Here is a 288,358-nt window from a genome sequence, read left to right as displayed (position 1 = left end):
CATTAGAGATCTGAATTGTTCCACTATAGTCTCATGTCCCCGTGGCTCGAGCACTGGCTCCTAGCTGTCCTGATTATCTGAACAACTCGAAATTCCCCAGACTTTATTTTGCTAAAAAGTATTTTTGCTGGCATTTTCCTTCCAATTATCGCCTTATGGATGTTTTACAACATTTTGGAAACAGGAACAAATTGGACTTGTGCAGCAGAACATAACATCAGCCAGTTGATTTAATTATGGGAGAGAAAATCACACGGGAATGTTTAAAATAAACTCCCATTGTCAATTTCTTTTTGAAAATAAAGAAAATTCAAACTTTTAAATCAAAAGAGGTCTATAATAAGGTATGAAATGATATTTGAGATCAGTAATATGTAAGTTATCTCCTTTGCTTACTGTAAGTTCCTTCCCTAGACCCCCAGTCCTGTATTTTTTTCAAAAATGTTTTATCACAGCCAGGTGTGGTGATGCATGCCTGCAGTCCCAGCATTTGAAATGAGGAGGCAGGAGGATTGCTGCAAATTTGAGGTCAGCCTGGGTTGAACAGAGAATTCAAGGCCAGCCTGAACTACATAGCCAAACCCTATCTTAAAAAAAACCAAAACGTTTTATTGTGTATTACCTAAATTAAATTGCAACATAATGGAGTAGTTTCATTAAAAAGTTACAAAGAATTGAGAAAAACATCCAATATATTGGAAACAGTGGGATAGGCCACAGGAATAAGATAATAAAAACAAGTAGAAAGCAAGCAAAACACCCAGAATAGCATAATGTACTTTCTTGGTGATATCCCTAATTTTACTGCTTCATAACCCTTTTCTATAATAGTGCTTATCACCAATTTGCTTTTGGTTATCTAAGGCAGAATTCAAATCTCTTTATTCTTTCAGTTGGGCAAATCAAAACCAATCGACAAATAGCCGCAAATACCCACTCTCAACTAGCTTACAATTCCTTTGCCTTTTGTCATTCTCTAATTGAACTGAATGCAGTAGAGAAGGAATAAGGTCCTTATTCAATGGGGGTGAGCTCTTGCGTATAGATTAGTTCAATAATCTGTGTGGCCCATGAATACAAGAATATTATATGTATACTTCACTGGAACAATTTTTTTTTTTGGTCAAGAAATCCTGATGACCATGTTTAATACCTGGCAAAGAAATCAGACTCTGGAGTTTAGTTTCCTTAGAATTTATGGGTCAAATGTTCAAATGTAGCAATTCCTGATTTCTGTCTTTACAAGTTAAAATAGCCATTTTTTAGCCTTGTTTTTGCTAAAGAATTCTTAAAAGTCTTGAGGATAATATTGTCCCCACTTCATTAATTTCCTAATAAACAAAGTATTGTTCTAAACATATTGAGATTTCTAGGCACTTTTAGTTCAAGAATTGCCGGTTAGGTGCATTTCCCAGTCCAACTTGCAGGACATGAGATTCCAGGCAGGAATAGTTTTAAATGCCATTATTAATATTTCCCAGGCCATACCATTCATATCTTTTAGACCTGGAAAGGAAACCAATAGGTTTGAACATTTATTTGGTATTCTGAGATCTCTGGTCTGACTCTCCTTGACGTTCCTCGGTGACATTGAATGCTTGATCCTATTCATTGCCTGGGCCACATGATCTCATAAATTTTCCAGATGAATAATCTCTGATCAACCTAATGTGACATTTCAGTTCACTTTTTGATAGGTGGATTTACAAAAGAGAACTAGACACCATTTTAGAAACAAAATTTCCCAGCACATTTTAGGTACTTCAACACTGTAGACCAAATGTGACCAAATGGCTTTTTTAATCCATGAAACTCTAGAAGCATCCAAAACTCTATTGCTATACTCAGGAACTATCTCTAATGTTCAGTCAGGGAACCAAACCTATGCTCATCCTCATTACTCCCGGGCTGATTGAAAATGACATTTAAATCAATATTCCTCTAAAGAATTTCCGCTCTCTCATTGCTTAAGGACTTATTGTCAAAACATAGTTATAAGCTGTAACCCACTGTGAGCTCCCACTGAAGGTACAGAGAGTTTTTGGTAGATACATTGCTTACACTGAAAGCCAACTTTGTCATAATAGTGCTATCCCCATTCAACCCACAAATCCTTCTCTAAAATAAAATTCTCTCTTGTATCTGCAGGAAAAGAGAGTGCATTGTGTGTAGGTTTAAAACTTATTTGTTTTTAAGCATCTCCCAGCTCTAGCTCTTTTGAACACGTACCAAAAACCCCAGCCCCTCCATGATGGCCCCCTGTATTGGCAGCAGTGAGGCTACTAATGTAGAGATGCCAGCACCATACAGCCCATAATAACCCACTATAAAAGGGAAAAAACTACCAGTGTACATTCTTAGTTATTTATCTTACTTTTGTTCCTGGCTTTTATCTTTATTCTTAGCACACAGAATATAAAGATACTGTGTTTTACTTTCTTCACATTGGGCTTTGTGTCCTTTCCTGAGGCCAGCAGTTCTAACTCTGGAAGGGCTGCAGAGTTTCCTTATGAGGTCTCTCACACGAAAGAGTGTCTAAGTCAGAATTCAAATCTCTTTATTCTTTCAGTTGGGCAAATCAAAACCAATCGACAAATAGCCGCAAATACCCACTCTCAACTAGCTTACAATTCCTTTGCCTTTTGTCATTCTCTAGTTGAACTGAATGCAATAGAGAAGGAATAAGGTCCTTATTCAATGGGGGTGAGCTGTTGCATATAGATTAGTTCAATAATCTGTGTGGCCCATGAATACAAGAATATTACATGTATACTTCACTGGAACAATTTTTTTTTTTTTTTTGGCCAAGAAATCCTGATGACCATGTTTAATACCTGGCAAAGAAATCAGCTCTGGAGTCAATGTGAACTCAGATCTTTGTCCACCAGAGATGTTTCTCTTCTCTGCCCTTGGTTTTGTAATTGGTGAAATAGGCACCATCAGAGCAATGACATACTTGGTGGGGAAGAAGTGAGAGAAGATGACTATGTGGGCAGGAGGAAGAGGTGGCCGAGGCCTGCCATCCTTAACCTCCTCCTTTCAGCCCTGGGCCCAGACCATCTATGCCCCAGTCCTGTTCCCGCCGCTTCCTAACCCAGGGACTAACTGCAAACATCAGTCAGTAGAACATCGTTCTGCTGCCCTAGACTTTGGATCATTCAGTGGGGCATGTAGCAAATCCGTGTGTTTTGGCAATTCCCATTTATTTTATCCACAGCTTGACAATTTATAAAATATAGGGTTCCACATGGGGCTCCTCTTGCTGTAGAAGCCTCCCAAGGCTCCATTTTGGCCTCCTACCCACTTTGCTACATCTGTCTCATGGCTGTTGACAATTATGTTTATCCCATGACTTCACAGTCAACCCATAATCCTGGCTACCATTATGAAGGGCCTAGTATCCACCAGACACTCTACTTGTCATTTACCTCACAAAATATGGGATGACTATTCTTTTCTCTTCTTTGTGTAATCTTTCTTTTTAACTTGTGGAGGGACTGAAACTCAGAAATCTAAGTAAATTGCCCAAGACCACACTCTGAGAATGAACCAGACTAGTATGAAAACTCATCCTGAGCACAAACACCATACTTTTTTACTGTACCAGGAAAGGCAAATACACTTGAACACTGTGCCCAATGGGTTGGATGGGAGTAGATGGTGCTGTATTGAGAAGCACACAGAAGCTGGGCCTACACTTGGGAGAGAATGCCGTAAACAATGCATAGTGTCTGCCTGGAACATTGGTGGAGAGAAGGCTGCTGCCCACATATCTACCTAGTTTCTACTCAACAGAGGGAAGGGGACCCACAAAATAGTTCTTTGAACCTTCTAGTGCTTCTCTGTCCCTTGTAATCAACGGGAAATGTCTCCTATGTAGAGTATTTTAGCCCCAGAAGATACTCTTTCCTATACCTTTGCTCAGGGTTGATTTTTCACCTCTTGGACTGCAGGAGACCAGGAGAAGCTTGATTTTGCACAGCTCAATCAGTGTGCTCCTTTCCACTGATTTGGATTTTGGAGTCTACCTCAGTATGTACCAATTAGATTTGTGGTATAGACAAATTGCTTATCTCTGACTATAGGTTCCTTATCTCTTTTTTAAAAAAGTGTGTGTGTGTGTGTGTGTGTGTGTGTGTGTGTGCAGGAAGTGGACAGAGATTCTCAGCCCTTCCTGTGCTCAGAATCATCTGAACAGCCATATAATCATGCCTGTCTAGATCTGCTGAGTTGATCTCCAGAGTTGGGATCCATATGATTCTAATATGTAACTATTCAGATACTGACAAATACTAATATTCAAGGCACTGATTAATATATAGTAAGTAAACTAGCTAGCTTTTAGTTTACTTTCATGCCTCTTGAAGAACTATCTAACCTCTTCTAACCCTTATCTGCAAAGGTTTTGTTTTTCTCATTCATTTTCTGTTTGTTCATTTCTCAGTTTTGCTTGGTTTTTTGTTTGTTTTGCAGTATGGGGAATTAAATTCAGGGATATTCTACCACAGAGCTACATCTCAACAGAGCTATATCTTCAACTACATCTCACCTTTTATTTATTTTATTTTATTTTATTTTATTTTACTTTATTTTAAGGCCCAGGCTGACCTCAACCCCAGATCCTCCTACCTCAGCCTCCCAAGAAGCTAGGATGCAGGCATGTGCCAGCCTGCCTAGCTATTACTTGCAAGTTTTTAAAAAACAAAACAGTTTTTAGATATATTGCTTTTCTCATAGAACTGTTATATAATTATATTTTGGGGATTATTAGTCTTCCCACTTGAGCAATGTGTAGTGTTCTAATTTATCTTATAATTGACAGCATTGCTAAATCAAGTATTTTGCAAAGCACAATCCACAGACCATCACATAAGAACCACCTGATAAAAATGAAGATTCCCAGACCCGCCCAACCTCTGCTGGATCTCAGCCTCTGAAGATGGTGCCTGGGAGTTCATGTTTTCAACAAGCACCTGTAGCAATTTATAAACAGTGTGAGGAGAAGGACTTGCTTATGTTTAGATGACTGGTTTGCCATTCACCATGAGCACTGTGGCATTAGCCATGCATAACACTTTAGCCAACACTATCTGACCACTGTCCTTGTGAAAGATACAAAACACTGACTTGCACTTGCACATTGGTGTATATATATACATATATATATATATATATGTTATATAATACATATTAACCATATATATATAGTTAATATATATAATAAGATATGGATATATATATCTTTCTACTTTTATTTAGCAGTCTCTACTCTGTAGTTGAGGATAACTGTTGGGTGTGTGTTTTTGTTTTGTTTTCAGTTTTCCTAATTTTTAATCATTTTAATTGAATCACATAGTGATAGCTTATTAGGTCAGGATTGGTGAGCTATTCTGAGGAGCTTCTTTGTAAAGAGGCTTAACCTAGAGGTCGTTTTCCCTGCTGTATAAACCAATTATGGGTGTTGGATGGGGGATGATGTAGCCCTAAGACCTAGGTTTGAAAGCAAAATCCTCAGTTTGATGGTTGACTTCCCACTGATGTACCCAGAGCTAAGCCCTAGTGCCTGGATCCCAACATTTTATTTTTTCATAGAAAAAAGAAAGTGTTTACTGCTGGTTCATTAAGCCCAGATATCATTAATGAGCCAGTGAGTAGAAAATCTTTTGAATATCTGATACAAAAGCTCCATTTAATGTACAAAGCTACTCCTTATTACATTAGCAGGTGAGTGACTTGTTTTGGCAAATCTCAAATTCAATGATGATGTTTTCTAACAGGTTAAGTTCACTACAAAGGCAGCCAAGAGAGGGGAATTCATGTGTGGCTGATGTTAGTGATGACAAGGTTTAGCTCTCAAAAAGCTCAATTCTTGCCAGGAGGAAAGCTGCCCCTGCTCCCTGGGCTGTAGGATAATCTCTAAACTAGGGTTGGCAATGATGTCAAAGGGCTGATTTTCCCAGCGGGTGACGAGCCCTCCCCCACTGACTCCATAAAGTCACATTTTCCTGTATCCAGTGATTCCTAGGATACTTTTGAATCATTTTTATTTTCTTGAACAAAAAAATGAAATTTTCTGAAAGGATCCTCGCTTTTACTTTACTATATCCTATAAAGCAGAGTTGTGATCTTTAAAATTTTGATCCTCATGTGCTGCTAAACACACTGCTGAGGGCTGAGAGATTCACCCATCCTAACCTTTGATTTGAGTTCACAGGCACTCAAGGTAAATATAATCTGAGTTAGACAAAAGGAGCTCATTCTCTTAGACAGAGGAAAAGCCCAGTTTGCCAATCCTGTACCTAAGCTTGCTCTTATAGTATTATTGGATTCTTCAGCACAACCATGGTTTAGTTTAGAGTTCAAATATAACTCTAGGATATTATAAAGGTAATGACAAACCAGAATAATTTCATAAAGCCAAACTTCCAAAAAAACGCCATCCATCGTTAGTAATACAAACAACAGGCAACACTTCATGGCATTATGTATCATGCATTTTGCAAATGCTCCCATACCCACTATTTCATTTAGTCCCTACAGCAAGTCCTCGAGGTAGTACTCTTTAGTATCCCATATAAGAAAAGAAAAACTGAAGCACAGGTGAGCCACAGCTAGTCATGATCGGAAGTCCAGTTTAACCAAGTCAGTCTGACTCCAGGGTCTGTCCTCTCCCTACAGGACAGGCTGGGCTGCTTTTATAGTAAGAAGATAATGACATTCCTCGTAACTGACATTTATGGAGTACTAGCTGTGTGTCAGACAAGTTGGACATACTTTATGTAGAAAAATCACTTTATCGGCTGGGGATTTAGCTCAGTGGTCCTGGTGCCTGCCCTGGGACCTGAGTTCGATCCCTGGTACCAAAAAAAAAAAAAGGAACAAAGGAAAATCACTTTATCAGGTCACTATCACTATCACCATCTCCAATGAAGAAGCTGAGGGTTGAGAGAGGCCAGGTAACTTGCCCAAAGTCTGCCACAGAGGAAGGGGCAGAAACTCCTCACGGGGAAAGGGTGGGGTCATTTTGCCCTGGCAATGTCCATCTCCCAGTCGGCTATGCTTTGATGGTGGCAAAATGACCGTGAAGAATAAGAACTACAGAGATTCTGTGGCTGTGGCGCAGGCAAAGCCAGAGATGTCAGACATCTCTTGTGGGCATGGTGGAGGAGCAAGGCTCCAACCTGGGTGGGGGCTCTGGTGGCTGACACTGGACAAGAGAGAGGAATGAAAGAAGTTGACTGCACCAAAGCTGCAGGGCAGGAACCTGAGAAATTAGCAAAGGGTCAGATGTAGGTCGGATACAACAAAGAATGCATGGACAACTAACAGAGCCAAGCGCTAGGCAGAGGGGAACAGCTGACCCAAAGCAAGAGAACTTCATTCAGGGCAGCAAGACAGAAAGCACAGTTTGCGAAGAAAGCCAGGGGCAAGACTCAGGCCTGCAGAGTGGAGGCAGAACTTGTATGTGATGTGGAGATGAGGTGATCAGAAAGTCAGTGGGATGGGGGCGAGGGATGAGCCCAACCACTGCCCTCATCAGACTCCTGATTCACCGAGTTAACTGATCCCTGAATAAAAATTGCAGTCATGATGGGCTTTATTTCTGACTTCTTCCCCCATGGAGATGAAGAAGGACTGCGGTGTTTCGCCTTGCATTCCCGCTTGCCATCCACTCCACTTACTTCCACTGTACCAGCCAGCCACTGAATTCACAGGAGGTTTCTGTCATGAGGGTGTCTTCAATCTGTTAGCATCTTCAATAAAACATGTCTCACTTTGTTCTCTGTCAGTCCATCTCCCTGGACACCCACATAATCATCCTTTTGTAAACAAAGCAGGCTTTGAAGCCACTAGGAGTCCTGCAAGGCTGAAAGAGATGACAATGAGCTGCCAGCTCCCTGGTGTGAACTGGAGACTGGAAATCTTTTATAATCTGCATTGTTTTTTTCTTCTGATTGTGAAATAACGACTGTTCACTGTAGAAAATACACCCAACAAAGCTTCAAGAAAACAACTATTATCCAACAGAGATTACATATATATATAGTTTAGAGTATTCAGCATAGACACATAGATGGAGAGGTATTTTTTAACTTATGACATTAAATCATGTGCAGTTTTATTTTCTGATTTTTCTTACTTGATACAGATCAAAAGCGTGTTCCCAAGACAAATTAATATTTACTGTTTGCATTTTTAGTGACTATATTGACTCATCCCACTGAATATCAGGTACTTGCTTTTGAGGGTTGTTTTTGTTGCTTTTATATTAGGTGGCTGTATTTTCTCAGTAGCTACTTATTCAAATATTGTCTCCTCTGAATCCCCTGTATGCTTTCTGAAATTTAAAACTGGTTCTGAGAGCCAGAAGATCCTCCCAAATTACTACTGGGAAATACAAATTCTGGATTTTGTGTCTAGTTCTGCCATCGATTCCCTAAGCAGCTGTGGCCAATAAATCTTCTCTGTTTGTCATCTTCCATGGCTGCCATGATACACTGTCAAATCTAAACTAGGGTAGTTTGCAATGAAAAGATTCCACCTGGCCCTGAAGAGCAGAGCAGGAAGAGCTGGCAATTTCTATGGAGCAATGGTCACAGTAACCTGTGCTAGGCTGTGCGTTAAGCACAACACACACATTTATTACTGGCTTTGATACAGGAGATGAAATATGAAAATATTGTATCTCCCAATAAGTTAGATGTCTGGTATGCTGAGTTTGTGTTCTCTAAATGGAGGAGTGAATTCTAGAAACAACAGAGGTTAAGAGTTGGAAAGTATTTATTAAGAAGATAGCTCCTATCATGAAATCAACCAATAAGAAATGCTGGCGGGGCTGTGGGGAAAGAGGAACCCTGCTCCACTGCTGGTGGGAATGTAGACTGATGCAACCACTGTGGAAATCAGTATGGAGATACCTCAAAGAACTAGGACTGGAAGTCCCATTTGACCCAGCTATTCCCCTACTGGGTATCTTCCCCAAAGAATTAAAAGAATCATACCACAGTGATATATGTGTGCCCATGTTCATAGCAGCGCAGTTTGTAATAGCTAAAACTTGGAAACAGCCCAAATGCCCATCAACTGGAGACTGGATAAAGAAAATGTGGATTTTTAATAAAATAGAGTACTACTCAGCCATAAAAAATGAGAAATTAGAGACATTTATAGCTAAATGGATGCACATTGAGGCAGTACTCTTAAGTGAAATAAATAGGACACACGTGTATAAATACTGAATAGTTTCTCTGGTGTGAGAAACTGAAAGTGTAAATAAGGACTAAAACATACAATAGCTAATGTAAAATAGGAAGAAAAGGGGCAAAGGGGAAGGAAGTGGGAGGGGTAGGGGAAAGGAAAGAAGGGAATGGAATTAATATGAGAAAATGGAAAAATAGGAACAAAATCTTTGTAAATAGGGAGGACTGGAGGGGTTGAAGGGAGGGCTGGGCAAGGGTGAAAAATAAGAACCAAGAGAGATTATGTAAAGGTGCAAATTTCCAATGATGAATGTCATTATATTGTATACCTAAAATGTACCAATGATCAGAATGAATCATCGATAATGCAAAATAGGAAGAAAAGGTCCAAAGGGGTAGGGGTAGTGGGAGGGGCAGGGGAAAGGAAAGAAGGGAAAGGAAAAATGATGAGAAATGGAAAAATGGAAATAAAGTCTTTGTAAATAGGGAAGGGTGGAGAGGGTGAAGGGAGGGCTAGGAATGGGGAAAAAATAAGAACCAAGATGCATCATGTAAAGGTACAATTCCCAATGAGAAATGTCATTGTGTTGTATACTTAAAATGTACCAATAAAAGAATTGAAGAAGAAGAAGAAGAAGAAGAAGAAGAAGAAGAAGAAGAAGAAGAAGAAGAAGAAGAAGAAAGCTCCTGAGAGGCAGGAGGAGACCTGAGTGGATAGCCAGGGACCCTACTTTATAGGGAAGTTTTATAGAGCAAAATCCACCTGGGTTACAAGTGAGTTATAGCTATGATTAACCAATAAAGTTACAAGTATAGTTGCTTAGGTAATAGTGATCCAAATGGGAAACAAGTCACATAACAAGGGTGTATGGAAAAAACAAAGATTTTCCTAGGAAATGATGAGTCCAGAGGTCTTAGACACCCACTGGGGTGACTTATGTCTATCTAGACTTCATTAGGCCCAGTGTTTATCTTTTGAGGAATTGTGCCAGTCTGGTCATTTCGTCTTTATCTTGAGGCCTGATCTCCAACAGCTGTGTCTCTGGCCACAGTTGTGGTGTGTTTTACCCTTGTCCTGGCTCTCTCAAGGGCTACCTGTAATATTTCTATCTAACTTCGCTGTCTCTAATAGCTTCTCCCAACATCCCAATGAGGTAAGCACTATTATCATTCACATATGATGGAAGAGGAAACTGTAGCTCAAGGAGGTTAAATAATTTAGTGGAGGCTGAGCAAGTAACAGAATGGGGTTAAAGCCAGCCTGACTTGTGGCCATACAAGGGAAAGCACCTTCCCCAAATCCTCTGAGCTTTGGGGCCACATCCCACCCAGCATTTGACCAGCAGCTTTTCAAAGATAACTCATCTGCACGTTTTCAAAGGCAATAGAAGTTTGTACATGAGACACATTTGTTTAAAGTTCAAATCCAGTAGGAAGCACATGGAAAAGAAAAGTGGCTTTTCTGGGAAAGCCCTGGAAAATTAAGATGACTCTAGGATCCAATTTGAAAAAGAATCCCAGATACTGACGTTACTGACAGCCCTGGTCTTCATTCTCTTTCCCGAATATTTGAATCATAAAAGCATGTAGCTCTGCAACATCTCCCTGGCCTGCTTCTCCCAGCACAGGAAAATAGTGTTTTGAGTCATGGCAACCACCTCACAGATACAGATCTATTTTTGTGGCTTCAGACACATCCTTCCATAGTCCTACCCCATCCCATTCTCTGCTGTCAGGCCCTCCCTGCCACCCCCCCAAGACTGAGTCCACAGGAAGGCCTCAGCATAGAGAGAACCCCCTTCTTCTGCCTCCCTGTTCCCATGGTGACTCATACATTTCATGGAGCATTGAGGGAAAAGAAAGCTTGTCTCTAAACAAGCCTACTGCCATGCTTTATCCTGAACCTTCGTAGCCACTGCTCCCTAAGGCTTACAGCTAATCCTCCATCAGGCCTGCTACTGTCACTCAACAGCATCTAAGCGACATGCACAATGTGCTGGAAGAGAAAGAAAATGGTGACGAGACAGTTTTGTCCTGGGGAGACTGACGATACGCCCTCAGATTCAGCAGCCACTGGTGTCTGCAGCCATTGAGCACTTAAAATGTGTTTAGTCCCCAAGAGATATTGTTGTATTGTAAAAGACCCTTCAGATTTCAAATATTTTGTATGAGGAAAAAAGAATATAAAATATCTCAGCAATAATCTTTACATGAACATATGTCAAAATGATATCTTATGTATACTGGGTTAAATAAAAATTTTAAAATCAAGTTTAATTTTTTGTTGTTGTTGTCTTTTGCTTTTTTTTATTTTCTACTTTTGGAATCTGGTTACCAGATAACATTAAATTGCTTATGTGGCTTGCATTCATCTTTATTGTTTTTCTACCAGGCTGTACTGGAGTTGTTAGCATGTCTTCTGGTCCAAGTGGGTAAGGTAGGACTTGAGTTTTCTATCACAGCAGCTGTAGGACCAATAAGAACTCACCTCAGCAAGCTCCTATTTCTTGGTCAGTCGGTCCTCAAGGCTCCTGGATGTGTGTTTGAAAGGAATCTGTCCTCGAATGTAACAAATCCAGGGCATTGGTCTTCTTCAGGCTTCTTTAAAGTCTATCTGCCCTACCACCACCACCAAAACCAGCCCCCTGCTGGACAAAGGACACTATCTCCACTTTCAAAAATTCACTGTCCTTCTTGAAGGACAAATCATTCCATGTGTCCCACCTTGACCCTATGGCCTTCATTGCATTCCCCTTCCTTTCTAAGTTAGAAAACCATCTCCCAGAGAAGGTTACACAGGAGAAAGACACCTTCCGTGAGGGACTTGAAGGAAACCCAAGTGTAGTGTAGGAGCTTTGGCGACCCCACACCACACCACACCAGCATCCTGCAGCCAAGAGTCATCATCTTCTGGTATACAGAGAGGATAGTAACACCAGGAAAACTCCATTTTATAAAAAACCATATCTTCTTTATCCAGTTTCCAACTGATGGGCATTTGGGCTGTTTCCAAGATTCAGCTATTACATATTGTGCTGCTATAAACATGGGTGCATATATATCTCTGTGGTATGATTCTTTTAATTCTTTTGGGAAGATACCCAGCAGGGGAATAGCTGGGTCAAATGGAACCTTTACTCCTAGTTCTTTGAGGTATCTCCATACTGATTTCCACAGTGGTTGCACCAGTCTGCACTCCCACCAGCAGTGGAGCAGGGTTCCTCTTTCCCCACAGCCCCACCAGCATTTGTTATTGGTTGATTTCATGATAGCAGCCATTCTTTGTGGGGTGAGGTGGAATTTCAGTGTTGTTTTCATCTGCATCTCTCGAATGGCAAGTGATGTTGAACATTTTTTCATATATTTGTTTGCTGCTTTTACTTCTTTGTCTGAGAAATGTCTGTTCATTTCAGATGCCCATTTTTGAATTGGGTCTTTGAATTTGGGAGGTCTGATTTTTTTTCAACTCCTTATATATTCTAGATAGTAGTCCTTTGTCTGAGGTACAGCTGCTAAAATTTTTTTCCCATATTGTAGTTTGTCTTTTAGCTCTGTTGGTGGTTTCTTTTGCAGTGCAGAAGCTTTTTAATAAGATGAGATCCCAGTTGTTGATTCTTTCTGTTAGTTCCCTTGCTACTGAGATTTGTTCATGAAGTCTTTTCCTATGCCAATGTCTTCAAGAGTTCTACCTAACTTATCTTCCAGCAAGTTTAGTGTTTCTGTCTTAATATTTAGATCTTTAATCCACTTCGATCTTAGTTTAGTGCATAGTGATGGGTATGGGTCTAGTTTTAATCTCTGGCAGGTTGAAATCCAGTTTTTCCAACACCATTTATTAAATAGGCTATCTTTCCTCCAATGAGGGTGGTGGGCTCCTTTGTCAAAGATGGGGTGGCTGAGTATGTCTGGAGTTGCTTCTGTATCTTCTAATCTATTCCACTGATCCTCAGGTCTGTTCTTTTGCCAGTACCATGCTGATTTTATCACAGTAGCTTTGTTGTATAGTTTCAAGTTGGGGATTGTGATACCCCCAGCCATGTTTCTGTTGCTTAGAATTGCTTTTGCTATTCTAGATCTCTTCTGGTTCCAAATGAATTTTTGGATTGTTTTCTCTAGTTCTGTGAAGTATATTGTTGGAATTTCAATCAGCATTGCATTGAATCTATATAGTAGTTTTGGAAGTATGGCCATTTTCACTATATTGGTTCTTCCCACCCAGGAACAAGGGCTGTCTTTCCATTTTCTTATATCCTCCACAATCTCCTTTTTCAGAGTGCTGTAGTTTTCAGTGTAGAGGTCTTTTGCTTCCTTTTTTAGATTGATTCCTAGATATTTCATTTTTGGGGATGCTATTGTAAAAGGAATTGTTTCCCTAATTTCTCTCTCAGTGAGTCTGTTATTTGTGTACAAGAAGGCTATTGTTTTTTGAGTGTTGACCTTGTATCCAGCTACTTACTCTACTGAATCTGACAATTAAGTCTAGAAGTCTGTTGGCAGAGTTTTTTGGGTCTTCTATGTAAAGTATCATATCATCAGCAAATAATGACAGTTTAACTTCTTCCTTTCCTATCTTTATTCCTTTTATTTCTTTCTCTTTTCTAATTGCTGTGGCTAATGTTTCCAGAACTATATTGAACAGAAGTGGTGGTAGTGAGGATCCTTGTCTTGTTCCTGACTTTAATGTGAATGTTTTCAGTTTTTAACAATTTACTATGATGTTGGCTGTTGGTTTTTCATAGAGAGCCTTAATCAAGTTGAGATAAAGACCTTCTAGTCCAATTTTCTGTAGGGTTTTTATCATGAATGGGTGTTGGATTTTGTTGAATGCCTTTTCTGCATGTATTGAGATAATCATATGTTTTTTTGTCCTTGACTCTGTTAATACAGTGTATTACATTTATTGATTTATGAATGTTGAACCATCTTGGCATCCCTGGGATAAATTCAACTTGGTCAGGGTGTATGATCTTCTTGACGACTCTCTGTATTCTGTTTTCCAGTATCTTGTTGAGGATTTTTGCATCTATGTTCATTAGGGAGATTGGCCTGTAGTTCTCTTTTTGGGTTGGGTCTTTCCCTGGCTTTGGAATCAAAGTAACACTTGCTTCCAGGAATGAATTTGGAAGTATTGCTTCCCTTTCAATTTCCTTGATGAGTTTAAAGAGTAATGGCAATAGTTCTTCTTTAAATGTCTTGTAGAATTCAGCAGTGAAGCCATCAGGACCTGGGCTTTTCTTTGTTGGTAAATATTTTATTACATTTTCAATATCACTCACTGTAATTGGGGTGTTTAGAATTTCTATATCTTCTTCATTTCACTTTGGCAATTCACATGTATCTAGGAATCTGCCCATTTCTTCTGTGTTTTCCATTTTATAAGAGTACAGGTTCTCGAAGTAGGTATTGATGATCCTCTGGATTTCCATTGGATCTGTTGTGACTTCACCTTTTTCATTCTTAATTGCATGGATTTTCACCTTTTCTTTCCTTTTTTTGATAAGGTCTGCTAAAGGTTTATCGATTTTAATTCTTCTTTCAAAAAACCAACTCTTTGATGCATTGATTTTTTGTATTGTTCTCTTAGTCTCCATTGCATTGATTTCTGCTATGATCTTTATAATTTCCTCTCTTGTACGAGCTTTGGATTTGTTCTACTCTACTTTTTCTAGCAGCTTGAGGTTCTGCATTAGGTTATTTATCTGAGTTTTCTCTGTTTTCCTAATATGGGCGTTCACTGCTATGAATTTCCCACTTAGAACTGCTTTCATTGTGTCCCATACATTCCTATATGTTGTAGTGACATTATCATTTACTTGTAGAAACTGTCTAATTTCTTCTTTAATTTCTTCTGTGACCCATTGGTTGTTCAAGAGGGCATTATTCAGTTTCCATGTGTTTGTGGGGTTTTGTAGATTCTTATGTTATTGATCTCCAATTTTATTGCACTATGGTCTGATAAAATACAGGGGGTAACTTCAATTCTTTTACATTTATTTAGACATTTCCTATGGGCTAGCAAGTGGTCTATTCTGGAGAATGACCTGTGTGCAGCTGAAAAGAGTGTGTATTCCAATTTTGTGGGGTGGAACACTCTGTAAACATATATTAAGTCCATTTGTTCAATAACTTGGTTCAGTTCTAGAATTTCCTTGTTAACTTTTTGTCTAGATGATCTGTTTATTTGTGATAGTGGGGCATTGAGGTCCACTACTACAATTGTGTTAGTGTTTATTTGGTTTTTCATGTCCATTAATATTTGTTTTGTATAGCTGGGGGCACTCATATTTGGTGCATATATATTTAGGATTGTCATCTCTCCCTCTTGGATTGTTCCCTTCACAAGGATGTAGTGACCATCTTTGTCTCTCTTAATTAGTTTTGGTTTGAAATCTACTTTGTCTGCAAATAAGATTGCTACCCCTGCTTTCTTCTGGGTTCCTGTGGTGTGGAGAACTGTTTTCCACCCTTTTACTTTCAGTCTATGAGTTTATTTTTGAGTTAAGTGTGTTTCTTGTATACAGGATATTGTTGGATTTTGCTTCTTAATCCATTCTGCCAGTCTATTTCTTTTGATTGGTGAATTGAGGCCATTAACATTGATGGTTATAATTGACAGATACTGATTCATTCTTGTCATGATGTTTTACTTTTGTTGGCTCTTTTATTTCTTTTTTTTTCCCCTTTCCCTTTAGTGTCTTACCTTGCCTGGTGGCTTCCCTCTGTTGGGCCTCATGGAGTTGTGACCTTCATTGTCTTTTTCTAGGATGTTGTTTAGAATTGCGTGTAGTGCTGGTTTGGTGTTCATGAAATTTCTGAGGTGTTCTTTGTCATGGAAGTATCTAATTTTCCCATCAATTTTGAAAGATGATTTTGCAGGATACAACAGTCTAGGTTGGAAGTTATTTTCTTTTAGGGCTTGAAATACTTTACTCGAGGCTCTCCTTGACTTAAGGGTTTGTGTTGAGAAGTCTGCCGTGATTCTGATGGGCTTTCCTTTGTAGGTGATTTGTTTCTTTTCTCTAACTGCTTGTAGGATTTTGTTCTTCTGTTGGGTTTCTGGGATCTTGACTATTATATGTCTAGATGTAGATTTTTTTTGATCATGGCTAGTTGGAGTTCTATATGCCTCACTTATCTGTATGTCCAATTCTCTACCTCTGTCTGGGAAGTTTTCCACTATTACTTCTGTGAACTGTTTTTTATGTCAATTATACTTTCTCCTGTTTTTTCATGGACTCCTGTCAGTCTTATGTTATTCTTCTTTGCATCTTTTAGCAGTTGTTGGACTTATTTCTCATGGTCCCTTACTATTTTTAAGAAATTTCTGTTTTCATGGTCCTTAACCATGATACTGTCTTCTATATCTGATATTCTATCTTCAGATTCCCTTAATCTGCTGTGGATACTTTCAATGGAGTTTTTAATCTCCTGAATATCTGTTTGAATCTGTTTCATGGATTCCATTTCTTTCTTATGTTGGGTGATCATGGTTTCCACTTCTTTCTTATACTGGGTATTCATGCCTTCCAGCATGTTTCTGAGCTCATCTATTTTTTTTATCTGATTCTGTTCTAGAGCTTCTAATCATGTCTTTCACTCTGCTTACCATCTCTGCAGATATTTGGGAGATTATTTCTGCTTTGAATTTTTCTAGAGCCTCATTCATCTGTTTTGTTACTTCCTGTGCTATCAGTTCAGGGTATCCAGTTGGTTGATTATCGGACTTTTCCACCTCATTTCCCCCAGGGTTTACCCTTGGTGGGGTGGAAGTCTGAGTTTGTGCCTTGCTTAAATGTCTTCTCAGTTTTGTTTTTGGTACTGTCCTTGGTTTAACTCCTGGGCTGATACTTTGAAATTGCTGATTGTAAGTATTTTTGTTGCTTGTAATTAGAACCCGTATGGAATGATTACTTCTCAGAGGTGACTTCCAGATATAGCTGGTCTTTAAGTTTTGAGTCTCTAATGACTCTGAAGCTATCTTTTTATCATTATACTAGGAAGGATCACTGACTAGATCAGTAACAACACCTTAGCCCAAGTGATACAATCAGCCACACCATTGCATCAAGCACATCTTAGAAAATGACATTTTGTGGTAGTTATTAGTCTATCGCCTTTAACGGTGTTAATTAAATCAAGGTCGAGGACCAACCCAACATGTTTATAGTGAGTAAACTCGTCAATATAACAACTTTACCCTTCAGGATGGAGAGTTAGAAGGAGTTGGGGAGGGAGGGACAGAAAGGTAGAAGGATAGGGGAAAGTTAGCAGTGAGGCCAGAGGACAAAGGCAAGAGAAGGAAAAAGAGAATAATAGAAAAATAAAGAACTCCGTATGAGAGCCAGAACAGGGACAAAAAGGGAGATAAACAACATGGCACAGCAAGAGAGTGAGTGTGAGAGAGAAAGGAAAGAGAAAAGAAAGATTTAAAAAAGGAGAGAAAAACAAAAATTTGCAAAGAGTAGGAAAAAAAGTTAAAGATACGAGGAAAAACAGAAAAGAAAAGAGGAAAAAGAAACAAACCAATAATACTAATTTTGGAGATAAAAAATAAAAATAAAAATGAAGGGCCTCTGTCAGGGTATGTCTCTGTTGTCACAATAGACAACGTGGGTAGCAGTGTGCAGATATAAGTCAATGAGTCTCAGCAAGCTAGTCACAGACCTGTGAGATTTGGGTAGATTTCTGGCTGCAAGTCCCAAGTTGAGCTCCCTGCCCTCCTGTAGGGTTGAACTGTGCAGGGTTGTACTGCAGGTTCCAGCTGCCCTTCCCCTGAAGATAGTCCCGATTCCGATGGGAGGTGATGATCGCTCCAACTTACCCAGTACAGTGGTCTGATGGTCCGGTGTCCTCTGTGTCTTCGTAGTGTGGAACCAGATGTCAGTATAGCCAAGAGGCCAGAGGAGCGGGGTGGGGGAGGGTAATCCAGTGGATTACTGCTGGAGTGCAGGCTGGATCAGCACGTTCCATGCAGGTGGGGACCCTCCATCTGCTTCCAGAGAGGTGCCTGTCTGAAGCAGGCTGGATCGGCACATTCCGTGCGGTCGGAGGCCCTCCAAATGCCTACTCTCAAACTTTTCATGAGTCAATATATTTTCTTTTGGGCTTAAACCAGGTTATGCTATCAGCCACTAGAGTCATGATGTTACCATGTGCAGCACAGAGGGGTCTTGGGATGGGAAAATAGAATGATAGGTGACACTCAGGTCAGCCAGCTGTCTCTTAAAGACGGACTGGACCCACATTTCCTAAGCTGGGCAAATTCAAGACACCTCTGAGTTCCCCTAAGACCTAGAAGGCTCTGAAGGTAAGTATTTTGTTCTCCTATGCATACCCTGAGACAAGGATTTGGTGCAATTAGGTTATTTGAATGGTGATCTTGAAGAGCACAGGGAAGGAGTGGAGAAAAAAGACAAGAATGGGGGAGAAAACCACTTCAGGGTGTATTCATGAGGGTATGACTTTGAGAGACAGCAGGGCTCTCCCCTGCTGGGGCCCCATGAGAGATGTGGAGCACATTTCAGAACTACCAGCAAGGATATTTTGTCCAGTCACTCCTGGCCTCTCTGGTGCAGGTCACTCTCCAGCAATTCCTAGCCTGACCAGAGTATGTCCTTGGGACACCTGAAACTAAAGCAGGTGACCCTGAGGTGACTGAGGGGGCATCCATACTGGCTGCTACAGATTCCCTAGAAGACTTTGTTCAGTTGAAGTTTCTTCTGCTAAAGACACTTTTGAGAATCACTGATCTGGCTGATGTCTGAGGTCCCTTCCGCTCCTTGATGCTAACATCCAGCACCTCATCAGCTCCCTCCCAGGCATGGCTGGGAAGATCCAGATGAGGAGGTGCTGCCAAGAAGAGCATCTACCTGAGTCAAAGTGGCAACCTCTTTATCTTCATGTCTCTCCACTGAGGAAAGTCTCACACTGGCAGATTCACCTCATCTCCAGATTAAAAACCACAGATTGAACAGGCAGCTAACCTGTTCATAACCCCTTTCCTGATTGTTCACCCTAAAGACCAGTCCTCAAAATAAAGCCTCAAACATACCAGTGTGCTACCTGGCTGCCCAGTTTCTAGGCTTCACTTTATAAACAATATATGTTAACTGAGTTGGCCCCAAGAGCATCCTAGGAGGCAGAGTTGGGAGTTGTGTGAGGGAGGTTTCACAGTCAGGCCTAGAAACAAGATCTGTTTTCTCTTTTCTTATATTCCTTCTCCTCTCTTTCTCTCTTCTTCCTCCCCTTCTCCTCCTTCTTCTCCCTCCCTCTCCCTCTCCCTGTCCCTCCCCCCATCTCCATTTCTACACCTTCAAGTGTATACCTATAACTGGCCTCCAGGACTGCAGAGTAATGGGATGCTTCTGGAACACAGAAGAGGCTCCAAGGGTGACAATAGAGAACAGCTGGATGTCTGGGCTCTTGTGCAAAGGATTCTGTATTACTTGGAAAGGCATTGACCTGTCTTCTTCAGGAGGGGTCAAATGCTTTCAAGTCTGGAGAAGCCAATCAAAAACGAAAGAAAAGACAGGTTGACAAAAAGAAGTTCAGGTCTGTAGATCTGAAGTCTCAGAAAAGCAACATTACTTGATGCCCAGGAGAGAGCATCTTTGCTCAGCTCAAGAGACTAACTAAACAGAACCTGAGACTATGAGTTCTCAAGAGAGAGAGAGAGAATCCCTCAAAAACTTAATTAATCCCAGAGAGATTTCAGGAAGTGACATTTCCTAAACTGGCCAAAGCTAAATTTCTATGTCCCACACAGACCTGTTATTACCTTCCCACATAATGTAGATCTTCATGATACCCTTGTTCCTGAATAACACTTACGTTCATCACAGTTGAGACAGAGAGTGGAGGGCTGTGTTAGTAGCTTCATCCATCAGGAGGAATCCTCCAGGGAAGAAGAAAGAAACTTTGGAATCATGCTAGTCATTTCACACATCCACCTCAGTTAAAACTAGAAAATAACCAGCTTGTACCAGATGATCCCCCAGGGCCCCGTTTTGCTCTGAAAGGGTGTTGAGTGCAGCCTCTGAGAGGGGCTGGTCCACAATCCCAGTGCTGCAGTCACAAGGAGCCCTTGCCCTGAGCCAGAGAATACAGCCTTTGGGACAAAGACAACGACCCAGCCACTCCCTGCTCCTTTCAGCCTGTCTCCACTTAGTAAATTGGGGGCTGCCAGCCAGAACCCCCTGGAATGCAAAACGGGACAAGGAGGCACCAGGGCCTCTCTCTTGGGCTCTCCCCACAAAAATATTGAGCCCCCGGCCAGTTTCCACTGTCTCTCTCCTCCCTCTTGGTCCCTGGAACCAGCCACAGCATGGTCTTGAGGCTCACAGCCTTTGAAGGGGCAGCCACTGCCAGAGACAAGGTGGCCCTACCCCGCGCCCCTAGAAGGGACATGAGGTCCTCCCTTTAAGGGCCATAGGGACCTCTAGACAGCACCCCTCCTTCTCCTTCAAATGGAGGGGTACATATGGCCTCTGTGTGGAGGACATCTGCATACAGCCAGCTCCAAACAGCAGGGCAGGAGAAACACGCTTCCATCCAGTTTCCCTCAAGAGCTCAGATGGCACAGGAGCGGGCTGTGGTGGCAAGCCAAACCTTTCTATCCACAGCCACAGAGACAGGGAAGCTGAAGGCTGAGAAGGCCTGGTCTGGGTCTCTGGAGCACAGCTGGTGGTGGCTGTTGTTATGACTTGGATGTAGGACTTCCTCTCCTGGCTCAATTCATCATAAGGACAATTCCAACCAAATATGCTTCAGCTAAGTGCAGAACCTGCAGTAAGGATCCAAGAGTAGTGCCAAATGGGAGAGTTCAGGGGAAACTGGGTGTGGCTTCTGCATATTCTTTACCCCCAAGACTGTCAGCTGCCAGACTCTGAGGGCTTAGAAATAACTACTGACTATGGCTATAGGGTTCCTTCTCAGCAAGATTGTTAGACTATCTTTATGGATTTTTAATCAGCCATATGAGAGCTTCAGGTAGAATTTCCACTCGCTCATTCATTTTTTTCAGTTTTCATTTTCTTTTCTCTTCATTGTGCCATTAAACATTAAAAACAAAAAAGCAGAACCTCAAAGAGACACTTATGCACAGTGTTCATAGCAACATTACTTAGAATAGTCACGAAGTGAGAACTGGGAGCAGGGTGCATGCCTATAAGCCCAGCACTCTGGCAGACTAAGGCAGGAGGATCACAAGTTTGACCCCAGCCTGTGAAACAGATTTAGCAAGAACTTGTCTCAAAATTAAAAAAATAAAAAGGACTGAGAATGTAGCTCAGTGCAAAGGCCATGGATTCAATCCCCAGTAATGAAAAGAGAGACAGAAGAATCCAAGGGTCCACAGATGGATGAATGAATAAAATGTGGTATATACCTACAGTGGAGTAGTATTCAGCCTTAAAACGAAAATTTTGACACAGGCTACAATAAGGAAAAAAACTGAAGACATTATGTGAAGTGAAGTAAATCAGACGTAGAAAGACAAATATTTTATTATAGGAAGTACATAGAATAGGCAATCCATAGACATAAAAAGTAGAATGGTAGTTGCCAGGGACTGAGGGGGTGGTGGAAATAGAGAGTCATTGTTGACAAGTGCAGTTTTGGTTTTGCAAGATGAAAAATTTCTGGAGATTGGTTATACAACAATGTGAATGTATTTAATGCCATTGAACTATACACTTAAAAATGATTATGATGATAACTTTCATGTTATATGTATTTCACCACAATTTAAATAGGGCCGAGGATGTAGCTCAGTGGCACCACACCTGCCAGCCAAGCACAAGGTCCTTAGTTCAATTCCAGGTACCAGAAAAAAAAAAGCTAAAATTAAATACATATTTTTTAATTTTAAAAAGAAAGAAACAGTGCTGACAACAGATGAGGTTCTCAGAAAAATAAGGCCTAAGTGGATCCCATCTGGACACATCCCTCCTATTCTAGTTCAAGGCCACAGTGCCACAAGACACACTGGCTCAAGTGTGTCTCTTGGGCTGAGCCCTTGCAAAGTGGGGTGATGTCTCTGCTCTATACCCCAGGACAGTGCCCCATGTCAGAACACCTGCTTCTCCAGAGGCTCCCTCTGGTCTCTGACGGCTTCTCTGTTTAAGACACCTGAGCATGCACACAAAGGGGCCACTGTCAATGTGCAGGTGTGACCGGAAAGAGCCATGGCTTCTGCACACCTGGCTCACATCCATGAGGAAGCTCATCACAAAGAGGCAGTAGAGAAAATCATCTTGAGAGTCAAAGTAATGATAGTCACAGGATACTTTTTCTTTTCTCTCTTCTTTCATTTTTAACTTCTCTCTCTTCCTCTCTGCCATCCTCTCAAGAAATAGCACACAGAATTATTCACAATGTGTGCTAAATAGCAGACCACCTGAATATGAATCTTACCTCTGCTATTTTATTCATTGTTTGGTATGAATTCATTAAGTTCTCTATCATCCATCTGTGAAATAGGAATAATGACATAAGTGCTGTTTGAGTTCTGAAAGGATCAAATGAGATTCTGCTTGGGAGCCTTTATCCCAGAGCCTGCATATAGTATTTAATAAATGAAGACTGTCATTATTACCTCTACTCAGCCAAATCTTACACATGTCCCAAGAACTTGAACAAGCCCCTTCTGCATAAAGCCTTCCAATAGCCCACCTCTAACTAACAGCTCAGCATGAACTCTCCCCTAACACTGGCTATTTGAGTCCTTCATTCCTGCGGCAACTTGTCAAGAACTAAGACTCACCAGACCTGTCCATTATGCAGGGTAGAGAAGTTAAGAGCTGTCATTCTTAAGACTCCTCACCCACTGGAGCACCAGCAATAGATCATAGGCTGCACGTGAGGACTATGACAGGAACTCAAAACATACCTTTGTTCATTCTTGGAGTTGTGATTAACCTTATTTGTGCTCTGTGGTTTCAGGTGTACCTAAAAAAAGAAAAAGAAAAACCCTGCCATCCCTAAAGTTCTGTATACATGCCTTTAAAGTGGGTCACTCTGAGTTCGTCAGTTATCCTGCTTCTTCTTTTAAGTGTCAACACTTCCTGTGAGGGATCTCACACTCACCAGACCTCAGTGATTTCTTGGTTTTCTGGGGCCATCTTTTCGGTTGTGAATTTTTAATGTTTAGGCGTAAGAATGTGGAAAGCAAGGGAGAAGGATCCCAGAGGGATCCTGACCTACTTTGTAATTAATCCATCTGTTTGTAATGCCCATTTGACTATTCATTCAGGAATCATCCTTAAACATCCACCATGTGCCAGTCAGTGTTTGCCCCAGCAGGGATGGCTCAGTTCAACAGCCCTCTTCAAGCCTCTGAAAAAGCATTCTCCAATGCTTTATTGGCATTCAGCACATTGAGTATCTCTATCTGGAGATATGGGAAGCATGCGGTTCTTTATTTAATTGAACAAGCTTAGTTCAAAGGCTGTGATTTACTTATCTTTTATCCTGAGTACTTCATATGTTGCCTGGCATATGGTGGTTTTGTAAGGATTGATGGATGGATGGATGGACATTGTGGATAACATGAGTCTTAGTCTGGGTTCAGCAGAAGCAGATTTGGAGACAAAGATCTGTGTGAAAGTCATTTATTTGGTAGGTACTCTCAGAAGGGGTTGATAAGGGAATAGGAAAGTGAGACAGGTAAGGGAAGGAAGCCAAGAAATGGTGTGTTTTCAATTAGGCTACCACTGTAGGTGACTGGGACTGAATCCCACTGGAGAACACTCATATAATGTGGCTCAGAGCTGTCCCACCCAAGGTCCAAGGAAGCTGGTGCTTTTAACCTCTAAGCTACCCCCAGCATTGGCTGATGGTGACTTCAGGGGGCATTAAGTCTCTGAACTTTGGGCCAAAAAAAAAGTGGCAGTCAGAGAGGAACAGTGTGTATGCTGCAGGACAGTTTGCAAAGACTAGGATGGTGAGTACTGAGGAGCCAAGGGCATGAAGTGTCTGCCACACCACAGTATCTCAGAATCAGTGTATAGCTCAGCTCACTCTCTCCCCTCTAATGGGCAGGGCCCTGTTCTACAAACAAATAGGGGACAGTTGCTCACTGTGCCTCTGATTAAGCTTGGAATTTCCACCCCTTCCTCCTGCTCTCCTCCCGGTCCCTTAAGGGTAGAAATAGACTCATCAGCAGTAAGTCTAGGAGAATCTTGGCCACCTGCCAGCTCTGTCAGGGTAATAAACCTGTTTCCTGGCAAGCTTATTGCATGGCCTGGCTTGGCATCAAAATACCCACCCACTTCCCTGGAAACACTGTGCAGTGTTGTTGAGCTGTTAGGGAGGGACACATTCCCCACTCTTCATGACACATTAAGGGGTTCCCCTTATAGCAGCACTCCTAGCCTGAGTGGCTGATCTGATTGGTGAGTGTAAAAGAGTCATGTCCCATGATTGGCTGGGTCCTCCCCCCACCCCAGAAACCCACTTGCTGCAGGAAGCATGTTACCTGCTCTCCCATGGTAGGAGGCCTGTGGCTGTCCAGAACAACTAGGGGTTGGGAAAACAGGTCAGCCTCAGTCTGAGGTAAAATATTAGGAAGCCCACTGAATTACCAAGGCTGCATTCCTTACATAGCACTGTGGTAGGTATTTCTCTCTTCATCTGACTCTGACTCTGCATCCATGTCTTAGTTGATTCTAAACTGAGTAAGGACCAATACCATAACTGATCTACCTAAAACTCCAGTACCTTCTAGTACCCATAGGTATCAGAATTACAGGTAGCATTCAATGTAATATAATGAAAATGGCTCCAGGCTATCCACCAAAGTGGGAAATTCTACATATTGTACCCTCTTCTTAGGTGTTATGGCTTGTGATTAGATGTCCCCTCAAAGCCTCATGCAGTCATAGGTGGGGCTTTTCATAGGTGGCTGGATCTAGAGTGTTTGATGCTGGGATTAAGGATGTGATGCTGGGATTGACTCACCGTGCAATGCTAAGATTAAGGGTGTTAGTGCTACCCAACCTAGGGCAGGTAGCCTGGATAAAATATAAGAGACAGAAAGAGGGCTGATATTGTCATTGCTTATCACTTGTCACTTGCTCCTTTGCTACTTCTCTGCTTGCTCCTTTTCTGCCTTCTGTCTACCATGAACTATTTCTCCTCTTCCATGTCACCCTGCCTTGGAGTCAGTCAACTATGAACTGAAACCTCTGCAAACTGTGAACTACAATAAACCTTTCCTCCTTTAACTTTGGTAAGTTTTTTTTTTTTTTTTTTTTGGTTCCAGGGGTCGAACTCAGGACCTTATGCTTGCAAGGCAGGCAGCAGAACCACTGAGCTAAATCCCCAGCTACCTCCTTTAACTTTGGATATCAGGTATTTTGTCTCAGCAACAAGAAAAGTAACTTAAGACATTGAGTATTCACAATGATCGTAAGTACAGTAAAGGCTCTCTGAAACCTGTCACCTATAAACAAGTGAACAAAATCTTACAAAACTTTATTTAATAAGTGCTTAATAGTTTAACCTACTTGATTTTTAACTCTTTTTTTTTCAAATAACCCCTGTGACTTTATGAAAGTTTGCATATGCTGTTCCTTCCTCCAAGAATGTCCTCTTGAACAGTCCTGCATAGAGTCACATGCTCAATTTGCTGGATACACTAAGAATACAAGGCCTTGACCACTCTGCATGGCCCCTTTCTTGGTAAACAGTGAGCACTTGCAGTAAGCGTCCTTGAGGGATGAGGTCTGTCTGCCTGCAACACACAGAACAGATTTGCTACACCTGTGGTGGATTCCCCAAATGTTACGTTGCTCTGATGCAGTATGGACTCATTGTGTGCACATCACCCATCCAGGCCCTTTCGGGACAAGGAGAAGGTGAATAACATCCTACTTGCTTGTTCATGCTCCTGACCCAGGAATCACATGTCTTCTGCTGATATCCAGTAACAGACTGATTTACCAGCTTACATGCAGGGAAAATCCCTGACCCTGACACCCTCACCCTCTGCCTCGAAGATAAAACAAACTCAGCCTCTTCTGCTCTCCTATGCATCTCTCACATTTTCCTTTGTCTGTACACTTATAGCCCCTCACCCTTATCTCTATTCAATTGATTATTACACTGATCTATAATTATTTAACTACATGTACCCTCTCCTATTAGACTGAAAGAACACCCACAGAGAATATATTGTATTCATCTTTGATATACAATTCAGCATCTAATGCATACCAGACACTTAGTAATTTTTTGTATGAACAAGTGTTGCTTGCTCCCAAATACATGTATAAGTTAATGAGAGAATAAATGAAATGTGTGTTTCAATCTAGGTTTAATTGCAGTTCACCGAAACTTCTACAGTGGTCTTTGCAGAAATGGATTTAGTACAGGGAGTTAGGTACTGACAAAATTTATTGGGCAGAATACAAAAGTAGACTCTGGTTGAGCTTCCAGGAATGTCCCAGCAAAAAAAAAAAAAATGGCAGAAACTGCCACTTCTTTTTTTAAAAAAAATACACATTTATGTAGCATCATGATCAGAATATTACATTTAGCAATCAACAGCATGGGTGCAAAAAAAGTGTACATTAAAACCTTTTGTTGGAAGGCTTTACACTTTTCACAGAACAGAAACTAAAATAACCTGTTATTAGTTACAAATATAATCCTCGAGGGTCTTTTTGCCCATACACATGAGTATTGTCTAAAACATGTCTTCTTTGTAGCACCTAGGCCCTGCCTCCACTGTGCTTGGTGGAGTTCACAAATCTGTTGTAACCTGTAGCTTCCCTGTTACTTCTCTAGCTCTTCTCTCCTGCTAAGCTTTGTTTCCTAGCAGTATTAAAAACTTCTGCCACTGCCATCACTACTGCTGCTGCTGAAACGTCCATAGCCACTTTGATTTTATGGTTTGGCAAAGTATTGGCCTCTACCACCATAGGGGCCAGAGCTTCTGCCTCCAAAGTTTCCTCCCTTCATGGATCCAAAATTTGAAGATTGATTGTTTAACTGCCAATTGTAGTTTCCACCACCTCCAAAATTGCTGCTATCATTACCAAATCCATTGTAGCCATCCCACTGCCACTATATTCACCTCCACCACAGCTGCCACCAAAGCGACCTCAACCACTGAAGTTTCTTCCATGACCAAAATTACCTTTGCCACTGAAACCACCTCCACAACCACCACCACTTTGACCTCTTTGGCTAGATGAAGCACTAGCCATCTTCTGCTTCCATGGGCTTTCCTCATTCCACAGTTGTGGCTGTTCCACAATATCATATTTCTGAATGACAATCTTATCCACAGAATCATGGTCATCAAAGGTTACAAAAGCAAAGCCCCTCTTCTTTCCATTGCCTCAGTCAGTCATGATATCAATCCCTTCAATTTTTCCATTCGGTTCAAAATAATCTTGTAGGTGATGTTCTTCAGTGTCTTCTTTAATGCCACCAACAAAGACCTTCACAGTTAAGGAGGCAGCTGGTCTATGAGCGTCTCCTTTTGAGACAGCTCTCTTCGGTTCCACAACTCTTCCTTCCGCCGCCTTGTGTGGCCTTGAGTTCATGGCTACATCCACCTCTTCCACAGTGGCATAAGTGACAAAACCAAAACCCCTGGAGCACTTGGTGTTTGGATCTCTCACAGTTCATGAGTGGAATTCCCCATTGCTCAAAACAGCTTCTCAGACTCTCATCAATTGTTTCAAAGCTCAGCTCTCTGATGAAGAGCTTCCACAGTGTTCAGACTCCTTAGGAGACTCTGACTTAGACATGAGGGCAGTCAGAAGAGAGACTAATGAGGTTTCCTCCACAGTGTCCATGAGCAGAAAGAGGAACTGCCACTTCTACTGCTATTGGGAAACAATAGCAATCAGAAAAATGTCATGCTAGCTGATGGTTCCGGGACTACTCCACCTCTACTATGATCCTTGCCCAACAGCTTGCTGCTCAACACCCAAAAGTTACAGACCAAGCTCTTGGTGGGGGCTTGCCAGCAGATTTAGCAGAAGCATAGCCTCTGACTCATCCACATGTGCCAAATGTCCCCCGCACAGAGTTTTTGGGATGGAGCCAGGTTGTAGGAATTACCTGAAATCTACTGGAGCCTGAGAAATACAGCCTTTAGTATATCTATCTCTGTCATACAATAAGCCATGCTAAAAGGGGACAGTGTGAGGGACAATTATTTATGTAGCCACAGGAGGGCCTTTGACTGTGTGTGAGTGGCATCTACAAGACATCCCACTGAGGGATCATCATCCTTAAAGACTAAAGCTGCTGTGTAATCAGAGGAGAGGAACAAAACAAGCCTGAACCACCTTTGCCTGCAGTCCACCCACATGTTCCAGATGAGGAAAGAGGGGAGAGAAGTGCAAATCCTATAATATTACTAGAGGTTTGACATGACCAGGACTCAAGTCTGGTTTGATGGTAAGAATTAAGTCTGGCACCAGATTGTTGGTCTTCCTTGAACAGTTTTCACCCTGGATTCATGCTCCTTGGGGGAAGTATGAGGCACAGCTCAGGAAAGAAAGTGTTCCTCCAGGAAACAGCAATGGAGGTGAAGGTCCACAAAGGCTCTGCACTTAAAGACCCAACAAAGGGAGCAAAGCCACGGACAAGCAGCCTTTGCTCTCATTCTGGTTTTCATTCTGCAGTGAGTGCTGTGGCAGCCCCCAGGATTAGCTACACCTGAGCCCCCATCTCCTCTTCAGGACTGGAGCACTCATTTACATGCTGCTGGAAGTACTGGATGCTCCCAGGGGCGAGCTGAGTCTCTCTCCAAACATTGGCCTTCTCTAGCATTGCCTGCTCCCAAGATGATGTTGGTGAGGTGGGCTCACATCCACTGACTGTGGGTGTTCTCCCCCTGTCTCAGCATGGGACATGCCCAAGAGCCACACTGACAGCGGAGCTCCCAGGGGATTGGCAACTGCAAGGCATCTCAGCCCCTCCCTCTGCCCAGTCCTGCCACCTTTGCTGCTGTAAGCTGCCTGCCCATAGATCTCCACTGTGGAACCTGATTTCTGGAACCTACCCTAACGCACACTCTGGGAACGTTCCTCCTGTTCCACTAGGGTGAGGCAATGGAGAGCAGCACAAGGACAGCTGGGCAATGCTGTGAAGGAGAGTCCCGCTTCAGGAGGGCCATGATAAAGCAAGCACCAGATTGCAGCAACGGAGTCCCAGGGCATCTACAGACCTGGGTGTCAATGGGCTATAACTGTTGCCTTGCCTCCAAGTGTGTGATCTAGTGCATCATTCAGGGTTCTCTAGAGAAACATTTAATGCAATGGCTACCTGCAAAAGGGCCATCTGGACACTGGAGAGTGGTGGATCCAGTCAAAAGCCCAAGCCCTGAAACTCACTGCAGAATGTCCTGCAAGTCTTCATTGGAAAGCTGAAGGGTTTGTTTTTGAAGGCTGAAGTCTGTACCGGAAGCCTGGAGATGGAAGTCCAAGACAATGGCAGAGACTGGACCTCCTCCAAAGAAGCAAAAAGTGAGACTTCCTTCTTTTCCTTTTTATTCCATTCAGGCTATGAGCCTACTGGTGGATGCCATCCAAGCCCAGGGTGAGTCTTCTCTCTTCAGTAAGTCCATCATCCAGACCCACCCAGTACGGTGGTAATCTAATCCACTTAAGTGTAGACGCTAGTTGACACCACAACTAACTATCACAACTGGGCTTGTCACTACCTCTAAGACTGTAGAGGAGTGGTTCTCAGTCATAGCTGCACTATAAAGTAACCGAGCATGTTCTTACGAATACTGGTGCCAGGCCTCGTCTCAAACCACATGAGTCCGAATCTCCCTGGGTTAAGCTTTTCCATCAATCTATGGTAATCACCTCACCTCCCTGGGCCACAGTTGCTTCATCTGTTAAAAGAGGCAACAGTGGGCCAGGGATTTAGCTCAGTGGTTTCATTGCCTGCTGAGCAAGTGCAAGGACCGAGTTCGATCCCTGGTACCAACAAAAACAAAAAGAGGCAACAGTATGTAGCTTCCCTACAGTGCTGAAAAGTCTGGACCAGCTTGTTTTCCTTCTGAATGTCTCCCTTGTCTTCCTGCTCAACTCATTGGTTATGAATACAGATGTTTCAAATGACGATGCCAAAGCAAAACTCTTCATCACTGTGGCAAAATATTTGTGATAAACGATTTATAAGGAACAAAAGCTCATTTTGGGTACAAGTTTCAGAGGTTTTTCAGGCTATAGTCACTTGGAGACCCTGGTGCTCTGGGTCTCATCTTTGCAGGAGTGCTTGGTTGAGGATGCTGCTCAACCCCAGGAAGCAGAGAGAAAGCAAGTACTAGGGTTCCAATATCCCCTTAAAGAGCACACTTCCAATGGCATAACTTCCTCTACCTAGGCCCTACCTCCCAAGGCCCCATTACCTCCCAGTAGCCAGCACCCTGGTTTTGAACCAAGCCTTTACTCATGAGCCTTTGGGGTACAGTCCAGATCCAAACTATTACAGGTGCTCTGGGATTAAGGGCATCCTGTCTACCACCCTTATGAAGAGAGGCTTCCAAGAAAATTCAATATGCCCTCAGACAGATTTAAGTAATTTTTCTTAAAAATATATATCTTTCTTATTATGTAGTATTATAAAAATTAGTACACATTTTCTTTTTAATCAGTAAAACAGCCTTGTTCAAAGCCATTCACCTACCTGAGGACAGGGTAGTCTACTTTGAACACTACTGAGGTTCACATCCCATCGTCAGGGCTTAGCTAAGTGACCTTGGTTGAATAGGCTGCTTAAACTCCCTTTGCTTCATTTTCTTCACCTGCAAAATAGGAATAAAAATAGCACCTATGCCATAGGAATATTGAGGTGATTAAATAAAAACTATGCTTCTTAAATATTTATCAGAGTGATTGTAAAGTGTAAGTACTCAGTAAATGCATTACCATTTCTTGAGATGAGTAAAAAAATGTGTGACAAATGAATTTTAAAATTCTAACTCCATTAGTATTATCAAAATACAACCATAATTGGGATTGCAGAATGCATAAAACAATCTGGGCTTCTGATAATACTTCTGAGCCTTTCTGACCACTCTAAGAAACAAGATGAATCTGGCACATCATCTAATACCAACAAAGCTGAAAAAGACACTTAATTCTATAAGTTAATCTCATGGTGCCAAACCTCAGGGAGGCTAGGATTTAAGGGTATTTCAAACTCAGATCTTTTATTGAAGTCATAAGAGGAAAAGGCACGTTTGGTCAGCATTTTGCAGTGTATATTGAGGAAGTTTCATGGGTGTCTTGTGTTTTAATATTAAATTCTTATTTGTTATTTATTATATTTCTGTGACCTTCACTTCTTGAGGTTTAGGGGAAAATAATTAAATCTGTTTCTGCATTGTGACCTGTGCCTATTAAATATATCACCTAGAAACTTCTCACCTACTAGTACTTGAGATTTAAAATATTGCCTAAATCGGTCACACGGAAGACGCCAAATCACCCTGCTGCAGACAGGCAGGTCTGCCCATGCCCTACCGAGGTCCTGAGTCGCAGAGAACATGCCAAATCAGCCCACTGCACACAGGAAGGTCTGCGCACGCCCTACCGAGGTCCTGAGTCACGCGGAAGACACTGAATCACCCCACTGCAGACAGGCAGCCACCTGGTTCCACACTACAAAGACGCAGAGGACACCAGACCACCAGACCAAGGTACTGAGTCCCACTGTCCCCGGCCCAGAGGTAGGGGCTTCTGAGCCATTGTCCCACTGCTCCTGGTCCAGAGGACGGGGCTTCCCGGTCACCATCCCTCCCGCTGCTCCCAGCCCAGAGGAAAGGGCTTTTGGGCCACCTTCTGTCCTGCTACTCCTGGCCCAGAGGAAGGGGCTTCCAGGCCACCATCCCTCCCACCACTCCTGGCCCAGAGGGAGGGGCTTCTGAGCCGCCATCCCACTGCTCCTGGTCCAGAGGAAGGGGCTTCCCAGCCACCATCCCTCTCGCTGCTCCCAGCCCACAGGAAAGGGCTTTTGGGTCACCATCCCTACCACTGCTCGTGGCCCCTGGCCCACCTCACCCAGCTCAGAGGAGGTAATCTGTGCAGGTGCTAACAGACCCTGGCCCGGTCAAAATGAGAAAACACATAAATAAGTCTCAAAACCAGACTTCCAGATCACCTACAGCAACCCCAAAGGGAAATGAGATGGAACACTCTGATACTCAAACACCTGGACCCACTGAACTGGCAACAAAAGGGGATCTGGAAAAAATGAAATCAGAAATTATTTCTCAGATAACAGGAGAAATTGTGCCCCTAGTGCAAGATATGATTAATAAATCTAGAGAGGAGCTGAGGAACATGATGGAATCCCAACATAAGAAACAAATGGAGTCCATAAAACAGATGCAAATAGATTTCCAGGACATGAAAAACTCCATTGAAAGTCTACACAGCAGAATGACCCAATGTGAGGACAGAATTTCAGATATAGAAGATAAGATTGCAATTAGTGACCAGGAAAAGAAAAACTGCTTCAAAATTATAAGGGAACATGAGAAATCAATCCAGCAGCTGCTAGATGATGCAAAGAAGAATAACATAAGACTGATTGGGCTCAATGAAGAAAGAGGAGAGAGTGCAGATGACATAAAAAAAACTCTTCATAGAAATAATGGCAGAAAACTTCCCAAGCAGGGGAAAAGAGCTTGACATACAGATAAGTGAGGCATATAGGACTCCAAATAGCCTTGATCAAAAAAAATCTACACATGGGCATATAATTGTTAAGATTCCAGAAACACAACAGAAGAACAAAGTTCTCCAAGCAGTCAGAGAAAAGAAACAAATCACATACAAAGGAAAGCCCATCAGATTCACAGCAGACTTCTCAACACAAACCATCAAGGCAAGAAGAGCTTGGAGTGACATATTCCAAACCCTAAAAGAAAACAGCCTCCAACTCAGATTGATGTACCCTGCAAATCTATCTTTCAAAATGGATGGAGAAATAAGATACTTTCATGACAAAGAGCACCTTAGGAACTTCGTGAATACCAAACCAGCACTCCAAAGAATTTTACACAATATCCTAGGAACACACATTGGGATCACAACCCCAGGAAACAAAGCAGAACGAACCCATCTGGCATGACAAGAAATTAAATGTAAAGGGGGAGAACCCAACAAAAAGAAAAAGTCATGGCAATGACAAGTCAATATGTTTCAGTTATAACCATCAACATTAATGGTCTCAATTCACCAATCAAAAGAAATAGACTGGAAGAATGGGTCAAGAAGCAAAATCCAATACTATGCTGCATACAAGAAACACACTTAATTCAGGAGGAAACTCATAGACTGAAAGTTAAAGGGTGGAAAACAATACTCTATGCAACAGGAACCCGAAAAAAAGCAGGAGTAGCTATCCTTTTTGCAGATCAAGTAGATTTCAAACCAACACTGATGAAGAGAAATGAAGAAGGACACTACATCCTTGTAAAGGGAACAATCCAAGAGGAAGAGATAACAATCATAAATATCTATGCAACAAACACTAGTGCACCCAACTATATAAAACAAATACTCACGGACATGAAAAGTCATATATGCACTAAAACAATTGTAGTGGGGGACCTCAACACCCCACTGTCACAAATAGATAGATCAACTAGACTAAAAATAAGTAATGAAATACTAGAACTCAAGCGAACTCTTGAACAAATGAACTTAACAGATGTTTACAGAATCTTCCACCCCACAAAATCAGAATACACATTCTTCTCAGCTGCACATGGGTCATTCTCCAAAATAGACCACATACTCACACATAGAAAATGTTTAAGTAAGTGCAAAGGAATTGAAGTTATCCCCTGTATATTATCAGATCATAGTGTGATGAAATTGGAGATCCATAGCAAAAGAAACAAAAAATTTCTTAAACACGTGGAAATTGAACAACACACTTCTGAAGAACCAATGGGTCACAGAGGAAATTAAAGAAGAAATCAGACAGTTCCTTCAATTAAATGACAATAACAATACAACATATCGGAATCTATGGGACACAATGAAAGCTATCTTACGAGGGAAATTCATAGCAGTGAATATGCATATTAGGAAAACAGAATGAGCCCAATTAAACAACCTGATGCTGCACCTCAAGCTTCTAGAAAAAGAAGAGCAGGACAACCCCAAAGCTCATACAAGGGAGGAAATTATAAAGATCAGAGGAGAAATCAATGCAATGGAGACTAAGAGAATGATACAAAAAATCAATGAAGCCAAGAGTTGGTTCCTTGAAAGAATCAACAAAATTGACAAACCTTTAGCCAACCTTGTCAGAAAAAGGAAAGAAAAGGCCCAAATCCATGCAATTAGGAATGAAAAGGGTGAAATTACAACAGACCCAGCAGAAATACAGAGGATCATCAATACCTACTTCCAGAACCTATATGCCAATAAGATGGACAACACAGAAGAAATGGACAGATTCCTAGATACATATGAATTACCAAAGTTGAACAAAGAAGACCTAAAAATTCTGAACAACCCAATATCAACCAATGAAATGGAAAATGTAATTAAAAACTTATCAACTAAGAAAAGCCCGGGCCCTGATGGCTTCACTGCTGAATTCTACAAGACATCTAGAGAGGAACTGCTGCCACTACTGTTTAAACTCTTCAGTGAAATTGAAAGGGAAGCAATACTCCCAAATTCATTCCTGGAAGCAAGCATCATCTTGATCCCCAAAGCAGAGAAAGACCCAACAGAAAAAGAGAACTATAGGCCAATCTCACTAATGAACATAGATGCAAAAATCCTTAATAAGATAATGGCAAACAGAATGCAGAAGATCATCAAGAAGATCATACGCCCTGATCAAGTGGGATTCATCCCAGGGATGCAGGAATGGTTCAATATACGCAAATCAATCAATGTAATACACTATATCAATAGAGCCAAGGACAAAAACCATATGATTATCTCCATAGATGCAGAAAAAACATTTGACAAAATCCAACATGCATTTATGATAAAAACCCTACAAAAAATTGGAATAGATGGTCTCTACCTCAAACTGATAGAAGCCATCTAGGAAAAACCAACAGCCAATATCATACTAAATGGTCAAAAACTGAAATCCTTCACACTAAAATCAGGAACAAGACAAGGATGTCCACTATCACCACTCTTGTTCAATATAGTTCTGGAAACATTAGCCACAGCAATTAGACAAGAGAAAGAAATAAAAGGAATAGAGATAGGAAATGAAGAAGTCAAATTGTCATTATTTGCAGATGACATGGTACTCTATATAGAAGACCCCAAGAACTCCACCAAAAGTCTTCTAGACTTAATAACCAAATTCAGTCAAGTAGCTGGTTACAAGGTCAACACACAAAAATCAATAGCTTTCCTCTACACCAATGACAGACTCACTGAGAGAGAAATAGGGCAAACAACTCCTTTCACAATAGCATCCAAAAAACTGAAATAACTAGGAATCATCCTAATGAAAGAAATCAAAGACCTCTTCTCTGAAAACTATGGCACTCTGAAAAGAGAGATTCAAGATGATATCAGAAAATGGACAGACATCCCCTGCTCCTGGGTACGAAGGATTAATATAGTGAAAATGGCCATACTTCCAAAACTGCTATATAGATTTAATGCAGTTCCAATTGAGATCCCAGCAGCATACTTCATAGACCTTGAGAAAACAACCCAAAAATTCATTTGGAACAAGAAGAGACCCAGAGTAGCAAAAGCAATTCTAGGTAACACAGACATGGCAGGGGGTATCACAATCCCCAACCTGCAACTATACTACAAAGCTACTGTGATAAAAACAGCATGGTACTGGCAAAGAAACAGACCTGAGGACCAGTGGAACAGATTAGAAGATGCAGAAACAACGCCAGACACACTCAGCCATCTCATGTTTGACAAAGGAGCCAAACACCCTCACTGGAGGAAAGATAGCCTCTTTAATAAATGGTGCTGGAAAAATTGGGCTTCAACTTGCCAAAGATTCAAACTAGACCTGTATCTCTCACCATGCACTAAACTAAAATCAAAATGGATTAAAGATCTAAATATTAAAAGAGAAACTCTGAACCAGTTGGAACAGAGGTTAGGTAGAACCCTTGAAGACATCGGTGTGGGAAAAGATTTTATGAACAAAACCTCAGTTGCCCCTGAACTAGCACAAACAATCAATAAGTGGGATCTCTTCTTATTAAAAGGCTTCTGCACAGCAAGAGAAACCACCAGCAGTGTGAAGAGACAACCCACAATGTGGGAAAAAATCTTCACCTGCTCTTCCTCAGACAAAGGTCTACTATCTCAAATCTATAAAGAACTTAAAAAGATCAGACCTCCCAAATTTAAAGACTCAATCCAAAAATGGGCAACTGAAATGAACAGACATTTCTCAGATAAAGAAGTAGAAATAGCAAATAAACACATGAAAAAATGTTCACCATCACTGGTCATTCGAGAGATGCAAACGAAAACAACGCTGAGATTCCACTTCACTCCAGAAAGAATGGCTGCTATCATGAAATCAACCAATAACCAATGCTGGCAGGGCTGTGGGGAAAGAGGAACCCTGCTCCACTGCTGGTGGGAGTGTAGACTGGTGCAAGCACTGTGGAAATCAGTATGGAGATACCTCAAAGAACTAGGACTGGAAGTACCATTTGACCCTGATATTCCACTGCTGGGGATCTTCCCCAAAGAATTAAGAGAATCATACCACAGTGATATATGTGTGCCCATGTTCATAGCAGCACAGTTTGTAATAGCTAAAACTTGGAAACAGCCCAAATGCCCATCAACTGGAGACTGGATAAAGAAAATGTGTTTTTTTTTATAAAATGGAGTACTACTCAGCCATAAAAAATGAAAATTAGAGACACTTATAGCTAAGTGGATGCACATTGAGGCAATACTCTTAAGTGAAATAAATAGGACACACATGTGTAAATACTGAATAGTTTCTCTGGTGTGAGAAACTGAAAGTGTAAATAAGGACTAAAATGTATAATAGGTAATGTGAAATAGGAAGAAAGGAGGCAAAGGGGAAGGAAGTGGGAGGGATAGGGGAAAGGATAGAAGGGAATGGGATTAATAGGAGAAAATGGAAAAATAGGAACAAAATCTTTGTAAATAGGGAGGACTGGAGGGGCTGAAGGGAGGGCTGGGCAAGGGTGAAAAATAAGAACCAAGAGAGACTATGTAAAGGTGCAAATTTCCAATGATGAATGTCATTATATTGTATACCTAAAATGCACCAATGATTAGAATGAATAATCGATAATGCAAAATAGGAAGAAAAGGTCCAAAGGGGTAGGGGTAGTGGGGGGGGGCCAGGGGAAAGGAAAGAAGGGAAAGGAAAAATGCTGAGAAATGGAAAAAATGGAAATAAAGTTTTGTAAATAGGGAAGGGTGGAGGGGGTGAAGGGAGGGCTAGGAATGGGGAAAAAATAAGAACCAAGATGCATTATGTAAAGGTACAATTCCGAATGAGAAATGTAATTGTGTTGTATACCTACAATGTACCACTAAAAGAATTTAATACAAAAAAAATTTTTAAAAATAAAGTTATATATGCAAAAAAAAAATTAAAAATAAAATAAAATAAAATAAAATATTGCCTAAATCAAATCAGGGGCTTCTTTGTCCCTTATAAAATAAGTCTAAAGTCATGTGATCCAGAGCAGATGTGACTACTTTAAAATATCATCACAGGCCTGGCCTTCTTTCAGCTCAAGGATCCACCATCCCCAGGGTGTAAGCCTTGTCTTCAGGCTTACAAGATGGCTGCCAGCCCTCACGTTAATGTCCTAGGCACAGAGAAGGAAAATGTTTGCAGAAAGACAACATGGTCTGCTGGCTGATTCGCTTTCCTTTAAGAAGTTTGTTCTCTAAGCCCCACTTCCAATTACATTTCATTGGTCCCCACAATCCTGCTCTAGGAAGGAGGCTGGAAAAAATAATATTTTAGTGCACACTTTGCCACACTTGATGACAAAGGCATTCTGTTAGTAAAAGGGAAGGAATTATCTCACTGGCTAGAGAACTAGCCACAGAGAGGAGGAGGAGGAGAAGGAGGAGGAGGAATAGGAGGAGGAGGAGGAGGAGGAGGAGGAGGAGGAGGAGGAGGAGGAGGAGGAGGAAGAGGAATAAGAGGAGGAAGAAGAGGAAGGAGAAGAAGAAGGAGAAGGAGAAGAAGAAAAAGAAGAAGAAGAGGAGGGGGAGGAGGAGGAGGGGGAGGAGAAGGAAGAGGAGGAGGAGGAGGAGGAGGAGGAGGAGGAGGAGGAGGAGGAGGAGAAGGAGAAACTGCTAAACTCTGAATTTCAATAAGCTCCTTGAGAAACTGTACCTCATTTATCATTGTATTCCCAGGCCTCAGCACTGGTGCAGAGTAGTACTCAAATATTTGTTTAATGATTAAACTTAAGAATGAGGTATAGATATAGAAAACAGGACTAATTTTACATGAAAATCAACCTCAGGCCCTCATATTTGTCTTTATGTTAGTCAGTTTTCTGTTGCTGTGGCAAAATACCTGAACTAAGCAACTTCTAAGGAGGAAAGACTTGTTTTGGTTTATGGTTTCCAAGGTTTCAGTCCATGGTCACTTGGCCCCATCATTTTGGGCCTGTGATGAAATAGCACATCATGGCAGGAAGCACCTAGAACAGAGCTGCTTACTTAATGGCACCTGGGAAGCAAAGAGAAAAACAAAGGGGCCAAGGTCCCAAGACCCCCTCAAAGACATGCCCCTCAAACTTCCTCCAACTAAGCTCCACTTCCTAAAGTCTCCACCACCTTACAACAGCACCAACTGCTGGGACCAAGCCTTCAACACATGAGCTTTGGAGACCTAAGATCTAGATCATAACAACCTTAGAGAATTATTGAAACAACAACTCCTAAGAGAGTACAGTTGTCCCTGGAAATCTGTGGGGACTGGTTCCAGTACCCTCCCATTTCAAAATCCAAAGATGCTCAAGTCCCTTATATAAAATTGCTTAGTATTTGCAAGTAACCTTCTTTAAATCACTCCTAGGTTAATTATAATAGCTAATAGAGTGTATATATAAATATTTTTATCTTATTTTTTAATGGACAGTGATAAGAAAAAAGTCTATATATGTTTTGTACAGATGCAATTTTAGTGAATTGGTTGAACCTATGGATTTGGAACCCACAAACATGGATTGCAGACTAACTGTAACTACCCTTATTTTATACCTGAATAAGCTGAGGTTAAGAGAGGTTAACCACCATGCCCAAGGTGAGACATTCTCAGGGTAAGATTGCACCTCTCTTCCTACTCCTCCAGGCCTGGCCAGTGAGGTCAGTGCTACTCTCTTGGTGGGCACAAGAGAATTATCCTAGATGGGTTATCTGATTTCCTTCCTGCTTTACAGATGAGAACACTGGATCCCCACAGAAGTTAAGCATCTTGTCCAAGGCAAGTTAGTTCAAAGAGAGAAAAGTAGTCACTAGAAACAGGTGAATCAGCGCTTGGTCTGGGCTGAATAAGACTGTAAATTCCCATCAGTAGTGACCTCTCCAGAAATCAGTGTGATTGTCTGTAAGCCAACTTAGATGTTCTGTGAGTGGCTCAAGACACTTCTATCATGCTGGCTTCCCATTTCACTTCCTTGGAAGCCATCCCAGCATATTATGGGTGGAATATGGGCTTCTAGCCTGCTCATTTCAGTAGAATTGGAAGGAAAGGAAGCATTAATGAAAAGCAGAGGGTACAGGCATCAGCACCAAAATTGTCACCCCTCCATGCCAGTAGCCTCTAGATACAAATACCTAAGCTCCAGTCTGGGCTGGGAGTTGGGAGCAGTAAAAGGGTGACAAGCCACATTGGTTTGCCCAGAACTGACCTGACTTTAGCACTGAAAGTTCTACATTCCAAGAAACTGCTCAGATCCTGAGAAATTGGACCACTTGGTCACCCTAGCCTATCCCTATTATTTTTCTTAGGTGTACCTCTAAAGATAGTCAACGGAACCTAAAATTGAAGAACATCAAGGATCCAATGACAGCTGGTTGTGCATGTTGGATCCAACCCAATAAAGTCATTTGTTGAGTACCAAGTTGAAGAGAGAAACTGTTCCAGGCCCTGTCTGGACACAGAGCCATCTTGGTCAATGTTTCTGGGAACTCAACCAACACCCAATGGAAGGGAGACCTACAGATGCAGGCCTGATCCTCACAATGCCCCATATAGGCAAGGCCAATCATTCTCCCATTCACAGAGGAATCTGAGGCACAGGGAGGCTAAGGAATGTGCCCACATTCACCAGCTAGCAGATGGCAGAGGCAGGTCTGGACCAAGCTGACTCCAGGTCTAGCCCTTCTTACTTCAAGCCTCACAGAGGGGACAAATGCCATCAATATACTCAAGAAGTGAAGAACATGGGTGGTGGAACAAAGCAAATGCTCCAACTCCAAAGGAGGGGTGACAATGACTTTGCCTGATGAACACTGAGCAGTCACCGCCAGCCAGGCCTCTGCTCAGCCTCTCCATAAAATGTCAATTGTGACCCTATTTATGATAAACATAGTCCTGTTAGCATCTCCATTTCATACTCAGTCAGACTGTGGCTGGAAGAGGCCAAGAACAACAGAGGGTGGAACACGGATTCAAATCTCGAAATCCCATACCATGAGAGGGCAACCTGTGGTCAGGAGCTCCAGCTGTCACCCACAGACAGGGTGGGCAAGGACCCATGGAGAGCTGCAGGCAGAGTGCCCTGGTCGTTCCTTACCTAGAAGTATATTCCCCAGTATTGGGCCTGGGGCTGGATTCTGCCAGCACCCCCAGACTCTGAGGTGGCCACTGTGATTCTGCAAGCCAATAAGCCAGAACCACTCTGAGGGTGTCACAGACAACACAGAAGGTTCTATCCAACCGTCCTGGCATGGAGTGACTATCTTGTTTTAGGGATAAATGCCACAACACTGCTGTTAGACCTGCAGAGTCCTCTGGGAGCCCTGATGCCACACACACCTGAAACCCACAAGCCACAGAGAAGCTTCTAGGAGAATTTGCCAGCTCTTGCTGAGTGCAGTGTCACTGAGGCAGGTGGATTCTAAGAGAGGGCACACCATTCTCCATCCTCCATGCACCATCAAGATGGGCCAGGCTGGGGTGATGACAGGATCATCAGAAAACAGAATGAACACTGCTACATCTCCTACAACCAAAAGGCAGGATGAGCCCAAAGAAGAGACAAGGGTTGCAGGGCATGGTGGCACATGCCTGCAATCCCAGTACTCAGGAGGCTGATGCAGGAGTATCACCACAAGTTTGAGGCCAGTCTGGGCCACATAGTGAGCTCCAGACCAGCCCGAACTACATGGTGAGCCCCCATCGAGAGAGAGAGAGAAGGGTCACTCATGTGAAGGAACAAAGCCACCCTCCTGAGTGAAAATCAAAATATCTATCATGCCAAAGCCAAGAAAGACTTTGAGCTGTGTGTGGATAGAATCTGGTAGAGAATCAATAATAACTCTGTTGATCAGGTGAGAACACTGGATTTCACATATAATGATGGTGATTAAAAGAATAATCATCATTGTTTATCACACCAGTGATCCATGCATTTAATATCATTTATATGCATTTAATATTGGTGACAATTCTATGAGGTTTTATTGTCATCTCCATTCTACAGATGTGGAAACTGAGGCACAGAGAGGTTCAGTTTATCTCCGATCACACAGCTAGAGAGTAGTAGAGCTAGGATTTGCACCTTGGAACTCTAAGGAAAATCATGGAAGTTCCAAGTAAGTGAGAGAGTAGAGGAGGGCAGCAGTCAGAGTCTCTAGTGGGGCGCTGATGGGGTCTGCCCGCTGCAGACTATAGATGTTGATTTTCCTTTCTTTTAACAAAGCTGCCTTTGGGTGCTACATCCAGGTTGCTCACAGGACTGCTGGGTGCAGAGAATTCCCCAGGCTCCTAGTTGAAAGCTCAAGCAAGCAAAGTGTGTCATCTCTGATGCCAAGTGTCTGACACCAGGGTCACCTGTAAATGCATTATATCACCCTACTTTCTGAGCTGGGCCAGACAATTCCCTTTATCTCCCAAATCAAAGAGTTTCTCCATCTGTGCAGTAGAGGTGAGAGAGGGTGTGTCAGCCACCCGGGTTGGATGTGAAGGTTTCTCACTCTGCAGGCCCTGAAAGGATCATGCTTTTGTCTGCTTCTCCTGTGACTCATGCCCTGTGACTTGTTGGCCACAGCCCAAATCAGGCCCAAGAACAGTGCACCCCAGAGAGACCTAAGCACTTCAGGGGCCAGCTAATTGTTTCTTGGTGTGGTCAACCTGGTTTACATCTACTGCCAAGTAAGATGTCTGTTTGCCTGAAGAAAGAACCCCCAAATTAGAAGCAATGTGCATGATGTCTCTAAAATGAAAGACCAAGCTACCAAACAATGTACAAGTTATGATCGCATTTGGGGAGAAAATAACAGGAACAATAATAGCTACTGTTCATTGAGTGTTTCCTTGTACTGGACACTGGGCTGCATTCTTTCATCGATCCCCACAGACACCCAGTGAGGTAAGTATGGCATGTAGCAGATATGAGCCCTCTGAGGCTTTAAAAGATTAAATAAATCACCCAACTGGTGCATGGTAGAGCCAGGAATTAAATCCAGCCTGAATGGTGGCAGAGATTCTCTCCTTGACCAAACTCCTCCGAGGCCTCACTTTGTGACTTTGTTGGAATCTTTGACTGTTAAAACTTGAGCAAAACACTCACATAGTTTCTAACAGCTCAAAGCCAACTCCCTAGGGTGAACTTAAAACACCCCTTAAAGTACCTGCCTGAGAAACCTCCAAGCTGCCAAAGAATTCACTGTTGATTCCAACCAAACCCAGCAGACAGGGCCTCCCAGCTTGGGTGGGAGCGTAGGAGTCTGACTTCGATAAGTACACGTTAGCAAGCCCAGGTAGGTTTCACGGAGCCAATCTTCCTTCCTACCTCCCTACTGTTTCATTTCCCTGACTCTACTGTGTCCTCACTCACCTCCCCCTCTCCTCCCTCATTTTTTCTTAAAAACACCCACTTACCTCTGTACAATTCACAGTTCAGTTCGTAGTAGACTCTTTTCCCTATAGCAGTTAAGAGCTGTCCTTACCACTTTAACCCATGTCTGCCTTTGTCTCTGATACTGACCATGCACCCTGTTCGCATCACGGTTCCATGCTCTGACCACCACACACTCCCAACATCTAATAGTAGGGGCTTTCGAGTTAACAAGACTCTAACTGCTGGGGTCAGATTATTGGTTTTACTTTTCTGTATTTCCCAAATTTTACACACCAAGAATGTATCACTTTTGATTTGGGGGGAAATATTACTAAAAATGATCAGGATATGTTTTTAAATAAGAAAAACAAATATAAGACACCCAAAGCCATTGATTTCTGCAGCTCACTTGTGTCCCTACCGCTTATTGAGATTCTACACAGCTGCATGAAGTCCCTTCTCTCTGCCCATTCCTGTCTTCCTGCCTCTGCTCCTCACCTCATGTGGCCTCTGCCACTCCACCTACACTCACAAGCAGCTTCCCCCATCTGACTGGAAAAGCTAGCTCATTCTCACCTCCTTGCGCAGGATCTCAGCCATGCTCTGCAGAACATGGTTGGCTAAAGAGGCGGGTGAATCGATCAGAATGACCAGATATTCCAGGTGACCATCTCTTGAAAAGGGGCTTGCCAGACTCTGCATCAAAATACAAGAAAATAACATTACCCTGAAAATGCTAACACCTCACCATTCTCAGCCCTGCAGAAACCCAACAGCTGCCTCTACCAATAATGAGGAATCCTTAAATTACTATGCTGTTGGCATTTTCATTCAACTCTGTGCTCTGTTCAATGAGAGACAGATGCACACGGGGCATTTACAAGCTACCTGGAGAAGCAAAACAGACAACAGGTAAGTAGAAAGAAGCAAACCTCTTCGGCATTGTCCACACAGCCTTGATTCAGGATGGCGTACTTATGTCAAAATAGCTGATGTTAATACACTGCAGTGCTAATGTGTACAGTTAGTATGTAACTCTCTCACTCAGCCAATCTGTGCAGTGACCAGCACACTCTTATATGTTCTCAGTGTTAGGGGACAATTCCTCATGGACTGCTTGTGTTTCTGCATGTCTTATAAGCAAGGCACTGACCACACTTAGTTCCAGACTATCTTTTAAAGATAGTATCATTTTTATTTTGTATAATGAAAAGTATTGGAGACAGAGATAGCATTTTCTACCAAAGCAAAGAACAGGCTTGCTCACTGCTCATTATAAAACATTTGGATTCCTTAGGCTCAGGGTTCCTCTCTGTATTGCCACCCACTGCCTAAGCAGCTGTCATCTGGCCCTGTTACTACCATGCTATGAGAATTAGGACTCAGAGTACCTGCTCAAATTGCTGACACTCTAGCTGCTGCTAATGCTGTGGGCAATCCCTGTTCCCCACCCAGGAATCTTGTATTCCCTGACACAATGGCAGGATAACTTGTTAGTTTTCAAGGGGGTCAAATTTCAGACCCGTCCCAGCTGTGCCCCTTAGCCAGTGGGCTATAATAGGCATAGTCTACTTTTATCGATGTGGGGGCAGTGTCCATTCCAGCTGAGGTTGCTCCTTTTGCCATTGTTTTCTTTTCTGTAGGTAGTTTTAATGAATCATGACTGAAAACAGGGTATACAAGTAATCATGCTTGATCTGCTGAAAATAGGACAAGGAACAATCCAACTGGCTGAAAAATGACAAGAATAATATAGCTGAAATCTCCTTCATGAAAATAGGAAATTCAGAGTACAGATTAAGCAGGAAAATGGGATTCTTGATGCAAAAAAAAAAAAAAAGACACAAAGCAAGAATCATTAGAACACTAGAATGGGTTAGTCAACAATTACAGAGAGAACTTAAGAGAACTAAAGACCAGGGTCTCAGTAAGCCACTAGGAATGCACTCTCACTGGGGATATGCCAGAAAGACCAAATAGCACTGATTTGCTTCAGAGCTCTGAACCCCAGGACTCAATTTGTTAAATAAGATACTTCATTCCTTTATATGACACAGATTGCAAGCACCATAGATATTTCTAAACTGGAATCTATTCCTCATTCCAGTCCTGTAATATGTTAAAAATTGGTCATAATTTTATAAATGTGGTCATATTGAGACTGTCCTAAAATACTACTGGAGGAAAAAAAAAGTTAATTATAAGGTTTAGCCGAAAATATTTCACACAATTATTCCCTTTAATTTTGTTTTCAGCTGTGAGAAGTAATGACCATGCTACAAATAATAAGCTCTGAAAATAGAGCATTCAAGGAAAGAGTTTAGCAATCAAAAGGAACAACAAAATTAATTTGATTCAAAATTTCCAGTATAAGCAATCATTGTGCTACCTGGCAACTAAGAAGAAGCAAATCATGTACATGGATACAGTTAGCAATATTTTGATACAAAAGCCAAGGGTTTGTAGTTCTTTTCTTTTATTTCCAGGATCTCTTAGCCTAACTTCACCCATCAGAACCTGAAAAGACACATTGAAAACTTCCATATGACAGGATCAGGCTTTTAGTGGCTGGGAGAAAGGAACCCAAATTAAGTTGCTTCTCTTAACTGCTTCCCTCTGAGATAGGAAACTGGGAGTGTGCTTCTGATGTGGTCTGGCTGCCCTCAAGAAGAAAGAGCTGGAGTGGTGGTGAGACTCACACTAGTTCTGCCCAATTCAGCAAAGTAGGACAGAAGCTCAAATTTGGAATAAAAAGTACATATGACTCTTGTCCTTGAAGTTCTCAGAACACCTCACCTGGAAGATAGAGAGGTCCATGGGGGAAGAGATGGAAGAATCTTAGTCCCTGGCTTCATCAGAATTGTTTTCCCCTTTAACTATCTATAACGCAGTTGAATACCATCATCACCACAACGCCACCGCTATCTTCCCCTTTCTCCTCCTCCTCTTCTATTCTCTTCTCTCTGTCTCTCTGTCTCTCTCTGTGTCTGTCTGTCTCTCTCACATGCACACACACACGCGCGCGCGCGCGCGCGCACACACACACACACACACACACTCACACGTTCATCCTTTTTAAAGCATGGGCCCTAAAACTATCTCCAGCCCTGATCCTGATGACTATCAACACCTGTGTGACATAGGTAGGTAAACATTTTCAAGGGGATCTTCTGTTTCACACAGTCTCAAGTTTCCTGAGAACTCAGAAGTACTGTCATATTGAATTGGCACATAAATATTAGACGTTGATTTTTGAAAATTTTACTGTTAAATCTTTGTTCTTTTTAAAGGGTTCACTCCCATCCTTGTCATTTTTGCTTACAGTTTCTTTAAAATAGAGTTCATATACTCTATAATCTACCCATTTAAAGCTACAATGCAACGGTTTTTGGTGTATTCATAATTGCATAACTATCACCACAATCAATTTTAGAGTATTTTTATCACCCCTGAAAGAAGCCTTTAACACTCACTCCTCATTTTCCTCTAACCTCCCACTTGATACCTTACCCCAGCCCTTGATGACCATTAATGTACTTTCTGTTCTATAGATTTTTGCTTATTCTGGACATTTTGCCTAAGTGGAATCATACAATTGTGATGTTTGTGACTGGCTTCTTAGCATAATGTTTTCTAGGATCTATTCATGTTGTACATATCAATACTTGATTCTTTTTTATTGGTGAAGTATATTCCATTGTATGGATGCAGCACATTTTATTTATCTCCCCATCAGTTGATGGACTTTTGGATTGTTTCCACTTTGGGGCTATTATGAACAATGCTGATATAAATATTCATGTTCTCAAGTTCATGTGGACATATTTTCATTTCTTCCAGGTGTATCTAAGAGTAGAGCTGGTGGATTGCATGTTGACTCTTTCAATGTACAGCCAAACTGCTCTCCTAAGCAGCTGTACTATTTTATGTTCCCACCAGCAATGTCCGGGGTTACAATTTTTTCTCATCAACATCAGTTACTTAATTATTATTATATCTATCCTAATGGATGTGAATTGATATTTTAGTGTAACTTTGATTTGCATTTCATCCTAATTATATTGAGTACCTTTTCATGTGCTCATTTATCATTTTGACATTCTTCTTTGGAAAACTTTCTATTCAGAAATTTTTTCCTTTTTAAAATCAGGTTATTTTTCATTATTGAGTTACAAAAGTTCAGTATATATTCTATATACAAATCCTGCATCAAACATATGGTTTGCAAATATTTTCTTTCATTTAGTGAATTGTCTTTTCACTTTCTTAATGGTATCATTTGAAGCAAAAAAAAAAGTTTAAATTTTTATGAGCCCCAATTTATCTAATCTGGGGCCATGAAGATTTATGCCTATGCTTTTTTTTCTAAGATTTTTATAATTTTAGCTCTTACAGTTAGACCTTTAACAGTCCCAGCATCATTTATTGGATGATTTTGATTTATAAAAAGGTTTCCACAAGAGATCACTTTACTCTTCAATTAAGTCAATTATTGAAATTTCAAGCACTTCAATTCTGTTCCCCCAAAAATATGCTTTTTTTGGTAGTGAAGGTGGTGATTACTTTTTAATGGATACTAATTGGAGTTTTCCACTGTGCCCATCCATACCCCAAGATTATCCCTGCTGCATGCACCCCAGGCTCCTTTACTGGATTTTTTTTTTTTAACCAAAGTAGCATCCCTGGAATTAAGTCCTATGTAAAGGTTGAAAGTAGATAGTCTACCTGGGTTTTCAGGTAATTATGGTCACTTTATGAAATTGAAACCTTTTTTTTAATTTGGGAGGAGAGGTTATAAGAATGAAATGTAAGGAACCTTGTGACTATAGCTCTTCCTCTTGCAAAAGGATTATAGCAAATGGCATTGGGCCAGGTTTAGGAATTATTTTCCTGCTAAGGATTTGCTGTCTCCTTTAACTCTGGCTTAGCCATCAGCAGCCTCACACAAAGTTGGTACTCAGGAAGAGCAGCAGAGCAAGCAGCAAGCTGGGAAATGGCTCCTGGCCTCAATATTCTGTGACGATCCTTTATTTTTCAGGGGAGATGATGGAATATTCCATTGGAGAGAGAAGTTACCCTGACAGAAGTTTCCTTGGTCCCTTTGTTATGCTGGGATAAGCAATTGGTACTGCCTGCAGTTGTCTCTACCACGCATGCCTCTATTAAGCTTTACTCAGGGTGCTTTACTAAAATTCTAGCTGCTTTGATTGCACCCCAGAATGGAAATTGCATTTCAATAAGCAGCCCAGGTGATTTTGACTTAGGATATCCCTGGACCTGCTTTAGCAATGCTGCACTGAAAGTTACCTAAGGACCTGAGTTATTTTTAACTCTGTCCCTTAGGGTGGATTTCTCAAGACCAACATGTCACCCAAGACTTAGAGGAGTGAAGCACTAGCAGCTGGACAAAGGAAGAGCAGAGGAAGAGAGCCCATGGAAAAGAGAGGGAAAGAAAGATTTTAGCAAAGAGAAGACTGGTGGACTTTGAAGGTATTCAAGCAGTTAGGAAGAAGATGGAGAAAACTTGCCATATCTGAATATGTCATATTAACTAATATGATTTTCTTTATATCATTTTACCCAGCATTCCCACCTCCTTTAGCCTTATTCTGAAAAATGATATTCAATTGGGATAGATTTTTTCAAATATACCTTAAAAAAGCCATAATGATTGACATTTTGAAATGTCCATGTATTATTAAAGTCCTTACAGACCTGCAGTGACGAAAGCACAATTGTTAGAAAAGGTGCCTTTATTGGTGTCTGCGGAACAGAAGGGATATTACCTGCCTGGGCAAGACCTTGTGATGCCCATTCTTTCCAGATTTTAGAAAATTTATAAAGAAAAAAAATATCTTCTAGGACTGGCAATATAGCTCCACAGTAAAGGGGACCTGGGTTCAACCCCCAGTGCCACAAAATAAATGAGTGAGTGAATAAATAAACTTTAGAAAAAAATATGTTTGCTAATCAGTTGAGATTCATTTGGTCGATTCAGATAGAAATCATGAATTGGCAAAGTATAGCTCTGCTAGCAGCCCTGATTCGGCTGGTTGATACCGGTTAACATTGTCAGTTGGACACTAACAGCTGCTGGATGCCATCTGTTGACTCCTCCAGGTGCTGGGCTCTGTGGCCACCGAACACCAGACTGTGCTAGATGCCACTGATTTTCTCTGCCAGGTGCTGCTCTCTGTCACTGATCCTCATTGGTTGCTGGTGGTGTTTATTGCTCTTTCTTTTAGAGCAACCACTCTGTCCACACTACTGAGGATGAGTATCCTGAATACATTTATGGGACTTTCCAAGCCCACGCTACCCAACAAATAAATCATGAGCAGATTTACAGAACCACCAAAGGGGGCTTTATTTTAACAGGACTTGGTCAGCTGTACACAGAGGTTAGTACACCAGAGGGAGCCCTAAGAGACTAACCCTAGAAGTGTGAAGGAAGTGCTGCTTATATAGCAGTGGAAGGTCTATGACTTGTTTGAATTCAGATCTGATGATTGGTCCAAGTGCAGGCTTATGATTGGTCCAAACAGGAGCTAGGCATCCAGGGTAGCTGCAGTTGTCAGGACCGCTATTCAAGAAAAGCCTAGGAAGGCAGGAGCAAGTTATATCAACAGCTGTCTAATCTCCACAAAATGGTGGGGCTGAAACTAGGGAAACTTTAGGAGGGTTAGCTATGTTTATCACAGCTCATAGCAACCTGAGGAGGCTGGAGATGTTAATAATGATCCCAAATCCCTCCCTAGTCCTTGCCATATTAGGCATGGTTTCTCTGCTACTTCTTCAAAGAGGCAGCAGTTGGGGGTTTGTGGGAAGACAGCCACACTGCACCTCCTGTTGGATCAGCTCAGAAATTGGCCACATAGTAACCTGCGAGGACACCAAGGCAAATTGTCCCAGTCTATCTTTGGGAAGGGGACCAAGCAGAAGCCAAGGGAAGCAATGGGGAGGGGAGCCAGCCTTCTACCAAACCACACTCATCTGGCTGTCACAGGAAAAAAGGGGAAAGTCAGATACTTCTCATCTGTCTTAGCTTCTTGTCTGCCTTCTAAGTAGGGCTTGGTTCATCAGAGTCTGAGAGTCAGGAACGAGTTGATCCAACTGTGCATAGCCATGATTGCCACTGTAAAATGCAAATAGTCTGCAAATTAAAAATTAATGCAATCACCCCCAAGGGTATTAGAATTAAAATCAGAGCTCCCCTCTGTATTTTCTTTAAAAGTTCAGTCCTTCAGGTAGGGGTTTAGAGCTAACAAAGTATAAACCCTGTTCCAAAGTATATAAATTCAAGACACTTCAAGAATGATCCTTTGGAATAGAAAAAGAAATATACAACGTAATCTTTTTTGCAAGTTTAATTTCTGTTGTTTCTATAAAAGAATGTGTTCAGATGAATTTTAAATATGTCTTTATCTGTGGCCATTCCTCCCCCAACATTCCTTAATAAAAGAAGCTCTAATGAAGCTGCCTATATGCAATAGAAAATTCGTATCTCAGCATGCCAGAAAATAATCATAGTTTGAAAATGCAAATTTAAGGGAGTCACTAGACTCAGTAAATACAGATTTATGTGACTGTCTCATTAATATTTCTTGGAAACCAGGTATTTCATAAAGGGGGTGAAATGAAATCCTCTCTAGTATTTGAGCATCCAGCTCATAATGAGATATGTAAATGTTACAAATCAGAGAGTATATAATAGTGCTTTTCATACTAAAAAGGAAAGCTCAGTCCTGTTTATGATATACTTGGTTTGATTTGCTATGTGAGTGTTGTATTCACACTGATCACCATTGTCCAGAACATAAAATGGAAATATAGATTGATTGATGTTTCTCTTCATAGCTTAATGTTTTCATCGCACCAATCTAGTAAACATCCATAGGGAATGTGCTAATGCTCCAGGCAGAGCAGAAATTTTGTTTCTTCAAAGCCTCATCTGAGTAGCAAAGGGAGGGTGGTGGGAGGGGGAGCATCCGTATGTACTAAAGACATATTGGGAGTGTAAAGCTCGGAGGAACATGCTGTCTTTTCTTTTAAAGAATTTTTTATAGTGTTTTGTCATACATATGGATGGGTGAGTACATTTTCAAAATGCAAAATGCCCTATCAGGACTAAACTAGACCAATTACTTAGAGAACAATGCAAATACATGTAAGATTCAGCTTTCTGTACTGTTCTACATAGATCAATCATTATTGTCCCCAAAACATTGGTGATTTCTTTGAAATATGCTTACTGTGGACCCTTAGATACATATACCTTGGGTTATAGGTGCCTAAGCAAAATTCTCACATCTACAGCTTCATTTGCCATTTTGCTCATATCTTTTAGGAAAAGTACTAACTTGCATATAGATTTTATCAGATCTTAAAAAAATTTCTAACTCAATTTGGATGGACAATTCAGAAGAGTTAAAATTGAAAGTAAAATCCTTAGTTGTATAATTGCTTGAATGGCAGAATAACCTGACTGAAAAGTTACCCTTGGCTCTTTTCTCAGCAGGAGGCTCAAGAAGAAAGTCTTAGTGGTTTTATTCCCTCCCTTCTCAAGGTGATGAGGGCTTTCCTTTCACCAGGGCATAGTACAAAGACTTTGGATTCATTAATAGTAAATGAAAAAATCCCAGAAATAAACAATTTATAAGTCTTAAATTGCTCCCTGTTCTGAATAGCATGAAATGAAATGAAATGAAATCTTATGCCATTCTGCTCCATCTGGCCTGGGCAGCAATTCACCACTTTGTCCAACCCATCCATGCTAAATCGGCTACCCGTCTGTTAGTCACTTGGTAACTGTCTCAGGTATTGCATTGACTATGACAGTACCACTATGATTGTGTTTGGGCAACCCTGATTTTACTTAATAATGGTCCCCAAACCCAAGAGTAGTGATGTTGGCAATTCAGATATACCAAGGAAAAGATGCACAGTGCTTTTTTAAGTAAAGAGGTAAAGTTCTTGACTTAAACTATGGATGAGTATAGTACAATAAAACATTTTTGAGAGAAAGACCACATTCACAGAACTTTTATTACAGTATGTTGTTATAATTGCTCCATTTTATTCATTAGTGTGATCTGTTAGTGTGCTTAATTTGTACATTAAACCTTATTATTGGGGGAGAGAGAGAGATTGGTATTATTTATAGTTTAAGGCATTCATCATGGTTCTTGGAAAATTTCCCCTGCAGGTACAAGAGAACTACTGTATTTATATTTTATTGAGTGTTAGATCTTTTATATCAGGAGGTTCCAGGACCTCACCTCTGCTAAATGCCCTTCAGACGGGTTTTAATCATTTAATCATTTAATCATATTTGCCCCTTCGGCTGCCTAAAATCCCTTTCTCCTAACCCTCCTCTTCTTCCCATTGTTTTGAACAAGCCCATGACAAGGATTTCATATAATGAGAAGAGGGTGGGCCAGTTTCAAAGCCATGATCTTAGATGCCACAGTCATCAGTTGTCATGCTGGCTGTGGCAGTTCATATTTATTAACCTGCCTTCACCTTGGTTTCCTCATCTGTAAGGAACAGTGTCACCTTAGGTCATTACAAAGCCTTCTTCGAGCCTAGACTCTTAAGATAGAGCACAGATTCCTTCACGAGCCCGGGGTCCGCAGCTGTCAGCTCTTGATGTATGGTTAAGCACACTATTTGCCCTGAGTATTTGAAACATAGAATTTGTTTTAGCTTAGGAAGACAGGACTTTTGTGTAGTTATTACATTCTAGTTCCTTGTTTAGCCTGAGAAATATCAGTAACACTGTGACAATTTAGAGAAAGACTACATGGAGCCCTGGGTTTGTTTTTGTTGTGTTATTTTGCTTTGCTTTGTTTTCCAGTACTAAAGATCAAACCCAGGGCTTTGTACAGAGTTACACTCACAACTCCTGTTTACTTTTTTTTATGATTGGATCTCACGAAGATGCTGAGATGCCCAGAGTGCTGGGATTACAGGCATGCACCATCACGCCTGGAGAGCCCTGATATTTGAGTTCTCAGAGTAGATAGTGCAGAGCCCTGGAAGGGAAGGATATGGTTGTGGCTTTGCTATTTTAACACTCTCCCATTCTTCCTTCATTCTCTTTTTTCCCCTTATCTCCCCTCAGTTACTTCTTCCCTTGTTCCCTTCTTCCCATAAATATTTGCTGAGCGTATGCAATATAGTGTAGAATACCTTGATAAGCAAAACAGACATGGTTTTAGCCTTCAAGACACTTACAACCTAATGAAGGGGATAGATGTTAAACAAATATAATGGATATGGATTTTTGTCACAAAACTTGGACACAAGAAATGTCACATCACTTTTTTAAAAAATCAAATTAATTTTAGCCTAAGGAATATAAATGTCTGTTTGGAGTAGCCTGTGTTCCTTACTTGGGGCTTGCAAAATCCAAGAGTTGATGAGACCCTGGAACTTTGATACCTAGTAAATTTGAGAAAAGACCTCTGACTGGCAGGGCAACAATCCCAGTCAAAACCTGCAGTGTCCACTGGGAAGTGAGAGATTCTGCTGCTCTTTGAGTCATGATGCTATATTCAGTTTATGGTAATTTACTCAGAAGTACTTAAGTTTGAAGAGTGTGATGTAGGTGTGAATAAGTGCATCTGAATTAGTATCTTGAAGTTTGCCAAGTAACGAAAGAGATGTTGGAAATGCAGTCATCACTCAGTATCCACAGGAAATTGGTTCTAGGACCCCACAGAACCCCAAAGTCCATGGATGTAGAAATCCCTTATATAGAATGGTGAGGTATTTGCACATAGCCTATACACATTCTCCCATATATTTTAATGGTTTCTAGATTATTTACAGTGCCTAACAGTGTAAATGCTATGTAAATAGCTGTTTTACTGTATTATTTAGGAAATAATAATGAGAAAAAAAATCTGTACATGTTCAATATAGACATCATTGTTTTTAGACATTTTCAATCTCTATTCAATAGTATCGACAAATGCAGAACTTGTGGATATAATGGGTCAACTGTAATTTTCAATGGGTGACATTAGTAGATTTAAGATATCTCATTGGTTAGGAGCGATGCAACACCACAGCCCCAGCATGTGTAAGAGATAAAAATTCAAGTCTGATCATCCAAGCTGCTGTCCCACCCTTCTTTAATGCGCAGAAGAGCCTGTCGACAACCTCCTACACTGGAAGGCTCCCAGTGGAAAAGGTATTTGGGGAGAGAGAGATGAATAAGTAAAACATAGGAGATTTTTAGAGTAGTGAAAGTATTCCATGTGCTACTAGATTTATGGATCTGTGTCACTATACATTTATCAAAACCCATAGAAGGTACATAAAAAGTGAGCCACTGATTTAGCTCAGTGGGTCCAGTGCCTGCCTTGCAAGCACAAGGTCCCGAGTTCAATCCCCAGTACCAAAAAAAAAAAAGTGAGCCCCAATGTAAACTATGTATTGGATTGATAATGATGTATCAATGTCAGCTCATTGACTATAACAAATGTACTACACTGATGCTGGGATATTGATGGTGGGGAGGCTGGAATGTGCATGAAAAAAGGCCCTGTGGTAACTCAGTATACTTCCCACTTGGGTCTAAATGTGCTCTAAAAAATAAAATCAATTAATTTTTTGCTAAAAAGAGAAACCATAAAAAATTAATAGATGAATAATTAAATAGCTGATTAGACACAGAATTAATGATATAATTCATTAATAAGAATTATAAAGGAATTAAACACAATAAAACACAGAAAAACCAAAGACACACACCTAAATACATGTTTATACTTATATTTAATATATAGAAATGAAGTTCAGAGAAACAGAGATGAGGATGAGAAGGGCAACATATGTCTGCTCAAAGTTTCAGAAGCACAGAAGGAATTATAGAAAGAATGAAGGAGTGCAACATTTGAAGAGATTGGGGAAAGAATATTCCAGAATGTTCTATGTATTCTCAAATCAAGAAGTACGTGAATTCCAAACAGGATAAATAAACATAAAGGCACATCTAAATACATCATAGTAATTAGAAGAAAGCTTCAGATAAAGAGACTATCTTAAAAACAGCCAGAGACAAGACAAATTATTTGCAAGGGAGAGGCACATGGACTGATTGCTGGTTCTTCAAAGCCAACAGTAGAAGCCAATGTGGAATGATTTCTCCAATGTGCTGAGTGAAAACAATAAATGTGAACCTAGAAATTTATCCTTCAAACACTGCCTTTCAAGAACACAATTGAAATATTTCAGCAGAACAAATCCTGAGATTCTCAATAAGGAATTTCTAAAGGGTATATTTAAAGGAGGAAAGTTATTCCATGCTGGGGATGATTCCAAAAGAAAATCGAAAACACAAGAAGAAATGTTTAAAAAATAGATAATATGATAATCATATAGGCAACCAGAAACAAACATTGATAAATTAAAATTATATCAAAAGTAATATGTAATTTGTGAACTTTAAAAAGATAGGGCTAAAGACTGGGGCTGTACCTCAGCAGTAAAAGATCTGCCTAACACACACTAGGCCCTGGGTTCAATCCCCAGTAATGAAAGGGGAAAAAAATTGGCTATGATACCAGTAAAAAAAAAAAAAAATGCATAAATTCAGAGAGAAAGGATAATGTGGCTTTCAAATTTCTAGCGTTCTTTTATTCTGGATGAAGAAAAATGTATTAGCTAGAATGCGGCTTATTTCAGTAAAATTTCAAGGGTAGCTGCTAAAATTATAGAAATTACCAAAGCCAGAGTTGTTCTTTAACAGTATCAAGCTAGAAATTATATAGATACATATATGTATCTATATAATTAATAATATATAATTAATATATATATAATTATAAGAAAAAGATTTAAAAGCCACTAATAATAAAACCTTTATTCCAATAAATGAGAAAATATAAACAAAATGAAAAACTTCCTAGAAATACATAACATCAAAATCAAAAGCCTAAATAGTCCTCTAACACTAAAGTAGAATGAGTAATTAAAATCTTCTGCTGAAGAAAATGTTTAGACCTATATGTTGTTTTCGGACAAATATTCAAGAATCAGATTTTTTCCAATTTTATTCATAGTCTAGTATAACCTCAATACAAAATTCAGATAAGGCTGGTACAAGAAAGGAAAATTTTAAGTCAGTAGCATATATAAATAAAGATGCAAAAATCCTGAACAAAATATTAACAAATGAAATCCAGAATGAATAATAAAGACTTTCTATATTTACCAAAGTGGTTTATCCCAGAAATGCAAGGATATTTTAACACTATTAATGCAATTCACCACACTGACAGATTAAAACGGAAAAACTATATAAACATCCCAACAGATGCAAAAAAGTTTTTTGATAAAAATATTACATTTATTCTTGCTAAAAACTCAGCAAACTTGACATAAAAAAATAAATTCTCTAGTTTGACAAATATAACTACTAAAAGTCCTATAGCAAACATCTTACTCCAACTGCTTTGCAGAGTATCTTCTTAATAAATAGAAACAAGACAAGCTAGAAGTACTTCTTTTGTAAACAGGAATAAAAAATGGATGTCTGCTATTTCACCACTCCTACTTAATAATGTCCTGACCTATGCAAAAAGAAAGACAAGGAAAAAAGCCAGGCGTGGTAGAGCAAAGCTGTAATCCTAGCACTTGGGAGGCTAAGGCAGGAGGATCACCATAAGCCTGGGCTATATACTGAGTTCAAGGCCAGCCTGAACTACATAGTGAGATCCTGTCTTGAAAGAAAAAAAAAATTTTTAAAGTGGGGATGTAGCTCAGTGAAAAGGGCCTGGGGGATGGGGATTTAGCTCAGTGGTGCCGCCGCCTGCCCTGCAAGGGCAAGGACCCAAGTTTGATCCCTGGTACCAAAACAAAAGAAAAAAGAAAAGGGCCTGGGTTCAATCCTCAGTCACGCACACACACACACACACACACACACACACACACACACAGACAAGAAAGAGAAATACAAAGTATAAAAATTGGAAAGGAATAAAACTGTCATTATTTGCCAATGTTATAAACCCCTAGAGAGCAAAAACATACTCATTTTTATTTCTTTGTTTATTTTAGAGACAGTGTCTTGCTATATTGTCCAGGATGGTCATTTTTCGAGTGACTAGAATAGTTTTACATACCCACAAGATGATCTTTAATGGCATATGTTTGCAATGCCTAATGCATTTGTTTGGGGGACTTGGCGCATAGGAATCATACCTGGGTCATCTTCATCCCCCTTCACCCCCTTTTCTACCTTCTCCCCTCCCTCTTCCTCTTGATCCTCTTCCCCATCTCCAAAACGTCTGCCTCTCTGTTCCCTACTATCACGCCTTTATGTTACTCTTCAATTAATTTATATTTTGGGTTTCTCATTTAAGAGAAACCATGTGATATTTAACTTTCTGTCTTTTTTCCTGAAAATGATATCATTTCATTCTTCCTTGTGGCTAAGTAAAATTCCATTCTGTATATCTACCACATTTGCTTTATCCATTCATCTGTTGATGAGCATCTAGGTTGTTTCCAGAGATTAGCCATTGTAAATTGTGCTTCTATAAATGTGGGTATGATTTTTAAAAGGTCAACATACAAAAATAAGTATACTTCTATACATTAATAATAAGCACCAAGGGGCCCAGGATTTAGCTCAGTGGTTCTGCCGCCTGCCTCGCAAGCGCAAGGTCCCAAGTTTGATGCCCAGCACCGAAAATAATAATAATAATAATAATAATAATAATAATAAGCACCACAAAATGTAAATTTTTTCAAGTTACCATTTCTCATTGTACTGTTAGGTCTATTTTTATATATATTTGAAATTTTAAAAAATTAATAAGGAAGAAATATTGAACAAATAATTATTAAAAGAAAATAGAAATATAGCTTTTATAGGAGCCAAAAAATGAAATACCTAGGAATAAATCTAATAAAGTAGAGGGCTGGGAATTTAGCTCAGTGGTTCTACTGTCTGCCTCAAAAGCACAAGGTCTGGAATTCGAACCCCAGTACCAAAAATAAAAAATTTAATAAAGTAGATAATAACCTTAGTGAAGAAAATTACAAAACTGTATTTCAAAAGTCATTAAGAAATAACAAAATAAAATAGAAATCCATGTTCATGGAGATAGAGACCCAAAATCATAAAGAGATCAGTTGTTAGCTTGGCCGCATGGGGCCAAGCGGTTGCAGGCTGACTGGGACCTGCTTCCTCTGGCTTGCTCCACCAGCTTGCAACCCGGACAGGCTTGCGACCCGGACAGGGTGAGGACCCCCCCCGCCCCCCCCACCCCCCGGCACGCACACCAGCCACCAGCTTGGCCACAAGGGCGCCTCCACCAACAGGGCCCGCCCCCCCGCCCCCCCCCCCCGCCTCTGACCTTTTGGCGGTGCAGGTAATTGGTTCCACACTACAGAGGCACAGGGGGACATAAAAGCCATTGTCCTGAGCTGCAGAAGTGAACAACAGAGAGAGGCCCTCGCTCAGGCTCCCTGATGAAAACTGAAGCCCACTGGAAAAGTGAAGAGAATCTCTGCAATAAGGGCACACCAGACCACGGTACTAGGTAAGTTGGAGGGATCATTACCTCTCATTGGAACCTGGACTATCTTCAGGGGAAGGGCAGCTGGAACCTGCACTAGAACCTTGGAGAGTTCAACCCTGCAGGAGGATAGGGAGCTCAGCTTGGGACTTGCAGCCAGAAATCTACCTGAATCTCACGGGTCTGGGACTGGCTTGCTGAGACTCATTGACTTATAACTGCACACTGCTGCCCACGTTGTCTATTGTGACGGCAGAGACATACCTTGAAGGAGGCTCTTCATTTGTATCTTTTATTTGTTATTTTCAAAATTACCACAGTTTTTTTTTTGCTCTTATTTTTAATATGTTTTTTTCTTTTCTAATCTTTTAAAATTTTATTTTTCTCTTTTTTCTTTCTCTTCTATTTTCTTTCTCTCTTTCTCTCTGCCATGCTGCCTTGCTTTCCCACATTGTTCTTCATCTCCCCTTTGTGTTCCTCTTCTGGCCCTAATTTATATTTCTTCTTTATTTGTCTTTTCTTCTCTTTCCTTATCTTGCCTGTACTCTCTGGCCTCACTGCTCAACTTCCCCTATCCTTCCACCTACCTATTCCTCCATCCCCAAGTCCTTCTAACTCCCCATCCTGAAGGGTAAAGTTCCCATATTGAAGAGTTTATCCAATATAAGCATATGTTGGGTTGCTCCTTAATTTAGATTTAATTCACAGAGTTAAAGGTGATAGAGTAATAACTACCACAAATTGTCATTTTCTAAGATGTACTTGATGCTATGGTGTTGCTGATTGTATCACTTGGGCTAAGGTGTTGTGATTGATCTAATCAGTTGTCCTTCCTGGTATAATGAAAATGAGATAGCCTCAGAGCCATTAGAGATTCAAAACCTAAAGACCAGATATATCTGGAAGACACCACTGAGAAGCAATCATTCCATAAGGGTTCTAAATACATCAACAAAGATACTTACAATAAGCAACTTCAAAATATCAACCCAGGAACTAAACCAAGGACAGTACCAAAAACAAAAATGAGAAGACACTTAAGCAAGTCACAAAATCAGACTTCCACCCCACAAAAGGGAAATTCTGGGGGAAATGAGGTAGAAAAGTCTGATGATCAATCACCTGCACACCCTGAACTGATAGCACAAGAAGTAACAAAATAGATGAATGAGGCTCTAGAAAAATTCAAAGCAGAAATAATCTCCCACATAACTACAGAAATGGTGAGCAGAGTGAAAGACATGATTAGAGGCTCTAGAACAGAAACATAAAAAAAATAGATGAGATCAGAAACATGCTGGAAGCCAAGAATGCCCAGCATAAGAAAGAAATGGAAACCATGATCGCCCAACATAAGAAAAAAATGGAATCCATGAAACAGATTCAAACAGATATTCAGGAGATTAAAAACTCCACTGAAACTATCCACAGCAGATTAAGGGAATCTGAAGATAGAATATCAGATATAGAAGACAGGATTGCGGTTAAGGACCATGAAAACAGAGATTTCTTCAAAATAGTAAGGGACCACAAGAAATCAATACAGCAGCTGCTAGATTATGCAAAGAAGAATAAGATAAGACTGATAGAAGTCCATGAAAAAAAAGGAGAAAGTACAATTGACATAAAAAAAAAACTGTTCACAGCCGGGGATTTAGCTCAGCAGTTTCGCCACCTGCTGCGCAAGCGCAAGGACCCGAGTTAGATCCCTGGTACCAAAAACAAAAAAAACAAAAAACTGTTCACAGAAGTAATAGTAGAAAACTTCCAGGACAGAGGTTGAGAATTGGACATACAGATAAGTGAGCCATATAGAACTCCACCTAGCCACAATCAAAAAAAAATCTACACCTAGACATATAATAGCCAAGATCCCAGAAACCCAACAGAAGAACAAAATCCTACAGGCAGTTAGAGAAAAGAAACAAATCACCTAGAAAGGAAAGCCCATCAGAATCACAGCAGACCTCTCAACACAAACGCTCAAATCAAGGAGAGCCTGGAGTGAAGTATTTCAAGCCCTAAAAGAAAATAACTTCCAACCTAGACTGTTGTATCCTGCAAAATTATATTTCAAAATCAATGGGGAACTCAGATACTTCCATGACAAACACCTAAGAAATTTCATGAACACCAAACCAGCACTCCAAACAATTCTAAGCAATATCCTAGAAAAAGACAACGAGGGTCACAACTCCATGAGGCCCAACAAAGGGAAGCCACCAGGCAAGGTATGAAACTAAAGGGAAAGGGGGACAAAAATAAGAAATAAAAGAGCCAACAAAAGTAAAACATCATGACAAGGATGAATAAATATCTATCAATAATAACTATCAATGTTAATGGCCTCAATTCACCAATCAAAATAGACCGACAGAATGGATTAAGAAGCAAAATCCAGCAATATGCTGTATACAAGAAACACACCTAACTCAAAAAGAAATTCATAGACTGAAAGTAAAAGGATGGAAAACAGTTCTCCATGCAACAGGAACCCAGAAAAAAGCAGGGGTAGCAATCTTATTTGCAGACAAAGTAGATTTCAAACCAAAACTAATTAAGAGAGACAAAGATGGTCACTACATCCTTGTGAAGGGAACAATCCAAAATATATATGCACCAAATACAAATGCCCCCAACTATACAAAACAAATATTAATGGACATGAAAAACCAAATAGGCACTAATACAATTGTAGTGGGGGACCTCAGTACCCCACTATCACAAATGGACAGATCAACTAGACAAAAAAAATTAACAACAAAATTCTAGAACTGAACCAAGCTATTAAACAAATGGACTTAATAGATATTTACAGAGTGTTCCATCCCACAAAGTCAGAATGAACACACATTCTTTTCGGCTGCACATGGGTCATTCTCCAAAATAGATCATATGCTAGCTCATAAGACATGTCTAAGTAAATGTAAAAGAACTGAAATTACCCCCTTTATATTATCAGACCATAGTGCAATAAAATTGGAGATCAATAACATAAGAAACTGCAAAACTCCCACAAACAAATGGAAATTGAATAACACCCTCCTGAACAACCACTGGGTCACAGAGGAAATTAAAGAAGAAACTAGACAGTTTCTACAAATAAATGATAATGCCAGTACAACATACGGGAATCTGTGGGACAGAGTGAAAGCATCTCTAAGTGAGAAAATCATAGCAGTGAATGCCCATATTAGGAAAACAGAGAGAACTCAGATAAATAACCTAATGCAGAACCTCTAGCTCCTAGAAATGGAAGAGAATAACAAACCCAAAGCTCACACAAGAGAGGAAATTATAAAGATCAAAGCAGAAATCAATGCAATGGAGACTAAGAGAACAATACAAAAAATTAATGAATCAAAGAGATGGGTTTTTTTTTACTATTTTATTTTTTATATCCTTTTATTGGTACATTTTAGGTGTACAAGATAAAGACATTCATCATTGGAGATATGAACCAAGAGTTGGTTTTTTGAAAGAATAAATAAAATCAATAAACCTTTAGCCAACCTTATCAAAAAATGGAAAGAAAAGGCTCAAATCCAAGCAATTAAGAACAAAAAAGGTGAAGTCACAACAGACCCAGTAGAAATCCAGAGGATCATCAATACCTACTTTGAGAACCAGTACTCTAATAAAATGGAAAACACAGAAGAAATGGACAGATTCCTAGATACATATGAATTGTCAAAGTTAAATGAAGATATAGAAATTCTAAACACCCCAATTACAGTGAGTGATATTGAAAATGTAATAAAATATTTACCAACAAAGAAAAGCCCAGGTCCTGATGGCTTCACTGCTGAATTCTACAAGACATTTAAAGAAGAACTATTGCCATTACTCTTTAAACTCATCAAAGAAATTGAAAGGGAAGCAAGGCTTTCAAATTCATTCCTGGAAGCCAGTGTTACTTTGATTCCAAAGCCAGGGAAAGACCCAACCCAAAAAGAGAACTACAGGCCAATCTCCCTAATGAACATAGATGCAAAAATCCTCAACAAGATACTGGAAAACAGAATACAGAGGGTCATGAAGAAGATCATACACCCTGGCCAAGTTGAATTTATCCCAGGGATGCCAAGATGGTTCAACATTCATAAATCAATAAATGTAATACACTGTATTAACAGAGTCAAGGACAAAAAACATATGATCATCTCAATACATGCAGAAAAGGCATTCAACAAAATCCAACACCCATTCATGATAAAAACCCTACAGAAAATTGGAATAGAAGGTCTTTATCTCAACCTGATTAAGGCTATCTATGAAAAACCAACAGCCAACATCATACTAAATGGTCAAAAACTCAAAACTTTCATGCTAAAATCAGGAACAAGACAAGGATCCCCACTATCACCACTCCTGTTCAATATAGTTCTAGAAACATTAGCCACAGCAATTGGAAAAGAGAAAGAAATAAAGGGAATAAAGATAGGAAAGGAAGAAGTTAAACTGTTATTATTTGCTGATGATATGATGCTTTACATAGAAGACCCAAAAAATCTCCACCAAAAGACTTCTAGACTTGACAGATTCAGTACAGTAGCTGGATATAAGGTCAACACTCAAAAAACAACAGCCTTCTTATACACAAATAGCAGACTCACTGAGAGAGAAATTAGAGGAATAATTCCTTTTACTATAGCATCCAAAAAAATGAAATATCTAGGAATCAATCTAAAAAAGGAAGCAAAAGACCTCTACACTGAAAACTACAGCACCTTGAAAAAGGGGATTGAGGAGGATATAAGAAAACGGAAAGACAGCCCTTGTTCCTGGGTAAGAAGAACCAATGTAGTGAAAATGGCCATACTTCCAAAACTACTATATAGATTCAATGGAATGCCAATTGAAATTCCAACAATATACTTCACAGAACTAGAGAAAACAACCCAAAAATTCATTTGGAACCAGAAGAGACCTAGAATATCCATAGCAACAGAGACATGGCAGGGGGTATCACAATACCCAACTTGAAACTATACTGCAAAGCTGCTGTGATAAAAATAGCATGGCACTGACAAAGAAACAGACCTGAGCATCAATGGAATAGATTAGAAGATGCAGAAACAACTTCAGACATACTCAGTCACCCCATCTTTGACAAAGGAGCCAACCACCCTCATTGGAGGAAAGATAGCCTATTTAATAAATGGTGTTGGAAAAACTGGATTTCAACCTGCCAGAGATTAAAACTAGACCCATACCTATCACCATGCACTAAACTAAAATCGAAGTGGATCTAAATATTAAGACAGGAACACTAAACTTGCTGGAAGATAAGTTAGGTAGAACTCTTGAAGACATTGGCATAGGAAAAGACTTTATGAACAAAACCTCAATAGCACAGGAACTAGCAGAAAGAATCAACTACTGGGATTTCATCTTATTAAAAAGCTTCTGCACTGCAAGAGAAACCACCAACAGAGCTAAGAGACAACCTACAATGTGGGGAAAATTTTTTAGCAGCTGTACCTCAGACAAAGGACTACTATCTAGATTATATAAAGAATTGAAAAAATCAGACCTCCCAAATTCAAAGACCCAATTCAAAAATGGGCATCTGAAATGAACAGACATTTCTCAGACAAAGAAGTAAAAGCAGCAAATAAAAATATGAAAAAAGGTTCAACATCACTGGTCATTCGAGAGATGCAGATGAAAACAACACTGAGATTCCACCTCACCCCAGAAAGAATGGCTGCTATCAAGAAATCAACTAATAACAAATGCTGGCAGGGGTGTGGGGAGAAAGGGACCTTTCTCCATTGTGGGTGGGAGTGCAGACTGTTGTGACCACTGTGGAAATCAGTGTGGAGATACCTCAAAGAACTAGGGCTGGAGGTCCCATTTGACCCAGTTATTCCCCTGCTGGGGATATTCCCAAAAGAATTAAAAGAATCATACCACAGTGATATATGTACACCCATGTTTATAGCAGCACAGTTTGTAATAACTAAAGCTTGGAAACAGCCCAAGTGCCCATCAACTGGAAACTGGATAAAGAAGATGTGGGGTTTTTTTATAAAATGGAGTACTACTCAGCCATAAAGAATGAGAAACTAGAGTCATTTATAGCTACATGGATACACATTGAGGCCATACTCTTAAGTGAAATAAATAGGACACACATGTGTAAATACCAAATAGTTTCTGTAGTATGAGAAACTGGAAATGTAAATAAGGACTAAAAGGATTAATAATGAATAATTGATACTTTGAAATAGGAAAAGGTCCAAAGGGGTAGGGGTGGTGGGAGGAGATGGGGAAAGGAAAGAATGGAAAGGAAAAATTTTGAGAAAAGAAAAAAAATGGAAACGAAGTATGTAAATAGGGAAGGGTGGAGGGGTGAAGGGCGCACAGGTAATGGGGAAAAAATAAGACCCAAGATACATCATGTACAGGTACAAACACCCAATGATAAATGTAAACATATTGTATACCTAAAATGTACCAATGAAAGAATTTAAGAAAAAAAAAAAGATCAGTTGTTCTCCAGGTGACTTAATCTATATCAGTTTGTATTAAGCCTGCCCAGACCCTTGCTACAGCAGAGTAAGGCCAGCTTCTTACACAGAAGACAAGGACCACATCTGTGACCCTCCCTAACCTCCAGAGAAATTTCTTCAAAATTCCCTCTCTGTGCCCATTGTACATGCTTCACCATGGTGGCAGTAACATGTCCTGAACTAAAAGCCCAGACATAAACCCAGGGTGTGCTTCCTCAACCCTGGCACTACTGGCCTTCGGGTCAGGATAGTTCTGCTTCAGGATCTGTCCTGTGCATGCTCACATGTGTATCAGCATCTCAGCTTCTATTCACTGAACTCCAGTAGCCACGCCCCCCCCCACACCAATTGGGAAAATCAAATGTCTCTAGACATTGCCGAATATCCCTTGTAGAGCAAACTCACCTCCATTAAGCACTACAGGTTTATTGTACAATGTGACAATGGAATACATTCTCCCTCATTTACCCTTCTCTCCACTGAACTTTCATCAATTACCAAATGAGAAATTCCAAATGGAAGGAAACAGCCATCAAATTGAAGCCAGAAGACAAAAATGGAATGCCTTTAAAATTGTAAAGAGATATGATTTCCAGCTGTAATTGAGAATGCCAGTCATCATAGTATTCTTATTTCTCTTCCTGTAACTAAACTTTGATAGGCTATGCTCCCAGCCTCCTTTCATTTGGGAGGCCCATGTAACTGAGTCTTGATCAATGGGATGGGAAGGGAGGTGACATACACTCCTTCGGGGCCAGTCCTCCGAAACCTTTCCCATGACTCTCCATGTTCTCTTCCCTTGTCACCTTTGTTACCTGTTTTCAGATTACCTAGATGAGGCCCCAATACACTGATGGAGTCTCCAGAGATGAAGCCGAGATCCCTAAATTACCATGAAGGAAGCTGCCCAACAAACACCTGTGCTTAATAATTAATTGAGCAAAACTGCATATTCAGCTATTGAAATTTGTCAGCCTATGAGATGTATTTAAAAATATGATGAATGCTTAAAATTTTTTAATGTATTACAGTAAAAGACATCTTGCAACTAATCCCCCTTAAAATATCCCCCTTGCTTTGAACACACTTATCCCATCCTTCTTGCCATTTTCTGAAGCAGTTCTGGAAGACCTCTTTCATGAATGTCTTTAGTTGCACTGTCATAGTTGTCTGGATATCCTGAATTGATTAAAATGTTTACTTCTCATGGTCATTTTGACTTTGGGGAAGAGCCAGAAGTCTCAGATTGGTTAATAAGGTGGACACAGACATACCATGTTTTTAAGAGCCTGTCTTCCCATTGGATGACACTTGGTAGCAGGGTTCAGGACTTCCAGAAAAAGCAAATAGAGTGTATACTCCATCAAAATAAGGGAATTAGCTTCCCATGGTGTCACACACCTGTAGTTCCAGCACTCTGGAAGCTATGGCAGAATTGTAAATTCAAGCCTAGGCTGGATTAATAAAACTTATCTAAAAAAAAAATTTTAAAGGACTGAAGATGTAGTTTAGGACAAAGGCTCTGGATTCAATCCCAGCACTACAAAATAAAATAGAAAAATTTAAAAGCTGGGGGAGGGGTAGATAAGACTAGAATCCTTGTGGCTAGGAACCTGATACAGGAGCCAGATGAAAGGAATCCCCAGGATGATGGTGAAGAAGTATCGGACTTGGAGAGCAACCAAAACAGATCAGCATATAAGGACAAGGGTTCCAGAAGAGACTTTCAAGGGGGGAAAATGGAATTGGTAGGTTACCTTAAACCTTTGATTATAGAGAAATATTCTTGTACAGCTCTAGTAGAGAGTCTGGAACTACACTGTGACAAATGCTTAAGAAATCAAAGAAACACAAAAACTGAGGCAATCAGCTCCAGGGGGGAAAAAGGGTGAAAGAAAAGATAATCATAATACATGCTGAGATTTAACTATAAATAGTACTTAGGTATTCATAATAACATTTATCCTCAATACTGATTTACTCCCAAATTTTATATATATATACATATATATATATATATATATATATATATATATATATATATATATATTCAATTTTGGGGGGCGTACAGGGGATTGAACTCAGGACCTTGCACTTCCGAGGCAGGTGGTGGAACCACTGAGCTAAATCCCTGGCCCGTATATATATGTATATACAGGAAGAATGGAAGAAAGGAAAGTGTTCTGGGAGGGGAAATGGGGAATCAGAAGATAGAGAGGTAAATTCTTATCTTCCATAGAGAATTGTCCCTGGATAATATTGTCTTAGTTACTTTTCTCTTGCTGAGACAAAATACCCAACACCCAAAGTTAAAGGAGGAAAGGTTTATTTGGCTCACAGTTTGTAAAGATTTCAATGTATAGTTGGTGGTTCTAAGGTAGGGTGGCATGGCAGAGGGGAATCACAGAGGAGAAATAGTCCATGGCAAGCAGCCAGAAGACAGCAAAGCAGCAAGCAGCAGCAGCAACCTGCCTCTGCCTTTTATTCCTTCCAGGCTACCCACATTTTGAGTTGTGCCACCCATATCCAGGGTGGGCCTTCCCATTATCCATACCCAGAACTATTCTAAACCAATAAGTAAGCTGATTTAGTAATCACACAATGTAATCCCAGCATCGCACAATTTAATCCCAGAATCATACAACTTAATCCCAGTATTCTTACCCTAGATTCCAGCCACTTCCCAAAACTCCCAGCAATGAGTTAATAAATAATAAATAATAGGCTTTGGGGGGGACATCTAGGCACAGCCATAACAAATACCTAAAATTGAAAAATTATAAAATAGCAGCTATAAGAATGTTATTTAGAACAATGAGGCAAATTGCCCCCCTTCCTTCCCCCCCCAAAAAGATAATAGCTAAAGGTAATAGAAATAGTGTTTATGGGGGAAAAAAATCAGGGTAAGAAGGCTAGAGAGGTATCTGCTATTCTTTGTTATTAGCCATTCGGTATTATTTGATTTTTTATTGTATATATTACTTTGTTTCAAAATTAAAGATTGGAAATGAGAGAGAGAGAGAGAGAGAGAGAATTGGGCTTCTCAGAAAAAAAACAGTCAATAAGGATATGAAAATGCTTTCACTTTGAATCAAAGAAATTAAAATTAAATCGCTGATTTTTACCTATCAAAGCAGAAAATAATTTTTAAAAGAATGATAACATCCAATGTCAGGTACGGGACAAATGCATCTTCTGCCACACAAACTTGGGCTAACCTTTTGAGAGGTCAGTGTGGCTTCTGTCATCTACCACTCTGCCAAGCGCATTCCAAACAGGCATGGCAGACACTGCCTGTCAATCACAACTCTTTCCAGGTGAGCTTACAGAAGAGCTTTGGAATCTTTCTCAGTACAGCACTCAAGATAGCCACAACCAATTGATCAGAATTAACATGTAAGGTTAAACTATATTCCATCCTGGGATAAAAACACAAGCTAAAATGAACTAGTGTGTAGAGTTTGAGGCCAAAGCTCTAGTGCTACTGCTCTACAGGAGGGGCCATCCTAGGGAGCCATGGGTGAAGGTAACTTGAATACAGCAGGGAAGGAAGCAAGGTACATGTCTTGTAGTGCATTAGTAAAATGAGAGAGCTGATTGCATGAACAAAATGTTTCTAGAGAGGGTAGCATCATATGTAACCTGCTTGCCAGGACAGTCCATGAGGTTAGAAGAGGAAGAATCATTTACCTCCTGGAGCCCTCCCATCTTCCATCTGTCACTGTCAAAGTCTACCCCATGGGCATTAGTCACTCCCACCTGTCTGGACTGGTTGTCTCTCCAGGCAGCCACTGGAAGTGCCACATGCTCTGGGGGTCCAGTCCAGCCTGAGGACAGGCACAGCATGTTTTCTTTCAGGGACAGGGCTGGTAGCTGGGCTTCCGAGGGCAGCTAGATCAGAAAAGCAAGGGGAAGCAGGACCCAACAGACTTGGGATAGTGCACAAACCAGTGTTGATACAAGCATGATTTTTTGCAAAATTTTTAAAAGTATATGTGTAATATAGTGACATGCAGTTAATTGCATAGGGAAGTTTGAAAGGGGATACCTGAGGACTATACCTAAAAATGTTTATAGGGATTACATATAAGTAATTGTTTTTCTTTCTTGCTTTTTGTTTGTTTGTTTATCTTTTTTTTTAGTTTTGCTGCAATAAACTTTTCCATATAACATAAAGAAGAGGAAATAAATGTTGGTAATTATAAATCAGATTTTAAAGAATAATATTATCAAATAAATCACAACAAAATGAATGGAATTATACTTATAAGCAAAATGTAAAAGTACAAATGACCTGCAAAGCTGGGCATGCCTAAAATCCCAATACTCTGGAAACCTGAGACAAGAGGATAACAAATTCAAACCCAGTCTGGGAAATTTAGTAACTTAATGAGATCTTGTCTCAAAATAAAAATTTTGACATGGGTTGGTGATATCGGTGATGGTGGAGGCTCTAGGTTCGATCCCCAGTATCACACACACACACACAAAAAAATCCCACAAAAATTTTGTAACATAGGATGGAGTATGGGGAATGATAAACACCAAATAGAAAAATAGAACAATAAAATGAATAGGAAATCCATAAAAGAAAAAACTAAATGTACGTGTGAAAAATGATTGCAATTAGAACCACAAAACACCATTATTTAGCCCATCAAACTCTCAAACATTTTAAATGCTAATACCCAGTGTTGCTCAGGGTGCAGAGGAAAACTCTCCATACACCATTAGGGCACACAAGCTGGGAACCCTTTCTGAAGGGCACTTTGGAATACACAGAGCTAGAGCTGAGTCATTCTCCTCCTCCAGGTGATGTGTTGAAGCCCTTGCTCCATGGTACAGAGTTTGGAGATGGGCCATGGAAGCAAGTAATTAAGATTAAATTAGTCATAGGGTGAGGTCCTAATCAGATAAGACTGGTGTCCTTGTTAGAGGAGGAAAAGACACCAGAGATCTGCCTGCAGCCACACGCAAAGGAAAGGCCATATGAGGACAAAGGCAGTCTGCAAGCCAGGAAGTGAGCCCTCATCAGAAACTAAACATTGCTGGGATCTTGGTCTTAGACTTTCCAGCCCCTGAACTGTGAGAAAATAAATTTCTACAGTTGAAGCCACTCAGTGAAGGATATTTTGTTGTTAGCCCAGGCAGACAACTACAAATAGCAAAAGATTTTCAAATACACATGCCGTTTAGCCAAGCAATTCCACTTCTGGGAACTTAGCCTAAGGAAATAAACAACAAAGAATTTTCTGCAAAATTTAGCATTGTTTCTATTAGTGAAAATTGATAAAGAAGCTACTCATAATAGAGTATAACATATACATGTATAATTAATTTTAAGTCATGAGGTAAGAAACATCATTTTATGATATTTTTCTAAGTGGAAAAAAGCAAATTATAAAACAGGATGTGTCATATGATCTGACATGTTTATACAGTGCAGTAGTTTAAAATGTGTACTTTGGTGTGTCCCTGGGGTATAGCTTAACTCATATGTACTAGATGTATGACTTTGGGTAAGCGCCTAACCACAGTAGTTGAGATCTTAGCTTTCTCCACCCAATAAAGGTAACCAGCACCACCTATGATGATTAATTCATATATAGAAATTAGACTATTACAATGAAGGACTACTGAAAATGGCAGTAAAATGGGTGCTCGTCAAATTGGGTAATTGTCAGAGTACTCAGCAGAAGGGATATTCATCAGGTTGGGTACTAAGCAGAGTGGGTACTCAGCAGATACTCATCAGGATGAGCACTCAGCAAAATGAGTACTTATCAGGGTGGGTACTCAGCAGAGTGGGTACTCAGCAGGGGGGTACTCAGCAGATACTCGTCAAGATGAATACTTATCAGGGTGGGTACTCAGCAGAGTGTGAACTCAGGGTCAAAGGATTCAGATCTGGCTCTGGCTGCCTCCACTAAGTGTGTGACCTTGGCAGGCCACCTCACCTCTCCTACTTTCAGGGTCTGTACCTATGAAATGATGACCTCGACTAGCTGAACTCTGAGGCTCCTGTGGTTCCTGCCTCAGAGGACAAGAGTCTGTGTCTATTGGCAAGGGGAGACATCATGGCTTTAAGCAACTCAGAGTGCCTCCTCCTCTGGAAGCCAATGGTTGTCCCTACCTTTTGTGGAAGAAGAGATTTTTACTTAGGCAATTCTACCGTTTCCCATGTGAGAGTGGCAGCAATTTTCAGAACTGCGGGTTACAAAAATATATCACTGCAAAAAGCTACTAAGCATTCAGCCTTGCTCTTAAATTAATTTCTATTTTAATTAAGCCCAATAGCAACCTCATTTACTTGAAAAATAGTAACATACATTGGAGACACTTCATTTGTCTTGCCCATGGGGTGCTCCGTGTTCTAGCCCACCCCTTGCAACTGCTCCAAGCCCACCATTTGAGAACTTAACCGTGTTTGGGGTGCTGGAGTCTCCTTCCAGAGGTGGTTTCTAGCTTTCTTCTGTCCTGAGCAAAGAATTGGTCAGGACAGGTGCAAAGGGTAGCGAGGTTTTTACATTTATTAAAGGAAAAAGAAAGAGAGAGAGGCGGGGGTCGGGGGGAGGAGTGGGGAGAGAAATGCTCTGTGGAGCAAATGTGGGCCATGTAAAAGTAGGAAAACAAGTACACTCTACAGGGAAGAAATTGGCCACTATGAAAGACAGCACAATGGCCCAGAGCTCAGCGTTAACTGTTCTTTTGTATCTCCCACACCTCGGGCTGACATCTGGTCTGGGTTGCCCTACGGAAAATTTGCTAGAGCTCTCTGGAGGAAATGAAGACAGCACTCTGATTGGGTAACTGTTCTGCGCATGCGTCCTGGAATTTTGAAATTAACAGGTCATGCTTCCTTGGCCTCCTTTGCCACGTCCTAGTCTCCGGCCTCAGAACCACTCAGTGGAGGGCAATGTGGGAACTACTAAACCACAGGAAAGTGTCTCGAGGCTCCACAGGGAGGTGGGGTATCTTGCTTTCTGTGCCCTGGAGGAGCAGTGTACTTATAGCCACAAAAAGACCCAGCCTGGCCAGAGTGCCAAGCAGCCTTTTGACACCTCTGTAGCCTCTAGGCACCCATGGGTCTTGCGAGGGGAGCCCTCTGCCCCGGAAGTGGGAACCATCCGCCTGCAGAAGCATTAGAAGATAACTAATAACTTTTATCATCAAAGAGAGACATTACCCTGAATTCAGAGGAGAGAAATCATATTCTTCATTATAATTGTTGAGTATGCAAGGCAGAAGATTGCTACAGAAAACACTGGAACCTGTGCTTGAAAAGATGTAGTTTCCAGTCATTGAATGTGAAAATAGTCCCAAGTTCAAAGAATTGCTATTAGTAAGATAATTAAAGGCTCCTGGTAAACTCCAAATACTAGGGAAATGTTCACCATTATTATTACGGGGCGGCGGGGGGGGGGGGGGGGGGGGTTAACATGGAATAGTTCTAAGTTTAAAAGCATTTGCTTTTCTGTGTCTGTAAAAGTCTGGCAACCCAGATAAAAACCTTTTCATAGCATACAAAAATGACCAGTTTAATCCCCAGTAAAACGCTGGCTTGTCTGTCAGGCTGTCAAGGAACCTTGTGTGCATAAGAATGATCTATAGAAGCCTGAAGGTTGTTTGTAAAACCTCAAGTGCGGACTTACCTTGAGCCATTTCAGATGAGCTATTCAAAATGCATCCAAGGAATCTGTTTGCTCTGATAGACTAGAATAACAAAGAGGAGGGCTTGATTTCCCCTGCTGTAGAGGAGACGTCTCCATTGTTGTATACCTTCCTCTAGTCCACAAAGCTCTTTGTTCATACTTAACAATATTACTTGAAGCTGGAAATTTGCATTCAAATTGATATGCTAGGGAAGAACATGTTTGTTACTTTACAAAACACTCCAAGCATTCGCGGGCAGAAATGAAACCTAGCAGTTTTGTTTGTATGCAGGCTTTCCTAGAATTTAAAGGCATATTTATCCTTTCCGAAAGAATAATTAATTATTCATATTGTACATGTGGCGGTAAGTTCTTAAAAGTGGATTCCTAGCTGAATGAATCATCAGATACTTACTTGGGTCTTATCTGCTCTGACTTGGAGATAGAACACTTCAAATCATTCATTAATACCCAATTAAAATCTCAAAGCATTTTGCTAACTGCAACTTGGGTGCATCAGGCATGTCTCAGAGTAAAGAAGGTATCAAGGTGCTCAAACTTCAGACCTAGATTCATAATATGTGAGTAGTCACTGTTCTATCAACTCGAGAAAGTCTATGTCATTTCTCTAAGCTGTTTCCTTGTCCATAAAATATACATAAAAATGTTTCCTAACAGAATAAAAGGAGGTGATGTGGGTGAAAAAGTTGAAGTCATAATACAGTTGTTAATGGTTGTTGTTATTTTTACCAGAAAGCTGATAGACTAGAAACTGCTGGCCCAGTTATTCTCAGTGGCCCAAACATAATGACTGTTACTGACATTATGGTCACTTCCCTTACCATCTCAATGCAGTATGAACACTCCTAGGAAAAAGATGCGTGTATTCAGAAATATTTACAGTTGAAATGATATGATGCCTAGGATTTGTTTCACAAGTCAAAAAGCAAGTTGTAAAATAGTGCAAGTTATATACCTCCTTAGAGATAGATATAGATATGGAAATGAAAATGGAAATAGATGCGGATATAAATATAGACTTTATATAGATAGTAACAGAGACATAGATGCAGAGATGGATGTAGATATAATATCTGACAATATGAAGGTGACTATATTCATGTAGAATAAGAAGAGGGCTTCTTTCTTTTTTCTGTCATACCTTTTATTTCCAACTTTTTCAATAATGAACATGGCTTTCCTTTGTTTTCAAAAATATATTAGAAAAGATGCTTATGTTTCAATGTTTGTAGTAAGAACATGAAATACTAACTCCGTGCTTCGACTTTGAACTAACATGGGCTGTGAGCAATTTTCACTTTGCCTGGGATCCTGCCACTTGGATCCTTCTCCCTTTCCTGCCACCATGTCCTCAAGCTGCTGCTTCTTCCCCACCTGTAGATGAGTGCCTAATGCATTGGTTCAGAAATCTCCTAGTAGCCTACCCACCAAGTGTATCCCATGGCTTTTCTTCATAACACCTCACACAATTGTACAACTATGTATTCTGTTGTCGGCTCCCTTCTGTGCTGGTTGTCAAGGCCAGGAGACTGTAAGTGGCAGGAGGGAGATACTATAACTGGTTTACCACTGTGTACCTAGTGCCCACCATGGAGAGGGCACATAAATGTATATGGAATGAAAGAATGATCAAACCAGGATCCACATGGTGAGGCAGATGTCTTCACCCAATGAGATGAATCAGACTCTGAAGAGGAGGGCAGAGGCTAAGTCAGCAGACATCCAAGGGCTGGTGTATCAATATATACCTGTCTATTGTATTGGAAATGAATACTGAAGATTCTTGCTGATTTCCATTTAAATCTAAAGAATTCCTCCAAGCAGTGCTGAGCTGAGAATCCAGACTTGAAACCAAGCCCTCTCCTGTAGACAGGGAAACTGAAGCCAGAGGGAAAATATGCAGCTTGTAGGTGGCAGAGCCAGGAGCCCAGGTTCCTGAGCTCCCCACAGCTGTCAGGCCAGCACTTCTCACTGCATCTCATTGTCCCCAAGGTAACAGAAGTGTAGCTTACATACTCGAAAACTGAATGTGTTCATGCTGGCCTTTGCCTTTGCTCACACTGGAGTCTGAAAGTAAAAGAATAGTCTGCCTTTTCCAGAGGCCTATGTATAGGTTGTTTATTACACAAAATACAGATTCATACCTTCTTTGGCACCAACTCTCCTTTTATTGAAGAACTACCACTGATCCCAGACCAATGGGAACCTTACTTTCTTCCTCTGATTTCTCTAGCACACAGATTGCCTCATATCCCTCAGAGCCAGTGTTTAATCATCATTCTACGTCTTTGGTGTTTAATAATTATATTTAAATACATATTAAATCCCTGTGACAATAGTTACATATATTGAGTGATTACTATATACTAGGCACTATTCTAAACACTTTGTATGATGTTTACAACAAGCCTGGGAGGAAGGGGACTGTATCATACCCATTTTAATGTGTAAACTGAGGCACAGTGAGGTTTAAATAACTTGCCTAGCTAGCAAGTGGTGGAGCTGGGACTGACCTTTGGTAGACTGGCTCCAGAAACCACATTCATAACTACCCATGATTCTGCTGCTGTTGCTTTTTAATTTAGGTAGATGTTGAGACAGGAGAATTGCAAATTCAAGCCCAGCCTGGGCCACTTATCAAGACCGTCTCTAAAACAAATTTTTTTTTTAAACGGGAAGGCTGAGGATGTGGCTCAGCGCAAAGGCCCTGGGTTCATTTCTCTTTGTTGCCAAAAGAAGAGGGGTGGGGAGCAAAGGAAAGAACGATGTTTATTCCTACGTAATAGCACAGAAGTACAGCAGGTTGCCAGGGCCTCCTGGGAGACACTGCCTTTCTCAGCAGAGAGCTTTTATCTCTCTGCCCAAGGCTACTGCCACTTCCAGTGAGGGAGAAGGGGGAAAAAGGAAGAGGAGCTCAAGCTTCTTCCCTCTCATTGATTGGTACCTTTTTATTTTGAAGAATTTCAAATCCATAGGAGGAAAAAGAAAACTTTAAAAAAAAATGAAAACAAAACCAAAACTTTGCACCTGGACATGTGACACTTCCACATCTTCTCTCCCACCCAGGTAGAAACATTACCAATGAAAACAGTCCCTGAGAGGAAGCATAGATGGCTTTCTTTTCATTCCCCTTATTGTTAGTAGGTTGTTTGTCCAACAAGGAAAACAAACAAAAAGGAAAATATTTTTTAAAAGGTAAAAAATTTGGGCCAGGGATTTACCTCAGTGGTTCCACTGCCTGCTGCACAAGGTCAAGGACCGAAGTTCAATCCCCGGTACCAAAAAAATAAAGACAAAAAAGGTGAAAAATTTAATTGAAAAAGAAACATCAATGCCACAACCACACAGATGTTGCAGCTGTGCTTCTCCATACAGCAGTTAGAGGGAAAGAAAACAGAAGCAACCAAAGAGAAACAGAGTGGATGTCAGAGGCTGAACACAAACCCCAGCTTTGCAACAACTGGGCAGGTTACTTAGCCTCCCTAGGCCTCAATTTCCTCACATGTAAAATAGATGGAGAATTACTAAAAATCTATAGTAGAGCCAAGCTAGAAGCCAGAAATCTGTCTTTAAAAAAAAAAAAAAAAAAATCTAGTGCAAGCAGTTCCCTTGAGAAACACTGGGTAGGAAGGAAGTAACTGAAGACTGGCTGGAATGGGGCACAGATCCTTAGCCCTTTACCAGGTCTCTTTGGTTGGCCCTTAGCCTCTCTCCCCACTGCCGTTCCCCTTACTTTCTCCCACATTGGAGACGCCACCATTTGGCTTGTGTGACTCCTTTCATTTTCTCCAGATGAAGTATTTCTTTACTGTTTTCTCCTCTCTGTGCCCCACCCCAATCCATCCAAGTTTTCCCACCCATGCCAAAAACGAAGCTTCTGCCTAGACAGCCCAGCTTTCAGACAGCATCACCCACCACACACCCATCAGCCCTTGCTCTCTGCCTTCTCACAGAGCCCAGCTAAGGCCCTTCTTCCCAGACACCCTTGCTAACTACTCCTGCCATCCTGCATTCCCCCCTCCTGAAAGGATTTAGCATTGAACCCTGCCTAGCCCCCTTGTTTTATCCTGCAAATCTCTAAATGTGCTCTGAGCTCCTTTAGGACAAAAGCCATGAATTCTCAGTCCTCATACTCTCTGAGATACACACAGAAGGTGTGCAACTCAACCTATGCTAGGGGGCTGATGATTTGGCTGAGTAATTGAGAAGAACAGGATAAGATCAAGGAAAGCCACTTTCCAAGTGTGAGAACAAATTTGGACCAACCCACTTAGAGGCCCTTGAGGGTAGCTGAACCCATCATCAAGGTTGTTTCAAACAATGAGCTAAAAGTGGCAAGATAAAAGTAGAATTCAAGATAAAATCTAAAATGAATGAAAAGCAGAGGGTAAACAGCTGCTGCTGCATGGTCTGTTGTGTCTTTGATGAGTTTTGATTAAAAATGGCCCTAATACATTTAAAAAAAAAAGCTTGTATATTCCCTTTATTGTCCCCTTAATGCAGCTAAGGAGTTATTGGTATCATTTCATGGCTCCAGCACAAATGCCTCTAGAATTTATTGCGGGGCTCACATCTCTGCTTTTTTATGGATTTTTTTTCCAAGAGAGGCTTGAATGTGGGGCTCTCATTATATGTCCCTAGTGGTAGGTTGGCTAGAACAAGTTGCATCAGCAAATGGCAATAAAGCTCACCAAGGCAACAACTGTTCCTCACCAGCATGGTGTGATTTTGAGCAGACTGTTTCTAGATGAATTCTGATGTAACCCTTTTACTTCCATCTCCCAACAACATTGAAATTGAAAACTCAATTACAGCACCCAGGTTTCATATGTTGCTGAGCTTTGCTGGTAGAGGACATTATGTTTTAGACAGAACCCTTTTGTAAATAACACAATGAGAGAGCTCCCTGCTTCCAGGGAGGTAGTGGGTATGTTTAAGATGAATTACAGAAAAGTACTATTAGAGAACACTTTATATATTTAAGGACTTAGAAACCAGCTTAAATCACAAACTCTTAGTTTGTTATGTCAACAGACCATCAATAAAAATCAGGTTACTGGGGTCAGTAGAGTCACTAGTGCACTCATCAGTCCTGGGTCTTTAACCAGAAGCCGTGGTCAAATCTCATTAGCCTGCTCTGCCTCCAAGAGGAGGGAGATCACCTGTCAGTCACTGGTACTTCATGACAAGCCATAGGAAAAGGAGCTTTAAGTCCACTGGTGCTCTAAAACCAGGAAAGAGGATAAATATTCTTGGATATCAGCTGTGACAGAAGCGTCTGCAGCAGGTAACCTCATGATTGTGTGTGGGATGGCCACTAGGCTGTTTTGTTTTAAATTAGCCAATGATTGCAGACTTCATTCAACAGCCATGACTTGCCCTTCCTGAATGTTTCCTAATCCCACTCCCCATAGAGAACTGAAAAATGAATGCTGCAAAATTAGCAAGAATTTAGTGACCCTGTAAGTAAATAACTTTCCCCCATGAAAATCCAACTCGTACATCACTAAACAAATGGGATTCTCTGTTCAGTGTTTATCTGGCTATAAAAGCAGATATTAGAAAAAATACCTTTCTAACTATATAACTAACAGGACAAGAGCAGTATGACCCACAGAGATCAGAAACTGCCTTTCTGTATTTGAGTTCTCTCTGCTGACCTTCTTTTCATGAATCAACATGCCATTTGAGCAAGCATTTTATTGCCTCATTATCCAACTTGTATTTATCTAGGCAACTACCAGTTTAAACTGTGTAATCGACTACCTCTCCTACCAGGTGCTTAGTGAAAGTCTCTCTCTGCTCATAGATCATCCAACGACCTACAGCAGCGTTGCTGAAACTTTTAATGCATTTACACATCTCCTGGGGATCTGGCTCAAATGCAGACTGATTCAGGAGCTCAGATCAGACCTGAGAGTCTGCATTTCTAACAAGCTCCAGGTGCTACCACTGGTCTGAAATTCATACACTGGGCATTCATCACATTAATCATGTTCTTTAAATTTTCCAGTAGGAACTATAAACACGGTTACATAATTATATGTGATTTGGTTCCTGAAAAATAACAATTATTTTTAAAGAGAAGTCTATTTTAAGGAGGAATTTTAAAACACAGACATAGTCTCCCTGAATGTTCTCTCCATGGATAGATATCCTTTTAGATCTCAAAGAGGTCTTTCAAGTCGACAAGTATTGACTTCAGGAAGTATTCCAAAACACAATACTCAGAGACTCATTTAAAAGAAAGCTCAAATCCAAAATGTTTCCCCAACTGTAGTATTGATGTCTGCTTGGCTCTTTCCTTGCAGTAAATGTACATAAACAAATGGAAACATGCTCTCTTTAGTTTTTAAAACCTCTTCTCAAGAATAGGATTCAAGTTCATTAGCTCACCTATAGCATGTGCTGTGTGATTTATTTAAATGTAACATGCTTAAATAAGATTTCTGTAATTATTAGAGCTAATTCCCTTTGAAATGCATTAGTTATAAACATAGATTCTACTATGGAGATAAATGTCAAAGATTCAGAATATTCTGGTTCATCTTTAATGATATTATGCTCCTGTATTTAATAGCTTCCTTCTGAGGGCCTAGTAACACCTCATAATCATTCTCCTGCTTGTTTGGTAAGGAAATGGGTCACATTATACAGCATGTAGATCCAAATTTGCAAGGCTATTACCAAAAAATGATTTAACTTTTCTGAAATTTGGGTCAGTAGATACTAAATAGAACATAGTGATACCCTGTATATGATTCTACTATTGATACTAAATAGAATATAATAATACTTTGGATATGATTCTTTTATTGAGTACTGTATAGCTAAGCTTACCAAAAGCATAATTAGCAGGCTCAAAACATGAGCATAATTTCCTATGCACAAAAGACATATTGCAATAGAATGCCCGAATATATTCATTCCACAGATATCTATTTAGTATCTATAATACTAATACTGTACTAATGACAATAATAAATACAAGAAACCAGAGAATATTCAAAACATTCTACATATTACCTGTTGTCAATTTTCTTTACAATAATTTTGTATGGTAGGTATTATTATCCTCAATTCACAGATAAAGAAAGGGAGACATATGAGGCTAAATAATTTACCCAAGATTAAAAATTAGAAAGTGACAGAGCCAGGATTCAAATGCCACTGGCCTATCTCCGGTGTGCAAACCCTCTCACTTGCCAAATCCATCCTAGGCCATGATGAGCAAGATGAAAGGTGCTCATGGAGGCAGCAAAGGTGTTGCACTCATAATACCACCACTGACATCTACCTAACTCCTCACCATCAGGACTCATTCTAGCCTTCTTTTCAAGTGAGTTCAAATGTGGCCTCAGAACCTTCCTTAACTCAATGTTCCAGGGAGCCATTATTAACCAATTAGAACTGGCACATGAATCAAGATGTATTTGCCATTCCTGGTTGAATATATCAAGCCTATTCGTTTACTAATTTTTGAATATTTTTATTTTAGACAGTTATTCAAAGTTGCTGCAGGTTACAAATGAATTCAAATGTGTACATAAAAAGAGGTATGTTTCTAATTGACATTGCTCTCAATCTATTTAATTTACTTTGATTCAGGCATGAGTATCATGCTTTGGCTCTTGCTTTCAAGAAATTTTTACTTCAAAAACTTTACTTCAAAAACCTTTACCAATGCCTCAATCTTCCTTTATACTAAAAATCTAGGGAACACCTCCAAATGCTATGAAACAGTATATTATTTTAAAAACAACTATCTATAAAAATTTTAATTAAATTCCTACATCCAACAATATAAATATACTTAGATTTTAAAAGTTTTGTTGTTTAAAAAATCATAGTGGAAAAACTATGAGACTACACTTTTATAAACTTAAAGAAAGGAAATATTTCTTAACCATAACAAAAGTCCATAAACAATTTTTTTTAAAAATGGGCTAGAGGCATAGTTCCGTGGTAAAGTGCTTATTTAGCATACACAAAGCCCTGAGTTCAATCCTTGGCACCACAAAAAAATAGTTAACTAGATAAAATTGCAAAACTTCTATACCATAAGGATACTATAAGCAAAGTTAAAAGATAAATGATAATTTCTGGATATCTGAGATAACAGTGGCTACCTAATCTGAATCTTTCCATCTATCCCCCTAAAACTATGCAAATCAACAATAATCCCACACTGTCACCATAACTAGAAAACAAATAATACTATAAACCTTTAATTATCTGTTATTAAGAAAAAAAGCCATTAATTCAAAGCAGTATCACACCCAGTTCATCCATCACAAGTCTTTGCAGAGATCGGCTGGAGAAGGAGGGTGTGCAGGAAATCTGGGGGGAAGACAAAAGAGGGAACTAAGCTAAAAGACCTCCTAGGAAGAGAAAGTCCATCTTAAGTGTCAAAATAGGGAAAGAGAGTTCTGCTAGATAAGTGTACTGACTGCAGGGAAGAAACTGAAGAGTGGTGTAAAATTCAAGAAGGTAATCCTGGAAAGGCTGGGGAAGAAAAAGACAAAGCACAAGTTGAGGAAATCTTTTGAGACTGCACAGAGAAGGCATAAAGAAACGAGAGATTAAAAACCTGCGCGCAAAGAATAGCCAAAATATCAGAGGACATACAACCATTATTTGGATTAAATAAATATTCATTGTAAGAGCCTATCTTGTTCATTATAGGGTATTTAGAAATACTGCTGGTCTCTACTTACCAAATACCCTTACCTATCCTACACACACACACACACACACACACACACACACGCGCGCGCGCGTTATGAGAATCAAAAACGTGCCCAGACATTGTCTTATTTTTCTGGGGTCGGGGGATGACAATAATCACATCCAGTTGAAAACCACTGACCTAAAACATTGATTTGTGAATTTCTGGTTCCATTATTTTCTATTTGAAAATTCTCCTTTAAATGTTTTGCCTTTTTTTTTTTAGTAAACTATTAAAGGGGGGGGGAATGAAGGAAGAAGCTCCACCCATTCATTTATTAATACATTAAACAAATTCTTACTGAATGCCTGCTAGGTAACAAGCACTGTATAAAAGAGGCTTTCTATATTATTTATTTTATTTAGGCATATCATGATCTAACATTTTTTTATTTCCAAGAAATTGATGTCATGGTTCTTTCTTTTATTTCCAGTACCAGGGATCAAACTCAGGACCTTGCGCTTGCCAGGCAGACATGGCGCCACTGTGTCATGGTTACTTCTAACCTAGGATCCTATGCACAACCAAAAGCAAACAGAACATTTTGCGACAAATGTCTAGAAAACTCACTGTGGATAAGTATTTTTGGTGCTATCATTAAATTATTCTTGTCTGTTTATGTGTTGGTTAGATATTACTAAAATACCACTGTATGACAAATAACCATAACATCTCAGTGACATGCACTAGATGTTTATTTAACTTGCACTTCTGTGTAAGGCAGGGCTCAGGCTCAGTGGAATAGTGTGCTCCATATGTTCCTCACCCTCTTCCTCCCATGAGCAACCAAGGCTAGGCATGTTCTTCCATGGCAGGAGCAGAGCCAAAAAGAAACAGAATCACATGAGACTGAGGCCCACAGCTTCCACACAGTCACTTCTGCTCTGTTCTCTTCAAACACAATGTCACACGGCAGAGAAAACATACTCCATCCACAGGTCTGAAGAGAATTGGAAATTCACACCAGGAAAGATCTGGAGGCAGCAGGGGTGGAAAGATTAAGGCCAATGCTACAATTTATCCCAGTGAGAAAAAATAACTCAATTTTTTGTTTTGTTCTGTTTTTTAAATTTTATTTTATTGGTACATTTTAGGTATACAATATAATGACATTCATCGATGGAAATTTGTACTTTTACATAGTCTCTCTTGGTTCTTATTTTACTCCCTTCCCCTGCCCTCCCTTCAACCCCTCCATCCCTCCCTATTTACAAAGACTTTGTTTCCATTTTTTCATATTCTCATATTCCATTCCCTTCTTTCCTTTCCCCTACCCCTCCACTTCCCCTTCCCCTTTGCCCCTTTTCTTCCTATTTCACATTATCTATTATACCTTTTAGTTCTTATTTACACTTTGTTTCTCACACTAGAGAAACTATTTGATATTTACACATGTGTGTCCTATTTATTTCACTTAAGAATATCACTTCAATGTGCATCCATTTAGCTATGAATGTCTCTAATTTCTCATTTTTTATGGCTGAGTAGTACTCCATTTTATAAAAACAAAACAAAACAATATTTTCTTTATCCAGTCTCCAGTTGATGGGCATTTGGGCTGCTTCCAAGTTTTAGCTATTACAAATTGTGCTCCTATGAATGTGGGTACACATATATCACTGTGGTATAATTCTTTTAATTCTTTGGGGAAGATACCTAGCAGGGAAATAGCTGGGTCAAATGGGACTTCCAGTCCTAGTTCTTTGAGGTATCTCCATACTGATTTCCACAGTGCTTGCACCAGTCTACACTCCCAACAGCAATGGAGCAGGGTTTCTTTTCCCCACAGCCCTGCCACCATTTGTTATTGGTTGGTTTCATGATAGCAGCCATTCTTTCTGGAGTGAGGCCGAATCTCAGCATTGTTTTCATTTGCATCTCTCCAATGACCAATGATGTTGAGCATTTTTTCATATGTTTATTTGCGATTTCTACTTCTTTGTCTGAGAAATGTCTGTTTATTTCAGATGCCCATTTTCAGATTGGGTCTTTAAATTTGGGAGGTCTGATGTTTTTAAGCTCTTTATAGATTTGAGATAGTAGACCTTTGTCTGAGGAACAGCAACTGAAATCGAAAATGGATTAAGGATCTAAATATTAAAATAGAAACCCTGAATCGCCTGGAACAGAGGTTAGGTAGAACTCTTGAAGACATTGGTGTAAGAAAAGATTTTATGAACAAAACCTCAGTTGCCTGTAAACTAGCACAAACAATCAACAAGTGGGATCTCTTCTTATTAAAAAGCTTCTGCACAGCAAGAGAAACCACCAGCAGTGTGAGGAGATAACCCACAATGTGGGAAAAGAACTCAGTTTTATTATCACAAAATTGAGCCTTCTGGACACGGACTGTTAAATTAAATTAATGAATACAATAGAACGATAATTTTCCACAATGTAAAATAAAACAGTTAAATAAGCTATCAACCTCAGAAGGATTATTATTTCAGTGTATTTTTATTAGAACAGTAACAAAACCAAATTTATTTCTAGTACAGCAATTCATTTTTAAAACACCAATATTTCAATCACGGATGTCAAAAATGTCTCTTACTATCCTATATATTGCACTTTTTATGGCAATTTTAAGCAAGCACCTTTTCAGATGTCATTATTTATATTCTCTCTTCTTAAAAGGAATTTTTCTGAGACATAACGCTTCTTAAAGTCAAGAACTAACCCTCCAGATGCAGATTTGTATACTCTGTGTACTCCAGGGGTAAAAAATAATTGGACTGTGCTTTCTCATTCATGACCATTTAAATATTCAGTTTCCAAGGTTACATTTTAGTGGGTTTTGTTTTATTCAGTACACAATGTTCCGGCAAATATCACATGCCCAAATCAATGGCTTATCCAGACATTAAATATGCCATTTGCATGCCTATTCTCAGAAAAGTTCAGTGAGAGCCAGTCAACAACAAACCTGCAGAGAAATCCTTGCTGCATTCAAAATAAATGATAAAAGAGGTTGCAGAAATAACTTAAAACCTTTAGGATGATGAAGAGGAGAAAAGGAATCTGAAAGCTCTCTGCCTGACCAACAAATATTATTTCAATTGCTGTATTCCTAGAGCTGGCACCAGAACAAAGTCCATGGTGTTGCCCACAGTGATCACGCTACTGTTCCTGTCACCTCTGGGACCTAGATGCTGATGGTGCCATGGGACTAGCACCTTGGAGCACTGGTATCTAATGTTCACTTCACCCTGAGCAGCAGCAGGATCCCACAGAGCAGCAGTCCTAACCGAACAGCATCACCAGATCAGCAACTCATGATTAAAAAGACAGTTGTGTAAGTCAGGTTATAAAATACTTTAACCCCTTGTCATTCATTAATTTGCTGAATAGAGAACACTTACTGGCCACGCCTTTGAAAAGCAATACTCATCCCACCTGCTAGTGTAGATCTTGGAAATAAAGGAGAGAAGGTTGGGAGTAGCCGGAGGAAGCTGAGCAAGTGGGAGCTTCTTAGTCCTGGACGGTAAGAGTTGTAAGAACATCTTCTGAGCTGGCCTGTGAGCTTCCATCTGTGGAAAGGCTTAGTAATGCGCGTGAGGCCAAAGATGCCTGACATAAAGTTTCAACTGGGAGGAAGGAGATCACACTATTGGCAGGAGGTCATGAAAGCTGACAGCAGAGGGGAGGCCAGAGGAACTTGAAGGGTAGACCGACGTCCCAAGTCTAGACCCAACCACTTATAGTTCTTTGAGTTCAATTTGAGTCTAATAATAATCCACATCCAAACTGAAGATCTAGAGCTATTCAGAAGTATTAAATCATGTTCAATTAACCCTTAAGAAATGAAAGATGAAATTTTTTAAAGGTTTTAGTGAACATTTATTACATATTTTTATCAGCTTCATTGAGGTATAATTAACATATAATAAAATACAGATAAAGTGAGTTGGGGTTGATATAGGTATACACCTGTGAAACCACGACCATGATTAAGATAATGAACATACCCATTCTCTCCAAAAGATTACTCCTGTCCCTCTGTACTGCCTTCCTCCTACCTCTCTCTGTCCCCACAACCAGTCCCTGGGCAACTACTCATCTGTTTTCTGTCATTATAGATTCGTTTTAATTTTCTATAATTTTCTACAAATGGAATCATAGATCATTTTTATTTGGCTTCTTTCACTTGACCCTGGGAATTATGATGTATCTCACCTCTGCTGTGAAGAACAATCTCCATTCTCTTTGTCACGTTAGCCAGCAGAGAGCTCCCCCTCATCATTTTGGCTGTTTCTCCCTGGGATTCAGGGAGGTCTACACATGCATGAATTCATCAGTGCTTGGTCCTTTAAGTCTAATCATTGGGCTTACCTAGACTTCAAGCCCCAGCCCCCAAACATGAGGAAATTGTCAGGCTCTGCCCTGGCTTCCCTTCCCTACACCACAACCTAGAAGCTCTCTCCAGATAATAAATTGTTTGCCTACCAAACACAGAGACTGCTGTCTTTCACCACCTCATATCCAATATGTTTAGAACCACTATGTCATATATTTTGTCTCATTTTTCACTTCTTTCAGACAAAAGATAAATATAATCATTATTACTCTGTATGGCCAGAAGCAAAGATCCAAAAAGTATTAAGTATTTTCATATCAACAAAATAATTTCTTTAAGTATGAGTATTTTTAAATTTTACATTGCTAAAAAATCTACTTACTCCTGGGCTGGGGATTTAGCTCAGTGTTTCCACCGCTTGCCTCACAAGTGCAAGGTCCCGGGTTAGATCCCTGGTACCAAAAAAAATCTACTTACTCTTCAATGATGGCAGATAAACAAGGTTTTTAATATAAGTTATCATTCATCATGAAGCTTTCCAGCTGTAGATACCAGGAAATAATGGACTCAGAACTAAGAGTTTCATAGCTCTCAAAGCACATTTTCAAAGAGAAACAAAAAGAGATCAATAAACAATTAACTTTTTTGAAGAATCAACATTTTTGATGTTATCAGACTGGTGAACTTTGAGTGTGTTCACTAGACTAGAGCCTGGCAAAAACAGGACACCTGAGCATGGGACACTCACTATTGTTGGGGAGCTTTTCTCAGCTCTATTTATCCCTTCAGTATGTATTCACCAAACATCTACTCCCTGCCAGTAACTATTCAGGGCCCTGGAGATACAGCAGGAAAAAAAAAAAATGTTCTCAGTTTCATGAATTTAGTGAGCAAAAGAGACAATAAGCAAGGCCAGCTATGGCATGTTGAGACATAACTCCATTTTTGCCTCTGATAACAGCTAAAACCTCAATGGTTCCATGATGCTGTGACACTCTAGGGCAGGATTACATCAGCTGAAGACCTGGCTCCTTGAGAACCAAGTAGTAGGAGAAAGGTTTCACCTGGGGAAGGACAAATTCCTAATCAACATAAGTTCCTCATTAACCTAGGACCTTCATCGGAATAAGTTCCTCATTGTCCGAGGATTATCATAGTCCTCTGAATCATCTGTTTCTCCCAATGTACTGAATAAAGGTGTGGCAAGCTCTAGGTGCCTTCATCTTTACTGCCCAGAGCAGCATTAATTGGGCCCAAAGCTCAGCTTCTTCTCTAAGTCCCATTTCCTTTCTTTATTCATTAATTTGCCTTGCACTGTCCTGGCTCACAGGAGACCAGGACCACTGCAGGGGTTCTGGTAACATCCCCTTACCTGTTCCCTACAAGCTGGTGAAAGAGAAGAGCAATTTTGAATACAGCAAAGACTATGCTAGTTGGAACCATTCCACTCCACCTGGGTTCCTGCCCAAGTTCTTAGGAAGAAAAATGCACAGAAAGTAGAATTTTACTGATGACTTCTGTGTAAGAAACCAGAGAAGCAGGCCATGCCTCTCAGAGAAGGAGTGCACCCTGTGTTTCTCTTTACTGGGTGACTTGCTAGAGCACAGTGAAATGAACAATGAAAATAGGGACAGGAAGGAAGCGGGCAGGGCTACCACAGAGAGAAATTCGCAATGACTATGGCCAGGATGCAGAGTGGCCCCATGGAGCCATTCCCTGGGAGAGAAGAAAATGCTTATGAGCACAAGTGGACATCTCTGGGAAATCCTTAACCTAGTCCCTGATTTGCCTTATAAAACTTTGCAACTTTGGAATTTTATATACTTTATGATCTTAGATCAACCACTTACTAGCTGTGTTATCTTGGGAAAATTATCAAACCTCTCTGGACTACTCTTTGGACTAGAATAATAATATCACTGTTGAGTGTTGGGATTACTGTAAGGTTCAAATAGCACATAGTAAGTGCCTAAACAATGGTAGCTATTTAAAAAATATGATTACTCTAATTATTAATAATATTATTATGAAGGAATTTTAGGATACCTGAAATTCCCAAAAGTTAGTGAGTGAATATGAAAGACATAGTGCTTAGAAAGTATAAGTATGGGTACATGGCTTTGGGAGATTTCTTTACACTCTTTGAACTTCAGTTTCTTCATTTGTGTCAGTGAGTTTTCTTGCCATCATCCTTGGTCCCTCCCAGGGTTGTACAGGGTTCCCTTCTGACACTGGCATAGAAAGTGTTTTCTAACGAGCTGCTTGGATATCGCTGCTGTGAGCCACCATTGCTTTCACCAGCTCTGCCTCCTGCAGCTCTCAGACCTGAGGAAACTCACTGTCAGGTCTACAAGATGCAGTCACTCAGAGTCCATCCAAAGATGGCTAGAATGTTCTGCCAGCCACCAGGTAGGGCTGCCCCAATCAGAAGCCCTGGGACCAACCATCTGATAGGTCCTGACTCATGTTGCCCAGGAGACCAAAGGTAAGTATCTTTCTCCCACTGTTTCACTGTATTTACTTCCTGTTGCCTGACTACCTGCCTCCTGATTAGTAATAGCCTCTGAGCCCTTGAGTATATTTATTTTCCATCTGCTCCCTCCTTGAAACCAGCAGCATTAATGCACCCTAAAGATCCAGGTCCTAGAAATTACAGCCCAGAAAAGCACTCAAAGCAATACGGGTATAATTTTCCCCCCAGATTTTCACAACCTGAATGGTGTTTTCCAGCTTTCTACACATAAATTGAACACCCTTAACTTGCCCAGACACATACTTATGAAAGATGCATGAACCATAATAACCCAAGTTTCTTCCAGTCTGCAGGGAAGGAATAATCTGAGACTCTCTCTTAAGGAGTATCACCCAGGGCCGGGGATTCAGCCTAGTGATTTCGTCACATGCCTCGCAACCGCAAGGACCCGAGTTCGATCCCCAGTACCAAAAAAAAAAAAAAAAAAGAAGTATCATCCAGTAACTGTTTCTATATGGTGCTCTGGGTGCAGCAGGCACCTAAATGAAAGCATCTGCATTTCCTTCTCAGTCTGTACCTACCACCACCCATTAAGCCTCTCTTGTGGAGCCTCATTCAGGAAAGAGCACTGGAGAGGGAGACAGAAATGAACATGCCTAAGTATGCTCTGAGGCTTGGGATGAGAAGGGCACGATACTGACACACTAAGGCAATTAAACCTAGCTAAAAGATAGACATATTTGGCCTTTCAGTTAAAATTTAGAATTTGTAGGAGAAGGGAAATTTGAAGAAGAAATGAAAAAAAAAAATGAAGAAGGAATAATGTGCAACCTTAGAAATTTGATACATGGGAGAAAGGATAAACCCAAAGAAATTTATGTTTATTTAGTTGGAAGGGAGTGAAGGCCATGGTGCAGCTATTGGGGAACTGAAAAAAAATACAAGGAAAAAAACAGAATGTTACAATTTATGGCTAGAGGTGCTGAGAATAGTAGAATTTGTAAAGGAATATAGACCTATGAGGAGGGAAGATTCACGCAAAGCAGTTTCCAATCATTAGTGATACTGAAACAGCAGAGAGCTATTCTCTAAGAAAGGATGAGCTTAACTTTTAATCAGTCGAATTTAGGATAGACATTAGAAAATATCCTGAACATAAATGTTGTGAGAAAGATGTGAAAACTCCATCTCCAAGAATATTAAAAGATAATAAAGACAACCACTAACAGTGGCTTAGGGGCAACCCAGATACCTGCACTTGCTAGGATACAGCCATCCATACACAATTGTTTCTGAGTTAAATTTCCTCCAATCCAGTTCCCTCTTCATTATAGTATAATACAGAGAGATTTGCTTAGAAGTCTTTAGTATTTACTGAGTTTATCAGTCCTAAGTCTGCTTCTTAAATCTAGTCCACCTTCCCAACCAGCATCCCAAATTCTCTTTAACAATGGCTTCCATAGCTTTTCAAGAGCAAGATCCTGTCACTTCTGTCGAGTCCCTGGTCAGCACTGAGCTAGCACATAGATGATACTTGATAAACAGTCCCTGAATAATGTCTCATGAGAAGTAAAGAAACCCAATGCAATAAGATAAAGTAAGGGTCACAGAAACTTTAGTAATGACAAAGAATAATAGATTATTTTCCACCTGTTTCATGGGAAACTCCTCAACCTTCACTTATGTGATGCTTTATTTTATGTGTCAATCAGATATCTGGCAAAACATTATGTCTGAGGGTCTGTGAGGGTGTTCCCAAAACAGATGGGCATTTGAGTCAGTACACTGAGTAAAGAAGATCCCCTCTCACCAAGGCAGGTGGGTATCATTCAATCCCTTGAGGGCAAAAATAGAACAAACAAAAAAAAAAAGAAAGAAGGAAGAGTGGATTCACTCTACCTTTGAGCTGGGCACCCATCTGGTCCTCTAGCCTTCAGATTTCAGATTAAATCTCATCACTGGCTTTTCTGGTTCTCTAGCTTGCAAAGAGCAATTTGTGGGACACCTCAGTCTCAATAATTGCATGACCCAGCATATATATAGATATATTAAATATATATATTTAATACGTGACTGGATTGGAGGAAATTTAACACAGAAATAGAGTTGCATATGGTTAGATGCACTCTTCAGAGCTTAGGTACCCAGGTTTGCCCTTTAAGCCACTACAAATGTATATAAATTGATTCTGTTTTTGGAGAACCCTGACTAATACAACCCATGAAAAGACCACAAGGCAGAAAGCCTATTAACTCTACCCAAATATTTATGACTATGAATATTTAAGGAGGAGAACTGACATATTAGGTCTCAGTTATCTTCAACATGCCAGCCTAGAATGTCTAAAGTCACTCAAGGGAAGGTTCCTGGGGCCCTACAGAGTGAGTGCTGCTTGACCAGTCACAGGTACCAGCACTGTTCTGATCTAGTTTCTCAAATGCCAGCTGTTCATGGGTCATCCTCATGATTTTGTCCTATCTGTGTGTCACCTCTTTGTATCCCTATTCATTACTTAATATTTGCCTTTGCACTGTCTTTAAATCATCTCTGCCTTTTGTTTTCATTTATCCTAAGTAACAACATATGAGAATGAATGCCTTTGTGCTCTGGCTCCTTTTTCAGATGTACTTTAAAATAAATATATGATTTTAAAAATAAAAATTGAATGAATAGTGAATGCTGTAGTTTGGATCTGAAAGGTCCCCCAAAGGCCTATGTGTCAAAGGCTTGGTCCCCTGCCTGTGACACTATGGGGAGGTGGAGGAACCTTTAAGAGATGAGGCCTAGTGAGTGGCCTTCAGGTCATGGGGTAGGAAGGAGATTGTGGGACCCTGATCTCTTCTGCTTTATTTCTTTGCTCCCTGGCTTGCCAGAGGTGAGTGCTTTTGCTTCACCACACAGTCTCCATGAAGAGTCCAACACAATGGAGCCAGTCAGTTATGGTCTAAAATCTCCACAACTGTGAACCAAAGCAAATATTTTCTCTTTATAAGTTGATTATGTCGGGTGTTTGTTACAGTGACAGAAAGCTGACTAACATAGCTACCTAATAGGTCCCCCTGTGGTAGGAAATTCTGCTCAGGGTTACATTTCAAGTTATAGCCCAAGCCATTCTCAGTCTTTTCCTTTTTCTTCCAAAATACACGTAAATGCAATTCCCATGGCCAGCACCATTCCAAGTGAGTATTTTTTTCTCCACTCCACTTTTTTCTCTTTCAAGGAAGAGTGAACATAATTATAAAGATAACCCCAAATCACTAATTCGAGAAGAAAAATATCTTCCTTACAGAGGTGTTAAAAGGCCAAAATTAAACAATGAAATAGTCAGAAAGGTGATTAGCAGAGTAGATAGTCAATAATTTGTTACTATTTTGTTTACATAAATTACCAATTTTGGTGATTTTTTATTCTCTTTTTTAAAAACTGACAAGATTTCATTACTTATGATCATGTGTCTGAGGACCTGGCCACCTCCCACTCCAACAGAAGCTGCTCAAATAAAACGGTAGTCAATTCCTTCAAAGAACATTTTCTCTCAGTCTCCAGGACATTATTTTTCTATTAATTCGTGAACATTTCAAGTCTATATCATTCATCATAGTTGGGAATATTAAGATCCATATAAGATTAAGATCCATATTAAGACTGAAACATACAGTAGATATTTAAATGTTTTAAATTTTATTACTGTAAAAGATACCATCACCACTGATCCCTCTCAAAATACTTCTTTTCACTTCAAATACACATCTTACTGTTCTTGCCACTTTCTGAAGCAGTTCTAGAAGTCCTCTTTTGTGAATGTCTTCAGTTATGCTATTGCAGCTGCCTTGATATCCTAAATTGATTCAAAACATTTAGTCTTCATGGTCATTTTGACTCTGAGGAAGAGTCAGAAATTGCATAGTGCCAGATCCCATGAATGATGAAGATGAAGATACACCATAATGTTTTTATGAATCCGCCTTTCCATTGGATGGTACACAGCAGCAACATTCACAGTATTTTCATAACACCTTGTAAAGACACTCATGAAAGAATACCTCAGAAAGTAGCAAGAACAATGGGATAAATGTGTTTAAAGCAAAGAGAAGTATTTTGAGGTGGATTAATGACAACATCTTTTACTGTAATACATTTTATTTAAACATGCAATACTTCAATCACACACCCCTTGTATATTTTCCTTCTAGAAATTTAATTTATTTATATAGACAAATTACCTTGGATTTGAGAGACTGGTGACTTCTAAAGAAATCAATTATCATATCATTAAGAAAAATGTAAGTCTGTGCTGGAGATTAATTTTCTGTAACACCTTTGTAATATAAAAAAATAAAAAAAATAAACACCAAAATGATTTTTATTGAAAATTAAGGCCACTGTAGAATCACAAAAAAATCCATGACCAATTTAAAAGTTATCATATTCCAAATACTGCATTTATTATGTATATATCTATGTTAGTAAACTTTCTATCACTGTGATTAAATACTTGAGCGAAATCAACTTAAAGAATGAAAAATTTATTTTGGCTCATAATTTCAGAAGTTTTGATCCATATTTTAAACTGGCTAACCCCATTGATTTTAGGACCATGGCAAGGCAGAAATATCATGGCAAAAGGCCATGGCAGAAGGATGATGCTCACTTCATAATGGTCAGAAAATAGAGGGCCCTCAAAGAAGGGACTGGGGACATAATATACCCTTCAACACCACTGCACCAGTGGTCTGCTTCACCCACCTCCTCATAAGATCTATGAACTCATCAATGGCCTACTCTATTGATGAAGTTAGAGGTCTCATGATCTAATCACTTCCCAAAAGGCCTGCCTCTGAACACTGCTGCTTTGAGGAACAAGTCCCCAAACACATGAGCCTCATATCCAAACCATATCAATATCCACATATTGTTTATATAAAGTCTGATATATATAAAGTCTTATATATTGCATTCTAGATATTATATTATATTACATTTGTTCTTTCATTAATTCATTCATTTAATAAGTACTTATTGAATATTCTTTAAAAGGCACTGTAATAAGATCAATGAGGGAATACAAATTCTTTTTTATGAAATCATTTGCAGTCCAGTAGTGAAGACAAAAACATGTGTAATATAAACAAAAATTAAATAAATGTCTAACATTTAGTTTCTAACATTTTGTCATGAAAATGCTTTCGAAGCTTTAGGATGCTCTTTCCTGTTCCTGAGTTTATGCACTCCTATGGAATCTTTATTCACTCTTGAACATACACATGTTTAAGTAATATTGGGCAGGTTAAATTTTGTCTTGGCACAAGGCATCTTCAGACATAAAGCCAACACATCTGTATTAGTCAGTTTTCCCATTGCTGGGACAAAGTACCTGACACCCCTAACTTAAAAGAGGAGAGGTTTATTTTGGCTCACAGTTTCAGTGGGTTCAGTCCATAGTAGCCAAGCATGCAGAAAGGCATGGCGGAGGAAAGCTACTCACCTCATGGCAGCCAGGAAGTAGAAACAGAAGGGAGGAGCCAGCAAGGAAGATGCACCCTCCAAAAGAACATCCCTGGTGACATGCCTCTTCCAACAAGACCCACCTCTAAACAGCACAATCAGCTGTCAATTCATCAATGGACTAATCCAATGATGAGCATAGTGCCTCCATGGCCCAACTGTCTTCCAAACACATAAGCCTTTGGGGGTACATTTTAGATTTAAACCATAACTACACCTCACATCTCAGATCACATCTCATCTCTTCCCTTATAGCAGATGGAGGATCTAACACCTGAAGGTCTGGATACACAGTGAAATCAACTTAGCCATGGAGTCACAAGATGATGAAGGATGCTGGTACAGAAGGTGGAAGGTTCTTGCTTGTTGTAAAGTCAGTAATAACCTCAGCTCTTTATTAAGCAATTCAAAAGCTTCCATATTGACAGCTGGTCCACAAAAATATTTTACAGGTTTAAAAACATTATTAAATATAACTCTCTTGAATCATATAACATCTTCCTTTCTCTTAATTTACCCTTGATGTTGTTATACTGGTTTTAAATTTAAAGGAGCATTTTGTGAAATTTTGTAATACAGTTATATTGGGTTTTATTTTAAAAGAGCACATGTAAGAAAGTAGAGAGTCAAATATCCAAGGGAAAAAAAGAAAACTTTAAACAAAGCCCAAGGAAAAAATATCAAAATATTTGAATATAATTATAATGAATGCTCCTTCTGAATGGGTGAAAGTGGAATAAAATCAGGTGATTCTTAAGACAATTCTACATCCTTCTGAAATAGCTCAGTAGATCAAGAAACATGGGCTCTAAAATTAGGCAGAACTAAGTTCAAATTACAGCTATATGATCTTGAGCAAACTGCTTCACTCCTATGCTCATCAGTTTCCCCATTTGAACACAGAGCTCATAAAACCTACTTCACAGAGTTATTATGAGGATTAAATGAGATTTTGTACAACATGAATTCAAAAAACACTTGTTCCCTACAGTGTGAAAGACTGGGATGTGGGCCTACCTACTCTGAGGGGGCCTTATTCATTCATTATTTATTCATTTTTCAGAAATATTTTGTGAACACCAGTATGTATAAAGTCATTGTGCTATCACTGGGACTATAGTGATAACTAAGACTCCAAGGAGTTCCCATTTACTATCCTTCTAGGAATTTTAGACTCTCTCTTCCCTTAGAAAATCTCCTAACGATGGAGAAACCACCTTTAAAGAGGATGTGTACATAAAGGCATGCAATTCAATCGTCAGTGGTAGATCTAGAATGTCTCCACACCATTTTCACTTTGCTGTTCATTGAGTCTATTTGAGGGAGGAAAGGTAGAGAAACTCAGAGATACATGGAAGATGTGGGTTATTAGGGTAGCATATGTGATGGGCACAGGAAGGCATAGAAAGACCCATCCAGGAATGTAGGCCAATCTGACTACATCTACAATCCTTCTTAGTTTTTTCTCCTTTTGTTTACATTGCAATTAATGCTAGATGGCAAGGTGATACTACAAATAATGAGGTGAGACGATAAAAGGGCATGTGGGGGAAGAATTACTGAGTGTGACTCCGCTGATAGTGATTCATGTGGACAGGGCTTCCCCTGGTCATTCTTTACAAAATCTCCACCAGAGATGCACTGAAACCAAACTCCTAAAAAGGAGATGAGAATCTATATTTTTCACAAGTTTCCAAGGCAAATTTTATCATTGACAATGTATGAAAAAGACTAAATAATCTTTAGGACTCTTTCAAAATTTATAGTTTGGGCCGGGGATTTAGTTCAGTGATGCTGCTGCCTGCCTCACAAGTGTGAGGTCCTGAGTTCGATCCCCGGTACCAAAAAAAAAAATTATAGTTTGATATTTCCATTAGCTTAATAACCCTTGCAGTTGAGGGTCTAGAGTAAACTTACTTTTCCCCTAGTGGGTACTTGCAATGTCTCTGTGGTGCCTCTGTGAGTAGGAGGTATAACTGCAGTCTTTTAATCCTGGGCAAAGCCTTGATTTCCTTTTTTTGAGTACAATTTAATACTAACAAACAGCACTGCTCACATGTTTATTTTTTAATAACAGCTGAGGGCTTTGTTTTGTTTTTAATTATTAAATATTTTAGATAAAAAGGAAAACTGAAGAAAATAATATAACAGACTCTAATAACATTTTACTATATTTGCATTAGATCTCTTTTTTAAAATAATGGAATAAACATTGTAGATACAGCTAAAGCCCCTAATCTAAACCTTTTCTCTCCCTCCTTCCCTCTCCAGAGGTACATTATAAGAGAGTTGGAATCATTCTCATGCATTTTTTATATTTGTGCTACATATATCTAACCCTCTAAAATATATACTGTTTTATATTTTAATTTTCCCTAAAATTGACATCATATACATATTTTTAATTTGCTTTTTTTTAAGCTTCTGCACAGCAAGAGAAACCACCAGCAGTGTGAAGAGACAACCCACAGTGTGGGAAAAATCTTCACCTGCTCTTCCTCAGACAAAGATCTACTATCTCAAATCTATAAAGAACTTAAAAAGATCAGACCTCCCAAATTTAAAGACCCAATCCAAAAATGGGTATCTGAAATGAACAGACATTTCTCAGACAAAGAAGTAGAAATAGCAAATAAACATATGAAAAAATGCTCAACATCATTGGTCATTGGAGAGATGCAAATGAAAACAATGCTGAGATTCCGCCTCACTCCAGAAAGAATGGCTGCTATCATGAAACCAACCAATAACAAATGCTGGCGAGGCTGCGGGAAAAGAGGAACCCTGCTCCACTGCTAGTGGGAGTGTAGACTGGTACAAGCACTGTGGAAATCAGTATGGAAATACCTCAAAGAACTAGGACTGGAAGTCCCATTTGACCCAGCTATTCCCCTGCTGGGGATCTTCCCCAAAGAATTAAAAGAATTATACCACAGTGATATATGTGTACCCACATTCATAGGAGCACAATTTTTAATAGCTAAAACTTGGAAGCAACCCAAATGCCCATCTACTGGAGACTGGAAAGAAAATGTGTTTTTTTAATAAAATGGAGTACTATTCAGCCATAAAAAATGAGAAATTAGAGACATTCATAGCTAAATGGATGCACATTGAAGTGATACTCTTAAGTGAAATAGGACACACATGTGTAAATACTGAATAGTTTCTCTAGTGTGAGAAACTGAAAGTGTAAGTAAGAACTAAAAGGTATAATAGGTAACGTGAAATAGGAAGAAAAGGGGCAAAGGGGAAGGGGAAGTGGAGAGGTAGGGGAAAGGAAAGAAGGGAATGGAATTAATATGAGAAAATGAAAAAATGGAAACAAAGTCTTTGTAAATAGGGAGGGATGGAGGGGTTGAAGGGAGGGCAGGGGAAGAGGGAAAAATAAGAACCAAGAGAGATTATGTAAAAGTGCAAATTTCCAATGATGAATGTCATTATATTGTATACCTAAAATGTACCAATAAAATAATATTTTTTAAAATTTGCTTTTTTAAATTCAACAGTGTTTGCATTTTACACATGTAGATGGGTCCCAGTTCATTTTTTATTATTGCTTCCAGTTATTTCACCATATTGAGAAATTCAGTCTATTCAGCCATTCTAATCTGAAGGACAGATCATTTCCACTGCTTTTCTTCACAGACATTGCTCCACTGAACATCCATGCACTTGTTTTCTGACACACATGGGCATCAGTTTCTCTAGTGTAGATATCCAGTGGTGGAACTGCTATATCGTAGGGATACACTGTACATCACCAAGATTGCCAAAGTTTGCATTTCCTTCACTACTGCTGAGATTGAGCTTGTTTTTATATTTTTTAGATTTTGAGAGTTTCCTCTTCTAGGAATCCACTGATCACATAATTTGTCTATTTTTCCAACAGGTTCCCATTTTAAACTTGCTTTACATGTGTTTTAATATATTCTAAGTACTTATTCTAGATTAGTTACATGCAATACAAATGTTTTCTCCCTGTCTGTGGCTTGTCATTCAATTTTGCTATAGTATCTTTCTTCCTAGTTTTCAGTCTAATCTCAGGAAGTAAGTCAATCTTTTCCTTTATGATATGTGCTTTTTTTTTTTAATCATGTTTGCAACCTTTCCCCTGATTCCAAGCTCCTGAAAAGTATTCTTTTATATGTGTTGAAATCAGCTAAGGTTTTAAATCCTCCTTATTTATGGTTACAATTCTAGGATTGGTGTCATCCATAATATAAGAGTTTGGGTTAGAAAAGAGAAAGAACAATCATCATTTCTCTTGAAACAGGCCCTTACCATCTCTGGAAACTATGCATCTTGCACAGCCCACACTGGGTCTTACGATCCCCCACATTCCAGGTCTCTCAGAGTTCTGGTCTCACATTCATGGCCATTAGAAATATGGCAGGATAGGGCCGGGGATTTAGCTCAGTGGTTCCGTCACCTGCCTCACAAGCGCAAGGTCCTGAGTTCGATCCCTGGTACCAAAAAAAAAGAAAAGAAAAGAAAAGAAAGAAATATGGTGGGACAGAAAAAAATCTCCAAGCAGTATCTGTGAGACAGTTGCACCCGGGGATAGGACATCACAGGTTCTTATAAGGATCAGGATCTGCAGTAGGACCTAAGGAGTGTGCCACTATGTCTTTAGAGTTCACTAAGGCTAGAAAGGTAAGCAGAGGCTTTGATTCCAGCGGCATGACTCAGCATAAAGAAACCTGGGTGTAGGCTCAGTTTTGCCTACCACACTACTGCTGCAATGAGCATCTTTTAAGCAAAGAGCTTAACTTTTCCAAGTTCTTTAAAGAAGTAGGGTTAATCTGCTTACATCGAAGTGTTGCAATGAAGGAAACAAGTGTTTTACAGCCTTTGCTTCTTCAAGATGAGTAGATCCTCAGCAGGGAAGACAAAATGCCATGAAGACAAAACATTTTTTGAACCAGCTCTGTTGGAAGCACTGTTCAGAGAGCCTTAGCATTATTTCAGAGTCCTCAGTTACATCACAATCAGCTTCATCTGTTGGATGAAGAGATGGGATACAACAAGCACTGCTAAGTTGACCCAGTGGCCAGAGACACTCATAAGCTGCTATCCTCTAAACAATACATTCTTATACCAGAGAGAGGACATTAGACCTCACTGGAGCACTTGATAAGGCCTGCTGCAGGGTAGGATGCTATTCTTTTTATTCCTAAACTGCTAATATTTTAGAAAGTCTTCTGCTGCCGGCTGTGAGAGAGGAGGAGTCGCCCCACTGAGGGCCCGCACTGGCTTGGCCTTCCAGATTGACTGGTGGTGGCGGCCTCTGGGCGTGCGAGGGAACAGTTGCTTGTCTGAGTCGCTCTCCTCTAGGCTCCGCCGGGGGGTCGCCATGGCCCGTGGTAATCAACGAGAACTTGCCCGACAGAAGAATATGAAGAAAACCTAAGAAATTAGCAAGGGAAAAAGAAAAGAGGATAGCCTGACTACTTCTCAAAGAAAGCAAAGGGACTCTGAGATCATGCAACAAAAGCAGAAGGCAGCTAATGAGAAGAAGTCTATGCAAACAGGAGAAAAATAATGACCAGCTCTGGGAAACGTGGGTGCTCCTGCCAACTGGTACATCATAAGCTCCAAGATCAGGATTCCTTAGAACGAACAAGCATTACATGTGTTATAACTCATCCTCAAAACTGTTTACCTCAAACTTTGTTTTTCGGCCTTAGTGTGATGTTTTAGAACCATTCTTCCAAGAATAAAACATCATGCATGTAAAAAAAAAAAAAAAAAAAGAAAGTCTTCTGCAGATGTTAATCATGCACAATGATCTCAGGAGACATCATGTCCCCCAGGTGGTACCTCTGGTACATTCCAAAGCAAGGTAGCCCCTCTCAGTCGCGCATTCCATTAAGAAGTCTCTATTAATATAGCTTTACCCAGAGAGGTTAGAGAGACAAGGAAGTCAAGAGAGACTGTAGAGCAATGGAGGCTAGTTCTAAGGTTAAACCTTGCAAGGACACTGGAAACTACCTTGGGTGTGAGCTCTGAAGAGATCTGTATTCTTTCACTAAACCATGGAGACAATGGATTTAGATATTTTGATTTTACTAAATTCAAAAACACTGGGATTTTTTTCTTTGAGAATAACCAAGGCCAGATGCTATAATTTCACTTATAATGAGGAATATTCTGTGTGCGGCCAAGTATATTTCTTTAAGCCCCTGTATCTCATTCAGCTGTGTTACAATTGACATGATTTTTCTTATTATGCTTATCACCCTCTAATTCTGTACTGTTTAACATATTTGTCTTTCTGGTTCCTTTATGTGTAAACCAACTTAAAAGGGTATCACAGAACAATCGAAAGAAAAACATGGTTTTAAAACCTTACTAGGCTCCCTTCCGTAAGTCCTTTTCTTCCAATTTAGAATCAATCATCCTTTCCCTCTCAGTAAAAGTTCCTTGGACTTGTCTGGAATGTAAAGCTACATGATAACTGTCAGAATCTTCTCCCTTCTTGAAGGAAGAAATGATCCCTTCTTTATCACAGCCCCAGGGGGTCCTACCGAATGTAAAGTGAGAAAAGTGTATCCCAGAGGTTGCTTAAAATCCTAAAATCACAACATTGCCATTGCCCTCACTCCGTTTTCTCTCTAGTAGTCTAGAGCCTGTGTCACGGCACAGCTGTGAGATCCTAGGTGCTCCCTAGAAAGTCTTAGAACTGTGCCTCAACCTACAGTCAGTGATTAGTAAATGTTAGCATCCTATTCAAGCCTACCTTCTCCTTGGTCTTGAGCATTAAGCCAGTCTTAAGGATCCTTCTTCTACAGATGATCCCCTCCTTCCTTCCCACCACCTCCAATTCAGGTCTCTGCTGTCCCTCTCTGAGCAACCACACAGCTGGGCTGTCTGATCTCATTCCTTCTCCTAATCCCTCCTGCACCTGGCACCAAAATGATTCTCCCAAAACATCACTTTGAGCCAATTACATGCTTCATATTCCTCCGTAAAATAACTTTAATGCCTTGGACTACAAGTTAAGGCATTTAATAAATTGAACCCACCATACATTTCCATCCATCCCTCTCACATGCAATCCTTCTACTCTCACTCAGCAAGACAATTTTCCTGAGTTCTGGAATACAGCTTGTGATTTCATGCCTCTATTGTTATTCATTCCTTCCCTCGTGCTTAGTGTACCCTCCCTTTTGGGCCAACAGTAGGAGGCAGTGTAGTACAGTGGTTCTGAGCACCAGCACGGATGCTGACAGGCCTGTTTATGTCCTAGCTCCATACCTTCCCCAGCTTCTGACCTTGGACAACTTATATTACGATTCTGTGTGTCTAGCAAGAGATCTCAATATAGCAAGAGAAAAATTTTTTTATAATGCATTTTCCATCTATTTACAACAAGCTTATTGATTCAGGGGGCTTTAATTGCTCTTTACTAAATTAATGTTTTACTATAAAACATGAACCAGTCCTCAAAACAAAATTAAAAGTTTTTCTCTCTGTGGTCCCAACATATTTTCTGTTCTCTGCTAAAACCATCAGCAGGAACTTCATCAGCAATTGACAACCTTCTGCTTATGGTCAAGGCTAATTCCTTTATCATGTTCTTACTCTGTACAAAGCTAACCTAATCTCTCTCTCTCTCTCTCTCTCTCTCTCTCTCTCTCTCTCTCTCTCCCTCCCTCCCTCTCTCTCCCCCCTCAGGTCACCTAAGAACGTGACCCAGCTTTCAGATTAGCCAAAGCAGGACAGGTGACTCTGGTATGGGAGGGAGAAGATGCTGCACTCCTGAGGTTAGGAGAGCTGTCTTAGGGCCTCAGCAAAAGGAGGTTAAATCAAAGGCCAGAAGACTGTCACCCAATCAGGAATGAGGAACAGAGCATTTGTTTGTTTTATTCACCTTCAAACATGGAAATAAAAAAACTAATAAGAGCTAAACTGGCCTGCATAGCAAAGAGAGTGCTAGGCTGGTGCTACTCTCCCAGTTCTTCTAAATCTCTTCCTTGTCAAACGTGGGAAGAAGTTTCCAGATTGCTTCAATTCACAATGTCCAGAAACAAGTTTACATCAAAGTCAGCCCCTCTCCTGTGTCAGTGCCTGGAGTCCTGTGATCAGGCCTCCCTCTCCCTGACCCCTCCTTGAACTGGATTCTTCTCCCCTTTCCCACCTCTCCCCTGGCCCCTTACAACGCTCATTCAGGTGTTTTTTTAAAAAGACTCTGCAATACTTTCAGATATCGGTCCTATCTTCATTGAGTGATTCTCATATTAAAGCATATGGGGATTTAAAAAAAAAAAAAAAGGTGAACCTTGCTTGTTGTAATCTCCCTCGGTGATCTCAGGCCTGAGAAACACTACCTTAACTGACACCTGGATCCTCTCCATACTACTCTTGCCTCTCTGGAAATGATGCATCCCCCCTTCCGTACCCTTGTAGTAGCAGACAAGCAGGGGCAGTTAAACTCAGATCCATATTGCCTCTTCCAAATCCTGGCTTTCCCATTCTCATGCGAAAACTAACAAACAAAATATCCTTCCCTGCAAATACCTTCTTCACAGGCCCCCTCAGGCCCTCTCCCACCACCACCGACCCTATCTACCTAAACAACTTCTATGCCCTTCAAGATGCAAATAAGACCTCACCTCCTCCTAGCAGGCTGCCCTGGCATGCTGAGCAATTAGGCATAGCTCTCTTCTAACTTATACTCTGTGGATGCCTCTCACAGACTCTGTCTCTCTGTACTTAATAATCCGTTATTTCTATGTCTGGAGACCTCAATACACTGTGAGCTCTTTAAGTAGGAATTAAGTAGGAAGCCTAATCCAGGCATACCCAGAATATGGCTGACACTCAATAACACACCTGTAAGGGAGAGGAGGCAGGGGAGATGAGCTAGAGAAGAGAATTTGATAAGAAGAGGAGGAGGAAAGAAGAAATTTTATTGTCACCCTCCAGCTTTCCAAGAATAAAATGTTTTACTAAGCCTATATTTGGAATTGTAATATAGGGATACAGCAGAAAAAGTAAAAATCCAAGACAACTCTCCATTTTATAGAAAAATTTCAAGAAAGTTCATATATAGAAAGAATTTTTGAAATATATTTCTAGTCACCTATTAAAGGCAATATTATTCATCTCCAATTTCTACATTAGTAATGGGCTGGGGATTTAGCTCAGTGGTTCCGCTGCCTGCCTCGCAAGTGCAAGGTCCCAAGTTCGATCCCCGGTACAAAAAAAAGAAAAAAAAATTTCTAACTTAGTGACACAGATCTTTCATAACAATCCTATTCTGTTCATGGTAGCCCCCCAAAGATGTCCATGGCCCAAGCACTGGGATATGTAAATACTGTGTGTTACCTGGTACAGGGACTTCACAGATGTGATTAAGTTAATGTAATCACTAGAGTCCTTGTAAATGAAAGAGGGAGAAGACAAGGTAATGCCATAGGGATGCAGTATGAGTCTACAAGCTACTGTCATCTTTGAAGGTGGAAGAAAAGCCAACCAATGTGAGCAGCCTCCAGAAGCTAGAACAGGCAAGAGAACACATTCTCGCTTAAAGTCTCAAGAGAGGAATGCAGCCCTGACAACTCCTTGATTTTAGCCCAGTAAGACCCATTCATACTCTGACTACCAGAATTGTAAGATAGTAAATTTGTGTTAAGGCCAAATTTGTGGTGATTTGTTATAACTACAATAAGAAACTAACACACACACACACATATACACACACAAAGAAACTAACACAGTGGCCATTAAAACGTTCCCAGGGGACATTCGGTACTGCCAGTGCATGCTTTCTGTTTTAAATTCATGTCACCTCCACTAGTAATGTTAATGTGAAATAATAATTGATAGTCTTGATGACCTTGAGTCATTACAAGATCCTGAATTATCAATGAAAAAATAAGCAGTTGTAACTCCATTACTTTACTCAGTCATGGAGGTGGGTATACTATTTGATCCATGTCCCAAATACAGTGCACAAAAATATGGAGCACAAAACCAGAGTATGGAAAAATGCATGTAAGGTCCTTGCCTTTGACTCTAGCCTACATCTGAACAGGTTGGAGACCCAGGACCTCTGGTACACTGCTCATTAATTCTCTCAATCAATTTCGTCTCCTACTAAGGTTTGGAACAAAGAAGAGGAGTCCTTGAAATTTCCATTACAGCAGCAATAGATGCAAAATAACCAGACATGCTGTACTACCTGGGTTAGTAATTCAATGGACATCTCCTCTTTTAAAAATTTTATTAGTATGTTTATGATACATAATAAATATGTTTGTCATGGGGTATTGCTACATATATATCACATCTGGATCCTTTTTAATTCCCCTTTCCCTTCCTCCTTCCATCTCCCTGCTCCCCAGATTCCTTTCCCATCTCCACAAAGCTTAGTTCTCTGTTTCATATCATCTTTCTTTTATTTTGCTCTCCAAATTATTTATATTTTGGGTTTCTCATACAAGAGAAGCCATGCAAAAAGAAAGAAGGAAAGAAAGAAAGAAAGAAAGAAAGAAAGAAAGAAAGAAAGAAACCATGCAATGTTTAACCTTCTCTGTCTGATTTATTTCACTTAGCATTATGGACTCAAGGTGCATCCATTTTCCTATAAACAAGTCAAATTTATCCTTCTTTTTCGTTTCAGACTGTCTAGAAGAAGATGAAGGAAGGAAAATGAAAAACCAGCATATCAGTAAGGAACTCATATATTTTAAATGATTCACTGAATGTTAAAAGAGAATCTGGGTTAGCCCAAAATTAGCCAGAAATGTTACAGAATTGATATTCCTCATTTCCTGAACTGTCTAGTCAATTAGCATGTTAGCATACAGTTTTATTGTTTGGGGCTTTAAAAGCTCTCTTATTTCAGCCACTGTGTTATATTCCTTGCACAGAACAAACTAAGAACCAAGGGAAACCAGAAAGATGGGGACCAAATGTGAGCTTTCTTACTGACCAACTATGTGAAGAACAGCATTTAGGTGTGAGGCAACAATAGTCTTCCTAATGTTACATGAAGGAATTAAATAGAATGACCTACTGGGGCACTGGGAACTAGCAAATAGTGATCCATTCCATAGGACAGAGCTGCCCACGACAAGACCTCAGAGAAAATCCAGAGAAGGCTGAGGGAGACATCGCTTCCTTTTCTCCACCTCTCCAGTCAAGCAACTCATTCCTTGCAAGAAGGAGTAAGTAAAGGGGAGGGAGAGGCCAGGAGTGTTACTCTCATAAAAACCTTTAAACGTGCAGAGGGGAGAAAGAGGGAATAAAAGTTCTCCACTGATAGTTGCTTCTAAATGATAACAAATAAAGCTATGCTATAATCAAGCAAACTAAGTAATTATATCTAGAGAATGATGGAAGCAAAATTAGCATCAGCTGACTAAAGATCCAGTTGACTTCTAGCTCCAAAGCTAGTAGAAGCAGCAGCCCCCATCTTTCTGTGATGAAACCCAAGCAGAGTTGTGATACTACATAGTAGTACTGTGGGAACACTAACAATTGATTTCTCTGTCTCTAGAAATTAGAGCTAGTTCAAAGTTACTCCCGTAGTAACATGATTCTTACCTCATTTCAGACTTGAATGGGATAAATGGGGGAGGAATGACAGAAAGCATTCCAGAAATCACACATAGCCCAGTTTTCCCTCTCTGTGAAGAGCTCACAGAGATGGACATTGAATGATGGCAGTAATAGTTATGACAAATATGAATAATTGAAATGCTCATGAGTTGTTACTTTGAAAGTTACTTCTATTTCTTTTTTTAACTTAGAAGCAAATTTGATTAAGAAACCAAATTAATATTTTAAGCAGGCATATCAGCAAAACACATGGGCAAGAATGACCCTGAACAGATCTTTTGGTTAATGCCAGAACTAGAACACCAAGTAAAAGCAGACCATGCAGTGTAACTCATGAAATTTGCAAGACAAGCTGGGTGTGGTGGTGCTTCAGCACTTTGGAAAGTAAAACCAGAGGATTGCAAGTTTGAGCCCAGCTTGGGCAATTTAACAAATTAGCAAGACCTTGTCTCAAAATTTTTTTAAAAAATTTAAGGGGTTGGAAATATAGCTCAGTGGAAAAGTTCAATCCCCAGTACCACCAAAAACAAAACAAAGAAATTTGTAAGAATGATATTGAGTTTAAAAGGTTAGTGAACACAGTCTATAGAGTTTTTGTTTTACTCTTCAGGTATATATACTTCTGTGGAGTTAGGAGATAGGGAAATAATTAGACTGCATCTAGAAAACAAAACAGTTTTTGAAACCAGATTAGCTCTATGTATTTATTATTATTATTAGAAAACAATCATTTTGAGATTTTTAAATGACTTATTTAATCACTCATTTGGATATAAAATTAATTTCTATATACTTTTATAAACACAATGACCTCCATAAAAGGCTTATGACAGCTTTTCCTCTGCTTTTCTTATGCTCATCCCCCAATTTGATGAGGTTTTGCCCAATTCTGAGAATATTGTATAGAATAGTTTCAAATTGCCAAGAAACAAAGTAGAAAAAAAATGAGCACCCCTGTTTCTGCCTGAAGTTGGCCTCAATTCTTCTGCCACACACTCTGTACCTTCCTAGGAAGCTTTAGGTTGGCCAAGAACAAGATTTACCCTTAACAACAAATGAGTGCCAGGGTTGCTAGGTGATTGTGATATAGGAAAGCAACCTCCAATCAGAGAGAAGCCCCAGCAATCTAACTGTGACACATCACTCACTATAAATAGGGGAACGCCCCCCATGCTTAAGCCCTTCTCCTCACCATTCGTAACTGATAAGAGGGAACAACATCCACAACTCCCACAATGGTCAGATCCATCATCAAGCAGTACGGATACTCCAGAAGACATCTAACACCAACGTACAGGAAGAAGTCATATCTCAGCACCAGTTTTGGCCACAGAAATTACTCACTCTACATAAGCAGGGTCCTAAAGGAAGTTGCTCCCCAGAGGCACATATCATCCCGCACCTTGGACATGATGAACGCCCTGATCAACAACATCTTCGAACGCATTGCTACGGAAGCCCACCACCTGATGTGTTCCAGAAATCGTTGTACCCTCGCCCCAGAAGACATCCAGAGGGCAGTGTATTTGCTGTTGCCTGGGAAACTTGCTAAGTACGCCATGGCTTTTGGAGATGAAGCAGTCCACAGATATGTCCACTCCTAAACTCCATGTACCAGCTTCATCGAATCTTGAGGAAAATAAATCAAACTTAACCTAAACAATTACCTCAATGTTGAATTCTCTTCTTTTTTAATAACAGAGTAGAATTTCTTGATATTTTCCCATTTCTCTTATCTCTAGAGATGAATTGTGTTACTATTTTAACTTCTAACACTGACTAATTAGATTTTCCTGGCAACTGCCCAGGCTCCAGTTAGAAATTGTTTTTCTTATGGATATGAAAGCTTATTACAACAGACCCCTGACTTATGAACTCAATCGGTTCCCTAGGGCTAATTGTAACTCAAGTTGGTCGTAAGTCAGTACAGTTGTCTAGATATTTACCTGGGCACACGCTTTAGATAACAAGAGGCAGATGACTCTTCCATTAACCTAATTAGTCCAAGTTGTTCATATGTCAGGCCGTGTATATAAATTCAGTGCTTATTATATCTTTAAGGTTATTATCTACAGGTTTATTTGACAGCTATTTTGACAACCAGGTTACACTGCTTTTGAATTTAGAAAGACAATTTTACTCAAATATTATACCAGCAATTTGCATCAAAAAGTATTTTCTCAAGCAAACTACATTCAACCAGTGTAGTTGCTTAATGAATGTCTTTATAGAACATTTTAACAGCTTCCTTGTTTTAATTCTTATTTCCTGCATTTCAGCCAGTTCAGTTGATGACCATGTACTGTATATTTTTAAAATTTGGTTCACCAAGGTTAATTGTTAATAACATAAGAACACTCATGAACTTACCACCCAATTTGTGAACTTTAAAAACTTCACAAAGTGAGCTAATGATCTTTCCCAATATCATCTTCCTGTCTACTATCCTGAGTTTTGCTTCTTTCCCACTCCATTGCTCTTCTTTGTCCTATTGCTGTCTATGTATTGTCTGAGTATGTATACTTTGAACATGGGTTTAATTTTGCTTATGTGACAACATGAGATCATATTACATGTGTTCTTCCACACCTGCAGTTTTCTCTTAACATGGGTGTACAAATACTTCTTGTTTCTAAGACAAATTGATGTATGTTGCTCTCTTTTCACTCCTAATCCTCTATGAGACTCCATAGTTTGAAAATGCCACACTTTATTATCCATCTTCTGTTGGTGGAGGTTTGGGTCAATTTTTGTTTTTTACTATTATGAATGATGTTGCTATAATAATGTGAGTTATAACAATAGCTAAAACAGGGCCAGGGATTTAGCTCAGTGGCTCCTCTGCCTGCCTTGCAAGCGCAAGGTCCCGAGTTCAATCCCCGGTACCAAAAAAAAAAAAAAAAAGCTAAAACATATATTGCTTGGTATATGCCCAGAACTCTACATATATTACTCATTTGATCACCACAACAACCTAGTGATTAAATTATCCTACACTGCAGATGATGAAAATGGGGTCTTTGTCTGAAGCCATACAGCTGTGTTAAGTGGCAGGGCTGAGATCTGATCAGGTTAACAGTCTCAGCTGCAGACAGTTGACTACATGCTATGAACACTCTTGTACATATCTTCTGGTGCACAAAAGAATTTCTCTAGGTAAACTATCCCAGAGTGAAATTGCTGGGTCACTGATAGCCCATATTTAACTTTACTAGGTGTTGCCAGACTGTCTTCCAAAGTGTTTGCATCAATTTACATTTGTAGTGGATGAGAGTAATTTAGTTTTCTAATTACAAGGAACACATAAATTTCCTGAAGAAAGAATGGTATATTTTATGTATATTCTCAGCTTGGAACTCAGGCTATCCCAGGGGAAGGCCTCTTCAGTTCTCACTTAGGACCCACTCTGTTTGTTTCTCTTGGGGTTGCTCACTTCTAAGTCTTCTTTGTAAGAGTGTTAGGAAATGGACTTGACAGGGTTCACTCATGCTGCTTCAGTTAGGCCTGGACAGAGGTTACTGGCCATCCTCAAATTTAGTTAATCAGATGCCCACATCTGGCCATGAGGTATGGCTTGGTAAAAGAAGGGCTTCATAGTCTACCAGGGATCAGCAAATTACAGCTTTACCAAATATGGTTTCAGGGAAATAAAAAGGATTAAGATGCGATATGTATATGTACCAGCTCCTCACTGATGAATGTATTCATTATGTATCACAAATATACTAACAAAAGAAAAAAAATAACAGCCTTTTCTCATTTAACTCCACAAGATAATAAAGGTTTTTATGTTTTGGTAGGGATGTTTAAAGACCAACAGGAAAAATATTCAACAGGCCTAATGCGGCCCACAAAGCCTAAAATATAGATGCACACAAAGCAAATTTTTAAAATTAAAGACAGGTTACATTTGTGATGGTGGTTCCATAGGATTATAATGGAGCTGAAAAATTCCTATCACCTAATATTTTAATCTACCTTTTCTATGTTTAGCTCTGTTTAGATACTCGGATGTTTACCATTGTGTTACAGCTGCACACAGTATTCAGTACAATACATGCTGTACAAGTTCTTGGCCTAGAAGCAATAGGCTAACCCAGATCACTGAAGTGTGTAGTGGGCTGCACTGTCTGTGTTTGTATGATCACACTCTATAATATTTGCACAACAAAAAAATCACCTGATGATGAAATCACCTGACAATACATTTCTCAGAACAACTATACAGCATTTACTATCTGGCTGTTTACAGAGAAAGGTTGCCCACTTCTGTTTTGCACGGTGCTCTACTTCTGCGGGGCTTGTAATAGATATGTTTTCTGAGGCTTTGCCAGTTCAGCTCAGTTCACAAGTAGAAAAAGTTCATCGTTGATTTTCAAATAATTGGAATAAAAGGGGTAAACACAAATATTATTCAATAATTAGGACAATGGTCTGATTACTCACAAAACAAGTGTGCAATTAATTCCACAGTACTCGGGACACTCACATAGTTGTACAACCATCACTGCTGTCCATCTCTAGAACCCTTTCCCATCCCAAAACTGTACCCATTAAACAGTAACTCCCCATTTTCTCCCCTCCCAATTCCTGGAAACCACCATCCTGCTTTTAGTCTTTATAAATTTAACTTCTCTAGGAAACTCATGCAAGTGGAAATATCCAGTATTTGTCTGTGACTGACATTTCACTTAGCAAAATGTCTTCAGCACTCATCTGTGTGGGAACATGTGTCAGACTTTCTTTTTAAGGCTGAATGATATTTCTTTGTCTCTATATTCCATTTTGTTTAGCCATTCATTTGCTGATGGACCCTTGTGTTACTTCCACCTTTTGGCTATTGTGAATAGTACTGCTATGAACATGAATATACAAATACCTATTTAAGGCTTGCTTTCAATACTTTGGAGTATATGCTCAAAAGCAGAATTGTTCAATCATATAATTCTATTTTTAAATTTTTGAGGAGCTGCCATCTTATTTTTCAAAGCAGCAATGCACAAGTGTTCCAGTTCTCCACATCCTTGACAACGGTTACTTTTTTTTTAATAATGTCATCTCATCAATGGATATAACAGTGGCATCTCTTTCGGGGTTTTTGTATGGTTTTTTGTTTACTTTGTTAATTGGTCTTTTTGAGACAGGATCTCTCTATGTAGTCCAGGCTGTCCTTGAATTTTCTATGTATCCCAGTCTGGCTTTAAACTTCAGGTCCTCCTGCTGGAATTTCAGGCATGAAATTCAGGCATGAATGCCTCCACCTCCCTGGCCCTTCTTAGGGTTTTTGATTTGCATTACTTTAATGATTAGTGACGGTGAACATCCTTACATGAACTTACTGGCCATTTGTAACTTTGTAAAAAGGTTCATTCAAGTCATTTGCCCATTTTAAAAATCAGGTTGTGTGGGGGTTATATTTGGTGAGTTGCAGTTCTTGATATTATTCCCTTCTCAGATATATGATATACAAACCTTTTTCTCCCATTTCTTGGGTTGCCTTTTCACTATGTTGATAATGATCTTTGATAAACAAAAGTTTGTAATTTTGTTTTGCCTTTTGTTGCCTGTGCCCTTAGTGTTATATGCCACTTTATTACTTTTTCATGAGACAATTATTTGCAACATTAATAATTTTTAAATATTTTGAACTCAATTCATAAAATCAACATAGTTTCTAAAATTCAATGAGAGTTTCACACTAGCTAACACCCTAATTTTGACCCTTCAGAAACGCGTATTTCTTTTTTTTTTTTTTACATTTAAGAAAAAAAATTTATTATTTCGAAATGCTGAGTGGGAAGGCATAGACTATGTTCTGATTTACTGATAAAATATTAAAGAGAACTTCAATTTGCTAGCAGAAATTTTCACTCCATTCTTAAGCTTCTAAAAGCAGTTCTGGAAGGGATTAAACAGCTGTTCCTCTTTCCAAATTCTGTTTAATTTCAGCCGTATACTTCCCATAGAACCTTTCAGCTTTCTTATTGAATTTGGCGTTCCTTTCATTAATGTAGTCGATGTCTGCACCATCATTGTAAGGACGTCTTCGGCTATATTTGTCTCGTTTTTCAATTTGTTTTTCCAGGTCTATGACCATTCTATCAATTTCCTCTGTGGAAGGCACATGTGTCCCATGAAGAAGACTGTTGGATGTTGGGAAAAACTCTTCTCCATATTTTTCTCTCAGGCTCTCATACGTTTCCATGTCAGGTCTGATCTGCTTGGTTAGCCGGTGATACTGAGTAACTGGGCAGCAGCATAAACTGAAAATCCAAGATCAGGATTTTTTCGCTTCTTTTTCCTCTCCCATCTTTCTGCATCTTCTGCACTGATCTCTAGCAACTTCATCTTCTCATAGTCTTCCCCTCTTGCTGCACATTCCTTTTTCTTTTCTTCTTCCTGTAGTTCCCATTCCAAACGAGCTTTTTTGGCTTCTCAATTTGCAGGTAACTTAAGTCTTCTATCTTCTGCCACAACTTCCTGGTGATTTAATTTATGAGCTTCATTCCGCTTCAGATGCAGCTCCCGGAATTTTCGCAGTCTCTGTTCGCGCTTCTGTGGGGCCAGATTCTCTGCCACCGTGCGAGACCCCTCCTCTGCGATGTCCACAGGAGCCTTCTTCCACTTCAGCCGCAGCCACCATTATACGCGCCCTCTTCCTACTTCCGGCAACAACACCGAACACTTCCCAGAAATGCGTATTTCTTATATCAGCAAGCATTTTACTAAATCTTTTTTTTTGGAGCCTTAGACCCTATTGATCTGTGGCAATTAAGTGCCAAAGACAAAGTAGCACAGACTGGTAGTCATCTTCTCATATGCATTTACTTCCTCTTCTCAGAAATAGGATCCCCAGTTCTCTAGCTGAACACATAACCACCCAGGACAAAGACCATACTGCCAAGTCTTCGTTTGAACTATATATATATATATATATATATATATATATATATATATATATCCCCATGACCAAGTTCTAATGATTGGGAAAGTATATGCAACTTTCAGGAAGTATCCTTAAATAGCAATAGAATGTTTCTTTCCCTTATCCTTGGGCTGGCTGGACTGAAGATGTGAAGGCTGGAACTGGAACATCTGTTTTAAAGTAGGAGTCAAACCTCCATATTTAAGGATGGTAGTGAGCATCAAGATGGAGAGAGCCTTGGTTTCTGATGATTGAACTGTCTTTCTGGCCCAGGACTGCCTGTTTATATAAAAGAAATAAAATTAAACTTGTTCAAACCACTGTCATCTTGAATTTGCACCATTCATAGTCAGACCTAATTCTAATATAGACATTCAGAAGATTATTGACTTCTACACAATGCAGTTAGTCTCAAAATGATTACACACTTATTAAATAAAAACATATTAATCTAGAAATAGAGGATGATGAATGTCTTGCATATTTGTCAGATGATTTTTTTTGTAAAATCAAATCTCATGCCATTTACCAGCCCTTTCTCGGGGATATGTAATACAGATAGCAAGAGCTTGCTGGTTACTAGTCTATTGGACACATGATGTGATTTTAAAACATTGTTTATGACACAAATATATATGATGTATTGAAAGAAGACAAAAAACAGAATTTTCAATTCAGCCAACATCATGACCGATACATGGATTCTGTGCTCCTTTGAAACTAGAGATACACAACAGCATAAGAGATGTTCCACACCAACAGGCAAGAGCTGAGCTGGTATCTGTAATACAAATTACTCAAGCAATACATTTCTAACAAACTTAGGTAATCTTTTTCTAAGTCTAGAAAACTTGCTTTGGAAGTACATGTGCTGTCATTTACTTTATCATTGTTTAAAGACTAGCTATGCACATTGTAGCTTGTTCTGGTATGAACTAAATGTGTCAGAAAGTGGGGAATAGGGAGCCATCTCTCAGTCTAATAATACCTTATGAATGGAGCTCATATTTTACTCACGCTTTCAGAGAAGATCAACTGCCTTCTTTGCATTAGATGCCGAGAAAACAAAGATAAGCCCCATCTCTTTAAAAGCTTAGGATATTATGAAACAGCAAACTGAAAATAAAATAAATTATTGGCATCAACTGACATGCACTGAGTGTTCACACTAAGCTAAGCATTATTCTAATTTCTTAAGGCCATCACCAGAGACAGGTGTCACCATTTTTAATCAGGACAATAGATGCATTTAAAAAGCTAAGAAAGCTGTCAGAAGTTGCACACGTTGTAACTGAAGACATTTGATTTCTACCTACATACTTTGGCTCCAGTGCCCACCACTTAAGCCACAATGCAATATTGCATCTGACAGGAACAGAGACATATAAATGATGCTGTAGAGCATGGAAACGGCAAATAACCCAAACAAGAAAGGTATCTTCAAGGTCTTGAAGGATGAGTAGAAAATGCACATAAGGCAGAAAAAATATTTGCAAAACCGTAGGGCAATAAATAGCGTATACCTGTAAGTTAGGTGCCCGTCGATAAGCTCAGGAGTAGGGATTCTAGAAATGAAGTCAGAAAAGTAGGCAAAAATCTGTGGGCTTAGGAGGCTGAGACAGGAGAATAGCAAGTTCAAGGCCTAGACAACTTAGTGAGACTTTGTCTGGAAATTAAAAAAAAAAAAGGCTTGGAATGTAGCTGAGGGCTCCCTGAGTTCAATCCCCAGTTCTGCAACAACAGCAACAACAAATCTGTGGAGCTGATTGCTAGGTTGAGTTTGATCCCACTACCTACAGAAGACCTATAGAAGGACTGTAAGCAGGAGAAAGATGTGACTTCATTTATATTTAGGTTGTTCTGACAGAAATAATGTGGAAGATGAATTAAAACAGGATAAGATTAGTCTGCATAATACTGAAATTATCCAAGAAAGTCTTGATAAGGCCCTGTGCCAACATATATGAACAGGAAGAGATCCATCTGAAAGGTATTTAGAAGGCACAATCCACAGTGGATATGCGTGATGTGTGCAATAACAGAGAAACTGCCAACTAGGGATTCCCAGGGCTCTGGTCCAGGAGACTTAATGGTTGAATCCAAGTCATTAGGCACAGTTTACTAAGTACTGCCATGTAACATATCGAGGCAGTATGAAAAAGACAACTTTAAATGATGACGTGTGAAGGATATCACAAGGGTGTTCAAAGTCCAGAGGATCTGGCAAAAGCCAAGTGACCTTGGGCAGATGGTTAGCAGTTGTTTAAAGCTTAGAAGAAGACAGCCTGAATTTTTAATACTTGAGATCATTTCTTATCACAGCTCTGTGTTGTGCCACACATCAGATGTTGATAGATTTTCTTAATTCTGAAAGCTATTTTTTTTTCAAAAGATGTTTGGCAGTATGGGGGAACAAGATCAGACTGAATAAATGGGAGAAAGTAGCAGTCTATAAATATAAGTCAAGGCAGAAGGTTAGTCAGTTACAATCAAAGACAAAAAGTCCAGAAAATAAATATTTTTATTGCTCAGCAACTGATAAAACTATTAGAAAATCATCATGAACATGAAATATCTGAACAGTATAATTAGCCAACAGCAATTAATTGATATATAAAACATTTCACCCAACAATAGCAAAGTACACACTTTCTTCAAGTTTTCACAAAAATCCACCAAAAACAAACCATCTCCTGGGCCATAAAATCTCAATAAATTTTTTAAAATTAAGAATCAAACTAAAAATAAATAACAAAAATAAAAGAACAATCCTAAACTCTTGGAAATTAAACAGTACACTTTAATCTGCAAGTTCAAAATGGAATTTCAAAGGAAATTTCAAATTTCCAAGGAAATTACATGTCAAAATGTGTGGATGCGGTTAAAACAATGCTGAGAAGCTTGGGGCACTTAAATGCTTTCATTTGAAAAGAAGAAACGTCTAGGGCCAGGGATTTAGCTCAGTGGTGCTGCTGCCTGCCTCACATGCGCAAGGTCCCAAGTTCGATCCCCAGTACCAAAAAAAAAAAGAAGAAGAAGAAGAAACGTCTTGAGTTAATCCATTTCCTATCTCCTACTTCAAGAAATCAGAAAAAGAACAAAATAAACTCAAAGCCAGCAGAAGAAAATAAATAACAAAGAGCAGAAATCAATGAAATGAAAAACAGGGGAGCAATAAGGAAAATCAATTTAAAAAGAGACCAGTTCTTAAAAATTTATTAACTTCCAGAAAGACTGAAACAAAATGACAAGAGAGGAGACAAATATTACCAATACCAGGAACAGAGCAGGGCTTATTACCACAGATCCTGCAGGCTCTGAAAACATAATAAGGAAGCATTATACATCACTTTACACCCATCTATTCAACAACTAGAAGAAATGGGCAAATTCCTCAAGAATCACAAACTACCAAAACTCATCCTAGAATAAACAAATAACCAGATTAGTCTTAGAACCATAAAAATTAAATTTATAATTTCAAACCAAAAAAAGAAATCTTGGACTTCCAAGTTCTAGTCCAGAATTTGTAAGGAGTTTAAAAGTGGCCACTCTTCCCTAACAAGCAAGAAGCTGATCAAGTTGAAAAAATCAGTAACTCTTCTTAGGTCCATTATAGAAGTGAGGTCACAGGGCAAATCGCTGCTCCCAAAATTGGAGTGTGCCGGAGACCCTTGCAGTCAGGTTCCAGTCCCCACCTGCCCAGTATGCAACACAGGCCTGAGAAAAAGAATACACTAGGAGACAGAACTAAGAGAGAGAAAGGGGGGTGTGAGGTCGGCCAGTGCTGGTGCAACCGACAAAGGTGCTGGACAGTCCCGGGCCTTGACTTTTATTGGCAATCAATTGGGGTAAAGGCGACATGTGGTTTCTAAGGAAATTAATGTAAACACGGCTCATAAAAGGACAAGACGAGGCATTCTTGAGTCAGATACAGAATAGACAAAATGTATGATTGTAATTGGAACATTGTCCTTCTAGTCTGAAGGTTTTAGTTGTGGGAACCGAATTTGGGTGCAAGTTGCTCTGACCTCGGGCATGTAGGCTTCAGCCAGACTCGCTTCTATAAATAAGCCATTTGTGGGGTTAACTCTTCACAGCCTGTGTTGGGCATAATCAATATTACAGTCCTCTGCAGGAGAGACCGATAAATAAGAGAAACATAACTTACCAGAGCAGAAATCCATGAGCAGAAAAGTGGAAACTGGTACGGGGTAGGAAAGCCTGAACAGGAATTGACAAATTGCTGAAGGCTCAGTGTGTGCTATACTGATTGATAAAAACTCCAGGGAGACCCAGTCATGGGTCACGGAGGGACCTGGGAGAGAAAAAACACCAACCTAGAATTCTGTAGACTATAATATTATTTTCAAAAGTAAAGGAGAAATAAAAACTTTCTCAAACAAAAACTGAGAAAGTTTGTTGCCAATAGATTTGCCTTCCAAGAAATGTTAAAGAAATTCTTTAGTGAAAAGGAAGAAAACATAGTCAGAAACTCAGATTTACATAAAGGAAGAGCATCTGACAAGGAATAAAGCTAAAATTAAAATCTTCATTATTCTCATTTTAAAACAAAATAATTTGATCAAAATAATAGTAACAGTGTTTGACTATGTATGCTTGTTTGTGTGTGTTCTGTGTGTGTGTATGTGTGTGCACATAGGTATGCTTGTGTAGGCTTATGTATAAGTGAAATGAATGAAAGCAAGGACACAAGGATGAAAGAAAAGAGAACTACCTTTTAATTCTAAGACACTTGTACTTCCTGTGAAGCCATATAAAATGTGAATGTAGACTTGGATTAGTTGTTAAAGGATGCTGCCAACTCTAAAAGCAATTACTCAAAAAAGAAAGTATGTACTTGTTAATTTGCTAAGAGAAAAAAGGGAATCATATAAAATGCTTTAAAAACACAAAAGGTAGAAGAAGAGTGGAAGTCAAAAAAGAACAAAGAACAAGATTAACAAATAGAAGACAGTAAGAAATATGGTATAAACCAACTATATAAATAATCACTTTGCATATTAATGGTCTAAGCACACTAATTATAAACAGATTATCAGATTAAATTAAAAAGTACTCAACTATATGTTAAGAAACCCATTTTTTTATTCTTAAGTTTTTTATTGGCACATTTTAGGTATACAATACACTTACATTTATCATTGGGTGCTTGGACCTGTACATGATGTATCTTGGTTCTTATTTTTTTCCCATTACCTGTGCACCCTTCACCCCCTCCACCCTTCCCTATTTGCATAGATTTTGTTTCCATTTTTTTTTCTTTTCTCATAATTTTTCCTTTCCCTTCTTTCCTTTCCCCTTCCCCTCCCACCACCCCTACTCCTTTGGACCTTTCTTCCTATTTCAAATTATCAGTTATTCATTTTAATCATTTTAACCCTTATTTACACATTCAGTTTCTCACACGAATAGAGAAACTATTTGGTATTTATACATGTGTGTCTTATTTATTTCACTTAAGAGTATGGTCTCAATATGCATCCATTTAGCTATAAATGACTCTAGTAAGAAACCCATTTTTAAATACAAATGTACAGAGGTTAAAAGTTAATGAATGGAGAAAGATATACTATACTAACAATCAAAAAGGGAGGAGTAACTCTATTAGTTTCAGAAATAGCACATCTCAAAGTAATGAAAGTTATCAGGGATAAGGAGGATAATTATGGTTCATAACAATAAAGGACCCAATTCTCCAAGAATACATAACAACTCACCACATATATGTACCAAACAGGTGAGCCTCAAAATATACAAGCCAAAAGCTGACAGAGCCAAAGGAGAAATGGATGAATCCAATATTACAGTTAGTGACTACAGTGCCCTTCTATCAGAAATGGACAGATCCAGCGGGTAGAACATCAATAAGTGTTCAGTTTAACTCGACAGCATCATCAATCAGTTAGATACAATTGACAAAAACCTGCACACAGATATTTATAGTGGATTATTCATAATTGCTAAAAATTTAGGAGCAACCAAGATGTCCTACAGTAGGTGAATGGATAAACTGTGGCATAACCAGACAATAGAAAATGAGTCAGCACTAAAAAGATAAGAACTATCAAACCATGGAAAGACATGAAACTTAGATGCATATTACTGAGTGAACGAAGCCAATTTGAATAAGCTATGTACTATTTTAACTACATAATATTGTGGAAAAAAGGCCAGACTATGGAGACAATAAAATAATCAGTAATTACCAAAGACTAATGGGGGAGGGAGACATAAATAGGCAGGACAGATGGAGGGGGAGTTGTCTCTCAGCCCCAATTGTGCTACCTGTACCAAGGCGAGGCTCTTAAATAAATCTCACAGGACTAGCAGCAAAGTTACAAGCACATCAAGTGTTTGAATTAGCACAAAAAAAAAATCACCAGAACTAGAGACAACTACCCAAGTTTTGGAGGATCTCAAAGATGAGATGGGATGAGGCCAGGGATTTAACACAGTGGTGCGGCTGCCAGCCTTGCAAGTGCAAGGTCCTGAGTTCGATCCCTTGTACAAAAAAAAAAAAAAAAAGAATGAGATAGGAGTTTTCATCATGCATGGTTTTGTATTTTAGTTTATGCTTCACCTGTCTGCCTCTTGCCCTGAATCACAAGCCCAATAGAAGGCAGGGACTTGGTGCCTATCTCAATTCACTGCCCATAGTTAGTGCTTTAGTCCGAGTTCCCTAGGGAAAAATGAGTCTGAGGCTAGACTTTACTGCTAAGTACAATCCCAGGGTAGTTAAGTGTGAAGGAAAAGATCATTGAAGCAGAGGAGGATAAGAAGCAAATGCAAGATAAAACACTGACCACACTGGCTACATTCTACAAAAAGTCATCATCTGACTGATGCTTCCACCTGGCCAGGCAGGACATGGAGAAATGGAGAGGGAGTTTGTCTGCCAGCTCCATCCTGACTTCTATTTCTCATTGATGAAATTTGTTCTATGGGAAATGTATTCCACTGAATATATTCCACTGAATTCCCTTCAACAGCCAGAAGGGAAACAGTGTTCCATGCCCTGTGGCATAGAAGTGCATAGACTATGCAAATGGTAAGAGGGTCCAGAAATCATAAAGATCAGCCTCAGGTAAGAGAAATGCATGGGCCATATCCAGTCTTTCACCATGGTAAAAACTCAAGGCTTCCCAGGTCAGGTGAGTCTGAAAGAAAGCATTTGGTATAGGCAACATTGGTAGTTATGTGTAGCTAGACCCTCCTGACAGTCTGAATAGCAAACGGGAGGGATAGGCAGCAGCATAGACTCAAAGTTCAGTTTTATCCAACTTTATACATAAATCTAGCTTCTTTAGTCAGCTCCAGCCAGCCTTGGCACAACCTCAGCAAGGCTCACTTGTCTCAGAGACAGGGCTAAGGTACAAAGGATTTTTGTCAGTACTCTTTCAAGACTGATCATCTGCTAGGTGCAAAGGTACACATACACACCTGTAATCCTAGCTACTCAGGAGGGTGAGGCAGAAGGATCACAAATTCAAGGCTAGCTTGGACAACTTAGTGAGACTTTGTCTCAAAAAATAAAAAGGGGTGGGGATGTAGCTCAACAGTAGAGCAGAAGCCTCACATGTACAAGGCCTACTGGGTTTATCCCTGAGAGGATGAGAATGAGCCGAAACACGAACACCCGAGACTAGGCCTTTATTAGGGGACAAGGTGCTGGGCTGTCTCGAATAATGGTGAGAGCAGCAGCCAGGGGCTGGCTAGGTGACCTCTTATATGGGCAAGGGCATAAGAGGGGCGGGGACATAGTGGAGGTAGATGTTTGGCTGCAGCCAGAGGTGAGGTTTAAATCCATTGGCAAGTTTGAACTTCTCAGTGGGAAGGACTGTAAGGGGGAAAGCTTCATGATGGGAAAGTAAGGTTATTGTTTCCCTGAGTGATTTATTATCTGCTGGGAAGAGGCATTTAGGAGGTGGGGCTGCCAGAGCCATTTTATCTAGCAGAGAACTCTATCAATCCCTAGTAAAACAAAACAAAAAAAGATTGGTTGTTTTAAGAGCCACCACCATGTTTTGGTCTAATTACTGTTCTCAAGTCTTCCAAATGATTCAGACTAGCCTCAGAATCCCCAAAATGCAGCCCTTCTCCTGAGGAGCAGCATAAGTTTATTCATTTGCTTGCATCTTATGTAAATTTTTAAGTAAATGAATTTAAATTATTAGGAATGTCATATTTGGTATGTAAAATTTTAAATAATTCAAATTCCCTACTTTTCAAAGAAATTGTCAATAATTGTACAAAATTGAAGCTACTAAATGATGCTTCTATTATTACTCTTTGGAAGGACACTTTTAGGAGGTAAATAAGCCTATTATCGTTTTTCAGAATGAGTCATGAATTATGTGAGATCTTTAAAAATGTACCTATATATAAGGTGCCTGCCTGGTATTTTGCTGGTGTTTTTATCATTTTACAGATGAGGAAACTGAGTCACCATGTGACTGAATTTTGGGACTTAAAGCCAACACTTTAGTCAAACCACATCCCTTTTCCATTATACTGCATTCATGGTTCCATCTCTTCCAACTTTGTGTTATCATCAAGGGTAATAAGCAAAACTTATCTTCACACATGGCATTTAAAACTCTGGTTGAGCCTGTGGCATTCTATCCAATGTGTTCCTTTAGATTGATGTTAAGCTAGTTCTTTTTATACTATGGTTCAACTACCGATCCACTTATCTATTTTAAATGTCAACAAGCCATAGTTCACATTTATCTCTGAGAAAATAATAATAACTGTAACAACCACAAAATACCAATATTTTTCATTTTTTAGCACCATGGGCTCCTCACATACGTTATTTCATTTAATTCTCACAATAGCCCTGTAAGGCAATACTATTTTGATTCTCATTTTACACATAAGTAAACTAAAGCTCAGAAACATTAAATTATTTGATCAAAATCACATAGCTAGCAAATGTATACTTATTCCTGAACCCAGATTTTTTTCCATTGATCCAAACTGACTTACAGTTGCAAAGTACATTAAAGCTAAAAACAAAAACATGCTTATTTCTTTAAATGTGTGCTAGCTTGTTTAATCTTTATCACAACTCATTTTACAAATAAAGAAACTGAAGATCAAGGACTTAAGGTATCTCTCCCAAAGTCTTACAGCTTAAAGTGTCAGAGCTGGGAGTCAAAGCTCTAGACTCCTTGAAGTTCTTTGTAACCACTTCTTCTCCTTGGAGACTCTCTAATGTTTAGCTGAAATCAAAACTCCCTGTGTTCTACTCCATGTTTGTTCATCTATCATCATAGAAACACTATCTGAAAATTAGTTTACACAAGTTGTAAAAATTAAAAATCACTTAGAACAGTGTCCGAAATTTCCTGCCCTCTGACTTAATGAGAAGCCTCTGTTCACTGATGTAATTTTATGCTCAGACCTCATGTGGATTTTGGAGATGAGAGGGTCAACTGAGAAACATATATGTAAGGTCTTTACAGAGATACTGAAAAGAGGCATATAGCAATAAGGGTCCTCAAAAACATAAAACTAACATCTTAATGGAAAGGGGAAAAAACTATTGAATGAAGGCAAATAGAACCAGAAAGCTAGCGAGGAACAGAAACAAAACACCACATAATGGCAGTACCTTAATATGCTAATGGAAATATAATGTTTTCTTGGAAAGTTTCTGTCACTTCCTTAGAATGATGGTTTATTCACTAAGATTGGGTCTGGCTGCATGTACAGAAAGACCCAAAGTTACAATGGAAATAAGATGCAACTGTGTATCTCTTATACATAATGAAAGCCAAGCATTGGTAATAGGAAGACTGCATGGTGCTAGAGACTTAGGACCTTCTTACATTGTTGTTTGGTCATTTGTGCCTTTCATTTTTAAAGTTATCTCATGGTCCAAAATAGCTAGTGGAGTTCTAGCAATTCCAAATACATTCCATGCAACCAGGAGAAGGAAAGAAAGGAAAAGAGTTGGGTCTCTCCCTTTTAAAAATATTTTCCAGAAATAACTCATACCCTTTCACTTTTATCTTTTTGAGCAGAATTGCACCATTCAATCACATCTAGACTTAGTTGTAAGGAAGATTAAATCCTTCAGCTGGGTATACTCCCCTCATAAATTCAGAGTTCTGTGCCTAAGGAGGAAAGTTAAAGAATATTGGGACGTTCCAGGGATTTAGCTTAGTGGTTCTGGTGCCTGCCTTGCAAGTGCAAGGTCCCGAGTTCGATCCCCCATACCAAAAAAAGGAGAAAAAAACCAAGAATATTGGGATGTGGACAACTAGCAGACCCTGCCACAAGTAGGAAAGGGTAAATATAAAAATAAAAATATACCAATAATGTGCCTGATCTGTCTCCTCAAAGACATCCACAGCAGAATATTTCAACACCATAAATGGGCACCCTAGTACATTTTCTATTTATGAAATTTTTAATAGGAAATCAATTTACATACTTTTGTAGCAAGAATAGTGAAAAGAGATTGGCTATGGAGCAAACAATGAGAATATTAAGTTCTGTATTATACTAAAATCACAATGTTCTTCTAATCTGGCAGTTGGCTTTTGTCCTCAGGCTGTAGGGGCTGGATGCATTTGATAAGAAACCCTTTTACATCTAGTATCATCTGTATTCTCCCATTGTTACACTGCAAATTGCTTAAATTGAACTTGCAGGAGCCTGCTTCTCCACTTAATTGTATTCATATTTCAAGCAAGTTCAGCTCAAATTCCAAAAGAAACTATCAGAAATGACATTGTCCTATATGTTCAAAACAATACATAGAAACCAAATACCTCTTTATAAAATCATATGAAAATATGTGGTTAATTTAAAGAAAATTTTGAAAAAAATTAAAGTATATGATGCATACATATGCAAGTACAATTGTTCTTTTAAATAAATATATTTTATTTCTAACAATAATAGTAATTGTTAACATTTATTAATTATTATGTGCCAAGCAGAATTGAATATTTTATCCTATTCATTCATAAACTGAAAGAAGAGCTTTGGTGTATTGTGTGAAATTTTCCTTAGGCTATCTTTCATTCATCCTTTCTGTAAACATTTCCCAAACACTATGTGCCTGGCACTGTACTAAAAGATAGGGATACAGAGATAAGAGACAGACACAGTACTATCTTAAGGAAGCTCATAGCTTTGTTTTTAAAGTGGGCAATAAATGAGAACATTCTAATACCTGCATACACTGTCTCTGGGCCAGTCCCTCTGACTTCACATCCTGGCTCTGCAGTGGAACTTGAGGGAAATCACATAATCTAAATTTGATTGTCCTCAACTGAAAAATGGGCATAACCAAAGCACTGAATGAGATAATCCATATAAAGTTTTAAATTCCCTGTTAGACACAATGTAAGCATTCAAAAAATGTTAGCTGTTATTACTATATACTCATATAAACAATGTGCTCCTCAGCTATTCCCTCAACTTCTTTCAAAGGTCAACCTACTCTTTAATGTCCAATGACAATAACATGACCCATATCCCTTTAAAAGCAGAAAATCTCTTCTTTTTCTGTGTTAAACCCTCAAGTATAGTAGTGAAAACCTACATGTGTTAATCAGCTTTCCATAACTTTAACAAAATACCTGAGATAATCAGCTTTTAAAGAGGAAAGATATATTTTGGCTCATGGTTCAGAGGCTCAGTCCATGGTTGGTTGATTCCATTCTGAGTAGCATATCATAAGGAGTTCATGGTGGAGCAAAGCTGCTCACATCATGGTAGCAAGGAAGGGAAAAATAGAGGTAGTGCTGAAGAGACAGTAATCCCAATAATCCCTTCAAGAGGATGTCCCCAATTACCTAAATTCCTCCCCCTTGACCCTACATCTTAGAGGTTTCACTTCCTCCCAATAGCACTACAGGCTGGTGATGGAGCCTTTACCACAGGGGTCTTTGGGGACACATAAGGCCTAAACTATAATACTGAAGAATGATGACAAGAATCCTCAGAGGCCCGGGCCAAAGGGCTCTTTCTGGATCATTGCTCTACTTGCTGCACAGCATCTTCCCTCATACCTATCCACTTATCCCAGGCTCTTTCTGCTTTCTGCATTTCATTTTAGTCTCAAGCATGGACATAGACTCCTCCATTAGTGTCCCAGGCTACATCTAGGAAGAGACAGTTGCTTTAAACAAGGCTTCACTAAAGAACTAAAGAGAGCAGACTACATCTAGAAAGCAGCCATTGCTATAACTAAAGGTGATTACTCTGAGAGACACAGCCCAAACACAAGGTGACTTCTCCAGCTACGACAAGTTCTCTCCTAATGAAAGTCTCTCCCTCCCCTAGAGAAGGAGCCCTTCTTTCCACTGTCCAAGGCCCATCTCTTTCCTTCCTCAGGATGGCAGATGCATGAGCATCGATTTCCTTCAAGGTAATGCTGTTCTCATCCTAAAGATACCTGGGACAGTCACTCAAGTCCTTAACACTTACCCAAAGCAGGATTGTTCCATCCTAACTGCTGTACAGCACATCAATGGTCCAGTCCACCCAGGGCTGCATCCGAGCTGTTCTACATCCTTGACACTAACATCCACTTGTCTTGAGAGGCAGGAAAGTCCTGGTCTAAATGACTTCCCTGCCATGGTTCCCAATCTCAAATGCATGCTTCTTGGATGGAAAGACATATAATTCCCCCAATGCAATCACTTTCAGGCAAAAAGACAGCCTAAATCCAGATGTAGGTGAATGTTTTCATTAAGTTGCTAATATGGTATATTTACATTATTAAATAGACAATATCTTATTCTGAAGCTTTTGCATTTGTGGTTATTACCCTACATGCTGGGCATCCCTGAGAAAAATGCAGAGGTGTTTGCCTTGCAAAAACATTACTAAAAGGATTCACTCATGTGATCTATCTTAAAACAAAGGAAAGTTTCACCCCAGAGACAAATGTTCACCAGTTGACTATCTCATTTCCTCACATTTCTGCTCTCAGGTAGATCATGTGTTAGGTACATTTAGCTTTTCCCTAAGCATATGCTTCAGTAGTTTAGACTGGAAATAACCTAGAGCAATTTAAAAGTAATAAAGAACTGTCTTATTAAAAGCCACTTTTGCCTTCTACTACTATTAAACACAGTGTCCCTTAGCCAGAAACTTTTTCAGGGAAGTTAGACACATAAGCTGGAGCTTATATGTCTGAAAACCAAGGAAAGCAAGTTTTGGACAGTCAAGAATCATTGATATTCAAATATATACTCAAAAAGATTTTCATTAACATATTCAAGTAATAATTGAATGACTCATTACATTCCAATATTACAATTCAATTTGTCTTCAATTGTCATTTCCCAATATCTCTCCTTTGGTTTAAATATGCAAACTTAGACAAGTTTAGATTTTCCTGTCAAAATGACACTTTTTGTTGCCTGTATGCAATGGGAAATTTTATGATACATATTTTGGTAATATAAATTGTTATTAAATGTTACAGAAATTTAAAGAATATTTTGTCATCTATTTCAATAATTAGAAAAATTGGCTGAGGTAATAGGATAATGAATATAGCAATTTTTAGGAAACTGTAGGTCAGATATAAATTATGATCATTATTGCTTTATTAAGGTAGGAGGAGGGTAGATATGGTCTAATTATAGGAATACCACTTAAACTTGACCCAGGCGGCTGAAAGAAAAAGTAGTTTTTATTGAGACTAACTTGCAATCATCTTGTGTTACTGAATTCTCACAATCTATAAATTCAATATTATTTCCACTTTATTCTCAAGGAAACTGAGGATATGATAGCATAGTTTAAGTGACTTATTCTATGGCTAACCAACTAATAAGAGCCTGCAGAGAATTTAAACTCAGAAGGGAGGGTTCAGAAAGTAGCAAGAATTGTCCAATGCGCACTGGACATAGTGGTGGAGTCAAGGCCCCAGCCTATCTGAGTTGGGGCAGGATGAGGCTTTGCCTTACCATTGAGACCCTGTAAGTGTTTGCCACAAACAAAAAGTGCCCATGCTGCAAACAGGTCACCTGCTGCAAATACTCGAGTGTCAAAATTGGTTAAGCTTGACTGGAGTGTCACAGCTTGACTGGAGAATCACAGAAAAGAACAGAAAAGCCAGAAAGCATGTCCTTCAAGAATGGATCATGAATGGTATAGCATATTCCACCTTGGCCTCTCAGATCACTCATTCTGGGTGAACTCAAACACTATGTGTCAGATACTTGAGAGGCCCTGAGGAGACCAAGAATTAAGACCCTCAGCCAAGAGCCAGCACCCACTAGCCATTCACGTGAGTGTGACACCCAATACTCCAGCGCCAGTGAAGCCTTCCAACAACCCAGCCCCAGGTGATGTCTGACTACAACCTCAGAGACCCCAGATCCAGAAGCCCCACCTCATTGAACTAACCAAAATTCCTGACCAACTATAACTGCTAGAGATAATAAATAATGACTGCTGTTTCAAAAAAGAAAAAGGCTTTTGAGAAAACAAAGATATAAGAAGCTTGTTCCACTTTCTAGCTGTGACATCTTTAGCTAATATTTTAGGTTTTGTGCCTCATTTCCCTCACCTGTGAAATAGGGGCAGGAATACCACGTCACTAGATTTTTTAAAGAATTAATTAAGTTACTGTTTTACAATGTTCAAAAACAGAGCTATATGGTAGATAGTCAATAAACATCATACATAATTGATTCTAAAAATGTACATTTATTTTCACCTTTTTTTTTGGTACTGAGGATCAAACTTGGGACCTTAGGCTTGTGAGGCAGGCGGCAGAACCACTGAGCTAAATCGCCAGCCAGCCTACTTTCATCTTTTAATATCTCTGAAATAGGAATGATGTTTTTTATTTGCCTCAGTTTAATGGCCAGATTTTTTCTTTCTTAATAGTACTTAAAATAACAATACACCTTCCAGTCAGTGGCATCTTAAGTTTGATGACATTTTCTCTTTTGTTTAATATAGTATCCAAGAAAATGTTTTATTCCCTTCCCAACCTAATAAGTACACAGCAAAAGTAATAGCAGCAATATAATGGATGGTGCCTTAGAACCATTTAGAACAACTGAGAACAATTTTCCCCACTTCACCTGACTATTCTACTTTTAGAACTGTGAAAACAGCAACTAAGATTTTTGTAAAATAACAAGATTTTTTTTTTGGTACCACGGATTGAACTCCGGACCTTGCACTTCTGAGGCAGGCAGCAGAACCACTGAGCTAAATCCCCAGCTCAACAGGATTTTAAAGAGGATTGTTTTTACCTTTTTCACAGGCAGTGCTTGTTAAAAAAAAAAATTAGTTGTTAACTATATGGTCATGGTTCTCCTGAGAAAAAGAACCAGGAAGAGAAAGAGATTGCGATTATGAGGAACTATCTCATACTAGGGAAGCTGAAAGGTCCCATGATCTGCCATCTGCAAGCTGAAGACCCAGGAAAGCTGATGCTGTGGTTCCAGTCCGAGTCCAAAGGCCTGAGAACTAGAGGAGCCAATGGGTAAATCCTAGTCCAAGGATCAGAGAAGACAGATATCCCAGCCCAAGTGGGCAGGAAGGAAGAAAACAGGGGCCAATTCCCCTTTCCTGCACTTTTTATTGTATCTGGGACTTCTAGAACGATTAGATGAGGCCCATAGTCATTAAGGAGGGCTGTCACTTTACTGCATACTCCAGTTTAGACTCTACTCTCCTGGAGAAACACCTTCCCAGACACACTCAGAAATAATGTTTAATTTGGGTATCCTGTGGTTAATCAAGTTGACTCAGAAAATTAATCAGCACACTCTAGATAAGGTAAGTCTATTGGAGTAAATATGTCTCTTTACTTAAAAATGTTCCACTTAGAACACAGTGGTTGGTTCTAGCAAATCATCAAGCATTTCTAAGCAAATAGAGTTGTTTTGGCCCAAGTCCTGGTCTTAAAAATGATTCCAATGAGAACAGCCATGAATGAATGAGTCCCACAAGCACACACACACACTCACTAGGTCACCTGTCTCCTCCTTCCTGGGATCCTTTCTCCTTACCTCTCTATCTGTTGAATTCTTACCCAAGACCCACCTAATGAAACAAAACACTATAGAACTTTACAACTGGACTGAAACATTGCCTGATGGACCTTATCCCAAATCAGTGTGTCTTCTGAGTTTTCAAAACCATTTGCCTTATTTCCAATATCGCTCTTACTTGCTACAACTGTATTTCATGCTGTATGTCTTTCATTACTCTTCACTGGCTTAAAAAAGTCAAAACTGTATCTTTTAGGTATCTGTATCTTCACGCCACCTCATAAAGTATTTTAAATAGATTAGTTGTGCTGTTTTAGCTGGAATGTATTCAACTGAAATAGATTCAGGTATAAATGCGTCCACAAAATACAATGCAATGTGCCTTTGTCAGTATTGTGACTATCTTCAGTATATCAGAGAACTGAACTAAATCATAAATGAATAGCACCCTGATGATGAAATTGGATCTTCTTTGAAACCTGATTAGTTTTCCCCATATCTCTATTTTTAAAAAATTAAATCCTCAACAATGACGAATGAAGGAATCTTCACTCTGCCTTCCTACTATCTACCCTGGTATACATAATTTTTTCTCTGGTATATTCAAGAAACAAACAGCATATTTTCTTCAATCTCCTTGTCATAACCATCATTGCTATGACTCTCAGAAGCCCAACACCTACCTCCATCCCCTTCCCTTCTCACCTCAAACTCTAAACTTCAGGCTGTCAATTACTTAGTTTGCTAATGACTCTGACTGTCTTAGTTACTTTTCTTGTTGCTGAAACAAAATACCTGACACCGAAAGTTAAAGGAGGAAAGGTTTATTTAGCTCACAGGTTTTATAGGTAGGTATTAGTCCATAGTTGGCTGGCTCCAAGGCAGGGTGGCATGCCACAGGGTCTTCACAGAGGAGAAATAGTCCACGGCAAGCAGACAGGTGAGAGCACATTAGCCCTTCTGTCCCTTATAGCTTATGCACCCTAGGGCAGGTTTAGCACTCACACCCTTAAGCCAGAACTATGCCAAACCAATCAGTGGACTGATTTAGTAATCACACACCTTTGATCCCAGCACCACCTACTCTAGATCCAGCCACCTGTGAAAAGCCCCACCTATGACTGCATGAGGCTTTGGGGGGACATCTAGACACAAACCATAACACTGACCAATTATATATAATGTATCTTTTAAGACCCTATAATACAGAAAATGAAAATTGGAACACTAAAACAAACCAATAAATTTATTAATTTAATAAATTCTCCCTCTGTGAGAGAGGGAGAAAATAGAATGGAATTAGAGGCAATAGTTCTATTGTTCCAAATAGTTTAGACACGTAAATATTTTAAGCAATTACATAACAGATAAAATTTAAAATTAATTTCCACAAAACAAAAACAAATCAAAAATAAAATTAAAACAAATTAAAAATAAATCACAGGTTTTAAAGTAACATTGCAACAAAATAAATAATTCGATTGTACAATCTTAGGATAGACCCTAAAGACAAAAAGAACTATATTAATAATCATAAATTGTTTTCAATAAGAATGCTGTTAGTATAGTACTGATGCTGTTATCTTGGGAGGTATGTTTTGTAAAAGAAAGCAAATGAATAATTATGTTGGCATCCTTGGGAACCAACCAATTTTGGAATGGAGAAAGGAGTTACAGATAACATAGTATGGGAAACACTGAATAAGAACCTTGTCATCTTGAGTTTGAATTATATCAGTCTGAATTCATCATGTATTTTCTTTTAAATTTCTATCTCTGTCCACTGAAAAAAACCTAGAAACTCGATTGCAGTTCCTATCCCCCTGCCAAAACAAAACAAAACAACAACAACAAAATACCTCAGAGAAACAGAGGATTCCAGACCTGTGAAAGAAAATGTGCCAGATGAAGCTAGTATATCACATTATTCCAAAAAGCAAGGAAATTATAAAAAACTAATGGGATCTATAAAAAGGACTCAGGAACCAATTTGATGATCCTCTCACTGCCAAAGATGAGACAAACGGAGTGTTCATAAGGAGTAAAACACACCAAATAAGTTTAAATCTGTGAATTCATAATTATACTCTAAGAAAATCATTGATCACATTTTTAGGATACTAAAAAACAATTCATTATTTTGAAAACCTGGAAAATAAAGAAAAAAAATCAAGTAGGTCTTATTTTTTATGCACACTATACAACAACTATCTTTTTCTTTTTTCTTTTCAGTACTAAGGATTGAACCCAGGGCCTTAGCAATGAGCTACATCCCCAGCCCTTTTTTATTTTGTATTTTGAGACAGGGTCTCACAAAATTGCCTAGGCCAAGTTTCTATTTGAGATTCTCCTGCTTCAGCCTCTCCAAGTTCTGAGATTATAGGTATGCATCACCACGCTCACCTATAAAAACCATCTTTTATACAGAAAATCTTCTCTTTATAGAAATGATCTGGCTAATAAATAATAATACAATTAAAATATAACCACTTTGTAAACCTTCAAGAAATCATGGATCTGAGAAAATATTTAACGGTTGCAGTATTAGTTACTTTTCTCTCATTGTTAAGACAAAATACCTGACACTCAAAGTTAAAGAGGAAAAGGTTTATTTAGCTTACAGTTTGTAGAGGTTTCAGTCCATAATTGGCTGGCTCCAAGGAAGGAATGGCAAACAGGCATCGTAGAGGAGAAGCACCAAGTAGCAAAAGCAACAAGGGACCTTAACAGCTTCTTCCTGCCTCTTTTATCTTATTCATACTACTTATGGCAGATAGCACTCACACCTTTAATCCTAGTGCCCTCAGGCCTAGCCCCACCATGAATCAATCACACACTCTAGATTCAGCCACCTCTGAGAAAGTCTGAGGCTTTGATGGGACATCTAAATACAAGCCATAACACTTGCTAGCATAAAAAAGGAATATTATTTCATCTAGACAGAAACACATAAGGCCACATTTAAAGTAGCCCCATGGCAAAAAAAAAAAAAAAAATCAAATACATAAATCTCTCAAGCCTACAGAAACACAAAGAACAAGTTATAGAAATATAAGGGAAAACACAACATACTAAATAATGTCTAAGGAATATGTCTTAGTCCATTTGGACTACTATATTATAACAAAATGCATTAAGCTGGTGGCTTATGAACATCAGAAAAGTGTTTCTCACTGTTTTGGAAGCTGAGAGGTTCAACATCAAGCCACTGACCAATGTGATGTCTGGTGAGGGTCTGCTTGCTGGTTTATGTATAGCTATCTTTTTACCATGTCCTCACAAGGTAGAAGGAACAGGGGTCTCCAGCGAGCCTCTTTGATAAGGACATTAATCACATTCATGAGGGCTCTACCCCTATCATATGATCACTCCTCCAAGGCCTTACTTCCTAATGCTATCTCCTAAGGGGTTAGAAATTCAGTACCTGAATTTGGAAGGGGCAGGCAGGATAACACAGCAGAATGCAAGAAATAAAATCCAGACCATGAATAATTAATCTGTTTCTTCAACAAATAAATTGCAAAGAAAAAAAAAAGGAGGTGGGACAACTATTTGTTAAAAAGAGACTAAAGAGTCATACCAACTAGTGATAGTATGTGGGTTTTGTTTGGATTGTGATTCAAACAAATTTTTTAAAACTGTGATAATTGGAAGAACTTAAAAATAATTTTATAATATTAAGTTATTGTTCAATCTTTAAGTGAAATATTACCTAATCTTTTAAAGATGCACATTGAAATATTTGCAGATAAAATGAAATGATGTTTGGGTTTGTTCCAAAATAATCAAGGAGTAAAGGAAGCAGGCAAAGATACAGATAAAGCTCAGTCATAAAATGATTGAAGCTGAGTTCATGAAACCTAAGATCATCACACTATTCTCTTCATTTTTTTATTATGTTTGAAATTTTCCATAACAAAGTGTTTTAATTGTACCACTGTAAAAAGTAGTATGATGTATTTCACACCCACAGTAAATGAATCATGTGGAATCTTCAGGAAGTGGTAAAGATTACACGCATGCATGCACGTGAGTTAATTCCTCAAGGTTCTTCAAGGTGATCAGATATTTCAAAATGAAGGACACCATGGCCTGAAGGAAGTACATAATTTGGTCAGTACAAATTCACTCATTTCTACATTCTGTGCAAAAATTCATCTCTGGATAGTTGGATCAAGCACACGAATCTTCATGTCACACCATTCTGAAAGATTCACAGTCACCTATAATACTAATTACAACTGTGCTTATTTTCATGGGCTCCTTGGCAATGCTAAGGGTTTGTTTTGGGGTTTTTTCTGGACATCTGTATCTCTGTGTCTGTGCCCCTGATTTTAGACTTACTGGTGCCACCAAGTCTCAGCTACAGAAGTTCCTCACATTTGAGGCTGCAAAGATATCTTACATAATTTTATAAAGAAGATAAACATCCTTTGCTCTTCTTCTGCAGTATTCTGCTCATCTTTCAAGGTCTTCAGTACCCAAAGAGATTATATTTATCTGACCAAGGCTGCTGGGCTTGGACCTTTGTCCAGATTGGTGGCACAGTGATGGGGAGAGAGTGACTGCAGCCATTGGAGAGGGAATGGGTTCTGGGTGTGACATTCCTGGGGCCCTTGAGAGGAGGCTGGCTTGCCCATCAGTCCCTGGAGCCCAACCTTGGGCGAGTGGCACAAATATTAACTCTGGCCTGAGGCACCACAGGAACTGTTGGAACATGGGCTGCGGACTGACTAAATTACTGTGAAGTGAAAGTGCAAACATGGTCATTGCAAGAAACTGCAACAGGAATTATTAAAGAGTTTAGACTCTTAGTTTTTGAAAACTACTTCAACATTGCAAAGCACATAGCCTCAGGCTTAAAATAGAAAATAAATATAAAGATTATGACATTTGATGAAAAAGTACACTATGTGAATATGAAGTTTCAGATGACCAAATTATTAATAAGGAAGATAATTTTAAATAAAATTTTCCTTACAATCAAAAATACATTGGTAGAATGCATAAGATAGCATTTTGAATTTTATACAAATTATGAAGCCACATTTAGTTTCTTGTACAGCCTCCATGAGTTACAGAAAATGTCAAAGGAAACATTAAAATTCCATTGTATAAATTTACATTTAAAATTAAATTTAGTTTTATACAAAACTGATTGATATGAAAAATTAAATGTTTTTAGAAAAATTGTTCCACACGAATCATCAGCTCCACATGTACTAAAATTTTTATTGCAAAATAATTCATCAGAAACTCTCATCACAAGTTATAAAATACTCTCAACAGCTCCACTAACAGCTGTATCAACAGAAAGATCTTCGTGAAAATTTAAAATTCTCAAAACTTATTTGCAACCTGTCATTTTCCAAGAACAACTATGTCACTTTCTATTGTATCAGTTGAAAATAAAATTGCCCAGAATTTAAATTTTAATGACCTATTAGGTGAATTTGTAGAAAATCCTGAAAAATGTTACAACTTATCAAGATAAAACATTAATAATGTATTAATCTTTATTGTTATATAAACTTATGACACCCAAAATTTGTTGTACTCTGTAAGTTCTTGTTACTTGTATATCACTATTATCTCTATTGTATTTTAGAAGTAGTGAGATATATCAAAAGGAAAAATATTATTTAAAACACCTATAACAACATTTTTCCTCCTTTCTTGAAAAAGAGCTCTGCCTTTCATTTTAAGGCCATTTTAACTCTTATATGAGAAAAAAGAAAAATTATAACCTTTATACATGTTGAATCATTCTTTCAAACATTTTAGAAGGTTCCAAGTGGTCAGGGTGCTGTGAAGACTTAAAGCAAAACTGAAGCACCCAACTGTGTTCGTTTCCAAATGATTTAGAGGCAGACTTGGGACAAAATCTCAAGTTCTATCTGGTACAATTTCTACCATCTGTTCATGCTAATTATTATCAGTGGTCCAGGAAATCAGAAAGCACTCTAGGTGTTTCAAACAAAAGGAACTTAATAATGAGTGATGTAAAAGCTGAGACTCCAAAAAGGAAGGCAAGCTAGCCTGGATACCTACACCATCGTGCCTGTCCCACCAAAAAAGAAGGTATGCTCAAAAGATCTGCAGCAATGGAAGAAAACATAGGTATTGCTCAAGCCACCTCCAGAAGCAGAAAGGAGAAATATCCTCTCTTCTCCCTCTCTACCTTCCCCTCCTCCAGATTCCCATTAGCAGGACTGATCTAGAAGCTAGCTGACAGAAAAGCCTGCAAACCACCTGAGGAGTAGCCTTTTGAGAAAGGGAAAGGGTGAGGAATGAATTTGAAGGCAAACAGACAAATGACTACAATGAATAAGCCAAGGCTAATAACTTCAGGTCTGAGTGATACCTGAAAATCTAAGTAGTTCCAGTAGCAGATATAACTGGAAGCCCTCAGTTTCTGTCATGTTTTAAAGCCGTTACCACAGTGTGTGGCACACCATAAGTGGAAGTTAACAAGTCTGCAACAGCAGCAACAGCATTACTATCACTATTAGAACTAAAATGTAGAAGGAGATTTAAAAATGATAAAAGAACCCAGAGTCTTCCCAAGGATGATGAGACCACCACTCTATACCTGAAATAAAAAGACAATGTTGAATATATTGCTTATTATAGTAAGGGAGGGCTACACTGGTAGATATTGTCTCTCCAAGCATAGCTTCATGTAAGGTTTTTGTTTGGGAGAAGCATGGAGAGTCAGGAATGCACTTTCGGGGTGGACATGGGTTGACATCACCTGGAGAAGCATGATTACTCAGGTAAGACTGTCATTGATTAGCTGGCAGTCAGAAGTGTGTTTATTGGAGTGAGACTGTCCCTGATGGGCTGATTCTCTCGAGTAAGGAGCTTACTGAGGCAAGTTATTTTTTACTGACTGAATGGGTTTAAAACTGGTTCTTCTGGTTACTTGTTCCCATTGCTACAAAAAAAAAAAAATCAATCTTTTCTTACATTTATGGGAACTTCCTTATTTCTGATCCTTCCTATTGGTGTTCATTCAATTGATGCTGTAAAATAGATTAAGTGCTGAGAAAATCTTTACCATTGTTGTTGTTTTCCTTGAAGATAAGATTTTGTTGGTGAAGATTTGATTTTAGTTTACATGTCTATCAGCATGATTTTACTTTGGTTTTTCTTTAAATCACTTGCTGAATTGTCTATCAGAGCGTGGCTGCACAAAAGCCACACTTAAGACTGCAAAATAGATATTGAAGGAGTCAGACAACTAAGCGCAACCTGAAGCCCCTAGAACACATTTCAGAACCATGGCCCCCAATTTCCCAGACCTGATTATGAAAAACAAGCTCAAAGATTTCCCAAGTCTATGTTAGATACCAAGGCTGCCTTTTCTTTTTCACTTTAGATATGTATTATTCCAATTTACTTGTAGTGCTTAGATATGATATACAGTGTTAGCAATGGTAAAAGAAAAAAAATCTTCGCTGGTTGACCAAAGGAAAACTCCTAGGCCATTCTGTTACCTATAAGTACATACTTGGTTTAAGGAATTTAAACTGGTTTATGTCTCATGGATTGAGCTGTATTATTTACTATGTCAGCCAAAGTAATGGAGCACAATTTTTTTGGTACTGGGGATAGAACTCCGGTCCTTGCGTTTGCGGGGAAGGTGGTGGAATGACTGAGCTAAATCCCTGGCCCCTGGAGCACAGTTTTGATCAAGGCCTCCAGTAGTTTTATTTCTGTGAATATGATCATTATTCTCAGAATTCTGTCCCCATAAAAAGTTTTGTATTTTTTCTACTGTTTGAAAGGAGATATAATCCATTTGGGTGTATTGGGTATTTGTTTTAGTCATGTATTGCACTATAATGAATAACTCAAATTTTGTAGCTTGAAAAATAAGAATAATGTCTCACAGTTTCCAAGGGTCAAGAACCTGGAAGCAGTGTACCTGGGGTTGATCTAAATTCGTATCTCTCATGAAGTTGTAGCCAAGATGTCAGCTAAGGCTGCAGCTCTCAGAAGGCTTCCATGAGGGTGTAAGATCTATTTCCCAGAAGGCTCACCCAGTTGGCTGCTGACTGGAGGCCTTGATTCCTCAGGGCTGTTTTCAGAATGTCTCAGTTCCCACCACATGAGCTTCTCCATAGGGCCATTCACAAAATAGCAGCTAACTTCCCCTACAGGGATTGACATGGGAGACAGCAGACAGAAAATGCAGTATCTTTTATATTCTAACAGTGGAGGTAACATGCTATCACCATTGTCATATTCTGTTGGTCACACAGGCCAATCCTGGCACCATGTGGGAGGGCTACAGTGTACAGGGGCTTGTACTCAAGAGGTGAGAATCATTAGAAGACTAACACCTAGGAACGGTCTACCTAAGCTTAACAGAATAATTAGCCTTGGTCCTGCACTGACAATGAAGAGTCTGATCCCTTTAGAGGAAAAAAAGCAAAAAACTGTACAAGAGATAATTCCAGTTTGGTGGAGTTGTGATATATTGTCTATGAATATTATGTAGCATATAGTTAACTAGTCTTTACATTTTGTAATTTCCCTGGTACAGGGACATTTTACTTCATCTATGTATCATTGTATGCAAAAAGTACCACTATTGGTGAAATTAGAGCAACATAGCTTTACATTACTCATTAAAATGGCTAAACTAAAAATAGGTTGAAAGAGCTGAGTTATAGAGTTATGATAATTGTCTAGATCACGAGTCAGCAAACTTTCTCTGTAAAAAGGTAGATATTAAATATTTTTGGCTTCATGGGCCATATATTCTTTCTCAACTCTGCTGTTGTAGTACAAAAGCAGCTGTAGCTAATATGCTTTTTTTTTAATGGCTCTGGATGTGTTCCAATAAAATTTTATTTACAAAAAGATGCAGCAGGCCAGATGTAGTCTGTAAGCCAGTCTACTAACTCTTAGTCTAGACTTAGATGTGTCATTACTAATAGGGAGAATGCAATAGAACTAATTCAGAAATGAAATACCTTTTATTTTTGGTACCGGGGATCGAACTCGGGACCTTGCACATGCGCGGCAGGCGCCAGAACCGCTGAGCTAAATCCCCGGCCAGAAATGAAATACCTTCAGGCAATAAAGAAGAAAAATACTACCAAAAATATCATACACAAAAATATGCAGTGAAGACTGTGACATAGGAGAATCTTCTTGTATACAGGTTTTATAAAATCCACTTAGAGATAGATGCTCAGATGATCTCATAGGGCATGGTTCTATTTCATGCCTAACATTTACAACATTTTCAGCTTAACTGGTTATAGATTAGGCATGAACTGGCCATGTCCTCTGCTGTACTAGAAAAGTTTTCCAGTCAGTATTTAATATCATGACAAATTTTGTCCCTACAGAGTGGATTGTTTCATGGAGAATTCTGGCAAGTGTCAATTTGAGGCTTCATCCAGTGCGACAAGATCTACTTTGGCCAGCTTTTATATCCATGGATCTCCTAACCAGATGATTCTTTTAAAATTTTGGGCATCCAGACTTTGTATATACATTATGGAATTCATAAATTTCCCCGTGGGCTAATTATTATCTTGTTGTTTCGTTGTTTATATGAGGTCTTTGTATACGGATTTTATCCAGTCTTTTCTTTTTTTGGTACCAGGATTGAACTCGGGTCCTTGCGCTTTTGAGGTAGGCGGCAGAACCACTGAGCTAAACCCCTGGCCCTATCCAGTCATTTTAATGTGTGCTAGTCTGTTAAAATACCTCTACTGTATTCTAAAGTATTTAGTATCTACAGTTTAGCATACTAATTTCTATAATAGCTGTTTTATTATCCCTATCTTTATTAGGTGCAATTATTTTAGATATCAACACATCAAGTAGTAATATAATGTGCTTATTTTTATTTTTTTATTTTTTTTGGTACTGAGGCTCGAACTCGGGACCTTGCACTTGCGCAGCAGGCAGCGAAACCACTGAGCTAAATCGCCGGCCCTATGTGCTTATTTTTAAAGTGTACCTAAGATTTATAAATATCTTTTTTCATCATAGTTTAAATAAATGAATTGTTTTAAAAAGTGTATCAGCTATTACTTTATGTATTCTTTTATTTTTGTATTTAGAAATACCCAAAAGAAGACTACAGATAAGTCATTTGTACAATTTGATCAATTTGGTAAGGAATTGAATTTTACAAGGGAGATTGTACTGATTATTGCATAACAAACTTGGTCTTTTTTCTTTTTTTATACAGTAAAAAGTACATAACCTATAAATTATCATCTTATTGATTTTTAAGTGTACAGTTCAGTAGTGTTGGGTATATTCACAATGTTGTAAAACAGAACTATTCATCTTGCATATCAGCCACTCTATACTTGTTATGGTTTATATCTAGATGTCCCTCACAGCCCCATGCTCTCATAGGTGGGGCTTTGGGGAAGTGATTGGATCATTTGTGGTGTGATATTCATCCATTAGCATACTAATGGGGCATGATACTAATCCAGTGGATTAGTCTACTGAGGAGTTTAGAGCTAAATGTGATTTAGGTCTTGCAGCCTGGTTAGAGAAGGTGGGTTACTTGGGGGTGCGGCCTAGAAGAGTATATATATCTCCCTTCCTCTTCTCTTGGTCTATCTTTTTCTGGTTCCCACCTCTATGCCCTGAGTTCTTTCTCCTCGGCCATGCCACCCTGGCTTGGAACCAGCCAACTATGGACTGAAATCTCTACAAACTGTGAGCCAAAGTAAATCTTTCTTTCTTACAGTAGTGGGTGTTATTGTATTTCAGCTATGAGAAAGTAACTAAGACAATATCCGTTAAACAACAGTTCCCCTTGTCTCCCACTCACCACCTCCCCCAAACTGTAGAAACCACCATCTTTCTGTTTCTGTGAAATTGACTATTTCAGCAATCTCATATTAGTGGACTTATACCATATTTATCTTTTTGTGTCTGGCTTATTTTACTTAACTTGATGTCCACAAGGTTCATTTGTGTTGTAGCATAAGACAAAATTTCTTTCCTTTTAAAGTCTGGATAATATTCTTTTGTGTAAGTATAATATTCTTTTCAAATATTCTTTTATGTGTATAATATTCCTTTTTAAAGACCGAATAGTGTTCCTTTAATATTCTTTCAAAATATTATTTTGTATGCATACAAAATTGTTTTTAAATATTCTTTTGTATGTGTATAACACTCCTTCTTAAGGCTAAATGATATGTCAATAATATTATTTCTTCTATGTGAATGATATTATTTTGTACACACACATCACATTTTATTTATCCATTCATATTCATAGACATTCAGGTTGCTTCCAGCTCTCTGCTATTGTGAATAGTGCTGCTATCACTGTAAGTGTGCAAGTACAGTATTGGATATATATACCAAGAAGTGGAATTGTTCAATCATGGTAGTTGTATTTTACAATTTTTTGAGGGATTTTAAGTTGCTTTCCAAATTTTTTGTACCATTTTACAATCCCATTAACAATGCACAAGGGTTCTGATTTCTCCACAATACCCCCAACACTTGTTTGGATTTTTAAAATAGTAGCCATACCATTGGATGTGAGGTGAGGTGATACCTCTTTGTGATTTTAATTTACATTTTTTCTGATGGTTAGTAATTTTGACCATCTGCTCCTAGGTTTGTATTTGTACTTGTATTTATCTTTAGATGAAAGTTTATTTGAGTCCTTTGGCCATTTTTAATCAAATTATTTGATTTTCCATTGTTCTTGAGTTACAGGAGTTTTTCATATATTCTGGATATTAATACCTTATTATGAAAATATGATTTACAAATATTTTCTCCCATCCCATACATTGCATTTCACTGTTAGGTCATTTGATACATAGAAGTTTTTAAGTTCGATGTAGTCCATTTATTTATTTTTGCTTTAATTCTCTGTCATTTTGGTATAATGTCCAAGAAACCATTGCCAATTCCTACATCTTGAAACTTTCTCCCTATGTTTGCTTCTAGGGCTTTATAGTTTTAGCTCTCACTTCAAGGAATTTATCCTTGTTATTTGTAAATGGTATAAAATAAGGAACTGACTTCATCCTTTTGTATATGAATATGCAGTTTTCACAACATCATTTGGTAAAGAGAATGACTTTTCCCCATTAAATGGTTTTTATACCCTTGTCAAAAATCACTTGACCATATATATACAAGAGGGTTTCTTTATGGACTCTGCCATCTATTCCTGTGGTCTATTTGCTAGTCTTATTTTTTAAATATAAGACCATCAAAAAACAATATTGTCAGCAAATAGGATTGGAGCAATAAAGAATATTAAGTCAGAAGAAAAAAAAAAGAATATTAAGTCAGAAGTTGGTGCTAAGCCATCCAAAACTCTGTTCTGGCCATGGAATTACAGACATACAATCAGAAGAGTCTTATTATTGGTAAGGGGAATAGAATTACTGGAATAAATGTGTTTCACCAATGGATAATAATGTCAGAAGAAAGTCGCAATATTTCATAATTGACTAATTTAAATAATTAACTAATTTTAAAATACCAAGTGTTTCTCACTGGCAATAAGGAGTTATTACATATAATAACATCAGATCACTGTACAAGATCAGAAGATGTTTTAAGTAATTTAATTGAAGCCTATAATTGTTCTAGGGCAAGAAAGCTAAGTTTTGTCTTTGAATTAAAGGATAGTCTTTAAATAGGCAAGTTTTCTTCAGTATGTGCCACATTGGTTAGCTACTACCGCTAGAGCATGTTTCGTGTTTATAACAACAACAACAACAACAAGAAAGATGGTAACATCTAGAAAGACTTTTCAGGGCTTTGTTCTAATTAATCACCTTGTGTCTTAGTTATTTTTCTGGTTGCTGAGTCAAAATATCTGACACCCAAAGTTAAAGTAAAAAAGGTTTATTGTAGCTCACAGTTTGTAGAGGTTTCAGTCCATAGTTGGCTAGCTCCAAGGCAGGGTGGCATGGCAGAGGAAAAACAGTTTATGCCAGGCAGAAGGCAGAAGGCAGGAAAGTAGCAAAGCTGCAGCAGGAGCAGCAGCAGCCTGCCTCTCCCTTTTATGTCCTTCCAGGCTCCCCGCCCTTTAGGTGGTGTCACCCACACCCAAGGTGGGCCTTCCCATTATCCACACCCAGAGCTATGCAAAACCAATCAGTAGATTAATTTAGTAATCACACACCTTTAATCCCAGCACCATACACCCTAGATCCAGCCACCTCTGAGAAGCCCCACCTATGACTGCCTGAGGTTTGGGGGGACATCTAGACACAAGTCGTAACACTCTGTGTCCACAGAGTCTTTTGCCCATCCAGAGGGATTCTGGAACCATTATTTTGGAAATTTTTTGTTATTGTTTATTTGTTTTATTGATTTCTTGAATCTCACATAGGCTTTATTATCCATTATCCTAGCTTTACATTCACTGTGTGTGAGAAAATCCCTGGGATTTTAAAAAGTAATCCTTTCATAATACATTTTTGTCTGGCAGTTTGCAAAATAAATTATTTATCTATTAAATTTGAAGAAATTGTACCACAAAGAAGAAATGAATGTCCTTTGGATAATGATTCCAAAATATCAATTACAAGTCAGGACTTGGAGTGGACTTGAATGTTTTAGAAATTTTCAATATTTGAGTGCTTTCAATAAACCAAGGCAAATAAAGCTTATTTATCTTCAAGTCTTTCATAATTTACTGTGTATACTCAAGTTTTCTTATTTTCTTTTGCTATCAGGTACAACAGGTCACTTTTACTTCAATATAAATTTTTCTCTTTTTTATTCACATAAAAGTACTTTTTGTTCTTCAAGTGACTACATTTGTACTCTGTGAAATCTGATGTTCTAAATAAAGAGATTAAAAGATACAATTGATATAGTAGACATAGTTGCTGTTATTACAATAAAAAAGCTATATCAGTCTCCGTCAGAACTTAAAGGAAGTAAAGGGAAGTGGAAGTGTCCAATATCTCTTTTAGAGCAGCATCAATGGACAGATTCTGGATAATTATTCCTCTGTTTATAGTCAATATGGGACATTAATTCTTTCTATTGTCATTTTACTTGTGACATCTACAAATAACATTTTTCACAAGCTTCTTTAATATTTCCTCAAGTCTATTTTGTTCTTCCTTTTGTTTATAATTTGAAACTTTTTCTAATTTTTCCCTTAAAATAATGTTTCCTTAAGTTTCTTTTTTTTTTTTTTGGTACTGGGGATCAAACTCGGGTACTTATGCTTGCAAGGCAGGCAGCGGAACCACTGAGCTAAATCCCCAGCCCCTTAAGTTTCATTATTATAGTTAAATTTTTATTTTATTGCTATTTTAAGGCAATTTTAAAATTTTTGTATAATTTAATATTTTCTTTCCTATTTTTATGCTTATTAAGCTTTCCCCCTATCTGAGAGGCTAATAGGTGAATTGAAAGGATATCAAGCGTGAAACAAAATATTGAGTTTTATAATAACTTTCTGTCTATATTCTGAAAGTTGATGAAAATCCTTAATTAGCTCTAGAACAGAATTTGGGGACCAGAATTTTTAATTCATCCTATGTTCTAGAAATCTTATAATACACTTGTTATTTTCCTGAAAAGAACAATAAAATCAAAACAAAAACCTGTATAAAGAATAGTTCATTTAGAAGGTGAAGTAAAACTGAGTAGAAAAAAAATTAAAAGAAGATAGATTTCAAAAGGCTACATCTTTGAGAAAGACTGTCTTGGAGTTAGAATTCTTTTTTGAAACTTTAGCCGGCCAATTAAGAAGAGTACTTACTGTTTGGTATTTTGTCTCCTAATTTTTTCATATTTCCTCAATGATGTTAAATACTCAGACATATTGGAACCTAGCATTATTATTCCAAGTCAATTGTTCTTTTTTCCATTTATCAAGAAAAATGCAAAGATTAGAATTATAATATGTCTTAAAGGAAACTGAAGCTCTTCCAGAAGGAGAATGAGATGGTGACATGAATGAAACCATAACACACAAGGAAAAAAGGTGATTATGGTCAATCTACAATGTGAGGTGTTGATAGGTGTTTGAAAGGGCCACACAACAATCTGATAATTCTTGACTTCTACCTATGGACAAAACAAAATAACCTTTCATGAATTAACAAATAAAAGGGAGCCTTTACACAGGTTTTATGGTTGATCACTAGACCTACCCTTAACCAACTGACTGTTGTTCAATGGTTAGTCCTTAACGTTGGCTTCATTGAGTTGGAAACTTAACAAGCCTATGTTTCCACATGTTCCATATGGGATACTCCCTCATACACTCCAAAGAAACAGGAAAATTCAGACAAAATAAAAACACATGAAACAAGACTATGTACAGAGAGACATACAGCAAGAAAAACAAGGTGAGAAACTGGAAAATAAACAGGTTAAAGGCTTAAAAATTATCAAATGGTTTACCTCCAAAACAAAAGGTCTAGTTATCTTGAACAAAGTCTCAGGTCTAATTATTTACTGTGTGGTGCATCTTCAAACCAAAAGGTCTAACTGCTTTGTACAAAGACCTAACCCTAGACAAAGACCTATTAGCTACAAATCTTAGAATAACAAGATAAATTTGACAATAGGAACTCAGTGAAAATAACCAGAGAACAGATTATTACTGAGCCTGTCTCACTTGGCAGCATAGCTGAAGGGTAAATGGAATCTTGGCACAAAGTGCCTGGTGAGTGCACCTGTTGGCCTAATGGTCCCCTGGAATACTGCCAACTGAGTCTTCAAAACAATCTCAGTGAAGCCTTCACAATTGTCAAAAGACCATTTATTCAATATCTAAAATAAAAAGACAAGGCTAACTTATTGCTTATTATAAGAGACGTGAGTTAGGCATTCTTTTCAAGCAGAACAAATGGCTGATGTTACACAGTGTTTTGTGGAAGCATGAAATTTGGGGACTGGTTGGCTTTCATAAATGTGAATATGTTGACATCATCTGTAGAAGTATGGTTACTCGGGTGAGATTTTTGTTGCTTGGGTGATACTCAAAGACATGCTTATTGGAGTGAGACTGTCCCTGATCGGCTGACTTTCAGAAGTGAGAGACTGATCATGAGTGATTGCCTTGTAAAATTGTGTTTACTGAGGCAAGTTGTTCTTTGATTGAACAGGTTTAAAACCAGTTATAGTAGCCACTTGCTACCATGGCTTCAGAATAATGTCTTTTCCTATGTTTGTAAAAAATTTTTAAATTCTGAAATTCAAGAATAAGATAAAAGAGGAAAGAAAAAATAAGAGAGATTGCAAACTACACATGGTTGAACTCTATCAAATATAGTAAAATTTATTGCTGCGGAACCAGTGTCAGTCTGGTTAGATGGTAGTCTTTTATGTGAGTGAGATCCCAGGTGTAGTTTGTATGATTGAACCAGTGAAAGAAAAAAGGGTATATTTCTGAAAAATTGCAGCTGAAATGAGTACTTATTTAAGTAATTTCAAATTTTTATTCCCTGATGGTATTAACACTTGTATGCAATATCTCTTTTTGAGAAACGTATTTGTGAAACATATGTAAATTTTTGACAGGGTGTTCTATATTCTACTTCTACATTCCTTTGTTTTTCTTTTTTATTTTATCATATCGGGTTTCTCTCCAAAGAGCTCCATAGTCAATACTATAAACCATGCCTAGTTTTGGGGGGTGGTCTTTGGTACCAGGGATTGAACTTGGGACCTTGTGCTTGCGAGGCAGACGCCAGAACCACTGAGCTAAATCCCCAGCCCAAAGCCATTCCTAGTTTTAACTTATGATATCCTTTTCACTTCCAAGGCAACTGGTTATAATATATTTGTAATCACAAAGTTAGAACTTCATGATAGAACTGAATATTACAGAAAGTAACTCTGAATTTATTTTGGGGAAAAAAGAGGAAGGAGGCCAGGGATTTAGCTCAGTGGTTCCGCCACCTGCCTTGCAGCCACAAGGACCTGAGTTTGATCCCTGGTACCAAAAAAAAAGAGGAAGGAAAAGATATAATCTTTGGTAATATATGGTTAATATATGATTTGTTAATATGATTAACAACTTGCTATCTAGATGCAGACAGACCTAGGTTTAAATCCTGACTCCTCCACATACAAATTGCGTGACCTACAGCAGATGCTCAGCTTCTCCAAAATTCTATGTTTTCACCTGTGAAATGACAATAAATAAATAACACCTACTTTTATGGACATACAGGGGATTAAAAGCAATAAATTATGTAGAGAGTTTAGCATGGTTCCTAGCACATAGTAGATATCTAATAAATAGGATGTATCATTTTTATAATTTATAGAAAATGTATGAAGGGACTTTATGGTAAAATACATAATTTATGTGCTTTATTCTCCATTGTTTCAATTTCATTTCTGCATAAACAAAAAATTGTTTAATTTTTTGAAACCCTTTTTCTAACATTAACAATACAAAAAAATCTACATAGAGCTTCACAGCCTTTTCTTTTAGTTCAGGCTGGTCTTGAACCCACTCTGTAGCTCAGGCTAGCCTTGAATTCACCACTGTGAGTCCTCATGCCTCAGCATCCTGAGAGCTGAGATTACAGGCATGAGCCACCATGTCCAGGTTTTACAGCCTTTTAAAATAAGTATGTTGACAAAGATGTTGATATGCTTAAATTAAGATATGAAACATTTTATTTGAATAAAGCAATAAGCATGGAAATATGAGGTCAATGAAATATGAGTCCACTAAATGTGGCCCAAGTACCCAGGGAAGGTGGTAATTTATATTCCTAAATTTATATTTTATATTTTATATTCCTATATTTATATTTTCACTCCAGCAACACTCAGTCCTAAATGAGTAATACATGGAGCCACAGACCACTGCAGCAGAATACAGTGAGGCATCCATTTGGGACAGGTCCTTCTGAATTTTACAAATGGCTCAAATTTGAAGGGACATGGACCACAAAAAGGACATGTGACATTTTTTTTAAGTGTATGCCCCATACCATTGCACCTGGGGAAAACAAAAGTTCTGAACAACCTACTGAAGGAATAAATCATAATGTAGTTAACTGTTTTTCTACTAGAGAAGATGTAGATTCCCATAATCTTTTTCTTTTTACATTATAAATGATGATGCAATTGGCGGTTTTTCACATGGAGCTTTTCTTCTACTGAAGTATAGTACAATGATAATGAGCCCAGACCCTGAATCATACAATCTAGTTTCAAATTCTAGCTCTGCCATTGACCATCCCTGTGATTTTAAGTAATTTTTAAAAACTTCATGTACCTCATTTTCCTCATCTGTAAAATGGAGATAATGAAAGTTTCTCCTTCATATGCCTGCTGTAAAGATTAAATCAATTCATATATACAAATATATACGTGTGATGTGTGTGTGTGTGCGTGTGTGTGTGTGTGTGTGTGTGTATCATATATATTAGAAAAGTTCTTGGCATAAAGTGAGTGTTCTAGATGGTAACTACTGTACTACCAATAGTGAAATTTTGATTTACAATAAATCCTCAATTGAAAAAGGGAATTTATAGGGGCTGGGGATGTAGTTCAATGGTACCGTGCCTGCCTAGTAAGTGCAAGGTCCTGAGTTCAATTCCCAGTACTGGAAAAAGTGGGGGCGGGGTCACTTATATTTTTATGCTCAATATTTAATGCTGTTATTTTTTCAAAATTACTGTATTCCATCAATTTATACTGATAATAGCAATGCCTAATTGTTTATTTTTCCATAGAATCATTCATAGTTTTATATCTTTTCTTATACTTTAAAATTTGTTGATCAGGAGATATTACTTTATTATTGTTTTTAATGTGAATTTATTTGATTGCTATTGAATGCACACACTAAAGTCATGTTTATTTCCCTTTATTTGAATGCTGTTAGTATTCTTTCATTCTCTAGAGGGTTTGGTGTTCGGCTTTTACTTTGACTAAAGACTAATATATTCAAAATTTCATTACTTCATCTGTCAAATTTACAACAAGAAATTTCCTAGTTTCATGTTTTGTTTTTTATGTACTTTTATGTTGTTTCATTTTATACACATTTTAAATGTTTATATAGCCACATATATTAATCTTATAATTTTTTCATTTCTGTTTGCTCTCCTCTCTTTTCCTCTTATTTTCTTACATTTGATTTGTTAAAGTTTAACTTCCTATAGTTTTCTCCTAGAGGGCAGAGACTCTGTTAGTCATCGTTGTATCTGTGTGCCTCACCCAGTCTCAACATGTAATGAACAACCAATATATATTTGTGAAATGAATATATAAAGGATAAGTGAATTAGCCCCTAGTAGTCTACAGATCACACAAATGTGGAGTTATATAAGATCACCTTTATTTTAACAGCCAAATTGCAAAAACTATGTATCTGCACTCCATAGGTTATGACACTATTTCTCCTTTAGGATTTCCCTCCCATAGGCCTCTTTCATGTTCCCCTAAATCAGCTCTCATGATCCTTTATCACCACTGATTAGCTCAGTGGTATACTCTGGCCATCTGATAACTGCTTCTCCTGAATGCAACTCTGCCCTATCAGTTTCTCTCCAAACATGGACTATGATCCCTCCCTTAACTCTAAAGCACAACTGCAGCAAGAATAAAACAGTATAGGTTCCAACAAGTAAATGGAAGGAGTTATTTTTGGAATACCCAAAAGCCAACTCACCTTCACCAATAGAAAATCTTTAAGCATCTCCACACTCTGGAAAACTGACCCTAAAAAGGGGAGATCCTCTCTAAATCCATGCTCTCCTTCATATGGGGCTGTTATGAAGATTAACTGAGTTAGAAAAATTAAACAATTGGCAATTGGAGCACTCATCCAAGCAGAGGGTAATCTGGCTCTCATGCCTCAGACAAAGCCATGACAAACATTAGCAGTGTATTTCCCAGGTCTCAGTTGTTCTGCTTTAAATAGAACCCAGCCAGTGTTTTACTAAGCCCAGTCCTACTGATTTCCTTGCACGTTTCTATCTCCAGCACAAAAACTCCCTTCTTGGCATGGTCCAGTGTATCAGTCTCTTAAAAGCAATTATTTAGACAACACACATGTATGCACACACACACACACACACACACACATACACATACACACATACACTTCCAAAATAAACAGTACTCTGGAAGGACAGTTCAGGCTAAAATCTTATTTCAAAAATACATATTTTCCCTCTTTCAGTCCAGAAAGAAAGAAAGAAAGAAAGAAAGAAAGAAAGAAGCCAATAAACCCAACTTACACTTCTAAACCAAATTTATCAGCTTCCTGGAAACTTCATTTACCTCCAAAAGCAACAAGTAAATACTTGCTATACATTTATTTAATTAAAAAGGTCCATTCTGCTGATTTTTGCAAACCAAAGAAATTCTTCTCCAAAGATGAGTTGATTACTTCACTTCTATATAAAAAGAAAGCAGCTGGCAACTTTTAAATGATTTAATGCCAGCTTTCAAAACAAAAATTAAATCCTTTAATGTCAGCAGAATGAATAAAAATGCAGTGTGAGGTAAATGTTCAAGTTAATTTTTCTCTGCATCAATGGCTGATTTTTTACTAGTTCTTGAGTGGTAATTCCTTTCCCCATTATTTAGGTAGGCTGAGTTCATCATATCATAAAGTATTATGTAAACTAGATTGTCTATCCATTCAATTAACCTTTTTTTCCTTTTATTTCCTCTTATATCATTGCCACTCATTTCTTTTAAAATTCTAGTATCTAGTAAGAATAGTTCTTCTTTGTTCTTTTTATTTTTTTCTCTTAGACTACTATTTGATAATTCTACCTAATTATTTCGCCAAGATAATTTTGGAATCATTTTATCAAGTTCTATAAAACATTCTTTTGTATTTAATGGCAATATGCTAAATCTATACATTAATTTAAGAGATATTATCTTTGCTATCCATAATATACTACATCTCTGCATTTGTTTGATTTTTTAAAAATTCTTTCATTAAAGTTTTCCATTATCTTTTCTAGCTGGTTATTACTAATATTTGGGAAAGATATGGGTGTTTGCAGATTTATCTTGTATTTGGCCATTTCACTGAATGCTTTCAATATCTCTAATAGTTTTCAGAGATAGAGATGTCTTAATTTGGGTCCTTTGTGTCTCTTCAAATAACACTTTTGTTTTCCTTTTTTGTCACTTAATTCTCATTTCTTTTGGAGGTCTAAAGATGATAAAAAGAATTTGGGGCATTAAACTGAAAACATAATTATGACAAAAAGCATCTTTCTTTTGTTCATTTTTTAAAGGAAAATGTTGCTAGATTTGCTCTACCATTTATGTAAGTCAACTCAATTAAAAATTCTTAGTTTTAAATTTTTTTAATGTCAGGAAAAGCAGCCCTAAATCCCAATTTTAAGGTGTTTTAAAACTGGATGTTGAATTTAATCAAATGTCATTTGGAATTTTTCTTGAGATGATTATATGGTTTAGTTACTGAAGTTGTTGGTATATAGATTTTATTTTGACAATTTCCCTTTCATTGAATCATTCACTGATTCAGAAAAAAATTCAGTGAATCCCTCACTCTTTCTCACATCTCTCTTTCTATTCTCTACATGGCAATTGCTGTTGTCTGGAATTAGCTTATTAATTTGTTTACATGTTTCTTTTCTGTCTGCTATGCATGGAGCCCTTACTGACACTGGCTGTTTGACATCTTTATTGGTCAGATCATCATTGCCATATAAATTGTGATATATAGTTACCATCTTGGAACTAATGCAATCCAAAGCTGCTTCATACATCTTGGTTTTTCCTGCAAATCTCCGTGCAAATCATCTCTGTGCAAAAATGGCCTTTCACTCAAAGAGAGTACTGCGTGGAACTGACATCCCTCCGATTCTGAGCTAATATTCTGACCTGCTTTAAGTCTTGTTGCTACTAGGCACCTAGGGCTTATGGACACTTTGACTCAAAGATTATACAAATAAAGACTCATTATCCTTAATTATTTTAGCAAAACACAAATTGTTTCTAAACAAATAATGAGATCAAGATATCAGCACTAGATAAGAAATAATCCTTGGATTCCAGCCTGGATGTTTTACTACTTACCATGTGACCTTGATCAAGTTATTTATCCTTTAGAGTCCTCTTCTAAAAAATGAAGGCTCTGCATTAGATATATTGATGTTTTCTATCTGCAATTCAAAATGAATAATTTATGAGAGGAATCTATAAAATTAGTATTAATAAACTATTGTCTCATTTCTAAATTGTAAAAGAAACCCTAGAGAAGTTTCAGGTATAGCTATCTTTTCAAAATATGACACTGGGATAGGATTTTTGTGCCCAAACATCAAATTAATTTCTTCTAATTAAATCCTATTAATTCAGTGACTTCAAAAGATACTTCTACAGTGGAAAACTCTAGGATAGTCTCCCTAGTCCCTCTGCTTTTTCTAGGTACTGCTACATCTTTCTTTTCCTCTCCCACTATAGTTGAGCTATAATGTGATCCTTCCTCCTCACCAGATTTGATCTTTTGTGGTCCAGGCCTGGGCACCTTCCAGGGCCAATGAAGCCCACCAAGAATCTGGGTCATAAATAGGAAAAAAGGTGGAAAGCAAGGTGTTCCCTAATGCTTGGTTGAAGCTATAATGCAGCTATAAAATGTAAGTGTATGAAGCAGCCAAGTTCCCCAGGAAAGATAGGTTGCAAAACAAGAACCAAGCAAAGGATCTGACATTGCTGGTTGCTGGGCTCGATGTTTCCCTGTCTCTACAGTGGGTTGTTCAATCATCTTAAGAAATACCCCTATATAATATACTCTTCATAACGTCTCTTTTTTGCCTAAGTTGCTCAGTCAATATTTATTGCCCTCTCCCATCTCCATTCCCCAAAATATCTAAACTAATACAACTTCTTGCTGAATAAAAAGAAATGTTTTAATATCTCCACCAGGAACAACTATTTCTCTCGTAGCCTTTGTAGTCTGTGTGACTTTTGTATGACTGCCTAGAGATATCTGTTCTCATTTCTCCTTTCTTTCAAAGGAGTACTCTTGAAAGATTCCCATCTGCTTAACTAGTGTAAAATGTACTTCCTTCAGCTAAAACTGATCTGGCTTAGAGCTATTTCCACCTTGATTTTTTCACTTCTAAGCTCTCTCCTTCAGTTCCTATACAAAAGTACTCTAGTTCCCATTTTTTAAAAATTAATTTTATTGGTATATTTTAGGTATACAATATAATGACATTCATCATTGGAAATTTGCACCTTTACATAATCTCAATTGGTTCTTATTTTTCCCCCTTCCTCTGCCCTCCCTTCAACCCCTCCCTCCCTATTTACAAAAATTTTGTTTCCATTTTTTCTTTTTCTCATATTAATTCCATTTTCTTCTTTCTTTTCCCCTACCCTCCCACCTCCGCTTCCCCTTTGCCCCTTTTCTCCCTATTTCACATTATCTATTATACCTTTTAGTCCTTATTTACACTTTCAGTTTCTCATACTAGAGAAACTATTTGGTATTTACACGTGTGTTCTATTTATTTCACTTAAGAGTATGGCCTCAATGTGCATCCATTTAACTATAAATGTCTCTAGTTTCTCATTCCTTATGGCTGAGTAGTACTCCATTTTACTAAAAACACACACACACACACATTTTCTTTATCCAGTCTCCAGCTGATGAGCAATTGGGCTGCTTCCAAATTTTAGCTATTACAAACTGTGCTGCTATAAACATGGGTGCACATACATCACTGTTGTATGATTCTTTTAATTCTTTGGGGAAGAAACCCAGCAGGAGAATAGCTGGGTCAAATAGTACTTGCAATCCTAGTTTTTTGAGGTTTCTCCATACTGATTTCCACAGTGGTTGCACCAGTCTACACTCCCACCAACAGTGGAGTAGGGTTCCTCTTTTCCACACGGTCCCTCCAGCATTTGATATTGGTTGATTTCTGGATATTTATTAGCTAATTTTTTGCGGGGGAGGTAACAGGGATCAAACTCAGGACCTTGCACTTGCAAGGCAAGAAGCAGAACCACTAAGCTAAATCCCCAAGCCTGGTTGACTTCATGATAGCAGCCATTCTTTCTGGGGTGAGGTGGAATCTGAGTGTTGTTTTCATTTGCATCTCTCGAATGACCAGTGATGTTGACCATTTTTTCATATATTTATTTGCTATTTCTACTTCTTTGTCTGAAAAATGTCTGTTCATTTCACATACCAATATTTGGATTGGGTCTTTAAATTTGGGATGTCTGATATTTTAAGTTCTTTATATATTCTAGATAATACATCTTTGTCTGGGGGACAGCTGGTGAAAATTTTTTCCCACATTGTGAGTTCTCTCTTCACTTGGTTGGTGGTTCCTCTTGCTGTGCAGAAGCTTTTTAGTAAGAACAGATCCCATTTGTTGATTGCTTGTGCTAGTTCACGGGTAACTGAGGTTTTGTTCGTAAAATCTTTTCCTACACCAATGGCTTCAAGAGTTCTACTAACCTCTCTTCCAGCCAGTTTAGTGTTTCTGTTTTAATATTTAGATCTTTAATCCATTTTGATTTTAGTTTAGTGCATGGTGAGAAATATAGGTCTAGTTTTTGTTTTTGTTTTTTTTTGGTACCAGGGATGGAACTTGGGATCTTGTGCTTGCGAGGCAGGCAGTGACACCACTGAACTAAATCCCTAGCCCAATATAGGTTTAGTTTTAATCTTTGGCAAGTTGAAATTCAATTTTTCCAGCACCATTTATTAAAGAGGCTATCTTTCCTCCAGTGAGGGTGTTTGGCTCCTTTTTTGAAGATGAGGTGGCTGAGTGTATCTGGAATTGTTTCTGCATCTTCTAATCTATTCCACTAGTCCTCAGGTCTGTTTTTTTGCCAGCACCCTGCTGTTTTTATCACAGTAGCTTTGCAGTATAGTCTCAAGTTGGAGATTGTGATACTCCCTACCTTGTCTTTATTGCCTACTATTGCTTTTGCTATTCTAGGTCTCTTCTTGTTCCAAATGAATTTTTGGATTGTTTTCTCCAGGTCTGTGAAGTATGCTGCTGGGATTTCAATTGGGATTGTATTGAATCTATATAGCAGTTTTGGAAGTATAGCCATTTTCTCTATGTTGGTTCTTCCTACCCAGAAGCAAAGGATGTCTTTCCATTTTCTGATATCATCTTCAATCTCTCTTTTCAGAGTGCTATAGTTTTCAAAGAAGAGGTCTTTGATTTCTTTCATTAGGTTGATTCCTAGGTATTTCAGTTTTTTGGATGCTATTGTGAAAGGAATTGATTGCCTCATTTCTCTCTCAGTGAGTCTGTTTTTTGTGTACAGAAAAGCTATTGATTTTTGTGTGTTGACCTTGTATCCAGCTACTTGACTGAATTTGGTTATTAAGTTTAGAAGACTTTTGGTGGAGTTCTTAGGGTCTGCTATATAGAGTATGGTGTCATCTGCAAATAATGACAATTTGACTTCTTTGTTTCCTATCCTTATTCCTTTTATTTCTTTCTGTTGTCTAACTGCCATGGCTAATGTTTCCAAAACTATATTGAACAGGAGTGGTGATAGTGGACATCTTTGTCTTCTTCCTGATTTTAGTGTGAGGGATTTCAGTTTTTGACCATTTAGTATGATATGGTTGTTGGTTTTTCATAGATGGTTTTTACCAAGTTGAGGAAGAGACCATCTATTCCAATTTTTTGTAGCGTTTTTCTCATAAATTCTTGTTGGATTTTGTCAAATGCTTTCTCTGCATCTATGGAGATAATCATATGGTTTTTGTTTTTGGCTCTACTTACATAGTGTATTACATTTATTGATTTGCATATGTTGAACCAACCCTGCATTCCTGGGATGAATCCCACTTGGTCAGGGTGTATGATCTTCTTGATGATCTTCTGCATTCTATTTGCCAGTATCTTATTAAGGATTTTTGCATCTATGTTCATTAGTGAGATTGGCCTATAGTTCTCTTTTTTGTTTGGGTCTTTCTCTGCTTTGGGGATCAAGATGACGCTTGCTTCCAGGAATGAATTCAGAATTATTAATTCCCTTTCAATTTCATTGAAGATTTTAAACAGTAGTAGCAGTAGTTCCTCTCTAAATGTCTTGTAGAATTCAGCAGTGAAGCCCTCAGGACCTGGGCTTTTCTTAGTTGGTAAGTTTTTAATTACATTTTCAATTTCATTGGTTGATATGGGGTTGTTTAGAATTTTTAGGTCTTCTTCATTCAACTTTGGTAATTCATATGTATCTAAGAATCTGTCCATTTCTTCTGTTTTCCATCTTATTGGCGTATAGTTTCTGGAAGTAGGTATTGATGATCCTCTGGATGTCTGTTGGATCTGCTGTAATTTCACCCTTTTCATTCCTAATTGCATGGATTTGGGCCTTTTCTTTCCTTTTTTGATAAGGTTGGCTAAGGGTTTGTCAATTTTGTTAATTCTTTTGAAGAACCAACTCTTGGCTTCATTGACTTTTTGTATCGTTCTGTTAGTCTCTATTGCCTTGATTTCTTCTCTGATCTTTATAATTTCCTCCCTTGTATGAGCTTTGGGTTTGTCCTGCTCTTCTTTTTCTAGAAGCTTGAGGTTCTGCATCAGGTTGTTTAATTGAGCTCACTCTATTTTCCTAATGTGAGTGTTCACTGCTATGAATTTCCCTCATAAGACTGCTTTCATTGTGTCCCATAGATTCTGGTATGTTGTATTGGCATTGTCATTTAATTGTAGGAACTGTCTGAGTTCTTCTTTAATTTCCTCTGTGATCCATTGGTTATTCAGAAATGTGTTGTGCAGTTTCCATGTGTTTATGAAATTCTTGCAGTTTCTTTTGCTATTGATCTCCAATTTCATCACACTATAGTCTGATAATATACAGGGAATGACTTCAATTCCTTTGCACTTACTTAAACATGTTCTATGACCGAGTATCTGGTCTATTTTAGAGAATGACCCATGTGCAGCTGAAAAGAATGTGTATTCTGATTTTGTGGGGTGGAACACTCTGTAAACATCTGTTAAATTCATTTGTTCAAGAATTTGATTGAGTTCTGTTATTTTATTGTTTATTTTTTGTCTAGTTTATCTATTTGTTTGTGATAGTGGGGTATTGAGTTCCCCCACTACTATTGTATTAGTACTTATATGATTTTTTCATGACCATTAGTATTTGTTTTATTTAGTCGAGTGCACTAGTGTTTGGTGTACATATATTAATGATTCAGGCTGGGGATTTAGCTCAATGGCACCTTTCCTGCCTCTCCAGTGCAAGGTCCTGAGTTCAATCCCCAGTACCACAAAAAAAATTCCTTTCAAGAGATGCAGATCAGTAAACTATAGATAGATTTCTGTTGCACTTGTAAAATTGGCCTTAATTTTATATTCTCAGATATTGAAGTGAGAGAAAAAAGATGTGTTATAATTTGTTAGAAACTAAAAATGTACAATTAGAATCACTGTAAATCCTCATAATAGTAATGTTACATTTGTGAGAGACTGAAAATGTACAATTAGAATCACTGTAAATCCTCATAATAGTAATGTGATACCATTCTGCCTTCTTAGCAATTCAAATTCCAGTATTATATCCATTTGTAACAATAGTAATTATGGACTCTGTATACTAAAACATGCTTCTGAGAAAGAACACAAATTATCTGAGCAAAAATGAGCATAAACATGACCAACTTGTAGAAAGAAAAGGGTTAATGAGGAACTAGGAAAAGTATTAAGAGACATAAATTAATAGCTTATATTTTCCTTTGTTTTGATTTTTAGACTTCTTATTGGCATATATTCATCATAATAAAATTTCCTAATGGCTTTGTTCTCTAATTTGTGTGAATATGTATTCCCTTAGAAAAACTAGATTCCAAGATTAGAAAGTTTTCCTTCTGTTCCGTCCTAAGGGACCATGAGGTTTCTTTTCCTCCACAGGCAACATAAGCCCTGTAAAATGGAGGCAGAGTTTTATGCCTTAAAATTCATTTCTCTGACTGTATAATCATTAAGAGCAAAAGCAAAGCAAATCCAAGTTACTGCTTCCACTTCAGGCCAACTAGTGAAGAGACAGTCCTCATTTTAGAATTCTTTAAATCTTCCCTGACAGGAGTGCTAGGAAAAGCATAACATACAGAATGACTAATTGGTCTTCTGACAAAGTGCCAATCTATTGACTCCTAGAGGAAGAACTTCAGTGAATACTAAGGACAAAACAAAAGTGATAGCTGAGAATTGTAGTTGAAAACCGAACTAAAAATGGGGGGCAAGGGAGTCCAGCATATATGTAACTTGAGAGCCCCAAGAAAAAACTTCATAGGAAAATTTTTTATTGCTTTAAGAGTTTTGAATATATACATTTATAACAGAAAGCCCCATGGTTATCTGAATGCATGAGATGCTTAGATATTAAGATTTCAGAATTTGGGGTACAGAAATTAAAAATTATAAATATATTTTTCTGCTGCCTTTGTTTGGTTTCTATCTCCAAGGTTGATTTATTTTAAATGCTATCCATATAGATTTCTTGACTTTTCAACCTGTAAGTTTTGCCATAACAACTTATGAAACCTTTGTGGATAGAATGTATCTGTTTTAGGAAAGCTATCATGTCACTTGTAAATTAATTTGTGCAAATTTTTATAACACGCAAAACATGAAAAGTTACATGGCAGTTTACTTGAATCAATTACACGTAATTACATGTGGGCCATAATAAAATCATAACACTGACACTTAAATTATCAATGGAATTCAATCTAAATTTAATTTTCAACTATTTTATTCCAGTTGCTAACCTGCTAAAATTATATACATTGAAATACTTCTATTTCTCACTGAAAATTAAAAATGAAACAATGTCTAGAATATCATTTAACTGCTTTAATAAGAAGTGCCAAAAATTCTGGTTTAGCCTGTTAGACATATTTTTCTCTCTCCTCTTCTGTAAATAGCAGTAAAGAAAATATTTCAGAATGAAGGGAGGGGAAGGGGAAAGGAAAAACTATGAGAAAAGAAAAAAAAAAAGGAAATGAAATCTATGTAATAGGGAAGGGCGGAGGGGGTGAAGGGCACACAGGTAATGGGGATAAAAATAAGAACCAAGATATATCATGTACAGGTACAAACAACCAATGATAAATGTAAATGAATTATATACCTAAAATGCACCAATAAAAGAACTAAAAAAAAAAAAGAAAAAAAAGAAAATATTTCAAAAGGTTGAAGTCTACAAGCACACAGAACTGAAGAGAGACTACCACAAATAAGGAATATTTGTGGAAAATAGATTTAAAAAAAGATGGAAAATAGATGAACAGATAGCTTGGAAGAACAGAGAAACCTGAAGTCAAAGCACCTAATACCTGGATTAAGCTGATTCTCTCTATTAAACTAGGGAAGGGTTCAGGTATAAGGCAGAGAGGCATGGGTGGTACTGATACCAGGAGAACCAAAAGAAAAGAACACTGGGGACCTAACACCATGAAGCCAGCTAATTCCTGTTGTTTCATCCTCAGGGAGAGAAAAAGCTTATTTTCTACCGTAATCAAAACATTCAGGCCCCAGATTTAAATACTCCAGGCACACAGAGGGCAGGATTGAGACAACAGCCTAAAAATAAGGAATTAGGCATAATGAATCTCCCACCTTGAGTCCTATCCTATTGAAGTCCTATGACACCAGGAATCAAGCATATTTATCTCAATCAGAACATCAGAGGAGCCTTCTAAGGAGACTTAAAGGATCCCCTCAACACAAAAGTTGTCTCAATGCCCTTTACAAAACTGTCAACCTACAGACTTCTGGGAAAATGGCAGAGTGGTAAGCAACAACTCAGCTTCTCCAAGACACTGAAAAATCACAACTTGGGGAAGAAAAGAAGGAGGGAGGTGGATTCTTGGGATCCAGGAAGAATTTGACAGGAAAATTGGAGCCTACAGAAAAATTGAGCATGGATAAAGGAAGAGGCAATCTGCACTTTTTCCCCAGCTCCTGGCTTGTGGCTCATGAGAAAGGAATACCAAATCTACAAAGACAAAGTGAAAGCAGGGAATTCCAGAAACCCTCAGGGAGAAACAGAGCAGTGGAACAGACCTGTAGATGCTGCATGCTGCAACAGCTAGTGAGTGACTCCAGTTCAACTGCCTGCCATATACCACAGAGAGAGTGGTGGGACACCATTCTAGGGAGGGATGGACTGAACCTGGTACTCAGAACAGCCAAGAGTTGGCTTCATTTTAGGGCTCCCAGAGTTATGCATCCACAGTGACTGGGTGAAGGACTGAAAGAGGAAATAAGACTCAATCAGGGAGCCATGGGCTGTCAAGAGACTCCCTGAGGGGTTTAAGGTAAAGGAATCAGGCCCCATCCCCATGAGCAGAGGCCCAGCTCAGCCTGAATTGCTCTAGATTTAAAAGCCAGAGAATTTCTCATCCTAATCCTCCTGCCTGCTGGCTCCTGCATCCAGCATGGATCTGGGATCTGCCTTCTGTATCTACCACCATAAGCAGGGATGACGTAGGAGATTAGGGTGTGGCAAAGCTGGCTGGGGAAGTAGCCATGACCTGTTAATTACAAAGATCCCAGAACACATGCACAGACCCTGTACATGAATTTCTTAAAAAAAAAAAAAAAACTCCAGCAGGTTTTCAATAGGATGACCTAGAACTGACATCAGCCTGAGGCATGGGAACTTAGCACTGCCACTAAGGACCTATATGTAGAAATTCTTGTGGGTTTCTTCAAGACTTGGACAGCATAAAAGGATACACCAAAGCCATGAAGAGCTTGCTATCATGGCTTTCCTCAAGATAGCCTGCACTGTGTCCTCCAGGGTGTACCTTTATCTTACTTTTTCCTCTTTTACTCAGCCTAAACTCACTCTGCAGAGCCAGTTTCTCCCTCATTCTTCACTTTTACTTTTTTATTTTTTATTTATTAAATTTTATTTTATTTTATCCCATTCCCTCCCTCAAACCCCTCCCCTCCCTATGGACAAAAGCTTTGTCTCCATTTTTCCTTCTATTTTCACTTTTTTCTTGTCCCTTCCTTCCTTTCTCCCTCCCTCCTGCCTTGTTCCCCTTCCCATTTGAACACTTTCTTCCCATTTCCCAACATCCATTATACATCTCAGTCCTTATTTCCACATTCAGTTTCTCACACCAGAGAAACAATGCAGTAGTTAAATATGTGATTTATTTCACTTAAGAATCTGGTCTCAAAAAAGGAAAAAATAGAAACAAAGTCTTTGTAAATAGGGAGAGGTGAAGGAGTTGAATGGAGGGCAGGGGAATGGGGAAAAACACAAGAACCAAGATACATCATGTAAAGGTACAAGCTCCCAATGATGAATGTAAGTGCATTATATACCTAAAATGTACCAATAAACTTAATGGGGAAAAAAGTGTATGGTGTCAAGGTCCATCATGTAGCTATAAATGTCTGAAGCTCATCATTCTTTATGGCAGAATAGTACTCCATTGTATAAAAAAAATCACATCTTCTTTATCCACTCATCGGTTGATGGGCGTTTGGGCTGTTTCCAAGGTTAGCTATTACAAACCGTGCTGCTATAAACATAGCTGTGCATATATCACTGTGGTATGATACTTTTAATTCTTTCAGGAAGATACCAAGAAGAGGTATAGCTGGGTCAAATGGAACCTCTAGTTTTAGTTTTTTGAAAAATCTCCACACTGATTCCACAGTGGTTGCACCAGTCTATACTCCCACCAGCACTGGAAAAGGGTTCCTTTTTCCCCACAACCCCTCCAGCATTTGTTATTGGTTGATTTCTTGAGAGCAGCCATTCTTTCTGGAGTGAGATAGAATCTCAGTGTTGTTTTCATTTGTGTCTCTCGAATGACCAGTGATGTTGAACATTTTTTTTATATATTTGCTCTTTCTAATTCTTAATCTGAGAAGTGTCTTTTAATTTCAGATGTTCATTTTTGCTTTGGGTCTTTAAATTGGGGGGGGTCTTTTTTCTTGAGTTCTTTATATATTCTAGATAATAGTCCTCTATCTCAATATCTAGTAAAATTTTTTCCCACTCTGTGGATTGTCTCTTCATTCTGTTGGTGGTTTCTCTTGCTGTGCAAAAGCTTTTTATAACTTTTTAAAAGATTTTTTTTGTTTGTTTATTTTTGTTGTTTTTTGTTTGTTTTTGGTACCAGGGATGGAACTTGGGAACTTGCGCTTGCGAGGCAGGCAGCAGAACCACTGACCTAAATCCCTGGCCTGTGCAAAGGCTTTTTAATAAAATGAGGTCCCAGTTGTTGATTCTTTGTAGAATTTCCCATGTGATCTGGGTTTTGTTCATGAAGTCTTTGCCTACTCCTCTGTCCTCAAGCATTCTACCTATTTTCTCTTCCAGGAGATTTAGAGTTTCTGTTTTAATATTAAGATCTTTGATCCATTTCAATTTTAGGTTAGTGTGTGGTGAAAGATATGGGTCTAGTTTCAATCTTCATCATGTGGAAAGCCAGTTTTCCAGCACCATTTATTAGAGAGACTATCTTTCTTCCAGTGAAGGTGTTTGGCTCCTTTGTCAAAGATGAGGTGGTTGAGTATGTCTGGAGTTGTTTCTGCATCCTCTAGTCCATTCCATTGATCCTCAGGTCTGTTCTTTTGCCAGTACCATGCTGTTTTTATCACCATAGCTTAGTAGTATAATTTAAAGTCAGGGATTGTGATACCTGCTGCTTTGCCTTTGTTGTACAGAATTGCCTTTGCTATTCTAGGTCTCTTTGGTTCCAAATGAATTTTAGGATTATTTTTTTCTAATTCTGTGAGATATTCTGTTGGGATTTTGATTGGGATTCCATTGAATCTGTGTAACACTTTTGAAAGTATGGCTATTTTCACAATAATGGTTCTTCCTATCCAAGAACAAGGGATATCTTTCCATTTCCGTTTTCTGATATCCTCTTCAATCTCATTTTTCAGAGTACTGTAATTTTCAATGTAGAAGTCTTTTACTTCCTTCATTAGGTTGATTGCCAGGTATTTCATTTTTTTGGATGCTATTATGAGAGGGATTATTTCTCTAATTTCTCTCTCTGTGAGTCTGTTATTTGTCTACAGGAAGGCTATTGACTTTTGAGTGCTGACTTTGTATCCAGCTCTGCCTTTGAATTTGGTTATCAAATCTAGATGTCTTTTGGTGGAGTTTTTGGGGTCTTCTACGTAAAGTATCATGTCATCTGCAAATAATGATAATTTAACTTCTTCCTTTCCTATCCTTCACTTTTACTTTTTAAAATAAACTTTGCCACTGCTCTTCAATTCTTTTTTCCTAAAGAACCTGGAATCTAATTCCAGAAAGAGAGGTGAGCAACACAGAACCCAGTATCATTTATTTGGTGAGGCACTTTTAGAAGGAGCTTCCAATAACAGGGGCACATCTTGAATTGTACACTGTCCCAAAATTGTAAATCCTGGAAGAAAACCACATTTGAAACCATAGGAAATATTTTTTTCTTTTCTCTCTGTTTTTGGTTTTTTCTTTGTGTGTTTGTTTCTTGTGGGGGGGTGTTATTTTTAGGTTTTATTTTGTTCTGTCTGGTTTTGTTTTCTTTTTCTCTTCTTTTCATCTCTCCTTTCTTTACCACTTTCCTGGAGCTTGGAAGTTTCCTGTCTTTCTGCCTTATTTCTTATCTCTTTCTTACTTATTTTTTTCTTTATTTTCTCTTCTTCTCCCTTTTAATTTTTCTCCCTTTTTACTCTCCATATCCTCCGCACATTGTAGAGTTTAAGCCTAAACCCTATGTATTTTAATAGTGTAACCATAAAGCTGTGTTAATCCTTTGACAGATAACTCAGTAAAATCACTGTTGCATTCTTTTCAACCACTAGTGGAGATATAACTATTGCATTTAGTACATGTAAGGTGCAAGTCAATATCTGGGTTGCCTTAATGTTTACACCATAACTGCAAGTTTCTTTTCTAGGATCAAGGGTGGCACATAATTTTGGTACTGGGAATTGAACTCGGGTCCTTGCACTTACGAGGCAGGTGGTGGAACCACTGAGCTAAATCCCCGGCCCTCATAATTGGTTCTTATGGTATTTTAATATCTAATTTGTCTTGGGCCACACTACTATATCTGATTGGCTTGACATTATCAGGGTCACATAATTGTTGCTTTTTCTTTGTAAACCAACACTCAGATTGCCTTTGGGACATTCACAATACTAAAGTACCGTCCAGAAAACTTGATTCCTGAGCTAACTACACTGTACCGTCCCTTCCCAAATTAACAAAGGTGGTTGTATCTTGGGGCTGTTACAAAGGATTGTAGTTAACCATACCCAAAATATATCACTAAAAAGCAACTAAAGAGAGCTCTATATTAACAACAGTCTTTAGACTATAAGTATCCACAAACCTCAGCACAAAACAAAACAAACAAACAAAAACAATAGAAACATGAGGCAACAAGATGCCTCCCAAACTCCCAACTCTACCAAGGGGCAGAATAGCTTAAGCCACACACCCAAATTAGTTGAAGAAAACACAGGTTGCAGGGATAACAGAGGAGTTTAGAAGGCATCTGAAAGAGGTTCTCAGTGGGATTAAAGAAGATGTAATTAAACAGATAATGGAAGTAATAACCAAAAAGATGCAAGAACTTTCAGAAGACACTAATAAAAAGCTAGATAAGTGACCAGTTTAGCAAAGAGTTAGAGCCTATGAAGAGGTTTCAATCAGAAATCTAGGAAATTAAAATTTATATTCAAAGTATGGGCAGCAGAACTGACCAATGTGAAGACAGAATTTCAGAACTAGAAGACAATGATGCCTTCAAAGAAGACCAACTACTCAAAGACACCTTAAAAACAAGACAACATGAAAAATGGATCCAACAACTGCTAGACTGTTGAAATCTAACAGACTCACCATGTTTCCCTGAAAATAAGACCTAACCAGAAAATAAGCCCTCATATGATTTTTCAGGATGCTTGTAATATAAGCACTACCACAAAAATAAGCCCCAGTTAAGATCATCAGCCAGATGGATACATTTAGTACATCTGTTGTAACACATGATAGACTATTGAATTATAAAATAATATTAGTATATAATTAAATATAAATAAATATTATTGACGTTAATAATTAAATGATTATATAAATTATAATTAACTATTTGTAAACACCAAAGTGGGTGCTTTTTGATGAGAGGTAAACACCTATGTAAACAAATGAACTGGAGACTTACTGCCAAATGATCAATTAGAGTACAGAGACAATGTGCAAATAAGTGCACACTTGATAATGAACAGATGTGGTTGTATCTAATATGAATCTTCATAATTCAATACATCATGCATTGTAATAGATGTAATTAATACATTCACGTGAAATAAAGAAAATATTTTCTGAATTTTTGTGCCTGCAATATTTTGTCATTTTGTGTGGACCATCATTCTTAACTGTCATTTTGTTGCAACTCTTGTCATGTAAGTCTTTAATTAATATTTGATTTAATGAAAACTTGGTGAAGCCTAACCTGCAAGAAGTCATGACTTGGGTGAAGAATTCATGGGATAAAATCACTGACAATTATCTTGCCAATGCATTATGAGCAAGCTTTATGAACAAGAAGTACTCATTTAAAGAGCGCTCTATTGCTGGACATCAGAGATTAGGGACAATGGTTCTACATAAAAATGGAGTCACAAAAAATTCAGGTCAGAATTCGGGTTTAGAGGGTTACAATGATGTTCCAGAAGATGATGTGACTGTATTTGAAAACATGTAGATTTTTATACATGAATAAATGTTGATTTTTTTATACAATAATAAATTGCTATACATGAAGAATAAGACCCTCCCTGAAAATAAGCCCTATTTATTGCATCTTTTGGAACAAAAATTAATATAATACAAAGTCTTATTTTCAGGGAAATATGGTAAGAATAATTGGAATAAGTGAAAAATCAGAAGATAACACAAATAGCGTAAAAAATCTGTTCACAGAAAACTTCACAAATATAGGGAAAGAAATAAAAATACAGATAAGTGAAGCATATAGAACTCCAAATAGCCATGACCAAAAGAGAACCTCTCCATGCCACATTATACTCAAAATACCAGAAATCCATCACAAGGACAAAAATCTTAAAAGCTGCTAGAGAAAGGCAATGAATCACATATAAAGGTAAACCCTTTAGAATTGTGTAGACTTCTCTACACAAACCTTAAAGGCCAGGATAGCTTAGGATGAAGTGTTTCAAGCCCAAAAAGACAACAACGTCCAACTCTGACTTATGTACCCTGCAAAACTTTTTTTTTTAATTGACAGAGAGAAATATCACAACTGGGATCTCATCTTATAAGAAAGCTTTTGCACAGCAAAAGAAGCCACCAACTAAGTGAAGAGACAACCCACAGAGTGGGAAAAATATTTTTCCAGCTGTTCCTCAAAGGACTAATGTAGAATACATAAAGTACTCAAAAAAATCAGACCTCCCAAATTTAAAGACCCAATCCAAAGATGGGCAATTGAAATGAATGTAGTAGAAATGGCAATTAAATATATGAAAAAATGTTCAACATCACTGGTCATTTGAGAAATGCAAACTAAAACAATGCTGAAATTCTATCTCACTCCAGAAAGAATGGCTATCATCAAGAAATCAACCAGTAACAAATGCTGGCAGGGCTGTGGGCAAAAAGGAACACTTCTGCACTGTTGGTGGAAGTGTAGACTGGTACAACCACTGTGGAAATCAGTGTGGAGATTCCTCAAAAAACTAAAATTAGAAGTTCCATTTGACCCAGGTATTCTGGTATCTTCCAGAAAGAATTAAAATCATCATACCACACCAATATACGCACATCCATGTTTGTAGTGGCACAATTTGTAATAGCTAAATCTTGGAAACACCCCAAATGTCCATCAACTTACAAGTGGATAAAGAAGATGTGTTTTTTTATACAATGATTACTACTCTGTCATAAAAAAGGATGGCCTTCAAACATTTATAGCATTCCTTCAAAAACTAGAGAAAATAATCCTAAAATTCATATAGAACCAGAAGAGACCTAGAATAGTAAAAGCAGTTCTAGGCAATAAGGGCAAGGCAGGGGGCATCACAATCCTGGACTTCAAGTTATACTACAAAGCTACAGTGATTAAAAAAAAAAAAGACAAACAGCTTGGTATTGGTCCAAAAAGGGGGGGGGGGGGGGGGGGGCGGGATTTAGCTCACTGTCACTCTGCCCGCTTCACAAATGCAAGGTCCTGAGTTTGATCCTAGGTACAAAAAAAAAAAGATTAGTGGATCAATGGAACACAATAGAAGATGCAGAAACAATTCCAGAGACACGCTGCTGCCTTATCTTTGACAAAGCAGCTAAATCCTCTTGCTGGAGGAAAGATGGCCTCTTTCACAAATGATAATAATAATAATACGTGAAGTAAATCAGACACACATGCTTAAATACGGCATGATTTCTCTTATATGAGAAACTCAATATATAAATAAAGTGAAATATAAAAGATAGATACGGGGGAAAAAAAGAGACAGGAAAAAAATTACCATAATCCAGCATGGTCAATGAGTCTAAAAGTGTACCTTGACTAGTATAATTGTCTTATATGTTTTATATATTCTTTGGCCTATTAATCTGTTAATCTCTATGTCTGATAATTAATTTCATAAGGACTTATATCTGATGCTGGCCAAAAAATGGGGGTTGGAGAAGGAGAAAAAAGTATTAAGATGTGTTATGTACATCTCACAACAAGTGTAATCATTAAAAACTGCAAACATGTACTAATAAATTTTTTAAAACATAAAAATATTTTTTAAAATATCTGTCAACTGTCAAAACAAATGCCCACCTCCCCACAAATTTCACCATTACAACAGAGCTTCCAATTAGCTTGTCAATGCCTTACTCTTCAATGTGCCTGAATGGAGAACCCAGCCTCCCTATATACTTAAGGAAATGCATGGAAGAGAGAAGACAAAAGACAAAGAAATTGGTAGGAGTTGGTGCAGTCAATAGAAGACAACTCTATTTTTAATTTTTAAATTTTATTTACTTATTTACTTTTTGCTTGTTTGGTTTTTGTTTTTGTTTTTTGGAACAGGATCTCACCATGTAGTTCAGGCTGGGCTCAAACTCACTACACAGCCTATGATAGTTTTGAACTAGTGGCAATCCTCCTGCCTCAGCCTCCCGAGTGCTGGAATTACAGACATGTATCACCAAGCCCAGCTATTTTTTAAATATCTGGTTAATGTCTTATTAGAAATAAGAGAAAATTAACCCTCTCATTTCCTACCGGTCCCCCCACAAAAGATTTGGATTTGAGATCCCTTTAGATACCATTTTTACTAAGTTTTGCCACTATTTGCCATTATTTCTGTTTTGTTGGGATTAGACAACGTGCTCAATTCATCTTTGTTTTTAATAGAATGTAACGTAAGCAGTCAAAACATTTATCAAAACCAAGACAGCAGGGATTAGACACTGATACCCAGGAAGTTTCGGGAGAATGTCCTGGACGTGTTGCCTACCCTGCTGAATTCAGATGACTATTTTCTCCTGCACTGGCTCCGAGCAAGAAGTTTTGACCTGCAGAAATCAGAGGCCATGCTATGAGAGCGTGTGGAGTTCCGAAAGCATAAGGACATTAATAACATCATTAGCTGGCATCCTCCAGAGGTGATCCAGCAGTTTACCAGGGGACATGTGCAGCTGTGACCTGGAGGGCTGCCCAGTCCAGTACAGTATCACTGGGCCTCTGGATTCCAAGGGTCTGCTATTCTCAGCCACCAAGCAGGATCTGCTCAGGACCAAGATGCGGGACTGGAGCTGCTTCTGCAGGAGTGTGCCTGCCAGACCACAAAGTTGGGGAGGAAAATAGAGAGACCAGCACCATGACTTTTGACTATGAGGGCCCTGGCCTTAAGCATCTCTAGAAGCCTGCAGAGCCTTTCTCTGTTGAGGACAATTATCCTGAAACAATGAAGCGTCTTCTTGTTGTTAAAGCTCCCAAGCTGTTTCCTGTGGCCTATAACCTCATCAAACCTTTCCTGAGTGAGGACACTCGTAAGAAGATCAGTGTTCTGGGAGCAAACTGGAAGGAGGTTTTACTGAAACATGTCAGCCCTGACCAGTTGCCTGTGGAGTATGGAGGTTCTATGACTGACCCAGATGGAAACCCCAAGTGCAAACCCAAGATCAACTATGAGGGTGACATCCCCAAGAAGTATTACATGAAAGACCAGGTGAAGCAGTAGTATGAACACAGTGTGCAAATTGCCCGAGGCTTCTCCTCTCAAGTGGAGTATGAGATTCTCTTCCCCGGCTGTGTCCTCAGGTATCAGTTTATGTCAGAGGGAGCAGACGTTGGTTTGGGGATTTTCCTGAAGACCAATTTGGGGGAGCGGCAGCAGGCAAGGGAGATGACAGACATACTGCCCAACCAGAGGTATAATTCCCATCTGCTCCCTGCGGATGGGACACTTACCTGCAGTGATCTTGGCATCTATGTCCTGCAGTTTGAGAACACTTACAACTTCATTCATGCCAAGAACGTCAGTTTCACTGTGGAGGTCCTGCTTCCAGACAAAGCCTCAGAAGAGAGGATGAATCAACTTGGGGAATAAACCTCAAAATAATGCCTCCTCCTCCAGGCCTGGCCCCCAGTGTTGGTTTCCTTGTAGCAGTCATTTTTCTACTACCCTGCAGCCCAAAGAAACTGGGCTGGAGGGAAGATTTCTGCCTGTATCTGGGAACATTTGCATCAGAATTAGGAAGAGGAGGAGTAGCTGGAGTGGGTCTTCTTGCTTCTCAAATTACCAGGGAATCCTCAAGAGCTGGTCATTGTGTTAGGATCTATCTGTCCTGAAAACCTTGTCAACTTTACCTCTCCACCAGCCAAGACAAGGAGACTGGGCAATAGCAGGGAAGAAATTAGAAAAAGGGGGAGAGATTGGGACCTAACACTTCAGGGGAGCCAGCTTCAGAGGAGAAATATGCTCCCAAATGAACATGGAAGTTCAGAACCTAGTAAGAGAAAGCAAGGTAGCTGATTGCTAGAGTTACGGTAGGGACTAGAAGCTCTTCCAAACTTGTTTTTTTTAATCATTGAGGCTGGGGTATCTTTTGGCTTTTACCAAGTTTTAGGAGTGGCCCAAGTCAGCACAGATCTTTCCAGCCTCTCTCTCACCTTGAGAACTTCAGAAGCCTCTTTAATTATTAATGATTGTCAATGAATCAGGGCTTTCTTTGACTTTGGAAGCCAAACACTGTTCTTCGATACAAAAAAAAAAAAAGCACAAGGGTGATTATCTCTGGGGACCACAGTTCATGGAAGGGGATATAGGAGGTAGCAAGTAGGAGGAATGAGTTCTAAAAGGGGGGCCTCCCATCCCCTTTTCGATGCCACTAGCCTCTCACTACATAACCCTCCAAGTGGGCACCCTAGACAAAAATGATGGGATCAAGGTAGTAGTACTCTGAGCATTTCCTAGTCAGCCTCAAGCAGTGCCCACCAACCGGCTTCCTGACTGACCTGGACAAGGCCTTAGCAGTCCCATCTCTGTGGGAGGCATATGAATAGGTGCAGTGGGTTCCTCGTGCCTGTGAATGTAGGTAGCCAGGATACTCGTTTGCCTGGGCAGGAGGCCAAAGGACCTGGCCAGTGTCTCGAAGAGCCAGGGGCTGGGGACAACTGCAGTCCTTGACCTGGCACCCCTTGGGATGCCCAGAACTCGGGAAGCAGCTCCAAGCCCTGGCCCAGCCTAGAGAGCTGTCTTGCGAAGCGGAGGGAGCTCGGGGAAGGGACAGGCCCTAACGCGGACCAGAGGGAGCAAAGGCCTGCACAGGCAGCTCCAGTCAGATCTCTCGGGAGGACATCCTGGCCTTGGTTTACAATGCTCTGTTAGCAAAATTAACCAGTGAATAAAGCAACATTCAGTGAAAAAAAACCAAGACAGCACTAAAGAAAATAAAAAGTTTTCATTCTTCCATTTTGGTAATATTACCAGAATGTTGGTGTCATATCCCACAGTGATGAAGAATGAAAACCACAGCAAGGAGAATGGAGGGTGCAAGCAAATTTATTTAGAAGACATAAAGGCAAGAAAGTGAAAGATATAAAGCCAAGGAAGTAAAGCTCCTGCTAGCCAGGAGAGGGCTCTGAGTAGGATACCCACAAGAGCCTTTTGTCTAGGGGTTTCTAAGGGATTTAGAAGGGAGCTCAGGCCATTGGGTAAGGAATATAATCCTACCTTGTAGGAGACTGCATACTTTTTAGGGTCCAATCTAGGCATTGTTCACACAGTGTCCATGTATGGCCCATGTGCCCTTGAGCCAGTGGCCTGCCTGATCACGCTCTGGGGAGGTCCTAGACAACCAGAGGATACCTGGCAGGTTCCCCCCACCCCCCAAGCTCCCTGAAGGGTCATGACTCAGCAGATTCCATTTTGGGCTTCCAAACTCCATTTTGAGGCCACTGTCTTTACTCTGTAATAGAATCCTAACTCCTGTCTCACTAATTTCTGTTATGGTTATACTATTAATGATGTTAGAATTGGCATCATTTTCAAGTCAACTATTACTCATTCCAAGTAATGATGATAACAACTGCAGGCTTTATTGAGTGATCACATTTATAAGCATACTCTAATTAATCCTCTCAGCTCAATCCTAGGTGGGTACTACTATTCTTCTCACCATACAGATGAGGAAACCAAGACGTCTAAAGGTCACTTAATATCTCCGAGATGGCAAAGCCAAGATTTGAATCTGAATGTACTGGCCTTAAAGCTTTGCTTTTAACTCCCATGTTTACTACTTCTTAAGAAAAAAAAAGAAATCAAAGTTTATTGTGAGGATGTGAAAGGAAGATTAAATGGCAAATTGGTAATCTGTGCCACTTGACAGATATATTCTTCAAAAGTTTTATGCATTCAAATTAAAAATAGACCTAAAGGGCCAGGGATTTAGCTCAGTGGTTCCGGCACCTGCCTCGAAAGCACAAGGATCAGAGTTCGATCCCCACTACCAAAAAAAATAGACCTAAAAAACATTACAGAGGGAACAGAGCTGTTCTCCGAGACAGAACTTTACACAAAGCCTTTACCTTAATAGAGTTACCATGGTCTGAGACTGGGGGCTTACTGCTGTTTCAGGAAAAAGTACCCAGCAAGATCAGGTAACCGGGTAAGACTCTAAACTCAAAGGCAGATTTCCCTCTCAGGAGCAAATTCCTATCAACCAAATAAGGGAAACATACATAAAAACAAGAATGTCAGTCAATGTTCAAATATGACTGGAAAGTTTTTCCCCAAGTAATGAGATTTATATGGGAAGCTAAATTCTAATCAGAGATTTGCTTAGTGAACATGGAAACAAAGCACAGAGTCAGATACTCTTAAAGGCTAGTTTCTCTGAGCCAGTAATCCATTCATTTATTCATCCACTCCATAATTACTTGTTGCTGGGATGTAGCTCAGTGGTGCCCCACCTGCCTGACAAGCACAAGGACTGAGTTCGATCCCCTGTACCAAAAATAATAATAATAATAATAATAATAATAATAATAACATCAAATCCCTACTTTTTTTTTTTTTGACAGCTTGCATTTCCTCCCGTTTCCAGGAAGGAACTTTTATTTTCCTCACCACAGAAGTGAAAAGTCCCGCCCCAAGTAGGAGACATTCTGCTTTTCATTCTGTGACCTTATTTGTGCCCTTCCACAAGATGAGGGATAACTAACCCATTAGTCACGCAGAATCCAGAACATTCATTGGGCTGAGATTTATCAGACAAGTGGCCAAGTGCATGAGATGGGGCTAAGTTGACTATGTCCTGTTAAGTCAGGGTCTATTTTCAAACCTGGTGGAGAAATCGCACTTGAAGTCAGTATGAAGCCCCGCTGCAAATCTATTTTTAGTTCTAAGGACAAGGACATTCAGAGTCAAACCCAAGGCAGACCCTACTTCACTAGTTACCTGAGGACATGATATCAGTGAATTCTCCAGCCTGACTGCCAGAGGCGTCCCAGTGCTCAGGAAAAGCCTGGTCTGTTTTGGTTTTACTCAGTGCTCAGGAAAAGCCTGGTCTGTTTTGCCATGATGTGAGGATCACACCCAGGACCTCATGCATGCTGGGCAAGCCTCAAGCCCACAGTCCTTCAGTCTTAATCAAAGAGGCTTGGTCTTAAATCAACACTACAGACATTTTTGTATTCTCATCTTATAATAGGGTCACGTGTCTCACTTTTCTAATTCTCAAAGTATGTGGTTTCCTTTTTACATATATACACAAATCCTTTTAGACATAAATACCAAAATCTCAGGAGAATCAGATGGGCAGACAAATTTAAACTGCCAAGAGCATGGAAGAAAAGGTCAGTCACCAGACTTTACAAATGGTCATCTGAACTTCTCTGGTCTCAACTTGACATAGCATTCAAAATGTCCTATGTACACGGTCCACAAGGTCTTCCTTTGGGAGTCTGAGGAAATCAGTAGCCATGCTTGTCATTCAGAGGGGTTCTGCCATCTCCACTTTGACCTTCAGGTGGAACCCACACACAGTAGTCTGGGTCATCTTCCGGATATTTCAAAGAAAGTGTGGGTAGAAATCTGCCTGGACCAGGAGCTTTCTTTTTCTTCAATTCTTCAGTGCTGCTCTCATATTCATTCTTTGATGCTGAGGGCTCCTCTGGTGATGAAGCTGTCTCACTAGGCTCTTGATAACCTTTATTCTGATCTGCTTGGCTGAGTTGAGGTGTGTTTTCACGGCCTTGTTTCCTCAGAGCCCGTGAGAGCTGTGGGAACACTCATTTCCTGTCCCGCTGCCTCTGTCTCTATCTCTGGCAGCAGCCCAGTGCTTCCATCCTCCATTTTCTTTTTGTGCTCCTCTTTTTCTTTCTCTTCTTCCTCTTCCTCTTCTTCCTTCTCTTCCACTTCAGGCTCATCCTTCATTCTCATTAGAGTTGAGGGGAGTTCTGGCCCCTTAGGGGGGCAACTTCCCAACTGTTCCAGTTTTTAATTTGAATTTGCTTCCACCTTTCGTGGCACCAAAAAGAGGCAATGTAAGCTTCTTAGCTTTGTTTCCTGAATCTGCAGTCTGACTTTCAGTCTGTTTTAGTTCAGGAATCTCTGCTGGCTTTACAATTTTTATTAACCCTTTAAGTCTCTGCTGTTCTTTCCTCAGTTCAAAAGTTCTCAGGTGAAGTTTCTTCCAGGATACACCATCTAATGCATTCCCTGATTTAATTTCTGACATGAATGCATCTAATGAGTCCTGAGATGCTGACTCAGAGAGAGCTTTGCTTGAAGCCTTGAGCCTCTCAGAAATTTCAGAGCATTCCTTTTCTGCATCGCTTAACTTTGCAACCAGTGATTCAAAGGTCTCTGGCTTCTCATCAATCTTCCCAGCCTTTTTCATTCGGTTCAGACGCTTCTTCTCAATCAGTCCAGTCCGATCGAGGAATGTGTCATCATCACTATCACAAAAGTCTTCATCTTCCCAGTTCTTGGCTTTCCTCTTCCGAGATACTGCTTTCTGCCTTAGCAATCCCAAAGTGTCAAGAATCCGACAAGCTTCCAGGGAGCACGGGATCAATGCTTCCTTTTTCTTTCCTGAGTGAATGGCCCTCCGCCACCAGTTGTTTCCCAGTTGAATCATCCACCAGTAACCTCACCCTGCAGAGCCAAGTGCTATGTCCCCGTTCATCAAATTCATATTCTAATTCTCCTTCTTGGTCAAAGAAACCTTGGAGAGCCTTTTTTGGATCCTGTACATAAAAGGCTTCTCTTTCCTGCTGAAACTCTAAGACAATGGGATTCTCTTCAGCCTCATCCTCTACAGCATCTTCACCCATTCCCCAGGTGCAGCCCATGTCATCATCTTGGCCACTAGCACTTCCCTTCCTTTCCATGGTATCCGTTTCCTCTTCATCTGAGTCTTCTCCCAGCATCTTCTTCTCCAATAATATTTGTTGCTGTTTTCTCAGTTCCTTCAACTGTGTTACTGTTGACTCGGATTCTGCCTCTCGGTCTTCCTCTGGTCCCTGCAGGATAAAGAACCGAGTACTGACTGCCTCCGAAGCGAAAAACGTGTCCGACTTGGACCCGACAAAAGGTGCAGGGTGGGATTCGAGTTTTGTTGAGAAAAGTGCCGCGAATACTTCCCAGGTCGTACAGGTAGACGCCCTGCCCGTGGCCGTCGCATTCACCGTCTGGGTCGGGCGCCCTGTGCTGCAGCACGGCGTGGTACCGCGACACCTAAGGATGCTCCAGGCAGGCAGCAGCTCGCTCCTTTCAAGCTACGAATGCCAAGGATGGTGCCGCCCTTCGGTGTCTCTAGGCTGTAGGGGGCCGTGGCTGGGCCGCCCCACGGAGGCCCTTGGTACTGGGGTCCACGGGCCGGGCCTCCTGGGGAAGAAACCGCAGTGAGGGGACGCAGCTGCTGCTCCAGGAGACTCCTCGTCTCCCCGCCGCCCGGCCCAAGCGGCCGGACTTCGGGCTCCCCAGAGTCGGGATCCGGCAGCGCCGTGGGACATTCCTTCGTCAGCTCCTCAGGGTTTGCGGGACTGACGGCCGAAGCCTTACCCCGCACTGCTGAGGACCCTGGCAGGGCTGGCTTCTTGAAGTCGCCACTGAGTTCTATTCTCACATCCCTACTTTATGCCTGGCATTGTGCTTACTACTGGAGATACAATTGTAAGGGAGAAAGTTGTAAGAAAGAAAGTTGTAAAAAATAAATTATCACCTTAATAGTGTCAATATTTTAGGAAAAGAAATATCAAATGGAGAGTATGATTTTAAATATTGACAAATGTAATGAATAAAATTAAGCAAGATAAGAAGATAGTGTTTGATAGAGAAGTCAAGTTATATCTAAAAGGGTATTTGAGATCTGAAGAAATAATATATTTAAATATTGGAGATCTGAAGATGTGAGAGAGCAAATTGGGTTAAGTCCTGCAGGGGAAACACTCCAGCGGAGAAAACAGCAACTATAAAAAGCTTAAGGCAGAATGAGCTCAGCGTTTGAGAGACAGTATGGCTGGAGACCCATCAGCAAGTAGGGAACAGGTAGGAAATGAGGTCAGAAAGCAAGCAAGGGCCAGATTGTGTACAGTTTCAAAGGATCTCACTCCAAGAGATATTGAAAACCACTAGAGAGGTTTTGAGCTCAAGTATGTCATATCCAACTTGGGGGAGGCAAGCCTTGGACTGGAGAGGAACTTACACTTTCCTTTGGGAGTAGAGCTAGTCCTAGATGTTAAACTAGGTAAGGACACGTGAAGAAGTTCTAATTAATGAGAAGTAAAAGTGGTATACACAATTTAAAGGAAGGAGACATGTCCCTCTCCTTATCTTTTCTCCTAAGAAGGTGGTTGTGAATCACTAAGCTGAAGCCTGGGAGTCTAGACTGGACCATGAGAAAGAAGCTTCATATTGCACATGGAAAAGCAGCGATATGGAAGATCCTACATCTCTGATAATTATGATGCTTCCAGACCAGCTGTGAACCATCTATGCTTACGTGGCAGATAAATCTCTACCTTGGGTTTTCTGTCACTTGAAGAGCCTAACACACTTCCTGCTTGGTTTGTTTGAGATCGCAAATGACTAAAAATTTGGGGTAGGACCTAACCCTAAGAGACTTTTGAATTTAATGAAATCCTGCATTCTTTCTTAAGATCACATAACTGATATAAATATTACAGTAATATTAAATTTAATTCTGGAAAAGTTTTACCATTATTTTACTTTTCTATCACAACTTGGAAAGTCATTTTACAGACAATGCAAAAGATCCAGTGGCAAGGGAGAGGTTGAAGACACTGGAGAAAAAAAGCAAGAGGGAGATCTGGCAGAGGGAATGGAACTTACAAATGGGATTCAAGGATCAAGTTCCTCATACCTCTCATAATTCCCTGGAGATTAATACAGATAGTTGTTTGTATCAATGGCTTGTTCATTTTTATGGTTGAATAGTGTTCCTTGAAACAGATGTACAGTACTCTACTTTAACTATTCACCCACTGAAGACATCTGAGCTTTTTCCAGTTTTGAGATATTATGGATCAAGCTTCTATAGACATTTATGTATAAATCTTCTGTGAAAATAAGTTTTCATTTCTCCGGGATAAGTGCTCAAGGGTACAACTGCTGGAGTCAAACTGTAGTCACATGTTTAGCTGTTTTACCAACAGCAACATATGAGTAATTCAGTTTCTCTGAATTCTTGCGGAATTTTGTTGATGATATTTATATATCTAATATCAGATATTCACATAGGTGTGGGAAGATTTGTCATAGTGATTAAATGTGCATTCACCTAATGGCTAATGATGTTAACTTACTTTTGAATATTGAATCAGCCTTGAAACACTAACATAAATCTCACGTGATCATGGAGTATAATTCTTTTAAATATTGCTGAATTCTACTTTCTAATATTTTGTTAAGAATTTTTTAGTCCATTTTCATGAGAAAAACTGGCCTATAGTTTTTTGTACTGTTTTTGCCTACTTCTGGTATCAGGGTAAGAGTGATTACATAAATAAATTGGGAAGTGTTCTCTCCTATTTTCTGAAAGACATTGTATATAAAAAGTATGAATTCTTTAAACGCTTGGTATAGAATTCTCCAGTGAAACCACAAGGGACTAGAGATTTCTTTTCAGGAAATTTTTAAATTATGAATTAAATTTCCTTGATAGTTATAGGGGTCCGGGGATTTAGCCCAGTGATTTTGCCGCCTGCTGCACAAACGCAAGGACTCAAGTTCGGTTCCCCCCCTCCATAAAAAATAGTTATAGGGTTATTCAAATTATTTCATTTTAGCTGAGTTATAACAGTTTATATTGTACTATTGTATTTACTCATTTTTTGCTTAATGTCTTTTTTTTATGGCTCCTAAATTTCCTTTATTCCTTATTTTATTATTTCCTTTCTGTTTAGAGAATTTCCTTTAACTATTTTTTTAGACAAAGTCTATCAGTGAAGAAATATGTTAGTTTTCCTTCATCTGAAAATGCCATTATTTCTCCTTCATTCCTAAAGGATATTTTTGCTGGATCTGGGATTTAAGTTGACAGTACTTTCCTCTCAGCGCTTGAAAAATAGTTACTTCCTTCTGGCCTTCAGGTTTCTTATGTGAAATCTACTGTCATTCAGTGTTCCCCCCTTATGTGGAAGGTCTTGTTTCTTCTTCTCTGGTTTCTAGATTTTTATCTTTTTTGTTTTAGTTTTCAGAAGCTTGAACTCTGCTGGGGCTGTAGATCTGCGGCAGACCATTCGCCTAGCACATATGAGGTCCTGGGTTCAATTCCCCAGCAGTGCAAAAAAAAAAAAATGTTGAACTCTAATGTATCTTAGCATGGATTTCTTTGGGTTTATCCTATTTGTTTCATTTGGTTTTGGGGTTTTTTTGGTACTGGGAATCGAACTCAGGACCTTGCATTTGTCAGGCAGGTGCAGTGCCACTGAGCTAAATCCCCAGTCCCTTCTTTTTAATAATAGCTTTATTGAGATATTTATATACCATGTCACTCACCTTTTTAAAGTTACAATTCAGTGACTTTTTGTATATCACAAGGTTGTGCAACTTTCACTATCTAATTTTAGAACACTTTCATCACATCAAAAAGAAATCCTGTACCTATTAGCAGTCACTCTTTATTTCCTCTGCCACAAACCTAGGAAACCACTAGTATACATTCTGCCTCCATATACTTGTCCATTCAAAACACTTAATATCATCATATAGTAAGTGAATTCTTTCATTTAGCATAATGATTTTAAGATTCATTCATGTTGTAAAGTGTACTGGTACTTTATTCCTTTTTGGTGCCAATTAATATTCCATGGTATGGGTATATACTATGTTTTGTTTAATTAATTGATGGACATTTCAGTTGTTGCACTTTCTGTGTATTACAAATAATTACAAGTAATCTTGCTATGAATTTTGTACACAGGTTTTTGTGTAGACATATATTCATAGTCATTAAGAGTAGAATTGCTGGGAGATATGGAAACCCTATATTTAGTTGTTTGAGAAACTACCAGACCATTTTTCCCTGGCAGCTGTAGCATTTCAGATGCCCAGCTTCAATAAATGAGATTTCTGATTCCTCCACATTATTCCCAATACATGTTGTCCGTTTGCATTATAACTATCTTAGTGGATGTGAAGTAGTATCTCAGTGTTTTCATTTGCAATTCCCTAATAGCTAATGAAGTTGAGCTTCTTTTACTATCTTATTTATTGGTCATTCATATATCTTCCTTGGAGAAATTTCTATATAGATCTTTTGCCCATATTGATTAGGTTATTTGTCTTTTTATTATTGAAATATGAGAGTTTTTAGTCTTTTTAGAAATAAGTCTTTTATCAGACAGATGGTTTACAAATATTTTCTCCTATTCTGTGGATTATCTTTCCACTTTTTAATGGTGTTCTTTGAAGCACAAAAGTTGTAAATTCTGATAAATTTACTTAGTTTTTCTTTTGTCACTTGTGCCTTTGGTGTCATATCTAAAAAGTCCTTTTCTACTTAAAGGTCACAAAAATTTACTTCCACATTTGTGTCTAAGAATTTTATATTTTTAGTTCTTACATTTAGTTCTGTGATCCATTTCAGGTTTTTTTTTAATAGGGTGAGGAAAGGCCCAACTTTAATCTTTTATTCCTTATTCTTTTGTGTATGGATATTCACTTGTCACAGGATTATTTGTGGAAAAGACTATCTTGCCTCCATTTATATGGGGTTTTTGTTGTTGTTGTTGTTTGAGATGGGGTCTCACTATGTAGCCCAGGCTGGCCTTGAACTCATGAAGATCCTCTTGCCTTAGCCTCCCAGAGTGCTGGGATTACAGGTGTGTGCCACCATGCCCAGCCATTTACCTGTTTTGAAATCCTTCATCAAAAATGTCCTCAGCTTCTTAAATCTATAGCTTTTGTAAAACCTCAGAAGTTTTCAGCCATTTTTAGTGTTTTTTTATACTCACCCTCTTCCCTTTCTCCTTCTAGATACCCAATGACATGAATGTTAGATTTTTTTTGTTACAAAAGTCCCATGTTTATTCGTGAGTGTAAACACACATTTTTATACAAATCATAACATTCATTTTCTTATTTCCTTTCTTTTTGTTCAAATGTTAACAACCAAGCATGTTATAAGTAAGTAAATATTCTGTTGCTCTTAGAGTTCTGACAATTTCTCCTCCTGTGTTCAAGTTGATAATTTTACATTAAGACAATATTTTTGTCTATAAAGAATCATAAAATTTATCTTAATATGATGGCTTAGTATAATGATGTTGATCTTAAAATCTGATTGTGATCTGAAATTTTAATTCAAACTTTTTATTAAAACAAAATACAGAAAAGATGCATAAACAACACGTGAACACTGTGAAATCATGACTCATAACATAAACATCAAGAAGACTGCCTCAGCCTCTGACTTCTAACACCATTTAATACTCGGATGACTTTTGATTTGAAATTTGTGTAATCATACAGTACATGCTGCTTCACACTTAATTTTGTTCCTTTAACATCATATGTGTAAGAATATCCATTATATTGAAGGTTTTTGTAGTTCATTCATTCTGGTTACTATATAATATGTGACAATATCAGCAGTTTTCAGGTTGAAATTTTTGAAAATAATGCTGCTATGAACATTCTTACACATCTGAGGAATATAAGCACACAATTTTGTTTTAGATTTTTTGTTATACTCTCGTCTTCCTTTTCCTCTTCCCCTTCTTCATCTTCTTCCTTTGTCTTCTTCTGTTTCTAGGCTATTTTCTCTCATTTGTTAGACTAGTAATTTATACTCCCAAATTCTGATTCTTTTCTCTGTTCCTTCTGTTGTTGACCCATTCATATATTTTATTATTGTTTTCAGTCCTAAAATTTCCATTTGATTTTTCTTTATGTCTTCTATTTCTTTACTGATATTTTCTATTTCTTATTAGTTTCGAGTATTTTTATAATTTCTCATTGAAGCATTTTTTTACGTCTGCTTTAAAATCTTTGTCAAGTAATTCTCACATTGCTGTATTCTTGTTTTGTCATTTACTAATTTTTTTCATGTAGTTTGAGATATTCCTGTTCCTTTATTAGTAATTTTCAATTGAAGCCTGGGCACTTGGGGTATTATTACAAGATGTAGGATCTTTTTAGTGTTCTTTCCGTTGGCTTTTTCTGACAGTGCTTGCACTGAGTGGGTTGGGGAGCAGGCACCTCCTTCTCACTGCCACTTTGGCAGAGAAGTCCACCCTCCCCACCTGGCCTCCAGTGACACCTGAGATGGGAGACTCCTCATGACTGGTGATGAAATCCTGAATCCCTATTTGATCTTCTCTGCCATTATCCTGGCAAAAAAGGGCTAAGCCACCTCTTATAGCCTAGTGAGTGTGGGAAGCTAGGCTTTCTGCTAAGTCTTTGCTGACACAAGTGGGCTAGGGCCACAATTTTTTTCTGTGTTTTTTGACTGGTGTAAGAGGTTACTGTTTAAGGGCTGGTGATTTTTCTCAGTGGCATGGGTACCAGCCTGGTAAGCACAAGGTCCTGAGTTCGAAAAGTAAATTAATTAATTAAATTAAATGTAATACAAGGGGATTGAAGGGGGAGAATGGGGTAAAATAAGATAAAAAATTTTAAAAAGAAATTATTGTTTAAGTTTTCTATCTGGTATACTGTCCCTTTTGTGGTCCTACAACTAGAGAGAGCAGTGTTTTGTTTTTTTCATTTTGTTTTAATTACTTAGCTATTTTTAAACTTTTTATTAGTACATATTTGACATACATATTGACCACATTCATCATAGGGAATTTGTACCTGTCCATGATATATCTTAATTCTTCTTTTTCCCCCCTTCCTCTCCTTTCCCTTCAACCCTTCTTTTCCTCCCCATTTATAATAGTTTTGTATCCATTTATTCTTTGTTTTTATTTTTTTCCTTTTCCCTTCTTTCCCCTTCTTCTCCCCTCTCCTTTGTTCCCCTTCCCATTTGAACATGTTTTTCCTACATCCCAATATTTATCCTCCATTATGCTCCTTATTTACCCTTTGGGTTTCTCATACAAGAGAAACAATGCAATACTTAAACTTGTGTGTCTGTTTTATTTCACTTAAGATTATGGTCTTGAGGTGCATTGATTTTCCTACAAATATCTCAAGCTTATCCTTCTTTATGGCAGAGTAGTACTCCATTGTATTAAAAAAACACATCTTCTTTATCCATTCATCTGCTGATGGGCATTTGTGCTGTTTCCAAGATTGAGCTGTTACAAATTGTGCTGCTATAAACATGGGTATGCTTATATCACTGTGGTATGATGCTTTTAAGTCTTTTGGGAGGATACCTAGAAGGGGAATAGCTGGGTCAAATGGAACTTCTAGTTTTAGTTTTTTGAGGAATCTCCTTACTGATTTCAATAGAGATTGCACCAGTTTACATTCCCACCAGCAACGGAGAAGGGTTCCTTTATCCCTACAGCTTCACCAGTATTTGTCATTGATTGATTTTTTTGATTACAGCCATTCTTTCTGGAGTGAGATGGAATCTCAGTGTTGTTTTAATTTGCAATTCTCAAATGACCTGTAATGTTGAGAATTTTTTCATATATTTATTTGTTGTTTGTATTTCTTCATCTGAGAAATGTCTATTCATTTTAGATGACCATTTTTAGACTGGGTCTTTAAATTTGGGAGGCCTGATTTTTTTGTTGTTGTTCTTTATGTATTCTAGATATTAGTCCTTTATCTGAGGAATAGCTGGTAAAATATTTTTCCCATTCTGTGGGTTGGCTCTTCACTTGGATGGGCTTTTTGTCTGTGCCATTGGTATGTCTGGGTTGCTGGTTCTTTAGTTTCAAGACTAGGATATATGGGCAAAAACAAACAAACAAACAAAACCAGACAATTGATCATAATATGTGCTCCTTGTGTCCCCAGATCCCTAGTTAGTCTGTTTTCTTTCAACCTTTTGTTTTACATATAATATTTAGGGCTTTTAGCTGCATTTAGTGGGTGAAATAAGGAAAATTTCTGCTCTGTCTTCCCAGAAGTGAAAGTCTATGTAGCCCTTTTTATAAATAGAATCATGTTTTAATCACTAGGAAGTATTAATAGTTAAAGGAAATTTGAAGTTAATCCTTCCTAAGTTAATAATAACTCTCTAATTTATCATTTTATACACTTGATCTTAGCCAAAAGGCCGAGAAGCGATATCATTTTATAAATTAAAGCCTTATATATGGATATACTTTAAAAAATACCTAGAAATCATTCACACATTTCTGAACATTGATCATAACTGTCCTCTTTCAACATTTGAATTAAATTCCCCTAAACAATTACTTTTTAAAATGTTTTTTCTTAAGACCAGTCTGAAAATTTTTGAATGAGAAGACAATTCCTTAAACCGTCTAATGTTAAATGAGATTTCCCATGTCATTTCAAAGGTATAAATGGAAACAATTTTCTCACAAGTATTCTATTTTAGAAACTTGCCTGTATCTAAAATATTACTTCATTTATCTTACTGAATTTTTAATGCTCATAATAATTGCCATTAAAGATATTTATTTAACAATTTTTGGGTTTCCAGATCTATTTTTTCCTCAACATTCATTCCTTCTTCTCAATCAAACATCTGTTTTTATATAGAGAGTAATGACTAGGAATATTTTCATTTAATGTCCTGTAATTGTCTTCCTGTCATTCAGCTTTTATTTAATTCTGTTCAAGACAAAAAAGTGAAGCTCAGAGAGACTGAATGGAAAGTGTTCCTAAATGATAAAGCCAGCATCAGCTGGCTCCAAGCTCCACACTGTTTTGACAATGCTACATCTAATAAAGTAAGCAGATTTTCTTCCTAGATGAAAGTTTATAGGTAAGTTTTCTTTCTTGAATGTTGTTTTGTAACTGCTAATACTCTTTTATCTTGGTCAATTTTTTCACTTAAGAAAAAATTAATACAGAAATTTAAAATATATTTATAAAAGATTTTGAAGTTTAAAAACAGTTTACTATTTTTAAATTTCAGTGTATGTCATTTTAAAATACCGACAATTCTTTAAAGTTTTGCCACGTGAGTGTTACTGTGTTATATTTAGGTATAAAGAGAAAACACTACCAGATAATTGCTATTACCTGTGCGAACTGTGCAAAGAAAAAAAAAATAACAGGAAAAGAAAATTAAAATAAGTCATATTAAGGAACCTTTGTTAACAGTAAAAAATATTGTTTAAAGCAGGTATTTTTGATTTAACATAAAGATAGAGACAAAAAGACTACATGTGTAAGCATTTCTATTCAACACAGAATTATTTTATATTAACATTCATTAAACTTTATAAAATAGATAATTTTTCTAAACTCAATTTTGAAACATTTGATAATCAAGATTTTTTTCTTTCAAAAGATGATTTAACATACGTAAGATAAATCCTCTTATATAAACTAAATAATACTTCACTTTTTTCCCAATCATTTAAATTATTTCTGGGGGCAGAGAAGCTGAGCTGTTCCCAGCACCTGGAAGGAAGCTCCCCCACCGCCATCCCAAGCTCCTAGGGCAGAGAAGGTAAGCCGCGAAGGCACCAGAAGCACCCCCCCCCCCGTGGAAATGAGAAGACACTTAAACAAGCCTAAAAAACAGACTTCCGGATCACCTACAGCAACCCCAAAGGGAAATGAGATGGGACAATCTAATACTCAACCATCTGGACTCTCTGAATGGGCAACAAAAGAGGATCTGGGAAAAATGAAATCAGAAATAATTACTCAGCTAATAGCAAAGATTGTGCTCATGGTGCAAGACATGATTAATAAATCTAGAGAGGACACAGATTAAAAAAATAGAGGAGCTGAGGAACATGATGGAATCCCAACATAGGAAACAAATGGAATCCATACAACAGATGCAAACAGATTTCCAAGAGATTAAAAACTCCATCTAAAGTCTGCATAGCAGAATGAACCAATGTGAGGATAGAATTTCAGATATAGAAGATAAGGTTGCAATTAGAGACCAGGAAAAGAAAAATTGCTTTAAAATTGTAAGGGAACACAAGAAATCAATCCAGCAGCTGCTAGACCATGCAAAGAAGAATAACATAAGACTGATTGGAGTCAATGAAGAAAGAGGAGAGAGTGCAGATGACATAAAAAAATTGTTCACAGAAGTGATGGCAGAAAACTTCCCAAGCAGGGGAAAAGAACTTGACATACAGATAAGCCTTGATCAAAAAAAAATCTACACATAGGCATATAATAGTTACGATTCTAGAAATCCAACAGAAGAACAAAATTCTACAAGCAGTGAGAGAAAAGAAACAAATCACATACAAAGGAAGGCCCATCAGAATCACAGCAGACTTCTCAATGCAAACCCTCAAGGCAAGAAGAGCTTGGAGTGATGTATTTCAAGCCCTAAAGGAAAACAGTCTCCAACTCAGATTGATGTACCCTGCAAAACTATCTTTCAAAATGGATGGAGAAATAAGATACTTTCATGATAAAGAGCACCTCAGGAACTTCATGAATATCAAACCAGCAGTCCAAAATTTTTAGTCAATACCCTAGGAAAGGACAATGAGGATACAACCCCAGGAAACCCAGCAGAATGAATCCATTGGGCATGACAAATTAAATGCAAAGGGGGAGACTCTAACAAAAAGAAAAAGTCATGACAAGGCTTTTAAAACTTTTAACTTCATCTTCCTAATGAGTGTATAATTCAATCTTGTTATTGTACTGATTAGTATTTTTCCGATTCTAGAGTTGCACACCTTTCCTTGTGCTATACTGGCTATTTATCATCTTCTTATGTCTATTTTTTAATTGGGTTGTCTATTAATGAGCTCTAAAAATTCTTTATATATTCTGCTCATAGGTTATATGCATTGTAAATATGGTCTGTTTACGGACTACTTTTCATTTTAATGATGTCATTTAAAGTTCTAAATTTTGATGGAATCTCATTTATCAATTTTTTTCTTTTATACATCATGTTTTTTGTATCCTAGGTAGTTCTTGCCTACCCTGAATTCATAAATATTTTCCCTTATAATTTCTTCTTAAAGTTTTATACTTTTAGGCTCTCTTATTTAGGTTCATAGATCCCTTCAAGTTATTTTTATGTATGGAAAAAAAGGGTTGAGGTTAATTTTTTATATACGGATACCAGGTGTTCTAGTGCCGTTTGCTGAAAACACTATCTCTTCCTCGGCTCTTGAATTGAGTTTATATCCTATAAAATGCTGATGTTAAATAATCTTTCAAAACTCAGTGGACCATATATGTGTGGTTCTATTTCTAGATTCTCTGTTTTATTCCAATGATCTATATGTCTTTCCTTATACCAACACTGCCTTGATTACTGTAGCTTTAGAAGAAGTCTTAAAATTAGGTACTAAACGTCTTACAACACTGTTTTTTGTTTGTTTGTTTGTTTTGTTGTTTTTTGCTTTTTAACTTTTCTAGGTCCTTTGTACTCCTACATAATTTTTAAATTTCAATATCCAATTCTTCACTTATAGCAAGTATACATAGACCTGAATTTTTATATATACCTTGTGTTTTCTAATCCTGCTAAATTCAAATACAAGTTCTAGGGGCTCCTAGAGATTTCCTAGTATTTTCTCTGTAAATGATCATTTCATCTATATATAAAGATTTTGCTTCTTCCTTGCCATTCCGATCCTAATTGTGTCATTTTATTGCCAGACTATTTTGGTGGGGCCTAGGTTTCAAAGTTTAATGGACAGATAAAGTGTAAGCATATCTGCCCTTGTTCCCCACCTTAAGGAGAAAGCATTGTATCTTCTCCATTCATATCAGGTGTTCTCGCTGGAAGTATGGAGTACATGTCTTTAATCTGTTGAGAAGGTTCTGTTCTACTTCTAGGCTCCTGATAGCTTTTACCATGAACAGCTGTGGAATTTAGTCCAATACTTTTTCTCCAACTAGTGACAGGATCATATGGCTTTTTCCTTTCCACTGTTAAAATGATGACTTTTGGGGGTGGATCTTCCAATGCTGAACCAACACTGCCATCCCTATAACAAAACCACTTTCTACATCCTGCCAGATCTGACTTCTAGTATTTTGTTTCGTTAAACAAATTCCTATCTATGTTCATACTTTTTTCTTCTATTATCTTTATCTAGTTTTAGGATTAGCACAATGTTGAGTTCCTAAAATGTGGGGGAAGTGTTCCTTCTTTTTTCTGCTATAATTGTTTGATATGTATATGAGCCTGCTGTTGTCATATAGGTAGGTTTTCAAGCTAGGAATATACTTTCTTTAATAGGTGCTATTCAAATTTTATATTTCCTCCAGAGTTAGTTTTATTAATTTGTCTTCCAAGGTACTTCTTAGAAGTTGTCAAATTTATTTCAAAAAAGATTTTTGTAATACGCTTTCTATATCCTTTTAAATTCTGTAAAATCTGTGGTAATGTCTCCTAGATATTGATATTGTAATTTAAAAAATGTATAATTGATATTGTGTAATAGGAAGAAAGGTCTAAAGGAGCGGGGGAAGTGGGAGGGGTAGGGGAAAGAAAAAAAAGGAAAAGAAAAATATGAGAAAAGGAAAAAAATGGAAACAAAGTCTTTGTAAATAGGAAAGGGTGGAGGGGTTGAAGGGCGGGCAGGGGAATGGGGAAAAAAATAAGAACCAAGATACTCATGTAATGGTACAAGATCCCAATGATGAATGTAACTGTATTTTATACCTAAAATGTACCAATAAACTTAATGGGAAAAAATAAAATAAAATAAAATACACTTAAAAAAATAAATAAATTATTTCCAAAATATTAATCAAATGAATTCCTTATAGTTTAGTGAGTAGTCCTTTACATTTGTCACTATTTTCTAACCTTTTAGATTTTTAAAACTATTTCTTTTTTTAATCTTTAGGAAAGTAGAATGCAGGTACCACACATTTCCGGATTTATACAGGTCCCTATTCCACAATGCAACTTTCAAATACAAAAAGAACTCCTATTTGTTTTTTGTACAAGTATATTTATTCTAGATAAATTTCCCTGCAGACATGCTACACTCGCGTTTAGGAAGGTTCATATTAAAGTATTTTTCTTGGTAACTTATTCCTATTCCTGTGAGGGCCTCTTTTCCATGTGCACTACTGAATCTAACTGCTATCAAATTAACATTAGAAAATGTTGAAATTGTAGATTTTAGTTATTGGAAACATTTCCCCTTGCTATGTTCAACTTCCCAGTGAAAAAGTTGGTCTTGTAGTCTCCAAATTTAAGTTAAATAAACTAGTTCTTCCTATAAAATAATTCCTATACTAAGTGAACTTTAGTAACACGTCTATTAACCAGCTGTCTTAGGAAGAATTTAAGAGCACTTTTTTCTTTGGTACCGGGGATCGAACTCGGGTACTTGTGCTTGCAGGGCAGGCAGCGGCACCACTGAGCTAAATCCCCGGCTTAAGAACACTTTCTAGTCTTAGGTACTGTAATTTTATCTAGAATGTGACTAGAAGTCAACAACTGCTATGTATTTCCAAAGCACGTAGAGCAGATTCAAGCAAGATGTTGAAACTGCACACCTTGATCATGTGAGGAATATTATCACCGGCATTACTACCGTAGGAAAAGATCACCCGGCTACGCGAATTTTAAATATGCATACACAATAAATTCATATTATCAGAACAATCTGGGTAAAGATGATTACGACTGGGTTTAAAAACGTTTACTACACTCATTTTGAATTATTTTCAGTTCCAAAAACATGAAAGAGACATTTTAGTTTCTCATGATGGCTGGTTTAGAAGTGAAAAGCTCGTCGTTTCTAAGGGAATTACTTTTATATAAGAGACACACATATAGACGCAAATCCTCATTTTATACATCACAGCTAAAATTTTAATTTCATCGTACAGTTTTGTGCTAGATACAGCATACTTCAATAGCCTCTCTTGTAACAAGCAGACAGCCGTCAGCCCGTGTCTATTTCCCGAAGCCATTTCTGGATTTTTCCAGCGAGGGTGGATTGTGTATTATTGCGGAATATGCGGCTTGTTCCTGGGGCCCGGGTGTCGCTTGAAGGTTATGCTTGGGTACAGTAGGTAGGCTGGGGTAGGTCCTCCTCCTCCTCCTAGGAGAGCCCTTGCTCTGGGCCATAGCTCCAGAATATGAGAGCTCCGTGCCTGGCCGAGGCCCGAGGCTGCAGGGTCTAAGCAAAGACCTCAGTTGTGCGCTGGACTCAACCCCGCTGGCTCCAAACCCGCTGGCTCCCAAGCCCAGGCTGCGGATTTCCCAGCCCCGCCGCGTTGCCATGGCGACCGCCGCTGAACGTACCCGTGGCGGGCCCCGCCCCCCGGCCAATCGGACTGGCGCTAGCCCGAGCCCAGATTCTCTTTGTTCCGCAGCCATTTCAGGCCCCGAAAGGGAGGCAGCGCCGCTTCGGCAGAAGGCCTGAGCACCGGAGGCGTCTGGGATGGTGTGGGATCGGGTAGGTGGCGTGGGGGTGCGCGGCCCCCGACCGGAGGGGAGGGAGCGGAGGCGAGGAGTTCCAGAGGTGCCTGATGCGCCCCGAGGGGGAGCGCCGGGCCGTCCGCTCTCCGGGTGCCCGCCCGGCCGTTTGGAGACGGCGGCGGGCGCGGCGCGGTTCTGAGCTCAACAGCTGCGGGCCCGGGCGCGCTGCGTGCGAGCGGCTCCACTGGCGTCCGAGGTCGGTGTCTGGACTCTGTTAGGGGCGGGGAAGGGGAAGGGTTTGCTGCTCGGGGAGCTCTGCCCGGGCCTAGGAAGCCACGGCGTCTGAGGGCCCTTGGGTGCGGCCGTGGGCTGCGTCGAGGCGGCTGCTTCAGTCGCTCTGACCGCCGGACGGACGCCCGCCTTTGTCCCGCCGCGGACCCCAGGGCCGGGCGTCCTGGCTCCGCGCACACACCTTTTCTTCAGCACTCATCCCCCTGATCTCTTTCTCCTGGCGGTTCTTTCCCTTTGGGGCCTCTTGGCGTCACGGCATGTTTGCACAATTTCAGTGTTTGTAAGTATGAGTTTCCCGTGGTCTTGTGGTTTTTGCATTTCTGCCTCCACTCCTACGCACGCGCGCAACTGGGGACACAGCTGCCGAGGAGCAGACCCGCCACCACAAACTGACTTGGGGATGGCTTTTTTTCTTTAAAAATGATTGCGTGTTGTTCACTGATTATAAAAATCAACTGAGTTTTGCAAGGGATTTCTTATACAGTATAAATCTATTGTCTTAATCACTGTCGTTCTGGTGAGTCAGCAGATATAAATGTAGAAACTTGAATTTGGAGCCTTCCACAAATTGGTTTTGACAGTTGTGTTAAGAAGCTTAATAAAAGCCCTTCTTTGAAAAGGTGATGATTTGAAGAATGAACACCTATTACCCCTCCCTCCAAGAAAAGATACTTTCAAAATGCAAGATGTTTGGTGTAGGAGACATTTGGAAATAGAGGATTGTAAAGTGGCTGTCCAGATGTGCCCATTTTTTAGGATAACAAAAATTCATGCTGGATTTAAAGTGTTATGTCAAAGACATTTAAAGACATGTTATGTCAAAACTTTCGTATTACAGTGGTAAGGAATTGTTTTTAGTGAAACAGGAAGATTGTTTTCTACATTTGTCCTCCCCTTCTCCCTCCCCTGAACCCTCGTTGTTCCTAAAGAACACCAAGTTGAAAACTTAGAACTGCAAATGGGAAACACTAGTGTGAAGGTATACATTTTTAAAAAAACTACTTGGCATGTCAGTGTATAAATAAATAGTAGTTTGGCAGAGTGTCTTTTACTTGATGTGATTTAACATAAGCCTATTGAAGTGCTATATTGGTACTTCATTTTTTTTTTCTTAAAAGGTCCCTCTACCTTGGATTAGCTTTGCTGTGGTTGCATTTTCAACCTGGACAGGAATTATTAAATCCCTCTCACTAAAATATCTATGCAATTATTTTTCTAAACTTATACTTCCATTCCAAAAGCCTTTTACCACTTTATAATGTGAGTGGAGTAATATTTTGGTAAAAATATGGTACACTATTCTGGTTGTAAATGTTAATATCACCAACACTTGTTAATTGTATTCATTGCTTTCATGACTGTGGTTTTTCTTGTATGTTTTTGTTTTGGGGGTTTTCTTGAGACAGTCTCACTATGTAGTTTATACTGGCCTCAAACTCACTATGTAGTTCATGCTGGGCTCGAACTCACCATGTAGCCCAGGACTGGCCTCGAACTCAAGTGGATCCTCCTGCCTCAGCCTCCTAAGTGCTGGGATTCCAGGCCTTTTTTTTGGTACCAGGGCTCGAACTCAGGACCTTGTGTTTTCCAGACAGGCAAGGAGCCACTGAGCTAAATCCCAGCCCTACAGGCATTTCTTATATAACATTAAAGCCCTCCTATGAACTGAGTTTTCTGAAAGCTGTCAATGACAGTATTGAAATGCAAACAAGCTGTTTAGAAGAATTTCATTTATTTATCATATTCAGTTCTGCAAACATTTAAGAAATCTGTATAAAGGAAGCCAAACTAAGTGATCTGAAATGAAATAAATTTATCAAACACTGTATAAACTGACAAGAGGAGCACAACAGTAAATGGGAGTTATTGGCCATATGGTAAAAATTATGACTATTTCTTCCTGCAGTTGATATTTAAGTACATATTGGTGCCAGAATGATATTGTTTCTTCCAAAACAGTTTGGTTTACTAGCAGAAGGGTAAGAAAGCAGAGTCGATGTGATTAACAAGGTGTTAAAAAACATTGGAGAACAATGCCATATTCGAAAAGGAAGGATTAGGGAGAGTGAAATTGTCCAGATACTGTATTAAAGATCTTTCTTGGTCCTATTCAGCCAGTGCCATGATAGATATTTGGTTAGTGCTGGCAGATAAGGGGTCTCCTGAGTTGTAGAGGGATGAGCTTTACAAGGGAAGACAAGTTATTTTGGAAGTGCTAACTGATTTGTAATTAGGTAGGTGGGAGTTAGCGCTGAGGAGGTTCTACAAGCCAAATATGATTGTGTTGCTCCAAGACTTCCAAGCTAGGTAGGGTTCTTTGAAGTTAAGTCAGTTGATAAAATAAGAATGTGAGTGTTCAAGAGTCTTAATCATCAAATGAGATACTAAAACAGGAAGTAAGCATACAGATTTGTCTTGCAGTTTTCTGGAGTATATAGAAATGGAATACAGGAATGGTGGCCACATCTTATTCTAAAAAGCACTCAGTTTTGAACTCAGTACTGAAAGAAAGTAGATGACTGAAGACCACAAGGTTAGGATTGATATATGCCTTTTTAATGGTTAAAATTTTCAAGCAAAGCAAAACTTTTCAGTGTAGTATAGAAGTCAGGCACAAGAGTGCTACTGCCAGACTCTACTTAGATTCAAATTTCGGCACCCTCTGTAATGACTGTGGGTAAGGGACTTAATTTTACAATGCCTCAATTTTTTTTTTAATCTCAATATTACAAGGATTAGATGAGTTAATACAGTAATCTCTTAGAACTGGGCCTGGCATGTAGTGAGTGCTCCATTAATAATTACTGCTATTTTCATTAATGTCATTATCATTAATTATTTTAGGAAACTGTTACCTGTGATAGAAAAAACCATTAATTAGTAAGAGTCACTAGAATCAGGTTTGTAATAACTAACAATAAGCCCTTTGGTGCATTTCCTTCCAGTATTTTCTTGTGGGTTTTGATTGTTAACACAATTGAAACTTTACTATGTGAATAATTTTGTATTCTGCTTTTTTTCACCTGCATCATAAGCATTTTCTTACACTGTTGAACTGTTTTGTCAGCTTTTTAATGATGGCTTACTGTTTATATGAATTGCTCCTAATTAGAGTTTCTAGTTTTTTATAGTTATAAGAAACACTGCAGTGAAATCTTTGTACATAAAACAATTTCTGCATTTTAGATTATTTCATGAAGATAGATTCCTCAAAGTGAAAATGTTGGAGCAAAGTATGTGATCATCTAAAAGTCATGATCCATATTGCCAAATTGCTTTTACTTTTTTTTTGGGTACTGGAAATTGAACTCGGAATCTTATGCTTGTGCTTGCAAGGCAGGCAGCACACCACTGAGTTAAATCCCCGACCCTAAACCTCAATTTATTTTTTTTTTGGTACCAGGGTTCAAACTCATGTCCTTGCATTTTGCAAGGCAGGTGGCAGCACCGCTGAGCTAAATCCCCGGCCCCAAATTGCTTTTGCTTAAGGGAATTTAATAATGGTCTAAAAGTAAATTGGAGCAGAAACAGTATTTTTTGCCCTTATAGATTAGGATAAAAGAGAATGAATTAATATTTTTCCTTGTAATGTGTTAGGCATTTGTAGATAGTTATTATACATTGATACTTTGATATACATTATTCTCATTTGCTATCACAGCCCTGTTTTAAACATGAAAGTTACTTCTGTTTTACTGGTAGAAGGAAGAATAGATAGGTACTTTGCCCAGGGGTTCTGAGTGTTTATTCCTGGGTGTGAACCTATATCATACTCCTACTTGTACACTTTTGTGTATATATGTATACCCAGAATCTCATATATGTAACTATAGATCATAGACCACATTAAGATAGTTAACTGAGCTGGAAATAATGAATGGATAAATTACAAAGTTAAGCCAGACAGGTCTTAATTTTCCATACACATTTTTTGAAAGGAAAAAATCCTTGCCTCAAGCTATAATTGATAGTGAATATATAAAGTTGGATTTTAAAATGAATGTAGCAGGCCAGGGATTTAGCTAAGTGGTTTCACTGCCTGCTGTGCAAGCGCAAGAACCCGAGTTCGATCCCCAGTACAAAAAAAAAACCCAAAAACGAATGTAACAAGTATTTGTGACAATAGTCTTCGTAATAAAGATCTCAATACATACAGGGGAGAAAAAAAAAAATAAATCAAATTTGATTAAGTTTGTTGATTAGGATAAGTTTTAAGACCCATTAAATAATTAAATTGAAAAATACATTTATTAAAACTCCTGGTAAAGTAAATAAAAGTCATCATAGAGAAATAAGCAAAAAGTGGGCCAGGGATTTAGCTCAGTGGCACCACGCCTGCCTCGCAAGCACAAGGTCCTGAGTTTGATCCCTGGTACCAAAAACAACAACAACAACAACAACAACAAAAACAACAAAGAAATGAGGAAAAAGTAAGAGTTCTAGATAAGGAGAATATAACTATTACTGAGGTATAGAAGATTAATGTTAAAGCAAAAAAGTAAAATTTGAGGCAAAAAATTTTTACATATTTGACTTATATTTTACAGTTGACTCTGAAGCCATTAATTAAAATAATTACTATTGCAGCCCCTGTATCCTAGGTGCATAAATCACTACCATAGATGAAAATGTTCATGTCAGAAAAGGCAAGATTCCATTGCTTATACTAAATAAATGCAAATAAATTGTTAGGAATAGGTAGTGTCCACCAAATTTTACAGAAATGATATTAATAAATCCACTGATCATTTGTTTTCATGAGAAATTGTATTTTTGAAAAACATTTAATAAACTAAAAATGTAAGTTTCTTTTGGTTGGAATACAGGAAACCAGAGAAATGGTGAGAATAAAATGACATTTTTAAGTGCTAGGATTATCTCCTATCCTCAAGATTATATACTAGTGGAGAGAAATTTGTAAGCAAATAAGTACAGAAAGTATAGATACAGGTTTTATGATTAAAAGTGTGCAAGCCCCAAGGAGAGCTAGTAATAGATTCCTTAGAATGGAGGAGTGGCAGGGCCTTGTCAGTAAGCATGTCAACAAAGGTAAGGACCTACTGTCTTCTTGGAACACTAAGAAGTTCAGAGACCAGAGAAGTGTAGAGTAGAGGGTCCATAAATTTTTTCTGTAAACAGTGAGATAATATTTTCTACTTGGTGGAGATAGCAATTCTGCCTTTGTAGTACTAAGTGGTTGTGGAGAGTAAGGAAATAAGGGTGGCCAGATTTGACTGGAGGGCCTTAATTAGACAATTTATAAAATACAGCACAGGGGGATTTGGAGAGGAGACAAGCTCCCAAGCCTTGTGTAAATACTCCACTAGTCCCTCTTCAGTCAGCCCTTTGCTTCCCAGGTTCTTCACACACCTCCATGTTGCTAAGTGCCATGTGCCATTGATTGTTTTCATCATACTTGACCTATCAGCAGCATTTGATACAGCTCTTTGCTTCCTTTAGCCTTGAAACACTGCCTTCCAGGACACTACACTCCTGATTATTTCTACCTCAGTGCTACCTCTTTGTAATTCTCCTTTGCTTTTCTTTTCACTAGCTTCATATCTTTAACCACTCTCCCTAATTTCAGTTTCATACTTACAGTTGGCTGTTCAACACCAAACCGGTGATAGACATCAAGCTCACCAAGTCCCAAACTGAACTCCTAAACGTCCTTCCCCAGTGTCTGCTCTGCCCACAGACTTCTCCATTTCTGTAAATTGAAATTTCATTCTCTGTAACTCAAGTCAAAATCCTGGAGTTATTCTTGACTTCACTTTTTTCTTTCACTCACCAAAACTGTTCTTTTAGGACAACCTGTTTTCTGCATTATCAAGATACATCCCGGATCCATATCTCCCTCCATGGTGTGAAAATGTGTGTCCTCCCAAAATTCATATGTTGAAATCCTAACTCCTAAGGTCATATTTCTGGGAGGTGGGGTCAGTGGGAAGTGATTAGGCCACTGAATGGAGTCCTTATGAATGAGATTAGTGCCCTTTATGAAAGAGGCCCAAGAGAAATGAGCTAGAAGGATCTATGAGCCAGAAAGTAGAGCCTAACCAGATTCCCAGCATGCCTTGATCATGAACTTCCTAGCCTCTAGAATGGAGGGGTTGGAGGATTTCTGTTGTTAAAAAACTCTATTTTAGGAGCCTGACTAGATTAAGACTCATCATTAACTAGAGAAAGGCTAGTCTTTACCATGGCCTATAAAGCTCTACACAATCTGCCCAACTTACTCCCTGTTCCCATCTCACTAACCTCATTTCTTGTTACCACTTTCCTTTGCTTACTGGACTTGTTGTATATTCCCTACTGCCTGGAATGTGCTTCTCCCAAATAGCTGCTTGGCTCTGTGGCCTTCTGCCAACTCTTTGCTCAGAGCTTACCTTTTTAAAACCCTATTGTAATACTATATCATACCCTGTCCATTCCTTGCCCCCATTCCTCTGATCCTGGATTCGCCTTTATTTTTTGCATAGTGAACTATCGTCTAACCTTCTAACATACAAAATCAGGGATTAACAACAAACTGGAGTTCCGTGAGCCCCTGGTGTATTTTTGTACATCCTATGAACAAAGGATGGTTTTACTTTCTTGTTTTATTTTGGTTTTTTGAGACAAGGTCTCACTATATAGTTCAGGCTGGCCTTGAACTCACTTTGTAGTCCAGGCTGGCCTCGAATTCATGGTGATCCTCCTGCCTCAGCCTCTTGAATGCTGAGATTACAGGTGTGCACCACCATGTCCTGGCTTGGTTTTACATTTTTAAAGGGTTGAAAAACAAAGCAAAGAATATGTAAGAATCTGTGGCCTGCAAAATCGAATATATTTACTTAGTGGTCCTTTTTTAGAAAAAGTTTGTACTATATGTTTTATTCTGCTTGTTGTCTTTTTCTTCCCTTAAGAATGCAAGCTTCAAGAGAACAGAGACTTCTTTATTGCTATGTCTACAGCAGATGTGCCTAGAATTTAGTAAGCACTCAGTAAATATTTGTTAAATGAACTCTTTATAATGCTGCAAACTTGTAAGTAGGGTAAGTATTCATCAACAAACTTTACTATAGCTGGTCACCATGATGCACACCTGTAATCCCATCACTCTGGGAGGCTGAGACAGAAGGATCACAAGTTAGAACCCAGCCTGGAAAAATAAAGACTGGAGATGTAGTTCAGTGTGGAAGTCTTGGATTCAATCTCCAGTAACTCCCCATCCAAAAAAAAAAAGAACTATACTGTAATTAGTGATGAAATAGACAGTAGACTTACCTGTGATAACTAGGGAAGGCAAAGCCTATTTTGAATGCTTTGCTAGAAAGCAGAAATAAAGTACTTTCTATTTCTTTATATTTAAATCCACAGAACAAAGCCCTATGGGATGCGTACCAAATGAATACCAGAGTACCCCTCAGGGAGGGGATAGGGTGAGGAAAGGTAGTGGAAGGGAGCTTGAATTTTGTCTGTATTGGCTTTTTTTTAAAACATTGAAATGGAGTTACATACTAATTTTTCATTTAAAGATATTTTAGAATGAAGCAAAAGGGAGAAACAGATACATAATTAAGAAATGTAACCAATGAGAGGAAACAGAGTAATGAGGTGGAGAAGGATGGAGAGGACATTGCCTTTCTAAAATGTCATAGTTGGCAGCGAGCAATCTGAATAAGGGGAAGGAGTGAGGAATGTGAACATTTAAGCAAAGAGCATGCAAAATAAAGGTACTCCTGTGGCAACAAGCTTAGCATGATTAGGGAACTGCAAGGAAACCGTGTGATGGAAACATGGTGAACCAGGGGCAGAGACTGCTAGGAGATGAGTTTGGAGAGAGGGTCCAGCCCAGGTTAGACAGAAGCTACTAGAATGTTGTATTTTATTTAATTTATTTATTCATTTATTTATTTAGGAACTGGGGATCAAACTCAGGACCTCGTGCTTGTGAGGCAGGCTCAGCACCTCTGAGCTACATACTGGGTCCCAGGATATTGTATTTTAAATGTGATGAGAAGCCCCTGGAAAGTTTTGGAGGGGGATGGGCATGATTAATTGTAGGTTTAAGTAGATTTTGTGGGGGGGGCTTTGTTTCAGAATGCACTGTAAGGAAACAAAAGAGGCTGGGAAATATATTGTAGCAGATTGTGTTCTTAGAGAACACATCATTTGCACCTTCCCAACGCTGGGGCATGAGTGGTCAGATTCAGAGTATATTCTGAAACCATATTTTGGCAACATTGGTAGATGGTTTGGATGTGGGATATGAGGGAAATCAAGGATGACCTGTTAGTATTTTGGCCTGAGCAACTGGTTGAAAACTAGTGGTGTTGGGTGATAACAGGCAGCTGGAGGAGGAACAGATTTGAGTGAGATGCAGAAAGGGGATCAGAAGCAAAGTATGAGAGGCCCATTTAACAAATAAGTGGATATATCTTGTAAGATACTGGTCTAGAATTCAGGTTGCTATTTAATCACACAGACTGGGTAATTATCTAGATAGGAAAAGATTTAGAGGTAGGGCAGCCACAAAGGAGACTATAACAGAGAGCAACCAGTGGGAAAGAAGGAAAATTGGGGAGATGTGGGTGCTACAAACCAAGATGTGATGAGTGGTCACCTGTGTCAGCCTTGTGGAAAAATTAAGATGAAGCCTGGAAAAAAAATCACTGGGTGTGGCAACAAAGAACCCTACCTCAGTGGAGTAAGAAAGGGGAGATGATGACTATATACAAATTTCAGGATGTTTCTGTGAAGGGGCAGAAGTGGAAAAATTGAGTAGCAGTGGGTGTAAATAGGGAAGTTTTAAAGATATTGTTGTAAAATTTTAATTTAAAGGCAGATCTCATACACATTTTATTTGGATTCACCAATTTTTAACACTTTGTTACATTTTTTCCCCCCCATTAATTTTTTTGGATTATTTCAAATTAGGCTGCATAGATCTTTGCTCTTTTAGCCCTTAACACTTTAATGTGTATATCCTAAAAGCCAAGGTATGTTTATGAAACTGCATAAAATTAACAAAAATCAGGAAATTTAATTTTTACAGCCCATATTATAGTTTTGTCATTTGTTCCAGCAACATCCTTTATAGCTTTTTTCCCCCCCTGCCAGTACACAGTTTCATTCCAGGATTTTATGTTACACTTAGTTGTCATATCTTTTTAGACAGTGAGAGAGATTTTCTTTTCTTTTTAAGATTGAACTTTGCCATTTTATCCTCATAACAACCCCATGAGATATAGGTACTATTAATTATTTCACTTTATGGATCATAGGTTATTCTTTCCATGACTGATAAGTATAAGAGTCAGAATTTAAAGCCAAGCAGAAGGACTCCAGGATTTGCAGTTTTAAATATATACTATGATGCCTCTCACACAATACATGGAAAAACCTGAAATTCCTTATTAAATGAAGAGGTAAATCAAGTATACAGCTCAGAGACAATGATCCTCAAATCAGAAGGATAATTTTAAAATTTTTAGACCTGTAGTGTAATACTTCATAATGGCAGATCAGTTTAATATATAATCCTGATAAACATTAGGACAGAAGGAAGAACAAAAAAAGTAAAGGTATTTAAACTTACATGTAAAAATTTTTGGATTTTGGCATAAATGATGTTTCAGAATTATTAGTACTGATTATTTAGAAAGGTAAAATAAAATACTTGTATTCTTTTGTGGTAGAGTTGAGTTAACAGTATATGGACATCGGGCCGGGGATTTAGCTCAGTGTTTCTGCCACCTGCCTCGCAAGCTCAAGGTCCCGAGTTCGATCCCCAGTACCAAAAAAAAACCCAATATATGGACATGGTCAGAAGGGTTCTGATCTGTTTTTAAGTTTGTTTAAACAGCTCAAAAAATACTACTTCTCAAAACTTTATTAGGAAACATAAAGAGAATTTAGGAAAAGAGCATGAATGAACCATTGAAATCATAGGTGCGTCAGAACAGGGATTAGAATGTTCAGGTGGATGTTTTGTTCAGTAATGTTTTATATAGTTTTCTGTCACACAGTTTTGAAGTGATAATGAGTAAGGACTTCTGTTGGGTAGAAACTTGCTATAATAAAGTTTTCTGTTAACATTTTCAACCAAAGATTATCCTTGCTTAAGATGGGCACAGTACTGTGACTTACCCCAGGCGCCCATGTATTTGCCAAAAGAATTAAGTGACACATGTAGGTCTCACTCAAGTAACTTAGTAGTCCGAGAACTACACTTGAACAATTGAACTGAATATGAATTTCCCTGAAGGATGGGAAGATCTTGGAGAAGTTTAGTACCAAGTATAAAGAAAAAGAAATAAGACTTGCTTTTGTATATGAAGTGTGACTATATTCATTGCAGTATTTGCAGTTAACTGATGTTTTACCTCTAGAAGCTTAGAAAATTAGCTGGTTTATAGGTATAATTGATTTAGAAAGGTTTGCTCAGCCATTTTCCTTATTACGTAGCTCCAAACCCCTAACATGTGTTCTTCTTCTTTTTTTTTTTTTTTCCAAATTATGTTGGTTCTTTATGGCAAAGAAGACTTACAGATCTTTTTTTTTTTTTTTGGTATGGGGGTATTGAACTCAGGACCTTGCGCTTGCGAGACAGGCAGCGGCACCACTGAGCTAAATCCCTGGCCCCGAGACTTACAGATCTTCAGTGGGAGACGGTTTGTCCTAAAGCCTCATGAAGTTACATTGGGCTGTGGTTAGCTCCTAACGGGCTGTGACTTCAAGTTCAAGTATCTACTGCACCTCCTCAGATACCAACTTTGTTGGCCCAACTCTGTGCTCAGATAAGTAAAAGATGAAATAGTGGAGACATTATAAGGTGAGGATTTTTCTGGAATCTTACCTTAGACTAGAGAGTAAGCTCTAAATCAAGAGAGTGGTAAAGTACTTTAATATATTTAATGTAGGAATTTGATGGAGACGCCTAAGAGCTGGTAGCAAAATATAAGGATAAGGCATAAAATGAAAAATGCTCTAATAAAAATTCTAGTTTTGTTTTAACTTTACCTACTAAAACTGGAGGCCTTTGTTTCATTGTTGGTACTTGTTGATCAGGTACACAGCAAGCAATTTTTATTTATAAACCAGAATATACAGATTTAAACTCCATTCTAATACAGGTTAAATTACTCAGTAGCCAGAGCAAAGTTGTGATTTAAGGTAAAATTATCTTTTTCTGGTTCTGGAAAATACTCCTTAACATCGCAGATGTTTTTGAGTTGATTTCATCAAATGCCTACCTACATAATGAGTTATTGAGTTTAAGAAACCTTAGCAATTTCCTAGTTTATGCCTCTGGTTCTAGACTTTTAAAATATTATATATTTATAATTTTGACCTGCAAAATCCTATATATGCACTCACCAAATAAATATTTGCTTATTGATTTCCTATCTGGAGTTCCTTCTTGAAGGTGAACAGCACCCTTCTAAGAATGAATGTATACTCAGAGCTGCACATATGTAATGTAGCTGCATGTGCTTGTGTCCCAGTTACTCAGGAGGCTGAAGCAGAGAGATATTTGAACCTAGAAGTTCAGGGCCAGCTCGGGCAATATAATGAGATATGAGACTCAGAAAAAATGTATGATCAAGAGTTGACTGGGGCGGGGATTTAGTTCAGTGGTGCTGGCACCTGCCTGGCAAGCGCCAGGTCCTGAGTTTGATCCCTGGTACTGGGGGGAAAACAAAAGAGTTGACTAAATAATGTGGATTTTTTGCTACCTGAAATTATTTTTTCAATGAAGTATCATTTCATATGGCTTAAGCAAAGATTTGCTGTAGGAGTCCCCAACCCTACTCCAGGAAAATGATTTAAAGTAGTTTATTTTATAAGAAATGAACTTATATTTTTAAGGATCAATTTAGTGTAGAAATTTAGTAGAAATAGTGTTTTTGAGGCAGTTCATTATATTCCCTATATACTGCTTGTAAGTATGTAGCTATGAATAGTATCTCCTAGGAGACTGAATAGATGCACAGAACCATGCCATTAATTTTAAGTCAAGTATAAGCATATATTTTCCATGGAGATCGAACTCAGGACCTTGTGTTTGCCAGGCAGGCAGTGGAACCACTGAGCTAAATCCCTGGCCCCATCTCTTTTTATCTATTACATTAGCTTCTTTAGGCAGAAAAATGTTAAGACTCCATTAATGATTCTAACTTCATTTTAAAAATCTTAAATGGTTTTCATTCCCTGTTTTCTAAAGGTCTTAATTTTAAATTATGTAAATGATGTATGAATTATTTTCTTAAAGTAGTACAGAACACAAATTGTTAATTAGCAAGGTGAAAAGTGCTAGAGCACTAACCTTTCTCAATTCAGTATATGCCAAGTGACAAATTTAAATTATTTGTAGATGTGCCCATTTATTAAACTTAAGAGTTTAGATTTAAATTTTCTTATAATGCATTAGTATGTAATTTTTCTTAAAATACTTATAGTTTTGATGACTGAGAAAAATAATGTTGAACTTACTATAGACATCTCAAAAACTACTGTAAGAATTATAGGGTTTCTTTTTAGACGTAAATTCATTTTCATTTGCTATGGCTTTTACATCTATGAGATTTTTTAATTCTTGTGGTTAAACATATTGTTTGGGCCATTTATTGATTTTTTTTCTACATGATCTTTCCAGAATTATGCATTAGTGTTTTTGAAAAGTCAGGAAATTGATGAAAGATGTTCACTATATTATTTCTTTTGAAATGCAATAAAATTTGGCATACATTCTTGTTTTAAATTTTGTAGTAATGTTAGTTTCTTTAGTTTTTCACAACTTATTTAAATAAGTCTTAATTTCTTATAACATTATTAAAATTAAATTAAAATTATTTCCCTAGTGTATTAGAACAGAATTGCAAGTGTTAACTTTTATAATAACTCCCATTACCTAAATAAAAAATAAAACTTCAATCTCTGATAATTCAGAACAGCCTTTCTTTGAAACTAGGACAGCTTATAAGACAGCTTTTATGGTATACTTTTTGTGGTTTGCAGAAGTTGAATCCATTTTTTTCTTTGAACATTTTTTTTTCTTTTGGTACCAGGGGTCGAACTCTGGTCCTTGCGCTTGTGCAGCAGGCGGCAAAACCACTGAGCTAAATCCCGGGCCCTCTTTAAATAAACATTTTTAACCATTGGGTCTATTCATTTCAGTAGCATAATCTAAGAAAAACTCCACGAACTGTACATGAATTTTCTAGATAACTAAAACTTAACCTTTTAAGTTACATAACCTGTAAGCATTTTCACAACTTTCTAAATTGTACTTCTTGATGACTCAGTCATGCTTCTGAATAGCAAGCACTGTGCCCTGAAATAGTAACATTCTTTGGGATCTTTTGCCCCTGCACTATATATGATTTCAAATAATTACACTAATGGAAGGTTTTATTCATTTATTTTCATTACAAAGATTATAGATCCATAATATTAAAAAACTATATCCACAACATTGAAAAATTTTGAAAGAATAAAGGACTATAATGCCAACATATCAATATACTGTTAGCCTTTCATAGCCATCAGATGAATTTTGTGTTATTTGCCCATAAATCATTGATATTAGAATATCAATATTGAATTAGAATATTGATAGAGATTAAAATTCTTGAAATTAACCCTTTTCTTTGTTTAGGGTTCTTTGGATACAGTAAAGTATAATCAGAAGGGTAAAGAGTATAAGAATATACATGACTCTAGAGACTGCTTATTTAATTTCCAGTAGGTTGTATTAGTTTTCTACTACTGTTTGTAATTTGTTAAAGTTGATTCATCATATCCTCAGCAGCATAGGATATTATTATCACAAAATTATCTTTGGTAAGTAGACTAAAAACATTGCTTCTTTATTACATGTATTGATTACTAGTGAGGTTCAACATTTTCCCATGTTTGTTTAATGTTGTATTTCCTCTTGTGAATTTTCTTTCATGTACTATCTGTGCTTCTAAATTAGTTTTCCAGAGAAAGTTATTAATGTGTTACTACCTTTTTGGAACATCTGACTTTGTACTCTATTGCTTTAATATACTAGGAGCTCCCTTTTACAGTTATCTAAATAAAACATACATTTATCCACCATATTTGCAAATAATGCTACCTTCTGAAAATGCATTAAATGTTAGAGGTCCTTTGAAATGTGAAGTGTTTTGAGAAGCAAGTACTGTACTATATTAATTGAAAACCAACATGGTAAGAGTAAATTGCCACTGTCTTGCATCTTCCACTAGCATAAAGTGTTAATAAAATGAATGTTGTGAAGAGATTTCCCTTACATATCAGAGTCAGTGATTGCCATTTCTCAGAACTAGAATGGTGTAATTTGGAAAAGGTGAGGGAAGGGATAGAAGGAAGACAGGAAGGAATTCTTTTGTCTGTAGAATGCACACCTGAACTGGGTGCTGACTTTCTTCTTGATTTTCTTTATTCTTCCCACTCAGTTTGCTCACCCCCCATTTGGATATATTCATTATACTCTACCTTTCAGAGACTTCCACGACAGCTCCCAAATTTACATGGGTATTCAAGCTAAGGAAATTAATTCCCATGATGGTCATCAGCCTTCACTGTACCAACCCTACAAATTCTAGAGAACTCCTGAAAAAGTTCATTATCTTTCACTTAAAACCATTAGAGAAATAGTTTGTTCTATGATGTTATTATGTATTATGATGTTATTATATAATTATGTAGTATATATAATCATATGGTGTATATTTGAAGTTATTTAATATTCTCATTCTGAATAAGGCCTTATATTTCCAAGAAAGAGCAACTCATTCGGATTAGTTTAAAAGAAAGGGGGAGGTTTATTTTACGTCATTCATGGATTAGAATCAGAGAGCCATCAGGAAGCCAGGGAGTTCCCAGGAGCAGTAACTCCCACTCTGGCAGAAGATATAATCTTGTCAAACACTTCTTAGCTTCTTTCTAGGCTGGTTCATTCTTCTCTCAGCTTAGAATCTCTGCTTTCACACAGTTTTGTCTTGCATATGAAATTTAATGATTTCCACTTACCTACCACATCATGGACCCTTAGCTTTTGCTTTCAGACCTGGTGAATGGTAAGCTATCTTAGTACTTCCTGTTATATTTCTAAGAAAGGAAATCAAATTGATTTGGCTTATCTTTTTGTGCCAGAATTCATCATAAGGAGGATCAAAGTGGCCAATTCTCATTTAATTAATTGTGTTTAGGAAATGTGGTCACAAAGTTTAAGTTTTTGGCACTAGGCCCTTTTCTGCGATATGCAGTATAAGCTACATAATTCACTTTAGGAAAGGCCCTTGAGTTTACTAGTAGGTATCTATCAGAAAAATCTATCAGAAAAATACTATTAAAAAACGAGGGGGAAAAAAGCCTTATAATATAGAACTGGATGTTCTGTGTTTTAAAAAAATAGAAATTAAATTATTTTTCTTAATTTATAATGTTGATTTTTAGGTCTTAATTTTGGAATTTTAAAGTAAAGGAATAGCTAGACGTTGTGTAGTGCTTTTTTCATTCTGATGGTAACATGCTATGATTCCCATTCTCTAATTATGGGTAAAGTTTACATTGGTATATTCCAATTTCATGAGATGAGGGGGAAGGATGGTGATTTGAACATGATATTCAGACTGCTATTGTCTCTACTTGTAAAACTCTACAAAGTTTTTAACCCAAAATTGGTTTTAAGGGTGTATGCTTAATAAACCATATACTTTATTACTATGTAGATTAGCATAGTTTTTTTTGTCTAGTATAATCTCATATTTCCTTATCTCACATTTCATTCTTATATTTATTAACTTTTATGCCTTACTAATTTAGTTGAGTCTCATTGTGTCTTTGTCACTGTAAAAGAAAAACATGTGAATGCTCACAGAATATATGCTGTTGTTTTTGTATTAAACTTTTAGTTATGTGGTACCACTTGTTATGTGATATTATTTCTTGCAAAAATTTTTTTCCATATTTGGACTGCATTTATAGAATTTTCTTGTGGCCTTTTTTACATCTCTTTTCATACGGTGAGGACTGCCCACAATCAACTAGTAGTTTTTCCTCTCTACAAGTTTTGCACTCATTAAACTTGTATCTGATTTAACACTCACTACTTGATTTCCACTTCTTTGTTCCTCTTCCCAGAATTTCTCTTTTGATTTTTCTCTTTTCTTTAGAGTATCATCTCTCTTAGTCTGTTCTTGCTGCTATAGCAAAATACCTTAGACTGGATAATTTATAGATAGTAGTTTACTTCTCACAGTTTTGGAGGCTGGGAAATCCAACATCAAGGAACCAGAGGATTTGGTGTCTGATGAAAGGTCATGCTCTGCTTTATAAATGGTTCTTTCTTGGATTGGAGGTGTAGCTCAGTGGTAGAGAGTTTGCCTATCATGCCTGAGGCCCTGGGTTCAAGCCTCAGCACTACAAAAATAAATAAATAAAAATAAATAAATAAAATAAATAAATAAATAAATAAATGTTGTCTTCTTGTCATATCCTTATGTAGAAGGGATGAACAGTTTCCTTACTTGGCAGAAGGGAAGTAGAAGGCCAAACAGGTTCCCTCAAGCTGTTTTTATAAGGGCACTAATCCCATTCAAGAGCTCTGCCTCCTAAACTAATACTAATCACCTCCTAAAGGCCCCACCTCCTAATACTATTGCCCTGGAAATTAATTTCAACGTGATTTTGTAAGGATACACACATTTAAACCATAGTGTCATCTCATTTAAACAATACGATATGAGGCCCGTTTTGTTACATGTTCTTTGTGCAATAATAATGTAAGCAGTCTTCCATCTTAATTGTGATCTGATGGTATGAGCTATTCTCAGTAAATCTTAAGAGGTTTTCTTGTTTTGTTTTGTTTTTTGTATTTTTTGGTACCAGGGATTGAATTTAGGACGTTGTGCTTGCAAAGCAGGTGGCAGCACCACTGAGCTAAATCCCAGGCCCAGTAAATCTGAGTTTTAATGACAACTTCAGTGGGGAGAGTAGTGTGGAAGGAACGAATATTAAGTACCTACTATGTGGTGCTTTATATTCTTAGTTAATCTCAGCCCCATTTCACAGATAACTAAACTGTGGCTCCAAAAAATTTACTAAAATATACAAATTAGAGAACTGAAATTGAACCCCTGTGTGTATGTATGACTGTGGGACCTATGCTTACCAGCAACAAGTAGTGCAGACAGTAATTTAACCAAGGAATTAAAATTAATTTCTTTTCATAAGTTCTTTTCCTGCTGTCTGTAACTGCAATCTGATATGTGCCCTTGTTTATGTGTGAGATTTCAACATAAACAAATAAAAGGTAAGATAAAACTAATACTGATAGGCCTACTAATCACTTAATTTTTTTTATCTTTCTATTTTACTGTGTAAACCACTTCTGACTCTTTTCTAATTCACCATTACTGGTGAATAGAGTGCTGTTTCTTTATCTGTTTTCAACTGAAATTGTAAAATATTGAACCCATACATTATACTTAATTAAGGATAGTTTTGTATATGAATGAGAAATTTCTAGGCCCTCTCATTCAAAACTTTAGAAGCAGTATAACTGCAATGAAACAATATACTTATTACTAAAATGATCTGTTAATGGTTATCCTCATGTACTATCTAGTTGTTAAAAAGCGTATCATCTTGCCTTCCTGTAACTTATGTCTCACTTCACGAATATGTACAGTGGATTCTAAAATACTGAAACATATCTTTTTTTTTTTTTTGGTACCGGGCATTGAACTCGGGTCCTTGCGCCTGCGCAGCAGGTGACAAAACCACTGAGCTAAATCCCCAGCCTGAAACATATCTTTTATTGACTTACCTTATAGCTTTAGGTGTGTTGCACAGGAAAATACTGGTTACTTGCATCATAGCATGCATACTAGTATAAACCAGCAAGTAAATAGTGGAGAGAGCAATGTTACTCTAAGATAAGCTACTCTTTCAATTGATTGTCCTTATGTATTTAATGAAGTATGAATTAAAGAAGCAGTTTGGAGTAGTGGAAACATCAGACCCAAAATAGGAAGACATTCATCCAGGCTCAGTTCTTAACATTTACTAGCTGAGTGACTTTTGGCATCTTACTTAACATCAGTGAGACTGTTTCTTCAACTCACAAAGTAGTTTTGAAAATTTAATAAAATTAAAATGGAATTTAGAGTCATGTATACTTGAGATTTTAAGAGCTTTTTTTTTTTTTAATTAAAGCTAAGTCACAAAAATGAAAACCATTGGAGTAGGGTTGACATAGGCAATGACATGCCTTGCAAGTGCAAGGTCCTGAGTTCAATCCCCGGCACCAAAACAGAAAACAAAAACAAAACATAAGACATAGGCAAGGACAATAATCCATTGAACTATTTAAATGACTTTCCAGTTGAATGTAATAAGGGAAGATCTCCAGTAAAGCCCATCTATGCTAAAAGAATCAAGAACCCAATTTACTTGTTTGTGTATTCAGATTTTAATGTGTGGACTTATTTAGACTTTATTTTTAGTTTTATGAATGGCAACCCCGAAATTTGAAGAAAGATCTGGTTACTGTTAATAGGATAGGTCGATTTGATATACAAATTTAAATCATATTTTGCGCTCAAGGACCATGATTTTCTACTTTGCTTTACTTACAGTTTATTGGAAAAACTTATGTTCTAACCTCAAAACTTGACTTTTCCCAAATTTCTTTTTCTGTCATAGAACTAAGTATAATTCCTTACCCAGTTTGTGTTACTGTTGAATTCCAAAGTAAGTGAGCACTTAGCTGACTAGCTTCTGACACGTCCTTACTAAGTAGTACAAATCATTAAGTAACATTAAACACTGTGTTCTTAGTTTTGGTTTTCCTCAAATCAGTTAGTAGTCAGTTATGATTCCATATTAATCAGAGGAGTCTGCATTCTCTTCTTCTTTCTTGTGTTTTCTGTCATTTATAGTACAGCTGTAACACTGCTGTTCATTAGAGTAAGAAATAATGAAAATTGCCAGGGGCAGATATATTGAGTTAATGTAGTAGTTCTCATCTGACTGTAAGTTCCCAGAGATTATAATGTGCAGTCAGTGTTGAGAACTACTGGCTTGTGCTGCTCAAACATTGAGAGTGAGACCAACTGTGAAGGTTGAATTTGTTGTAGAGCTCAACAGGGAGTTGGTATTTTGAGGGTAACTAGTGTAACCAAAAGTTAAATCTATAGCGGTATTACTCTTATCAGCCTTTTATTTTGATTAAAAATGAAAAAGTTTAAACTCTGAAAAACAGATGCAGTAGTCACACTTGAAGTGACTGAATTGAAGAAAGTAGAAACCCATCAAGAGAGCTGTGACTTCTTGGTGTTGCATGAAATAGAAAGGCAATAGAAGTGTACCCAAGAGGGTTCATGGTTCACTCACTGCTAAGTTAAGGGTTAGTTATGTGTGTGGAGGTGGCACAATAAGAATGATAAGGCAGAGTGGTTCCGTGCATTGGCTCTGAAGTCAGGTGCATCTGGGCTTGAGTCTTGGCTTTGTTCATTATTGTCTGTGTGACCTTGAACACATTGCTTAAATTCTCTTAAGCCTGTTCCTCTTCTGGAAAATACAGATAATAATAGTACATACTTATAGAATTAAATGAGATCATCCATTACTATAGTAACCAGCACATAGAAGAACCTCATTAATGATAGTAGGGTTGCTGTTATTACTAGGCACAATCCAGACCTTCAAATTACAGATTTGGTATCAATTGTCAACTTTGCCACATGCAAGCTGAACAGGCTACTTAACCTCTTGAACCTTAGTTACTATAAAATGCAGTTAATACCTACTTCATAATGCTGCTGTGAATATTGAATGGGCTGAAGCATTAAAAAAAAGTGTCTGGTTATAGATTGAGCTGAATTTTGAGTTCAGGCTTTCCTTTTTATCATCCACTCATTTTGATGCTATACTTTTGTTTTTAAACTTTAGCATTTGAGTAGCCTGTATAGTAATCTTCAGAGGTCTTCCTGAATGCTAGGAATACATTTATATAAAATTTCCCTAGTATCTATTTTCCATTTTCTCTTAACTTCTTATCATAATTCTTCCAGTGGTGAATTAGACTATTTACTGTAGTCAGTAAAGGCTTATTTAAAAACCCAAGCCTTATTTAAAAACCTAGCACACATAACATATGCTGTCTTCTCTGCCCTTCTAATCTAATTGAGCTCATTTCCTCAACTAGCATGGACTCAACAGGTGGCTTTATTGTCTTTACCTTCTCTTTTTTTTGATCCAAAACCTCTCACTATGTTATAGAATCTCTGAAAGGACTTTCTGGTTCTATTGATAGCTATGGTTTAACAAGCTTATCAACATTTTGATTCTTTGACATTTCAATTTTCTTATTTTCTAAAAGTTATTAATTAGCTGCCTGTGGGTTTTACCTTCATACCTAAATTCTGGTTCAATTTCTCATATAAATTTTGTTAAATAATTATTTTCTTTAAATAGTGTGCACTTTTAGATCATTGGATTTTTTTTTTTTTTTCTTTTTGGCACCGGAGATGGGACTCGGGACCTTGCACTGGCGAGGCAGGCGGCTATTGGATATCTTTGTTTTTTTCCCCTCATTGCTTATCATAGCATCTTTTTGTTAAAAAAAAAAAGTGGAAAACACTGTGGAAGTCTACAGATCTGACTGATATTCAACAAGTAATTCAACACATTTCTTAAGCTGTATTTTCATTTATCTGCTTGTCAAATGAAAATAATACTTGCTACCTATTTACAACAAAGGGATGTCGTGAAAATTAGATTTAGAATGTTTTTAACTGAATGCTACTGAAATGTCAGTTTTACATTTTTAGACCACATACTACTCTTTTAGATCTATTAAGCTTTTTTCAATAGTGAAAGATAATTTTTACTTTTCTCTTTTACCTCACCATCACAAAGATATCAAACATGATTTTTCTTTGGTATAGCAGCACCTATGCATATGTGTGTGTATGTGTGTGTATGTGTGTGCGCGTGCACTCACGCGTGTTTCAATTTCTGGCTTACAGAGGTTGATGTTCTGTTGGGATAGCAGTGTATGGCAGCCTTGAGAGTGGACTGTGGATCCAGATTAGTTGGGTTTGGATCAAGGTCATCTCCTTTACTAGCTGGTAACTGTAGGCAAGTAACTTGACTTCACTGTGCCTCACCTTACATATCTGTAACACATGGTCAATATTAATGTAGTGTAGTGAGATTCAATTGGTTAACAGGTATCAGTGGTTAGAACACTGCCTGCTACTGTACTTAAAAATATTAGCTGTCACTACTGACAAAATAATAAAATATTTTTAAGTCTTTAATATTTAAGGACCAGAAGTTTGGATAGTATCCTACCTGTCTGTGGAAAATGTCTGCCTTTCCCCTAACAAACTGGAGCTCCATTTTGCAGGTTGAATAGTTAGGTCTCCCTGAGGCCTCTTCTGCTCTTATTTCAGCCTAATGGGTTTTCAAAATTATTTTTATTATAAAAATATGACACATGCCAGGTATAGGAGGTTGAGGCAGGAGGATGGCAAAGATCAAGGTCAGCCTTGGCAACTTAGTGAAATCCTGTCTCAGAATTGTAAAGAGCTAGGTATGTAACTAGGTATGTAATCCCCCTTCCTAGGGGGATTAATCCTTTTCCAGATTTTTATTTGATCATGCCTTTATCAGTTTATAAAAGCCCTTTCACAAGTTTTCTAGTAACCATAGGATTTTTAAAGTCTACATTTCCTAACATGGTCCATGAAGTCCTCCTAGCCTCTGCCACCTTCTCATGTATGCTTTTGGTAATTACTATTAGATATCAGATGAAGAGTCGCTTCATCAAGGAGACACTTTTGTGAGCTCCTAACTAGGTTAGCTTAATGTGCTTGTAGTCCCTTGTACTTTTCCTGCCATAGCCATTCCCTGCTGAGGCACTGATGCTCTCTCTAGGAGTATCGTTGTGAGCAATAGGTGCTCTTACTTACTGAGTGAGACTGAGAGGTGCTAGGTTGGTCACCCTGAAGAATTTTCCTAAGCCCTGTGTAACTTGTGAATGTCCCATTAGACCACATAGGTGAAGAAAAATGTGTTTATAGTTTTCAGAGCCAAGAGCCTAGTTAAATCTTTACATATATGTATGGAACTTCTGGCAGGATTGTAATATATGTTGAATTTTCGGCGGGGCGGGAGGCTACTGTGTTATTGAAGGGCCACTGAACCTTGTTTCCTTTGGAATTCTAGCACAAATTGTTTACCATTTGAGGGAATCACATCACTGATGGCAACATTTATCACACAGTGATTCAACTTATAGGTTGAAATACCTTATTGCTTGGCAAATATTTGTTTGCATTTAATTGAAATTGGAAGAACAAGAAGAAAAACAATGCTCTGAGCCAGATGGGGGAAAACACTTCTCTCTTTTCTGGCAGAATATATTTGCTTTTCTCACTTTTCCTATTGTACTTTACTATATAGTTCACTCAGACAGCACATCTGTCTCTCACTAAATGAGACCTTAATGGAGACAGAACTGTTTTGATTTACCTTGACTCCCCAGTGCTCACCGAGCACATGAGTAATTGTTCAACTTAATATTTATTCAGTTGAATTAATAGCAAAACAATTGTATTTATTCTACAAATATTTATTGAATCAGACTCTGCTAGGCAAAGAGGACAAAAAGAGTGACCCTGTTCTCAGGGAACATATGATCTATTGCCAAGACAGAGCTGAAAATAATTATAATACAATATGACAGTTTCCAGAATGAAAATAGCTATAAGTTATAGATCTGTAATTTTTTTTAAAAACCTCTTTAAGACTATAATGAGATCCTGGGAAAATGTCATAGAAAAGAAATAGTATCAATCATAGTGCCAAAGCTGACTCTAAAATACTTGGAAATCTGGTGAATGAAGGTAGCTCTAAAGAGCAAGGAGTTTGGGAGGCAGAGGCAGGAGTATTGTGAATTTGAGCCCAGCCTGGGCAACTTTGCAAGATCCTGTCTCAAAAAATGCTGGGGATGTGATGTACTTCAGCCGGTTCTATTCCCAGTATGGCAAAAAAAAAAAAAAAAAAAAAAAAGTGCAAGGAGTTTACAAAAATGGTCCATTTTAATTAAAGAGGATATTCCAGGCAAGAAATCTCCATTCACAGACCTCAAGGTGCAGAAAGAACTACTGGAACATAAAGTTACATGTTGAATCCTAGGAGAGAAAGCTGTCTGTGAAGATGATGAACCATTTCATGAACAGCTTTCTGCCATAAAAAAGTTAGATTTTATCTTGCACATGGCAGAAAACCATTGGTTTAACTATTCAAACTACCATTTTTCCAATCATACTCTGTGCCAATTCCAATAGGGAGTTGGTGTACTTCTCTTTTATAGTTGGGAAACAGGCTCAGCGAAATAGATACATTTTCTGATTAACCCTGCAATGGCTCTAGCTACTGTAAGATTCTTTCTAAATTTAGTGACTATTGAAATGTGGAGATGGATGGTTGCACAACAGTGAAAATGCATTTAATGCCACTGAACTGTGCACTAAAAATGGTTAAAATGGTAAGTCTTACGCATGTATCTTTTACCACAATTTAAGAAACTATATAATATAAAAGTTCAAAGTCTGAGGTTCTTATCACACTCGATCTTAGCCAAAAGACTGAGAAGCGATTCTGAGGTTCTTACCTAACAGTTATCAAATATTTTTGAGAACCTTTTGTTATAGATAATGAATAAGGAAGATGTAAGGGAACAGCTATCAGATGGACATAGTCTGATCAAGTAGATGTTCTTAGTACTAAATTGTTTGACAAGAAAAATACTGTATTCATTTGAGTGCAGGAAGAAAGAAAGCATGGTAGTGACCTGCTATTAAGGTGCAGCCATCTTTAGTTAAGATGGATGTGATGATGTTACTTTTCAGACTTGACCGATATTAACTCCTGGCTTTAGTTTTATTCAGAAGGGCTCCTGAGGAGTTAAGTGGGCTGTTGACTGTCACCTCAGCAAGTAGGTTTTGTGCCTGGTGACAGCTCCAGTTCAGAATTAAGGCTCAGATTTTTAAATTCACCACCCCCACTTGTAACCCAGGAAATTAAGTTGTTATCTATTAGCTTCTCAAAAATTAAACGAACATACTGATGGCAATACACAAAACATCGATTTTGTTGGTGACTGTAAATTGTATAACTTTTTGGAAAGCAATTTGGCAGTAACTGTTAGGTTGGCCTATTAATCACTGGGTTTCCGGTAGTTGGACAATCACTGTGTAAGGACATTGATAGAAACATTTTTTGCTGTGTTTTTCATAGTGGCAAAAAAGTAGAAATGGTCTGAAGCCAATCAAGAAGTGGTTGGACAAATTATGCTCTACACATTGTAAAGACCAATGTGCCTCTATTAAATGGTGTGTTAAATCTGTGTACTTTGGCCTGGAATGTAAAAAAGTTGTAGAGTTAATATTAGTATAGTATGGAGTATAATCTAAAAAAACTACAGTATATATACAAAAAGGTGTAGGATTCATATGAAACTGTTAAAACATTCTCTCAGGTAAGCTTGGCAGCATGATTGAATTATCTTTTCTTGTAAAACAGTTGTTTGTTTTATTGTAATAATGTAGTTCTTATAATTTTAAAAATAGCAGTGAAGTTAGAAGAAGGGAGAAATCTATAATGATAGAAATTCTGCTAAAGTTTATAGGGAGCAGGGAGGGGGTGATGGCTCGGAAATGGGAACAAGACCTCTTGGCATTAGGTAATGCTCTCCATCTTCAGCTCAGCTTTGGTCTTACAGGAGTGTTCACTTTGCAAAAATCCATCTAGTTGTATGTTTATACTTTGTACAATTTCGTGTCTATATCAATTACAAGATTATAAAAATTATATCACAGAATACAATGGAATATTACTATATTTTCTTAAAATATTTCATTATGTAACATGTAAAGTCAGGCAAGAAACAACAACCCCCTTATTGTAAAATGTACATAAAAACACAAAATAAGGCTGGAATAAAAAGCTATACAGTATCAACAGGTACTATGTCCAAGTAATAGTTTTGGTTTTTTGGTTTTTGTTTAAGGACATTATTTATTGGATTAAGAAGTCAATAGAAAGTAGTGAGCAAAATCAGATTATGAGATACTGAGCAGAAAATAAAGGTGAAAGGCTGAGCATGGTGACCCATGCCTGTAATTCTAGCACGCAGGAGGCTGAGGCAGGAGTATTCCAGTGAATTCGAGGCTAGCCTGGGATAGAAAGTTCAAGCCCAGCCTGGACTACATAGCGAGACCCTGTCTCAAAAAACAAAACACAAAAAAGAAAGAAAACACAGATGAAGAAAAGAGGAATACTCATAAAAAAGGAAAATTAACCAGAGAGGTACAGTAAGTCAGGAAATTTTAAAAATCTCTACTAGGAAGGGACTTTTACTAACTTCAGCTGTTAAACCATCATGTAGTAAGAGTGATATTAAAAATTCTTTTTGTCATACAGCTTGGTTTTTAAAAATAACTCCTGCTTATGCCTAATTTTTATTGCTTTTAAGCATTTACTTTCAATGAAATTGTCATTGACATATAGTTACATTATTTTTCTTGCTTTTTCTTCAGCCCCAAATCGTAGGTTGTGGAATGTAGCTGTTTCCTGATGGAATTTATTGTACATACTGAGTTCAGAAATTGAGATTTATGAACGAATGCAGTTTTTTCAGACAAGTTCTGCAAATGTTGCAGTTAATATTTTTTGAGGTATGGGCTATGATTGCAGTGCATCATATTTTAGTTTAGTGGTAGTTCTCTTTTTTTTTTTTTTTTTTTTGGTACCGGGGATCGAACTCTGGTCCTTGTGTTTGCGCAGCAGGCGGCGAAACCACTGAGCTAAATCCCAGAGCCATCATATTTTAGTTTAATAATTATGCTTTAGATATCACATTAAAATGTAAACATTTTTATTGTTTCACTAATTGTTGAGTTGTCAGGGGAAACCATCGGGCCTTACCCCTATTGCAGTCATTTCTCCTTATTTCACTGTTTACTTAAAATAAGCCGTCAGATTCCTTCAGGTGTTTCGCAGCGATTTTGATAAGCACTTTGGATTACCCTTAAATCAGGAGTAGTCTTCTGTACGGACTGCATTGGGTTGGGTTAAAACTGCGTGGCACTAGGACCCAGGGGGCTCCCGCAAGCGGATCTTGGGGCCAGATTGCAAATTCGCGGTGACTCAGTCTGGTCGGCTTCTTGCGCTCGGCGGCCGCGGCAGCAGCAGACGTTAGTGGCCGAGCGGCTGGGAGCAGTTCCGCTGGCCTTCAAGGTCCGAAGCTTCCTTCGGGGCACTGCAGGCAGGTCCGAGGCGTCCAGGCGCGGGGGGGCGGGGGGGGGGTTGTGGCTCGGGGAGCCCTCGGGCCTGTGCACCCACAGTAACATTTGCTCCGTCTCTTCCTGTGTTTGGCTTTATTTGCAGCAAACCAAGATGGAGTATGAGTGGAAACCTGACGAGCAAGGGCTTCAGCAAATCCTGCAGCTGCTGAAGGAGTCTCAGTCCCCGGACACCACCATTCAGAGGACTGTGCAACAAGTATCCTTGCTGAGGCCTGCCCACGCGGCCGCCCCGCCGGCCTCCTGCCCCTCCGCTCCCCTGCCTCTCCGCTCCCCTGCCCCTCCGCTCCCCTGCCCCTGGCGCCCGCTCCCGCCGCCCGATGCGGCCCGGCCCGGCCCGCCGCGGCGCCTCCGCACGCGGCCCTCGGGCCCGCAGGGCGCCGCCGCGTGGGGCTCGCTGCCGTGGCGGCTACTTCCGGGCCGCCGCCCGAGATCGCGACATGTGCGCGGCCGGCCGCCACATCCCCGCCCGCAGGGACCTGCAAGGGGTGGGGAGCGCGTGCGAGTGGCCCACACAATGCGGCCCTCGGGACGGAGGCGTTCGAGGCCCGAAGGAGGGCGCTGTGCTGGCCGGGCTGCCTGCGAGGCCGCCCGCTGGGGTGGGTGGAGCTGGCGCAGGGTTTGAACTGCCGCGGGCTGGGCTTAGGGCTTTCTCCGGAACTTGGGTTCTGTTCGAAGCAGCTGGCGATCTACTGGGGAAGAGGGTCGTTGTTTGGTTCTCACTCCCAGGCTGCTTGGGTTAACACCTGTTGCCAGCTCCCCGGCTCCCAATTGAGCTTTTAAAGCTTTGGCCCGTCTTTACTGCAGTTACCTAGGCACTCCTGTTGGAGTAGCGGTCCTGTTGCTACAGTTTTAGTCTGAGAAGGTAGGGAAGAAGCAAAACCTCTGCTGTACATGGTTTCTGTAGTGTCCTAAACTGCGCAGATGGAGAGCTCTCCTTAAGCCTATTTTTCAGGAAAGCCTCCTGATTTTTGCTGTTAATAGGCAACGAAATTAATATGGAATTTGGTGAGTAAGCTCTTGATGTTGCTTGAACTCATTTAAATTTAAAACACTATAAAGATGGATTTATTTACCAGAGCGTTTCAAAGAAGTACTGCACAGTTGTAACCTAAGACCTTTAGTACACGAACTAAATACCCAGCTTCTTGGTTAATATAACTGCTCACTTAAAAAGGGAGCTAATGGTTTGGGTCTGCTTAGATTTTTTTTTTTTAAGCTATTTTTGAATACTGCTAGTACTGAGGAAACAGTAGTTTGGGGATAGTTTGGGAACTTTCATCTCCAAGTGCTGTGATTGTCTTAATTTGTGTTGTCATAGCCCTCTACAAATGATAGAAGTTGGCATTTAATTAACTGCAGATATTTTATGATACAATTACGTTTCTTAAATTAACCAACCCTAGAATTGCATTGTAATTTCTTGTGTTGGTGTATATTAAGTAGTTTTCATTTGCCTAGTACCATACATACTTCAGCCAGTCTGATAGTCAGTGTAATTGACTGTGTACCTGGATCATGGTATGTCCTGTAAGAACAAAGGAGGAAATAGTATTTTAGGCACTGCTTTTGTGTTTTCACAGTGTTAATAATGACCTTGTTCTTTTGTGTCTCCTAAGGATAGAATGTATTTAATCATTGTTTGTATAAGCTTGAGCAGTTTTTGAAAAACTGTTGTAGTAGTATAGCTATAGCTCACATAAGAAAATAAACCTTATCAGGAAATATTTATGAAAATTTATTACCACATCAGCATGATGTTAATCTTAACCTTGCACTAAAGCAAGTGATGTTTGGATTTTTCTTGATTGGAGAAAGTAGTTACACTTTTGAATTTTACTAGAGAGTACAGTAAATTTTGCTAGAATTTACATTCTGATCTTTATAAACTTTGTGATAGTATTCAAGTATGTAATAAATATCCAATACAGTTGTACCTAACTTTCCTGTCATAGATTTAACTAGAAATTTAGGACTGAGTAAAAAAATATTTTCATCCTTGTGCATAACCATAGTCACCAGTTGAAGAAAGATTTAGAGCATTATGCCACTGTTGCCTGCCACCCTGAGTGAAACACCTGCACGTTTGTGCCACTGAGCATGTTAGATATTGGGGGGGTGTATAAGTATCCTATTGATGTCAAAAATCCACTTTATAAAGTTAATTTTCCTAAATGTTCTCTGTCTCTAAAAGACTTGTTTGCATTTCTTTGGAATGCTTTTATTTTTCTTATTAATTTATGCTGAAATACCTTTTTGGCTGTGATGTTTTAAACGGTTGTCAAATCTAAGAATTCTGTTTTGTTAAAATGTTTTGTATGCATTGAGCATGCTGAAACTGGAAATTGCTTCTGTTGTATTGAATATAATTAATGTTTCATCCATGAAGTACCTAAGAGGTTTAGTAAGCACTAGTGTGTTTTTAGAACAGCATGTCAATAATTAGCTTTGATAACCTTATTTTTAGTAAAAAATGGAAGACTAAGAAACACAATTCTTGATTGTTAAATTTAAAGGTGCTTAGTTTCTTAGATTACATTAGAAAAGTTTCCTTAACTACTGTTTGTTCTAGAAACTGGAACAGCTCAATCAGTATCCGGATTTTAACAACTACTTGATTTTTGTCCTTACAAAATTAAAATCTGAAGGTAAGTAGAGTTTGTCTTACTCAAAAATGTCTTTAAGACCCATGAAGATATATTGGGAATTACTCATTTCCGAAGGTTTCATTTTGTAGTATCACATCCTTAATATATGTGAGATGCGAAGTCTTAGAGTTAATACCACTCCAAGCATTTAGATACTTAATCAGCATTCAGTTGTTAATTGGGTGTTTATATAATAAATTCCCTCATTCTTTGCAAATGAAAAATGTGTTGCAAAGTCCACTTTGGTTTAGTGTCACTGCTTATACATGAATATAGTAAAGATTGATTTAATGCACAGGTTGAATGCAGGATTTAATAATTGAATATATGTGTGTTCACTGTAGGAAAAATTGAAGACATGTAACTAAAATGAAAAATCACATCTCACCCAGAGATAATTACTGATCTCTTCAACTGTAAATCTGCACACTTATTTGACTATATATTACTTTTAAATTCAACAAAAACTGGAATTGTTCTATTGTAAATAAACTTTTATAACTTAAAACCTTAGCAGTATATGACTTTTTCATTAACTGTTACAATTTTAAATTTAAAGTGCTTTTATGACAATTTAAAGCCTAATTTTCTGATCTTTAAGTGACATGGTCATCTGACTTGTTTCTAATACAAATAATTGTTTCAGTGGACGTTTATTTCACAGCTATATTGAGCACCACCTCTTGCAGGCTCATGGGAAGTAAATGTGAACAAAACAAGATCCCTGCCTTCAAAGAGCTAATATTGTAATAAGGAGTATTCTTTATAGTATTACTTAAGTATTGAATATTCTTTTCCTGGAACAGTGGTTAGGCACATAGAAGACAATTTTCTTGACAGTTGACTGGCCTTTAAATGAAAGCACCATCCTCCATTTAATGATTAGTGTCTTTGAAAACACTGACTTGGCGTTGTAAAATAACAAGTTTTGTTTAGATACTGACACTGAGTTGTTTAACCTCTCTTGCTTCTTTCAGCTATAAAATGCTTGTGTTAGACAACCAGACCATCTGTAAGATTTCAGCTCCAACATCTAGCAGGTTAATGGTTTTAATGTGTGGTAAAATTATACAAATCTTATATATAGATTTTGATAATTGATACACATTTTAGGGGTTTTTGTTTTCAAATGATTTTCTAGCTGACTTTGTGGGTTTTAATTAGTGATTAAGGGACAGTCAGTTTTAAAATTGTAAATCTAGGTTTTAAAAACTAAGAATTATTTCAGCATATATTTAAAATCCGCAATTAATATCCTTAGTTTGGTTAATACATTTACAGTAACACCAACACCACCACCACCCCTGCATTGAACTCAGGACCTTGGGCTTGCCAGTCAGGCATGGCGCCACTGAGCTAAGTCCCCCTGCCATACATTTTTCCTAATATAAGAATTTTCCTTGAACAGTAGTTAAAATTAATAATCTGCACTTGGAACTAGGGGTATAGTTCCGTGCTAGAGCACTTGCATGTGTGAAGCCCTGGCTTCCATCCCCAGTATCACAAATAAATAAATAATCCACATTATTGGATTTTTTTAAAAGAACTGAAATATTTAGTGAATGAAAATTTCTAATCTATTTACTTGAAATTTTTAATTCTCCAGTCTATTCTGTCTTATTGTTACCCTAGATTCCACATAGTTTGTATAATTCAAATAATGACAAAAGAGTTTAAGGGGAGCAGTTGCCTCCAAAAAGACCTATTAATTACAAAACCCTAAAATGTTAAAAAGGAATTTATTAACATTTTCTTGAACCTAAAATTTATTTCTTCTGTTCATTAGGCACAGTTTCTCAAAGGACATAGGAGTTTTATATTTGTATAACAGTTGATATTTCTTGTTTTGACCCATTATTCTTTCCTGGGGAAGATTGGGATGCAATTTTGCCATATCTAGTTTTCTTTTTTTAAAAAAAGAGAAGACATCCACATACATAAGTAACATCTTTAAGTGAAAATGCTTATTTTGTAATCCTTATTGCTGAATCATGGAGTATAATGTTAGATCCTGAAAAGACCTGAGATGAGTTGCTTTAATTCTGTCACTATAAATGAGCAGATTGAGGCCCAGCGAAATTATAAGATTTATAAAGAAATGGTTAGTTGGTGGTTTTCTAAAGTGGATTTTGGACAGAAGGTATATATTTTTAACTAAAAATTGTTTCACCCTTGTAGTTTATTAAAGTCCTCATCTTACAGTATTTATTATAAAAACAAATATGCATGCCATTTAAAATAATTAGAATAGCTCATTGAAATAAGTTGTGATTGAAAATAGGAAATCTTGACAGGATGACATAAAAGCTCTTAGGTTATATTACTGTGGTAACCTGAATAGGATTTATATGCAGAAAAACTTCTCTGTTTGCTTCTACATATGCTTTACCCTTTAATATTTCAATACCAATCAGAATTTGGATGCATAATACTAACTAGAACAAGCTCCAGATATTTACTTTTAAATAAGGTAGGTAAAACAGTGTTGCAGTGTAGTGCCTTTTATTCCACACATCAGCTTTTCCAATCCTTTGAGAGGAAGGTAATACTGTCGAGTAGTTCTGAGTGTATGTTGTGGAGCCAGGCTCCTAAGGTTGATAATATGATTTCCTTGCTTAGTAGCTGTGTGTGACTTTGGCACAAACCTCAGTTTCTTCACTTGTGGAGTGAGGTAAATAATACCTGTTTCACAAGGTTGTGAGAATTAAGTGCACTCATGATTCTAAAGCCCTTAACGAGTATTTAATGCATAATAATCATTTAGAAGATGTTAACTTACTGGTGGTGATGCGAATTAAAGCACCTGTTGTATTCTAACATTAAATTGTTTTTTTGAAAATTTGTTAACTTTATCAGTGGCCTACACTTTTTAAAAGTAAATTTTAGGGCTGGGGATTTAGCTCATGGTACCGTGCCTGGCTGACAAGCTCAAGGTCTTGAGTTCGCTTCCTGGTACCAGGGGGGAAAAAAAAGCAAATTTTATTTTTAGATAGTTTTAGAAATTTTTGCTTTTTTTAGCCTCAGGCAAATGAAAAACATAAATTAATGGTATTTGTATTTGTTATGTGAAAGTGACCCTGGATGTTCATTATCTGTTTAATTTTTAAAACTATTTTTAGTGACTAATAATTGAGCTCCTTAATGATGTTTATATTAGCTAATAGTAAAACCTTAATATAGTGGCCAATGTATAAGCTAAATTAACACATTAACTTTTTTTTTTTGGTACCGGGGATCGAACTCGGGACCTTGCACTTGCGAGGCAGGTGGTAGAACCACTGAGCTAAATCCCCAGCCCAAAACATTAATTCTTAACGTTAACAGTTCTCAGCAAGGAGCAGCCTCTCCCCTCCCCCAGATATTTGGCATTAACTGAAAATATTTTTGGTTGTAACAGTGGGGCAGGGGGGTACTGTTGGCATCTGTGGCTAGAAATGGTGCTAAATATCTTACAGTGTACCAGCCAGTACCTCACAACAAAGAATTATCCTTAAAATGTCAATCATGTAAAGATTAAGAACCTTGAAATATAAATTAAACAGCTAATTTTTTGATAATCATGTGTGACCTTTTTTTTCTTCTACTGGTGGTAGAAAGATAAATTGGAATGTTGTGATCAACCTCTGAATATAAAGCACTCTTCTTGCCACTTTTTGAAATGAAAATTCCTTTAAAATTCAACTGCTTTATTACAGATGAACCTACAAGATCACTGAGTGGTCTCATCTTGAAGAATAATGTGAAAGCACATTTTCAGAACTTCCCAAATGGTGTAACAGACTTTATTAAAAGTGAATGTTTAAATAATATCGGTGACTCCTCTCCCTTGATCAGAGCCACTGTAGGTAAGTTATGTACAAAAATTTTGCTCATCTTATTTATAACTGGATTGTTTTAGAGGTGACATTGTTTTCACAGGAATTTTTATACCTATTTCTTGTTATATTGTGATGGAGACATTTTCATTGCTATTTAAATGCTTTTGAAAGTGTTAATGATTACAGCACAGGCTCTCTTACCCAGTGAGACCAAGGTCACTTGTAGTTGCTTAGTCGCAGTTGGTTAAGGTGAGAGCATCAGCAAATGATATTTAGGACCACTGCCTTTTCTTTGGATATATGCAGATTGAAGTTCCTTCCTGTCTACCCTGTGTAATTCTGGGGGTGTGATTTCTAGTGTCACTTGCAAGAAAAACCATTTTGTTTTATAAAAGTAATCTTTTAAGTATAGGATCCTAGAATTTTGCTCTTTCCTTTTGTTTCTAGTATTTGCCTGGTCTACCTAATTAGCAATTTTTTAGTCTTTCTCAGATCATAACTTGTTTTCAGGGAAAGAACAACTTTCAGTTCATATAATGTTAATTATAATAACTGAAATCAATTTGGAAGCACATGCAAGTGGCCAAGCACATGTATTAGGGTCAGCAGCAAGACAGCTGTACTCCAGAGTAGCCTACTAATTGGTAGCATTAAGCACACCGTGGGGTTTAGCAGCTGTATTTTACAAGGACCTGGAAAACTTGTGTAAATTGAGCAGGTTGGTTGAACAGAAGTCAGTGAGTCAAGCGCTTTCGTTAAGTGTTCCTCAGCTTTATATATTTTATCTTTTAATATGAAAAGCACAGTTCATCTCTTACAAGGCAGAGGCTCTGATTTCTCTCAACACATTTTCATATTAAAGAGTGGTGTTAATACTAGCTTCAAATTTGATGCATAGAAGAGATATGCAGTTTGTAAAAAGTGACTGCCTCAGTTATTCTCCTGTACCCTCAACGTACCCCCTCTTGGCTTACCAACTCTTGACACAGGTAAAAAGTGGTGGAGTGTGTGCTAATCTTTTCTGTTTAAAGTGAAGGAGCAAGATCCCTATACATGTAGTGTGATGAGATTTTGAAACTGACAGGCATCCTTGGAGACAAAGCAGTTCAGCTAAGAGGAAAGGAGAGGACAGGATGTAGACATTATGAGATTATTTTCTCCCTAAACTGTATCTCATTAAAAACCTATCTTTTGAGTTCTATTTTGTCCAAACTATAGTACTTTATATCTTAAATTTTTAAAGGCTAGAAGTAATCATATTGAGGAGACAACTGATGTTATCTTTTAGTGTGTGCTGGATTTCTTTTACCTTTCATAAAAGTTTTTGAACATGTTTGGGGGTTAGATTTAGCTTAAGAAAATTGTTTTTCTTCTTGTGCCGGGTATCAAACCCATGGCCTGGTACATGCCGAGTTATCACTGAGCTATATTTCCAGCCTAGAATTATTTTAAGGACTTACAAGTATCATTGGACTTCTTAGTTTAAAATAGGTAAATTGGCATGCCTAGCCATTTTTTTATTTCTTGATACCCACTTGTATGAAAAGTCCTTGGTTTTAGTTCATTTATATATATTTAAATATCCTAATTAGAAGCTACTGAAGGTGTCCGTAGAGAAAGCAATCAAATAGAGTTTTTATTTAGTTACTTGTTTTACTCAGCTTCTCTAAAAACATATATAAAATAAGGAGTTTCAGATACAACTGCAGTATCTTTCTAAATTACATGTCTGGAACTTTATTAAAAAAAATACTTGGGAATATGAAAGTGGGTTTGGGTAGAAGTATATATGAAATGACAGTTGACTATATTGATGTCTGTTGTTAAAGCTGTATAATGAATACATTCAGTTCAGTGTGTTTCTCTACTTTTTTATATAAGGTGTGTATCCCTTATCTGAAATGCTTGTGACATAAATGCTTCAGATTTCGGAGTTTTTTGGACTTGGAGTATTTGCATAGAATTTACCAGTTGAGCATCCTTCATCCAAAATTCAAATTGCTATGAAATCTGAATCTTTTGTGTGTCATAAAGTTTCTATTTTGGATTTTCAGCTTAGGGTTGTTCAACCTATGTATATGAACTTTTCCACTTTTAAAAAAATTGTAAAATTACCTAAAACAAGAGTTATCAGCTTGAAATAAGTTAAGCAGCTTGGCCAGTTAAATTATCTGCTTTAGTTTTGTTCTTTGCCATTTCTGCCTTTTGATACAGATTACAGATGGTGGTAGAAAAGTAGGATTCACCTATAGAAGTTCCTCCCAAAAGAAAGGCACAACATTAACATTCTGAGTTCTGTTGTCTTTGTTTTGTTTTTTTTTTCTCATCCAAACCAATACCTCAAAATCGGGGTGCTTTTTAGTTTTGATGAAGCTAAATTTTTTTTCTTCAGGAAAATTGATGAGCTTTTTATATAACACATTGTTGCTTTCCAACAACTAAATACAGAAAATTTTTATTTTAATCTCTTAAATTTTAGTTCACATTTTAAAAATCTGAAGTGCTTTTTGGAACATTTTATAAGTAAAATAATTTTTGTAGGTTTCTGAAAGGCACCTCTAAGAGTTGAAAACCATTTCATCACACATCAACCTTAGAAAATTGAGATTTTTTTTTCTACTGTAGCATAAGTATACTACATTATTAAAGTAGCATTCTTTTTGTTTAAACCAGGGTTTTACGGTCTCAGCACTTGATATTTTAGGCTAGATAATTCTTTGCAATTGGGCTGTTCTGTGCATAAGATGTTAATCAGCATCTCTGGCTTCTACCCACTGGATGCCAGTAGTAGCTACATCCTCTGTTGTGCCAACTGAAAATGCCTGTGAACAGTGCCATTTGTGGTCGGGACAGCGGTGTACCTGACTGAGCTCCTTAAGGGCACAGACCACATATTTCTCATACCTAATACAATATTTGCATCACATTAAAACCTTAGTAAATATTTTTAGCTAAGAGTTCTGATTATAAAAGTAAATTTACAGCTTCAGTTGTTTTGTTTTGTTTGGACAGGATCCCTCACTATGTTGCCCAGGTTAGCCTCCAACTCCTGAGCTTAAGTGATCCTCTTGCCTCAATTCCCTAAGTAGCCGGAACTAAAAGTGTGTATCACTGCACTCAGCTTTAAAACTTCTTTCCATCTTTTCAATATATCGAGAATCTTGCCAAGGAAATATATTTGGAAGGGATCATGTTTTAATGACTAGTAGTCCATTGGATAAATGTAAACTTCTCTTATTAAGGAATATATAATTTTTAATTTTACTATTTTAGTCAATATGCTTTCACATAAGCTTATATACTTGTGGGAAAGTTTCTGTAGGTTTAATTCATAGAAGTGGCATCCTTGGGTCAGGGTGTTGTTTAAACATTTAAGATTTTAATAGGTATTGCCAAGTACACAAGTTTTTTTTCCTTTATTGATTTTAAACTGAAAATTACCTGTCACTTTTCACTTTTTGCAGCTGTGTTAAGTATTAGATTTTTTTTCAGAAATTGAGATTGTGGGGCAGATACATTTGGAATTTGTCAGTCTATCAGCATTCTTTAATACTACAAGTAATAAATGTCAGCAGTCTGTTAGTACTAAATTGTAGGTTGTTTCCATTTTGTATATTTAAGATGTACTTGTTTTAGTGTTTTTTTTTTAAGGCAGATCAGATTTCTTTCCCTCATTTCTTTTGTATTTTGACTTAAAGAGTAATTGGCAAGAAGGATCAGATCTTGCTGCTTTTGAATTTACTGGAGGACTGTTTTATTTCTAAGAGTTACATCTTAAAAATGCTATTGATCCTTACTATTTAATTTTTTTCTCAGAGTAAATAATTGTCAACAGCTTTAAGTTCTTTACAATTGGGAAGAACCTTCTCAACTAAAGGTTGAAAATTCAATGGAAGTTCATCTACACAGTTTGATTTGCTGTTCTTTAATTACTATTTACTAGATGATAGGCATTTTACATATATTCATTCACTTTTCAAGATAGCCCTTTGAAGAGAATACTTTTCATTTTTACAGATTAGTATTTTGCAGTCTAGAGTATATATAACTTGCCTAGTGTCAATTTATATCCTTACAGTACTAAAGAAAATTCATAATTACCAGGAATATTACATACTGATAGTATATTTACAAAGACCTACTACACTGACTATACACTGTAGCTGCACCACACAGTTGAAATAATTCAGTCAGTCAAAACAATATGATCAGTCAGCATTATGCCACCTAACCTCAGAGATTCAAGATGGCCTTTCTGGTATTTCATCCTTGAATCTAGTAAGTAGAGACTGTTGTTGGGATCTGTAGCCTATCTACACAACCACATGAAACTAGTCCGATCGTTCTCAAGTGGTGCTCCTCTACTTTATTTTTCCTTTCCATTGCCCTTGGCTGTGATTCCAAGTTAAATCAGGGAGCTGTTCTTAGTTTCTTGATACTGTACATTTTTTTTTTTTTAACTTTATAGACTTACAGACTAATCACTCACTAATAAGTGCTAGTAATAGCATTTTAGTATGTTTTCTTGCTTCCTTTTGTATGTAAGTTTTATAACACTGGAGTTAAATTTAATTAGCTATCCTTGGTATTGTTGGAGGAAAGCTAGTTGTAATCTTTTGTAGAGATACTGAGTAAATTTTTTTAAAAAGCTTGCAGAAGGTATAATGTTAGGAAACAGATCTAATTCATGCTGTGGTTTTTCCATAGATTATGATGTGATGATGAGCTGTCAATGTTATTATTATTTAAAGGTATGGAAACCTGATGCTGATGTGGATATTTAAGTACGTTGCTCACATGGCCAGCTTTCCTGAAAAATGTGTATTTTCTTTTAAGGTATTTTGATTACAACCATTGCCTCCAAGGGAGAATTGCAAAACTGGCCTGACCTCTTACCAAAACTCTGTAGCCTGTTGGATTCTGAAGATTACAACACCTGTGAGGTAGAGATACTTGCTTCTTATGATCGTTTTTTTTGTTTTTTGGTTTGTTTTGGGATGTTTTTTGTTGGTTGGTTTGGTTTGGGTTTTTTGGTCATACTGTTTATTAACACTCTTTGGGAAAATACTTCCTCTGAAATGTACAGCTTCAAAATAGAAGCCTAAAGTTACCTTTGTATTTTATGTTTATTGTCACTATTTTACTGTTAACTATGGAGAATACTGCTACTGATGTAGTTATAAGCAGTAAAGTGGTTGAGGTAGCTGATAGATTGTATACTGTGTACAATAGCGCTGGATTTATCTCCTTTGGGTTAAAAATAGAGAAAAAATTGCCATTTGAATTTCCTGCCCTTGTTAAAGGGCAGGTTTTGTCACCAGTTACCCAATAAATGGTTTATATGTAATTTTTTAATGTTATTAGTGACTTCTTTTTTTGATTGTTGTTTTTTGAGACAGGGTCTCACTGTGTCATTCAGGCTGGCCTTGAACTTACTGTGCAGTCCAGGCCAGCCTTAAACTTGGAGTGATCCTCCTGCCTCAGCCTCTTTCCTAAGTGCTGAGGTTATAGGTGTATGTCACCACACCTGGCTTAATGAGTTCTTCATGTGCTTCAGAAAGTGTCAGTGATGGTTAAATACACTTCTGTGGAAATAGTTCTACATTCAGTTTAGCATTAGAAAAAATTAATGATTTAAAGTTGACAAAAATACTTCAGTAGAGTTAAGAGTTTGGGATAGATAATGTTTTTTCATCTTTGCCAACCAGAATATTCTCCAGTTCAGAGTTACTTAATGGAAAATTAAAACATACTATTATATTTAAACTGAGATTTTTAGATACTCAGTGTATAATGTTTTAAAATTGAATAATTTTTTTATGGATTTTAGAAGGCAGCATTTCATGTGTGCTAAGAAGAGTAATGCATACAAATTAGTTGATGTTCTTTTTTGTTTTGTTTTGTTTTTGTTATTGGTAATAGAGATCGAACTCAGGTCTTTGCGCTTGCGCAGCAGGTGGCGAAACCACTGAGCTAAATCTCTGGCCCCAGTTGATGTTCCTTTAAATGTTTTGGGGGGTTTGTTTTTAATGGTGCATATTGGTAATACAGAATAATGAAATTTGATATATCGGTACATGAATATATATTTTGATTATTTTCATCTCTATTCCTCTCTGTTTTTCCTCTCCCCTCACTCTAATCCTCTTCCCCATCTCTGAAAGTCTACTTTACTAGTTTTGTGTCATCTATTTAGTTTTCTAAATTTTTAGACTAGCTTATTTTGCTTAACAGGATGGTCCTCATTTCCATCCATTTTCCCACAGATGACATGTTTTTCTTCTTTTTAGTAGCTGAATAACACTCCATTGTGTATATATGCACTGCATTTTCTTTATCTATTCAGAGCACCTAGGTCAGTGGTGGTGAACCCATGGCACATGTTATTTTACATTTAAGAAGAGATGTTAATGTATGAATTTTTGTTTTTCTAAACAAAAAACCTCAGTATTCAGGTTTAATTGCAGTCTTGGCACTTTGCAATAAATAAGTGGGTTTGGGGTTGCAGTTTGGGCACTCATCTCTAAAAGCTTCACCATCACTGACCTAAGGCTATTTGCATTGCTTAGCCATTGTGAACTGTGCTGCTATAAACATGGGTCTTAATGCTTTTGTTTTTAATGAATTTTAATGTGTCTTTTACAGGGAGCATTTGGTGCCCTTCAGAAAATATGTGAAGATTCTGCTGAGATTTTAGATAGTGATGTTTTAGATCGCCCTCTCAACATCATGATTCCCAAATTTTTACAATTCTTCAAGCACAATAGTCCCAAAATAAGGTATTTATGTAGGCAGTGTTAATTTGTGATACAAGCCTGACCACTCCCCTACTTTGCATTAGTCAATATTTTTGTGATTAGCAAAAGATATTCCATAAAGGTGAACATACATAATAGAAGTTTACTGCTTTAATGACACATCCCATAATATGCTGACTCTTCCTGATGAAATTTTTATTAAATTTGATATAGTTCTCTACCTTCAGAATGATTAATTATATTCCTAATAGTTGTGTTCTTGTAAGTTCTTTTGTTGAAGGTCAAGATTAGTTAAGGATTAGTATCTTTTTCTTACACTCCTGTTTTTAGGTCCAAGGCTGACCTGTTCTCTGCTTTTCTTCATCCTGTGTTAAGTAAACTGAATGAATTTTAATGAAAATGTGTTCTGATTAGATTGTTAAGAATTTAAGGGTTGAGCCGGATATGGTGGCACACACCTGTAATCCTAGCACTCAGGAGGATTACTGCCAGTTCAAGGCCAGCCTGGGCTACCTAGTGAGTTCAGGCCTAGCCTGAACTACAATGGGAGACCCTGCCTGAAAAAAACAAAAAACAAAAAAATAGAAAAAAAGAAAAAGAATTTAAGGGTTTTACCTCTAAATTTATTGGTGGGGCTGGGGAGCATTTTAAACACTTCAAGTAGCAGAATTTTTTTAGTGGTGGGTGTAGTTGGCTATAGGAAGTTAATCTAATCTGCTTTGTTCACCTCTGAATCTCTACTTTCTAGAACAATTCCTGGCATGTAGTTGTCAAAGTATTAATATTTATAATATTAAATTAACCTTTCATTAAGTTTGTTATCAGTTCTATCAAGCTATAATCATCATGATATTGTCATTTTAATAGTTGAAGTGTGGGAGACGCTTTGTTATGTCACAAAATGTTCCACGGGCCACTGAACTTGTTTCTCTTTTGGGTCCAGTTATATAATTTTTTCTAACTTGTTTCTATAGAAAGCATTTCTTTCTAATTGTCAGTTGTATTTGTTGTTATTTCTAGTTGGTCACCATTTCATACTTTTCATACACTTTTTTATGATAATCAAATATCATTACTATTTTAATAGAAATTGTTGCCTAAAGTCAGTTATTAAGGAGTCCAGGTCATGAACTTTAGTGCATAGACTGTTAGTTGGGCTTCAGAATTCCAAGTTGTATTCCAGAGTTATGGTTTCAGTAGTGTGGCAGGGTGAACACAAATCTGTTTCTTGCTTAAATTCTCTGTTACTTCTTAACACTTTTATCCATCTTAATTGTGTTCTGCTCAGAGTGGAAACTATAGCTGCAGTAGTGTCATATGCATACATTTTCAAAATGAAATGCTACTCTGGCATAGTCAGCTAGATAGAAGGTTACATTCTTAAGGCATTCTCCTTGTTAACATTTTAATTAAGGTGATACACAAACTTTGCGTCACTTCCAGGAATCTAACTTTTTCCTTACCAGTTCTCACATTTTAAAAGAAAAGGAAAGAGAAATCCATAAAAACATTGTGCTTGATACACTATAGATGGACATTAAATATTAATAAACATTACTTGATCATTAAATTTTGCTAGATGATCATTTGATTAAAACTATATAGAGTTCAGCAATACAGAAATGTTACCATTCAATGAAAATTCTTTGTAACCCCTCTTGGGATTCAGTTTTACTTCCATTAGCATCTTTTTAGTGTATATTTGGGTAAATAACTATCTGATATATAGTTTATCTGTGCACTAAACATTCATCTTTTTGTAACTATATTTGCTTCCTACATTACTGTTTAACATCTTATTAATATAGGTTAACCGGTACTATACACCTTTGTGTGGAATGTGAAAGGGCTGGAAATTGAATCCAGGGCCTTGGCACTGGGTTAAATCCCCGGCCCTCTTTTTAGAAGTTTTTTGTTTTGTTTTGTTTTGTTTAATTTTGAGACAGGGTCTCACTAAGTTTCCCAGGGTTGAACTTGAAATCCTTTTACCTCAGCCTCTCAGAGGTCTGGGATTACAGGCATGTGCCACCATACCCAATTTACTATGTACTCTTAAAAATATTTTTCCCTCTCAGATAACTTTGGATTTAGGAAATGTAGAATGAGGAGGCATTTTGTCATTTTACATCTACATTCCAACTTCATCCTTCCCTGACCTTTCAAAATAATTTTATCACATTTATATCCAAATTGTATGTACACTTGTTCATAGGATTATAAAAATGTCTTTATATTACGTGTAATCTGTGGGGTCTTTATGCAATATTATGTTGCTAAGACTTACCTATATTTTGTCACTGTAGCTCATTTGTTTTGACTAATGTGGAATATTGCCTTACGTGACAATTAGATGATTCATGTACTTTCCCCTTATGGCCTTTTGGTGACTTCTGCTACTATGAATAATGAACAGTGCTGCCAATACCAAACTTTTCTGAAGAAGGGCACCAATTTATATTAGCAGGATTTAAAACACTTGTGACATAGATGATCAGTATTTGTTATCGTGACACATTTTAAGTGTTGCTAATAAAATTGATATAAAATAGTATTTCATTGTATTGATAGTATATTTTTCTTTCAGTAAGGATGTTATGTTATGAACTGTACACGTTGCCTTTTTATGTTGTATTTTGTCCTTTTATTTCTGTTGGGTTCTATTGTCTTACAGGAATTTTCAAGTTAAGGGTTTTTAGTGTTTGAGAGCTTAATGTATCTGGTGTCTCTTGTGAAATACAGATAGTTTTTCTATTTAAAAAAAATTTTTTTTTTCGTTTTTATTTTTTGAGATATCATCCTTACTATGTTGCCCAAGTTGGTCTCCTTGGGCTCAAGGGATCCTCATGCCTCAGCCTTCTGTGTAGCTGTGACTGTAGTTACACACTACAGTGCCCAGACTTTTCCATTTTACTAACAACTTTTTTCCTAGCACATTCATTAAAATAATCTCTTCCACCCATTAATTAAAATTTCTGTTGTCATATGCAAAGTTATGTATAGGTCTGTTTATGAGCCCTCTATTTTATTCTAATGCTGTTTAATGAATATAGCATCGAATTGAATTACTATATTTTAGAGCCAAACTTTGAACTTTTATAGAAAATTACCACTGTTTAAAACATTTTATAACAGATATTGGAATAAATTAAACAGGAAAAGAGCCAAACAGATTAAACATTAAGAGCTCAAACTGTGAGAATAAATTTTCCCTTTTTTTTTTTTTTTGGTACTGAAGATCGAACTCAGGACCTTGCACTTGCAAGGCAGGCGGTGGAACCACTGAGCTAAATCCCCAGCCCCTAAATTTTCCTTTTTGAAAAAACTGTTCTCTGAAATATCTCAGCTTGAAAGAAAACATTGATAGTGCTACTATTTATAATAAATACATTTATATTCTGTCCCAGAATGGATGAAAATAATAAGACCTACAGTTTCACAGCACAGGAATTGTCAGTTGAAATACTCCTAATTTATTTGAAGAGGTTTTTCAAAGACAAATGTGTTTAAGAATGGCTAAACAACATTTGTCCTAAAATATGCAGACATTCCAGGATGAAAAATAAGAATTGAAATGTTCTTCACTTTGAAAAATTTACTCTGAGATTACTTAATACCTCAGATTCTTCTAAAATTTTTTTTTCCAATTTAGAACTATTATCATCTAGAGAGAAGACTATTGAGAAAAAATGTATTTTTCAGGGAAAAAAATGTCCCATGTTATTAGACAGATCTGGTTAGGAAACTGATTATAGAACAGGAAAATAGTTTTTCTGCTTTTACACTGTTTAATCAGATAATCATTATGAAGTTTTCACTTTAGTTTTACATGCACAGATATCCATAGGGTTTCAGAGTTGTCATCTAGATTTTTGGCCTAGCTTTGACACTTTTTGTCCTGGAAGTGGTAGTTAGAACTTACGGTGTGGACAGTAAGGATGCCTTTTCCATATAAACTCTAGAATTACTGAGTTTTATGAAAAAAAACATTGAAATTTATATTGGAATTGTGTTGAATCTGTAGATTCAGCTAGGGAAAGTAGACATCTATAAATAGCTAAAAAGTTTTATAATTTTTCCTTTTTGCAGTCTTGAATATTTTATTAAATGTATTCCTAAGTACTTGGTCTTCTTTGGTAATGTTATAAATGATAGCTTTTTAAAAGCACTAAATGAGTTCTTTCTTAACTGCCAGTATATAGAAAAACTGCTTTTACCTTGTGCTACACACTTAATGTGGTTTAATTCCCCGTAGTTTGCTCTTTCACCCATTATTTTCAATATTGATCAGTAAATATTTATGTGCTTAGCCATTACTATTTGAGGCACAGCAGTTAAGACAGATTCTGTCAGGCTTATATTCAGAAGAATAGACGAACAGAACAGACAATAAGTAATGTAATGTGAGGCAGTGATGGTACTGTGGTAATGTGAGGCAGTAGAAATACCATAGGATAGAGGTGTTTTATCTAGGGGGTTCTCTGGAATATTTGTGCAGAGAGTCTGAACAAAACAAAGTAGTAAATCTTTGAAAGATTGCAATGAACATGTAAGACAAAGAACAGCAAGTAAAAAAAGGGCTCTGGAATTAGGAACAAACCTTTCAGATTAGCAAAACAAAAAAGCTTTTGTAGCATAGTAGGAGTTGAAGTTTTGGGGACTGGGGAAGATCCCTATTACAAAGGAATGTCTGGATTCTTGGTCAGTAAACTGACCTGTGGAATCAAGTTCAGCTTATGACCTGCAAGCTAAAAAGGACTTGTAGGGCTGGGGATTTAGCTCAGTGGTTCCGCCACCCGAGTTCGATCCCCGGTACCAAAAAAAAGGATTTATATTTTAAAGGATCAAATTGAAGAAGGAGAAATGAGGACCTTATAAAAGTGTCTTATCTGATGATGAAGCTTAAAGTATTTACCATTTGATCTTTTGCAGGAAAAGTGGATTAGGTTTTATTGGAGAAGTCTGAACAAGAATCTATAGTGATCTGAATTGTGTGTTAAGAGGTTGAAGTGAGGTTTGACACAGAATTTGAGAAAACAACTAGAGCATATTACAATAACTCTGGTAAAGGATTGAGCTTAATACACCCAGAACACATACCCTAATCTCCATTTTTTGTTTCAAAAGGAATGTATGCCTATTTTTAAATTTGTAGGTTTATAAAATAAAGTATACTCATCACCTGTCCTACTCTTTAGAGCTGTCCACTCTTAAAAATTTACACATATCCTTTCAGACAGTTTTTTACTTGCTTAGAAATACTAATATTGCTCTCCAACTTACGTTTTTTCACTTAGTATATCATTCACATTTTTCCTTGTTAATAATAAATGTGTTTAATTTTAAACTTTGTTCCTAGGTCTCATGCTGTTGCATGTGTCAATCAGTTTATCATCAGCAGGACTCAAGCCCTGATGATGCATATTGATTCTTTTATTGAGGTAAGATTTGTCATCACCACCTTTGTTCTTGAAGCACTTGTTCTGTTACTAATTGTTCTACTTGTGATTCAGACATTGACTATGGAGTATTATGTATAATACCTTGATTACTTTTAAATTCTTTTTTCTCAGTATACTGTTTAGCTGAGTGCAGTGGTGCATACTTGTAAACTCAGCAACTAAGAGAGGGAGACTGAGGCAGAAGCATCACAATTTCAAGTCCAGCGTAGACAAGTTAGTGAGACCTTGTCTCAAAACAAAAATGACTGGGGATGTAGCTCAGCAGTAGAGTATCCCTAGGTTCAAGATATTATTATGCGCGTGGGGGGGGGGGCTCCTAGGGATTGAACCCAGGGTCTTTACATTAAGCTGTATCCCCAATCTTTGTATTTTAAGACAGGGTTTCACTGACTAGCCCAGCCTGAGCTCGAACTTGCAATCCTCTCACCTATTCTTCTCAAGAACTGAAGTTGTAGGCATGTGCCTGGCAAATTCAGTTTTCTTTTTGTATTATATCATCAAAGAGTTTCTTTAAATACCACTAGCTTGCAACTTACTGATATTTTTGTATTATATCTTCAGAGGGTTTTTAAAAATATCACTAGCCTGCAAATTGTATAAACCTTTCTAAAGTTTTGAAATTTTTAAACTTGAAAAAAACATGTATCTCATACAATAGAATCTCTTTGCATTGGCTGGTGATGAAGAACCAGAGGTACGGAAAAATGTGTGCCGAGCACTTGTGATGTTGCTTGAAGTTCGAATGGATCGCCTGCTTCCTCACATGCATAATATAGTTGAGGTAACACAAGCAGTTTAAATATTCTTCACTTAAACCCCAAGAACAGTATTGGGCACAAAATGTATAATGTGTAACTACAGCTTTCTAATTTATAATAACACATTGGGGGTTATAAAAATAATTATCTTAAAAGCATAAATTGATGTTTTTTTCTTAATGAGATTTAAGATTATAGGAGGAAATTATTTAAAGGGAGTAGATAGCTGTAAGGAGTAGGTAAATTTTAAGATAATGAGAAAGTATTTAGATTATTTATTAAAAATGGGTTACACTGATTAATAAAACTTAGGGAAATTAATATTCTTGGGTTGTTGGAATTTTTAATTAATGTTAAGAATTTGCTTTCTATCTTTTTTTTCTATTATTGGTAAAATTCACCTGATGAACTCTGACATAGGGAAATGATGAGATTACTGAGTTAGACATTGATCCATTATAGTTTTAGCAAACCATTTAGATTTTGTAAGGTTCTCTTTCAAGGCCTATACAATTAAAATGATTGTGCTAGGAAATTCTAAGTATATTGATCACAGATTAACCATATTTAGAGGAAGAGACTACACAGTAATATATTATTACAACAAAATATTTGTTTTGTCATTGCTCAGTAATACTATAGTCACATCTATTTTCATATTGGTGAGCATGGTTGTATATGAGTTATATTGCTTTACAAGTGCTTTAGTACGTTGTCTCATGCCTGTCCTTTACTTACAGAGTTCCATAGTTGGGGGAGGGGTTAAGATGTGTTAGAAGAATGCTAGGTTCCATGATGTGCAGCAGTTTGTAGGGATAAAGATTTGTCATAGCAGCATAATATGACATAAATAATGTTTTCTATTACAAACCTTTTCTCTATAAAAAAATCAAGTGGGGTTGGTTGAAAGTTTAAGGAAGAACTTTGGAGTTAATCAAAGTTTAAAAATTTTGACATTTACTAGGTCACAGCTGGAAACCCTGATTTTTGTAATGTTATAGTTCTTTACAGTATTCAGAAATAGTAGCTTAACAGTAGGACACGATATGTAATAGTTGTGTTGCCATATTTTGTTATGTGAGGTATTTTAGTTTGGAAGATCATAGAGTACACCTTCACAGAAACGGTATGTACAGTGGACAGACAGTTTTTATTGGGCAACATTCAAACTTACTTGCATTTTAGAGTCATCTGGGAAGATTTTTTTAAAAGTTCAAAAGTTTGTATTGAAAACAATAGTAAAATGCAAGGCCAGAGCGAGGTCCCGATATAGTACTGAGTTTATATTAATCTTATGGTTTAAACTGATTACTGTTAATATTAAGGGTTCTGTTTGTAGTACATGCTGCAAAGGACCCAAGATCAAGATGAAAATGTGGCTTTGGAAGCTTGTGAATTTTGGCTCACTTTGGCTGAGCAACCAATATGCAAAGATGTGCTTGTGAGACATCTTCCTAAGTAAGTGTTTCTACTTATAAATACTGTCTTCTTGTTAAACTTAATTCTTTAACAGTTATTCCTTGTATTTGTATTTTTATATAATGTCTAATTTGACCACGAACTCCATAATGGCATTTTATGCTTCTGAAAAAAATAATTTCCCACTTGTGGTGATGTCAGATTTTATTTTATTTTATTTTTATTTATTTATTTATTTATTTTTGGTACTGGGGATCGAACTCGGGACCTTCCGCTAGCGAGGCAGGCAGCGGAACCCCTGAACTAAATCCCCGGCCCCTGAGATTTTATTCTCAAAAGCCTATTTTTAACCCAAAGAATCCAATTAAATCTGTTACTTTAAAAAGTAACCTCCCTTTTTTTCTGAAAATTACATTTAAAATATAAAATTTCCTGTGTTTTTACCACCCTGAGTAACCATTGTTACTATTTCTCATGTTGGTTTTTTTAATGTTATTTTTTCTGTGTAAATACTTTGTACCATTTATCTATCTTCTATTTTGTTCATTATTTGTATTTTTTTTTAGTTTCTTATAAAAATCATGTGATATTTAATCTTATGTGTCAGACTTATTTTACTTAACATCATGTTCTCAAATTGCATCCATTTACCTACAAATGCCTGACATTTATCTTTCTTTATGGCAGAGTAGTACTCCATTGTATATACATACCACATTTTTTATATCCATTTATCAGTTAATGGACATATATGCTGTTTCCAGGATCTCACTATTATAAATTGTGCTGCTATAAACATAGGTATGCATGTATCCCTGTAATATATACAGGTAGAGAGCAAAATAGAAGGTCGATAAATAGGAAGTAGGGAGAAGTTCAGATAATTCCCCAATGCTAATTTGTTTCATTTATATTACTGGTTTCTCTTAGTTCATTGACAAGAAAGTTCTGTGCTATTTATCTGTGTTTCTTCTTTGTAAGAGAGAATCTCTTTTTGTCTATGTCTTGTGTTCAGTAACTACTTTGAAAATAATGATGCAGTATATTAACTATTCTCTTTAATATTTTATTAGGAAATTGTTTTATTTTTTCAAAAAATAAAAAATTATTAAAAATATTTTCTACTAAATACCATGAATTCAGAGTACTTGGAGAAGAATCAGATTTGATAATGTATGATGCACTTAATGCATTCACACCAGGGCTTGATTCAGACGTCTTGCAGCCGGGCAGCTCTCAATCACCAGTGGTCCAAGCTGGAGGGAACATGTTAACATAGAAACTCAGTTACAGTTATGGCCTTAAATTTTGATTATACTATTTTGACATTTGTTAAAAGTCACTATGTGTTGTATGATTTCTTCCATGTTAGTAGTTGTTTTGGGGCTTTTTCCTATTTGTCTATTTTCTGGCTATTTATTCAGTGAATTTAAAAATTGTCTTGTCTGGTTTCAATTCCTGTTTTTTATTTGACTCAGTAAATTCTCAGTTTGTGTCTTAGTGAAAAGTGACATATTTCATGTTCAGTTTTATTTTCTAAGAACATGTTTTTCCGGCCAGGATTTAGCTCAGTGGTTCTGGTGCCCGCCTCGCAAGCGCGAGGTCCCAAGTTCGATCCCCGGTACCAAAAGAAACCAAAAAGAACATGTTTTTCTATTTGTTAATGTCTCTTGGGGGCTCCTCGGTAGTGCTTTAAAGTTTTTTTTTTTGGTACCAGGGATTGAACTCGGGTCCTTGCGCTTGAGAGGCAGGCAGCGGCACCACTGAGCTAAATCCCCGAGCCCTTTTATTTATTTATTTTTTTAGTATCAGTCTTAATTTATATCACATAGAGTATGTTCCTGAGTAGTGTTTATCTTTTTGATGATGTTGAAGTAGTCTTTTTAAAAATATGTTTTCTGATTATTGTTCCACAGCTGTTGATTTTGTTCTAGAAAACTTGATGTATTTCCATATTGCTTTTAAGCAATTTTTGTTTTTTAATCTTTTTGTTGTGTTTTTTGGGTACTGGGGATCAAACTTGGGTCCTTGCGCTTGCGAGGCAGGCGGCGGAACCACTGAGCTAAATCCCCCGGCCCTATTGCTTTTAAACAATTTTTGTTTTTAGCGTTTCTCTCAAGTATGCCATAAAAACATTCACCTATTTCTAGTTTTAAAATGTTTTATCAAGAGTGGAATTTGAGTGGGGCTGGGGATGTGGCATTTTGCCTAGCATGCACAAGCCCCTGAGTTGAGTCCCCAGCACTGCCAAAAAAAAGTGGCAGAATAGAGACTGAATCTAAGTACCCTGGCCCATGCCTGTGACTTCAGCTATTCTGGAAGGTGAAGTGGGAGTGTCCAAGTTTGAGAGTCTGGGCAGTGTAGCAAGACACTGTCTCACAATGCAAAAGGGCTAGGACTGTAACTTAGTGTGAAGGTCTGGGATTCAGTTCCCTCTATCATCAAAAGAAAAAAAAAAATGAAGTTTGAGAGTTATAAAATACAGTTTCGTTATCATTGAAGGGACTGAAATGTTTTCTAATTCTTCTAGGGCCCTTTATGGTGATTTATATTTTTTCCCAAAGTTACCCTGTTGCTTATTTTCAAATTGATTTGCATAGAATTGAGCAAAGTAATCTTATTTCTTCTATTTACTTTTTATTTGTGATTACTTCCTATGAATTCTTTATTTGGAATATCTGTGCTTTTCCCCCCTTGATTGGACTAGACAAGAATATATCAACCTTTTATTGTAATAACACATTAATTCACATTAATGAGACTCACCATAATATTGTGTCATTCGTCTTTAAAACGTTGGTATGTGTATACTGTTCCATTATGGTGGCTACAGCACACATACAGTTACCTACATATTAGTCACTCTTAATTATTTGGATATGAATATTTACTCTGTTGCTGAGTATACCATTTAGGTTGTCTGGCTTTTGTTTGTTTTGAGATCCTGGGGATTAAACCCAGGGCTTTGCGCATGCTAGGCAAGCACTCTACCACTGAGCTACATCACCAGCCCTTACTTTGAGATAGAATCTCTCAGGCTGGCCTCAGATTTGGTGATCTTCCTTTCCTCAGCCTCCCAAGAAACTGGGCTTAGAAGACTGCACATCATACCTAGCTTTTTTTAAAATCATAAATAATTCTGGAGTGAACATGTATAGTCTTTGACTATACATGATTGTTTCTTTCCACTGGAAGTCCTGAGTTATTTTTATTGAAGTTAAAGTATATGGACATTGTAAAAGTTCTGTAGAAATATTCCAAATTACAACCTAGAAGGTATATACTTGATTTAGTATTTCTAGGGTTACACTTTTTTCCAGATGATTATGGTACCTAGATATTTTCATTTGCATGTACTCAACTAAGTCCTTTATCTTTTCTAATTACATTCACCTATATCTTCTAATCAGTCTGGAACTTATTTGGGGATGAAGTGTAAGGTGGTGTGCTAAATGAATTTTTCTTTCTCTTTAGGAAATCCATGTATTACTCTTTCTTTCATCTGCAACTTACAGTGTTTCTGTGATACTTGGGACTTGTTGTAGGGCCATATAATTCTAAAAAGTCATAAATATTTTTATTAAACTAGATAGTGATTTAATGAAAAACTAAGCTATAACATTAGGAGGTATTATTTATAATACGAGCCTCTATAACTAGATACTCGCATTATACAGTCCAAACATTCTTAAAACAAGTAGGCATTTGGTAACAGGTTTGCTGTGCTTGTCAGCACAAATGTTAAACAGCTAGCTCAAAGCAATCATGATTGGGGGTGATTTGTCTACCTTCCACTGTTGGGGTGGCTTTTTAATCCCCCCAGCTGAAAGGGTTCATAATAATAGAACTGCATAATGCTACATAATGAATATTTTTTGAGGGATGTTATTTTTGTTTATGTTGTTTTTATTTTTGAGAAAACAAAAACTTACTGTGTTGCCCAGGCTGACTTTGGGCTTGGCATCCTCCCACCTCAGTGTCCTAAGTAGCAGAGATTACATGCATGCACCACCACAGCCAGTGGGTGCCATTTTTATATATAAAACAGCGTGCTCTACTTTTTTAATGATGCATTGGTAGGCAGGGATAATGTCAACATCAATGTGTATATGAAGTTTTGAAAAAAAAATTTTTAGAAAGCACTGATGTAATAAGGATAACATTAAATTTTGTATTTGTTTCTAGGCTATATAGTCTTTTTCAACTAGTATATTATTTTGATTATTATACATTTAATAATATATTTTGTTATCTGGTAGAACTCTTACATTTTTGTTTCTTTCTTTTTTTTTTCCCAAAAAATTATTTTGACTTTTTTTCATCTTTGTTTTTATACACTAACATTTTACAGGGCTATTGTATGAATAGATTACCCATGTAAAACAACAACAATGAATATTAACTACTCAGTAAACATTTGTTGTTGGTATTAATACCATCTCATAATGTTCTATTAAAGACTCTTGTTTCTAATGACTAGATGAGACCTTAGAAGAAAGCTGCTTAAAAATTGGGCCTGTTCAAACGTAATAACCTGCCTTGTGACTTCGTCAGACATTTGCCAGATTGCCGCATAGTCATAGTTGACATCCATATTTTACTTTCCACCTCCTGTTTTTACTTGCCAAATACCAGTTCCAAATTTTCTGCAAAACTTACTAGAGCCCATCTGCCGCCCCATGCCACAGCCTAACCCTAACCTCTTTGTGTTTTCCTAATCTCAGATTCATCTTTATCTGATAGGTACCATAAGTGCAGATAAACCATACCAGCAGTAAACTTCTAGCTACCCTTCATCTGTCTCCCCTACTCTGGATTATTTCCCTCCTTTGCTTCTTAACCAGGCTGTTGAATACTACTGGGGAAAGTTAATTGCTAGGGAAATTGTTGCAACATTCTATGGTCACTTTATGCCATCTGGCATTCTTTGTTCCAGATTAGCTTTTATCTGCCAACAGAGCAACTGTGTCAAACCTTCTGTCAGTCTTATACAGTTCTTTGGGTACTTCTGTTTTATAGAGAAAACAGGTGACCCCTTTGTCTTGCCTCAAATCTTATGCATAGGTTTTCATGTGAGTTTTCTTCCTAATCAGTCTTTCTGCTTGAGATAAAAACAACATAATGTTTTTTTCTTATCCCCAGGGACCTCAGTCCTTCAAGTAGTTATTGTTTAAACTTTTCCCTGTTGCCTCTTTTTCAGATAACATCGTAACTTGCTCCAGTTTCCTTCTTAAAAAATTCAAAGGGTAGATGGGCGCATTGTTCCTCAGTACTGTCTTCCATTCTGACATGTCTTCACCATTCCTTCATATTGTTCACAGAGATCATTAATAGTTTATCTGTCAGTGATCCAAGTAGACCTGGTTTTCCTACAAAATGTCTATAGCTTATGAAATACGATTGTGTGAAAATCCTGTTATCTTCTTCTAACTACAATATTTAACTAGTGTTAGTGTTTTGGAATTCACAGTGACTTGAGCTTGAAGCTTTGGCAGGACTCACATTTGAGTCTCCCTGCTTCCTCCTTATTAGTATTCGTTTAGTTAATAAGGGCAGACATATCACTGAATATGCTCAAAGACAATGTTACTGTAGTTGTCTCTTTCATTGTATACACAAGGTTGTTAAAACTTAATTCTGTTTAGGTCATTGGATCTTTGTTTCACAAATTGATTTCTTTATAGGTTGATTCCTGTGTTAGTGAATGGCATGAAGTACTCAGATATAGATATTATCCTGCTTAAGGTAAGGAAGGAAACCTTTCTGATAGATAGGAAATGTGTTTTTTATGTTAGTAAATCTTTGGCTAATAGAACATTTATGTAGATTTAGCCTTATGTAAATAGGCTTCCTGTTACAGTAGGCTAGAAAAATTCAAGGAGAGAATAAACAATGAATGTTTATTTGCAGTTTATTTGAAATTATACTTCCTTAATATGCTGATCTGAACTTGATTCAGCTACACTTAGATTGTATGAGCTAATACAATATAGTGGACCTGAAAGGACTTCATACCCTAACAGGTGTTATGTCCTATTCTTTTCTTCCTTCCACAAGGAAACATTTTCTGCACCAGGGAGTAGTTCTTAATCAGAAAGTATTCTTCAAAATCTTATGCATGGTACCATTTTTGGATGCCCTGATTGTTTTACTTATACATAGGTTATTCCAAAAATTTCCCTTTAAAAAAAAACAGGGTGATGTTGAAGAGGATGAAACAATTCCTGATAGTGAACAAGATATAAGGCCACGTTTTCATAGATCAAGGACAGTGGCTCAGCAGCATGATGAAGATGGAATTGAAGAGGAAGAGGAAGATGATGATGAAATTGATGATGATGATACAATTTCTGACTGGAATCTAAGTAAGTGAAAGAAAATCACTTGATAAACTATATAATTCACCCATTAAAGTGTAGACATTAGGGGCCAGGGATTTAGCTCAGTGATGCCACGCCTGCCTGGTAAGTGTAAGGTCCTCAGTTTGAGTCCCAGAACCAGAAAAAAATGTAGACATTAGGAGGATTGAGTATATTCACAGAGCTATCCAGCCATCATTACAATTAACATAGGACTTTTTTTTATTACCCCCAAAAGAAACCCCATCCCTACTTTTCCCCAACCCAGTATAACTACTAATCTGTATTTTGTGTCTTATGTATTTGACTCTTTCTAGACAGTTTTATTTTTTATTTTATTTTTTGGTACTGGGGATTGAACTCAGGACCTTGCACTTGCGAGGTAGGTGCAGTGACACTGGGCTAAATCCCTGGCCCTCTTTTTAGACATTTTATATAAATGGAATGGTCTTTTAAGACTGTCTTTTTTCATAGTCTCAAGGTTTTCAGGATTCATCCTTTTTGGTTGGTTGGTTGGTTGGTTGTGACAGGGTCTTATTATATAACCCCAGCTGACCTTGAACTTGCAGCAGTCTTCTTGCCTCAGCCTCCTAAGTGCTGGGCTTACGGGTGTGCACCACCTTGCCTGTGGTTCATCTGTGTTTTAACATATATCAGTACTTTATTTTTTATTGTTAAATAATATTCCACTGTATTAGCACAGCAGATCTTTTTCCACACATCAATTAATGTATGTTTGTGTTGTTTCTTTATTTTGGCTGTTGTTGAGTATTAATGTAAAAGTTTTGTGTAGACACATACTTTCACTTCTCTTCGATGTGTACTTAGGAATGAGATCGCAGAATCGTATGGTAACTAACTGTTCAAACTTTTTGAAGAGCTATCGGAATGTATTCCAGAATGGCTATGCCATTTTACCTTGTCACCTGGATTGTCTTACAGTTTCAGTTTCTCCTCTGATACTTGTTACTAAATCTCTTTCATGGTACGCCTTACAGTGAATGTGAAGGGATGCCATTGTGATTTTGTTTTGCCTGTCACTGGGGACCTGCTAAGATTGTGTGTTAATAGAATAAAATACAAATGTAGCCACAAACTTTTCCTGTTTCCTAAGTTTTTGTATGTGCTATTTTGCATGAGATTCGACTGGTTATTAGATAATTCTAAAATAATATAAATTGTTATATTCAAAACATAAAATGTATGCTTTTTTTAAAAAAATCTTAATTTTCAGCTTTAGCTGCAAATTCACATCACCTAGCTGACCATCTGACCCACACTCTTAATTATAGAGGAAGGAACCTATGACTCTTTGTTTTGCTTTTGCTTGCTTACTGGTTTTTAAAATTTTGTCACTCTTAGCACTGTTGGCATTTTGGGCCAAAAAAAATTATTCTTGTGGGGCCTGTCCTGTACACTGTAGGTTATTGAACAGCATCCCTGTCTTCTGCCCAGAATGCCAGTAGTGGACACAAGTATGTCTCCAGACATTGCCAGATGACCCTGAGGGAACAAAGTCACCTCTAGTAAAGAATGCCAATTTTCTTTTTAGCTCAAGATGTTGTAATAATTGTTAAATGGTTAGGGACATAAAACAGCCAGGAGTGTGTTTTTCTGTTTTTAGATAATATTAATTCTGTTGGCTATTTCGTCTTATGGCTAACATTTTACTTAGAGTGACTAATGTGCTTAGCACTAGACTATGTGACTTTGCATTCATGTTACATTTAATCCCCATACTGGGGATTGAATTTAGGACCTTGTGCTTGCCAGGCAGGCGCAGTGCCACTGAGCTAAATCCCTGGCCCATGTTACATTTAATCTTTCCAGCATCTTAGGTAGGTAAAGAAATGGCAAAAAGGCCCGGGGATTTAGCTCAGTGGTTTTGCTGCCTGCTATGCAAGCGCAAAGATCCGCATTCGATCCCTGGTACCTAAAAACAAAAACAAAAAAACAAACAAACAAAAGAAATGGCAAAAAGAGAATCTTGCCCAAAATTAGCTAGCGTAGCTAGTACTGACAACACATCCAGCATTGGAACCCGAGTCTCCTTCAGTAGGACAGTTCAAGATCTTTACTGTAGTCACAGATTGATTTGCCTTACATCCCTGCTGTTCAATTGAGAAGGGCAGGCTATATTGAGATTGAAATATGGTTGGTTAACTCTTCAAAAACAATAATGTACATTGAAGAGAGGAAGGAAACACCTCTTCACATCCTACACATCTTTATATCCTCCCAGAAGCTTTTCTTTGTATGTATTGAAAAACATGTCTATGTCTTTTTTTTTTTTTTTGGTACCGGGGATTGAACTCGGGTCCTTGTGTTTGCGCAGCAGGCGGTGAAACCACTGAGCTAAATCCCCGGCCCCATGTCTATGTCTTTTTAAAGAAAAGGTGAGGCTGAATTTCCCAAAATAAAATCAGATTCTGTATTGTATGTCATATACCTCACTCTGTGTCAGTACAGATTTTCTTCTGTTGCTGTACTATTCAGTATGACAGAACAGAATGTCTTAATAATTTTTTTGTCATAAAAATGTATCCTATCTAATGGAATTTTTCATGACTATCCTATTTAATATCTCCCTATATCTATAAAGCATTATACATACAATAAATACTTTTTAAATATATAATTAAAAGATAATTGAGATTAGTGTAACATTTTTAAATTAAATATCTCCTTAGGAAAATGTTCTGCTGCTGCCCTAGATGTTCTTGCAAATGTTTATCGTGATGAGCTCTTGCCACATATTTTGCCTCTTTTGAAAGAATTACTTTTTCATCATGAATGGGTTGTTAAAGAATCGGGCATCTTGGTTTTAGGAGCAATTGCTGAAGGTAAGTCCGGGTTAAGTCCATTTTATAGGTGCTAATAAGGCTAGGCTATGTTAAGCAGTTGTTACTCAGTAACCCAAGACTCTTTCCTCTGAATTCCATACTACATTGCTGTCTTGTAATATCAGTGTGGGATAGACAGGACTGTGTCCATATTAACTTTAAAAGGGATGATTGGATACAAGCACCATCTTACAGTAACATTTTACTTTGAAGTAGTTTAACTATTAAACAGTCATAGGTTTATTTTTAACCTCAGCCAGATATTTTGCAAATGTTTTTCTTAAAGGGAACAGAATCTGAGGACTCTTGATATCTGAAGCATCCTCATTACTAGAAAAACAATTTTATTTCTTAGGTAAGTTTAGGAAATGTGATAAAACAAGTGTGTCATCAAAGAATCATTTTTCTGTTTTGGTTGCAAACATCTGCCTATGAGAAATTGAAACATTTTACAGGCATTTCTGAAGCCCATTATTTTTGTAGCAAAGGTAAATACAGTATCTTTGCTGCTATATTTATGAGCAGCTAGTGCTATAGGCTATCATATTTATAGCAGTGAAAATACAGATTTTCCATGGATATATGTATCATTTCCATATTCAAATGAAATGATTTTGTTTTAACTAAATTTAGCACTTTTTGAAAGACTTTTGTTGTTTTAGGTTGCATGCAGGGTATGATTCCATACCTGCCTGAGCTCATTCCTCACCTTATTCAGTGCCTCTCTGATAAAAAGGCTCTTGTGCGTTCCATAACATGCTGGACTCTTAGTCGCTATGCACACTGGGTAGTCAGCCAGCCACCGGACACATACCTAAAGCCATTAATGACAGAGTTGCTAAAGCGTATCTTGGATAGCAACAAGAGAGTACAAGAAGCTGCCTGCAGGTGGGTCAAATTCCCAACATGGTGTTCATTGTGAGAGCTGGTAATTTAGTGAGAGACTGATTTTCAGCCTTGTAATAGAATGTTGATATTAAACTGTTTGCGGAGTATTTCATAACAACAACAACAAAAAAAACCTTAGAAGCGATACAGTAAGTTTAATTTTTCTTGCTTTTTCTTGGTGAAGTTGGCCTGTAGCTTTGGGATTTGCACATTATCGTATTTTATACATTTTGTTTGGTTGGGAAATTTTTACTTACAGTTTTTACCTGAATCAAAATGTAACCCTAAATAAGCAGGTGTTTGCTTTTCTTCTTCAGCTCATTCTTTTTCATCTCAGTGACTCTAAAAGTAGAATTGTCTTTGACCCTCATTCTTTTAGACAATTGAAATGATGGTAGTAGAGCTTCTTTTGAAGGAATAACTAAGTTTGAGTAGATTTGCACCGTAATCTACACAGTAACTACCATAACTCCACAGAAAGGTCTTTAGACCTGCGGTTGATAACTTAACAGCTATGACTCTTAGTGCTTTGTGGATCTGCTTTAGTTGGATTTAGGGTTATATCAGACCTATAGTTGCATTCAAAGTTTGTTTCCTGGGACAAACTTAGGTACTAAAAGAGCTTGCCACTCACATTTATATCTGTCACTTTCCCAAGTATAATTGGGTTTGCCACTAACTTTTTCAATAGGAAGAAATAATTTTAAAATAGAAAGTAAATTTGAGTTGACCCTTACTAGATCTAAAAGAATAATGTCAAAGAGTCCTAATTTTTTTTGGTACTGGGGATTGAACTCGGGTCCTTGCGCTTGTGCAGCAGGCTGCAAAACCGCTGAGCTAAATCCCTGGCCCCAAGAGTTCTAATTTTTGATGTGCTAGAAAGAAGTTTAACAAGCATTTATAGTGATTAATTACACTAAATCTTTTTTTAAGGTTGGGGAGGATAGATTGTATTTGATTTCTTATAGTTTATTCATTCAGCATTTTTTTAAGCTTATTAAGTGTGGGGTTTTAAGCTATTAAGTTGGGCTAATACTACCTGCCATCTTGAAACTTAAGGCTCCCAGAAAATACTGAAAAACAATATGGTATCATTTATGGCAAGTGCTATGAAAGAAATGCATAAATAGTTCAGAGTGCTAACAATTAGGATTTTTCACTAACTTATGGCTTAACCCTGTCATTTTAGGAAGATTCCAAATTGAATGAAACAAGATAAATGTTAATAAGACAAATTTAGGTCTCAGATTAATTGTACTGAGGTGCTATAGCTTCATCATTTGTTTATACATTTGTCGTAATAGTTATATATAACACATACTTGTAGTAACAAATATACTGTGGACTTTAAGGTGAGTAGTGGTAGTGCTGTGTTCTTACACATCTTAAACATATTCACATTAGAATGTTTCTATTGGCTTTTTGTAACCCTTGATCTGCATATGAAGAATAAAGTGTAAAGTGAAACATACAGTTTTAATTCTAACTTCATTAATCAGAAAAATCCAACCTCCCTGAAAATGGATACATTGTTCTGTTCATTGCTATATTCAGTACTCAGTACTACATAAGTAGTAAGCACCAAACATGTTGAATGAGTAAATAGAACCAAGAACTTTTATAGTTTTCAATCTTACCTTCATAGTTAAGCAAATGGTCATGGGTGACAGTCTCTTGGAAAGGAAGAAATCATAAGAAATGTTGAAGAAAATAAAAATAAGCATCTGATAGAAGGCAAGGAATGCATAAAGAGATGTATTATAAGCAATAGATTTAATTTCCTATTATAAGCTCTTTTATGCAATAGTAATATTCTTTTGTTTTAATTTTAGTGCCTTTGCTACTCTAGAGGAGGAGGCTTGTACAGAACTTGTTCCTTATCTTGCATATATACTTGATACTCTGGTCTTTGCATTTAGTAAATACCAGCATAAGAACCTGCTCATTCTTTATGATGCCATAGGAACATTAGCAGATTCAGTTGGACATCATTTAAACAAACCAGTAAGTATCTATGAACAACTATTGTGGGGAAAAATACACACCATAAGCAGTACTCGATAGATTAGCATTTACTTGGAAACAGCACTTGGTGAGATATGAACAGTTTTTGCTACATTAAGAATATAGATCTTAAAAAAGCAGCAAGTGGAGGCTGAGGGCATGCCTCAGTGCTAGAACTCTTGCCTAGTATGTTTGAGGCCCTGAGTTTCTACCCAGCACTGAAAGTAAGAACAAATCAGCAAGTGTATCCGCATGCAAACAGTATTTTAAAAATAAGCATTTACTTAGTGTCAGAATTATATCATCATATCATTGCACCAACTCAATTTTTTTTTAGAGTATGTAGAGGAAAGGGAATTAAAAAGTTTTTATACTCCGCATTTCTTAATTCCAAGTGTTCTTATAGCTACTACTTCAGAAACATTGTTCCTTTACATTTATTTTGTTTTCTCCCCAGAGTGTACAGATATGGGAAGTACACTGTAAAACAATTACAGATTGAGGTAATAGATCAACATGCTTAATGGTAGAGGAGTTCTATACCTTGCCTGTAGTAATAGCACCTATAAAAAGGGAATGGATTAAAAATGTCATTAGAGGATAAACCTTAAATATGCATTGATTGTGTTTTAACAAGTAGTGTGCTTTGATACAGTGATGTGTTTTATTGATATACATTGTATTTCCAAAAAGAGAAAATGATTTTAAAATGAGGTAAATTGAAAGTTAGTCAAAAGAAAATTTTCACAAGGTCTGTGTAGACCGAGAAATGAATCTTAAAATACCTTCTTTAATGATTTTACACAATTGCTCTAAATGGATTTTAATTTTCATAGACTCAAAATGGACTTATTTACATATGATAGTGGAGCTTTATATGTTTTTCGTCATTGTAAATAGGAATATATTCAGATGCTAATGCCTCCACTGATCCAGAAATGGAACATGTTAAAGGATGAAGATAAAGATCTCTTCCCTTTACTTGAGGTATGCTGGGCTGGTAGTACTTACTTTGACAATGTATTTATTCAGAAGCACAGGTTCTAATCCAGAATGATTGTATGTAATGAATAGTCTTGATAAGTTGATAGACCTATTTCTATTGAAATGTTGAATAAATTTAACATGATACTTTAGAGTACATCAGAGCCAGGCATAATGGTGCACACCTGTAGTCATACCTACTGTATTTATGTCATATTTTAAATTCTTTTATACATTACTTATTCTATCTTGCCTGTGCACATACATGTGAAGTAGCAATGGTACCAGTAAGGAGGGACTTCACTTTGTACATTTACTTTCTAATTTGAATTATTTTGTGTGTATGCTTAGGGTTTTTTTTTGCCTTTTTTTTTTGGTACCGGGGATCGAACCTCAGGACCTTGTGCTTGCAAGGCAGGTGCAGTGCCACTGAGCTAAATCCCTGGCCCACTTAGGGGTACTTTTTTTTTTCGTACCAGGGATTGAACTCAGGTCCTTGCACTTGCGCAGCAGGTGGAGAAACCACTGAGCTAAATCCCCGGCCTTACTTAGGGGTATTTTTTAACCCAAAAAGAAATGTAATGTGATTTTTAATACAAAGTGTAGTAACTTAAACCAAGTTAATTTGACATTGATAGAGCAAATTCAGTCCTTTACATTCTTGTTCCCCTGATTATTTTAAGGATCATCTACTTTTGCCATGGATTCTCTCTCTAGGCAGAGAAGTGAAACCTTCTGAGACTAAGAGCAGTGGTTAATTTTGGTCCAACAAAACAATAATCATTATGGCTCATTCTATATATGACAGCCCTTAGTATGGGGATTGGTTCCAGGTCCCCTCCCCATACACATCTGTGGGTGCTCAAGTTCTTTATATAAAGTGGTACTATATTTGCATATAACCTGTACATATCCACCTGTATATTTTAAATCCTCTCTAGATTACTTATAATTCCTTCTTTAATGTAAATAGCCGTTACATAGTATTGTTTAGGGAGAAATCTGTACATGTTCAGTATATGTATTACTTTCAAGCAAAGACTCAGAATGTCCCCACAAAGTTCATCTGTTTCATTGACTAATATGGTAACATGAATAAATATATCACTTAAATTTGAGCAAAAAATATGAACATACAATAATGTGCCCTTTGAAGGATAAAACTCACTATAGAAACTGTCTTACCTTTTTTCTGAGTAAACTTCTGATTAACTGGCAGGGTGTCAACAATGAGTATAGACAGCCAAAGGAGAGGTTTGAAAAGACAGATCTGCTACTGTAGACTAGTAGAGTTGACTCATAAATGACCAGGATCTTTTTGAGTAGTTTGAAGCATTTATCACAATGTTAAACATGCTCAGAAAATACAGTGTGTGTGCTTTATTCTTTCTAGTGCCTATCTTCAGTTGCCACAGCCCTGCAGTCTGGCTTCCTGCCATACTGTGAACCTGTGTATCAGCGTTGTGTAAACCTAGTACAGAAGACTCTTGCACAAGCTATGGTATTTTTTTTTTAAATATCTTTCCCTTCCTACATCACATTTCTCTAAATATAATGCATAATGTATCCAAACTTTTTCAGTAACCAATTAAAAGCAAAAATATTGTTTAATTTCAGCTAAACAATGCTCAACCAGATCAATATGAGGCTCCAGATAAAGATTTTATGATCGTAGCTCTTGATTTACTCAGTGGCCTAGCTGAAGGACTTGGAGGCAACATTGAACAGCTGGTAGCCCGAAGTAACATCCTAACATTAATGTATCAGTGCATGCAGGTGAGACTTGTAAAGTTAAAGTGAATTGAAACTTGGTTCTCTGTGTCACTTTGGGGTTAACTTCTTCTTATTTCTTGTAGGATAAAATGCCAGAAGTTCGACAGAGTTCATTTGCACTATTAGGTGACCTGACTAAAGCTTGCTTTCAGCATGTTAAGCCTTTTATAGGTACGAATATTTTCTGCTATTGGTGTGGTTTAAAATTATTTTTACATCTGATTTCTATTGTTTTATTAAAAATAAATTTCATGGAATCTCAGCATTTATAATTTATGGCAAGTTAAAAGTTAAGCTGCTCTGATTGAAGCAGGCAGGAGGTGAGGAATCCATGTTGTTTCCTTGAGCTCACCATCACTTCAGCACCCTAAGGCAGGCCTGTGGCTGGAGGAAATTTAAATGGTACCAGCTTAGAGTATAGGACATGCCCACCAGTGAAACCTGGATATATTATGTGCTAGTAAATACTTTGAAGGGTAGCCTTCCTTTTGATAGAGGTGCCCCAGAATACTAATACAATGGTGCCTTGATTCACGAACCCTTTTGTTTGCAGACAATTTGGTTTGCAAACAGAAATGTTTGGCAAATTTTTGTTATTTGTGAACTCTGCCTTGGGTGATGAACATGACTGCTGCCATCTTTCCTACATGAACATGAACTTGGCCATCTTTTCCAGAATCGTGGAACGAATTAAGTTTTTGAACCCAGGTACCACTGTAGTTAGGGTTTCTTTTCTAATATACCAGCATACTTTTCAGGTACCATAGGAAACTTCACATATCACCTTTAAAATATATGATGATTTGTTTTCTGTTCTAATGGCATAAGTGATTCCTTGAACATCATAACCTGAATGCTTTCCAACCTTTATGGTAAATGTTTTGGGGGTGTTTTCCTTCCTATACCTCAACATGTTTGGTGGCATTTATTTACAATATTTTACTTAAGCCTTGATTTAAAACATGGACAAATGATTTTCATTTGACATAATTGTGCTTTAGAATAAATTATTTCCAGATTTTGAGCAGTAACATAGATATATTGAGTTATTCAATTTTAAGTCTTAACTACTCTGAAAGTAAAAAGAATTTGTGAGATGTTGGTAATACAAATATTTACCACGTAATTGTAGTTTCTGGGGTTGTTTTGTGTGATTTGTTTTTTTGAAGGGTTTGGCAATGTTGGAGATAGAACTCAGGATTTGTAACATGCTAGGCAAGCGTTCTATCACTGAGCTACATACATCCCCAGCCTATCGTTCTTTTTTTTAATGAGAGCTCACTAAGTTATCTAGGCTGACCTCAAATTTGTTATCCTCCTGCCTCATCCCCCCAAGTAGCTAGGATTGTAGGCCTGTATCACCACCACTCCCAATTTATAGTTTCTTTTTTTTTGGTACTGGGGATCAAACTCGGGACCTTGCGCTTTCGAGGCAGGCGATGGAACCACTGAGCTAAATCCCTTGCCTGCAATTTATAGTTTCTGATTCATTAAATTTATATGAAAGGATTTAAATTTTAACATTTTGTTCAAAAAATGTTTAAAAACATAATAATAGAAAAAATGTAACAGCCCTGATTTCTAGCTTTAAGTGTTGTCAGTATGTTATAAATCATGTTTCTCATATACCAATAGCAATAGACACGAAGTTTCCAGTTTTAAACTTCTGATATTGAGTACATATCTTCAAATCTCTTTTTAACAATTGTTTTTTGTTGTTAACAAAAAAAAAAATTTTTTTTTTGTCCTAGAGTTTCTTAGTGGATTTTACTGATTGTATCTCTAGTGTCATTTAAGCATGTTCCTTGGTCCTTTGTAGTGTACTTGTCAACTCTATAGAGACTGAAGGTTAATGAGATTCCAGTTTTATTTTGTTTTCTTACAGATTTATAGATGAGATTGTGTACTTTCTCTAGGAATTTAAATGGTATCATGGTGGCTTTAGTGCTTTTTGTGTTGTGGCTTGGTTTTTTTTCTCGTAAATGTTATCAACCATGATGTTATTGTCTGGATTGTTCTTAACTGGGAATAGTTTTGCTCTGTGGAAACATTTGTCAGTGTCTATAGATTTGTGTGGGGTTTTTTTTAAACATTGGTGAGATACTAATGTTCATTTGGTAGACAGTGGTGTTTAATATTCTATAATCTAGAGCTAAGCATCCTTCCAAAGCCCTCATGATCTAATCCACCTCTTAATAGTGCCACAGTGGCCATTAAATTTTAACATGAATGAGAAGGGTCAAACCATACCAGTCCACTAATTTATTAGGAGTTAAAAATGTATGACATTCTATGGGCTGAGGATTTAGCTCAGTGGTTCCGCCGCCTGCTTTGCAAGCGCAAGGTCCTGAGTTCAATCCCTGGCACCAAAACAAAACAAAATAAAAATGTATGACATTCTAATTCTTCATTTAATGGTAAATATATTGTATAAGAGATTTCGCATATCAATAAATTGTTATCGAAGTACAAATCATAAAATAGTTGCAAGATAATTACTTGATTCTTTCCCTTTATTTACCAGTTTTCAAAATATTATGTTGATACCCAGCATCCTCCAAAGATAGCTTTTGTATTTCAGAGTTTAATTTGTGTTTGTTTTTTGAATTTGATAGTTAAGTGATCTTTCTGCTGGCAGTGGCACTTTAATCAGGTTGAGTCCTGAGTCCCTTCTGTTATAGCAGGATAGTCCAGGTTTGTTTTAAACCTTTCGTGTCTTACTCTTTAATGAGGCATTTCTCTGAGAGCCCCTTGTACCTTTTAATGGAAAATGATACTTGAAGATCACATCTGAACAGTAGGGTGGAAGTTGCTTTAAAAACCACAATTACATTGGGAGGATATGGTCGGGGGAATCACAAATTTAAGATCAGAATGGGCAACTGAGACCCTGCCTTGATAAATTTTTTTTTTTTTTTTTTGGTACTGGAGATCGAACTTGGGTCCTTGCACTTGTGAGGCAGGTGGCAGAACCACTGAGCTAAATCCCCGGCCCTTGTAGAGCACTGGGTTCAATCCTTCGTACTACACCAAAAACAAAAGACTAAAATCACTATACAAAAAACTAGCTTAGAAGAAAATGACATTTTATTTTCTCCCTTTTTGTTGTGTTTTGTTTTGTTTTGTTTCTCTTTTTCCAGCACTGGGGATTAAACCTAGGGCCTCACACAACAGTCCTTCCCCTTTTAAATTTTTTGTTATTTTGAGACTGCGTCTTGCTAAGTTGCCCAGGGTAGCCCTTGAACTTGCAGTCTTCCTGCCTTAGCCTCCTGAGAAATTAAGATTTCAAGTATGTGCCACCTCTCCTGGCTTGTGTTCCCCACTTCTAATTTGAATTTTCTTAGTTCAATGATGAGAGATTAATCTGACCAACTCTTCGTAAAGATACCTAATATATTCCCAAACTGATGTTTCCTTATCACAAACTTTCTTGGCCAGATATTACCTCCTTTGGTTTCTTAAGATAAATATTACCAACTCCTTTAAAAGATACTACATAGTTACATATTTTTCATGGTTCTGTAATTGTTGTTCCAGTGTTTGGTAAAATTTAGTATTTCCTGCCTAGATTTACTTTCTACCTAGTAGATTTCCTTTGACGTGCAATAGAGACTGCTGTTGAGAAGTTTACCACATAATCTTAACTTTTTTTTTTCCTTAGCTGATTTTATGCCAATATTGGGAACCAATCTAAATCCAGAGTTCATTTCAGTCTGCAACAATGCCACATGGGCAATTGGAGAAATTTCCATTCAAATGGGTAAGGTTTTTTTTTTTTTTTACCCTGAAAAAGTATAAGAGCCTTGATATTTTCATATTTTTTCATTTGCTTTTTGTTTTCATATATGTGTGTGTGTGTGTGTGTGTGTGTGTGTGTGTGTGTGTGTGATTTATGCCACAGTGAATGAGGAAACCAAAATGTATTATGCCCATGTTTTGACATTTAATTTTTTTCTTTCTTGTTTTCTCTTTTTGTGGAATGATGTAGGTATAGAGATGCAGCCTTATATTCCTATGGTGTTGCACCAGCTTGTAGAAATCATTAACAGACCCAACGCACCAAAGACGTTGTTGGAGAATACAGGTACCATATGTCTGAACTGTTAACAGTGATCAGAAAATTAATTGTCTTTCATTTTAAATTAAGATGCGTAGAGAAACCAAAGCAATGCTAGTTTAAAAACCCAACTTATTAACATCTGTTTTGGGTTCTCATTAATGAAATACATTATTTTAGTTACATCCCATAACCAGTTGTAATAAACATTTGGAAAACCCTTTTTTCCACATTCCTGTGTTTTAATACTTGCTAAAATGGATTCTAGCTAAGCGAACCATTGAAACAGAAATTTTGCTTTTTCAGTTAATTTAGAGAATAATTGGAAGGTGAGAAATAATGATTTTTAGGGTGTGAAATATGGCCAAGCCAGGCATGTTGGTACATGCCTGAAACCCCAGCACTCTTTGGAGACTGAGGCAGGAGGATCACAAGTTCTGACCCAGCCTGGACAGCTTAGCAACTTAGGGAGGCTTTGGGTTCAGTCTCTGGTCCATGTCCCGTTCCGCCCCCATCTCCCACCCCCAGCCAAAAATAGATTGTAGTTTAGTGACTAAATTGCTCAATAATGACACATATTTTGTATTTTATCATAAATTTTTCCATAATTGGGAATTTAACAGTTCCCTGCAGGATTTTTTACTTAGGAAGCTTGTTTCTCTTTTGCATTTATAGAGAGCATGTTTATATTAAAGAATACCTTCCATACTATAGAACACATATAGGAGTGATTGAGTCTTGTCTTTCCATCCTCCCTGACTATTGCTAATGTTTTGTTTAATTGTTTTCATTGAAGCATATTCCTTTCTTTTTGTACTAAAATAATTCTAGTAATTTATTCATAGTCAATGAGGGTCTTACCAAAATACTGGAGAAAGATTAAAATGAAGATTTCCAAATAAGAAAGTTTGTTTTCAGGGGCATTTTAATTTGGTATTTTTAAATTATAGAATCTATTTTTCCCTAATAGATTAAAATTGATAATGTTTATTGGTATGGAAGGAAATCTTTTAAATTATGAAACCATTATCTGGCTGTTTAGGTGTATGGGTACTGTTTACTTCACAAAGTGAATTAGATTTTCTTGTTGAAAGTATAAAAGTCTACGTATAGGATAGTTATGAAATCTTGTAAGATTTTTGTCTCCTTAGGACACAGTACCTATACATAACATTCAGATTTGAAATACTTGGCCATTGTAAAATTATTGTTGAGCCTAAAGAAAACGTCCTATTTATTTTTAAATGTGAATGCATAACTACAAATAAATGTTGAGTGTAATGTATATTAAAGTTTCTTGTGGGATATCAACTGGTGAATGTTATAGTTCCCCTAACAGATTGGCTTCATTTATAAGATTATACTGAGTATAACTATAAGTAAGTAAATAAAATAGTTGATAATGCTCTACAAGTTTATAGACTGAATCAGATTGATAAACGCACTTGGGCTCATTAAATTTCTTTTGCCACAAGTGTCTGTGTATAATGCTCTTTATTCCTTATCCTCCAAAATGGGGCTCTTTAATTATTAAAGTCACTGATTGTCGATTTTAGCAACTCAATATCCATTATCTTAATTTTTTTGTAAAGCCAATTCTTTAGAATGTTACTTACTTTTTTCCCAATTAGTATATCCTACACTGAACTTTTTCAATGGACCGTCATCTGCTTTATCGCATGTTTCATTGGATTGTTCATACTTGCCTGTTTAATGAGAATGTTGCATAGTTTGTGTCTTTTGAACATAGGTTTTCTTTCTCTGGCTTCATATGAATCTGCTGAATTTTAGTATTATCTGTGTAGTTTGCTTCAAGTAATCCTTAAACATTTTTCTTTATCCCCCCCACCCTTTTTTATGATAGGTTAAATTGTAAGTTTTTGAGAGAACACCATTAAAGCACCTCATGGTTTGTTTTCTGTTTGTATTTTTCCCCTTTGTGTATAAATGTATTTATATGTATGTACTTTTGAATTGCAGAATGCAGTTCTGAGTAGCACTTGTTTTCAGCTCTTTGTAAGTTTAAGGAGTTCTTGCATTTTGATGGTGAATGTTTGTCCACTTCACAATTTTTAAAAATCAAGTATTAGCATGTAATCAGTATGATGTATTATTTATTTTGTGTTACACCTTTTATAATAAAGATGGACTATTTTTTCCTATGGTCCACAATGTCATTACAGTGGACCGTCTAAATTTCCTTTATTAGAATTTTATTTCAGATATGGTTTGAAATTAGTGGACTGTCATCTGAGTTACAAGGTTGGTTGGAATGGGATTTGTCATAGCAGAGCAATTTTCCAATCCGTTCAGTGAATGACATAATACTTGAAATCTGACAATTTGATTTTGAAATCAGGCAACAAATGTTCTCTGGTGTGTTTGGGAAATGTTAACTCAAAATGTTGAACAATCAATTTGGATTAATTTCCCTAGATAATTTTCAAAGAATCAAATCACTTATAAAAAGAGGTATAGTCTGCCGGGCATGGTGGCACACCTCTGTAATCCCAGACTCAGGAGGCTAAGTCAGGAGAATCACCTTGAACTACATAGTGAGACCCTCTCTCAAAAAACCAAAAAGATGTAGGAAAGTGAAAGATAAAATTTGAACTGTTATAGGTACATAAGTAATGTGTTTAAATAGCCAATTCATAAATATAATCACATTTATTGATAATTCTTGGGAGAAAAACTAAACATATTAAATTCTGAAATTTTGACTGGCTTTGAATGAAGATTCTCTAAATCCACTCATTTTAATCGCTCATCTTTTTATTAACAGAATATTTGACACTTGATTGAGTGAGGAAAGCAATTTATCATGGTTTTTGGTGTTCTCTCAATCTTCAGAGTTTTTTTTAATTCCTTTTGTTTTTCTTTTTCCAAGAGTATGCCATATATGTTGCTGCCCCTTGTTTTAGGGGGTGGTAATAAACAGCACTGGTGAAATCTTATGTTTATTATCATACACAAATTCTGTTGGTTTCTGTTTCTGAGTTATTTGTTGTTTTTTCTTTATTTTTTCTCCTTCCCCCTCATTTGCTCATGTCTTGGTTGGCGTTTGGTGGTGTATAACCGTGATTGCGTTACCTTAGCAATAACAATTGGTCGTCTTGGTTACGTTTGTCCTCAAGAGGTGGCCCCCATGCTACAGCAGTTTATAAGACCCTGGTGTGTATTATTCAATCTTTTTTTTTAATTCATTTTTCTTCACTCTTTCTTTCTCTATCTCACTTTTAGATATATTTTCAGTTGGTTACAAAAATCACAATCCTTAATCATTGCCAACCATGTGACTAATCTTGTCCTATCAGGTTCGTGAGGTTTTTCAGTAGCATCGTCATGTATATTTATTTTATGTTGTGGCTAACGACTAATTGATGCATGGGATAAGATTGTCACATGCTTGCTGTGTTAAAAAGCTTGATTATACATAAAAAGCATTTAAATATCCACCAGAAAAATTAAGATGCATGCAAGTTTTATAAATTTAGGTTTTTTGCATTACGTTTCTTTTTTAGAATTAATTTGGACACTTGGATTGCATTAAAGACATTTAAATTTGTTATGTATAATATCTTATTTGCTTGTTAATGTAAAAGTTAAACATTTACACCATAAGTTGTATAGTAATAGTTTATATTGTGGCAGTATATCCTGTGTTCTGCTTCTTTCAATTGATAAACTTTCAATTCAAATCATTTTTAGTAGTGTTTAATGGAATACAAGTCATAATACAATTTTTAAAATTAATTTGATAATTTATTTTTCTTGGCTTAATAGTTTAAATGAGAAAGTCAAATCAGCTGTCCACTATTATAGATGTAATCTCTTAAGACAATGTGAATTTCACTGTTTCCACCAAATTGTGATAAGTTGGGCCCAGCATTCAAGAAGTATAAGAAAGTGAAACTTTCTGAAAACTCTTGTTTAATATATGTATTATCTATATTGTGCTTACTCCATTAAATACTGTCTACTAGTATTGTAATTGAACCTGCTTTTTACTTAAATGCTAAACTCACTTGTATAATTCAATAGGTGTACCTCTCTGAGAAACATAAGAGACAATGAGGAAAAGGATTCAGCATTCCGTGGGATTTGTACCATGATCAGTGTGAATCCCAGTGGCGTAATCCAAGTAAGGCGTTTGTAGGGATTTGTTTTTAACTAGTACTGTTTTGAATAATAAAATTATAAGGGAAATATTTTAAGACTTTACAAAAACATTAATTTTTTTCAAATATATTAAATTATACATGTACAGTGTTGTATATTTCCTAGTTATCTTGAAGTAATAATGCCTGTTTGTCATTAGATAGTAACAACATATTCGGAGTTAAGATCATATTCTTAGAAAAGCCAGGGCTTTTTTTAGCCACATGCAGACCTTATTTATTTACTTTGTACATCATGCTCTCCATCAAGGAACATTAATTTTCTGATGACATACCTGTACTTAAGAGAGTGACCAAATACTATCCTTCTGTCACTTTTTGCAGAAATCAAACTTTGAAATGTAAATGGATTAAGTCAGCCATTGAAATTGCCTTAGTTTTGAGATTTTATCGTTTATTCCTTTATTTTGTTTCCAAAATTCATGTTATATTTAGGCATTTTAGTTATTTGACAACTGTATGGACATGAATCAAGTCAAACTTGTGGATTCAAATGGAAATTTACTAGATACATAAAACAGAAGAATGTTGAAGTGCACCTTGTGTGTCCAAAAACCAAAAAGACCCTAAACTTAATACTTGTGTTCTTCAGTAGATAAACTGTAAGGAAAGAAAAAGATAGAATGGAAACATATAGATTACAAAACACCCAAGGCATATGAAATCAATTAGGAATTGTGTGAGATTACGCAAAAATAATTTTTATATTTACAGATGAGCTCTTGAATAAAACTATAAAATGCTTTTATGGCAATAACTTCTGCATTTATTTTCAAGAAAATAACCTCATTTCAGAAAAAGAAAGGTACTTTGAACATTGTTTTAAATTGGAATCTTGTTTTTTTAATTTTTTTGGTACCTGGGATTGAACTCGGAACCTTGTACTTGCGAGGCAGGAGGTGGAACCACTGAGCTAAATCCTGAGCTGGAATCTTGATAATTATATTATTGTGGGTTTTGTTGACTCATTTTTAGAAGCAAATTATTAGCTTAAAAAATTAGACAGTGGGCTGGGGATTTAGCTCAGTGGTTCCGCTGCCTGCCTTGGAAGGGCAAGGTCCCAAGTTCGATCCCCGGTACCAAAAAAAAAAAAAATTAGACAGTGATAGGCATGGAAAACACACAAATTAGAACTGAAAAGGAACCTGTTGACTAATTTCACAATGATAAAAACATTAATTACTTGATGTCAGACAAACCAGGACTACTTTACTTTAAGAGGAAAAATCGTAGTTGCAAAATAACCTAGCATCAACTTTCTGTTTTGAAGAATTTTGTTTCATTTCATATGTATTTTTGAGGTATCTGATATAACATAGGCCATATTTTGAAATGAGTATCTTCCCATCAGATTTTTTGTTGTTGTTGTTACGAGACAGGGTCTCACTATGCAGCTCAGGCTAGCCTTGAACCACATGCCTAGAGTGACCTCTTAACTCAAGGCAATCCTCCTGCCTCAGCCTTCTGAATACTGAGATTACAGGGGTACACCACCACACCCAACTGTTTGGTTGGTTCTTTCTTTTTGAATTACTTTTTTTTTTTTTTTTAATCACAAATGTTACATCCAGGGGTGGACAACTCGCCACACCATGCCACTGCTCTGCTGAAAACACAGCTTCCAGCAGTCCTAAACCCAGCACCAGTAAAAAACTAAAAAAACGGTCATAGTATAACCAAAGATGGTTTACTTGGGGGGGAAAGATGAAAAAGAAAGAGGATAGAGCACTACTGAGAGGTGGTAGGGGGCTTCAGAGCTGAAAGCCCATGAGCTCTTATCCTTGGCTTCTTTTATTGGGGACTAGTGTCTTTCCCATCCCTCGGGTGGGCACTTTTCGATATCTGATCTGTTCCCTTCACTGTCTTTGATCCTAACCTAGACCTTCTGCCCATTTGGTTTCTTCCTGAACCTTTGTAATAAGTGAAGGGTGAGGACTTATAGGAAGGCAGCTTACTCTAAGTGAAGGGTGAGGGCTTTTTAGGAAGGCAGCTTACTTAATGATTAAAGGGGACATGTGTACATATGTATATCTAGTGCAATATTACAGTGATGTTAAAGTGAGAACATACATGTTTATATGTATAGGTGTGTGTATGTGTGTCTTACATTTTAAAGAGTCCTTGGGTGGTTGTCTCTTATTGCCCTTGGTTTTGTCAGGTGGGTGAGGGGAGCAGGCTTTCCTGATAATTGTGTTGCCAGGTGCCTCTCCCAGGTCTAGCCAACTCTTACCTCCTTTGTCTTTCTAATTAATCATCTTAACTGCAGAGTCTACTTGTGAGGGCAGAAACTGCTTTTAATAAGTTTCCCTGTTGATCTTAATAAAGTTCAATGAGGCCTTTATCCTGTATTTTTCCTACATACAAGACCCCCTGTATAAATATTAGGTGTTCTGTGTATTTAAATTTTTAGCGTCAGATTTGGAAGTGTGGAAGACATGGGAAATCATAATTAGAATGAACCAGTTTGAAGTAGTTGATGTGTCAAAACATCAGCAGTGTGTTGAATTGTTAATATTTTAGTACAAGTCAAGATTGAGAAAATGGGACTGAGAATGTTGCTCAGGGGTGCAGTGCCTGCCTAGGAAGCACAAGGCCTTGGGTTCAATTCCTGTTAACAAAAAAGAAACAAAACCTTTTTTTTGGTACCGGGGATCAAACTTGTGTCCTTGTGCTTTTGAAGCAGGCACCAGAACCACTGAGCTAAATCCCCGGCCCAAAAAAACCTTTTTAAAAGAATGAGGAAATATTTTTATGAAATACTTAAAGTGTATAGTACATTGTTTTTATAGTCAGAATAACCTGATTATCTGTTAAGTGATTATATGAGAGAGTTGGGTTTTTCACTCTTGTTATTTGGATGAGATATTTATAAAACTTCGTAATTAGTTTTTCTTCTAGCTTTGGGACATTTCATTTAAGCTATATGGATCATAAAATTTAGAACTATTCATATATTTGTAATCAAGCTCTTAGTATATAGTTTTTATGTTGTTCCTAGGCCAGTGTGCACTGTATTTTTACTGAATTTAAGATTCTTGAATGCAATAAATTAAGTATTTTTATTGGTGTTGACTTGGTGCTTTCAATCCATTACTGATGCTAAACATTCATTTACTCAACAAGGATTTCCTTTTATAGTATACAATAGGACATTAAATTCGGTATAGTTTCTTGATGGTGGACTAATACCCATTAAATAGTCACTCAATTCCTTAAGATTTTAATTGGCTTTAAATGGTTTTCTTACTAAGGAGTCTATCATTATATCAGTGTTGAGGTTAATGTTATCTTTTGATGAGTTTGATCAGTAAAATACTAATCAGTGTTTCTTCTTGTTATAGGATTTTATATTTTTTTGTGATGCTGTTGCATCATGGATTAACCCAAAAGATGATCTCAGAGACATGTTCTGTAAGGTAACTACTAAGTCTTTGTGATGTATCTTGGAACTAAAAATCCTAGTTTAAGAGTTTGAGTTATTTTTAATAATTTAATTTTAATTTAGACTTTGGCTCCTCGGGCCAATATTTGTGAACTAGACGATCTCTGTTCTTTACTAAAGATCGTGGCTCGGTCTTTTCTTGAAAAGATGGCAATGGCTTTATCAGAAGATGATACAGTTTGAAAATACTTTACCAAGCAGTACCACTGACTTATTGTGTGGTTCCATTATTCTGCTTACAGATCCAAGATGGATGATTGAGATTTGGAGTATAAGATGAAACTGTTGAACACAGTAAATCTTAAGTGTCTCCCACAGGGATTGAGTCTGTATTTTTCTTTACTCTATTAATATCCCCTTTTGATTAATTCCAGTCAGCATGTAGAGCTGTAACAGAGTAAGAAATAAAACAGTTACACATTTGAATCACCTAATACTGAAATTAGGGAGCTGTATTGGCAGCCATGAACCAGAAAATAAAATCAAAAGTGTTTGATATCAGAAGCTATACAAATTTGAGGTTTTTCTCTTCTGTCATTGATAAATTAATGGTTTTCACTATTTGCAGATCCTTCATGGATTTAAAAATCAAGTTGGGGATGAAAATTGGAGGCGTTTCTCCGACCAGTTTCCTCTTCCTTTAAAAGAGCGTCTTGCAGCTTTTTATGGTGTTTAATCTAATATACTTAGGCTGCAGTCCCAAAATTAGGGGTAAGTTATAAGAAGTTTGAGAATTTTCAGAATGAAGAAATTTAGTTACAACTTTAGTCTAAAACTGTTAAATAAGGGGCCTGGGATTTAGCTCAGTGGTTCTGTCGCTTGCCTTGCAAGCGCAAGGACCTGAGTTCAATCGCTGGTAACAAAACAAAACAAAAAAAAATAAATAAAACTGTTAAATAAAATAAACAGCTACATTCTGTAGAGGTTGAATAAAACATAGTTTCATATCATACTATATTAGACTTTAAAAGCACTCAAGAAGCCTAAAGTGTATGTTTAAAGAACCATTATGTGAGGTAAAACAGATGGTTTCCCTTCTTGGTCCTAAGAAAGAAGAAATCCGGGTTAGTATATTACTTTGTTTCAACTTTTTTGGGGGGGAGGGGTTAAAGAGTTTTGTTCTACATTGTTATTATTCACAGTGCTGGGATAAAAATGATTCTCTGATACAGCAAAGACTTTGTATGTTGTGAGCTTTAGAGAAAACTTTTAGAATTAAAACTGTGGGGTTTTTTTTGTTTTTTTGGTTTTTTTGGTACCAGGGATTGAACTCGGGTCCTTGAGCTTGTGCAGCAGGTGGCAAAACCACTGAGCTAAACCCCGGGCCCCTAAAAACTGTGTTTTGCTTAGTAGATACATTTAACATTCATTCTTCAACATACACTTCATTGAGCACTGCAATGTGCCCAGCACTGTGTTTTAAAAATAACTAATGAAAAATTCACTTTTGATTTCGGAACAGGACTAAGACCACTTGGACACTTGTTCCTTGAGGTTCACTATTCTTAAGTAAGATGAGTAATTCTGATCTCTTAACTTCAGTTTTAAACTCTAGTGCACAATGTCAAAACCAAGTACATTGCCTAGCACACTGAATTGTCAGTAAATGTTACAAACATGGCTAATATAGTGGACCAAGATTTTGACAAATTTTTTTAGGTTGTGAACATTGCTTATGACCTACTTAACTGGAAGGCAGAAGGTGTGCTGAATTTGTGTGTAGAAGATGTACACCAAATTAAATCATACTTTACATGGGAGCTTTTAGTTGCTTGCTGCTTATTTAATCTCTACTGCATTTTAAACCTAGGAGTATTTCACTATCTTAAGTTCTGTAACCTAGGAGGCAGTAGAAATGGATTTGCAGCCTCAGAAATACCTCAGGCACTTTGTGTGTGTTCTCTCGTTTCAATCTTGAGTTCTTAGAGCTGTTCTGTGGCTTCATTTTGAAAAGTGCTTGATTTCACACTTTGTTAAATCATGAGAATGAGGTAGGTAAGAATGGCTTAGCTTCTAAAGTTCAACAGTGAGTGAGCTGCTAAGTCTTGAGTATTTTTTAATTTGTTGCCTCTGTAGTCCCATCACCAATTATGAATTAACTAGTTAGTGATCACTGTTCTGAGGCAAGGTATGAAATAATTCTCAGTTTTCTAGCATAGTATCAATACTTTTTATTCCTACCTCTTTGTACTCCTCTTCCACTTTTTTAGAGACAGGGAAAAGGGGATTGCTTGTCCTCCATGAACATACTAATCACCCTCTGAATTCACGTAAACATTCACAGATGTTCACCCTTTGGCATGAGTGGGTAGTAAGGTTTTGTTGTACAAGGATCAGTAGTAGGTAATTAGGTAAGCCATCAATCTTACCTAATTTCTTGGTATCCTTCCCATTAAAATTGAAAAAAGTGGGGAGTTTAGCTCAGTGGTTCCATCACCTGCCTCAAAAGCGCAAGGTCCCGAGTTCAATCCTGGTACCAAAAAGAATTGAAAAAAGTGCATATAGGGCTGGGGATTTAGCTCAGTGGTTCCGGCGCCTGCCTTGCAAGAAGTCCATATAAGGAAAATCAAGTGGGCTGTGAGCATAGGAAATAACCAAATGAAATAGGATTGGAAGAATAACTAATTGGAAACATTGGGAGGATGAGTATTAAAATTTACTTCTGGATATTTGCTGAAGGGGGTGACCCTAGTGTGTTACTTTACTTAATATTTGGTATCCTAGAAAAATGGGCAATGTTTTAATTTTTCTGGAAAGAAACTAATTGTCCTAAAGAAAGTGCTATTTAATTATGAAGAAAGTAAAGTGACTTGTGAGTTCTTAGTTCTTAAGGGACTCGTTTTTCAAAACGGTATAAAGAATTAGACTGATGGCATTGTATAAGGCATATTTCCTCTATACAAAGCACTGCACACCCAGTGGTGTGTCCTCATCTCAGCTTTTCTCTTCATATCTGATGGAGGTGACTATTCGGCCATAGAAGAAGAAGTGCCATGGTTATAGCTATTGTAATCTTAGGCAGTTTGTCAAGTTTCTTATTTTTTTATAGGTAAAGATAGCATTGTTATTTAAGTTTATGCTCTACTGGCTCAGAAATAGGCAGTTGTTAAAGATGAAATTGTTTTGTTCTTTTTCTTCCAGGTCCTCCGGTCTTGGAGACTATGAGGGAGCCTCTGTACCCAGGGAAAATGTTACCCTTGACAGGGGGGAAGGGTAAACCAGTAGGGAATACAGTACAATCCCAACCCTACTGGGAGGGGCGGGAGGGAGATGTTGCCATCACTGTCGATGTTGGGAATCGTTTTAACATCTGGAGCCTTTGTGGGTGGAAATCTGTCTCCAATTACAACTCCGCACTGAATGTGAAGAAGCAAAAAAAAAAAAAAAAAAAAAAAATATTCGGTCTGCTCACAAAACAGTACATTCTGGAATATTATGGGGAATTGTTCCAAAACAAGAACCATATAAATAATCCATAGGGAAAAGAAAGAGGAAAAATTCTGTAGCGCACAATAAAGGGAACCTAAGAATGGGGGTTTTCATATGGTAAAGAAGCTTTTTTTTTTTTTTAATTTAAAGGTTTTTATATAAATGTTCCCACATTATGGGGTCGTGTTTTGCATGCTGATGAAGAACTACACAAAGCTAATAAAGTTAAAATCAGCTTGCCTTCCCATAGTAGAAGCAGGTTCTTGGAAATTACAATTTAAAGTACCCCCAGAAGATGTTGGAAATAAAACACAACAAATTTGAACAACGAAGCACCCTGTGAAATGCCAAATGAGTCACTCCTTTTACCTGTGCGGGGTGGGCAGGGAGGGAGGAATAGGTGGGGTTGGGCATATCAAACTAAAGTTGACATCTTAATTTTACATTAAACAGTGGATATAATTTCATGGTTGTACTTCATTAGATTTAATTTCTAGGCCAACACATTGTTTTAAAGTGCAGTTTAAGGTTCAGGCATGCATTCTGGCTCATAGTGATTGGAAGTAATTTAAATTAGTGGGAAAGTAGCATGCTTGCATCACATAGAGTGAGGTTGGTATTCATTTACCTATGTTGCGCCAGTTTGCCTTGCAGTTTACCAATTCGATATAGCCCTGCATTTAAAGTTCCTTTTTAAGATTTATGGATTTTATTTTTATTAAGAATATAGGTATATAAAGTACTGTAGTTTACAGCTAGGCCTTGAAATATCTTTTTAGGATCTGTTAGAAATAAGATTGATATTGTATTGTGTGTAACCTGCACAATGTGGAAAGCTGATATACCTGTGCAAAATCTTTGCCTCTGTGCTGTCAGTGTGATGTGCTTTCTGCATGGTTATATACTACTAGCGATTTTATCAAAATTTCTAAAATTTAAATTACATGGTAAAAGATCTGTAAAAGGCTGCATAAGTGTTAGTTGGCACTTAAAGACAATTGTAGAAGTTGAAAAATGATTGGTATAATTCATTGTTTATTCCCATTCAACATACTGCCTTCTAAGCCTTCTTTTTTTGTTCAAAGCATGATCTTAAAGATATGTTTAAGTTAATGGATGTAAGTAATGCAGGGTTCCTACACTGTATTGGCGCATGTTGGTGGCCCTCTGTGCCCTAAATATAATGCACATGGGGTGCAAGTTAAAAGCTACAGAGTGAAAGTTGGTTTGGATCCTCTTCATTTCATTTGTTTAGCTTTTCTGGTTTTTTTCTCTACTTACATGTATTTCTGTGAATAAATCCTTGTTAAGTTAATCCTTTACTTTTCCTTTCATGTGTATTTTCTTATATACTGTGAATGTGAAAACCTAACTGGTACACTTGATCCTTTGTCCATATGAAAGTGCAAGTCTTTATTAATTTGGATTGCCTGAACAGTGTATCCCATGATGATGAAGGAAAATGGAGAGATTTTTCTTTTTAACTCTGCTGGTCAGAGATGAAGCCACGCCTTTCCATTTTTCAATGCTGCATATTTAATCTGCAACAAAAAATGTTAAGCCATAACAGCCTTTTTATATTTTAGTTTGTCACCTTTGCATTGCAGAATAAATACTGAATAACCATTTTTATAAGCAGTTGCTCCTCTTTGCATGGTTCTATTCTCTAAAAGTATTGAATGATACAGCCATTGCACTGACATTTGAGCTGTGTGTGTGTGTGACTATAAATACTGTTTCAAAAAATGTCAGATGCATGGTAGCATGCAGAAAGGTTTTTGTTATTGTGTGTGTTTTTTTTAACATGTTCTTTCACCTTCTTTGCTCTACTTTGGCTTTGCAAATTTCAGTCTCTTCAGCCTGAAATTAAGTCATTTTATAATCCCCAATTTTTTAAGAATTACTACAAGTTAGGTTCAAAGGTTTATGGCATTTTGCTTTCTAGTTCAGTTGTTTTACTGGGAGCTCAGAATTTGCTTCTTGGTTAGTCTCTAAAACCTAAGTAGGATAATTATTTTATCCTTAAATATAGTGATACCTTTTAGAATTTAATATGGGTATGGGCTAGAGATTTAGTTCAGTGGTGCGGCCACTTGCCTCGTAGGTACAAGGTCCCAAATTTGATCCCGGTACCAAAGAAAAACCAGAACAATAGAATTTAATATGGAAAACTTTTAATATTCTGGAAAAGGAGAGTAAATATCTTTAAGAAATGGCAAAATTCTCTAAATGCAGCAAAACAAGTACATAAAAACAGTCAAATTTATCTTAACCTCTGATTAACAATTCTGTATTGATGAAAAGCAATATTAAAAATGAATATTTTACTTGGTTCAAAATTAGTTTCCAGTTAGGCAAATGGGTAACATAATAACGTGCCCATTTTGTAGTTGGTTGACCTATTTCCATATTTAAAGAAATTCTAATTTTAAAATAGAAAATAAAATTAAGTGACTATAATTTGCAACCTGATTTTAGGTTGAACTTTTTTTTTCCCCGTGGAGATTATTGTTTCTTCTTGATTGATATTGTGTTTCACATAACATAGTATATAGCACAGGAATTTGCAGAAGCCATTTAAGTTATCTTTTGAGGTAAGCTCTAATTTAGCATTTATTCTTCTGATTAAACTTAAAATACATCATGGGATATATATATAGATATATATAAAGCAACTTAATTCTTGTGGTGTAGTCTTAATGGTTTTGAATGTTGACTGAATGTCTATGAGATTGTGAGTTGTCTTTGTTACATTCCAGTGTTTGTGCCTCTTGGCATGCTTAAAGCACGGCTTACTTCATCTGCTCCTTACACACTAAAATGCTCTTAGTGTGGTCAACTACAGAAATAGCCGCTGCTAAGTGATGTAGATTTTCTACTTGAATATTTTTATGTTGTAGGAACCTCAGGAGGTCAGTGTTTACTGTTTTATATATGCCTTCTTTTTCCTGTTTGAGCTTCTCTCTTTGAAGGATTCTAACAGAACAAAAGCTGCTGATCAACCTAAGTTGGAAACAGAAAGTTTGTTTAATATAATTTAGATGCATGTTTGGCAGTTCCATGTTACAGACCATTAGCAAGTGAACTTAGTGCCACAGATACTCATTTATTCAGGAAGTAATTTTGCTTTTTGTATTGTCTAATATATAATGACTTCATATTGTGTAAAAAAAAATCACTTTTATATTTTTTGGTTGGTTATTTCCAAAATAACCAACATGTAAATATCTTTAAGAGCCAGTTCTGATGCTTTACATTATTGCTACTTGATTTTGTTACGCAAGTTAGATTTCAGAAGACTAGATTTTAAAACACTTAACCAAGCCATTACATCTTAAAAACAAAATAAGTAGCTTTTTTTGTAATTAACATATTGATAAAACACTGTGATTTTTTTGGTTAAGACTTTTTCATTGATCTGAATTGCTTAAATTGCATATATTGTAAAATAAGATCAGATGTATATTTTAAAATAATTTCCACTGACTTTCCTCTTGAAATGCTTTGTCTACTCAGTTACAGAATATTATGATACAAGTTTTATCTCAGGTGAATACCCTTGTATCATTTTTGCTTTCATGGCATGTTTATAAAGGGTCATCATACTTATAGGCTTTTTTGGTGGTGTATTTCATTGGGTATCTTTCAATTTTTCTAGTTTTAGCAGACCGAAGGGGTTTAGAATTCTCCACAAGCCTTTTATGTGCAGATTATTTGAAGATGTGCTAAATTTGGTCCTCCAAACCATCTAAATAGGAAAATAGAAAAGTTTCCCCCCTGTATAAAATTATTCTGCATAGGGGAAATGCCAGAATTAAACTAGTTATGTCTTGAACCCTTTAGTCTAAATTAAAGACCTTTGCTATGGGGGGGGGGTGTGATTTTATTTTTGGTTGATTTTTATTTTTTTCTTCATATAATTAACCTATATTCATATTGAATGTATTAACAGACAACGGTGCAAAAACATTCTTTCCAAGAGAAGAGTGTATCATGAGTAACTGCAGTTTAAATCCTTCCTTTGGTAGTACTTCAAAAACACAGCTTTGCTTACTGAATTAGTTTTGCAAATATTACAAGGGAGGAAAACACTAATTATTGCTACTAGTACTGTTAATGAGGTGTAGGCGTTGGAATCGGTAAGAAAACTAGTCCTCAAATAGTTAAGGGCCTGGGGTAATCTAGGTAAAATATTAGATCAATTGTGAGCTGTGTTAACAACATTATCTAGTATTACATTGTATGCCAACTTAGTGCATTTTGTACTGTATTAAATGTGGCAATACTTCTAATGACTCTTTAAAATTTCACATGAAATTTTGGTTTCATTCACCTGTGTACTTGCTGGGTGACTTGTGACTAATCTTTTCAGTCTTATATAGATCTTTCTCCCATTGGCATTATCTATGTGTAGATAATTCTTTATGCCTAATTATTATGCATATTAATTTTAAGGTGTACATTTAAATTGTAGCGACTGTTTGTTGTATCCCAGAATGTGTTGTGTTTAGATAAAAAGATGCATAACAGCTAAATGGATGCATGATTTTGAGGGAAGTTAAAAATCGTGATTTTTTTTCACTTGTATATTTTAAAACCAAGCCAAATCTATTTGCCAAGCAGTATATCACTAAATAGAAATGCCAGTAGTTTTCCTTTTATAACCAATTTTATTTACCATAGGGTCCCCTAATACTGTGTCTTACACAGAATTGGCTATTTTACAGGTCTGATTATCTTACTCAAAGCCTGCTATTACATGGTTAGCCTATAAGGCAGTGCTGGTCCCCTCCTGATGTCAGCCTCATAAAGGGTTCCACTATACTTTTCCTCATACTTTGTTTTCCTTTGTGGGTATACTAAGGTATACTACCAAATTAAGCTTGGTGGATTTTTATGGAGATAATTAGACAATACTGTATAATTACTCAATAGATTATCTTGTAAGAAAGATATTTAAATGTGGTAAATAACTTCATATTATACAGCAGTTTTACACTTAATATTCATGTTAACATTGGGTGCAATAATTTAGTAGCATTAGCTTTAGTTATAAATAACTGGATCTTTCTGCTGACAACTTAGGTTGTATGAGTTATGCTTAAAAGCTTTAAATCTGATGTTTCTTGTACTTGCCACACTATGTTAGAATGCGTCCTTCAAACATATCCTCCTGCAATTTCTCAAACTGTACTAAATTGATAATTCTTGAAGTCTAACTCTGTGCTTACAGATCTTCATTTAAAATAGAATACGGTTTTAATTTTTGATAAGCTGCTGAATTTTAAAAGAGTTTTTTGGGGCCACCAAATATTTTGGATCATGCAGAGAATATATATTGTACTGTAGTAATTTTTGTATTTACATTTGTATGATGTGACATAATAGATGTGAATGTTAATCACTGCTTGACTATGTTAATAAAGTTGTTTAACTATAGATGTTGCAGTTTGATTTTTGATGAAAGAAAATGAACTTTCTTTCTCCACCACCCTCCTTTTGGGTCTTAATAGGTCTTGTGGAGTTTGTTTTTTTTTTCCCCCTCCCTGTGTTTTCTTGTTAAAGATGTGTTGTTGTTTTTTCTTAGTTTAATGCACTCTACTGTCCAGCATCATTTACTTTTTGAGTGTTTTCTTATTTATGTAGTACATTGAAACCCTGTATTCTGTACATTTTAACTTACTGCTGTTATTGGTAAGTGTCTAAACAGTTGTTTCTAGGTTCAGTTGTTCAAGGATAGATGAGATGCTATTGTACAAAAGGAATTAAAGGTGAAGCTGTGACTAAAATGTAGATGTAAGGGTAGGTTGCATGCATGAGTGTGTATGAGTGTGTGTCCTTTTATGGCTTTTTGTTTATCCTTGAAGAAATTAAGGCTTACAATTTTGGAAACTTAACATTTATACAAGTCATTTTTCTATGGGTTGTAATCTGTTATAGTTGCATGTCACTAATTCAAGTGTGTTAATACATTTTAGGAAATATGTGTACATTAACTGTCAAGTCTTCTATTTGACATTTAGAAGAGGAGAAGGCAAATTTGAAGTACCACAATTGTGTTGACAGGAAAACAATTTAGAACTTGAGTATTGTGTTCTAAAACACATCTTCAAAAAAAATTAAGATTCCTGAATTTAGAACTTCAGTTATGAACAAAGTTCATTAAAATCACTTTATTATTAGTTCCGGGTTCTAATTTGCTGCTACATTCTTAAATTGTGCCTGAAGCTAAAGATCTTTTTCTTTTGTATATCTTCAACATTTTAGTGAAATAAAAGTCCTATCTACTTTATGCAAATGATTCTCAGTTCAAAGGACTATATTAGTGACAAAGATGGCTCATCACTTTTTTATCTTGTAATTTCATAGTCTGCAGCTTACACATTATGTAATTAGGAATGATTGGGAAAAGTGGCAGAACTACACAGCTCAGACTTTGGATTTTCTCTGTACTGTGCAATTGAATATGGAAATTATAGATGCTATTGCCATTTGTAGTCCTTAATCTCCAAGTCTCATGTTAATTTGATGTGAAGATTTAATCCCTTAAAACATCCGCGATTTAATTGTTTGCAGATTACAATTTGGAAATTTAACATGATCTCTAGGGCATTGGCAGTAATACACAGAATTGGTATACCAAGAATGCTAGGATTCCTGCTAGTTATTAATGCAATTCATTTCTAGGAATTTAAATTTTAAATATTCTGTTTTTACATTGGCTTTTCAAGAATTTAAATAATTTAAGAATGACAAGTGAATTTTTTTTACAAGTGTACAATTTTAAGTGAATTTTAACACAGCTGCCTAGTGATACAACTTAATATTTTTGTGCATATGAATATGCAGTCGAGATGTTAAATCTTTTTGTTTGCTGTTTTTGTAGTTCAGGCTGGCCTGGAATTCACTATGTAGCCCAGGCTGGCCTCAGACTTGTGGCAATCCTCCTGCCTCAGCCTCTTAAGTACTGGGAATACAGACATGCCCCACTATTCCTGGCTGTTGTATACAAAATTTTAGTTAATATACAGTGACATAACTACATAATCTATGAATAACTTACACAACTGTCTTTAGGGCATTCAGAAGTTGTTCCTAAGTTTTCACTCTTAGAAATTATAAAAAAAGAAATTATGATGAGTGTTGCCATGCTTAAACACTTGGATACATCTACAGTGATTCCTTAGTAGAGTTGTCAGGTCAAAGGGTGATATAGTCACACTATCTTTCACTTGTACAAAATTGTGACAATAGCACAGTTTTCTAACGTTTAGGAAATCTCAGTGAACTCTGTATTACATATTTAAGTTATCCAAGTCGAAGGCTGCAGGTACTGTTCCCTGGCCTCATGTGGTTTACGTTCTCCTGTACGGAGAGAGAATGTAAAATAGCATGTTGCATGGTAGTGCATACTCCTTAGAAAAAGCGGGTGATGGCAAGAGCAGCTTGCTGTTTCTCACTGACTGAGGAGAGATGGATGAGAGCCTGAAGGTATCATTTGAGCAGAAACTTAAGTGAGCCACACACACTACATTTCAAACCATGAGGCTGAAAAGTTAACACTTGAAACATTTCAGTATGGAAATCAGAAAACCACAAGAGCATGGTATTAAGTTTTAGATGAAGTAAAAGGACTGAGAATTCACTTTGCATTTAACAAAAGTGGAGGTCATTGTGGAAGACTTTAATACCTATAGAAGAATCAGAGTTAGCTCCTTCCTCTTAAAGAGTAGAGACCCTAGAGGCCAGGGATATAGCTGAGCGGCACCCCGCCTGCCTGGCAAGCACAAAGTCTTGAGTTCAATTCCTGGTACCAAAAAAAAAAAGACAGGCTTCCATCTTCACAAGAACAACTTAAGTGGCTTTGATACCTTAAGAACTGAATTGATTAAGAAATTTTGATGCTTGTAAAACATGATCAAAGGGCCTAAGAGATTACTTACCTAAATGATTACCAGCTTATAGCTTACAGTGTTTTAAACACCCATCTCAAAAAGATTAGCAACACATTTCTTAACTATATGCTTTTCTAACTATTTTAGAGTTCATAAAGGAAGCCAGAAAAAGTGGAAGTTTGTTCTTGCAGTACTGGAGATTGAATCCAGGGCCTCAGACAAGTGGTCTTATTTATCACTGAGCTGCATTCCCAGCCCCTTTTAATGTTTATTTTTGTTTGTTTTTGTTTTTTGGTACCAGGGATCGAACTCTGGTCCTTGCGCCTAAGAGGCAGGCGGCAGAACCACTGAGCTAAACCCCCGGCCCTATCTTGTTATTTTGAGAACCGGCTCTTGCCAGGTTGTCCATGCTGACCTCAACCTGTCCGGAGACACCTACATACACATGAAATTCATGTATACACTTCAGATCATTGAAAAAAAGATGGATTATTTGACAAGTATTGGGAAAACTAAATATTTGCAAAGAGATTTGGGTTCATACCTACCTCATACTATGTACCAGAATTCTAGATAATGCAATTAAAATTAGTATATTGTTTTTTAATCTTCAAAATTAAGGATGTTTGTGAGACAAAACCTAAATGTCAGACAAGAAAAACGTTAATTTTTTTCGTTAAGATTTTGTGTAACAAAGTTAAAATTTGGAGGAACTTGCCAGCTCCCTTCAGAGAAAATGGTCAGTTTCCTCAACTCAATAAGAAAAGCTAATAAAAATAGGCAAAAGATATGAGTAGTTCACAGAAGACTGAATTTAGGTTTTAAAGATAATTCAGTGAATTTAAATCCAACTTCAATTAGATTATTTGCACACACAAAGGTAAAAAAGGCATGATGACATCTAGGGACTGCAGAAATAGGCGCTCATCTGTTGCTAACTACCAAGGCTATGTATGTGCACACATAGTCACTTTGCTTAATAGAGATATGTTCTAGGAAAGCCATGATTTGAATGTTGAACATCACCTCGTGTTTGCACAAACCTAGATGATAGGGCCTGTTGCTCCTAGACTGCAAGTTTGCACAGCATGGAACCACTGAATACACGGTGGGAACATTGTGGTAACTAGAAAAGGTACAGTGAAAACATTGCAGGAATGTTTTCAGCTTCATATTCCTTAGGTGAAAACTATTGAATATATGATTCCTTATTGCCTGAAGTGGCATGCCGTACATAGCTGTAAATCATCCCTTGAATAATTAACCCATACGATAGCCAGCAAACAAATAGAAGGGAGCCATATATCTCCATATCACTAACTGAAAAAAATGAAATTGAATTTCAATATCTTCACAGTTGGCAAAAGGTGAAAATTCAGTTGGTATGAATTGTTAATGCATGATAGCAAAACGGATCAGTGCTTAACAATATGGCTACTTTGGAAATTATTTTGCCATTACCCAGTAAAGCTAAACACTTGCAAACACTAAGACACTTGCATGCTTGGAAACAATTTTATGAGCATTGTATTAAAAAGATTTTTTTTTAAGAAAACCAAATGTCCAACAGAATAGATGAATTTCAAAACTAGTGCTTAGCAAACCTACAGAAAGTCCTTTATATAAAAAATTTTAAAAGCAATCTGTAGTACATAAATACCTGCTCATGAATGCTTCACATGTAGGTAGCTTCATAGAACCACAGAAGACATATGATTATCACTCCTTTATTATTTTTTAGCAAGTTCACCTTTTATTTTTATTTTTTTCTGGTACCAGGGATCAAACTCAGGACCTTGCACTTGCAAGGTAGGTGTGGCTCCACTGAGATAAATCCCCAGCCCCTAGTTCACCTTTTATAATAAAACCAATCTGAAGAAACAGCAAATGTATGGCAGCACTTGTGTATAGTGTGTTAAGAGTCCTTCAATCCACTGAACCTAGCAATTAAAGAGCATACAGTGTTTGCTCCTAATCTTAGGTCATCATTTTCTACAAGGTCAGGTAATATACTTCTCTATTCAACCTTCTGATAAACTTCCTCAGGTACTTTCTCACTTTGAAGACATTTTCCCAAATAGAAAAACACCTAATTTGCTACCTTCTCAACACTAAAATTTCATATCACAACTTAGACTGAAAAAGTTAGTGCTCACTTAAAAACCCTTGTTACACTTGAAAAGGAGGGGACTGGAGGGTAGTGAATCTTTTATGTATGGTAGGATTTTACAAGTTTTTTTTTTAAGCCTCACTATTTGTCAATTGAGTCATACTTTTTTTTTTTTTTTTTGGCTTTTTTGAGACAGGGTTTTTCTGTGTAGTTCAGGCTGGCTTTGATCCTATGCAACCTAGTCTGGCCTCGAACTCGCGTCAATCTTCCTGCCTCAGCCTAGTGCTGAGACTACAGGGTTAAATTTTTTAAAATGAACTTTTAAGATCCTTTTAGGACTCTAGCTTCAAATAGTTGTAATTCAAAATATTTCCACTAGAGGGCGCCATTTACCTACATTAACCCCAGAATGGTGCTACAGTACAGTATTTTGTAAGAACGTAAGGCATTGGGTATAGAATGAGCAGATTTCCACTCTCTCAACCTCATTTGCTTGATACGGTGTTTTTAAATTAAAATAATCTTGAATTTTTAGAGCAATTTTAAAATTTCAATGCCATTCTCCCCTTGATAATCAGGGAACTTTTAAAAAGTCCAAGTACAGGGTTTGTGCTCTAGACAGAACACCTCAAACTTTAAGATACACCTAAGGGAAAAAAAACACCCAAGGCCCTGTTAAAAGGTATATTATCCACTATATCTGGATGGGACCTGAGTGTGCATTTCTAACAGGTTTCATAGTGTTTAGCTGCTTGTTTATGGACCTTGCTTTGCATTAGCAAGATTTAGAGAGTTCATGGGAATTTGACATTCCATTATGACAACTATAAGTAGTTAACATGTATGCTTCTCAAAAGAACAGGGCTTTGTGTATTTTGTTTGCTCAAGTATTTGCAATTCCCTGAATAATTTATAGAACAAAATAAATGTTCAATAAATATTTGTTCAGTGGATGAAAGAGGGCCATGTCAAAATGCTTTGTATGTATTAGCTCATTTAGTCTTTTTGAGAGCCTCTGAGGTCAGCTGTATTTTTCCTCTTTCACAGAAATATAATCAAGGGACATGCTGTGGAGGCAGGGTTTGAATCTAAATACTTGAATTTACCAGTGTGACTCCATACCCCCTGCTTCAACAAAAATAAACTACTAATTTTTAAGCCACCTGTCACCAACAAAGAGGTCAAGACTGAAACTGATACAGGTCATCCTAAGGCTTGATGTAAGGTGTCCTTATGATCAGTCATTCCTCTCAGATTACAGGGTTGTAGTGCCACTACAAGGGTAGACAAGACTGCACACTAGCAGTACGGAGAACACCTCCCCACTTTCTGGTTTGGGTCATAGATGGCTGGTGGGGGAAGAAATGAGAGATGGTAGGACCCATCAGCCATTGTAAGGAAACATGGTGCCACCAGTCTTGCCCCATGTCTGATTTAGTTAAGCTGTGTAGTTTCACCAACCAAAGGAATAAGTAGTCATGATCCCAAATTAGAGAAGACTGAGGAATGAAGACAGGAGTGCCTCATGTGTTCCCCAGCCCTTGATCGCCTATATACGAGAGAATGGCATTTAGAAACCAAAATCTGAGTGTTGTGTGTGCTCACAGTGACTTGTTCACTCCTCCATCTTCTTCAATTAGGAAGGGAAACAAATGTAGCTATTCTAACCCATCATACCCACATATGTGTATTTTTCTATGGCTATAAAAATAAACATAGCTTTGTGTTGATGTCTTCAACTCAAATGTGTTCTGGTCTCACTCCCACTGTCACCTGGTTCATAACTTATTTCTCTGAAAGTGATGAGTCTGGCTCCAGTTGTCTTCAGTGTATTTACTATTATTTGTCCAACCCTAATAAACATATAGTTTCAAAATTACTCAAACCACTAGAAAACACAACTAGATTACCATGTTTACACGCAGTTCTTAGCCTCATAGTGTTCAATCTGAACACCATTTTCCAGAGTTCCTTGAGTCCACTCCTTTTTTCACTACTCCCTTCAGTGAGGTTGTGACATGCATTTGTAATACAGTTAAATTCACTTATCTCAACCTGCATTTTATACTTGGATCTCATATATCCCAATGTCTTGATTGATTTTTGCTTGTTTGTTTGGTTTTGAGACAGGGTCTCACTATGTAGTTCAGTTCTTGAACTAACTGTATAGCCTAGGGTGGCATTGAAGTCATGGTGATCCTCCCTCAGCCTCCTGAGTACTGGGATTATCGGCATATGCCAACACACCTAGATTTTTTTTAAAGTCTGTCCACAGTAAAAGTTATATTTCAGCCGGGCACAGTGGTACACACTTGCAATCCCAGCATTTGGAAGGCTGAGGCAAGAGGATTGCTGTGAGTTCTAACCCAGCCTGGACTACATAGCAAGACCCTGTCTCAAAAGGAAAAAGGTTATATTTTAACTAATTGGATCAGATCTTCTTACTGGCCTCAGAACCTTACAGAATAGTGCCATTATCCTAAAATAGTTCTCCATACAACCACTCTTTCTTCCCCTAACCCTTGACAGCTATGGATCTGTTTCCCATCCTTAGTTTTGCCTTTTCATATAACATGGATGGAATCATACAACACAGTATGTAGCCTTTTCAGTGTAACTTCTTTCACTTAGCCAATTCATTTAAGAATTTATTCATCATGTACCGATCAGTGGCTCATTTCCTTTTCTTTTTTCTTTTTTTTTTGTTTTTTGAGGCAGGGTCTCCCTTTGTAGTTTAGGCTGGCCCTGAACTCACTATGCAGCTGAGGCTGGCCTCAAACTTGTGATCCTCCTGCCTCACCCTCCCCAGAGCTGGGATTACAGGCATGTGCCACCACACTCAGCTGAATCATTTCTTCTTATTGCCAGGTAGTATTCCATTATATGAATATACTTCAATTTATTCTTTCACTTGGTTAGCAAAGAGCATCTTGGTTTCCAATTTTGGAAATACAAAGTTTCTGTAGACTATCATATACCGGTTTTTGTGTGAACATAAGGTTTTCACTTGAATAAAGATTAGTGAGTAAAAATTATTGCTGTTTTAAACCCCTAATTTTGAGGTAATTTGTTATGGAGATGTAAATAGCTAAAACATTTTTTCCTGAACCATCTGAGAATAAGTTGTAAGTATTTTTTTGTTTATCAGTACTTCAAGTCTTATGTCCTAAAATATCCTCCTATATAACCACAGAAAAATAATCAAAATTAAAATCTAATTTGCAACCTTTACAAATTTTACCAATTGTCCTAATGCCACTTATACCAGGAGAAAATTCCTAGGTCACTCATTTTTGGGTGGCTTTATCACTTTATTTCCTTTAATCTGGAAAGATTCATTCATTAGTCATTGTCTTTTATGACACTGACATTTTAGTCAGTGAGGATAAACAGTTATTTTGTATAATGCCCTGTGATTTCTATTCATTTACTGTTTTCCTACTACTGGATTCAGAAATATGAATTTTTGGCAGAAATACTATTTTTTTTTTTTGGTACCGGGGATCGAACTCAGGTCCTTGTGCTTGTGCAGCAGGTGGTGAAACCACTGAGCTAAATCCCTGGCCCCAGAAATACTATTTTAATCAGAAAAAATTATGCCAACAAATACTGTAATGTTATTAGTGATGTCGATTAACATGCTATCTACCACATTTGAGAAATGTACAGTAGCTATTTCCCCTTTTGTTAACAAATATCTTGTAGGCCAATACATTGAAATTACACAAGTATCCCTTACATTTCCAGTAGTTTTAGCATTTATTATTCATGTTTGACTCTATTATTTCTATGTGGATTATCAAATTGTGTTTTTTCTACATTTTTTTGGTTCGCATCCTATTTAAGGAAGATCTTTCCCTTCCCATTATGGTTTTGGGTTTTTTGTTTGCTTTTTGTTTGTTTGTTTGTACCAAGGAAAAGAACTCAGGGTCTTGTGCTTGTGAGGCAGGCGTGATGCCACTGAGCTAAATCCCCAGCCCCCCATTATGTATTTATTCATTTATATCAGTATGAATAATATATATATTGAGTTAAATTTTGGTAGTATTGGGTTGTGAAGGTAGATCAGTAGTACAGTGCCTACCATATATGAGGCCCCAAGTTTAATCTTCCGCACCTCCAGAAAAGAAAATTGGTAATATATATCAAGCATAGGTTTTTCTTTTTTCTTCTCATTTTCTTTGTCCTCCCTCCCTTTCTTTAGCATCAGTGGGCATTTATTTGCTTCAAAGAGATGCTTAAAGAACTAGAGCTGTGATGGCAAACTTTTTAGAAATGAGTGGCCAAACTTCAAACCCAAACCCACTTATTTATTGCAAAGTGCCAACACTGCAGTTAGACATGAATACTGGGGTTTTTAGAAAAAACAACTCAGACCTTAACATCTTTTGTATTAAAAGAAAAACACAAAAACAGAGCTTTTGGCTGTTCCACTGCTCCTAGCCCAGAGGAAGGGGCTTCCAGGCCACCGTTCCATCACTCCCAGTGCAGAGGAGGTGAGCCATGCGGGCGCCAAGAGCACCCCCCACCATCAAAATGAGAAGACACATAAACACATCTCAAAACCAGACTTCCAGATCACCTACAGCAACCGCAAAGGCAAACGAGATGGAACACTCTGATACTCAACCACCTGGACTCCCTAAACTGGCAACAAAAGAGGACCTGGAAAAAATGAAATCAGAAATAATTTCTCAGATAACAGCACAGATTGTGCTCATAGTGCAAGACATGATTAATAAATCTAGAGAGGAGCTGAGGAACATGATGGAATCCCAACATAGGACACAAATGGAATCTGTAAAACAGATACAAACAGGTTTCCAGGAGATTAAAAATTCCATTGAAAGTCTACACAGCAGAATGAGCCAATGTGAGGACAGAATTTCAGATACGGAAGATAAGATTGGAATTAGTGACCAGGAAAAGAAAAATTGCTTCAAAATTGTAGGGAACCATGAGAAATCAATCCAGCAGCTGCTAGATGATACAAAGAAGAATAACATAAGATTGATTGAAGTCAATGAAGAAACAGGAGAGAGTGCAGATGACATAAAAAAAACTTCACAGAAGTAATGGCAGAAAACTTCCCAAGCAGGAGAAAAGAACTTGACATACAGATAAGTGAGGCATATAGGACTCCAACTATCCTTGATCAAAAAAAATCTACACATAGGCATATATAATTGTTAAGATTCCAGAAACCCAACACAAAAACAAAGTTCTACAAGCAGTTAGAGAAAAGAAAGAAATCACATACAAAGGAAAGCCCATCAGAATTACAGCAGATTTCTCAACGCAAACCCTCAAGGCAAGAAGAACTTGGTGTGATATATCCCAAGCCCCAAAGGAAAACAGCCTCCAACCCAGACTGATGTACCCTGCAAAACTATCTTTCAAACTTGATGGAGAAATAAGATACTTTCATGACAAAGAGCACCTTAGGAACTTCATGAATACCAAACCAGCACTCCAAAATCTTTAGATAATATTGTAAGTACAGACTTATGAGGATCACAACCCCAAGAAGCATAGCAGAATGAATTCATCAGGTATGACAAGAAATTAAATGTAAAGGGGGAGAATCCAACAAAAAGAAAAAGTCATGACAATGATAAGTCAATACATATCAATTATAACCATCGATGTTAATGGTCTCAATTCACCAATCAAAAGAAATAGACTGGCAGAATGGGTCAAGAAGCAAAATCCAACAATATGCTGCATACAAGAAACACACTTAATTCAAAAGGAAACTCATAGACTGAAAGTTAAAGGGGGAAAACAATACTCCATGCAACAGGAACCCAATAAAGAGCAGGAGTAGCTATCCTCTTTTCAGATCAAGTGGATTTCAAACCAACACTGATTAAGAGAGACAAAGAAGGACACTACATCCTTGTAAAGGGAACAATCCAACAGGAAGAGATGACAATCATAAATATCTATGCACCAAACACTAGTGTGCCCAACTACATAAAAAAAATACTAATGGACATGAAAAGTCATATATGAACTAATACAATAGTAGTGGGGGACCTCAATACCCCACTGTCACAAATAGATAGATCAACTAGACTAAAAATAAGTAATGAAATACTAGAACTCAATCGAACTCTTGAACAATGAACTTAACGGATGTTTACAGAGTGTTTCACCCCACAAAATCAGCATACACATTCTTTTCAGCTGCACACGGGTTGTTCTCCAAAATAGAGCACATACTCACTCATAGAACATGTTTAAGTAAGTGCAAAGGAACTGAAGTTATCCCCTGTATATTATCAGGCCATAGTGCGATGAAATTGGAGATCAATAGAAAAAGAAACCACAAAAATTACATAAACACATGGAAATTGAACAACACACTTCTGAATAATCAGTGGGTCACAGAGAAATTTAAAGAAATCAGACAGTTCCTTCAATTAAATGACAATGACAATACAACATATTAGAATCTATGGGACACAATGAAAGCAATCTTATGAGGGAAATACATAGCAGTGAATATGCATATTAGGAAAACAGATCGAGCCCAATTAAACAACCTGATGATGAACCTCAAGCTTTTAGAAAAAGAAGAGCAGGACAACCCCAAAGCTCATACAAGGGAGGAAATTATAAAGATCAGAGCAGAAATCAATGCAATGGAGACTAAGAGAATGATACAAAAAATCAATGAAGCCAAGAGTTGGTTCTTCAAAAGAATTAACAAAATTGACAAACCCTTAGCCAACCTTATCAAAAAAGGAAAGAAAAAGAAAGAAAAAGCCCAAATCCATGCAATTGGGAATGAAAAGGGTGAAATGACAACAGACCCAGCAGACATCCAGAGGATCATCAATACCTACTTCCAGAACCTATAAGCCAATAAGGTGGAAAACACAGAAGAAATGGACAGATTCATAGATATGTATGAATTACCAAAGTTGAGCAAAGAAGACTTAATAATTCTAAACAACCCAATATCAACCAATGAAATTGAAAATGTAATTAAATCTTACCAACTAAGAAAAGCCCAGGTCCTGATGGCTTCACTGCTGAATTCTACAAGACATTTAGAGAGGAACTACTGCCACTACCATTTAAACTCTTCAATGAAATTGAAAGGGAAGCAATACTCCCAAATTCATTCCTGGAAGCAAGCATCACCTTGATCCCCAAAGCACAGAAAGACCCAACCGAGAAAGAGAACTATAGGCCAATCTCACTAATGAACAAAGATACAAAAATCCTTAATAAGATACTGGGAAATAGAATCCAGAAGATCATCAAGAAGATCATACACCCTGACCAAGTGGGATTCATCCCAGGGATGCAAGGATGGTTTAAGATATGCAAATCAATCAATGTAATACACTATATCAATAGAGCCAAGGACAAAAACCATACGATTATCTCCATAGATGCAGAAAAAGCATTTGACAAAATCCAACACACATTTATGATTTAAAAAAAAAAAACCCTACAAAAAATTGGAATAAGGGCCGGGGATTTAGCTCAGTGATATCACCGCCTGCTGCACAAGCGCAAGGACCCGAGTTCGATCCCAGGTTACCCCCCGCCAAGAAAAATTGGAATAGTCTCTACCTCAATCTGACAAAAGCCTCCTATGACAAAGCAACAGCCAATATCATACTAAATGGTCAAAAAACTGAAATCCTTCACACTAAAATCAGGAACAAGACAAGGATCTCCACTATCACCACTCTTGTTCAATATAGTTTTGGAAACATTAGCCACGATAATTAGACAAGAGAAAGAAATAAAAGGAATAAAGGTAGGAAATGAAGAAGTCAAATTGTCATTATTTGCAGATGACATGATACTCTATATAGAAGACCCCAAGAACTCCACCAAAAGTCTTCTAGACTTAATAACCAAATTCAGTAGAGTAGCTGGATACAAGGTGAACACACAAAAATCAATAGCTTTCCTCTACACAAACAACAGATTCACTGAGAGAGAAGTAGGCCAAACAATTCCTTTCACAATAGCATCCAAAAAACTGAAATACCTAGGAATCAACCTAACGAAAGAAATCAAAGACCTGTTCTCTGAAAACTATAGCACTCTGGAAAGAGAGATTGAAGAGGATATCAGAAAATGGAAAGACATCCCCTGCTCCTGGGTAGGAAGGATCAATATAGTGAAAATGGCCATACTTCCAAAACTGCTATATACATTTAATGCAATCCAATTGAAATCCCAGCAGCATATTTCATGAACCTTGAGAAAACAATCCAGAAATTCATTTGGAACAAGAAGAGACCCAGAATAGCAAAAGTAATTCTAGGTAACAGAGACATGGCAGGGGGTATCACAATCCCCAGCCTGCAACTATACTACAAAGCTACTGTGATAAAAACAGCATGGTACTGGCAAAGAAACAGACCTGAGGACCAGTGGAACAGATTAGAAGATGCAGAAACAATGCCAGACACACTCAGCCATCTCATCTTTGATAAAGGACCCAAACACCCTCACTGGAGGAAAGATAGTCTCTTTAATAAATGGTGCTGGAAAAATTGAGTTTCAACTTGCCAGAGATTAAAACTAGACCTATACCTCTCACCATGCACTAAACCAAAATGGAAATGGATTAAGGATCTAAATATTAAAATAGAAATGCTGACTCACCTTGAACAGAGGTTAGGTGGAACTCTTGAAGACACTGTTGTAGGAAAAGATTTTATGAACAAAACCTCAGTTGCCCCTGAACTAGCACAAACTATCAACAAATGGGATCTTTTCTTATTAAAAAGCTTCCGCACAGCAAGAGAAACCACCAACAGTGTGAAGAGACAATCCACAATGTGGGAAAAAATCTTCACCTGCTTTTCCTCAGACAAAGGTCTTCTATCTCAAATCTATAAAGAACTTAAAAACATCAGACCTCCTAAATTTAAAGACCCAATCCAAAACTGGGCATCTGAAATGAACAGACATTTCTCACACAAAGAAGCAGAAATGGCAAATAAACATATGAAAAAGTGTTCAACATCACTGGTCATTCCAGAGATGCAAATGAAAATAATACTGAGATTCCACCTCACTCCAGAAAGAATGGCTGCTATCATGAAATCAAACAATAACAAATGTTGGTGAGGCTGTGGGGAAAGAACCCTGCTCCACCGCTGGTGGGAGTGTAGACTGGTGAAAGCACTGTGGAAATCAGTATGGAGATGCCTCAAAGAACTAGGACTGGAAGTCCCATTTGACCCAGCTATTCCCCTGCTGGGTATCTTCCCCAAAGAATTAAAAGAATCATACCATAGTGATATATGTGTACCCATGTTCACAGCAGCACAATTTGTAATAGCTAAAATTTGGAAGCAGCCCAGATGCCCATCTACTGGAGATAGGATAAAGAAAATGTGGATTTTAAAATAAAATGGAGTACTACTTAGCCATAAAAAAATGAGAAATTAGAGACATTTATAGTTAAATGGATGCACATTGAAGTGATACTCTTAAGTGAAATAAACAGGACACACGTGTAAATACCGAACAGTTTCTCTAGTGTGAGAAATGGAAAGTGTAAATAAGGACTAAAACGTGTAATAGATAATGTGAAATAGGAAGAAAAGGGGCAAAGGGGAAGTGGGAGGGGTAGGGGAAAGGAAAGCAGGGAATGGAATTAATACGAGAAAATGAAAAAATGGAACCAAAGTCTTTGTAAATAGGGAGGGATGGAGGGGTTTAAGGGAGGGCAGGGGGAGGGGAAAAATAAGAACCTGAGAGATTATGCAAAGGTGCAAATTTCCAATGATGAATGTCATTATATTGTATACCTAAATTGTACCAATAAAATGTAAAAACCCAGAGCTTTCAATGATACAAACAGCATTTTACTGAAAGCCAAATGCTTGCATTATGTGTGCTTTTGCACAATTAACGTGATCTTTGCTATTGTGTGCATGCTGATAATTTGTCAAACCTGGGCTCATACTTTGTTAGAGAGCAACACATGCAGCTTTCAGGTCATCTGTTAGTCTCTTTCTTGTATCAGATTTCATATAATTCAAAGCTGTAAACAGCTGCTCATAAGTGTAAGATGATCCAAAAAAAAGAAAAAAAAGAAAAGCAATCCCATGTACTTTCATTGACTTAAAATTATTTGGCAGAGAATTCCATACTTTAAGGATTTCATTTTCAGAACTACCAACTGTGCTGTCCTTTGTCATCCCTTTACAGTCTATCTTCTCAAGTACTGCACGCAGATTATAAAATTTATTTTTCCAGATAGAGCTCTCTTGAGATTCCAATAGCTCTATTTCCAGATTTCCAAAATCTAACCAGGAAAGATCAAGTTCTTCAAATTTGGCTTTATCTGGAGAAGAAAACACAGGGTTGTCTCCATCTTATAGATCTGTACAAATCTATCACTAAAGTTCTCCTTTGCAGCTGCTACAGTGCTAGAAAATTCCATGTAGATTTCCTGATGGCTTGTAGGATTGCCTGCAAATGTTGTAGAATTTTCTAGATGCATTTTTATATTTGGAAAATATTTTAGCTGTCCACTTTCAAGATCTGGAGCAACTTAGCTCACATACCATCAGAGAGGGCTCTTTGTGTCCACTGTAGCATGCGTGTCATAGGTTTGCCACCACTGAACTAAAGCAGGCGATCAAGGAAACTCATTTCTCTCTTTTTTTTTTTTTTTTTTTGGTTTGGCTTTTTTGGGACAGGGTGTTGCTCTGCATTTCAGGTTGGCTTTGCACTCATGGCAATCCTCTTGCCTCAGCCTCCCAAGCACTGGGATTATAGGCTTCTGCCACCAAGCCTGGCTCCAGATTTCTAAACAGATTTTTTTACATGTGTGGTATCAACTATACCATATCATGTATCCTAAAGATTAAGTTTAAAAATTACTATTGATTTATCTAGTATAAATTACCAAAAAGAGAGAAGAAAAGAAAACTGGTTAAAATGTATATTAATTTAATAACAAGGGCCGGCTGCAGTGGCACCCCAGCATTGTGGGAGGCTGAGGCTGAAGGATCCTAAGTTTGAGCTCAGCCTGGGCAAGTTGGCAACTTAGTGAAACCCTATCTCAAAATAGGAAAATAAAAGGCTCTTGAGTCCAATCCCCAATACCAGGAAAAATAACTGAAGAGTTTTAAATTCATTTATATATGACTTCCATTATGTATGAGTTTATCTCTGCTTGTATGGATTTATCTCTGCTTTTATCTATTCCATTGCATTTTTTTTTCTTTTTTCTCTCACTGAGGTTTTTGGGATTTTTTTTGCTTTTGTTTTTTTCAGTGTGGGCTTCCTACATACTAGTAGGCAAGTGCTGCACTACTAAGCTGCATACCAGCCCTTTTTCAGTTTTAATTTCATTTTGAGAGTGTCACTAATTTGCCCAAACTTACTCAGTACTTGTGATCCCCCTGCCTCAACCTCTCAAGTATCTGGGATCACAGGTGTGTGCCGCTGCACCCGGCTTTCTGTAATCCCATCTTTTCTGTTAGTTTGTTAGTTATACCTTTTAATTCCATACTTTTATGTTGACTCAGCTATTTTATTGTGCATAACTAGCCCAGGCTAGTTTTAAACTCAGAGCAACCTCCTGCCTCAACCTCCCGAATGCTGGGAATTATAGGTGTGTGCCACCACACTGGTTTAAAATCATGCTTACATACCTGAACCACATACTTTAGAATTTCCTTTAGTAAAAAGCTACTTGTAAACTCTAATTTTCTTTTTTTGCTGTTATTGTTGTAAACTCTAATTTTCTTGTCTGGGTTTTTTTTCTTTTAAATTTTACTTTCTTTCTTAAAAGATACTATTCTTTGGAGACTCATTGAAGAGTCAGTTTTAGTCTAGTTTTATTTTTTTATAGGTGATCTGGTCTCTGTTTTTAATATCTTTTTGTGTCTGATGCAATTTTACTATGATTGAAATTTCCCTATGTGTGGATTTTTTTTTTTAAGACAGTGTCTTGTGATTAGTTCAGGCTGGTCTTGAATTCACTATATAGTCCAGGCTGGCCTCAAACTCACAGTGATCCTCTGGCCTCAGCCTCCTGAGTGCTGGAATTACAGGTATGCACCACACTTGGCTGGAAATATTTTTATTTATCTGGCTTGGGAGATTTTGGACTGACATGCTAGATTCATTAATAGTAACATTTATTAATATTTTATCTATTCTCTTTTAAAATGTTGAATCTTGTCTGCTTCTAGAACAGCATTAAAAGTTTATAACTCACTTTATCATCTACTAATATTTTGTTGTCTTTCTCACTGTCTTTAGATACTTTTCTAGTTCACCAATTATGTTTTTTATATATTATACATTTAATCATTCCGATGATTTTTTTTTTTTTTTTTTTTTGGAGCCAGGGATCAAACTCAGGACCTTGAGCTTGCCAGGTAGGCGCTGGTGTCACTGAGCTATACCTCCAGCCCATCCTTCCATTGAGTTTTAAATTTTAATTATTTTATTGAACTAAACATTCATTTGTGCTTCATTTTATATTGTCACTTATTCTTTGCTCATTATTTCCAATCTCCTTTAAACATATTCAACATGACTGTTTGTACTGTGTCTGAAAAATTCAATATCTGAATTCTACCTGTATGTCTGATTCTAGTATTTATTGTATCGCTTTTACTTATGGTGCCTGGTTTCTTTGTGTTTGTGATTTTTAATGTTGATGGTCTCATGTTCCTTAAAACTCTTTGTGGAAATTGAGGCATGGATTAAAGTTGTTGTCATTCAAAGAGGATTTTTTACCTCTGCTACTTACTTGGCATACAAGTGACCTAGGGCCACTTTACAATATATTCTCTGGTTGAGGTTTGGTAGGAGCTTTTTTTATTTTAGCTAATATTCAGATTACAAATTCATATAAGTGCTAGTTTGTAGTTTTGAATTTTTAGCAGAGATCCCCCCCCCCCAGTCCAATGTAAAGGTCAAAATAAGCATGTTTCCTTGCTGTCCCCTTCTGTGTGGAAGGTTTATGTCATGCTCATACTTAGCGT

The 288,358-nt window shown here is 37.6% G+C and overlaps 2 protein-coding genes and 5 pseudogenes across 8 annotated transcripts; 4 read left to right on the top strand and 3 right to left on the bottom strand.

Annotated features, from left to right (window-relative positions):
• Positions 1-26,506: 26,506 nt before the first annotated feature.
• LOC147820885 (heterogeneous nuclear ribonucleoprotein A1-like 2) lies at positions 26,507-27,958 on the bottom strand (annotated as a pseudogene).
• A 71,029-nt stretch (positions 27,959-98,987) lies between these two features.
• Positions 98,988-99,685, top strand: LOC101712755 (small EDRK-rich factor 1 pseudogene; annotated as a pseudogene).
• A 5,338-nt stretch (positions 99,686-105,023) lies between these two features.
• On the top strand, positions 105,024-107,194 carry LOC101713134 (histone H2B subacrosomal variant). The gene is made up of 2 exons (XM_013068503.3): positions 105,024-105,134; positions 106,686-107,194. The coding sequence occupies exon 2, from the start codon at positions 106,764-106,766 to the stop codon at positions 107,130-107,132; it is 369 nt and encodes a 122-aa protein (XP_012923957.1). The 5' UTR covers positions 105,024-105,134; positions 106,686-106,763; the 3' UTR covers positions 107,133-107,194.
• A 4,102-nt stretch (positions 107,195-111,296) lies between these two features.
• LOC101723371 (pre-mRNA-splicing factor SYF2 pseudogene) lies at positions 111,297-112,171 on the bottom strand (annotated as a pseudogene).
• Positions 112,172-127,821: 15,650 nt separating this feature from the next.
• On the top strand, positions 127,822-168,023 carry LOC101723726 (SEC14-like protein 2; annotated as a pseudogene).
• A 3,620-nt stretch (positions 168,024-171,643) lies between these two features.
• LOC101724093 (kanadaptin pseudogene) lies at positions 171,644-175,363 on the bottom strand (annotated as a pseudogene).
• Positions 175,364-187,751: 12,388 nt separating this feature from the next.
• Tnpo1 (transportin 1) lies at positions 187,752-270,797 on the top strand. 7 transcript variants are annotated; one of them, XM_004872862.4, is made up of 25 exons: positions 187,752-187,906; positions 214,624-214,737; positions 217,111-217,186; positions 220,882-221,031; positions 225,841-225,947; positions 227,650-227,783; positions 233,119-233,200; positions 233,880-234,002; positions 235,319-235,437; positions 241,083-241,143; positions 241,595-241,763; positions 244,448-244,600; positions 245,263-245,488; positions 247,321-247,492; positions 248,393-248,479; positions 249,870-249,977; positions 250,094-250,252; positions 250,333-250,420; positions 253,911-254,009; positions 254,238-254,333; positions 257,405-257,480; positions 258,351-258,450; positions 261,829-261,903; positions 262,498-262,640; positions 265,071-270,797. In XM_004872862.4, the coding sequence occupies exons 1-24, from the start codon at positions 187,892-187,894 to the stop codon at positions 262,603-262,605; spliced, it is 2,697 nt and encodes an 898-aa protein (XP_004872919.1). In that variant the 5' UTR covers positions 187,752-187,891; the 3' UTR covers positions 262,606-262,640; positions 265,071-270,797. The 7 variants fall into 7 exon arrangements, 5 of the variants coding, with proteins under 5 accessions (XP_004872919.1, XP_087059278.1, XP_004872921.1 ...); XM_004872864.4 differs by lacking the exon at positions 187,752-187,906 and adding an exon at positions 214,365-214,501; XM_004872863.4 differs by lacking the exon at positions 187,752-187,906 and adding an exon at positions 214,366-214,505.
• Positions 270,798-288,358: the final 17,561 nt, after the last annotated feature.

Source organism: Heterocephalus glaber, unplaced genomic scaffold (assembly GCF_053883595.1).
Source record: "Heterocephalus glaber isolate CG9 unplaced genomic scaffold, H.glaber_assembly_v1.0 deba00001788, whole genome shotgun sequence".
Lineage (NCBI taxonomy): Eukaryota > Metazoa > Chordata > Mammalia > Rodentia > Bathyergidae > Heterocephalus > Heterocephalus glaber.
Note: the sequence above shows the minus strand (reverse complement) of the source record. Positions and strands in the feature narration are given on the sequence as shown.

Excerpts from the sequence above, each read along its gene's own strand:
- LOC101713134 (XM_013068503.3), top strand. The coding sequence starts at position 106,764 with ATGGTCAGATCCATCATCAAGCAGTACGGATACTCCAGAAGACATCTA.
- Tnpo1 (XM_004872862.4), top strand. Across the intron at positions 214,738-217,110 it reads TTCAGAGGACTGTGCAACAA|AAACTGGAACAGCTCAATCA; the intron begins GTATCCTTGCTG and ends TGTTTGTTCTAG. Across the intron at positions 221,032-225,840 it reads CTTGATCAGAGCCACTGTAG|GTATTTTGATTACAACCATT; the intron begins GTAAGTTATGTA and ends TTTTCTTTTAAG.